Raw genomic sequence first — 288,358 nt, 5'->3', positions numbered from 1 at the left:
GAGATAGTGCCATGGGGGTGGTGAAAAGGCTCAGCAGGGGAGAAAGACTTTCCAGAGGTGCTGATAGAAGGTTGGGGCCCCCTGTGATCTTGTGTTTAATTATTTTAATGTTGAGCTTAAATGGTTTTATTAAGTTACTGTGTTTTAGAATCCCAATAAAGAAAAGACTTCTCATTTTCCGTGTAAAATTAGAGTGGGATAATAGACTACGTGAATGGGGCTTGTGGAACTATAAGGTGCCCAGAGATATGAGTACATGTTATTTTCCTATTTAAAAATTTGTGTCAAACAGGCACCCAGTAAAATACACAAATCTTGAAGCGTACAGCTCAATGACTTTATATGTATGTATACCCCCGTGTGACCAATACCCAGATCAAGATAGAGAATGTTCCTATTGCTCCAGAAGGCTCCCTTGTGCCCCTCCCAGTGCACACCTCACCCCCCACCCCACCCAGGGTAACCTCTTCTGACCTCTAGTATCATAGACACAGGTTGCCTGTTCTTGAACTTCATATGAATGGAATCCTACAGTATGAACTTCTGGGCGTTGCTTCTTTCACTCATTATTATGTTTCAATGTCAGAGGTGAATTATCTGTTTTTAAATAATTGCTCGTTTGTTCTTGTCACAAAAGTAACACTTATCATTGCAGAAATAATACAAAGCATAAATTAACAGAAAAGGAAACAATGGCCATCACCTTTTACTTACTTAGAGATGTACTTCTAGGAGCGTCTCTAGTTTTTGACTATGATAATTAGACATGCCCATTTTGGAAAATGAAAGACCCTTGGTTGCAGTTGACACAAAACGAACTTAAACTGGCCTGAGCAAAATTCAGTTTGTTGGCTCATGTAACTGATAGAACTAAGGACTCAAACAGTGTCTCTCTGTGTATTTCTCCCCATCTTTCCCAGCTGTGGCATTGTTTATGCAAAAAGGCTCTCTCTATCGTCCATAAAATGGCCACTAGCGACCCCAGACTCAAGCCCCTATTTTAGCCACCTTATCTGAGAGTCTCTATTCCAGGGTCCCTATAGCAATCCCAGGGCAAACTCTGATTGGCTTTGCTGGGGCCACATATCCGTCCTTGGACCAATCATTATGGCTAGGCTGATGGAGCAGTCTGATTGGTCGACCTGAGTCGCAGTTGGAGCAGCATTGTAACAGAGAGTTGGGGAGGGAAGGGGTTCCCCAAATGTATCAGAAGAAGGAAGGATGAAAAAGAATGTGGGGAGACTAAAAACTAGGGGACCCCGCGTGTTGTCTGTCTTCTCTGTGGAGCTGGAAATTCTTCAAGGATAGGAGCTGGGACTGCTTCATTTCCTCATTTCTCTCTTACCCAGCTGTCCCATTCTTCTGTTCCCCTTTTGTGCCTTCACCTCATATTTCTCAAGGTCAAAAAAGCTTTGGGGCTTGTAAAATGAAGCAGCATGTGGAGAATACAAACCTTAACAATCTAGTAGAAAGGAACAGACCGTGAACTCCTGCGTATACCAGATCCGCCTCCTAGCGGGGTCCCCGGCAAACAGCCCAGAGCCTGGCACAAAGTCGGTGCCGTCACACGTCGTTTGACTAAATGGATGGAGACAATAACAGCATTTCTCGAGCACTCACTGTGCGCCAATTCACTATAATTTGCTAGACATCTTGCTTTATCCTCACAACTGTCTTCTGCAGTATTATTTTGATTCCCATATAACAGATTTGCTCTTTTATTTATGTCACTATTTATTCACTATTGGGGGTCCAGGGTGTGCAAGACAGGCAAGATACCAGTTCTCCTTCACGGAGCTTAGAATCTAGTGGGTGGGGAAACTAAGGGTCGCAAGAGGTTGAGCGGAGTGCGGCATCGGGACGTGGTTGGGGTTGGGTGGAAGAGACCCTCCAATCCTCCATCTGTGAGAAGTCCAAAATATGATGAAAGAGGTCGCCTGAGTTCTGGGTGTAGGCTAGGAGGGGAAGGCGACGGAGCAGCGTCTTCCCCGGGAGCCTGGACCGGTTTCAGCCAGTCCAGGACCAGCAGGGCTGTTACAGCGTGGCCCTCCCCCTCCTCTGCCCCCTCCCTCTCTTCCCTTCGCGGCCTCTGGCGCAGTGATTGACGCGGTAATTGGCGCGCGTAGGCTTGGGGCTAATTGAGGTCGGGCTGCAGATTGCAGCGGCCTGGCGGAGGCGGGGGGTGAGGGGGCTGCGCTCTTCCCTCCCCATGAAGGGCTTGGTGTGGGGGTGGGCCATTCGCCCACACACCCACACCCCCGCCCCAACACTGCCCGCCCCCCCCCCGTGGGGAGGGCTCTGTCTAGGGGCAAGGGCAGATGTCACGGGGAGGACTCCTGGGCCTTCCCATTGCATGGGGATGGCAGAGGCCAGGTAGGGGGACAGTGGAGGGCAGGGAGCCTCCCCAAAGGCTGAATCTACCTCCTGGTGCTTGAGCTCCTGGGGAGGGAGAGAGGCAGGAGAAACAGCCCCGAATCTATCCTCACCCCTGACAGCTTTTCCAAGTAATTCCTCCTCTTTGAGCCTCATTCTCATTCATTCACTCATTCAACATTCACTTGCTGAGCGGCTTACATGTTTGAGGCACTGGAGGTGAAGTTGAAATCAGACAGACATGGTTCCATCTTCAGGAAGCAACATCCGGTGGGGAGGTAAACACACACATTATATAATATTACAAACAGGGATATTGGGAGAGACGTTATCTGCAGGGAAATAATTTGTGTGCGATGGTCAAGGAAGGCCTCTCCATGGAAGGGACATTCCTGTGAGGCCTGAGGGATGAGAGCACACTGAGAGTGGGGTGTGTGTGTCTGTAGGGGCCAAGGGTAGAATTTCCTCTCCACCGGAGCTGGGCAGAAAAGGCCTGATGAACAGTGGTCCCGTATTAATCCATCCCCTTCTGTCTGATGCTGTCAAAAGGGTCCTTCTGTTACTTGCTCTGATAACCGAGGAGGCGTTGTGGGTCAATTACTAGCTGATGGCTGTCAGTCCCGCTGCACTTCTCTACTCTCTTGTTCCTGCTGGGCTAGAAGCCTGCCAACTACATTTCCCAGATGGTCTCCTCAGCTGGGACCCCTAGGTTCTGTCAATGGGAGGTCCTAGCAGGAGATTGCACAGCAGTGGCGGCAACACACAACGTCAGCTGACCACTAACAAACATGGGCTCCAGCAGTGTCAGGAGTTCCGGTACTGACCACTGGAGTGGCTCCTGCCCGATGGCTGTGGCAGCTCCTGAGGCCACTCAGCAGGGAGTGCTGGCCTGTGGGCCCATCCCTGAGGGTAGCTGCTTCTGGATAACTGAGGATCATCCTCGTTTACATTTGGCTGCTCTGCTCCCTGACCCCCAACACCTTTGTTATTAATTTCATGCATTCAGTTTCTCTCTGCCTGAAATATCTAGAGTAGTTTCTGTTTCTTTGACTGGACAATGACTGATATGCCTATATGCTTCGGTTAATTAGAAAGGTATGAAAAAGACCTCATGTTCACCTGGACATGAGTGCCATCTTTGGCTGAATTACTAGGGGTATAGTGCCTGGATCTAGGAGGGGAATATCTGGATCTCCTCCATGCTGGTTAGAATCAACCTAGGGGATGGAACTGAACTGGACAAGGTTCTGGGGTTCTCAATAGTCCTGAGTGGGCAGTGCGACAGCGCAATAGCTTGTTAGAAGGTAAGATTCTCATTAGAATGACAGCGCCAGCCTCCTCACTGCTCTGCCAGCTTCCAGCCTTGTCCCCTCCAGTTCATTTTCTACCGGATGCACAAGAGGTTCTTTCAGAAACCAATCCAACCAAGCAACCTCCCACCTTCCCACATTAAAATGCCCCAATGGTTCTCCGATGCTCATAATTTTTAACTCGACATTCAAGACCTTTGCTAATCTGGCCCCTACAGTCCTCCCCAGCCTCTGCCTGACTTCTCCTTGCCTAACAGGTTATAATCTAGCTGCCCTGAGTTACCTGCAGGTCTCTGAATGTGCCACGCTCTATTTAATCAACTGATCTTTATGCAGTGCCTACTGTGGGCCTAATGCTGCTCTAGGCCCAGGCAGGAGAGATCGGTAGCAGACAATTCAAAATCTCTTCCTGCACCTCTTCTCCAGGCCTTTGCACATGCTGTACCCTTTGCTCAGAATGCTTTTTCTCCCCAGTTTCCCACCACTTTCCCTCATTTCACCTCATTATCTGCTCCCGTCAGAGCTCAGCTGAGGCAGCATTTCCTTAGGGAATCTTCCTTGACCCTGCCCCACCCCCTCCCCAGACTGTTTAGATATTTTCTTTGTGCACCTACAACCCCCTGAGTTTCCTCTGGCCCCAAACATGGGTCTCTGAGTTGTCACTGCTGATTGACACTGAGAGCTGCTGGAGGGTGGGACCCTATCTGGTGTGGGTCTGCATCCCTCAGCGTAACAGTTTCTGACAGATGAATTTGTTGAATGAATGAATGAATATCTATGGGCTAGAAAACCAGGAAAACTCTTTTTGGGGGGAATGGCCATGAAGGTCTTAAGGGGGGACCTCAGACCGTTCTAGACAAAGACTAGAGGATGCAGGATAGAGCCTTCCTTGGTTCCCATCAGCCTCAGCCTTGGCTTCCAAGGCACTTCATGGTCTGGTCCTGCTGACCTCTGCAGCCCTGTCTGTGCTTTCTCAGCCCAGATCTAGCCCTTTAAGACAAACAGGATTCTGGATTTGGGCTCAGCCAGAGCCTGGCTGTGTGAACTTGGAAAATGACTTCACATCCCTGTGACTCAGTTTCTTCACTTTTGAAAGGGTTTAGACGATCTCTGTCTTCTAGGGATTTTGTGAAAACTCAAAGAGATAATCCATGTAAAGTACAGGGCTTGGGCCACAGTCAGTGGATGCTTTTATTATTATTACTTCTGCCGAGGGCAGTGAGGGGTCCTGGGGAGCCTTCAGCAGCCATGGGAAAATAGGGTTGGATTTACTGCATAGCGCTCTGGAGGTGACTGTGGGAAAGATGACCTGGATGGGGCAAGACAGCAACAAGTGGGTGCAGGCTGGTAATTTACACAGCTGTCAAAATCAGATCTTGAATGCTTTTGGCCAACGGCTATTATAAAAATTTTTAGAGTGCAATATTAAATGCAATCTAATCTTCAGAGTAAATTACAAAACACAAAGCAGAAGCAAATTAGACAGATGATACAATCTCATTGAACCAAACCAAAACTTTTCCCAGTGACAACTCTGGGCTGGGTGTGAAATCACTTCTGCTGGGTCCTCAGAGCCTCAGGGTCAGGTAACTGGAAGTGTCACAAACATACAAGAGATTCAGTCTCTTTTGTGTGAAAACTAGTTTAAGAATTATTATAAAAGAGGTATATGCAAACAGTTAAATATTCAATTATTACCGAAGACATAGAATGAAAAAGTGTTCATCCCAGTCAGGCTGTCAGGCTCCCTCTCGCCGATAATAATTTGTTGTTTATCTTACCTGCAAATTTCCATCCCTTTGCAAGTATGTGTGTATTTATATTTATATTTAATTTATATATATATATACACACACACACACGTACACAGAGGGTGCCAAAAAAATGTATACACATTTTAAGAAAGGCAAAAACTGTATTAAAATTGTAATACTCAATATATACCAAAAACAAAAGATGAATATAAATCATGTGTATACATTTTTTGGCACCCCGGTATATATGTATCATTGCTTTTCCCCAAATACCGATATTTTATACCCTGCTTTTTTTTTCACTTAATGATGTGTCTGGGAGATCTTTTCATATTAGTTATTTTAACAGCTATGTAATAATCCAGTGTGTGAATGGACTGTAATTCACTTAACCAGACCCTACTGATGTTTCTTCAGTGTGTCTGTAGGAGAAATTTCTAGACTTGGGATTGATGATTAAAGGGTACAGACATTCTTTCATGTTAAGTGTTCCCAGATTTACCCTTGTAGGGGACAGGATTGGTGCTCCACCATGATCGCCTTTTCTGGTTTGGTGTGTGTCCCTCAACTTCTGTGCTCTTTCCTTCTAATAGTTCACCCCTGTGACCTTCTTCAGTGTCCTGTCCTTGGGCTCCTGGGGCTGCCTTGCCCATAGAACAAGTGAAATGCCTGGATGTTAAGTCCCACCTTGGGGGACTAGTCAATGACTCACTGTTCCAGGGGTAGGAAACCCCAGTTCCCTTGCCTTGAGGTTGGACAAACTCTGAGGTGTAATTTATACTCCAGAGCTCCCTGTGGGGCCAGGCTGAGGCTGGGGCTCTGCCTGAAATCTCACTGTGGTTGGCAGCCTCTACCGTGGTCCCCAGGTGCTCCCCTCCTGGTATTCCTACCCTGGTGTAGTCTCCACCCTGTGAGTGTAGGCTGTGATGTGATGTCACTTCCAAGATTAGGTTGTAAGGAGACCATGGCTTCTGTTTGGGGGGCTCTTTCTTGCTCTAGGCAAAGCGAGCTGCCACCTTGTGAGTCGCCCTACAGAGTGGTCCAGGTGGCAGGGAGCTGATGTCTGGCCAGCTACCGGTGAGGACCTGGGAACTACGCACACTCACAAGAGTGAGTTTAGCAGCAGTTCCTCCCTCAGTCAATCCCTGCGATGACCACACCTTGACGGCATCCTCTTGAGAGACCCTGAGCCCGACAGACCATCCAGCGAAGCCACTGCTGGATTTCTGACCCACAGAAACCATGAGATAAGAAATGTTTCAGATTCCAAGTTTGGGGGAATTTGTTATACAGCAATAAGTAATCAATGCATGCATCTCAGCTTCCTCCCCTTCCCGGTCCAGCGTCCCCCACTCCCATCCTCCTCTTCCCAGGGAGCTCTCCCTTAATAAATCACGTGCATGGGAATCTTTGTCTGCTTCTGGGGAACCCACCCCACCCACCCTGATGGGGTTTGTACAATATACACTGACAGCATTTGGAGGGGTGAGGGCCTTCACCCGTACCCCGTGCTATCAAACCTTTAGACTCAGATATAGTCTCAAATTGGATATGCCAGGATAACTCTGATTCCAAAGAGAGTTCCACAGCGAGGTCTGCATTTCAGATACAATCACACTAACACTCGCCCCTCCTGCAGCACGCCCTATACATTCCTGCCTCTTTGCCCTTACTTAGGCTGAGCCTTCCCCCTCACTCACCTGCCCTTGTCTCTGTCTTTCCCATAAGGCCCAGGTCCTAGATACCCTCCTCCCCACGGAGTGTCTCCAGACAGCTCTTCCCATAAGTGATGCTTCCCTCCCCCTCAGCTCCCTCATCTCCGTGTCTCTTTCTGATGGCTGTTCTGATGGCTTTTACTCAACTTATTATTATTTCTGCTCAAGTATTATCTCTCTGCCTGCACTAAGAGCCCTTTATGGTCCAAGACTCACCTCCCAGGAGAGTGCTTGGTACAGAGAAGGTGCAGAGACGGTCTTCGTGAATGAATGCCTGGCCCATCTGAACTCCATCCCCTCTGTCTGCCCCAAGTCCTGCTCATTTCCCCTCCTTGGCTCCAGTTCAGATGCACCACTCATTAGGCTGACAGTTAAGGCACTTTCTGTTCCATCCCCACATCCCCCTCCCCACTCATTTCTTGCTGTCACAGCTGCCCCCACCTTCCATTCCCGCCTAGCAGAGCCATTCATGGCAAAAATGATAATAGTTGCTATTTTCTGAGCCATTTCCCAGGCCCTGTGCTAAGCATTTTCCATCTGCATGATTCCTGTGCAGGAGAAATCATTACCAACCCCATTTTACAGGCAAGAAAACCAATGCATGGAGTAGCTAAGTTCACACAGCTGGTGAGTGGCAGGGGCAGATGTTCTTGGAGCCCTGCCTCACCTTTGACCTGCCCCAGGGCCACCTGTAGACAGATCCTGGACATGCCAAGGGCATTCTCTGGCCTGCTGGCGTGTGCTGAGCCCACAGGAGCAGGCAGGATGCACAGGGAGCTAAAACCTCAGGGGCGGCTCTCAATCAACGAGGGCAGGATGCCAGCCTCCTTGCCCCCCAGGGGACAATTCTGCCCCCTGCTCTGCACACTCTCTTGAGGGTCCTAATGAGACAGCTCCAGCTGCCCACAGCAGCTGCCTGCTCATGGACATACCTGTATTGGCTTCCTTCCCTTCCTGGTCTCACGTTCCTGCTCCCTCACTGTGCTGGGATCACCTCCCAGATACACCGCCTGCATCCAGATCCTCATCTCAGGAGCTGCTTTGAGGAAAACCCATGCGAAGCAGCAGCAGAATGGGCTCGGCACGCAATCTGCCTGCCTGGGGCTACACGGCTGGCCGGCCCCCAGCTCCACGTCCTTGCCCATCCCCGCCTTGAAAACCCCACCTGGAATACATTCTCCATCTCTGCTCACCTCACATTCATTGATAAGGACCCAGCTTAGATGGATTTTTGTAAGAACATTTGTCTGACACCCCCTTCCCCAGTTAGAATTGGCCACTGTCCTCAGTAGTTCAACAGACGGACTTTCCCCCCAACCTCTATAATATTCCATCACACTTGTTCGTGGGCTTCTGGCTCCCCTACCACCCTGGGAAGGATCATGTCTTACTCGTCTTGGAAGCCCCCCAAGTTCACCCAGGACTAAGTAACAGAGCAGGCACGGATCTGTGTTTGACTGACTGCAGCTCCACACACAGAAGCCTCTTCTTCCTCGGCCTCTCTCACTCCCTTTCACCCCCAACCATTTCACGGCATTTCCAAGGAATATACCATTGTTTCCATCTTTTTGCCTGCCTGTTTGGACACCCCCATGTCTACCTCATGGTGTCTCAGCCTCTCTCTCTTTGCAGACTTCCATCATACTCCATTGCACTAATTTATTTTCCTGTCTGCCTCCCCAACTGAGCTGTGAGTCCTTTGAGACCCCCCCATGTATCTCGTTTATCACTATATCCACACTGTGCCCCTTGCACAATACCTATTACATAGTGGGTGCTGATAAATGTTTGTTAAATGGATGAATAAGTTAATTACTTAATACACATATCCCCAGATCCCTGAATGGAAGTGTATAGGAGCTGGAATATGTTACTTAAAACTCTTTGGGTTGTGAGAGACATACATCTCAAGCTGGCTTAAGTAAATGAAGGAATTTACTGCTTGATCACTAGAATGTCTAAGTGGACTTCAGGCATGGCTAGATCCAGAAACCAAGTCAGGTCAGCTGCTAATTCTCAGTCGTGCCCCCCTCTCTTTCTCTCTCAGCCTCCCTGTGTCTCTCTCTTCATGTTAACCCTGCTTCTCTTTGAATTTTGACCACATTCTCTACTGTCACAGGCAACTGCATTTGCAAGACAGTCATTTCCCTCTTTGGGCCTCAATTTTCCTCATCTGTATTATGGAGAGACAATTCAACCTGATGATCTCTAAGCCTCCTTTATAGCTTTATAGTCTTAGAAGGGATTCAAGATAATTTTTCCATTTTCTGGTTAGAAACAGCTGAGGGTCAGAGAAGCAAATAATTTGTTCAAACTTACCCAACAAGTTAGGGGTGGGGCTGGCACGGTAGCTCAAGTCTCTGACCTTTGTGGAAAAGAGGACACTGTCATTTTGGACACAGAGAACCTGGGCCAGAGAACAGGGCCTTGATACTGGCTCAGAGTCACCGTCCTCCTCTCTGACGCCCCCCTGGCCTATCTGATGCTGAGACTCTAGGGCCATGAAAGGATTTCGGTCAAGTGCTTATATCTTTTGACACCCCACACCTGGATTTGAAAATCAGCTCCACCACTGGCAGCTCTGAGCCTGGCAAGTCATTTCCCTCTGAATCTCTGCTCTTTTCTTCTGGAAAATGAGGACACCAGGAGGATAGGAGAGTAAAGCTGTCAGCACAGGGCGTGGCGTGAGGCAGCAGGGAGATACCTTGTCCCTGTTTGCCTGGGACCATCCTGGTTTTAAAACTTAAAATCTCGCATCACAGTAACCCTTTGGTCCTGGGAAAACTGAACAGGTGGTCACACTGTCAGGCAGGCACCTTCATCTGGCAGCAGAGAGGGAGGGCTGCCCTCAGGCCTAAACAAGCCAGCTCTCCCGACGAGATGGACATCTCGGTGGAGGCAATGCTGGGATCATTTTTCTGGGTCTCTGCAGTTCAGAGCAATTTGCACAGAAATGAGGCCTGAGGTGCTGCAGCTGCCCCCGCCCCCATTTCCTCCCCTAGCTTCCTGGACATTCAGAGGCTCTTAGAAACTCAGACTCCAGGAACATGTAGCTGGAAGTGACCTTGCCCCTCCCCCAACCTCACTGGGCACTCTCCCACTGTACAGATGGCAAAACCAAAGTCTGGAGAGGGAGAACAATGGCCCGAAGTCTCATGGCAGGCTGGCTCCAGCATGGCTGACGTTGCAGATGGGCTTCCGGTTACTTTTCAGGGCTCATTCGGTGTACACCCTGCGGAAGGTGGGAGCTGGGAGAGACCGGTGAGCGCTGTCCATGTGGCATGGAGAGTGAGCATAGCTGAAAGCTCAGCTCTCCAAACCACAGACTTATGGAGTAACCCCTCTGCGCCTATGTGATCCATCTGTGAAATAAAGGTGATCTACTCGGTGGGTGTGCCCCAGGGCCTGTGGCATAGGAGTAACAGAGAGCACTGGGCAGCTGAGTCCTTATGTGGCCGGCAGAGAGGAAAGAGCCTTCAAAGCCTGTTTAGTGTTTCTGAAATCCTGCCCTCCCGGATCACCCATTAGGTACCACCTATTCCATTAGTTCCTTCATATTTTCCCTTAAAATAACTTGCTTGTCAAGAACTCAAAAGTATTTTAAAGGAATATGTCACATCATTTGCTTATTGTACTAGTTATATAGGTTTGTAATGCTTTTTAAAGTATATTCGAAACTATTCAAATAAAAGAGTTTGATCCCCAAACACGCAAAACCTAGTGCACACCCCAAGCAGCAAGCACGGAGTTTGCACATAATACTTGATTAAACTCTGAGCTCATCTAATCTCTGCCCTGATCATGTCCCATTGTAAACTGAGGTCCAGAGAGGAGCAAGGACAGAGCTGAAATGACATAGAGAGTTGGCGGCAGAACCCTCTCGCTGTTCCCACATCTCTGGGCACAAGCCTGTGCCCGAAGGATCCCGGGCTTTTCCTGCCTCTAGGCATTTGCATAGCCTGTGTCTTCACCTGGAAAGCTTCAGGCCAACTCCTGTTCGTCCCTCGAGACACAGTCACCTTCTCTGGACTATCCCTGGCCTGGCGGGACATCTCGCTCTGCGCTGAGACAGGGAGGCCCTCAAAGGCAGAGGCCGGTCTGATTCAGCTCTGCCAGGAATATGCACCCTGAGGCTAGACACCCAGGAGGCCCTGAGCAGTGCTGGTCAATTAGGGGAGGCTGAGGATAATGTGGCCCAGAGGGACAGGGCCCCAGTCCCGTTTGCGCCCCAAGAAGGAACAGGGCCACCAGGCCGGCAGCTCATCCCAGGTGATGAAATAGTTCAGCCGGGGCCCCTATCTCTCTACCAGTTACATTTCAGTGGCTCAGAAAGAAGTTCAAGGGCTCACCTGGGTCTGTTGCTTAGCAACAGGAGGCTGTAAATGACATTGCTCGTGACACTTAACTAACCCCTCCATGACAGGCAGAGGATAATGAAGGCAAAGGCAGATAGCACAACAGAATTAAAAACCAGACCCAGGAATGAGCAGAGGCAGGCGCTGGGGAAAGGGGAGCCTGCAGCAGGTAGAGGTAGGCTTGGGGATATGTCTGAGACACTGGTGGCTGCTCTGTTCCTAGGAGACTTGTTTAGGAGTTCTGGGCTGCGTGCTACCCTTAAAAGGGGATTTACTAAGCTTGGCCCCTGACAGCAGGTTTGTACTTCCAGAACACTGTACCTGTAATTCCAGCAGTTGCCATTAGGACAGCAGCAACTCCCAGAGTAGCCAACTCACAGTAGAACTCTTTAGAGACCTTATAACCTTATATAGAATCTCGGAGTTGGCAAGGAACCTCGTTAAGGGGCGGGGGTGGTGACATTTGTTAAGCACCACTTTACTTTTGTTAACTCATATGAGCCTTATAATGTCATGGTTTAGGGAGGTATTTCTGTTTTACAGATGAAGAAACTGAAAGCCATTTATTCAATAAATACCAGAGGTGCCAAAAACATGTCTACAAGTGGACACTTTCGTCAACTTTGCTCAAGCAGTAGTTCCCTATAATCAAAAGTGTCTGGACGCTGATGGTAACCACTTTGAGCACCTCCTGTAATTGCAGAAGTGAAACGTGACTTGTATTTATTTATCTTTTGTTATCAGTATATATTGAATATTACAATTTTAATACAGTTTTCCTTTCTTAAAATGCATATACATTTTTTTGGCACCCTCTGTATGTATTGAGCTGCTCCTACGGGCCAGACACTGTTCTAGGCTCTGTGTATGCAGCAGTGAGCAAGACAGACAAAAATCCCTGCCCTTAGGGAGCTGACATTCTAATCAAGGGGATAGATAATACACAAGAGAAATGAGTTAAATATACGCTACATTAGATGACAACAAGGACTAGGGAGGAAAACAACAAAGGAAAGTGGATAGGAGATGTAGAGGGAGCCAATAAATTGAGTCGTCAGAACAGGCCTTACAGAGGGGCACTGGAGCCAAAATTCAAAAGAAGTCGGGAACAAGCCATGTGAATCTTTAGAGGAAGTGCATCCCAGGCAAAGATGCTGGCGTGGGAGTAAGGCTGGCATGTGTCAGGCTTGGTAAGGAGGCCGGTGTGGCTGCAGCAAGGTGAGAAGGGAGGAAAGTAGCCAGGCATGAAGTTAGGTAGTCGGGCCACGTCGTGCAGGGTCCTGGAGGCCACTGTAAGAACTGGGAGCCGTCTAGTACGCTGCTGGGCGGACAGGGTGGAGTTTATCGGCCTCAACGGACCAGGAACGAACATCCAAACAAGCCTACTTTGTGCTTGTCTCAACTCACAGAAGGAGATGAGCTGCCCGGGAGGGATGGCCTGAGGCGGGATGATCGGGGAAGGTTTTATGGAGGAGATGAGGCTGGGGCCGGGCCTTGAATGACAGGTAGGATATGAGGAAGGGAAGGAGGGCGTTCCAGGTGGCATGAACAAGTCATAGAAGTGGGAATAAGCATGTGGCCTGCCTGGGATGACAGAAATGGTCTGTGTGCATGGGTATACATGTGCGTGCATGTGTGTGTGTAGGTGTATACGTCTGAGGATAAGGTTGGATTGACCCAGAAAAGACTCCACAAGGAATGTCTGGCCCTCCTTTGAATCGGCAGACTCAAATCTGAGGCAATGTCAACCTCTTTCTCAGGGCCCCGCCTCCTTTTGCCTCCCTTCCTGCATGTTGGGAAGGAAGGCCCCAGAAATATCTGTGGACCTCCTGGCAGCGAACCCCATCATAGACCCATCCTCAACTCAAGATAAGCAGTTACACTTTTATCTGCTTTTTATGTTGAGCTTCCACCAAACGTTTCTTTTCAAGAAAGTTTCACTCATTGCATAAAGCTAAGAACAACCTAAAGGTCCATCAATGTGGACAATAGACAAATAAAGCGTGGCTCATTCATCCCGGGGACCGATATACAGTGATGAAAATGAATGAAATAGCGCTATGGGGAAGACGCTCACAACCTAATATTGAAGGGAAAGAAGCAGGTTGCAAAAAGATACACAGAGGATACTGCTGCTTTTATAAAGTCTAAAAACATGTAAAACAATACTGTTTGAGCATACACACCAGAGTGAAAAGCATAAAAGCTGCATGAAAATGCTAAACAGCCAATTCAGGGTGGTGGTTACCTCTGGGGAGACAGGGAAGGAAGGAGGGGGTCCAGGAGGTAAACTGGGGGGGGGGAACCTCAAAGGTCTCCATGATGGTCTATTGTTTAAGCCACATGCTGAGCCCATGGGCATTTGATACATAATTGACTATATATTTTGTACAGTCAAGATCATCTCTGATAATCAGTGGTCTAGAAGGAAGTGTAGACTTGGGGGTCTGTTAGGCCTGAGTTTTTTTTTTTTAAAGATTTTTTTTGGGTAAAGGGAACAGGACTTTATTGGGGAACAGTGTGCACTTCCAGGACTTTTCTCCAAGTCAAGTTGTTTTCCTTTCAATCTTAGTTGTGGAGGGTGCCGTTCAGCTTCAAGTTGTTGTCCTTTCAGTCTTAGTAGTTGTGGAGGGTGCAGCTCAGCTCCAGGTCCAGTTGCCGTTGCTAGTTGCAGGGGGCGCAGCCCACCATCCCTTGCGGGAGTCGAACCGGCAACCTTGTGGTTGAGAGGATGCGTGTTAGGCCTGAATTTACATCACAGCTTCCTAGCAGTGTGGCTATAAGCAGGGACATCACCTATTTGAGCCTCTTTAGATCTGTAAAATGGGCATAAAGAGCACTTATCTCATGATCTCGCTCTTCCTCTTCCCTCCCTTCCTTCCTTCTTTCCCTTCTTCCTTCCTTGCTCCCTTCCTTTTCCCCTCCTTTCCTTACTCCCCCTCTCTTTCCCTTGCTTCTTTCTTTTCACCAAATATTTATTGGATGTCTACTGTGTGGAGGGTCCTGTACAAGGTACTAGAGACAGGGTCCCTCATGGTGTTTTCAGTCTTGGGAGAGACAGACATGAATCAAACTAAGAAATTAATACACAGTTGCAAAAAAAATGATATATGAAGAAAATAAACAAGCTTCAGGGACTGAGACTATCCAGAGACTCCATAGGGTGGTCAGAGGAGGAGTCTCAGGAAATCTGAAGGCATCACCTTGGAGGGGATGGGGAGAGAGAGGAGGTAGGATGGGCAAAGGCCACTCACTCTTTGCTCCACTCCTGCCTTATTGTTTCCAGTCTCCTTGTTACACTGTGCCTGTCCGTGCCTCCGGGCCTTTACACCTGCTATGCCATCTGTTTTCAAAGCCTGCCGCTGCTTTGTGAATTTCTATGGAAGGGTGAGTTTTGTTTTTAACTAACATTCATTGAGTTCTTACTGTACGCCAGACGCCATGCTGAGCCTTTTATACGTGTGTTCCAATTTAGTCTTCCCAGAAACACGATGAGGCAGGTATTATTATCATATCAACTTTAATGATGAATAAACAGAGTCTCAGAGAAGTCATTGACTGGTCCCAGGTTACACAGCCAGGAAGGGGTGAAGCTAGCACACCAATCCAGGCAGTTTGACTCCCAGACAACAGGAAAATAGACTATAGTTAGAACCAAAGTCTATCTGTTTCCAGAACCTATATACCTAGTCACTTCTCCATGCCTCGTCTTGTTGCAGAATTCCTGGGCAAGTGTATGAACTATATTCATTCAATCCACAAACATTTAATGAGTACCTGCTAGGTGCCAGGCTCTGTGCTGAGGTCTCCATGGGCAGTAACTTCCGTAATCCTCACGTTGTCATCATTCTTACTGGTCTCATTTTTCAGATGAGGGCAACTGAGGCCCAGAGAGGTGAAGGGAGGTTCATGCAAACAGTAAATGGTGAAGTTGGGACCTACACCCAGGCAGTCAGCTTCCCAGGCCCAAATGTGACCTCTTGGCCACATTAACTTTCAGTTTACCATAGGCTTCAAGGTTCAGTTCAGACACCGTCTTTACGATGCTGAGTGGCTGAATCGTCAGGGATTCATGGCTCTGGCCTACCCACCAGCCCCCTCACACAGAGGTTTCCGAGCTGACAACGCAGGATGCGATGTGATTTGGACAGAACACAGATGCTTGACAACACTGTGAGCCCTGCCCCCTCCAGTTTTCAGCCTGGTGCACTGACCCCCACCCACGTCCCACCTCATCCCCACCCCTTGGGCCTCAGGCTCTGAATCCAGACAAACACAAAAGCCAAATGACTTTCACCCTGTCCCTTCCAACTCAGTGATTTTGGAGAAGAATAAATACCGAACCCACTGGCATGAATAGAAATTAATATAGAACCGTGCTAACTGCATAGGGATGTTTTTTAAAAAGAAAAAAATTCTCCATTTAAAAATCTCAACACAAACGGACTCTTACAAGGTCAAATGAAAGATAAATGCCTCTGGAAAGCAAAGAAGTCATCGTTTGGGCTCAGTTTTCTCACTCTCTCTCATTTCCTCTGCTTCGTTCTCATTCTGACCCCATTTACATTTCTCTTTACCCCCGTCTTCACCTCTCTCCTTACCTGTCGCTTGCTCTTCCTGCCTGTGTGTTTGCACGTGTCAGTCTCTCACTTTCAGTTCACTGGCTGAATGTCAACCTCAAGAGAGCAGTATGACTCTGGCCAAGTAATTTCTCAGCTTTGTGCTTCAGTTTTCCAATCTTCATAATAGGAAATATAATTACTCCTTGCAGAGGTACACTAAGCATAGCAAGGAGTCCTTTATAAAGGAAAATGCTTTCAACCAGTGATGGGCAGTCTTATCCACCCTCTGGTTCAGGCCTGGAGGGTGGGGAAAGATTAAGAGTAGACGCCATCTGGCCGCCAAGTGATGCTAATGAACCAAAGTGGGTGAATGGTCTTCTGACCTTGGCCTCTTTACTGTCAGTCTGATTCAACCTAGGGATAGCCTAAGAACATGATTCTGGTTTAAAAAAAAGGAGAAGCTGAGAGATATGTAAGGACTGGTGGGGAGGAGGCTCTTCAAAGGTGAGATAAGGGCTACATGAAATGGGAAAACATGCACGTGACAAGTTTAAAGTCAGAGAGATTTTGATTGGCAGAAGGAAGAGCTCCTTGATAACTAAGGGGGAACAAAACCTTGGGGAAAAAACCTACTGGAATGGGAGATACTAGGCTCTGATCTTTTTAGGGCAGGGATCACATCTTTCTTGTTCACCATTATCTCCCCCAGGGCACAACAGAAGGCTTGGCTCCATAACTATTGGTTGAATGACCAAGTGAATGAATGAATGTATGTATTCCTGGAGGCCCCCTAAGATAAGACAGGACTCCATTTTCCCCAGAGCAGAGTCTTACATCTATCACATGCTCATCAGCTATTGGCTGAATATTGAATATGTGAATTTTCTGGCTACAGATATTGCTGCTACTGCCCAGGCATCTCTTGAGAACCAAGTGCATGTGGTGTGTGTATGTGGCAGGGGCGGGGGGGGGGGGGAGGTGAGGGTGAGGATCTCCAGGGTGGAGCAGGAAGGGGGATGCTTGAGTGACACTTTTTCAAGTAGGTTAGGCATCTCTGCCTGGTCAATCTGAGGCATTCTGAAACCTGGAGGAAGAGGGTTGGACTGAAAGAATCACAGTGGCCCAAGTATCTTCTTACAAGAGGCACCAAGTCAGCGGACTGAGAGAGAAGAGGACTGGGATGATGGAAAGGCTGAAACTAATAGCTTTTGGGCCAGTAAAGCATTTGACTGGGAGTCAGGAGTCCTGGCTTCTAAACTCAGATGACAGCAACATCAGGAGAACACCCCAAGAGCCTCTTCACCAACAGGATCTGCTCTAATCTTACGTCACAGATTGGGTTCCCTGTGAGGCAGACTCGAAGATGGAGATGAGCCTGCAAGGTGCTTGTTAGGAAGTGCTGTCAGGGTCAACACCTGCAGGTGAGGAAGGAAGGGCCTGGCCAGCAGGAAAGTAGAGCTGTGATACAGGCTCAACAGAGGCCTCAGCCAACCCTGTGGGTGACTTGAAGCGGGGATGATATTTCAAAGTTGTGCAGAGTTGGGGTGGGCCTTTACGATGCCATATCGATCAGTTATTGGATGCAGGCTGCCCCGGGAGAGGTGTTATCTTAAGTGAAGCAGCTTTCTTTAGCTGAGGCAATTCCTGCAGGGGATTGGCAGCTGGTCGCTTTCTGCCAGGAGCTCCCCCATTGGTGAAATAATACATCCTTCGGTTCTGAAAGGGGACCTGGGTGAGCATCGCAGCACCCACCACAGCACATTATCGAAATCCTACAAACTGGATGTTATTATCCAGTTGCAGAGGCGAAAAAACTGAATTTTGGAGAGTATATCAAGTTGTTCCAAGCCATACAACTAGTAACTACTACCTGATTCAAACTCAGGTCTTTTGGCTCTTAAACCCTTCTGTTTTCAACTACATTTCACTCCCTTTGATTCATTCACCCTGCCCCAAATTCTACCTATTCAATCTGAAGACTTTGACAAAAAACCGCCTCTCCATAACGCTCAGCCACTCCCGCTGTAAAACGAGGAAGCTAAACTATATAGGAGATTCTTAACCAGGGGTCCATGAACTCCATGAAATAACAGGTTAATGTTGGTATGTATGAGACAAATTTTGGGTTCGCATATTTTTCTGAGTAGAAGGACCTAAAAGGTTTTGGACTCTCGAAAGACGCTGAGACTTAACGAACCCAATGGTGCGTGGTCCTCGTCAGTACAATCGCTATGATTCTGCACCCTTGAGAGCTGAAAGACCACGGACAGCACCCAAACCATTCAGCACCACGGACAGAGCCATGCCTCGCTATCTGCTTTGGCCAAGTCCCGTCAACTTTCACTCACTCTGACCCAAAGAATGGATGATGGAAGTCCCAGAATCAATGGGATAGGACGTCAGAGCCTGCAATTGACACAGATGGCATTCCGCCTACCCCCACTTTTTTGGTGAAAGAGTCTCAAATGTGGCAATTGTCCTCACAGTGACATTTCCCCGATCTTGGGGGCCTCCTGTTCCTCTCGCCCCAACAGTGACGAAGCGGGTATCGAGCTGGGCAGTGGAGTACCCTGGTGACGGATTAGTGCTGCCAACCACAGACACAAAACCATTTGGTGTGGGGAAATGATAGATGCTAACACTCATTTTAAACACAGGCAACTGAATTCCTGCAGACAGGCGCCACGGCTGGAATTTAGGGCACAGCTGCTAGGTTCAGATAAGGTGCAGAACCAGCCCAGCATACCGCGATGTTACTTAATAATGAAAATGTGGTGATTGATGCTGCTGTCTGAGGATATAACCTCCCCATTTGGAGGTTTTCAGCTCCCAAATCGTCCATTCCACCGTTTTTTTCCCTCCTTTCTTTTTTTGGAAAGGTGATGTGGGGGAGGGGTGGGTAAAGGATTGCAGGGGTGGAGAGGGGAGCCCATGGGGGGAGGAGGCACTTGGCAGCAGGAAGCTCATGAGCCTAAACATTTTCGAAAAAGTCCAAAGAGCTTAGTTTGATAGAATTCAATTCTGGGAAACTCACCTGGGACAGTAAGTTCAACATGAAAGACTGAGTTAGACTACTTACCTTCAGTATTTTTATGTTCAAGGGCTTCACTCACTACCCACCCCCATTTCTATGATGTCACAAAGAGCTAATCAGAGTTTCTGGTACAGAACTTCAACTCCCACCTCTCTCCTGAGCGACAGGAGAGACGGGCCGTTTATCTACTACCCCCTGAACCATGTTCCCTGGAGAAAATCTCAGATTTGGCGTATCCAAAACTCAGCTCATTGTCCTTATAACCCAAACCTGCCCTTTTTTCTTACCTCAGCAAGTAGTACCACCCAACACAGACCCCTGAGCATCCCCCCAGACTCCACCTTCTCCCTCATCTCCCATGTCCAGCCCCCTAAACCTGCTGTTTTTATCTCCCAAATCTCTCTCTTGAATTTATCTACTTTATCCCCCTAGCCTTAAAATACAACCTCACCCTCTTTCCCCTAAATAGCCTCCTGGACTCAAGTCTTCCTCTCCAATCCATCTTCCATCCTGGACATGAGTAGTTTCCCTAAACAGATATAAACCATGTTACTCCTCTGCTTAAAACCCAACAGTGGCATCTAACTTCCTATATCTGCACACCCAAAGTTTCCTTATCTTCACGCCCAAAGCCTTTTAGCGTCTGGCCCCAGCCTATGTCTGCAGAATATCTGTCAATGTATTTCACACTCTTTGCTGGAACCACATGAAATACACGCTTATTTCTGCCTCTTTGCCTTCGCATATGCTGTTCTCTCTGTCTTGCCTGCCCTTCCTCCCCTTAATCTACTTGAAAGGCTCCTATTGATTCTTTAAGATTCAAATGTTTCCTCCTTTGAGAAGTCCTCTTTGCCATGCTCCCCAACTCCTGACAATGTTGGTTTCCCTTTATTTCTGTGCGGTTACAACTATAGTCACCCTGTTTTACAATGATAGGTAGCCGTCCTCACCTCACTTGCTAGAACTGGGTTCAAATCCCCTTTTCACCATTTATCAACTGTATCATCTTGAGCAAGTCATGTACTGTCTCTGACCCTCCATTTCTTCCTCTATAACATGGGAGATAATCATAGGACCTATCTCATCAGGTGGTTGTGAGGATTAAATGATAGCTGTAAAGCATCAGCATGGACTCTGGCACATAGCAGGTGCTTAATAAATATTAATTCCCCAGTAGGGAAAGGTCATTGACCTAGAGCCCATGACAGACTTGGGAAGTGCTGGTCTCAGGTTGGGATCCTAGAAGCAGAGCCTGAGAGGGATTCTGAGCATAGGTTTTATTGAGGAAGTACTCTTAAGAAAAACCACTAAGGAGGGAGGAGAACAGGAGAGGGAAAGGGAAGGGGACAAGCAAGGATGTTATCTCAGGTAAAGTCTATCCTTGGCCTGACACACAGGGGCCTTTGGAGTATAAATGGCAGCACAGGTTTGTCCCTGACTTGGTACAAGGCCAACTTTTTGTATCACATTGTCGGTCATCACTGGCTGTGAGCTTCCCCAGGGTGAGAGAGGGAGGCTGTAACCTCTCAGAAGAGGTAGTCCTGGTCAGCTGAAGGCAATTTTGCAGAGACGGGAGCAGCTGTTGAGGAGGCATTCAATCCTATAGCAGCAGGGGGATGGTGTGCCTGCCTGAAAAAAGGGGGTCAGAATGGGGCACGAACAGAATCCACTAGTGTCATAAAAGCGTGTCACTGCTTTCAGGGTGGCTGTTCTTCATGGAATGAAGGCAGAGACCAGCCTTTATAGCTGTCTCAAGTTTCATTCACTCAAAAGTTCATGTATTCATTGAAAAGATATTTACTGAGCATCAATTGTGTTCCAGGGACTATACGGGGTGCTGAAGATACACTGGAGAGCAAAAAAGTTGGCCTTAGGGACCTCATAGTCCAGTGCAGGTGACAGATGTGCAGCAAATAATCACACCAAAAGACAAAGGTCTCTGAAGAGAAGGAACTCAGTTCTGGGAGGGTGTATTACAGAGGGTTCCTGGGGGGTTAAGGAAGGCTTCTTGAACGAGAGACTCCTGAGTGTAGGTCTGATGGATAAGAGTTTACCAGTGAAAAATGGAGTTGTAATTAGGTGGGGAAGGGGAGATATGTGGCTCTCTTCGGGCTTCTTAAAGTCCTGCTAAAATGTGAGGGAGTGCCACTGACTTAGAGCAGTTGTCAGTCATTTACACTTGAGTATGAATGAGATTTTCATTCCTATCTGAAAATACAGTTTGTTGAAGGGCAATGAAGAGAAAGTCTGGGGGCACTGAATACTTTGAAGAAAAGCTATTTTAAAAAGGTAGAAAAGGGGAGAAAAGGAAAGCAAGAGCTTTGAGACAAACATGCTGATTTTGCATCTTGCAGCAGCATCTCATGCCCTCCCTCCCTCTCTCTCCCAGGTCTTGGAAGCTGGTGAGAAGAAGCTTGGCTTGGAGCCACCCATGTCCAGGGTCTGCCTTTCTTGGAGCCAGAGGTGGCAGCTACCTATATAGTGTGATATAAAACCCTTCTCTCTGCTCAGTGCTCCTGCCAGCATGTCGATGGTCACTGCCTGAAATTCCTACCATTAGCGTCTCAACGCCTGGGCTGGGAGTCCCAGGAGCTCCGTTCTCATTCTGGCTCTCTTCTTCTGACCTTGGGCTTGTCCCTTTCTTTCTTGGGCACAAGGAGGGGGTTAGACTCACCTCCTCTAAGGTCCCCATAGCCCTCACTGTCTCTTTGTTTCTTCCTCACTCATTATTGCTCTACTAAGGTTGCAAATTCAAAGTAGTGATCTGCAGATCCCCCAAGAGGGCTGGGGGATGTCTGAGCACCTGGAACCTGAGCTGAGCCCCTTTCTCTGTCCTCTGGCTGGCAGAGGTCGTGGCCCGGGAGTTGGAGGGTGAGAAGGGCACTGGAAGAGGCCTTTGGTCCCTTGTGGCCCTTTAAGTGCTGTCAAAATGACTCCTGCTCCCCAGATTGCTGCCTGAGGCTGTCAGACACGCATCAAGGTCAGGGGTGTGCATCTGCCCCAGACACAGCAATAACGGCTTCTAATGGACTGTAAACAGGTGAAGTTTGCTGCAAAGATGCTGCTGCTGCTGCTGGAACAATAAAAGCTCTTTCTCCTTAACCCTCTCCTGGATTGTGATCATGCCATAACTGCACTGTCTCCAAACAGTGCTTTCTCTGAAGACTTTCTTGCCTGGCATCTCATCCACCCTTAACTACAGATCAAGAGGAAGGGTGTCATTATGTCCACTTTACAGATGGAGAAACTGAGGCCCAGAGAGGGAAAGAGACTTGCCTGAGGTCTCAGAGTTATGATATGGCACAGTCAGGACTAGAATGTAAGACTTGTCTGGTCTCATAGCCCAAGCTACCTTGAGACCCTACTATATATACTCTGTCTGCAGCCCACTAATGATTTGCACTTTACTAAGAGTTGCAAGAGACGGAAAGAGTCACCTTGGAGCCCAGAGTTCTAGAGGGGAAAGTGAATGCTTTTGAATTAGATTAACTTGAGTTCAAATCCTGACATGCCTTTAAGCAGTGACTCAGGTCCCAAAACCCACCCCTCCTCTGTGGACTCTGAAAGATTCTGTCCCCAAGGTCATCATGTGCCAGGCAGGCAGAGAAAAGCGTCGCACCCCCTCCTTCCAGCCCTGGGCCAGAGGGCAGGAATGAAGAAAGTGAGGATCATAAATAAGGCCAATGGAGGAGGCAGTCACTTGGCTGCCATTTCCGTCATGTTGCTACCCTTAGTGCTACCGTGTCACAGCGGCGGGGTGGGGGTGGAGGGCGGGTGGATGGCTCCTCCCGTGGCCGTTTTTTCTGAGTCTGTTAGACATCAGGCAGAGGTGAAGGGAGTGAGGGCAGCGTGAACAGGGGAGGAGGGTAGGGGACCGCACCCCAGGCCCAGCCTAGCCTTCCACGCTGCCCTACACCCCACAAATGGAGATCTGTCTCCTCTTGGGTTAACTTCTCCCAGTGGACCCCAGGAGAGGGGCGTCTGATCCTACACATCTGTGCTCTCCTCCTCTCCCCACTTCATTTCTCTCAATAGCCGTTTTCATCATCTAACGTACTTGATCCTTTATTTACTGATTTTTTGTTGCCTGTTTCTTCCCAGCAGACCAGCTCCTCTCACCAGATTCCCTGAGGGCAGAGATTTTTGTGTTTTGCTCATTGCTGTATTCCCAACACCTAGAACAGTGCCCAGCACATAGTAGGTGCTCAACAAAGTGCCGAGTATGTTTATGACTCAGTCACTATTATTTCACATTTCATTCGAAACACATGGAGGCTAATAAAGGAAATTCCCAGTTGCAGACACTGGATTAAGTGCTGGTGGAATCTAAATAAACCACACGACCCCAGCCCCCTTAAAGTGGGGGGACGCACAGCACATTGGCATAACAGAAAAGTTACAATTACTGACTCTAAAATCAGAATGCATTGGCTTGCTTGGTGTGTGAATTTGGGAGAATTTCCTATAGCCCTAGGCCTCCGTTTCTTCATCTGTAAAATGGGGCTGGTCAGAGTTGTAAGGAGTCACTGAGGTCATATATTCAAATGTGCTTCAGCATAGCACCGAGTACTGGAAGTGCTCAGTGAATGAGGGTGATCGATCTGCCATTACTACAAGGTATGCTCTAATGGAGGCAGAAACCATGTGCTGAGGATCTGCTGGGAAGGAGTTAGTGATCCTGACGTGAAAGGTCAAGGGCATCAGCTCAGAGGAGGCAGCACGTGAGCAGGGCCTCCAGGAGGCCAGCGTTCCCAGGGAGGAAATGGCAGGAGCAAAGGCAGACGTGTGGGAGGAGATGCATTCTCCTGGTGAGTGTGTGTGTGTGCAGGAGGGGAGATGAAGGGGGGAGGACGTGCGAACAAGGGATTTTTGAATGCTGAGGGGAGGAGTTTGGACCTTGTCCCAGGAGTGTGGGAGCCACTGAAGGGGCTTGAACAAAGTGGGGGGTGCCAATTCTGGGATTGAGAATGTCTGAGGTGGCCTGGATGGGGTTGGGGGGAGAGGAGTCAGAGAGGGCTGCCAAAAGAGGACTGATGTTCCAGGTGGGAGATGCTTAGACAGGGGTCAGGGGGCACCTGGGGGCTGGCAGTGGCACCCAGACCCAGCCTCTCTGCTGAGGGGCATCGGTCACCTGCGTGTCCACCCTGATCCCCAAGAGGATACTAGGGAAGGGAAGAGGCCCTTGTCTCCTGCCCCCTCCTGAAATATCTGTGCCCCTCAGATACCCCAGTCATCTACCCAGCCTGGTGGTGGAAATCCAGCTCGTTCACCCCCCAGTGGTGTGACCTTGGGCAAGTCATTTTGTCCTTCTGGGTGTGCTCCTTTACCTGAAAAATGGGGATGACTGAGAAGAGAATGACCCATGAGTCCCTACTTAGTGTCAGCCCCTGCCACTCCCCGGGCGAAATGCCTCCTCTCCTGAGTGGCTACGAGAATCCCACGGGAAGCCTGCAGAAGGAGCCCAGTCTACCGCGGGGGCTCAGGCGGCATCCTCCCTTCCTTCCCCCTCCCTCCTTCCTTGACCCTCCGAGGAAATCTGCTGCTTTCAACTCTCGGCTCTGGAATATCTGGCCAAGGAGCGTACCATTATCTGGACAGGACTTTACAGTTTACACAGCACCTTCAACCCCATTCTCTCTGGATGTTCCCTATGAGAGGAATTAGGAGCTCCACTGTCTGGATAAGGAAACAAGTCCAGAGAAATTAAGTAACTCTCCTAAGGTCACACAGGATTCCAACCCAGGATTATCTGGTCCAAGGCCAAAGTGTTTCCCCTTCAGCCTTGCCACTTCCCCAAGCATGTGGATTTCCCGAACGCAAGGCCCATCTTCTGTGACTAGATTCTCCAAAGCATCTCCTCCCCAGGGCGTGTGTGAACATGGAGAAGATGCCACCAGGATGCCCCTGGGATTCCTTGGTACCTACTACGGATGTGCCACATTCTTTACGTCCCTTCCCTCTAATCTTTATAACGGACTCTGTGAGCTGGGATGTGTTCTCTCCAATTTACAGATGCAGAAACCAAGCCTCAGAGACACACCAGTTCTGGAGGGGCAGAGCTGAGATTCAAGCTCACAACTGCCTGAATCCGTGTGCCAAGTCCTCCCTCCCTGGTGGGAGGCTGGCGGTCCAGCTGGCAGGGATATCATGGTCATCGGAAAGGAAAGGCAGGGCAGGGACGGGCTGTATGCACAGGCCTTGTCTGGGTCCGGTCTCTGGCTGGGTTAGGGCCTGGTCCAGCCCAGTATGCTTGGGTCATAGCCCAGCTGGCTTTACATCTCTGTCCCTGGAGCCCCCTCCGCACCAAGCTTCCTCACCAGCCTTCCTTTGACTTCTCCAAGCATAGGAAAGCCCTCTGGAGAGCCAACAGAACTCTTGCACTTTGAGGCCCTTCCTAGGAACCAGGAGTGGGGCTTGACGGAAAAGTCCCATCAGGAGCCAGGCCCCATCCAACAGCCACAGATCCAGCCCGTGCTTCTCTCAGTCTTGACCCAAACCTCTCTGCATTGCAAACTTGGCTCCAGTGACTCCTTGTGGAGCCAAGGGGGCAGGGAGGTAGGGTGGAAAGTACTCAGCACCTGATTCAGGCTGACTGGAATTCAAGTTCTGCCCTCATCGTCCCCTTCCTGGGGGCCTTGGAAGAAGCCACTTTACCTGAGTCCTTATTTCCTACTTAGCTATAATATGGGGCTAATCATTGCTAAGGTCATCTTATCCCCATTTTACAGATTGGGATACTGAGGCTCAGAGAAGGGAATTGAAGTGATGGGACCAGGCAGTCTGGTTCCAGAGTCTAAATGCTCCTGACTCCTATCTTAAAATTAAGTGCAGTGGAAACCTCATGACCTGTAGAGTTGAACCAACCTGTGTTTTCATCTCAGCTTCACAATGTATTAGTTCTATTGTCCAGGGCAAGTCACTTTCCCTCTCTGAGCCTCAGTTCTTCACTCATAAATTGTGCATTATTGCAAAATAATAAGGATAAATGGTAATGAGTGTCAAAGTGCCAGGCGCATAGCGGGCGCACAGGATATTAGCTCCAGCTACAGTTTCTCCATCTGTAAAATTAGGAGGTGGCACCGGAAGGTCTCTTACTGGAGGCGAAGTCCAACCCTCAACTCCCATGAGAGCCACTGTGGTGGGTGGGGCTGAGGTGTCCACAAGCCACACTGGGCAGGCTCCCAGCTTCATCTCTGCATGGGCCAGCACTCTACAAAAAGCGGGGTCAGCTTAGGAGTGGTTTGCAGGAGGAGATCGATGAGAGGTGAGACGGAAGCCAGGAGAGGGTTTTGGAGCTATTGACTGTCAGTCACTGGGGCCCCAAGCATAAGGCTGGGCTCCGAGTACAGTCAACTGTAAAAGGCTTGGGTCCCTGAAGGGAAGCTCAGCTGACGCTCGAGCCCAGGGAAAGGAAAAGACACAGTTAACAAGGTTTGGCTTGTTCCCAGGAACCGAGTGTGAAAGCCCTAGCTTGGCAGCAACGATGCGCAGGATCCTGGGATACTAGGAGGTGCCATCTTACGATGCAAAGAGCATTGATACATATGATAAAATCACACAGATACGCACACACTCACACGCATCCAAGGACAACGGGAAATCTGAGTGAGATCAGTGGATTGTGTGTCCATATCCTACTTGTGGTCTTGTTCTACAGTTTTGCAAAACCTTGTCATTGGGAAAAACTGGGCAAAGGGTGCACATTATCTCTGTGTATTATTTCTTACAACTGCAAGTGAACGTACAATTATCTCAAAATAAAAACAAAAGATTGGGAGAGAGAGAGAGAAATAGAGAGAGAGAGAGAGAGAGAATGAATGAATGGGTTCTAGAGTCCTGGGCTCATCCCAGCTCTGCTCCATTCTCACTTTGTGGCCTTGAGGAAGAGCCTTCACCCTTTTGTTTCTCAGTTTCTTTATTCGTAAGATGGAGAAGAAGCAAAAGCCATTCAGACCTGAAAGGCAATGAAAGTATGTCATATCCCAACTAGTGACATGCAGACAGGATAATGTTTAGAAAGAAATTTTTCGCCTTTAATGCATTTGTTAGAAAGCAAGAGTTAAAACAATTAATTAATTAACATTTCAAGTCAAGATGCTAGAAATATGACAAAATAAATCTCAAGAACCTGGAGGGAAGGAGTTTTAAAAAGATAAAAGCAGAAATGGACGAAGGAGAAAATGAGATGGAGATGACAATCCCTACAATTTCATTCCTGCAGAGTCGTGGCAGGAATGAAATAAGAACATTCATTCGTTCACTCAAGAAAGATGAGCTGCACACACTATTTGGGTAGCACATACTGTATCCAGGCACAGGGATAAAGGGGAGCAAACACTCAGCCCTGCCCTCCGGGAGGTTTCAATCTAGTGAGACAGACAAAGGCAGTATGATACTCAGTGCAATCAGGGAGGAAGCAAAGGGCACTGTGGGAAGGGCACTAACCCTTCCTGGGGGAGGGAGTGTCCTCCAGGTGATGCTATCCAAGGTCAACATGAAGGATGAATGGTTCCTGGCAAGGAAAACAGCACATGCCATTGTCTGACGCAAGAAAAGTGGGGCCCCAGTGGAGGAAATGCCGGCGTCCCTGATATTGACAGAGGATTGACAAGAACCCTGTGGGGTAGGGACTATTCTCTCCATTTGTAGTTGGGGGAGTTAAGGCTCAGAGAGGCTGTAACTGGCCCCAGATACTTGAGCAAGAAATCATGAAGTTGGGGTTGAACCCAAAGGCTGAAGCGAAGCTCACACTTTATGGGGGTGCAATTCTGGGGCAGCAAGCAGGAGGGGGAAAGGGAAGTGAGGTAGCGAGGAGGGAAGGCAAATACAAGGTGATATGTTTCTGAGCCGACTACACAGTTTTGAGCCAGTGCAGTGGGCTGCTGGGTCACTTGGGGTGACACATCCACAAGCCACAAGGATCCTCCATTCTTTGGAACAGTCCATTAGTCTGTGGCTTCCTCTTCTCTCTTGAGTGTCAGCACTCCCAATTTGCTCCATGGGGTGCTGTTTCTTCGTAATTATCGGAAACCGGATCCCATGCCCCACATAGGGGTCTCTCTCTGAATGTGAAAGTGGCAGAAGGAGCCCGAGCCTCTCTCAGATTGGATTGGACCCAAGTGTCAGCTGCTGCAGCTTGGCTTGATGGAGCCATGCTGAAGGCTGGTCCTCACCTGCGGAGACTGAGGCAGCTGGGTTAGATGATGAGACAAAGACAGAGGCCCGGCTTGCCACTGAGCACGAGGGAACAGGTGGGACTGAGTCAATCTGGGAAGATGCCTCAATTGGGTCTAGTGCGCCAGGTCTGTCTGAGGTTGGATAGGTGGGCAGGGGCCGAAGCCCAGAGGCGCTATTGACTGACTGGTGACAGAGGACTTTACCTGTAGCGCAATGGAAGCCATGGGAGCACTCTTCACACCTGGCAGGACGGCCGGCACCAACAGCAACTCAGGACAAGCTAGATCCCATTGGCAGAAGTGGGCCTACTGACCTCCAATTGGCAGAGAGCAGGGGCTGCCCTACCATCCCCTCCCAGTTCCCCTGCCCCAAGGTCCAGCCATGATGACTGCAGCACACATCCTTCAGCGTGACATTGGAACATTGCTGGGGGAGTGGAGGGTGACGGAGCGCCATCCCGGGTGGTAATGGCTCCAGCGCCGGGAGGAAAATGCCATAAATAATATGCCATTAGAGGCGCCAAGCTGCTCTGCTGAGTGCCTTGTTTTGCTGGCAACATTATGGGCTTCATAAACAGATGCATCTATTTTCCAGTCCTTGCTCTGGCTGAGATGGGGTGATGGAGGTGGGTGCCGGGAAAGGTGACTGGGGGCGGCAGAGGCAATGGGGGGCAGGAATGGCAGAGTCCAGTCCTTGCCCTGGCTGCTGAGGCCCCGCACAGCCCACCCCCACAAGCCTCAGCCTACACACCTCCCTCAGGATCATGACCTGCAGACTTTGCCCACACTCCCCTCCTCCACCTGGAAGGCTCTCTCCCAGCTCACTCTTTAGAAATCACACTACTTCTTTCAAGGCCCAACACAGGTGCTCCCTTCTCCAAGCAGCCCTCCTTGATTCCTCATTCTATGTGACTTCAAGGTGCCCTTCGCTCTTGACAAGGCAGCCTGGCATACTGGAAGAAGCCCTGGTGATAGATAGATCTGCTTTCAAACCGTGACCCTGCCATTTACATGCCTGGTGACCTTGGGTAAGTCCTCTAACTTCTCTGAGCCCCTGTTTCCTCTTGTGGGAGGTAGAAGCTTGTTGAGAGAGAGATCTTTTAGGCTTGCCTGACGCACAGTAGATTTCCATAACCAATTGCTCTTCTTGTCCCCTTGGCTTGGTACATAGAAATTTGGATTCTCCTCTCCCCAAAAGGACAATGTATTTTCCTTCTGGCCTTTGTGCACAGCAGGTCTTCAGGGCAGCTTCAAGGATATAGCTAGAGGAGATCTAGGCCAAGACCGTGGGCTGGGGGTCTTATCCCAGCCTGAACTTTGATGAGCTATGTGACCTTGGGAAAGTCCCTTTCCCTCCCTGGGCCTGTCTTCCTCCAAGTGTTAAACAAAAGGACATTTATGGGCTCTTTCAGCTTGCACTTCCAGGATCCCAGCACCTCATGCCTCCACCTGTCAGGAGACGGGCTCTGGCTTTGGGGTCAGAGAAAATCAAGCTAGGATCCTGCTCTGCTGTGTGGCCTTGGGCAAAGATTGAACATCTCTGAGTCTCAATTTCTTAGCCTGCAAAATGGAAAGAACAAAGCCCACTTTGCAAGGCTGGTGCGACATTTTAGGGAAATCCTTAATTCAGTGGTATTTGCTGAGCACCTGTTACATGTCAGGCACGGTTCAAGGTGCTTGCGAACGTGACAATGATCCCTTCCCCCTTCAGAGAGCTCACATGTTAATGGAAGAGGGACAAAAATCAACCATCACATCAATAGCTGTATGATCGCCAACTGTGATAAGTGTTATAAAGAAAAGTAAGAAAGAACTTGGGAGCCTAGCCTAGTGCTCCTAGTTAGGGAGGTTTCCCAGAGGAAGCGACACACGAGCTGAGATCTCGTCCTGGTTATCTGTGCTGCATAGCAAACGAACCTGGGGGCGGAAACAACAGCAATGATTTTGTTGCTACTCATGGTTTCTGTGGAGCAGTTCTTGTTCCGGGTCAGATGGGTTTCGGTCAGATGGTGGCTGGGGTTAGAGCTGCAGGGGCGGCTGGGCATCTGTTTCTCTCTCTGCATGTAATCTCAGGGCTTCTCCACGTGGTCTCTGCATCCACTAGCTTGGGCTTCCTCATAGCATGGTGTTGCTATCAGACAGCCATGCTGCTTACGTGGTTGCTCAGGGCTCCAGAGCCAGTGTCCTTGACCTTAATTCAGAGCAGTCCCGGTGTCACTGCCACTGCATTCTATTCATTATAAACAAGTCATAGGCCCACCCAAACCAAGGGGAGGAATGTCAAGGTCATATTTTAAGAAGAATATGTAGGATGAAAGGTACTGTTGCGATTGTCTTTGGAAAATACAATCTGCCATAGATCTAAAGGATGAGGAGGTGTTCAACAGGGGAGGAGGGTTCTAAGCAGAAGCACAACTGGTCCAAAGACCCTGGGGTGGAGGAGAATATCTGGCTTAGTCCTGAGGAAACATCGAGGAATATAGTGGTTAATAAGACAAAAATCCATGACCTTTTGGAGCTTACATTCTAGTGGGAAGACAGACAATAAATGCACAAATACATTAACAACGTCAATTTGGGTTGTAATAAGTGCTGGGAAGGGCATATATTAGGTGCTGTGATGGAGTCAGATTGGGGGCTGGGATATTATTTCAGGCTGGGAAGACTTCTCAGAGGAGGTGACAACTGAGCAGAGATCTGTGGATGACAACGAGCTGGCCAGTTACGCAAAGAACTGGGGGAAGAGCTTGCTCATCAGAGGGAACAGCATGTGTGAAGACCAAGAGGTGGGGAAGAGCTTGGCCGCGTGGTTGGGATGTGGTGAGTAAGTCAGCGAGCAGGTATGACATGATGATGGACAGAGAGGAGGAGGCTAGAAGTTGCAGGGCCCTGAAAGAAGTTTGGATTTATTTCTAAGTGTGATAGGGATCCATTAATGGGTTTTAAGCAGGGGGATGATGTGATCTGATTTTGTTATAAAGATTCCTCTGGCTTCCATGCGTAGACAGGAGCCTAAGGGTCAAGAAAGGGAGCAGGGAACCCAGGCAAGAGATGATGGTGGCCCAAACCAGGTGGTCACAGTGGAGATGATGGTGAGGAATGGACAGGATCATGATAGACTGGGAGATAAAACTGACAGAACCTCGTGACCAGATACGGAACATGAGGCAAAGAAGAAAACAGATGACCCTTGGGTTTCTGGAAAAGCCTAATCTCGTTTTACAGCCCAGAGAGGCTCAGTGACAAGCCCACAGTCACACAGCACATCCATGGTGCCACTAGAAAGGGAAGCAGCTCCTGATGCCCAGAATTCAGTGCCACTCTCTGGGCCAATCCTGGGCCTGAGCTGCTGCTGTCACGGGGTTCTTGGTTCCCTTCTCTGTGTGTCTCCTGCCCCACTTCTCCCATTACCTCCCCTCTCTCCTCCTGGGACGCTGGCAGCTCTGGCTGACGCAGGCCCAGCAGGTGTGCCTTGCCAAGCTGTCGGCATGATGAACAGCCTCCTTTGGCCGAGCAGATAACAGTACACACACAGGTCAGGGGGGGCCCATGTAGCCCATCCATCAGTCTCGGGAGCGGGCGGAGGGCCGGCACACCCTCGTGCCTGTTATCTGCCACAAATGTGTTTTTCCCCCAAGGTGAACAGGAAGACTGACGGCCAGGCACCTGACATCCGCAGGGCTGGTACTCACAGGAGGCAGCCAGGCCCCACCCTCCCTTTCTCTCAACCTCTAAAGGCTCCTTCCAGCCTTTTCCAGGAGGAAGGCCCTGTCTCCTGGGTGTAGAGAAGCTCAGAGCCACACAACTGCAGACTCTTCAAACCTTGAGCACTGAATCTTTGAAACTTTAGATGTACAGGAGCCTCGATTCCTTTAAGCAGGATTGTGCAGTGGTTAAACACGTGGATTCTGGACCCTGCCTAGCCCTGGGTTCAAATCCCAGACCTGCCACTTAATAGCTGTATGATCTGAGGCAAATTACTTAACATCCCTGTGCCTCATTAAGAGGATGATAAGAGTGTCTACATCACGGGTGCCTGTGGGGATTAAAGGAGCTACTCTTTGTAAAGCACTTAGAACGTTGCCTGTCACACCATGCGTTGCTCGTTAGTTAGAGACAAAGGATCTGAAAGACACAGAGTCTTCAATTCTAAGCTGTAGAGACCTAGAACCTTGAAACCTTTGAAATCTTCTTAGGAGCATGGATTTTCAGGATCTTGCTATTTTAGGCTATTACTGTAGTCACACCTACAGTGGGAGTCTTGAGGGGTGGCTTAGCGGGGCTTTAATGCTCCATAGTTTCCATCACCTCTTCCTCCTTTCTTTCACCTGGACAATTGATAGTTTCTGAATCTTATGTAAAACGTCCTGCAAATATAGCTTCCTCCTCCTCTGCCAACCCTTTTGTTGTTCAGACATAAAATTTATTGAGCATCCGCTGCACAGTACCTCACAGTCTCTGTATGTCTGTGTATCTATCCATCCATCCATCAGTCCATCCAGCTCCTCATCCATTTACTCATCCGTTTCCCATCCATCCATCCCTCCATCCATCCCTCCATCAATCCACCCACCCAGCCATCCTTCTATCTATCATCTTCTCATCTATCCATTTATCCGTACTCCCATCACCCATCTATCTATCCATCCATTGTCCATCCTTACTCCCTCTCATCCATCCATTCATCCTCTCTTTTCCTTCCTCCCTCTCTCTCTTCCTTCCTTTCTTCTTTCCTCCCTCCCTCCCTCCCCCCTCCTTCCCTCCCTCCCTCCCTCCCTCCCTCCCTTCCTATTTTCTCATCTCTCTGTCTATTGATCTGTTCACCCAACACTTATTAAATATCTCTGACATACAAGGCACTGGTTTGGCTATAAAGGGTCTGTATTAATTTCAGTTTCCACTTTCTCTGAGCTTCCAGTCCAGCAGGCCAGATAAGACACAAACACAAGCCAGCCAACACAAGACTGGCTGTATTCGGTAGAGACAAAAAGCCACGTAGAGTGACTGAAAGGGCACACTCCTTTCTGTTGGGGCTTCCAGGGTGACTTCATAAGAGAGGTGCTATTTGATCAGGATCTTCAAAGACCCTGTTTTGATGGCATATAGGTACCTTCATGTTTCAAGGGAGTAGAAGGAGGGTAGAGCCATTAATATAACTGGGGGGAGGAGAACTTTGGGGGTGGATTTAAACACCATTTAATCCAACTGGATGCCCAGAGCTAGGAGGCTCCCTTCAAATACTACGTGAAGTATTGGTGCACTCCCTACTTGCACACCTCCAGGACTGAGAAGCTCACTACAAGACAAAGAAGAAGGCCCCTAGGACTCCATTGTGTTCCAAGAGCTTAATAACATTTCACAACCTTTTTTTCCCCCCAAGGAAATATTTTGTAGGACAGTATCTTGAGGAACATACTCTGTGAAATGATGCTCTTTGCTCTGCAAGCTTTAAGGGCAGGCCCTCTCTTTGATTTTCTCTCCAGACTATAACACATAGAGATTGGAGGGCAGCAGGGAGGGAGAATCCAGGCTATTTTTTGCTGCTCTCTCTACTTTTTAAAGCATCCCCAGTAGCTGCATTTCCCCGATGGTTCCTGGTCCTGCAAAGACAGCTTCTCCCTCTGTGGCTCCGGGTCCCTCCAGGCAGCCCCACCTCCTGAGCTCTTGTAATGTCACTTCTTCTCTCCGTTCTGAGGGTCCCTTAGTCTAGAGCATCCTGTTCACAGGATGTGGCACTCACTACTTCACAGACGATACCTTGGAAATGCTAGATTGGTGGATGTAGTCTGTACACATATACATGCACAGAGGCACACAGAGAGACGAGTATCAGCTACTGAGGCTGGATAGTGAAATATTAGGGCTTCTAAGAAATGAGAACAGCTCTTCTGTTGTTTTACTTTAAAATGACCCCATTTTGGTGTTTTGTTTTGTTTTTTAGTTAAAATTTATTGCGGTGACAATTGTTAGTAAAGTTACATAGATTTCAGGTGTATAATTCTGTAATACATTATCTGTATCTCACATTGTGCGTTCACCACCCAGAGTCAGTTCTCTTTCCATCACCATATATTAGACCCCGTTTACCCTCTTCTAGAGCCCCCCTCCCCCCTTACCCTCTGGTAACCCCTAAACTATTGTCTATGTCTATGAGTTTTTGTTCCTTCATTTGTTTGTCTTGTTCTTTTGTTGTTTTTAGTTTATATACCACATATCAGTGAAATCATATGGTTCTCTGCTTTTTCTGTCTGACTTATTTCGCTTAGCATTATAATCTCAGGATCTATCCATGTTCTCACAAATGGTACTATTTCGTCTTTTCTTACCGCCGAATAGCATTTGTGTATATATACCACAACTTCTTTATCCATTCATCTATTGAAGGACATTTTGGTTGTTTCCATGTCTTGGCCACCGTAAATAAAGCTGCAAAGAAGATTGGAACACACATGTGTTTATGGATAGATGTTTTCAGATTTTTTGGGTAGATACCCAGGAGAAGGATTGCTGGGTCATACGGTAATTCCATTCGTAACTTTTTGAGGAACCTCCGCACTGCCTTCCATAACGGCTGCACCAGTCTGCATTCCCACCAACAGTGTATGAGGGTTCCTTTTTCTCCACAGCCTCTCCAACACTTGTTACTATTTGTCTTGTTGATGATAGCCATTCTGACTGGGGTGAGGTGATATCTCCTGGTTTTTATTTGCATTTCTCTGATGATTAGTGATGTTGAGCATTTTTTCATATGTCTATTTGCCGTTTGTATGTCCTCTTTGGAGAAATGTCTCTTCAGGTCGTCTGCCCATTTTTCAATTGGGTTGTTTGTCTTTGTGTTGTTGAGCTGTGTGAGTTCCTTGTATATTTTGGATATTAGGCCCTTATGGGAGGCGTTGTTTGCAAAAATCTTCTCCCATTCAGTTGGTTGCCTCTTTATTTTGTTGATGAAAATGACCCCATTTTGTATAAACCTTGTCCTGGGAGTGTGAGCCATGCAGTTCACTTTGGTGAGTTCTCTCTGCAGCTGTGGGAATGCATTCATTCATTCACCCATTCATTCATTTATTCATTCAGCAAGCACTTGTACAGCTTTCTCCATTTTGCACTGCATGCCTAGCACTGGGGGCACAGAGATTTCCCGAGCTTGTAAAGAGGTCATTTTGATGCAATATTAGGACCAAAACATGCTCTATATGTTGGGAGCCCAAAGAAAGGCTGCCTATGACCATCTGAGAAGGCTTCCAGGAGGAGGTGATACCTAAGCTGAATCTGAAAAGGTGAATAGAAGTTAGCAGGAAAGAAAAAAAAGAAAATAAAGTTAGCAGGAAAGGCATGGGTATTCCAAGAATACCCATGACTCCTTGGGGTGAGAGCCAATCTTAGGCCCAAGAGGAGGACAGATGTGAACAGAGATGCTCTGGCGCCCAGTGGTTACACCTCCACTTTCGTTAGGAGGTTGCGGTCCATGGGAGGAGCATTGAGCTAGGAGTCAGACAATCCTGGATGCAAGAGGGTCCCCTCACTCACTAGAAAGTGACCTTGAGTAACTTGTCCCCCTTCCCTGAACTTGAGCTCCCTTTTGGGCAAATTGGTGATAGCAATGCTTACCTCACTGGGCTGACGTGAAGTGCAATGAAGATGATAGATGAGGAAGCACCTCGTAATCTGTTGAGTGCAGTGTATATGGGAAAGCCCTGTGTACCGGGGGTGCCAAAAAAATGTATACATGTAACTTGTATTCATCTTTTGTTATTGGTATACGAGGCGGGACAATTAAGTTCACGAACTCATCCTAGAAAAAGTGCTACATACTCATTGCTGAATATCACTACGGTCACCATTGAAATACTCCCCTTGGGAAGCTATGCACCAATGCCAGCACCTAGTCCACCCTTCAAAGAAATTTTGGAATTCTTTTTCTGGAAGGGCCATCAGAGCTATCGTCGTATTATCCTTGATGTCCTAAATGTCATCAAAATATCTTCCTTTCAATATTTCCTTTATCTTCGGGTGAAGAAAGAGGTCATTGGGGGCCAGATCAGGTGAGTAGGGAGGGTGTTCCAATACAGTTATTTGTTTACTGGCTAAAAACTCCCTCACAGACAGTGCCGTGTGAGCTGGTGCATTGTCGTGATGCAAAACCCATGAATTGTTGGCAAAAAATTCAGGTCATCTAACTTTTTCACGCAACCTTTTCAGCACTTCCAAATAGTAAACTTGTTTGTCCAGTTGGTACAAATTCATAATAAATAATCCCTCTGATGTCAAAAAAAGGTTAGCAACATGGTTGCAACAAGTTCCCAAACTTCATTGTCAGACTTCCTATATTAAGTATTACAATTTTAATACAGTCTTTTTTCCTTTCTTAAAATGTATATACATTGTAACCCTTTACATACACAAAGTGTTAGCTGCATGTCTTAGCTCAGGGCTCAGCTCACCGCAGGGTCAGAAAGAATTGCAGAGACAAATTATTCCACCACCTTTTGAGCTGTGTTCCTCAGGCCCTTGAAATCGTTTGGGTCTTCCTGAGGTCCCTTATTAATATGCCAACACCCCGAGAGGTGTTAATCCTTATTAGCTAATACCTTAGTTAGTGCTGCCACTTTCATTAGCAGTTAACACCTCTAGTTAGCAGCTAACTCCTTCCCAGGAATCACCTGGCATTCAGCTGGGAGAAGACCCTTCAGGAATGGGGCCAGGAAGGGCTTCTGGTCATCTTGGGGCATGAGGGGGAGAAGACTGTCCAGGTAGGACACCCCTGACAGAGCTGTTTTGCCAAAGGACAAGGGCCTCTCCCTTACACTGAGCCCCCAGGCCGCAGTACCCTGTATCATCTCTGCCGCCTTCCCTAGCCGAGAGACTTTGGGCGAGCTACTTAACCACTGGGAGCCTCAGTTTCCTCCTCTATTAAATGAGCTATGCAACCATACCTGTTGGGGTCACCATGGCTAGTATCAGCTTTTTCTAATGTGCAGTGTGTGTGTGGGTGGTACAGAAACATTTTTCATTTTAATAGTGATGTATTTGTATCTGTCAGCATAAAGAAAGTTATGCGGTGGCAATAAAGGACCCTCCCCCCAAATCTCAGTGGCTTTCAACAATAAGGTTTTATTTAGTTTTTTGCTCACACTGTGTGTCAGTCATGGGTCTGCTTTAATTCTCCTCCATAGCATCATTCTGAGAAGCAAGCGAAACGGGCAGCCCCTGCTTCGGGTGCTGCTGGTTCCACGGCAGTGGGAAAGGAACAGTGGCGGAACCACGGATGCTCTTCGAGTTTCCATTCAGACGCGGTACACAGCAGTTCTGCTTACATTTCATTGGCCAAAGCAAGTCACGTGGCCACACTTGATGGCAATGAGGCAGGAAGGCACCGGGTAAGGAATGCAATGAATACTTTTGAATAGTAATACAATCTAGTATGGTATTTATTTTAAGGTGTATAAAAAATACATAGCTATGCATATATACAGAGGGTGCCAAAAAAGTATACACACATTTTTAAGATAACATCTTAAATTTTAAGATAACGTTTCTTAAAATGTGTATACATTTTTTTGGCACCCTGTGTGTGTGTGTGTGTGTGTGTGTGTGTGTGTGTGTATATATATATATAGAGAGAGAGAGAGAGAGAATGATAAAGCAAATGTGATAAAATGTGTACAACTATGAATCTGGGTATCGGGTATATATATATGTACATATGTATATAAATGTTCTTTGCAACTTTTCTGAAAAGTTTGAAAACATTAAAATAATAAGTCCCGCATATGTGATATATGTCTATATATTTATATATCTATGTGTCTATACCAGATCAAACCATGATGCTGTGGTTTCTTAAGGTGAGACAAGCATAGAGAGAATAAAACCTAATTGAGCTAATTTAAAGAATATTGAGTAATTGTACCCAGATATAACATTTGTGACAGTAGCACTTGCAGGATAGATATTTGGGAAACCCTTGAATGAGGTGTATGAGTGTGTTCTTCTGACTGGCAGCCTTCCTTCTTATCCACTCATTCTACACCTAGTTATTGAGCACCTACTGTGTGCCAAGCTCCTGCAGGGCACAGAGGACATAGCCACATAGCAGTGGCTGACCTGTGGCAACCATACACCCTCCCTGGAGCAGTTCACAGACTCATGGAGGTGTCAAATAGAAAGACACATGGAGAGTGATGCAGGGAGCCCATTGCCAGTTGCAGGTGTTGTCTGCACAGGGAGAGATTGGCTGTCTAGTGGTTCACCATGGGCAGTCAGCTTTGGGGAAACCACCTTGCATCCTGAGGTACTGGGTTTTCTAACGAGGAACACACGTGTCCTTGGGTCTACATGACAGTATGTGCGTGAGTGTTGGGTGGGGAGCAGACCGGCAGTAAAGATTTCAGGATTAGAAAGAGTTAAATGGCCCCAGAGCTTCACATCCTTCCTCTCCTGCCCCCTGACACACACACACACACCACACACACACACACACACACACACACTCCTTTGTCCTTGGCCCTAGTTAACCTCTGGCCCCTTGGGGGCCTCCCTGGGAACCTTCCATCTATTCTTGTGCCAGTCGAGCTTCTCTCACCCTCAGCCTATCTCCTGTTTTCTGCCCGGACCCTGGGGTTTCCGACGCTCTGCACACCTTGTCATTTCCCAACTAAACATCCTCATGTTGTCCTTGCTATTTATTCTTTCACAGTCTGGAAGGCTGGGAGGGGGCCTTTTGATATGGGTGGGAGATAGGGACCAAATTAAAGGTTCACTGTTGACCCACTTTATGGATGAAATAAGAAGGCTCAGAGAGGTACAGAACCTGGTTAAGCTCACACAGTTTGCATGGGTTAGAGCCTGAACACACCCAGCTCTGTTTGATTCCAAACCCCAGTCCCTTACCCAGGAAGACCAAGTCATAGGGATGCACGATGGGGGGAAGGCGGGGGTGGGGGGTGGGAAGGCCCCTCTAGACTCCCCCCACTGCAGGACCAGCTCTGCTCTGTCAACGGCTGAGAAACCCCCAGTCCCTGGAGGGATGAGGCTGCTGGGCCCTCTTGCCGAGTGACTGCAGACCACATTTTTCTTAATCTAAATTGAAAACTGCTCAAGTAGAAAAATCATTTCACTGCTTCATCTCAGAAAGGAAAAGAAGAAGGGAGACGGGAGAAGGGAGGGGTAGTGTGTGGAGGGAGGCACGGGTATAGCCAGAGAGGAAAGGCTGGGAGCTACAGTGGGCTGAGTCCCCACTTGCCCCCTGCCTGGCACTAGCTAGCCCCCAGCCCTGCCCCATCTGGCTGCCCCCAGCCCCAGGTCCCAAGGCAGTGGGTCTGCCAGGCTGCTGATACATTCAGTCAACAAATATTGAAGGCCCTACTGCATGCCGGGTGACCCTGGGCTAGGCTTCTGGGACAATAAAACACTGTCAGGGGCAGCTCCTGTCCTTAGGAAGCTTCTAGTTCCTCCCCCTGCCTTCCTCTGTTCATTTATTTCCTCCTCAAACATTTATTGAACACCTACCATGCGCCTGGCACTGCTCCAGATGCTTGAGATATAAAATTGGTATGGGAAGACAAATGATCAAATAGAGAATAACAAACTGTCTTCAGTTCTGAAGGAATGTGAAGAGTGGGATGAATGGTTATTTTGTGGGGAGGGTGGGAAATGTGATTTAGGCTGGGCAGTCAGGGAGGGTCTCCTGGAGGAAGTGATATTTTAGTAGAGGCATGAAGGGATGTAGCAGTTATTCAACAGAGGCAGAGGAGGGGTCAGTGGTGGGAGTGGGTAGGGTAATACTTCAGGACAGAGGGAAGTACTCCATAGAGTAGACCCTTAAGCCAGGCTGATTGGGTTCAAATCCCAGTTCTGCCACTAAACATTTGTGTGCTCTTGGACAAGTTGACTAACCTCTCTGTTTCTCAGTTTCCTCATTTGTAAACACAGGATTACGTTAACATGTGTAATATGCTTAGAATGGTGTGGGCGCACAATTTTTCACTAAACAAGCAAACAAAAGGCCCTAGCCTGTGCAAAGGCCCTGGGGCAGGGAACTGCAAAATGAGTCATGGGAGAAAGCTTTGTCCTGGGCAAACACAAAGCAAGTGCCCACGGTGGAAATCTACAGCGTGCAGCAGAAAGGGCGTAGGCTGAAATCCTGCATCTGCCACATAACATAGCAAACATGGGCTGGCACTTTATACCCCTCTCTTCAAGTCATCCCCATAACATGGGAGGAAGGCACCATGGTTATCCCCATTTTACAGATGAGCAAACCAAGGCCCAGAGAGGTCAAGTGACTAATCCAAGCCATACATCTAGGTGGAAGCATATGTTTGGCTACCTCCAGAACTAAAGTTCCTGTCCACTGTGCTCTACTGCTTCATTTCTGAGACATGACAGAGTCCGTGTCTAGGCTTGACTATATTTGTGTTGGATCCTGGGCATATCACACAGGAAGCAATTACTAAGATGCAGCCTAAGGAGGGAAGTCATATAATATTTTGCATAAGCCGAGTCTCTTTGGACAGTGAAAGGGGCATTATTAATATTTATACAAGGACAGCATGTGTAAACTAAGGCCCAGGGTTGCCCCAAGCATAGAGGAAGGTAGTTAAGAGCATGGAGTCCGTAGACCTGGCTGGCTTCGTGCCCTTGGGCAAGTCACTTGACTTCTCTGAACCTCAGTTTCCCCACACGAGGGTAATAATACCTACCACCTGGAGTTGTGGAGATTAAATTGGATATTGGATGATAGGTACTTAGCATAGTATCTGGCATGGAGTACGCCTTCCGTGAATGTTAGATATTGTTATTGCATGTGCAGTCAATGAATTCTCTCTATGCTCTTTCAGCCTATTTGTCCGTCTCTCTGTTTCTCAGGTGTTTTCCTCCATTCCCTCTACTCCTTGAAAGACCCAGGTCTAGTCTGATTTGCTGTGCGTCGTTGGGCACATTCCTTCCAGTCTCTGCACCTGCTCTCCCCATCCATTTAGAATGCATCCACATGGCTGCTGGGGTCCCATCTCGCCTTTTGTCCTCCCTCAGCTGCCCTTCCTGCCCCTCTGTCTATCCCCAGACTCATTTTACAGGTCAGTTCCCTTTAATTAGGGAGGCTCTGAGCCTTTTCCCTCACAAAATGGAAACTGCAAGTTCATCAAAATCTCATTAACCTCCATTCCCCCAGTGGCCCTGTGGGGGTCAGGCCTGTCTCAAAAAAGCCACCTCCCGGCAAGCCAGGGTCCAGGTCTGTCTGGGCCAGGAATGGGGTTGGGGTTCTGAATTGCTAGTTCCAGACAATACTCTGGCCATAGCCACCACCCCTGCCAGCCCTCGCCACCTGGGGGTCAGGGGAGAGAGGAGGGTCTTCAGCGATTTAATTTGAAAACTTGCCAGGGGACCAAGGGACATCGAGAGCAGAGGGAAATGGCTGGCTTCAAATGAATTAATACTTAGCTCGTAACTGGCAGTTTTTTTCTGCTTTCATGTCACCTGGCTCTTCTTTCTTGTTCTTCTTTCATTATTTTCTTCTTGGAGAGGTACACGGTCCATTGCTGTCTTCTTTGCCACGGTGCTAATATTTAGTCTGGGGCTTGTCTGAGCCTAGTTCTGGGCAAACCAGTGCCCAGCCACTGGTCTTACTCATGGGAGCAGCCACTCTGGAGGAGCTTGAGTATAGGGTTTATCTGTGGGGACTTTGGGGACCCAGCACTGTCACCTACTTTCTGTGGGTCCTTGGGCAAATTGCTTAGTCTCTCTGAACCTCACTTTCCTCCCCTATTCTGAGAATAAAATGAGATAATGTATTTAGTGCCTGGCAATCACTTTGAAAAACACTGTGGCCGTTTTTTTAGAACATTAAACATGCACTTATCATATATCCCAATAGTCCCACTACTAACATATGTATTTAAGAGAAATGAAAACATATGTCCACGAAAGACCTGCATGCATATGTTTATAACAGCTCTATTCATAATTGTCCCAAACTGGAAACAATCCAAAGGTCCATAAATTGTAGTACATCCATATCCTAGAATACTACCTGGCTACAAGAAAAAAAGAAACTATTGGTATCCACAACAACATGGATGGATTGCAAAAGCATTCTGCTACGTGAAAGAAGCAGACTCAAAAAAACTAAATACTAAATGATTCCATTTAATGACTGTCTGGAAAAGGCTAAGCCATAAGCACAGAACCCTGTGGTTGCCAGGGGCTAGGGCTGGGGAAGGGGATGACCCACCAAGGAGCAGAAGGCAACTTTTGGGGGCGATGGAAATGTTCTATATCTTGAGTGTAGTGATGGTTATACTGGTGTACACATCTGTCAAAACTTATCCAACCACACACTTCAAAGGGGACATTTTATTGTATGGAGATTACAGCTCAACAAACCTTACTTTAAAAAATAATGTTAGCCCATAAAAATGTTAGCTGATTTTAAATTTTATTTTGGTTTTTTTTTTTTATTAAAGTATGATGTACACATCGTATAGTATACTGTAAAGTGCACCAATCTTACGTGTACATCTTGGTGACTTTTACGATTTTTGAACATCCCATCCAGAGCAAGATACGGGACATTGGCAGCCCTTCAGCTCCAAGGCCTCAACACTCAAAGCAAACCCCTATGTTGACTTCCATTACTATTGGGTAGTTTTGTGACATGTTTGGATCTCACATAAATAGGATTATCAAGTATGTAATATTTTGTGTTTGGCTCCTAGCTAGTTATTGAAGTCCTCTTTTAATAACGCAAATCAGATTATGTCATTTCTTTCTTAGTTTTTTATTTTATTTGTTTGTTTGTTTTCAAATTGGGGAAGAGTGTGTTTTTCCAGGACCCATCAGCTCCAAGTCAAGCCGTTGTTTTCAGTCTAATTGTAGATGGCGCAGCTCCCTGGCCCATGTGGGAATCAAACCCTCCACCTTGTGTTATGAGCACTGCGCCCTAACCAACTGAGCCAACCGGCCACACCCAAATTACATCATTTCATGATTAAAAGCCTTCCAATGTTTTTCCAGTAAGCTTCAAGCCAAACCCCAAACCCTTACCCAGTCCACCAGGCTGTGCACAGTCTGCCCTCACCGTGAAACTCCCTCCCCAGCTTTCCTTCACCAGCCATACGACTTCCCTTCAGTTCTGTGAGCACGCGTGGTTCTTTCCAGCCATGGAGTCTTCGCCCTCTGGGATTCCTCCGCCTGGAACGCCCTTCTGCAGGCAGGCCTGGCTTCTTCCTGTCTTTCAAGTCTCTGCCTTCTAGTATCTCTTCTGAGAGGCTGTCCCCATCTCCCCACCCCACCCTCTCTGTTACTGACCGTCTCCTTGCCTGTTGGCCTCTGTATAACCCTCCTGGTGGTTCGTAACTGTTTGTTTGGGGGTTGGTTGTCTTTATCACTGCTTAGGCTGAGACTTCCTGCCAAGCCAAAGACTGGGTCTAATCTGTCTGCCTGTCCTAGGTGCCCAGTCCGGTACTTGGCACACGCGTGTGCTTAATACATGTTGGCTGAGTCAATACGTGAACATCAGTTCCAATTGCAAAGATGGTTTCTTACACGCCTCCTCATGAACTCCTCACAATAACTTGGCGAGGGCAGCAGGTGTCGCCAGCCCCTCTCCAGTGAACTTGGAGAAGTTGATCTGGTTGCCCAGGTCACATAGCAAGTCCTGACAGAACTGGGACCTGTCACCACCTCCTTGCCCCCTTTCCTACGTCTGGCTCTCACCCATCTTGTTGTTGTTGCTTTAATGCATAGTTTACATAGCATAAAAACTGAAGTATACAGTTCAATAAATGTTTACTTATGTTTACACGCACGAAACCCCCACCCAGACTGGGGTGTAGAACAGCATCTTAGAAGCCCCCTCATAATGAACCCTTTCCCGGTCAAAACCACCCACCTCCCAAGGGTAACCATTCTCATTTCTGTCACCACAGTTTGCCTGTTTTTGAACTTCATATAAATGCACTCACTCAGTATGACCTCTTGTGTCTGGTTTCTCTCATTCGACATGGTCTTTGGAGATCCATCCATGTTCTTGCATGTAGCAGTACCTTGTTCTTTTTAATTGCCGTCGTATGAACGTATCCTTTCGTATGATTGTATCTCAGTTTGTTTCAGAATAAAAAAAAAAAATATTTCAGAATAAAAAAAAAATCCGTTCTCTCGACAGCCATTTGACTTGTTTCCAGGTTTTGGTGATTGTGAATAAAGCTTCTATGAACGTTCTGTTGGTAGATGTAAACGCTGCTTTTTGCTGGGTATATAGCTGGGCGTGGAATGGTTGGGTAACCGAGTAGGCATGTGGTTTGCTTTCCTAGGTACTGCCAAATAGATAATTTTCCAAAATTGGAAAAATAGAGTTTTCCAAAATGGTTGAGCCTTGTGTATTTTAGGAACCCAGCAGCTGGAAGGTTCAGTACTGACTCCCTTGCACCCCCGCAGCCTTCCTACAATTGAATAAATCGCAAAGCTACTCCTTAGCTGGGCACTGGGACCCTGAACCATCCTGCTCCATTAGTAATCGCAGCAGGGAGAGGGGGTAGAGCTGAGTGGCAGTGCAGACCTTTCTGCTGGGAAGCTGGCTGGCTGGCTGAGCCCAGCAAAGGTTAGGCCGCCTTGCATTTTCCCCTCCAATGATCTCAGCTCTTAGGGGCAATTAGCTGCCAGTGGAGCAGGCAGCTCAGAATACTAACCAGACCTGGCCTATTCTGGGGAGATTTTTTTGCCCTCAATGGGGCTGAGGCCCCGCCTTGTAGATGAGTAGAGATCCGGGGGAGGGGGCCATCCTTTATTATTGCCCCTGAACATTTTGTTAGTGTTTTGAGTTACCAGATGCTCTTGGGCGGGGAAATGGGAGTGGCATCTGGTGCCGCTCTGCTGTTGATTGCCTCCAGGGACAGAGTACTCATCACCACTCCTGGCTGCTGCTTGCTTCTCCAGGCAGCTCTGCCCATCACACTCATAGTTGTGGTATTTGTAACAGCCTTAAACTGAAAATAAGCTGAAAGTCCAATGAAAGGGGACTGAGTAAATAAATTGTTACATCCAATTAAATGTATCATGAATACTCTGTAGCCATTATGCACAGGAAAAAAAGATATCAACATCACGCACCCCTGATATGATGCCCTGAAAAAGACACAATATCACTCCTGTGTTGTTCCTACCAAAAATGCATACCCTCAATCTAATCCTGAGAAGCTATTAGACAAAGCCAAATTGATGGATAGTCTACAAATTAACGGACCAGTGTTTTTCAGAAGTGTCAAGGTCATGAAAGACAGGGAAAGACTGAGAAATTATCACAGATTGAGGAGTCCAAGGAGATATAACAACTAGACACATGTAGGATCTTGGATTAGATCCTGGAACAGAAAAAGGACATTAGTGGAAAAACAGGCAAAATTCGAATTTGATCTGAAGATTACTTAATAACATTGTACCAACGTTAATTTCCTGCCTTTGATAATTGTTCCTTGATTGTGTAACATATTGACATTAGGGGAAGCTGGGTGGAGAGTGCCTGCACTATTTTTGCAAATTTTCTGTAAACTTAAAATTATTTCAGAATAAAAAAAAAATTTAAAGGTGATAGTTTGGATCAGAGCTTTTTAACCTTTTTTGTTCCATGGACCTTTAGGGTGAGGCCCATGCACCCTTTCTCAGAATCATGGTTTTAAATTCATAAACGACGTTTAAGCTGTTTCAAGAAAACCAATTATAGTGAAATACAGTTTTCAAAATATTTTAAAATTTCTGATATAGTAATATACACGCTTCTCTATTAACATATTCATTAACAAGATCTAGTGGCAGGTGTAAAAACCATTATAATTTCAAAGGAGTAACAAGAATCAACAGTATTTCTAAATACCTGCAAAACTGGTGTTTTGATATGAAAATATTTATGATCACTACTGGTGGCGAAGTCATAGACACTGTCACTAGTACTATGGCTCGTTGCCACATTCAAGTTGAAGGAAATGAGAAATTTCAGTTAGAGGTTAGGGAAAATAAGGATGTAATTTTTTCCCGTTCAAATTCATGGATTCCCCTGAATTCTATTTGCAGTCTGGCCGTATCTATTATATTCCCTAATGTAAATGTATATTTATTGAACTGGAAAGGAGCTCATAATATATTGGTAGTGGGGGGGAAAGAAGGTAATAAAGCAGCATATACAGTAGGATCCCATTTTTGTAAATTAAAAGTGGGTGTGTGCATTATGTATTCATTTAACAAGCATTCCATGATCATCTACCTTGAGCCACACACTGGGAATATCACAATAAAAGACAGTGTTACCTTTCCAGAGCAGGGCAGCTAGAAGCATTCATGATTTGCAACAAAATGTTAAGTAATTGTTTTTTATTTCTTCTGTTTGCTTACCTGTATTTTCTAATTTTTCTAAGTCGTAAACATGTATTTTGTGGGAGATAGATTATTTTTAAAAAACAAAGAAGAAGAAAATTTATGTTCTTCCCAAGCTGAACCCTGTCTGTAGGTAACACACTCACTAGAACCTATAATGGCTAGAACCTCCAGTATAATCTTGAACAGAGATGGTGAGAGCAGGCATCTTTGTTTGTTTCTGACCTTAGGGGGAAAATGCATCCGGTTACATTAAGTATGTTAGGTTTCTTTTGTTGTTGTTTTTTAAATATTTTATTGGGGGGATATTGGGGGACAGTGTGTTTCCCCAGGGCCCATCAGCTCCAAGTCATTGTCCTTCAATCTAGTTGTGGAGGGCGCAGTTCAGCTCCAAGTCCAGTCGCCATGTTCAATCTTTAGTTGCAGTGGGCACAGCCCACCATCCCATGCAGCAACCTTGAACTGGCAACCTTGTTGTTGAAAGCTCACGCTCTAACCAACTGAGCCATCGGCTGCCCCCAGGTATGTCTTTTTTTGTAGATGGCCTTTATCAGATTGAGAAAGTTTTCTATTCCTAGTTTGTTGAGTGTATTTATCACAAGAGTGTTAGATTTTTGTCAAATGCTTTTGCTGCATTTATTAAGATGATCGTGTGGTTTTTGTCCTTTATTCTATCGACATGGTGTATCATATTAATTTATTTTCATGTATTAACCCAACCTTGCACTCATAGGATAAATCCCACTTGGTCAGGATGTATAATCCTTTTTATATGTTGCTAGCTTGGCTTTGCTAGTATTTTATTGAGGATTTTTACATCTTTGTTCATAAGAGATATTGGTCTGTAGTTTTCTTTCCTTGTGATGTTTTTTTAAAAATATTTTTATTAACAAAATACAGCTAACATACAACATTATATCAGTTTCAGGTGTACACCATAGTTGTTCAATTCCTTTTGATATCTTTAACAATCCTTTTTTAGGACTGTTGACAGCAGTTTTACTGTCAGCAATTCCCTCCTGCACCAGCCAAGATGTTGGGAGACCTGAACTGTTCCCAGAGCTGACGCTATCGCTCATTGCCATCTTGAACTTCAGTCTTGAACTTCTGGGCCTCAGTCTCCTCTTCTGTCATTACCAGGTTGTCAACTCTTTTGAGTCAGAGAATCTCATGGTTGGAATGGACTCCCAGTCCAGTGCTCCTTCCCTGGGACCAAATCTGAAAAGATCTTCACTGTCCGCACTGATAAATAAGATAGACCAGTGCCTTTAAAAGGAAGTCTATGTGAACACGTAAATGAATCACCAGGGAATCTTGTTAAAATGCAGACGCTGTTTCCGTAGGTCTAGGGAGGTTCTTGACATTCTGCAGCTCTTGGAAGAGGCCACAGCTACTGATGGGTGGATCCCTCCTTGAGTAATAAGGAGTTAGAAGATTGTTTCCCAAACTTCAGTCACATGGTGCCAACTTCATATTTTTGCTATATTCTTCTTCTATCTATACCATTTAAAAATCTTTTTCTTTTAATTGACTGGCAATTAAATAGCTTCTTTGGGTGAAATTTAGACTCATTCTAGGCTATAATATACATCAAGTCACAGGTTTTATGTGCTAGTTATATTTTTTCTAATACACATTCAACATACCTATTCAAATAAAATAGTGTCCATCTGTGTACTGCCAGAAATTCTCTCATGTACTACTGGTCCCCGCATTCCCAATTCCAGGGCTGTGTTAGGACTTCTAAGGGACCGAGAAGGTGGCTTTTGCCCTTTAAACACCATCACACTTTAACTGGACACTTTTGACTTGCGTCTCATGATTTTGCCCCATTTTTCTCTGCGGCAACTTGGCCAGCGATTCCTGTCTTTCCCTCTATTATCCACTCTGATTAACTCAGCTGCACCTGTCAGCCTTTATTGCTGCAAGCACGTGGAGTGAAGCGCGCTGAATAAGTCGTGAACAAGCCTGAGTTGGAGGAGATTCACTCTTTCCTGTCCAGAGTATAGGGTGCTGAGTTCTTGGGCTCCACCTCTGGGCTTCCTTTCACAGGCTGGGAATTTGTGGTCCAGGGCGAGGCCGCCTCTGGGGACCCGCAGGATGAATCTGCAGGCCTCATCTGGTGGACGCCGTTGGGGCGCTGATCTGCAGGGTCTCTGAAGGACTGGGGGTTTCCTCTGGGAGGCCTGACACCATCGACGGCAGGAAGGGGGCACCAGGCTGTTCAGTGCACGTTATTTTATTCTCCAGGAGTGGTGCTTATGCAGGTGGAACAAGGCTGGCTCAGAGAATGTTGATTCCTCTTCGTTCTGCTTGTTTCTTTTGGGTGCTTGGAGGACAAATCATTTAACCTCATGGAGCCTCTTTGCCTTCACCTGTAAAATGGGGATGGTAATGACTGCCACGTGAGGTGGGAGGTGCAATAGGGAAACATTCCGGTTTTGATGTCCAATAGTCTGGATTGGTCCTTTAATAATACAATGTGTTGATATCTGTTTCCACCTCTGAAGATAACAAGGGGATAACAGTACCTACTTCATAGGGACAGGACTACGTAGGGTTAAGCCAGTGGCTGGCATAGGGGGAGCACTCAGTAGACGATAGCAATTATTACGATCATTGTCGTCATTGTTATTGTTATATAAAATATTTAGCCTATCTGGATGTTTCGATCCCAATGTTAGTTTCCTTTTTCTTCCTCCTTCTTTCCTATCTTCCCAACTTCCTTTCTTTTCCTTTCTTCTCACCCTGTCTCCTTCCTGTATGCATCTGATGGCAGCTGCACGGAGCAGTGGGTGCTAAAATGGGAAAAGAGATCCTAGGGGGCCTTAAATGTCAGGAGAACGAGTTTGATCTTTAGCCTCAGGGCAATAGTGAGCCATTGAAGGTTATGGAGCAGAAACAGGATGTAGTGAAAGTGGGGAGATGAACCTGGCAGCACAGATTGAGAAGGAATGGTGAAGGCAGAAGCTGGAACCACAGAGGAGAGACAACTCGAGGGTCCTGGAGGTCAAGCGATAAGGGTGGACAGGAGAGGCTACATCTCTGCCCAAAGCTTGTCTGGGAGACACAGCCCCAATCCAAACTTCCACCCTGCCCACAGAACCCAGCCAGAGTGCCATACCTTGCTATGTGACCTCAAACGAGTGCTTAACCTCTCTGAACCAGCAGTAAAGGAGGCCTTGGTGACACCTCTGGCTTCTCAGCAAAGACACTGATGGATCCTCCCGGCTTCCATCATCTTCCAGGCTGCTCCCCATTCAGAGATTAATTTGTTTACTCCCTTGCCTGGAGATGAACTGAGAGAACTAATCGTCCATCAGCCATGGCTCCCCCAACCCTGCACCGCCCAGCCCCGAATGTCCATTTTCTGGTAAAATATGTCCTTGCTGCTGCCAAGGCTGCTTGGAAAATGCTAATTTTATCATCGAATTAAAATTTGTTCCCTTACCTTCGTTTTCATAAAATTGAAGCATCCAGAAACATTGCCACAGCATGGAAGAGAAAGATCTGACATAATTTTTAAAATGCCTTCAATCATGCTGCCTTCTGAACAGTCTGTCCTCTCACCCTGACCCCCACCCCTATCTTCCCACCCCCTGAGGCGGCATTTACATTTCTTAATAACCCCTCATTAATATTCATGAGAAGGGGCGGGTAATAATGGCTGAGCACACCGCACTAATTCAATTTCCACCGCCTCGGCCTGTTTACTTAATCACCAAGGGACCCGGGTTACTCAGTACAATTATTTATTCGGAATTAGATCTGGAGGCATCTGGACTGGAAACAGGGAACGAGGAGCAAAATGGAAATTGAAATCTCTTTGTCTTTCCCTCCTAGCCGCCTCCTCCTGTCTGTCTGCCAAGGCTCCAGGCTGCCAGCAGGGTCTGAGGATGAGCCTCAGTGCCAGTAGGGTTGTCCCCGAAGGCACTGGCTTGTGCTGGAGTTGAATGCATTCCACATGCTCTGGGCCTGGCAGGACTCTCATCAATGGTGGCCTAGGAGGTTATCACCAGTCCTATTGATGGACCAGGTCACCATCCCAGCCAAGAGTATGTCTGTGCATGGTTGGCCACAAGTGGGACATCTAGAGGGTGCTGGGGGATTGACCCAAGCTGGACATGCAATGTGACCGAACACTGATCACAGTCCCTCGTAGAAGTGAGAGTTTGTGACATGGGATCTAAATAATGCCTGCTCATCTTTCTACCTCAGCTTAACTGTCACCTCCTCCAGGAAGCCTTTCCTGGCTTCCTAGACTAGGTTCGGTTCTCCAGTACAGTACAAAGCTCCTATTACAACCAGGATGTGGGTGTTCACACAATCATTTCTAATTAGTTTTTCAGGATCTGTTTCTCCCAGTAGAGTTATAGAGCCATGGGTGCAGGTTCCATGGCTGTCCTGGTCATCTGTGTGTCCCCAACATCTAACAAGGTCCAGAAGGGGAGATGTTTGACAAATGTTTGTTCACTCATTAACTTAATGACTGAATTCTCAAGCCTCTGTAGCCTTATCTGCAAAGTGAAGATAAGACAATCCCCCTTGCAAGATTCAGTGACTTCAGCATAAAGAGATTCAAAGGACTTTGGTGTAAAAGGTACAGTGTTAAGCCCAGTACCCAACACATGATAAACGCTCAGTTAACATGAGATGCTATTATTATTGTTATTTCTGATTGTGGTGGAGCACAGAAGGGTTAACTGTGGCTGGCCTGGGAAGACCAAGAAGCCTAGGCGTGGAGGCAGCTCTGCTCAGAGTCTTGAAATGAGTTCCCCAAGGTCACACAGCTAGTAAGGTCACACTTCAATCCTGGCTTTGCCTCTTAAGAGTTGGATGATTGCCAAGTTGCTTGACTTCTAGGAACCTCAGTTTCCTCTATTGTCAAAAGGAGAGGATAATGGTGATCACCTCTTGAATTGCTAGGGAGGGTTCAGTGAGGTCTCCAGTGCAACCTAGCATGGAAACAGAGATATAACTCAATAAAAAGAGCTATTGTTATGACACATGTGGTGGGTGCTAGTCCAAGCAGAGGAAATGGCATGGGTGTATTTATCTAGTAGCTCATTTATTCATTCGTTCATTCATTCAACACATATTCATTAGTCCCTGCGAGGCATCTGGCCCAGTGCCGTGCTCTGAGAAGGAGAAGAAGTGAAGGCAATGCAACTCCTTCTTACCAGGAGCTCCTGGCTGATGGGAAGGATGAAGCAAGAAGACAAGTTACCTGCACATCAGCAAATGCCAACGTTACAAGTGAGTGTTGGAAAGGTAGCTTCCAGCTCTGGGGTTTAGGGAAAGGCAACTGAAGGGGTGGCATTTGGGGCAAGGAGAATTTGGACCAGAGTAGGGAGGAAGAGCATCTTCAGCAGAGGGACCCACAAGAGTAAAGGCCTGGGCGTGGTAGTTTTCTATTACTTGCAAAACATCCTTGACAGATACACCTCTGTCTATGTACCACTACTTAGATGCACCTCTCTATCTTAATACTCAGCAAACTCCTACTCATCCTTCAAAGCCCAGCTCCAATTGACCCCCATTTTCTGATTTCTCCTGGTGAGCCATGACTCGTTCCTTATGTGCTCCTACCCCATCCTAAGACTTCTCACATAGTATCTCCTGCTTACCCATCTGTCTCCAGTCCCATTTTGCCACTCTGCTATATATTGCAGGGGGGCTGGACCCCACAGGCTGCATTTCACAGGCCTCTGCTTTGTCTGGCTTCCAGCTAGGTTTGGTCAATGGTGGGAGATTGGAAGGCAGAAGGAAGGGAGAGGCCAAGGTATTTCTCCCTTTCAACCTCAAGCAGCATCTGCAGCAGTGGCTGTGTCTCTCCTCCATTTCTCCAGCTTACCCATGGCTCCACTGTTCCATGACCCTGCTCCTGGCCTGGCAATGCTACCTCTGCCTTCTGTGCCTCCGTTCTAGGCTGGTGGCAGCCTCCTGTTAGTGCTAGTATTTGGGTTGCTTCCCCGTCTCCAGTTGGCTTCTCAGCTCTCCCATCACCTTCCATTCCCTAGATTAAAGTTCCTTCTTTGTAAATATTCAGTTATTTCCTGATCAGACACTGACCAATACACTGACCTACCAGCCTCAGGGTCCAGAAACAGAGAAGTTACAGAAAAATGAATGAATGAATGAATGAATGAATGTTGATTACATGACTTTTCTAGCCAGGCTCTACTCTTGCTTAACAAGAGAAGAGGCATAAGAGGAAAGGATTTCTCCCTGAGGATTATAAACAGTTGTATCAAAACAACATCAGTAATAATAATAATGATGATGATGATGGTGGTAAAGTGCTTTGTAAACAGAAGGCTTTACAAATATCTCTCAGCCTATAAAGTTCTTTGCAAACTATCAAGTTCTGTACCCACATTGGACTGTCCTGCTTTTTCAGCCCAGCTCAGGGGTCCTGCTAAGGTAGCTGTGGGCTGGGAGTCTGAGAGAAGAAAGGGAAAATAATGGATTGGAGGCAACATCTCAGCCAAAGAACAAAAGGCGGGAAGAGCCCCAGGGACAGCAGATGATTCAATCATCACAGACTCATTTAGAGAAGTCCCTTTCCTCCCTTCCTGACTCCAAAGCTCCTGGACCCCCCAGGTACCCAGCCAAGTCCTTTCATTAAAATTTCTCAGAATCAGGGCTGCGTTGGAAGATAGGCAAGACCTGCCAGCTTTTCTGCTGGACAAAGCTTGTCTGCAGGTGGGGGCATGTCTCTAGAAGTCACGTGGGAACAGCAGGGCAGATGGCAGATAGAACTTGGGATTCAGAGAGGAGAACAAGTGAAAGGGGATTTCAGAGTTGCAAGGGAGTGACCCAACCTGTCTCAGATTCTGTTCTGCAAAAGAAGAGCATGAGACTTCGGTACAAGTAATTTACTTGGGAAGGGATGCCCTGGGTGTTCTCCAGCCTGAGTGCCCAAGCCCCATCTCCCTCCCTCATTCCCCCAGGCAGACTGCCATCCCCGTTATGATAAAGGCCTTTCTCAGGGTTTGGAACCCGTGTGGTGACTGTTACCTGGAGTATCTCAGTTATCCTTCCATGTGGCATTTCATCTTCCCGGGCCTCTCCCCATGGTCTCTCCCTTCAGCAAGATACCCTAGACTTCCTTATAGCATGGCAGCAGGCTCTCAAGAGGGAGCATTTCACGTCAGGTACGAATGGGCAAGTGCTTATGAAGCCCCTCCTTGTATCACAGATGCTGATATTCCATTGGCCAATCACGTTGTCAGCACATGGTCAAGCCCAGCATTCAATGTAGGAGGGGGCTGACAAGGGCACCAGTACTGGGAGGCATGGTTACCGAGGGCCACCAAGGTGACAGTCTACCAGGTGGGGCTTCCTCACCACCTGAAGAGGAGGGTCAAGCAGAGCCACGAGCTGCGCTGCCGGAGTGTGTCAGGCGGGGTCCTTAAAGGAAACAGAGGCACTCAAATTGTAATTTCAGGAAATTACAATAAAGGGGCTACTTACAAAGGGGTCAACAGTGTTTAGAGAATCCAACAAAGGATGGGGCCGTTCTTCTGGACTAGTGATAATGGGGAGCCTCTAGCATCCCTAAGCCTGAAGGGAAAGAGAAGGATATGTCCCTCCCCCCCTAAAAAAAGATATGTCCAAGACCTAACCCTGGGTACCTGCAAAGGTGACCTTATTTGGAAATAGGGTCTTTGTAGGTATAATTAAGTTAAGAATCTCCAGATGCGGTCATCCTGGAGTTAGGGTAGGCTCTAAATCCAATGTCCTTATAAGAGAAAGAGACAGGAGATTTGAGATAGAGACATAGAGGGGAAGGCCAGGTGAAGACAGAGCAGTGGCAGAGGTTAGAATGATTCATGTATGAGCCAAGGGACACGAAGCTTGCCCACAACCATCGGAAGCTAGGAAAGAATCCTGAGACAGAGTCTCTCTCAGAGCCTCCAGAGAGCACTCAGCACGGCCAATCGCTTAATTTTAGATTTCTGTCTACCAGAACAGTGAGAGAATACATTTCTGTTGTTTTGGGGGCACCTATTTGTGGTAATTTGCTACAACATCCCTAGGAAACTAATACAGGATCTTGGCTCATGCCATTCCATTTGCCTGGCATATGATTCTCTTCCCTTCCCCAAACCGCCACTCCAGTCTGCCATTTGAGGCTTATAGGTAGACAACCCTGCAGAGAAGGAAGGGGATCTTTCAAGGAATCACTCAGCAAGGAACCCCCACTCTCATGTCTTTCTTCCTTGTTCCGCAGGTCTCAGCTCAAATGTCACCTCTTCCAGGAAGCCCTCCCTATGTTCCTACCCATCTCTGTGCTCTCATTGTCTCCTGCCTCTGCCACAGTTGTGCAGGCACTGCCCATGACATGGCTTGTTTTCCACTCCTCCACTAGGCACTGCTCCAGGGCAAAGACTGTGCATGATTTTGCTTTGAGGCTGCAGCTGCACCTAAAACAAGTTCAGGCACAGTAGGGATATTCACTAATATTTGCTTAATGGATAAAAGGACGAATGTTCAGTTCCCCTCCAGTTCTGCTCAACTTCTGGACCCGTCCCTTGGGAAAGAAACCTTTTCTGAGAGCACATGTGAAACAGCTCGAGGTCACTAATGACAGGTGGGGGTCAGAAACCCACCCTTGAATCCAGCCATACCTTAAAAGAGCCCTCCTGCCCGAGATGTGAAGACCCTGTCAGAGGCATGACAAACAGCTTGGCTGATGGCTTATAATGTCAGAGATGATGGAAACAGGGAGGCAATGGCTGAAAGAATGGGTTGGGGACGCTTGTCATAACTTTATTTGTGGGAGGTGAGTTCCTGTCGGCCGGGTGATGGATGGCAGTAGGGCAGGCACAATACAGACCCTGCCACTGTCTCTCCCCCTTCTCTCTAAGCCAAATGACTTTGGGGATGACAAATGACTTTCTTGGGAGAACCAGGGGAGGGGAGCTTCCGGGGAAGGGGGCCGTGTGGTCGGCACCTTGGAATGACTTTTGCTTTTCTTGCTGAGAGTTGAGTTTTGCCTTGTCCAGCCTGATAGTTTCTTTTTTCCTCCCTCCCTCCCTCCCTTCCAAGGAGATTATTGATAATAATCCCAGGCACATTGCTTATCGTAATCCTCAAAATCGATGAGGAAGCTGAGGCTTGAAGAGAGGAAGTAACATACCTGGGATTTGAACCTGAGTCCAATTACTATAAAGCCTGACCTCTCTCCATAATGATGTCATAAAGACCACATAAGTACCATAAGTAGCACATGCCAATTTCCTTGGAAGCACAGTGAAGAGAGCAATTGATCTGATGGGGGAAAAGTCAGGAAGACTGCCTGGAAGAGACAATATTTGAGTTGATTCTTGAAGGGTGAATAAAATGTTAACTGGTAGAGAAAAAGGATGTTAGGGATTGGAAAGAGAAAAGAGAGGAGTAGCAGACAGTTTCATTTGTTTACCCAAAACCAGTCACCGTCTTCTTTCTCCTTTCTGATAAAACCTTGAATATTTCGGGGGAAATGATTTTCAACAAATGATCACGGACCTTATCAAGCCATTCACGAAGTTTCCATTTCTCCTGTGAGTAACTGGTTTGGAGACATGAATGGGAACAATTCTGGGCAATGAGATATAAGGAATGTTTGCTCAAGGGCTTCTGGGAAAGGTTTTCTTGTTCTGAGAAAGAGAAAGTTCCTCTTCTTTTTCAGTATGTGGTCATGTCTGTACCTGATGCCTGGAGGTATGGCAGCCGTCTTGTGACCAAGCCATTGAGCTAAGACACTAATAATGACCCAGTGGGAGGATGAAGGCACATCATTGAGCCGCTGAATGGAACTTAATCTTCGAGTTGATGCATTTTTCTTATTGTTAATCAGCTAAGTTGATGGTTTCATTTTGGCAGCCCAGAGCATTCTGACTGACACAAGAAGTAAAGAGGATGCCAAGCCACGCGATTGTTTTCACAGCTCAGGTCTGGGGGAGGAGTTAAAGCTGGGGGTTAAGTCTTGGCAGTCAGATGGGGCTGGGTTCAAGTCCCCGCTTGGCTACTTCCTAATCTTTCTTTGATACCAGGAGCCAATATAATCTCCTTTTTTATTTGACTAGTTCCACATGGACTTCTGTCCCAATGACAGAACCCCAACTGACACCCTTCCAAGCTCCTATGCTTCCCAGGGCCTCGCTTGCCCTCCCCATTCCAGGGTCTCAGCCTTGATCATGGATTTGTGCAACTACCTCCTTCTTTCCTTTTCCAGCCTTGGCCAGGAGTCTGAACCTGTCCCCGAGGCCCTGGCATGGCTTCTGCCCTTCTCACCCCACGTACTGTCCTTGGGTGACCCTGTTCATGTCCATGACTATGGCTCAACAGCCCCAATATTTAAAACCTCCAAACCCTGAGCTCCATTCTGGACCCCATCTGAGCTTCAGGCTTTTGAAACATGGTGGAGACATGTTGAGTAACAATGGGAATCAGAATTCTTCCTGAAAACAACGGTTTGGGTCGGGGAGATACCTTGGTAAGCCTCCGTGGAGGCAGGTGAGGTAATTTAGGCTACAGAGATGAGCAAGTGCGAGATGTCAAGTGCAGTGACTGGAAGGTAATGAGACGGTGATGGGAAGTGGCCAGCCAAAGGCCAAGGAGAGGCATTTGTAATTTGGGCTCGTGAAGGGTTGGAGGAAAGTGAAGAGTTCAGGAGTGGGGGATGAACAAGTGGAGGAAGAGAGAGAACACAGTAAGGTGTGAGACTGGATGCTATATTAAAGAAAGATCGAGAGAGAGAGAGCACCACCTTCTCCCCAGTGGCATGGGGATCCCCCAATGCCTTGAAAATGGGAGATTTCTTATCTGAAGGAGAATAGCATCTAATGGTTAACAGGGCATGTGCAAGGTTCACACAACGTTATCTGAAATTGGGCTATCCCTGGCTGTGTGACCCTGAGCAAGTTACCTAACCTCTCTGAGCCTTGGCTCCATTATCTGTAAGACAGTAACAGAATAGTTGTTAGAATTAAATAAGCACCAAGTACGGTGCTGACATGGCTGGGCCATGAAACAACGAAAAATTGAAGTTCAGAATATCTGAGGACTTACTCAAGGTCATAGTCAACTAGTATGGTGGAGGCAGGCTGCAAACCCAAGAATGCCTGATCTCAGAGGATCTCAGAGTCCCTCCCTGAAGGTAGCGTCATGGAGACAGGACCAAGGCCAGGGCCAAGAGCTCAGGGCCAGGTTTCTTGCTCCCCTGGGCTAACTCAGCCAACTGTAGCTAAGAGTTTGCTTCCCCCCTTCCCCCTCTTCCCTCTTCCTTGCTCTCCTGGACAGTATTTCCCTGGGGCTCCTGTTACCAGCTCGCAGAGCAAAGGCACGCACACATGGTTCAGGGGTGGCGCGAGCTCAGCGGTTCTGGTATTGTTTTTAATTCAATATTTTGTCCCTGTGCACCAGCCTCCTTTATTGGATGAGAACACTGTTATTGGATCCTGCCCTGCAGGAGCAAACACAGGCTTCCCTGGATGATGGCAGCCAGGTTGTTCTAGAGTCTGATGAGTCAAGGCAGGGCGAGAAGACAGCAGAGAGTTCCAGAAAATCTGGTGATTACAAGCTGTTCTGTGTCACGCACAAAAATATTAACATATGTATTCTTGACCTTTCCCCTTGCCCTCGCTACTAGGGAGGACAGAGCCCGGGAGACTGCCTTCACACTGCCCTCCTTTTTCTGCACAGCCACTCTACAGCTTGCTGCTGCTGATTTTACCTCCCCTTTCTCTCAGCCCCAAGTCACTCAGTCCAACCCAGCATCTCCTGCCTCGACAGCTGGTCTACCTCATCCTCCCCTGGCCATCAAAACCATCATCCTTGTGATAGACTATCTTATTTAGGATCTCCTAAAAGCCTGAGATACGGATTCAAATGGACAGAGTTTATTTGGGGAGCGATCCCAAGAAACATCGGCAGGAGAGTGGGGAACTAAGTCAGGGAAGGGAAGGCAGCCAGTCAAGGGGTTATGAAGCAGGTGGCACTGTGGGCCCCTGGGGCTTGATCCCACTGGGGACCACTGGGACCAGTGAACAACACGTAGGTCAGAGTTATCTCACCTGAGGAGTGAGGGAGCTGGGTGTTTATCTACTAAGTCCTCTCAGGCTGAGGGCTGTTCTGGAGAGGGAGGGTGGGAAGGGGTGTTAACTCTCTGGAACCGCTGACCTGCTCCACAGGCAGGCAAAGCATGTTCAGAAAAAGGCCTCAGGTAAAGAAACACAGGTGTTGGCATTTGGAACTGCATAGTACAGACTGAAAATGTAAGCACATATGGGGGAGAGGCACGGATAGCACATCTTTACAGACACATTTCTTGACTTAGAGACCCCTGATGCTCTTTGGGATAAAGACCCAAATCCTTTTCTCCACTTTATAAGGATTTAGTGGGCTGGCCCCTGCCTACCTCCGCTACCTGCCCCCTGCACTGCCTGGGCCCTAGCCATCCTGGCCTTCTCTCTGTTACTCAGATGTGCTTTCTCTCACCCCAGGACCATGGCACCTCTGGGGTCCTTGCCGCTTCTGGAGTGCCAGAGCACAAGCCTGTGCCAGTGGCAGGGGTGAGGCTCCCTTTCAAATGACTTGGGAGCAGCAGGTGCCAATGAAGAAGCCGGAGCATAGGATCCCTTGAGAGGACCAGCCAGGTGTATACATGGTCATATGCACATCCCGAAGGAACTCAGTCGTTTATGAGAGCTGGGCATTACACAGGCGCTGGTGGAAGCCCTGAGTCAAAGAATATGAACTAATGCCACTATGACATCATTTACATGCTCAGGAGGTCAGGCTTGGAAACATTTAGGTCTTTTAAATATGTGCATAGATACGGATAGATTTTTTTCTAAGCAAAAATGTGAGATTTCACTGAGTAGAGGATTTCCTGAAACTTCTGAAGAGGTTGACATAGATCAGTCTTTCTTAAGGTGTGTGTCTCCTAACACTACTTCCTCAGGACACTAACAGGCATTACATGAAAAATGGCTTCTGGCGTCAAAAGGAACTTGGACAACATTGGATGATACAAAGTTAGACAGGTTTCCCCCTCCAAGACTACTTGGAGCTTTTAACATACCGATGTGTGTTGTGATTCTCTATGATCCTCTGCCTTCATTGATATCTGCCAGGAATGGTTCCGGGAGTTTGAGTGTTAGTCAAATGCTTAGTTTATCAATAGGTCACAGTGGTTGTCAATGATGGGACTATCACTCTTCGGTACCTAACCTGCTTCGACTTTGTGTATCTATTGCTGCATAACAAATTACCTGAAGACGTAGGAGGTTAAAATACCAGAGCATTTATTATCTCACTGTCTCTGTGGATTAGGAAGTTAGGGCCAGCTTCGATGAATGATTCTGACTCTCCATGTCTCACGAGATTGCAGTCAAGGTGTCAGCGGGGGTTGCAGTCATCTGAAAGCTTGATGGCGACTGGAGGCTCCACTTCCAAGATGGACCCAGTGAATCTCTCTCCTGGCATTCATGCCCGGGTAGCCTCCTCCCACAATGACTAGGTCTGTCCTGTGTAACCTATAGGATATTGCAGAAATGATGGACAGTGACTTCTGAGACTAGGTCACAAAAAACATCGTGGCGTCTACCCTGATCTCTCTTGGATCATTTGTTCTGGCGGAAGCCAGCCACCATGTTATGAGAACACTCAGGCAAGTAGACAGAGAGATCCGCATGGCAACACTTTGCCGTGTTTGGCCACCAGACAGCATCAACCTGCAGGCATGGGAATGAGCCATCTTGGAAATGACTGACATCTTGACTACAATCTAAGAGAGACTCTGATCCGGAGCCACCCTGCTAAGCTGCTTCCAAATTCCTGATCCACGGAAACGATGTGAGATAATAAATGTTCATTGTTACTTTAAGCCACTACGTCGTGGGGTAACTTGTTACACAGCGATAGATAACTAATACACATCCTTAGTGCTAAGCCACTTCAGCTCACTGGCTAAGGAGCCTGCTTACTTCTCAAGCCAGAAGGAGTTTTCACCAATGACCTTTCACTGACCCCCGATTAGCGATTGCATAAATAGTTCTCTCCAGCCCTTATTATGAAGCTGTCTCTGGAAGGCTTGACTCATGAAATCACTGGTGTGGGGTATTAATGAGGGGAGCCCCTCAGAATTAGAGGTTCATGAAGCTCTTTAAATTCTTATGAGCCATTGTGAACCACTTTTTAATGGCTTTTGCAGCCCTGCACACTTGACCACAGAATCCTTTCCTTGTGCAATGGACACAGTTGGTCCCTACCTGCATTCTTTCTTCCTCCTCCCTTCCCCCTAAGAAGAAGCCTCAGGAAAAGACAATCTCTCTTATTCTTGGTGTTGTCGTTCTTGGAACTGCTGCTGCCATCCTGTTGCTAGGAGAATAATAACATGAGCTGCAATGTATCCATCACCCAGCTTCACCAATTATCACCCACACCCACACCTCCCCCGACCTTGGATTATTTTGAAGCAAATTTCAGTCATCATATTATTTCATACATAAATTTCAGTATGTATTGTTAAAAGATGAGGAGTTTTTTAAAAACACAATCCAATTCTACTATCACACCTCCAAAAACCCCTGAACTAATTCCTTTTCACTGCATATCCATGACTATTGAGTTCTTACTTGGCTCCCAGTGTATCTAAAAACATAAATTTTCCTTGTGTCTAATTGAGACCAGTGCCTGCTGGGAGAGATAATTATTATTTAGCACTCAATAATCATCCTGCCTGGGTCATAAGTGTTAGTACTATTTGAAAGTTTAACTGAGCCCAAATCCCTACTGTGAAATGCATAGTCAGACAGGCTTGGATTGGAGTATTGCCAGTTACAAACTCTATTGACTGTGGGCTAGTAACTAAGCTCTCTACATATCAGTTTTCAGAACTATTTATAAAAATATTAGATTAGGGAGGATCCAGGGACCTAGGTTTTGGGAATGAGTGGCAGAGGGAACAGGGACTCCTCCTGAGCCCCCAAAATTGTATCCTGCTCCCCAGAAAACATATCACTCTTTCTACTGCTCTTCCTGTAACCCTTCCCCACTCATTCAATGCCTAAATTGAGGAGTCAGGATTTCTTCATCACTGACATGTTTCCAATCAGTCCACAATTGCAGGGTAGGAGCTCAATATTGGTGATAAATATACTTTATGAGTGTTTTTATTTTTTTGAGAATATTTTCTTTAAGGCTTTTCCAATAAATAATTTACTAGGGCAATGAAAGATGGAGGAAGCAACTCTGATTACATCTTAGAGCACTGAAAGCCCACAGCTATTTAAAAACTTTCTGGAAGGGATAATTCTTCCGTATTACATTTTTTAAAAATGGTTACAGCACAGCAGTTGGTCTCTTGTGTGGTGCCTTTCTCCCATCTCTCTCGTGGATGCCACTCTGAAATTAGCATCATCAATACATGTTTTTGGACTGCTGGATGCATAGCACATAGCTAGCTTTTTTGTTGTTGTTGTTCCCTTGTTAGTTTTTTGTTGTTGTTTTGGGGTATAATTGACATAACATTATATTAGTTTCAGGTGTACAATGTAATGATTCGATATTTGTATATATTGCAAAATGATCACCATGATAAGTTAACATCTTTTCACCATACATAGTTACAAAATATTTTTTCTTGTGATGAGAACTTTTAAAATCCACTCTCAGCTACTTTCAAATACGCAATACAGTGTTATTAACTATACTCACCATGCTGGACATAACATCCCCATGATTAATTCATTTTATAACTGAAAATTTGTACCTGTTTGACCTCTTTCAACCACTTCGCCCACCCCCACCCCCACTCAGGCAGTCACCGATCTGTTCTCTATATCCATGAACCCGTTTTGTTTGTTTTGTCTTTTATTTTTAGATTCCACGTATAAATGAGATCATAAGGTATTTATTTTTTTCTGTCTGGCTTATTTCACTTAGTATACACATAGCTCTTCTGGATTTCCATTTCCTCATCTTTAAAATTGGAATAGCATGTTGTTAGGATTTGGGGTAGGGATTTGAAAGTATTTGATAATATTAGTGCCAGGAATGAATGAATGAATGAATGAGTGAATCAATCAATCAATCAATCAATTAATCAATCAGTAGATTGAATGGCTCATTTATTAAATCAACAACTACTTAGTGAGGGCCAGTTAAGTGCTAGGTATTGTGTTTGATTCTGAGGTTATTATGGTGAACAAAACAGCAATCTGTGCCCTTCTGGAGCTTAGAATACGGAAGGGAAAACAGATCCCAAATGAGTAAAAAGCAAATAAATATAGAAACACAAATCTCAAGTGCTCTGAAGGTAATGGTCAGGAATTTTGATAGAGAATCTTGAGGGGAGGGGGAACTGTCTTAGATCTCATAGTCAGGGAAGACTCCTCTGATGTGGTGACATTAAACTGAGACCTGAAGGATGCGTGCTCCAAGTCTCACCCCCAGGGAGGTTCCCAAGGAATTTTTAATGGACTCTCTCATCAAGATAAAATTGAAATATCTTACTATGGCATTCAACATCCTCCATAACTGGGATTGCCAGATAAAATATAGGATGCCCAGTTAAATTTCAATTTCGAAAAGGTTTTTAGTGTGATATTAAATATTGCATGGAACATATTTATACTAAATTTTTGATTATTGTTGTTTAAGTGAAATTCAGATTTAACTGGGTACCTTATATTTTTACATGCTAAATCTGGCGACCCCCTCCATAATCTGCCCCAGTCACCCTCTCCTGTCTGTTTCCCACCATTCCCGCCACACACCCTATGCCCTGTCTACAAGAAATGGTCCAACTACCATATCTTTTCTCATGCTGTTTCCTCCGCCTGGGTCACCAGTCTCCCACCATGTTCTGTGGGCAACACTCCTGCTCCTTTAAACCCAGTCCAAATGGCCCCTCCTCTGGAAAACCTTCCATGTCAGGGCACATTATCCCCAGTCCAGGGTGCTCACTGAACCTGGTTCTCACAGGGGTTCGCCTTATAATTCTGTGTTTTAAGGCTTGGTCTCTAAACACACACAGACAAGATTTGAATGCCTGCAAAGGAAAGAGTATAAGCAATGGTCTCCTTTTTCCCACCATCCCCCCCAGTCCTGCTCAACTCCTCATAATACGAACATCAAACATCAATTGAGCACTTTTCTGTTCTAGGCACTGTGCTGAGGGCTTTGCCTGCAGCATCTCAGGTAAATTCCCCCTAATCTTATGAGGCAAATCCTGTTGAATCTCTACTTTACAGGTGAGTCAATCAGGAACATAGAGGTGAAGTCACGGGCCTCTGTTTTCATGCCTGTAAAATGAGGATCATAATGATATCTTCTTCCTCCTTCGGTTTCCTTCCCAGCTAGAATGTCAGTTCCAAGAGGGCAGGAACTTTTTCTTATAAACTTCTGTATCCTCCGAGCCTAGAATTATGTCTGGCATTGAGTAGGCCCTCGGTAAATACTTGTTGAGTGAATGAATGAGTCACCTTACAGATGAGGGCATTGCAATTTAGAGAGAAAGTAACTTGACCTAGGGCACACAGGTAGATGTGGTAGAACTTTGACTAGAGCCAGAATCAGTGGTGTTGGTAAATGTTTAATATCTAACTCTCTGAAAACCCAATATCCCTGATTTGAAGCATTTGTTGATTTCAATGATCTAAACACTCCCATTACAGCTGATTTCAAGCCACCAAGCTGATGTCAATCTGCTTCCAAATTTCCTGAAAATGTAACCATAGCCTCTTGCACATCTGTCTATACAAGTTGGCTCCAGCATACCAAGAACTAGGACATAATTCTAAAAGGGTCAGTTCCAAAGGGCATACCCCCACCACGACTCTATCCTGCCTCTCAAAACAAGGCACAGTCCCTACTTACAGCTAAATAGGATGGGAAAAGACACTGAAATAACTCAGTTCCAAGCAGATTGCATTAGGTGATTCTTAAAACACAAACAAACAATCACAAAACTCCTCTGCTGAAAACCTTTCAATATCTTCCCAATGCTCTTAGCATTAAATCTAGTCTCCTTACTATGACCCATAAGGCTCGTTGTGAAACTTCCCCCTGTGTCAGGCCCTGTGCTAGGCTTCTTATAGCAGGATTTAATGGTGAACACGATATCTGTAATTCCTGCCCTCACAGAGTCTGAGTCCCAACAAATGAGGCTGTTGATAAACAAATAATCAACCACTAAGTACAAAATTACAAAAGCAAATATATGTGCAGTACAGGAGGTGCTAGGAAAGAGAATGATGAGAAGGGGGTGCCTACTTGGACTAAAGGTGAGTTGAGTTACTCTAAGAAAGTGACATGTGAGACGTGAAGGAGGAGAAAGAATTGGATGAGGAAAAGGAGAGGATCTAGCACTTTGAAGAATAAAAATAATTCCTGTATAACTGGAGATAGTAAAGATGGGGTGGGGAAGATGGTTATAAATATTGCTATGGTCTGATTATGTGTGTCCTCCCCAAATTTGTAAGTTGAAATCCTAACTCCCAAGGTGATAGTGTTAGGAAGTGGGGCTTTTGGGAAATGACTAGGTCATAAAGGTGGAGCCTTCATGAATGGGATTAATGCTTTTATAAAAGAGGCTGGAAAAAGCTCCCTCACCTCCTTTGCCACGTGTGGACACAGTGGGAAGGCACCATCTATGAGCCACAAAATAGTCCCTCACCGGACAACAAATCTGCCAGCCCCCTGACCTTGGACTTCCCAGCCTCCAGAACGGTGAGAAATAAATTGTGTTGTTTATAAGCCACCCAGGGTATATTTTTTCCACAGCAGCCTGAAGGGACTGAGACAAATATGAACATGAAGGGCAGGGGGCTAATGGCCAAGGGGGCTGGGGGAGAGGCTTAACACCCTTTGAAGGTAGACCCTTATTTAAATCCCAAGAGTGATTTGCTTCAATGATGGGCGACTTTCTCCCACAGAAAACCTTTTTATAGATCATCCAGTTCCCACCGGGTCTTGCATAGGTGAATAAACAGAAGCCCAAAGAGGGAAATGTGATCACCAACAGTTTTTCAGCCAGGAATAGTTGTGTGGCCTTGGACAAGACCCTTTCTGAGCCACAACTGTCCCACAGAAGAGAGCCACCCATATAATTTACATTTTCTACTAACCACATTTAAAAAGTAAAAAGAAATTTGTGAAATTATATTTTATTTGATCCAGTAGATCCAAAATATTTCAACACGTAATCAATAGAAGTCTTAAAATCCAGTGTATATTTTTTTTACACTTATGACACATTTCAATTCAGACGAGCCCTATTTCAAGCCCTCAGAAGCCAGACACATGACGTTAGTGGGTATAGTACCGGACAGTGCAGTTCTATGCCTCAGTTTGCTTATCTGTGAAATGAGGATAAAATAAGGAAAAAATTGTCTAAGTCACTGGAAAAAAAGTGAGAGCACTTGTGAAACACTCAGTACTCCGCCGTGCACCTGGGGCGCTGGATAAATCTTGATTCCTTGGGTCTCTTCTCTCAGGGCACCGCCCTCCTTCAAGTCTCCGCCCTCTTTCCCCACCCCTTCAGGCTCAGGGCGGAAGCAGTACTGTCGCAAATGCAGCGCGCTTTACGGTAGCGCTGTCTTTAACCGCAGTGTGGCTGGCTCACGTGTCGCGCGCACTTTTACCTCATTGGCTGTGCGGCCCCGCTCACGGCGCTTTTCGGCAGTGTGGCTGGAGCCGCTGCTAAGAGGGCCACCGTTTGGACGTGAGTGTAGGGAACCAGTGGTTGGCTGGGCCTGGAACCATGGATGTGGGCGAACTTCTGAGCTACCAGGTAGGAGGGACGAGAGGGCTGGGGGACCGTACTCTCACTCGGGCAGGGGTGGCAGGTCGCAGTGCCAGAATCCCTTCATCTCACCTCCTCTCACCTCAGTCCAGGGCCCGGGTCCCTTGACTTCTCCTGCCATTGAGATCCGAGCCTCTCATTTCACTTCATTCCCTCTCGAGACCCTCCTGGTCTCTTTCAGTTCATTTCTTCTCAAAACTCGAGCGTCTTCTTCTCAACTCCAGTCTGGGCCCCTTCTCACCCTGCCCTGGGGCCTGGTCCCTTCATCTCTTCTGAAGGCCCCAGACCAGCTTCACACCACCCACCTTCAGCTCTGTTCTCCAGTCAGTGAGTTTGTGGTGGTGATGGTCGGACAGCATTGGTCTTTCTTGCATTTGAGCGCCAGCTTCTCCACTGACAGGCTAACGTGGCTTTCGGACAAGTCATTTCGCCCTGTTTGAGCCTCAGGTTTTGTATATATCAAACGGAGACAGTAATAACCATCTAGTAGGATTGTTTGAGGACTCTGTCAACTAGTGGATGTGAAAGCTGATTTTAAAGTGTAGAAAGCTGTCACCATGTTAACTGCAGATGCTGGGAGATGTTCGGAATTCTAGCCTGGGATGGGTCCCTAGGAATCTTGTCCCCCTTGCTCGGGGTACTTAGGGGGAAACGGTGGCCCAGAGGGCAGAAAGGATTTGTCCAAAGTCACTCAACAAGTAAGAGCTGGGATTAAGAACTAGCTCCCAGCTCAAAAATTTTCCTCCCTCTTTTAATTTCCTAAAGAGGCTTCTTGTGAGTGACACTAGAGCTGTTGTTTCCAATATTAGTAGCCACTAAGCACATATGGCTACTGAACACTTGAAATGGGACTAGTCTGAATTGAGAAGTACTGGAACTGTAAAATCACATTGGATTTGAAGACTCAGTATGAAAAAAGTAAAATTTTTATATTGACTACATGATCATATTAATTATATCAATAACATTGGTTATTGACCACATTGATTAAATGATTATTGTGGATAATGGGTGAAATAAAATATATTTAAAATAAATTTTACCTGTCTCTATTTACTATGTAACTATTAACCGCTTTAATGTGGCTACTAAAATTACTGTGTAGTGGGCCTCTTATTGTATTGGACAGCTCTGCAGTGTAGAGAGTAGGTAATTAAGAGTCATGAGTCTGGAGCCCCATGTTGCTTGGAATCTCTGTTTTGCTATAATAATAACTGGCTGCTATAACCTTGAACTTGAACAAAAGACTTAACTTGTCTATGCCTTGGTTTCCTCATCTGTAAATGGAGGCAATGTTGGTACTTACCACATAGGTCTGTTGTGAAGCTTAGACTAATGCTTATCAAAGAGTAAACATTTAGCAAATGTTAGCAGTTATATTTGTGCCACTACCTCAGCCACTATACAAAGAACTGACCTTGGAGACTAGACAGAACTTGTACCGTTTCCCCGAAAATAAGACATAGCCGGACCATCAGCTCTAATGCGTCTTTTGGAGCAAAAATTAATATAAGACCCGGTATTATATTAATTATATTATATTATACCTGGTATTATATTATAGTCTTATATTAAAAGAAGACTGGGTCTTATATTAATTTTTGCTCCAAAAGATGCATTAGAGCTGATGGTCTGGCTAGATCTTATTTTCTGGGAAACACGGTAAGCAATGGGGAGAGAGATAGCCAAGAGATTTCTCTTTTTAAGGTGGTAATTGAATGTGAAAGAAGAAAGGAAATAAGAGAGTTGTTGAATGAGTGGTTTGTCTGTTTGGGAGTTAATGGTAGCCATTGCCTCGTAGAATATTAAAGCTAGAAGAGGTTCATTTATCTGCTCAACAAATATTTATTGAACCCTCACTATGCAAGGCACTGTGTCCACCAAGTATACAACATTGAACAAAGCAGACAAGGTTCTTGCTTTTGTGGAGCTTATAGTCTGTTGGGAAGTAACAGACTATAAGTGAGGATAATAAGTGAGGAAACAAGAATTCAGATTATGATAAGTGCTTTGAAGAGTACACAGGTAATATTGTAGCCCAGTGTTTAGTGTGGTAGCCATTGGGTACATGTGATTGTCAACACTTGAAATGTGGTTAGTTTGAATTGAGATCTGCTATATGTGTAAAATATACACTGGATTTCCAAGATTTAGTATGAGAAAAATGAATATAAATATATTAATTTTATATTGATTATGTGTTGAAATGATAATACTTAGGATATATTGGCTTAAAGAAAATATTAAAATTAATGTCACCTTCTTGAAAACTTTTAATATGGCTATTAGACAATGTAAAGTTATATATCTGGCTTGTTCGTGGCTTTCCATATATTTTCATTGGACAGTGCTGTGAAAGAAAATAACCTCCGGGAGTAGGAGACAGGACCTGTTTAGGGAATACTGTCTGGGACGGACTCTGAGGAATGGACACTAAAGGACTAAAAGTTGAGAAGGAGCCAATCATGTGGAAAGGGCAGAATGATCAAGGCAGAGGGAATAACACATACATAGGCTGTGAGATAGAGGCTGGTGCAGCCCTGAGAGAGCAGAAGGAGCTTCAGTGTAACTGGGACATGATGAATGAGGAGAATGGCAGGGATGAAGTTGGAGATGCAGGCAGACAATGGACTGTGTGGGCCTTCCTGTGGGCCATGACAAGGAGTTTGATTTTGTTTTGAGAGATGTGACAGATACCCTCATTCAACCCACTTGTTTGCAAATGAACAACGGGCTCCATTTTGGTAAAGGGCCTTCCCTGAGGTTGTGGGCTCAGGCAGTGGCAGAGTTGAAACCAGAATTCTGATCTCCTTATTTCTCGCTCTGCTCATTCCCCACACACACTATTCGTGCATTTTCCTTTCTGAAAGATCAGGGTCCACTCCTCCTGTTCCTAAAAGATAGTACAGTCTGGAATCTAGTCTGGAATCAGTCAAATGCACCCATCGTTCTGTGGAGGTCTTGAGCATCATCTGAATTAATGGATTCAAAAGCTCTTTGAAAACAGTAGCATTTTATAGATACGAAAGATGCATCACTTACCTGCATCATCTCTCTAAATCGTTATAACCAGGAAGGTGCTGTTTTTAATCCCTGTTGCATAGATGAGATACAAAAAAGTACCTATCTCCTTGCTAGAGCTCCTAACCCCTGTGTGTACTGCTTGCCTACTCTGTGCCAGAAGCTGAGCTAACGTGCTTTCAGATAAGTTCTTACATTTAATTCTTAACATGGCCTTTGAGGTAGGGGGTGTTTTTTTTTTCGTTTTTTTTAATAGAAAAGGACACTCAAGCTAGAGAGGTCAAGTTACGTGACCAAGGTCAAAGAGCCACTAAGGAGTGGAAGTGAAACTGGAACCAAATGGGTACCCAAACCTAGTTTTCCATTTTGTTTTCAGATTTTTAAAAACTTTAAATATTGAAGTGTGGTTCACATACAGAAGAATGCATAAATTTCAAGTGCCATTGAGATTATGTTACCAATATGACCAGTGATGTTCGTTTCTCAGGGACATGTGGGAACAAAATTGTCTGATTTGAATGTCCTCAACCCCATAGTTTGATTCAGTAAGTCTCCCAACAGGACCTTAGACTTTGCATTTCTAACAAGATCCCAGGTGATAAGAAGCTGTTGGTCCAGGGACCACACTTTTGATCTCCTGATCTAGAATGATCTACACTTCTTTTAAAATTTTCTCCAACTGAGACATCCTCCCTTCTCATGACGTAAGTTATACTTTTTCCCTGCCATCCAAGATATTGAGAGCAAATCACTTAATCTTTCTGGGCCTCAGTTTCTTCATATGCCTAATGAGGGGATTAAGTAAGTCTCTTTGAGATCCCTTCTAGCTTTAAAGTTCTGTGATACTAATTATTTAGGCCAAAAACTCCAGAGATTTCAAGGATAAAAAAGCTTGAGGTAGTAGAATGAGCTGGGGCTGAAAATCTGAAAGATTTGAGTTTTAATCCTACCTTTATCGTTATTTATCTGAGTAAGTCAGGACCAGTCACTTTCCACATCTCTTTTTTTTATTTATTTTTATCACTTATAAAATGAGAGGATTGGGCCAGATAATTTCGGGTTCTTTCCTTTCCTACAATTCAGAGGCTAAAGTAAGCAAAGAAAATATGTAATGTCAAAAAAATGTTTATTAAAAGTAACCTCTTTTGTTTTGGTTCTCACTAAATTGCATTTTGGGGCCACTTGGTGGGAAGAGTCTAATTTTCTGCTGAGACTGGTTCTTTTCGTAGTAGAGCTTAGGTAGCAAGGGCCTCTGTATATGCCTTATATCCTCGACATGTGCTAACTATTCATTTGAGAAGTCAGAATTACAATGTGGGCAGGAGGTGTTGGAAAAAGTCTTAAAGAGGAAGCCAGTTATGTTCCCAATATGGAAATGTACTTTTTTGATGCCTTCAGGCTTAGACATCTCATCAAGAAGTGTGCCCAGCAGTTTCTGGGCTGAGAAGTTTCTACTGCATAGATATGTATGTGAACTCCAGGGCATTCTCATTAATTCTAATTCCACAGATGTCTGGAAAAAGTTCTTACATCTGAACTTTTGCAATAAAGAATTCACATGTAGTGCAGCTTGACTCAGTGGGAATAATTTGCTTTGTGACATGAGAAGTATTCTCTTTGAGGCAGATTGGGGCCAGGGACCCTTGGTTTTGGCAATATTGCAGACGCCCACTCCTTCTGACACCTATCAGTAATACCATAGCATTTCCTTGGATTGCAGGGGCTTTTAGCAGTCTGTAATCTTGCTCCTTTCCCCTTAATTATTTCTTTTTTGGTAATAAAACAAATTTCATGATAATAAACTGGCAAGAACAATATTAAAAGAAAGTATTGGAGAAAAGGAAATCTTCTACCCTAATCCAACACATATTTTTATTTTCCTATAGTCCTTATGTATTTTGCATGGCTATATCTATTGTGTTTCGTGTTCTATAGTTTCAATTTAACATTGCCAGAAATATTTTCTGTGTTTCTACATAGTCTTCATGTTATTTTTAATGTTTGCATGTTTTTGCTCAAGTGATAGACTGACCACTTTCCCCTACATTGTTCCTCTATAATTGAGTATGTAGGTGGTTTTCAGGTTTTTGTTCTTGGAGATAATATTGCAGTGAATTTCTTTATTTGTGTGGCACTGTTTTTCCTTCTCATCTGTCCTTAGTAATTACCGTGTACCATTTCCTGTGCTAAGTATTTCATGTACTGAAATTACATTAAGACATTATCTGGACCTTAAAGAATTCATAATTGAAGGAGCAAGACAGACATTTCAACAACTGCGTGAATAAAGTATTATGGCAGCACAATGAAAGGAATGATGAGATATGCCTGGAGAGGGGATGGCTTTGGTTTGGTCCTTGAAGAAAAGGGAGATGACATTGGGATCTCAGCCTTGATGAATGAATAAGAATTCTGTGGGTAATGAAGGAGGCCTGGAGCGTCATTCTTGACTAGATTAGTGAGAGCAAAAGCATGGGAGTGAACTGTTCCAAGCATGGAGTAAATGGAGGGGAGTGGCAGGAGATGGTGGGGTCGCTTCAGCTGTGCTTATGTTAAGCAATACATAGTCTTTTGTCTTTTATGCTCGTATGGAATAATCCTTTATCAGTTTGCAGTGCTAAGAGCAGTGTTGTGTCCTGGTTTTACTGTAATCTCGATACTACTGGTTGTCATAATTTCAGTTTCCCATTAATCTAGTAGGTACATAAACGGTTAGTTCAAGTTTGCTTTAATAGTCATTTTTTTCTCCTTGTGTGTGTTTATCATTTGAAATTCTTATTATCTGCCTCTTTCTGTTAAGGTAGTGTTGTAGTTGAGCTTATCTGTTGTGTTATTTGTTGATGGTGTGTGTATAAGAAACTACTGGAAGCCTGAACACTTTGCGCTCAAATATGTTTTTCGTTCTGTGGTGGCCCCATTTGGCCTATAACCCTGAGACTGTTATCCTAATCGTGATATCATTTTATAGCATCATGAAATAGGCTCTTTTTGCATGACAGCTTCAACTAGTGCTTTTCAAAGTTACTTTTTGTTAGTAGCGAGACTATAAATAGCAGAGAAAGAGCTATTCTCACATGCTATTCCCATTTCAGGGCGTTTTCTGTTTCATCCCCTGAATGATTTTTTTCTTAAGTTCATTTCCTCCCTTTGCAACCTTGTTATCATCTCTCCTCTCCCCTGGTGCATTCTTTAGAAACTCATAAAACACGTCTTTATGTGCCTCCTTGCACACTAGACGGTGAACAGAGAAGCAGAGACCAGCACCTAGCACTGTCTCCCCCATGACGGATGATGTCTTATAAATGATTATCTAATGATTGAGTGAATGAGCTAGTACGTGCCGTCAAACACGCTCTGTTTATTTCCCCTTTAGGAAAGCTTTTGTTCTAACGTCTTGTTTGCTTGCTGGCTCGTATGTCTGCTTTCATGTTAAACTTCAAGCAAGTTTGATTCAAATCTTTAACTTCTGGATTGTCCTCTTATACTCTATACTCTTGCTCGATACTCTCGCTATAAAACCTGTATTCTTTTTTACACTTTTTATTTCGAACTGATTTTAAACTTATAGAAGATTTGCAAAAATAGTAAAGAGAGTTTCCACATACTCCCACCTAGCATCCCCGAAAGTTAACCTCTTTTAGAACTAACTACAGTAAAACGATCAAAACCAGGACATTAACATTTATATACTAGTAACTAAACTACAGACTTAATTCAAATGTCACCCGTTTTTCCCCTAATGTCCTTTTTCTGTTCCAGGATCCTATGCAGGATTCCGTATTACATTTAATTGTCGTTTTCTGTGTCTTTTATGATCTTGACATTTTGAAGAGTCCTGGTCAGTTATTTTGTGGACTGTCTAACACCCACATTCGTGAAGGTTGCCAGTACCCTCTTTGCCAAAGATTTTCTGGAGCCTCATCATTCTTGATTCTTCACTAAAATTTGATTTCGTAACTCTGTTCCTCATCATCTTAGAATGCAGGCAACTCTTAGGTCACTAGCCCTGAGTTGAGTTTCGTGTGTCTACTGCACATTCTGGCCAGATGTTCTGGTATCACATAATTCTGTGCATCTCTCCACCTGCCCCGCCACCTACCCCGATTTTCCCTTTTAATCAGGGGTGTCACTGTTCAGCAGACTTGAAGGCAGCCTTGGAGCTACTTCTCAAAGATGAAAGGGCCCCAAGATGAAAGACAAGCTTCTTTTCCTCATGGATCCTACAAGCTCGGGAGCAAGTTCCTCTCTCTCAGGAGTCAAGCAGGTGTTAGGAGCTGAAAATGATGAAGTCCCAGTTCTTGCTCGTGGAGCTTACAGTCGAATGGGGGCATCCACCAGATTTGAAAACGGATACTCCAGTTGAAGTGCCACTGCTGTTTGCAGAGGCCTGAACAGGAGGTGCTGGCACAGAGGCAGGTGCAGCTCTGCCGCTGGCAGGTTGCGAGCGCTTTGCAGAGGGCTTGTTGCTTCTTCAGGAGTCTTCCCTCTATCCCCGTCTTTCTATCTCAACTGCCATCATCTTAGTTTAGATGCGTGGGACCTGGTCAAATAAGTAGCTTTCCAGTTGGTCTTTTTATCTTCATGGATTTCACATTGGAATGTGGGTTGACTTCCTCCATAGGCCAGCAGAACGCTCCTCTCTGATCAGGATTCAGTCCTACCTCTTTCAGCTTCGCTGGAGGTGGGTCTTATTGAGATGCCTAATTTTGGAGGTGAACCCGAGGAAGGCAGCCTCACCTTTGTGCACTCTCTCACTAGGTCGTCATTGTTTAAATCGGGAGGTTGAATTGATAAGGTTACCCCAATAGAGACGTTTTCATCTATAAAAATGACTACATTGAAGATGTGGATGATTCAAATAGCTTGTCAGCACAGTTGGGAAACACCATTGAAAGCACGTGACCTGAGTGGGCCCATTAGGCCTCTTCTAATGTTCAGTGGAGCGTATGAACACGAACTCTGGTCAGACGGCCTGTGTTTGCATCCTGCCTCTGCTACTTGCTACCCCTGTGACCTTGTTTCGGTTAATTAAGCTCTTTAAGCCTCAGGTCTTCATCTTTAAAATGGAGATTATATAATAGTGTGTATCTCTGCCTCACCATCTTTTAAAAAAAAAATCTCTGCTTTACTGTCTTTCTTTTTCATATAGGATTAAATGAGACAGTGTGGGCAGTGCTGAGTAGTGCAGTGCCTGGCACATAGGAAGTACCCAGGAAATGTTAGCTGTTACTTTTTATTATTGATGTCATTGCAAGCAACGCACATGCTCTCGCAAAAGAAAAAAAGAATGTTTTTCTTGCATTCTACAAAGCTGCGTTAGTATTTCCAAGGCCATTGGTCCCTTGGAGATTAAGATTTAGAGTGCTCTAAAAGGAAATGAGAGCAGTTTGTCACCACACATGCGCAGTGCCGGACTGTAGTCAGTAGATGAAAGCACACCCCGCTCCACCAGGTAAGTGGTCGTTGACGTCAAGGGTTATATTGTCAACACAGGAATTCTTTTTCCCAGGTCTCATTAATATCACTAGGATAGCTCAGTTTTCCTCTTTTCTAGTGCCCGGAATCTCATTTACAAATTATTCCTTTTGTTTTCTTTCCCCTAAACTTTGTGAATGAAGTGGTTGGTTTCTGTCTGAGTCTTTTATAGGCGTAGAGAAACTGGAGTTAGGAGACGGGATAGCAGGAATTCTCTTACCTTCTCCCCGGTCAGCCATTTGATTCTCGTATTTCAGCTGAATAGTTCAAAACCATTTTCTTGTCCATGGAATTCCAGAAGTGACTGATCTGAAAGTGTCGGCCTAAACTTTAGGACCCCAGCTCCATTGTGGGTTGGTAAATAGAAACTGGATTATCTTCATCCCAAGTTCAGCGAAAGATCTAGTGAGACAACTGCAGTGCATTTTCATCTCTTAGCTCCTTTTAGGTGATCAGTTGCCTGTAAGCACATTATCCACTTTGGCTCCACAGACTTCCCTTCAGCTGCCCAGCAACGTCCACAGTCGTTGACTGAACTGAGGAAGATTTGAACTCAAGCGCAGATATTATGGTGCTTCTCTCTGAATGTGTCTGACCGTATTCCGAAGGCAGGTGTGATTGTTTATTGAGTAATTTGTTTGGCATTATTCATGCACTCATTCTGTTAGTAACATAACATTGAGGATTGACTATGTTTTTTATTTGACCCCTCTCTTTCCAGTGAAGAGCAACTGAGTTTAAAATTACTTTTAGGATCTTTAAAACTCTTTTGCTGTGATATTCGGATATGTTTTCCTGTGGCTTGCACCATCAAGAACAAAGATGTTTTGTATGCCATATTATGTAACATTTTGTGATAAATTTTTTATGTCATCAGTGCCATTAGATTCTAATTTATCTCTGCTTTGATTGATGCTACTTAGTATGTTTTGAGTATTTTTTGCTAAAATTCAATATAATGGTAAATTTATTACCACATAGCAAAGGTTTAAAATAAAAATAATGTCATTTATGTACAAAGCAGCTCAAAATGTTATTAAATGCATAAAATAGTCAAAATATCGACTTTTTTGTGGATTTTTGACACATTTTGAAAATAAACTTGAAATCAATTAGCACAGTGAAAGAGTTAATAGATGTAAACATTAATCGTACATCAGTCCTCTGGGGTGTGTCATGTCGGGATGCTATTTTCTTTGCAGCTTTGGATAAAAAGAAAAGAATTGCAGCTATAGTTTGTCCTGTTATCTCTAAGTGGCCTCTTTGAATGTTAATGCTTCCATGACCTAGCCGGACAATCAGCTCTAATGCGTCTTTTGGAGCAAAAATTAATATGAGACCTGGTCTTATTTTACTATGAGACCTGGTCTTATTTTACTATAAGACCAGGTCTTATGTAATATAATGTAAGATATAATGTAAGACCGGGTCTCATATTAATTTTTGCTCCAAAAGACGCATTAGAACTGATTGTCCGGCTAGGTCGTATTTTCGGGGAACATGGTAATAACTTCCCATATTAATGATAAGGGAAACTTGAGCATTTCCAGGTTACATAATTATTGACAGAGAAGCTGAAAGATGGAATGGGGGCTCTGGCCAGGAGTAACTGTTGGACAGGGGAGAGTAGAGATGCCAAAGAATCAACAGAATGCTGAAATTCAGCACTCAAGGAGGACAAAAAAAGAGACATCACCGTTGATAAGTTAGGGGTGTAGCTGAGAGAAACCCATAATGAGGTTCTTTTTTTAAAAAGGTGATACAGGTTGTGTAGAATTGTCCTAACTCCTATTTTATCTGGTATCTTTGGAAAATGTGTTGTTCCTCATACATTTTTCCAGATTTTCCAGATGATTGAAGCTTACAAGTGGAGCAAGACTGCTAGAACAAGAAGGACCTAGAAACGATCTATTCCAGCCTCTTTTTACAGGTGGGGAAGGCAGAGCACAAAGAGGGAAAGTGATTTACCTCAGGATCCCAACTACTCGGTGAAAAAAATGGGGTTCAGAGCAGTGCTTTTTCCAGGCTCATGCCTCCTCCTCCTTTACATATTCAAAACTTGTATTGTTCATCATTTTGTATGGAGTTATTTTTAAAACATAGACATTCTTGCTTTTCTCGATAGGTCATACTGTTATCCCAGGATCATTATAATGAACTCGTGTTAATTGTGCTCAGATAATCCCATGACCTTTGGAAGTGTGGGAAGCTTTTGCTCCATTAAAACACTTGGAGAGTTAGAGAGATTTTGAGTTTTTGTGCCTACTTTTTATAGTTTTGGAGTTTTTTTTTGGTTTTGTTTTGTTTTTTGTCTCTTTGGTGTCAGCTGTCACTGCTTAGTGTTATTATTTGTTTGATAGGATTCTATGTGACATTTGAGGCCTTGTCTGCTTTCTTTTCATGGCGTCATGAAGAGTTGAGGTTGTTGGATGAATGAGCCATTAATAGTCTTCGTCATCTTTGGATGAACTGTAAAAGTTTAGGGCTTTTCTGTTAGATACCGAAGCCTGTAAGGTATGAGAAATCATGTTAGTAACTTGTCTTCGTTTTCCATCTAGCATTTCCTCTAGCATCTCTTTGCCTATCGCTACGATGCTGGAGACTGAAGAATGTCTGAGTAATTACTGCTGCCCACTAGTGAGTCTTTCAGGAGAAACTAACTCTCACAAAGAGGGGCTTAACCTGGCCTACTGTGGTGTGCCCTTTATTTTTCACGGCTGCTTATCTTTCTGGAGGGGAGCGATTTACCTGTCTGATTGCTTGACCCGGTATCTTTAAGCTAGTCTTAAATCCAAATTCACATGCCCGCCAGCCCTTGAAACCTAGATTGGAGCAGCCACCTGAGACCCTGTGTGCTTGTTTCCAACCTGTTCATGCCTCTGTCCAGTTCCCGTCCTGTGCGTGGCTCTTGGCGCTCTCTCTCCTTTCCCCTTCTCCTTCCAAAGCATGTGAGCTCATTGTGGGTTCACGTACGTGCACACATACACTTTCTTTTGGACTTAGTACATATATGCTCACTGGTTCCCAACTGCTGCCTCGTCCAAAAGGACTCTGGCTGGCTGGGACTGGGCCTACTTCATATAGTGTGCCTTGTATGGTGTACCCTGCCTTCACTGGAGCTTGAAGACCCAACCTTTGGCCTCAGCCCATGGTAACCACTGTTGCCGGCCTATCGGATCCTCTTGTGAAAGAACAGTTTGGGCAAGACTCTACCCAAGAAGCTTAGTTCTGCAGCTCTGAGAGTCTCCCTTTGCCATTGTTTTCCTAGTCATTCACCAGGGAGTGGAGATGAACCAACCAATGTTACTAGGGCTTTGTGACACATGCTCAGAGGCAGGCTGTGAGCCAATGCAGGTTTTCGACGGTAGGTACATTTCATTTGGATTAGTGACCCAGTAGTGAACCTTTTGTTCTTTATTCAACAAATGTTTATTAAATGCCAACTAAATGCAAGATGTTATACTAGACACGGGGAGTAGCGCGGTGCGCAAAACAGTCTCAGTCCCTGACTTTATGGAACTTAGTAGGTTTGTTCCAAAGTAACTGCGGTTTAAAAGTCTAGAAATAATTGCAAAACCCTCAATTACCCTTGCACCAACCTATGAATTCAGGGAGGCAAGACACAATAAACAAGAAAAATACATGCGAATAAATAAGAACACCCGAACAAGCCAACAAATACTAGATAAACAAAAACAAGATACTCAGGTAGGGAGATGAAGGAAAAAATGAGCTGATGAAATAAAGTGATAAGGGCATCAGAAGGTTCTAGAAGGCCTCTCTGAGGTGGTAACATTTGAGCTGAGGCTCTGAGTGAGAAAGATCTAGCCATATGAAGCACAGTGGGAATAGCAGTGTAGGCCAAGAGAAAACCCAATACAGACGCCTAAGGGGACAATTGAGATAAGGACAGAAAGGTCAGTCAGCTGTGGGGAGGAGGGGAAACCCCTAAATGTTTAGAGTTTATTATTGTGAGTACAATGGGAAGCCATGAGGGGTTTTAAGCTGTGGAGTGACACAATTTGGTTTATGTTTTAAAAGACCACGTCATCTGTGGTCTGGAGAAGAGATTGTAGGGGAGCAATCGGCCAACTTATATAGTTGTTCAAGGTGGAGTAGAATTCCCCTTTGTGCTGCAGAGGGCCGCAGCTGAAGCCCGGCTCGCCCTGGGATAATTGCTTTCCTGCCTAGGTTGTTTTCAGAATCTCCCAGTTCTGAACATTTAATCTGCGTCCTGGCTTAATCAAGAAGCAACACCTTCCTAGTGCCAGGCTTGGCACAGAAACGGTGGGCACCGTGCCTTTTGTTGAGCACCCTGGGCTGGAGAGAATGAAACCAGCAGCCCCCCGGTGGACCAGAGGACAATGCAACTGGCCCTTGGCACCTGGTAACTTGTAGGAAGCTTTGGAATCCATAAACTTTATGTGCTTCTGCAAAACAGTTGCAGATGGTCTGGACTGATGATTAAATATCACTGCTCTTCTGTCCAGATCTACTGCGGCCATCCTCTCCATGCCTGGTTCTGCATTACAGTGGGTGATTAAAGGGGCACAGCCACTTCTGGTTACTTCTAGGACATCTCTTTCAGGGGCTTAGAGAGAAATTTCAGTTTCTGCCAGTTTTTGTGTAAGTGATTGCAGTGAGCAGTGGCTGTGAATAGGTTATTTTTTGTTTTGTTTTGTTTTCAAAAATTTAAAAACAAACTTAAAAAGAACTTTCTCGAATGAAAGGGAATAATTGCCTGCCATTGCTGTTTCTGCTGATTCTCCACTGGGAGTTCTGCCATCAGACTTGTCAGAGTTGGTTGGCAGGGACTTTTTCTCCTGAGTTAGCACATGGAGATCTGAATGGGCAGAGATAACACAAATTAGCAATGGTACAAGCATATCTGCAGAGGAACAGATTTCCTTTTGACCAGAGGTACCATTGGGCACCACCCTAATTCTTGATGCATCTCTTACCGCAGATGACAGGACTTTTCAGCAAAGAAAAAGAATTGCTTAAGCACCACCTGAGCTGGGCAATTTTTTATAAGACTTTAGACTTTCAAAGGCCCTCAGGCTGCTCAGCCTGCCAGTGTAAAGTCACTGAATATTATCTCTCTGGCTTCTCACTAGGGATCGTTGCACCTCACTCAGCATAATGAACTTGGGGAGGAAGAAATTCTGATTTTTTTTTTTTTGCCAAAGATTTCTTCTTCCACCCCCACAGAACTTAAAAGGACACAGAAGGCTCAGGGAGAGAATGAAAAAAAGACATGGTGTTTGCCTTCTGGCTGACATGTGTCAGTGATCACATGGGGATTCCATAACGAAGATTGCAAATCACTTTCCATCTTCTCAGAGACTGTCCCATAATTAGAAGATCAAACATTTTGTTTAAATTAGTCATTTTCTCCCTATCACCTCTGTGTGCTCTAAACCACGATGACCGCAAGATGGAAGCTGGTTAACTGGTCTGATATCGGGCTCCACGTTCTAGTTGTGATTGTCAGCCAGAGGTGAGGAAGTCTTAATTTAATTAAAAAAGCAGTTTTTAGCCGTGGTTCATGTTGCGTGAGGCAGAGGCGCTTTGGACCATGCAAACTTTTGATTGATGAGTGCAGTGAATACGGCTTTTTTCAGGACTGTGACACCGAGCCTAATGGGGTAATGTTGGGAGGTAGGTGTGCAGCTGGGCTTGAAATAATTGCCTGTGCAAAAATGGCAGATTTGCCTTCCATTGACAGATTGTCTTTGTGTTTGTGGGAGAAGGGGGTTACTCATAGGAATGGTATATTCCTGACTTGAAAGGAATGAAAAGCAGCTCGTAGAGGAGCTTACGGAAAGTGCCATATTTTTAAATGAAATAAAAACAACACGTGTTTTCTCCGCCCTGTGCTACCCAGCCAGAAGAACAAAACAAAGGGCTGGGGACTACCAGGTATTCAAGCCCACTGAAAGCCAGGCTTTGTGCTGTTTGATTGGTGTGTGTTATTCCATTTCATCCTAACGGCAACCCTGGCAAGTCGGTGTTCTCAGTCTCATTTTATAGACGAGGAAAGGAAGTTCTCAGAGGTTTAGTACCTTGCCCAAAGGTACCCAGGAAATAGGTGGTAGAATCTGTTCCCTGATAGAGGACTCTGCTGGGTGGAGGTCGCTTAAAAAGAGAAGCATCCTAGAGAGGCGAATCCAGCAGAATGCCAGCATTACCCTACCTTGTACTTGCTCCAGTCTACCACATATGTCATTCTTGTCCAGAGGACACCACATACTGGTTTTCAAACCCAGGGGAGCAGAGCACCGAGCGTTAGTTACCAATCCCAGGGGAGGATGCCAAACCCTTCTGCCCATTGCATCTTGGAATTGGAGTTGCCAAGGAAAACACAACATGGGCAAGCACTGGATGGAACAGTGCTTTATTCACATAGCGAAGAGACAGAGCAAGACCAGCTTTAGTCCGCGCTCATCCCTTGTGGGAAGCGCACCCCCTTGCTCTGTAGCCATGCGGGGCAGTTGGCCTGCGCGCAGCCCTCTTTCTTGCTGCAGAAGGAGCCCGACCTGAAAGCCCGTGGTGTGCTGGCGAGCTGTTGACACGCACGCGTCAGCAGAACAAAGGAACAGGAACACTCCTTGAGTCTGAAACCAGGAGAGAGATTCCCACACCAGGTGATAGGCCTGGCGCCGGCCGAATGGACTCTCTCTCTTGGTAGTGAAGTACTCCGGGCCCAAGGCCCACTCTTGTGCGGCTAAGTGGGGTTTTGAAGTACTGCGTGCATGAGACTGCCTTTCCCAACAATTCTTTATTGAAATGACTTGATTACATGTCTTTCTTCCCAGGGGACTTTGCATTCTAAAGGGCCATGACCAGATCAGTGCCTGCTGTATATAGTAAATGCTCCTTAAATGTCTCTTGACCGAAGAAAGGAAAGAATGAGGGATGAATGGATGAAACAGCCAGTTACTGATCGGGCCCTGAATTTAGGTATCTTTCGATATCTTGTTAGGTCGAGACTTAGCACCTCTGCAGTTACCTTTTTCTTGCCTCTTTCTTGAGGAGGAAGAGATTAAGCTGGGTTTGTGAATGATAGTGGCCCCAGTCATAGGAAACCCTGGGTTGGGTGAAACTTACTTTAAGTAACAGTAGATGACTTTCAATAAGGCTGATTCCAATACTGTTGTACCCCGAGAGTTGACTGGCATTTTTGTTTTTTTTTAAAGACTGTGGGTTGTCTCTGGCTCCAAAGCAAGAGATTGATAGATTCATTTATTTGCCAGAGATTTACTGCAAGTCTCCCGTGGGCTATACTTGCTGTTTCCTCTTTATCCAGAAGTATAGGCAAATATAATAATAATAATAATAATAAAAGATAATAAAAATAAGATTAGTTTTTATTTCGTGTTGGTTGTATCTGGTGTATCCATTTCTATTTGATATTTTTTCTTATTGAATATTAAGTACTTTTCCTGGGTTAGGTACTTCTTCACTAAGGGGGCTTTTTCCCAAGGATGAGACAGATTTGTCCAAGTGACACACCATGGTAGTAACAAACTTAGCTGTCTGATTACCAAAGTCCATTTTTTTCTCACTGGGTCATGTTCTCCTACTAATAGGTCTGGTTTAACATCAGTTTCTTACGTGCTTTATGTTTTGTACAGGCCTGAAACACCCATGGGCTTCTAAAACGGAAAGTAGTAGAGCTGCTAAAAGTTTATTTAAGTTTAAGTGGCTTCGGGGAACAGATCTGTGCTAAGCACAGACCTTACTACATCCTGCTGTTAAGGCAGGATGATTTCCCAGTCACATGGTGGTGGTATGATGCAGTGGAAAGAGCCAGAGCTGAAGGCTTAGATCAACTGGCTGTGTTTGAATGCCATCTCCACTATGTTTTTTCTAACTCTTTGACCGTAGGCAATTCTCTCAGCAGGCCGCCTGAGTACTTGGTTTCCTCACTTGCAGGCACAGGGAATGGAATTAGCAAGATCAAAAAGATAATGAAATGTTAAGTTCCTGGTACATACTAAGCACACAGTTGATGGTAATTATGTAGCTTGGATGATCTCTTGGTGAGGAAGCTGTAGGAATAATGATTCTCTGACCTCAGTGCCTCCTAAGAAGTTTTGTGAGATTTCTACCTGACTGTGTCTACTGAGGTCCTTCCTGGCTCACTTATACAGCTTTATGCAGCTTTGTTGAAATGACGTGACTGGCTGAATCCCCTGGTGTGCGGGCTTTTTCAGCCAGTGTATCTCTGTGGGTTTGGGTATGTTTACCTGGATTCTCAAGTTTCTAAGTAATTTCTATCTGAGACAAGTGAGTAGGATTGATGTCAGGCTGCTTTAACACAGGTGTTATAAACAAGATTAAGAGGTTGTTGAAGAGATACCAGTGGAGCTCTGGGGCCAGCTTGCTGGAGTCATTCTGAATTGACAGCTAATGGGTAGTTTGCCTTGATGGCTGTCTCTGAGTTGGTAACTGACAAGAGAGTCACCCACAGAGGAAACCTCCTTATGAAAATTCATTTTACTTTCCTTTATCAGATAGTAAAGCTATCATAACATGTAACAATGTCTTTGCATCATGTAAAAAACAGTTGCCATTGCACTGTCTTAAGACTTTGTTTTAAAGGCAGCCAATTCTTTTTTTTTTTTTGATACCATAAGCCTGCCAAGCTTCAAAGAAAACTTTAAAAGGGGGGCAGATGGTCTAGACAATTTATGTATGTATTTATGACACCTATTTAATTATCTTTCCTCGGTAGAGTTTTTTCCTGCCCACCAAGATATGTGTTTTGCCTTATCTAGTCTACTAGATTGCTAGGAAATTGAGTATCCTAAAATGTTCTTGAAGTGAGCAGTTATTAGTTTAAAATTGCTCTGAAGTCAATATTAGATCCTCCCTGAGAGAGTTGTGGTGGTGGGGATAGAGCTTATAGTGAGGATTTGTAGGTGGGCAAGAGCCACTTACCCAGGCTGCCAGAGAATTCCTTTTGATCATATTCCATGAGGCGGGGCCAGGTTCTCTGTTTTCCGTGTGGAGGGAAGATTTTTACTCTAAGAATAACTCATTCACAATCCTTGTCTTTATTGGGAATGGAAGTATTTTGCTAACGTTAGTGGTTTGTAAAGCTTCTAGAAATAGTAAAACCTTTGAATTGAGGAAAATAAAGTGCACCTTAGACAACAGCAGATGTGAAACCATCTATTTGCATTGTTTTTGAAGGACTCACTAACAGGCATGTATTGAGGCCATAACATCAATGCTTAAATCAGCACTCAAATGCTGGTAAGTGTCTTATATAATCGTGCCATATTTTCGGATTCTAAAGTATTATCCATGTTGAAAAATATTCTTTTTTAACAAGATACTCAAGGTAAAGTTTAAAGTGAGTTCTGTCGTCCTTGAAATAAATGTGGCAGCTGTTATGTAATAGACTTATGTGGAAAAATTTTAAGCTGTAGAAGAAATAATGGTCATAGTTAATGTCCTCCTAGGCTCCTGAGATCAGAACTGTGTCGGAACCTGAAGGAATTAATGAGCAACTGTGAAGACCTAAATTTTGTAAATAAACAAAATGATCTGTGTCTCACTTACCATCTGGTTCTCACTTATTCAGTCCTAAATCATTCATTCCCCCAACCCCTTCCCATTTTCTCAAAGCATCTTCTCTTTTCTTTCCTGTTGACATACACCCTTTCCCCGCAACTGCTCCTTCTATTTGAGAGGAATGCAGTTTTGAATCTTGGCGATGACCTCAGAGGCAACTTGTAGAAAAAGTAATTAAAGATTTCTTTGCCCCACTTTAGTCTTAATGAAATCGTCCATCGCTAGAGGCAGCATTCCACTATCTGGAGACTGCTCTGTCAGCATAATTACCTGTAACAGGTGTGCCAGGTAACTTGCAGAACCATTGTGTGGGTCTGATGGTTGCTGAATGCATACTCTACCACCCCACAGCCGCTGGGACACACACTTACCTTTGTGGCACCCGACACAAAGTGTGAATTTATTGTAGCTGAGCCTTGGTTTAAAACTACAGATAATTTGAAATAGCTTTGCCATATTGATTTGTTAATGTTTAAAACTTCAAAATGGACTAGTGTTAATAGCAGGTTACCGCGGGCCCCCGGTGCGGATTTCCCAAAGGATCTGGGGGGCGGAGTTCTTACTGGAATCCCCATATAGAGAGATGGCACTAAGCTTTTCCGGTAGTGAACTTCTGAACGGGCAAGGAACAACTACAGAAAAGAGCTTTCCTGGCTAAAGACATGGGCAGAAAAGGAGCAGAAGGAGTTTTAATGTTGGTTGAAAGATGATGGCAGCAGGGAGAGATGATACAAATTATGCCTTTGAGCTGATAGTTTCTGAGGTTGTAACTAAGAAAGGGGTCTGGAGGTTGTGTATACTGTTCCTGTTATATATACATTGTCGTGAGAGTTAGATTTCAGACCCAGTTCTGTGGCTTCAGGCTCAAGTCTGGTCACTTCCTTGAGTCTTAGTTTATTCATCTCTAAATTATGAGGTTGTACTGATATATATATATATATATATATATATATATATATATATATATATATATATAAATCACAATTTCTTATCCATTTATCCATTGACGGGCACTTAGGTTGTTTCAATATCTTGGCTGTAAATAATGCTGCAGTAAACATGGGAGTACATACATCTTTTCAAGTCAGTGGTTTTGTTTTCTTTGGATAAATACCCTTAAGTGGAATTGCGGAGCATATAGTAATTCTATCTTTAATTTTTGAGAAACATCCATACTGTTTTCCTTAGTAGCTGCACCAATTTACATTCCTACCAACAGTGCACAAGGTTCCCTTTTCTCCCCATCCTCTCCAACACTTGTTATTTCTAGTCTTTTTGATAATAGCCAGCTAACAGGGATGAAGTGATAATCTCATTGTGCTTTGGACTTGCACTGCCATGATGATAGGTGATGTACAGTATCTCTTCATGTACCTGTTGGCTCTCTGTATGTCTTCTTTAGGAAAATGTCTAAAAGATCTGCCCATTTTAAAATTGGATTATTTGTTTGCTATTGAGTTGTATGAGTTCTTTATATATTTCGGATATTAGCCCCTTATCAGATATATGTCTTGCAAGTATTTTCTCCCACTCAGTAGGTTGAGTTTTCATTTTGTTGATGGTTTCCTTTGTTGTGTAGAAGCTTTTTAGTTTGATGTAATTTCACTTGTTTATTCTTTTTTTTTGTTGCTTTTTCTTTTGATGTCAGATTGAAAAAATCATTGCCAAGACCTTTGTCAAGGAGCTTACCGCCTCTGTTTTCTTCTAGGAGTTTTATGATTTCAAGTCTTACATTCAGGTCTTTCATCCATTTTGAGTTGATTTTTGTGTGTGATGTAGCATCATAGGGGGCCAGTTTCCTTCTTTTGCATGTGGCTGTCCAATTTTCCCAACACCATTTATTGAGGAGACTACCCTTTCCTCATTGTATATTCTTGGCTCCTTTGTTGTAAATTAATTGACCATATATGAGTGGATTTATTCCTCGGCCCTCTGTTCTGCTGGGCTGATCTGTCTGTCTGTTTTTATGCCAATACCATAATGTTTTTATTACTATAGCTTTGTAATATAGTTTGAAGTCAGGGTGTGTGATGCCTCCAGCTCTGTTCATGTTTCTCAAGATTGCTTGGCTATTCGGGGTCTTTTATGTGCATTTCCCTGATTTCTAGAAATTAGATTGGTTCCCTTTTTACACGCTTATGTGCGGCTCAGTATTTTTTCTTTTGTGATAATTGTGATTATATTCCTTGTCAAAGTTGATTTTAAGTAATTCTCAAAGTCTGTTATGTATGTAGGACTTTGCAGTTAGCAATCATTTAAAGAAATTGAATCCTAGGCTTTTTTTTTTCCCCCCCGAAATCCTGTATCTTTATCTTACATAATCTTACTTCCCTTATCTTACAAAAGAAAACCCTCTGAGGTAGCAGAGAAAGGGCAGAACATTTTTATAAAGGCAGCGCTAAGTGAAAGGTCATGTGACTCTTAAGTGAGTCACTAGAACCCGGATTTTTCAGACGATTGGTCTGCTGTTCTTTGTGTTGCACTATGTTACTTCTTTTAGATCCGTGTGATTCTGTTCTTACTGGTTTGGGACTGATGTTTTAATATTCCCTCCAGCACCTAATAGAGTGGTGTTCAGGTTTTATTAGCTCAGTAAACACTTCCTGAGTGAATAAATGAATGATGATGGTTCTGGTGTAGCTGACAAAACATTCATAAGTCTGCTAAAATGGAGGTAGTTTACCTTCTGAAATTTTACCAGTATGTGCCTTTGTTAGCCTTGATAAATAAAGAAACCGAATCAACATTCAGCTTTCTAATACAGCTACAGAATTAATCAGAGAAGATGTCAAAATAAATCATGGATACTAAAGTATAGTTTGTACTTTTAAAAAGAAATCACCTTTGGAGGTGATGTGAATATATATACAGGCTTTAACAAGGAGTAAGAATATTTTGGTATGAAAAATTGATTAAGTAAGAGTCTCTGTGACTGGTGATTTAAATCATAAATCACATCCTTGTTACATGTCAGCCAATCAGATTACAGATCACAAGTGAGACTGGTGGTGATTTTAATTTTTGACACATTGATCCTGTCCCCTATTGTGGACATTGATAAAACCCACATTTTCCGGTAATTATTATGGTCTCAGTACCTGTAATTTTTTTTTATTGAGGATTAAGTAAATGAGCGTTCTCTTTTATATTTGCAATGACTTTGTGTTGAGAGCTTGAGGAATTTTTGGCACCTGGTTTTTCTTCCAGAAAAAGAGGTAGTAAATTGCCATGATTCATTTATTTATTTATTTTTTTAGCTTTAAGTCTTGCAAAGGCATAGCATCTAATTATATATGGTATCTGGAATTTTCACTAGGCTAGTTCTTAAAAATAAGATGATAATTCCTTACATTGGTATAGCACTTTGTAGTTTACACAGGGCCCTTTGTAAGGTGTTTTAATCATCACAACAACCCTTTGAGGTGGGTAGAATTTTCTGTGTCTGATAACTTTGATTTTTAATTATAAACTTTGGCCGATGGTAGTTGCAGCCTTAGAGAGTGTGAGCTTTTTCAGTTCTGGTGCCTTAAGCAAATTTGCAAGGGATCCCTGATGTTAACTTTGGCAGGTTTCATGCCTGCAAATATTGATTGAGCCAGAAGTTCTAGTTGTAAAATGTCACCAGTGAATGTGCAGCCAGCAACGGCAAGGGAAAACTCATTACTGCAGCTCATCTGTAACTCCTGGGTCAGGCCACTCACTACCATCTGGTAAAAATTAATGTTTGAAAACTCCCTTTTATTCTGACAAAATGTAATCGGGCAAGGTTAACAGCAGATGATTTCTGAGCGTTTCAAATTGGTTAGACCAATCCATCCACAAGCTTGGGTGTGTGACATTCTATATGTCTGATTATCTTAAGAGGTATCAGAAAGCTTTAAAATTATGAAATCCCAAAGTGATGGTAGGAAGAAATTTAATTATGTCTATACTTCCTCTTGTCCCCTGTGTTGCATGCCCCTCCTCCATATTGAAAGCGTTTATTCCAAAAAAGAAAAGGCTCATTAGAGAGGAAGAAATAGGATTACTGTCCTGAAATAATCCGAACATCTTTTTCATGTAAGAGTGAGACTAAACCTCTTTTATATTGCTTTAAGAAGAAAGATTGGGGACCAGGGAAGAAAACTGTAAATTGAAACGTTTCTACTCAATTTAATGAGCTCTCCGAGTGATCCAAAGATGGAGGGGCTCAATTTAGGGAGGAGGTGAAGTTCCTGGTCGCTGGAAGTGTTTGGAAAGCCCTAGCCTATGCCTAGCAGAGGTGTTTTAAAGGAGATTCACAACTCAGATAGGTGACTGGGTCAGATCCAGGGCTCCTGAAGTCTGTCCTGTCCCTCGTGCCTCAGAATGATTGCAAGAGGGTGTGAATCGAGATGTACGAGGACACAGCGTTTTCTGTAGAATGAATGTCAGTCTCAAAAGTCACTATCCCTCCCTTCCTCTCTCTCTCTCTCTCTCTCTCTCTCTCTCTCTCTCTCTCTCTCTCTCTCATAAATGTGGGAATTAAAAACACAAATTCAATGAAAAGTGTTACCAAGTAGATAGTAATGCATTTGTTGTTGTTGTTTTTCTCAATCATTGGGTACGAGAAAGTGTAGCTGGGGTTGAGGTCTGTCAAATATTTTGACATTAAAGGAAAGCATCCTCATTTTAAAACCTTTCCAACCTGGAGTTTCTTTGATTTTGAATAAAGTATTTCAAAGAGTGGTAGGAAACTATCTGTGTTGTTTTGGACCAAACTGTGCTTGCGCTTTAGAAACATTGCCCTTGATGTGCAGGCATACATACGAGACATACATACGTACATACATACATACATACATGTCTACGTAAAAGTGGTTATTGTTCCTAGTTTATAGATTGAGAACACTCAAGCCAATAGAGGGTAAGTTACTTTCCAGGGCTGCTAAGTAGAGGGACTAGATTTGCATTTAGGAAAATCTGACCCTAAAACTCATTCTTCATGCAGGATATCACCATTGCAGACAGGTCAGGAATGACTAGTTAGTATGGTGAGGAAAGCAAAGCGCTGTCTTAGGAAAGTCTCGTATTATTGCCCACCACATACAAGTTGCTTAAACCCCACTGGGCTCAGATTTCCCGTGTCTATAAAACGAGGGATAAACTAGATTATCTTCTTCAGCTCTAATTTCTGAGTCTTCCCATTGTTTGGTGTTTAGGAAATAGCATTTCATGCCCCCCTACTTTGAAGGTCCTTTTCTGAAGAATTCCTGATTTATCGTAAGGTTCTAGAAGATTTCCTTTGACTTTTTCCAGTCCCTTAATAAAATTGAACATACTTTTTCTTCCATTAGCATGAAAGTACATTTTAGAAAATTATCTCCTTTCTTAGCCAGGTAACTTGGAATATTGAGCTACGGTTAGATGTTCCCCACACAACACACATCTACACTGGTATATCCCGGTACAAATGTGCTCCTCACATTGATAACTGCACTGTGTGTTTTCATAATTTATCATCATGATACCATTATTGCTTATTATTGAAGTCCCCTGTCTTTCCCCCCACCCCCAAGGCTAACAGGTCAAGATGGACCGTAAATGCGACAATATAGACTGCATGGTCTGAGGAAGTGGAGTTGGTTTCATAGCGGAGTTTTAATTCAGGGTTTGTTCTGGTGATGTAGCCTCTTCCTATGGTACATTACTTTGAGCCCAATATAACTGCATGTTCCCACAGTCCCTCATTATAGCTACAGCTTCTCACTGCTTTTTAATTAAAAAAAAGGAGAGAGAGGGAGAGAGGGAAAAATGAAACCTAAAGCTTAGGTTGGATATTGTCTAGGTACGCAGGGAGTATCCTGGGCAGATTGCAATTATTTAGTATTTTAACTCTTTTAAAGCTTTCATGGAGATGTCTTGATTTGTATTTCCAGGGGGATGGATATATATATCATCCATCCATCTCTCTCTCCCTCTCTCTTTCTCACACACAAACACACACACACACACACACACACACACACGTGCACGCGCGCGCACACACACACACAATCGGCTCCAAGATTTTTGGAAAGTAAAGGCACCTTATATATGTACAACTTTTTTTATATATGTATAATTTTGAAGCTTATATGAGCTTTGAGCAAAAGAGAATCCTTTATGTATCCTAGAAAGACTACCAGCTGGTAGGAGGGTGGCAAATGCTTAGTGAGCATTTCTACCTGTTGGGAGTAAGGCAGGGAACGTAGAAGATTGTGAAAATTCTTAAAGGCTGAGTTCTGGTCCATCAGAAGTTAAGAGTTAATCATTTTTTTCTCGAGTCCTGTGGGCAGCAGAAGCAGAGAAATGACTTTATTACAAACAGTTCTTTTTGTCATTCCTTCTTCTTGAGGGATTCCAAACCCCTTTCAGGTACCAAAACAAATTAATCTCCAAAGGTGACAGGTGTGACTTAATCCTTTTGGGATTGGCTGCGTAAGACACAAGGAGAGCTTGACCTTTCTGACAGGCAGTGAGTGTGGTATTCCCTTCTGGAATCAGAGCCCTTTGGCTCCTCTGTAGTGAACTCAGTTGGGCAGCTCCGAGGCTCTTCCCCACTTACGTGCTCTTGCTTTCTTTCTTTTGTGTAACTGATCCTCTCTCAGTGGTGAATATTGGTCAATGTAATCTAGCCGTTTATTTCTGGGCCAGGCTGTTGTTAGCCTCGCGGTTTTTAGTGGGGACCTTTTATAAACAGAACTTCAACTTTATATGAGTCCATATTTCATTCAGTGTTACTGGAAAGACAGTTCCATTTTGGTTTTATTAGAGAACAGGGACTCCCCTCCACCCCCAGGTGAAAATCCCCTGGACCTGTGCTGTCCGGTAGCTGTGTATGCTGTTCGGCCCATGAAGTGGGGCTAGGTCTGTGTGAAATTGCACGGTAAGTGTCAAATGGGCCTAACCGAATTCCAACGACTTAGTATTAAAAAAAAGAATGTAAAATATCACATTAGTAATTTTTTATATATGTTGAAATAATATTTTGGACATACTGGATTAAACAAAATATATTACTAAAATTAATCTTACCTGTTTCTTTTTACTTTTTAAAATGTGTCTACTAAAAATTTTAGAATTATACCTATGGTTTGCATTATATTTTGATTGGACAGACTCAGACTCTTAAGCCCCTTGATAGCAAAACAGTGTTTGTTTTATTTACACTTATGTCTGCTGTCCCCAGCTCAGCACCTTATACATAGTTAGCACTTAATAAATATTTGTTAAAGAAATGAATTATTTGATTATTCAGAGGGGTCAAATTTCAGAAATGAGTATGAACTTCTCTGTTTGGAGTGTTAGTATCTGAAAAAGAGACGATTGAGGGTTGAGAACAGAAGTTCTTAAAATTATGCCTTGGGAAAGAAAAATGCTGAAATAAAATGTATCAGGGCCTTTGCATGGCTTACCCATCTGTTAAAGAGGAAGGTGGGAGCTGATACGTTGGTGAAGGGGCCGTGTCAGAGCATCCTAATAGGTCTGCCAGCCTCTGCCTCAGAGTTGTCCTGAGAGGAGCCGAAGCTGAACACCCCATGTGAGGAAGAAGGGAGTTAGAGAAATAGCTGGAGAACCAGAAGGTTGCCCTCTTAGGAATATTGTGGTTAGACTATTCATAAAGATTAACAAAGCTGTTTTTGTCTCGAGAATCCATGCTGGCCCTGTCTATCCTTGTGTCTCTGTTTAGACCTTACCCTAATGGAAGCCTGGGGCTGCTACTGGGCCAGAAGATCCATCAAGCCTTGGAATTCTTTAATAAATTGTGTGTTGAATGAATGGTTTAGTGAAACTTACTTTAACATGGCCAAGGTCTCGTATGACTTATGTTTATGGGTATATGTTCTTGCCTGAAAGTCCCTAAGGTCTGTCTCTGTTAGGGTCCTGGAATCAGGGTAGCTCCGCCGATTTCCCAGAAATCAGGTGCAACTTTCAGAAGGCCCTAGGTTGTCTTTGCAGGAGTTTATTGAAGAGTCTCAGGCATCCTGTCTCCCTGCTTATAAAATAGAACTGTTAACTAATTCTCTTCCCCAGAGATGTGGTGAAGATTAAAATAAGTGCTTTAAGTTCGGCAGAAGGAAAGTGCTATTTGCAGTGGAAATTATTAGAGGTAAAAATGAAAAACTCCGACCTCTGACATGGTTGTTTTAAAGAAGCGGATTGGAAGATGTGTTGAAAAGAGACATTGCTAGTGTTCTTTCCATTTTGCATTTCTTAACTGTGGCAGTATTTAGCTTTCTCGTCTTAATTGTGGTCCACTGCCTTTTCTCTCTGCCCTCAGAGATAAACAATACAGAAATCTCCTTTCCGTGGAGAACTATGGCTGCTGCAGCAGGCTCACGCTAATCAGAATCTCAGCAGGGCTTGCTTTATGAGCCTGAAAGAATGAGCGCTCCCAGGGATGGAAGTTCCTTACCTGCTGGGGAGCTACAGATTTCTAGTTTGGAGGCTGCCCTCCTTCGGATCAAGCTACCTTTCCTTCCCCCTTCTCACACGAACACCACCACCTCCCTTTTCTTGCAGTGTGGGCTTACGGGCATGTTGAGGTCTTTTTCTTTTTTTTTTTAAGTGTAGACCAGTAATGATGATCGTAGATTTTTGTATTTGTGAAAATAGAATATGATCATATGGAATTATAATCTATCCTAGGGAGACTAGGAAGAGAATGAAACGTAGCAGGTAGTACCCCACAAACCAAATTGTCTAATGTGAGTTTTCTAAGCAATGTCATCTGCTTAGACTTATGGAAGCACCTGGTATGTCCCCAGCAGGGGACAGCCATGTAGAGGGGGATGACGTCGCCACACTGGGGTAGCAGAGCTCAGTGACAGTGTGGATTGTAAGTCGCGGTGAGATGTGTAACGTGTATGATAGAAATTCGTCTGTCAGCACCAGATAACTGGGCACGCTGGCAATCAACGGGGCATCGTTTTCTGTTTGGTAGCAACGTACCACATCCCACTCAGCACACTGTTGGTGCGTGCAGTTGTTATAACTGATCAAGAAAAGCTTATTGAAGAGCCCAACCCAAATGTTTTATGTGGGGGAAGACAATCACGTGGGTTACTTCCTAGTAAACATTTTTATATTTGTTTAGCACTGTTGGAGTGTAGAGTTCTTTCACCTTTTAGTACAAAATTTCGGTTGTCAGATGAGTAAGTTCTAGGGATCTAACGTATAGCACCTCGGGCTGTTCGATGTCTAGTGCAGCGCTGTTTCTTCTCAACCCTGAAGCCCATTTCAGTAGTGCCCATTTTATTCCAATTTAATGGGAAACAACTAAGAACTCCTCCGTGGATTGCAGTGTTAAAGGCAAAACGAGGCCCTAACAGTATGGCGGAAAGAGCCCAACAGTAGGAGTCAGGAAGTGCCAGTTCTGTTTTTGGTGTTGCTGCAGGTTTTGTGACCTTGGGTAACACTTGACCTCTGGGCCTAACTCGACTCTTCTGTAAAGTAGGAATTTGGAGTGCAGTCGACTCTTGGAAGTTACATATACAGTATTCTCTGTTAGAACTACTGGCGAATGACTAGAATCTTTCTCACACATGAATTAAAACTATGTAAAACTTGTTTGTGTTGGGGCTTGTCCGCGTATGTATTACAGTCACCTACAAGGTACTTGGCTGTTTTTGTTGTGGTTTTTTTTTCAGTTAACAAATAAATTGAGCCTAATCTAGTGTCCCCATCTCAAAGTGACTTTGTTCCCTATGATTTCTGCATACACAGGAACTTTTGTGAAATAGTGAAATGTGGCATATTGAAAAAATTCTGTTTAAAAAAAAAAAGCCAACGACCGTAAAGGTGAATGTAATCATGTATTTGTAGGTTCATTAAGTGTTTGAAAGACACCACTTAGAGCTTTCCTCCATTTTGTGGGAGAAATTGTATGCCGCGATGCTTGCTGTGCAGTTGGGGAATTCTGGAAAGCTTCTAGAATATTTGCTGTGTTGGCCCTTCTATGTCTTTTTCCACTCTGAAATTCCTGTGTGTCCTTTTTCTCAGCCCAACAGGGGCACAAAACGTCCCCGGGATGATGAAGAGGAAGAGCTGAAAACGCGTCGGAGACAAGCTGGTACTCGGGACCGTGGCCGCTATCGGGAAGAGGAAATGACGGTGGTAGAAGAAGCAGATGATGACAAGAAAAGGCTGCTTCAGATCATTGACCGCGAGGGTGAGGAGGAGGAGGAAGAGGTGAGATGGCAGAGGTGGCCTGGGAGCTGAGATCGCTGACCCTGAGAGGCTCTGGCGCGTGTAACTTTGGGCCAGATGCTTCCTTTCTCTGAGCTTGCCAGCTTTATCTGTAACATGGGGTTAAGAATACGGAGTCATCGTGTTGCCGGGAAGGCTAAGTGCGATGATGGAGTTGGGAAAGCATTTTGCAAAGTGTAAAGAACATTGCAGGTAGAATTTCTAAATTATTCTGCATGATCTTATAATTGAGGCCCAAGCACTGACCTGTGGGGCTATTGGTACTGACTGAGGAGTGTCAGGGAGGCTTTCTAGGCCATGCTGAGGACACAGAGAGTGTTCGCATTCTTTAATATAGTCAGTAGTCTTCTAAAGGAAACAAGTGGGAGATGACCTTTTCAGACATTTGAAATGGCATGAGCAAAGTAGTGGAAGTGGAGAAGTTCAGGGGGGGCAAAGGGATTGGGTATTTAGGTGCTACTGAAAAAATAGTTTAGGAAAAGAGATGCCTACGGGCCTTTCCATTTGCTGGTCCTCCAGATGCCTTAGGGCCTTTGCACTCACTCCTTCCTGCCTCTGGACCTGTTTACTTCTGTGCCCTCTGCTGGAATGCTCTTCTGATGCTTTGCATGGCTGGTTTCTTCTCATTAAGGTATCACTTCAGATACTTCCTCCTCAGAGACATCTTTCCGGTCTCTGAGGTAGGTCAGCAAGTCATTCTCTCATCACTTTATTCTGTATAGTCTCGTCACAGCACTTACCATGATCTGAAATTCCTGTGTGTTTATTTTACTCATTTGTTGTCCCCTCCCCAACCTCCTGTGAAAACAGGGACTGGCTGTCTTTTGTTCATAGCTGAATCTCTGGCACTCAGAGCAATGCCTAGTTCTTGGTAGACCCTTAATAAATATTTATTGAATGAATAAATGAGTGAAGCTGAAAAGAGTAGAGGTAAAATATCAGTGATTAAAAATAGACTGACCTTACTTTTGTGTCTTTTTAAATCCTTAAGTGTTAACTTGTATATTATTTCACTCTGGCATTTTGTTCGATATGAATTATGGAAATAGATTCTTAAGAGCCAGCTGTTTTTTGCTTCCTTCAAAGATACGATGCTAAGTTTGGATTTAAAAATGAAGCCGGAGTGTGAATCTAAGAGGAAAAAAAATTGATTCATATTTCCAAAAGGTCTTTACTGTGTTATGACAGTAACTCTCTCCTCATTAGGATTTAGACCAGCGCTAATTTGGGGGTCTGCTCCTAAAAGATGGTGTCTCTTTGGAAATCTGCGGTGGGAGACAGTCCCGAATTTCCTCTCTGAGGGCAGCAGCCCTGCGGGGCTTAGACAAACAGTATGTGTAGCACATCCTCCCTTCCTCCCCCCTCACTAGCTTCTGCTCAATCTGTTAGCCCTGCAGCAGCAGTTAATTGGCAGGTATAATTCCCGTGGAGGGCAAAGCTGGTACCGCAGGATCAGGCTCGTAGCTGTCACGGGTAAATGGTTTCCAGCCTGGGAGACAGAAATGTAATGTGGGACCAGCCCTTCTCTTAAGGGACAGGGAAAAAGAGATCGCTTTGTAAAAATGACACATGGAAGGCTACAAGTCCAGGAGTTATTTTCTCTCTGCCACCAGTGTCCCATTTGATGAAAAACAAGTGATGTTTGCCCCTGTAAAGTCACGTGAACTTGTAAAATATTATTGTCCTTTTTGTGCTACATCACCAGCATTCATCTTTCTGAAATCTCCCTCTGGTTTCTGACGTTGAGCTATCGGAGATACTGCTGTGGCCGATGACGAAGACTGATCATTCAGTTTTCCCCCAGTGTTGGAGAGAAATTAAAGGCGGGAAGGCCAACCCCTGGAGAGGCTCCGACTTTGGGAATCCCTTGAGAGCTGTATTAACACTAATATGGTTTTTTCCTACAGGGTGGGCAAGATGTTAGCCAAGGAAAAGAAAAGCAGTCGATATTGAGGTTGCTTGGAAGTGATTTAACCCTTTCCTAGAAATTTAGATTATTTCAGTTAAATCCTAGTGGTACATTCTTTCTATTGCTAATAGAAAGCATACCAGCTTACATTAGTATAGTGTCATCTAGTTTATAAAACAGTTTTTATGTACCTCATCTCTTTAGGTCATCTCTATGACCTTAGAAATGCAGGTAATATTTTGGCCCTCCTTCTCTCCTTCCCCTCCCTCCTTCTTTCCTTCCTTCCTTCAGCAGATTTTCACTGGCTGCCGGCTGTGTGCCAGGCACTGATGGGCACTAGAGAGCCAGCATTGAACAAATAGACGTCGGCCACCACCAGGGGTGTTTCCTCTGGTTTGGGGTTGGGGAGGTTATCTGGGCCAGATCCTGTCAGACCTTCCTTATGTAGGTCATGTGAAGGATTTGGGATTTTATTCTAAATGCCAAGTGGATGAATTCAGGAAAGACTTAACGAGGTAGAATCAGTTGGATTAGGTAAGGGTTTGAGGATTATATTCAGCCAAGGAATGTTGCCACGTGGCTGGTAAGTAGTGAGGCTCTGAGTTCTGACCGAGCCAGGGCACTGACTTCCATTTTCACCATATCAGGGAATCTCTCTTTAAGCTGTAGACACTGGGGAGGGGCTGGGGTCTAACAGAGAACTTCAGGACCCAGGAGCCACTGATAAAAATCTAAAATATCTGTCATACCCAAAATGAATTTATAGCTATCTTCCACTTAAAACCCAATACATGAAAATCGAAATTTAATAAAATAATAGCTAACATTGTTGAGTGTGCTTATAAAATTGTGGGATGATTCAGTGCTTTTCAAAAGGATCTATTTCAGGGTCTCTTAATAGCAGTTTCTTTATTGCTTTTAGGTGTGAGTTATGGTCACTGAGTACAAAGCTATGAAGTTAGGAGTGGAGAGAATATTAGGCAGAGTGCATTGCAGCACATTACATTCAACTGGAAAATAAACCGAAGAGAAAACATTTCCGAAATTTTAATATAGATTTTCTTGGGGGAAATGATTCTGTTTGCAAAATTTTATTTTGTTTACCTTTGTAGGTATTCCAGTGCATGAAGAAAACTCTGTTTGGTCTACTGGTTTTTAAATGTTTCCTCTGAGCTTCCTCTAATTCTTGATGCTATATCTGGATTCTAAGAACCTGTCCGTGTCCCTTCTCAGCAGCTAGTAAGGACCAGATACAGTAATGTGTAAGAAATGCAAAGCAGTGACTATCACTAATTAACAGCCATTCTTATGGTCTGTACAAAAATCAGCAGTGAGTTGAATTTGGCCTGTGGACCATAGTTTGCTGACCTCTCGTGTGGGGAAAAGATTCAGGGCCACTGTCACTTCCTGAGCAAGTTCTTTTAAACCTCTGACAAATATATGGTGATGGAAGGAGAACTGACTCTGGGTGGTCAACACACAATGGGATTTATAGATGATGTAATACAGAATTGTATACCTGAAATCTATGTAATTTTACTAATAATTGTTACCCTAATAAATTTAAATTAAAAAACAAAAACAAAAACAACCAAAAAACCTCTGAGCATTATTTTACCTGTACATCAGAGGAGAAGGACAAGATAAATATTAAATAATATTTACCTAATATTGTTGCTTATTCCATGCTATATAATATGCTCAAGAAATATTTGTTGAATGACTGAGTCTGTAAACATCTTAAACTGAACTTCTTGTGCTAGATGTGAGACACAGAGTGATACAAAGTAGCATGTGATGTAGACCCTTATCCCTCATTCTGGTGAGGGAGATAACAGTTGTACTGTACATTTAAGCCAGAAAGATGAGTGGCAGAATGGCATGTAAGAGCCACGGAAAGAAGTAGTAATACGCGTACGTGGATGAGAAATCCCTTTGGACTGAAATTGTTGCATTTGTCCCTTTACACCAGGAGGAACCATTGGATGAAAGCTCAGTGAAGAAAATGATCCTTACATTTGAAAAAAGATCATACAAAAACCAGGAGTTGCGGATCAAGTTTCCAGATAATCCAGAGAAGTAAGGTTCTGTTTTGCCGATACCCTGTCTCTGAGGTGTTTTGTTTGCTTTTTTAGTTTGTTTGTTTTTTTGTTTTGTTTGTTTTGTCTGCTTTGGTTTTGTGATTTGTGTTAGGAGTCCCAGGATGACCCACATGTTTGGGAAACCACTAGAAGGACTCACAGGACTCAGAGTCAGTGGTACTGAGTGTACATGACAGGATCAGCAAGGGGAAAAGACACATCAGGCAGGGTGTGGAGAAATTCATATACAGGCTTCCTGTGTTTTCTCCCTCCCACTGAGTGGGGTCAGGCTGGCATGCTCCCTTCTCCAACAGTGAAATACATCAACACATGTGCAGTTTCTCTGTCCAGGAAAGCCTATGTGAGTCTCTGAGCCCAGAGTATTTATTGAGAACAAGTCATGTAGGCATTCTCTGCAACAACGACTACCAGAATTCCAGATTTCCCAAAAGAAAGCAGACGTTCAGTGCCTCAGGTGGGCAAAACAACCTTATCACGTAGGGAACGTTTTAAAAGCCAAGTTCCCAGGTGCCAGCCTAGGACTAGGCCCTTCTAAAGAACAGACCTGTTATCTTAACTCTTTTCTACATTATTATTCTCGAGGCCCAAAGAAAACTGACCTTGGCTGCTGTTAGTAATAGTTTTCCTGTTGAGAAAATGTAGAAGGCTTTGGTGTTAGAGAAATATGGGTATGACTCCCACGTGACCTTACATAAGTCACTTCTCCTTTTTTAGCCTCAGGTGTCTCATCTGGAGAAAGAAATAATACCTCCTTCACAGAGTGGTGAAGATAAATGAGAATAGTGGCAAGTGTTTAGCTCCGTACCTGGCACATAGTACGTGCTTATGAAATGATAATTAATATGATTGCCCCTACACTGGCTGCTCTGTGCACTGAGAAGTGCTGTAAGGAGGAATCTGGTGTCTCCTAGTCAGTTTTCCATCCTAACTAAAGGGATTTTCATATTTATACAGAATTTAATGTCCTAAGTCTCTCTTTCCCTCTTGGTCTTTCTCCCTCCCAGGGCATCCACTTTTAATGAATCTTAATGTGTCCAAGGCCTGTAGGCACTGAAGAGTTAGAAAGTACAGTGTCTGCACTCATGTTTATGGGTGTAGGGAGACAGACTATAAATGCACGGTAGCAGGAAATGTACTTCAACCGAGATACAAACAGAGTGCTGTGGGAACGTAGAGGAAGGAACAGTGAATACCAAGTTGGGGGCTATCGAGGGCTTCATAGAAGAGGTGGTGTTTGAACTGGGCTTTGTAGAGCGATTTTTATTGTAATAGGCAGAACAGAACATGGAAAGTCATGCCAAGCAGTGTGAATGGCATGAACAAAGGCACAGAGGTATCAGAGGTCATTGAGTCCTCATGGCCTGCAAAGGCCAATGTGGTCCACTGTGTTCTCTCTGTCCTCTACATGAGGAGGTGGAGAGAGGAGAGCCCCGTTCCTGGACCTAGGGCCACAGCCCTCTTTGATGGTAGAAGTAGCTAGATTACAGCTCAGCTTTCCCAGTACCACCATCCTACCACGTTTTGTGTTGACTTCCACCATACAGTAGCATTTGTCATACTGCACTGTGTGTGTGTGTGTGTGTGTGTGTTTGATTACACAAATAACATGAATAGGTAGTCATTGTAAAAAATACCAACAGTGCATAAGTAGAGTAAAAATGGAAAGTTCTCCTGGACTGACCCCTTTCCCGTTCCTCTACCTAGAGACAGCCCCTGTGATACTTCAGTGAGTGCCTTTTTAGATTGCTTTCTGTATATTTACTTACATATACAGAGGGCGCCAAAACAATGTACACACATTTTAAGAAAGGAGAAAAACTGTATTAAGTTGTAATAATATATACGGATAACAAAAGATAAATACAAGTCATGTTTGACTTCTGCAATTACAAGAGGTACTCAAAGTGGTTACCATCAGCGTAATTTTAATACAGTTTTTTCCTTTCTTAAAATGTGTGTACATTTTTTTGGCACTCTCTGTATATGTAAATGCACAAATATTTTTTTCCTACCTACATCATACTGTACATATCCTGCACCTTGATTTGTTTTTTGGTCACATAACAGATCTTTCCATGTTAATATATGCATATTTACTTTATTTTTTGTGACCGGTTATAGTAGTTCATGGTTTGTAGATACCATGACTTATTTATTATTTTTCTATTATGGACATTTGGTTATTTTAAATATTGAACAATACTTTTATGAACAATGCTGCAGTGAAGCTTTGTGTACATGTGTCTTAGTGTAAAATGTATTTCTATAGGATAAGTGTTGAATTCCCAGTTTGAAGGATACGTACATTTAAAATTTGATAGCACCTGCCACATTCCCCACTGTATCCGTTTATTCTCCCACCAACAGGTCTCTTTCCCTATGTTCTTACCCACAATGAACATGATTAGTCTTTAATATCTTTGCCATTTGTTTTATTATTTCTTTTCTCAGCAGTCTTCCTGCATTAGACTCTATCCCTTGAGGAGGTGGACTTGTTTGTCTCTGTTTGTAGGACCTAACACAGCACCTGCCAGACTGCGGGTGCTCAGTAAACATGAGACCTGAGGTCGTTGCTGTCATCTTTATTACATCCTTATTGCTTAGGGCCTAAGGAAGCTATGCCATAGGTTGATAACACTGGAAATTTAAGAAATCTAATTTACTTCTTGGAACACCAGCATTACTTTTGTCCATCTGGTAGGTTTTCTTCTGTCATTTTAGAGCAATGAGTTTCTGCAGGTTATATATGTACCACATCTTAGATACTACAGACGCTCTAGTGTTACAATTCATAAACTAGTTTTAAGAAAATGTTATTTTATTTAAAAAAAAACCAACAGTGTTTTCCATCCAGACAAAATTTATATACTATTTTAGTTTTTAAATCTGAATATTTGAAAATTGAAATTATGCATAAAGTATATATATATATATATATATATATTTTTTCTTTTCTTTCTTTTTTTTTTCTTTCTTTTTTTCCTTTTTTTTTTCGTCCAAAAGTGGTTAGGAAACTACATTGTGTTTTAACCTTGAGTTCTTGAATTCTTACTGGTGCTATGTCTTTTATAATTCTCTAGCCCAGCGAGGTGCAATTAAGATGAAAATTGCTAGAGCATACTTGAATGAAACTTTCCGGTTGAGATCAGAAACATTCAAATTTATTTTCCCATATATGCAATTGTCATTTTGATTGCATACCCAAAAATGCCTCTCTTCATTTGGCTGCATTTCAGATTCAATTGACAATTCTCCTTATGCAACCTCTACTTTGCACTGGGTAATCTTTCTCCCAAACATCACATTGAGTAGAGTATGCTTATTTCCCTAGTAAGTCCATGAGTAGTTCTCATTTTTATTTTTGCAGGGGCAGATGTATTAAGTTTTGTAGTTCTCAAACTTTTTAATCTCAAGACCCCTTTGCACTCTTAAAGTATGAGTACACCCCAAAGTGTTTATCTTAGAAAATCCTAGAATATACAAGCACACATTTCATTAGGCCATCAGGGCAATGATACCATCACATGTTGTGTAGCCTTCTGGAAAACTCCAGGGTCCACTTCTGAGAGAATGAGAGTGCAAAAGATAAATATAGGCATACCTCGGAGATGTGGCAGGGTCGGTTCCAGACCACTGCCATAAAGTGAGTGTCGCAATAAAGCAAGTCACATGAATATTTTGGTTTCCCAGTGCATATAAAAGTTATATTTATGCTATACTGTAGTCTTTTAAGTGGGCGGTAGTACTATGCGTGAAAAAAACAATGTACCAGGGGTGCCAAAAAAAATGTATACAAACGGACACTTTGGTCAGTGTTGCTCAAGCAGTAGTTCGCTGTAATCAGAAGTGTCTGGACGCTGACACTTTGAGCACCTCTTGTAATTGCAGAAGTCAAACGTGACTTGTATTCATCTTTTGTTATCAGTATAGAGTATTACAATTTTAATAGTTTGCCTTTCTTAAAATGTGCACACATTTTTTTGGCACCCTCTGTACATACTTTCGTTAAAAATATTCCTTAATAAATGCTAACCATCATCTGAACCTTTAGTGAACTGTAATATTTTTGCTGGTGGAGGGTCTTGCCCTAGTAACCTCAAAGATCACTAATCACAGATCACCATAATAAATATAATAATAATGAAAAAGTTTGAAATTTTGTGAGAATTACCAAAATGTGACACAGAGACATGAAATGAGCAAATGCTGTTGGAAAAATGGTGCTGGTAGACTTGCTTGATGCAGGGTTTCCACAAACCTTTAATTTGTAAAAAATGCAGTATCTGTGAAGCGCAGTAAAGCAAAGCACAATAAAACAAGGCACGCCTGTAATGTTTTGGAATTATTATGAACATAGTTTTGATCTTGTAGACCCCTAAAAGGCTCTCCCACCACCTCCTACCCCCACCCTGGGGTCCAGGACCCCACTTTGAGCACCGCTGCTTTAGTTGGGTGGAAGCAGCATCGTGTTCTCTATGCATTGATAGCTGGTTTTGTGTTTGTAGGAGGACTCATCGGCTTCTGTTGTTTTATGGGTATTTTTGAACTTTGCTGGTCATTTGCTAGCACTCACGCTTGTGGTTGGAGAAGACCATCCTGCGGGTCTGAGCAAATGTACATGGGCAGGCCAGCGGAATGTTCTCCATCACACCAGACAGAATTGATGACCCCATCACAGCCTGGGTTACTGTTTTAATATGTTGCTCTATCGCGTTCCCGTTGGCCTCGAACTTGTTCCTTTCCCCCAGCTGTGAGTTGTCTGTTGCTGAAGGTATGCTTAATCCCTAGACAGCCCTCAACAAATATTGTAGTATGTGCTTTAAGTGAGTGGGCTTGTACTTTGTCAGCAAAAAGAGAAGAAAATGTTCTTTGTAACAGCATAGCAAACTTGAGGATACCGAGATTTGTCGAGCACATTTATCATCTCTTTGAATCCTCCCTCCCTGTAATTCAGCTAGGAAGAGGAAAGAAGTTGAGGTTTCGAGATAGGTTAGTTAATATTCTCTGTTTCCCTTGACCAGGTTGGGTTTGCACACTCTGTGTTCCAAAGGCAATTCTCTTGGACAACACTGTACATCCTTACAATTCATTGTAATATATTGCTGTTATTTGTGGTCGGCCAGGGGCTCCAGGAGGACAGCACAGGGGATTCTTTTGTTATCTGTTACATCCTCAGTACCTAGTACAGTGACTGGCACCTAGTATGTACCTAATAAATCCTCGTTGGCACCCTGCTCATGGTTACACAGCCAGTAAATAGTGTGGCCAGGGGTGTGACCCAGGTCACCTTATTCCCAAGTTCAGGCATTTCCCCCTCTATCTTGTTACTCGTGTAACACCAGACCCCAGTGGTATTTTGTTTGTTTGTTTGTTTTATTTCCCTGCTCACAGTTCAGTGTCTGCTTGTTTTGTTTTGATAATTTTCTGACTTTCTAAACTTAAGAACATTGGGTTAAAGCTGCATATTTAGAAGAATTTCAAAGTTGGAAGGGACTGAAAGGTGCAGTCATTCTCCCTTCTAATTCTTGATTTTTAAAAATATCACCCTTTATTAATTATCCCCAATGACAAAGACCTAACTTTCCAAAGAAACCTATTTCATCACTTGGCACCTCTTAAGATTTCAACTCTGAAAAAGATTTTCAACAAATTCTCACATAAGAGGATATCTAGATTCCTTATAACCTCGGTTGTTTTCCTGAATTAGTTTCCATCTCCCTCCTAAAGGATGGTTCCCATAACAGATGTCACATACTTTTAGGGTCATCTAATCATCATGATAACTCTATATTGTCTTCTTTTAAGCAGCCCAAAACCACAGCAGCATTTGTGGCAGCCTCTTTCCTCGGCTCCTTCATTTGCAGTCTTTTGCTGAACTGTGGACCAGGGAGAGTGCCCAGTGCTGGGTATCCAGAGGTGAATGAGAGGTAGTCTGTCCTGGCAGAACTATCTCATGGTCTGAGTCGTATTGCAGTTACAGTTGACTAAAACCGTCAAGTTCTTTCTACACATGTGCTCATATTAAACTGTAACTTTCCCGCCCCCTGCATTTGTACTTGACTTTTTGGTTCAATGAAGCTCTCTGTGTAAATCCTAGGTAATTTTCCTCCTGTTAGATTTAGCCCATCAGTATTGCCTGTTAGGAACTTTTTGAATTGATTCTGTCAGGTGCTATGCTCACTTTCTCTGTAAGTTTTGTGTTATATGACATTTGTTAAGTTTACCTTTTATATATCTTCACTCAAGTCATTGATCAACAAATAATAAAATAATATAGTGAATCCAAACAGGACTAAGGATGGAGCCCTGTAGGATACCACCAGAGGCTTCTCTCCACGCTGACATTCATTCATTCATTCATTCATTCATTATCACTCAAATCCCCAAATCTTTTCCTTGTACGCAACATGATTTTGTTTATTACTGTTTGGTGCCCAGTCTCCCTGCCCCTTCTTCCTGGTGAGCTGTAAAAATCTTTTGTCAAGTTACTCTCCAGAAATCAGATTTTTTTTTTTTTAAAGTACCCATTTAAGGCAAGTAAGCCTTAGAGGTTTGCTGAGCCCATTAGGTTCAAAGATTATATAGATCCACTGCCCCATGGAATGTCGGCCCTTACAAGTCATGATTCTTCTGATTGGGCTTCTACACATTAGGTGAAGAGTAACTGGGAATCTAAAAAAAAGTAATCTATTTGTAAGCACAGTGGAAGAAGCCTTAAAAAAAAAAAAGTGTTATGGATGGAGGAGGAATCTTGACAAAAATAATTTTGAAATTTACCTGGAATAATAAGCAGGTGAGAATAGACAAGGAAGCATTGAAAAGGAAGACTAACAAGGGAGTGCTTTGCAATAATGGACATAAAATATACTGTCACAGTGTGGATGTGTGGTCCTGGCTCAGGAATTTGCAGACAAATCAATGAAATGGAGCGGAAAAGCCCAGAAACAGATTAGAGTACACACTAAAATGTGCGTTAGCAATGGCATTTCTTCAAATCTGTGGAAAAAAGAGATTATAGTGTGGAGGCAATTGGCTAAACATTTATAGAGAATAAAGTTAGATCTTTGCCCAAACTTTATCATACACTGAAATAAATTTCAGATTTATTTACTCCTAAACATTTAAATATGTATAAACATCATAGTACACCATAAAATATATCTGACCTTAACATAGATAAAACCTTGCTCAGGATACATGTCAAATAAGAGTTCATAAAGATTTGACTACTTAAACTTTTAAAAACCTTTATGTCTGAAAGTACAATGTACTAATGAAAACGCAAATATTTTTCTCTGGTTTATTTTTTTGCAACATATGGCAGAAATTAATCTTAACCTATAGCGTGCTTATAAATCAATAAATAAGATGAGCTCCCTGATATAAAATGGGCAAAGAAGAAATACAAATAGCTAGTAAACATTAACAAAATTTTAACCATCTTAGTATCATAAATGTAAAATAAAAAATAAGTTAAATTTTCCATCTCAAATCGGAGAGATTTTAAATAGGATAAACTGTTTTTTTGAAGAGGGGGGAGGGAAACAGGCACTTTATACACTATTGGTACTTTTTATGCAGGATGTATCAAAACTGCTTAGTTATGCTTACTCTTTGACATGGTACTTTCCTTCCTGGGAATTTATCCTAACGTGATAATTATGAATATGTGCAACTCAGTGTCATTTGTTATAAGGGAAAAGAATTGGTGAACATCTGAATGTCTGACAAAGGGGGATTGGTAAAATAAATTACAGTCCATCTACACAAGGGAATACCATGCAGCTTTTTAAAATGTATTATTTAGAACAGGAGTTTCAGATACACCCACTCTGTGATTGATTGGCCATCTCTTCTTGGAATACTATGTTGAGAAGGATTCTGAAGCCACGTCCGGGCTCAGCAGGGGCAAATGCTGTGCTCAGCGAGGGATTTTGCTATAGGAAAAGGAGAAAGACTGACAGCAGTGTTGGATCTGGCTTTTCCTATTGTAGAAGAATGTTTAATGGTAAAAGGGGAATTGTTTAGCCTATGTTAACAACAGCAAAAACTGAATATAGAACTATATATACTAGGTAGGCTACTTGGGGCAGGGAGGGTATAAGTTGAGAAAAATGGCTTAACATACCAGAATATTACCAATGGTTATTTCTGGTTAATAAGATTATGGATGATTTCTGTTTACTTTTCAAGGGCTTTTCTTCCCCCCACCCCCCTAGTTTTCTACTAAAAGTAGTAGTTTATAATCAGAAAAAAATATATATATAAATGTTATGATTAAAAATAGTAATGGGAAAAAACAATGGTAAGGGATATTGTCTACAATATGAGCATGTTTTAAAGAATTATGGTCTCCAGATTTTGTTCCTTACAGAGTCCAGATTTCAAGAGAGGTGGTATTTACCCAGCCCCTCAGCATCTGGAAGGTGATGAGTACTTGATGACTTCTGTATGAATCCCTGCTTATGCCCTTTTTCTTTGTGGCCTAATTTAGTCAAGCAGGCATCTGTGGAGATACAGAGACAAAACATGTAATTCCTGTCTTCAATGAAGCTTACATTCTAGCAGGGAAGATAGACGTATTATAATAACAATAGCAGTAGTGGTGGTTGTAACAGTAATAGTAGTAGTAGGCCAATAACAATAATTATAATAATAATAATAGCAGCAGCAGAGGAAGAAGAAGAAGCAAGAGCAAACATCATGCTTTTTATTATACCAGGCATTTTTTAAGTGCTTTATATGTATGTATTTACTCTTTATGTAGCCCTATAAGATGGGTACATTTATTATCCCACTTACAGATGAAGAAACTGAGGCATAGAGAGGGTAAATGAGTCTGTGCCTACGTCAGGGTCAAACCCAGGCAGTCTGGCCCCAGAGTCTAACCACTGATTCCTCTCCATCACTGTCAGTCAAGTATTGTTCAGTTGCTTCACATGGATTAGCTCATTTCCTTCTCAGAACAAAGCTTTCTGTCTTGTTCATCAACGGCTTCGTGGTCATTTCTTGTATGTCACACACTGGGGGAGGGCCTGCAGAGGGGAATGCAGAGCAGTTCTGTGTGTACTTAGTGTCAGGGTATAGGTCTGTTGAAAGGTTCAGGTGGAAATGTGAGTGAAGTGTCACGCTACATATGTTGTGGTGGTTACCGGACGCAGAGACTGCATCTGCTTTACCTTGGGATCTACCTCTTACTCAGCTCACTGGAGGGGGTGGCGGGGAGGGCAGCGGATGTTTTGGATAGCAGCAGAATCTCAGCATCTTCCTTTGGGTAAGGGAAGTAATTGGCCCTTGATCTGAAGTGGTAAATAAGAGAAACCCTCTTTGAATTAGGAGGCCAGCTATGTTCAGGGCAACAGGGAACTGCCACACTGACGGGTAATGTCAGCGAATCCACGGGACTTGTGGGCAAGTCATTTCATGCTGCACAAGGCTCTGGGAACCTCTAAAAGGCAACTTATGCCTGCAAGAGTAAGGGGGGGCCCTGTAATGAGCTCTGCATCCAAGATTGATTTTTGTAATGAGGAAATCGATTTCCCAAGGAAATTGTGTGATGGTATGATGTTTGGATGAGTGTACTTCTTGGTTGGTCTATTGTAGACATTTTGACAGATTGTCTCTGTCTGGACTGTGTTGCCGTTCCTCAGTGCTGTTAGTACCCCTTTCCCTTCAATGATGCTGTCTTGTTTTCTCCTCCTAGGTTTATGGAATCCGAGCTGGACCTAAATGACATCATTCAGGAGATGCACGTGGTAGCCACCATGCCAGACCTATACCACCTTCTGGTAGAGCTGAATGCTGTTCAGTCTCTTCTCGGCTTGCTGGGACATGATAATACAGATATCCTTTCCGAGCTGTCCTCAGTAGGAAGGCTGACAGGGTGGGGGAATACCGTTTCCTCTCCTCTCCTGTCTGTCTCTGCTGTCACGTCTGGTGTTCTATTTCCATTCTAATTATCTCCCATCTTGAAACACACGCTGCTCTTTATTCATTCGAAAATCTGGTGTATATCTATTAATAAATCTTAGGCAATCCTTAATTGTCCTATTTGCTCTTATTAGTACTAGAATTCATTGTGATGTATCTGTTCATACATCAACAGCATTAATTTTTCAGGATCTTGATTTGGAGGCCCAGTAGAGAGGTGAGGCCAGACAGAATTTGAATCTGTTGATCTAGACATCATTCTGCTAGCAGATGGCCCAGTGGAGTTGAGACTAGAGGAAGCAGTGAACCGTGATGGAAAGCACATCGGAATGTCGAGGAAGACAGGGATTTTTCTCTCTTTTGTCCACTGCCGCATTCCCAATTCCTTTAAAAAAAGGTTGGGTGTACAATTAACGTTTAGTATTTGTTGAATCAGCATTAGACCTAAACAGACAATCTAGGTTTGAATCCTCACTTCATTTCTTGTGTGAAAGTTGGTGGCCCTCTAGCCTTTAAGTGTTTTCATCTGCAAAAGTATAGTTAATACCTTCTGCCTTTCAGCGTCATTGAGAGGATGGACGGAGATCAGAGAAGTGCTAAGCAGTTTCTGATACATAGTGGGCTCTTAGTGAAGGTTACTTTTAACTGAATGTGAGTCGTGATTTTGAAATTCATACTGTCTTTGCTATCAGATGTGCAACAGCTTTAGCGCAGAAGGTTTTTTGGATGCGCCTGTGGCCGGGTTATGTTCATTAAAGTAAATTCTCCTGCCGTAGTTGTTCTGTTAGAATCAGAATTTCGAAGGTAAGAGACAAATGTGTGTGTAGTTAGGCTGCTTGAGTGATATTCATGGGGCATCTGCTGCTGCCTCGTGTTGTTTTCATCTTTCTGGTAATCGCTCTCCCGAGAGCACGTCTGACTAGGTTCTTTCCTGCCTGATAATTCTCATAGAAATAAATCAGTGAATAATTTTAATGCCGGCTTCGTGAAGGGTGATCTTAAGCCATTTCTGATACTTCCTGTCATGTCAGGCAGTATTAAGAATCACTGTGACAGTCCCCAGATTGATGAGTGTTCCCCAGGGTTCACTGCAGAATTCTGGATGGTGTAAGAACCCTAGTCAATTAGCTTGTTTCCGGGTGAGCTCAGGGTAGGGTCTTCCGAATTCATTCAGCAGACGTCTTTTGAGTGCCTATTATGTTCCAGGCACTACTTTGCTCGGCCCTGAGGAACCATAGGCTGTACTGGATGCTCAAGCAGCATCCCCAGTAAACACATGCTGCGTATCTACACATGGTTAGCCCTATTCCAGGTACCAACTGCTCCTAAGAGTTCTAGTTGTGACTTCACATTTCAATTCACCTCCATAGAACGGTAGATTTTTAGAATCTGAACAGACCTTCGAGATGACTTAGCCCAGTGCCTTATTTACTTATGTAGTGATAAGTCTGAGGTCCAGAGGTTGGACAGCTGGCTGTTGAGGTTAGGGCTAGCACTCCAGGCCCCCGATTTCCTGCCCTGTGTTCATTCTAGCCGTGTTCATTCTAGCATGCCTCGCGTCTCTTCCCTCTAGGATTTACTCCGTCCCTGAGAGAGTTGCGGTCTGTCGTTCATTACCTTGTGTATTAATACAGAAATCAACTATTTTGTTTCTGGAAACACAGCTCTCATTCATTTTCCCATTCCTGCTAACTCAAAATACTAGTAGCAGTTTTCTGAAGATGCTGACATTCTGCCGATTCCCCAGCCCAGTTCCTGCTGAGGAGAAGACTGACACAAGAAGTGCTACCCGGCATCGGCATGCTTGGGAGACACAGGGCACAGATGTTCCAAGTTGTTAAGTTCTGGTCTTTAAATAGGAAAAAAGCAAGTTCCCCTGTAATAACTTTGACAGACTGCCATCTCCCTCCTGTTTTCTGAGAGCTAAACTGGTTTTTTCCCTGCCTCTTATATGCCAGCCTTCACCCTACTGCCCTAATGATATTTTTTTAAATCTGATTTTTAATTATGCCCTACATCAAATTTAAAGTGCATTTGAAATTCTTTTAATTACCTAATTTTAATTAGATGCAGCAATTGGGGTAAATGTCATCCTCTTCAAAGTACAGTTCTGCTTGAAAGTGGTTTCGGGAAAGGGTAGGCCCTCTTGACTTGTATCAAACGAATCTTCTGTCGGTTGGCACGTTGATCTCTCAGCCCCGCTGCACTTTGCTGCTTGTCTTATCTGTGATCTATCATGGAAATTTTTCCTCACGAAACGGTTGTTCGCAGTTTACTGTTGTACAGCCGTAACTGCCCGCAACACCTTACCATGAATAAACAATTTCATGGCAGTCATGACTGAAATTTTAAATCTTTTTTTAACTCTTCATCTATCAACCAAGCCCATGCATGGCTGGTTATGTTCCCAGCAAGCACAGGTCATCTTGGCTTTGTCCTTCCCTGAGAAAACATAAACGATAGGGATTTTAATTGGATCAGAGGCTGGGTTGTTGTAACCTTAAGAGGCAGAGGATGTGAGAAAACAGCTTGTGCCTCGTCCTTTCAACCGTGAGAAGCAGCTTCAGCGTTGATGCTGGCGCTTTGCATCAGTGCCGCTGGTGAGGGCTCGTCAGCGCCCCTGTGCCTGTCTCCTCCCTGGAGAGGCTGGAGCCCAGCCATCAGTTGGCTGCAGAGTGGAATTCCGGTCTGTGAAGAGCACCTCTGGGGGTGGGGGGGGGATGAGGGGCAGAGCGGGAGTGGCACAGCCCTCACACTGTACTGAAGGGCCTCTGAATGCCTTCGGAGAGAGCGTGAGGTAGGACCCAACAGCTGCTGCCCGTGAGAAATACTGCTTTTTAAAGCAGTGCCTCCTTTAAAGTAAATCATTTCAACATGGTTGGGAGCCCCCCTTTCATGAACCTTTTGGAGTGTTTCTGCAGAAAAATAAAACCAGAGGTACACTTAAAAATATCTTCTTAAGGTATTGCTAAACAGTTTTTGTGGCCTAGTTTAAGCCAAATTTACTCAGTTTGCCTAAAGGAACAAAGAGGAATACAACAAGGGGAGGATAAAACCCCTGATGGTGGCTGATGACCCCTTCTGCTACCCGCCCCCCCCCCCAAAAAAGGCACCAAATCCATAAGTATCCTATTTTTCTGTCATTTGCTTTGTTCTCAATGTGAGTGACAAGTCAGTGGGATCCTTTCTAAAGTGCTTGTGGTAGGTCACAGCATTTACTAGGTTCTTCCTCAGTGTGATAAGCCCTGTTGGGTTCTATTAGGGAGACAAGACATAGTAACGCCAGTCAATAGCAAAAACAGTCAAATTACTATGTGTGGTGATAAGTGCCTTTGGAGTGTTATGCTCAGGAAATGCCACTGGAGTTCTGAGAAGGTGTGGGTCTCCTCTGGCTTGGGGGTGATTAGGTAATTGGGCATTGGAGGTGGGTAAGCTTTGGACAGATGTGGAGATGAGAGTTTATTTTCAAGTTTATTTTCATGGTCTCTACCTTCGCAATGGAAGTTGACATTTCTCACATCCTGGAAGCTAACATGCGCTTGCTGGCTGCTCCTGTAGTCATGACACACTTACAGGATATCAGGTACATTAAAAAAAAAAAAAAAATCACGACTGCTGCTTCCCAGCTAAGTGCGCTATTCTTTAATAAAAAATATCGAGTAATCTAAACCCAATTCATTCAAAGTCTACTTTCTCTCCATCCGTTTGTGATTCAGAAAAATGAGAACTTAAGGCGTCAGTACAGCGGGTTGCAAACTAATATGCGGGAGGGAAGAAATTTGTTCGTTACCAGGCTGGTCACTGGTGCTGATGGGACAACTCTTTTTTTGTCCCATAATTTTAGGGAGTGGTTGTTAGCACTATTCTAAATCACTGCTTGGTTTTCTCAGACTCTAGAAAGCCAAGAGGACTTGCAAAGTTGTCTTGTTAGATTTTGTGAAGAGTTACTGTGGGAATTGGAAAATAAGGAGCAGGCAGAGTTGTTGTTTTTTTCTTTTTTAGATTAGCAGGGATCAACTGAACTCGAACAGTTTGGGTCTGAGAATGCTAAAGTGGAACAAACTTACTGTGACACATCATGTTATCCCAGAGGGTGTGTCTAGTACTCAGGGCTGCTGTGAGTTAGACGCCCACTGTTAATGAGCAGGACGAGGGCTGGGCAAAGTGGGGGCCTCCTAAGAGCTTTCTTCTAGTTGGATTGGGAGGGAGTTGGCTTTTGCTCCAGTGTTTCCCTATAAGTACTGTCTAACGAGACTTGTGTATCTCGAGCTGTCGTTTTGCCAGGAGCTGGTTTCATCTTGGTATTTGCAGAATCAAAGTTACAGTGAAAAGAATTTACTTCTTGTTTCTCATCTATGGTCTAACTTCCCTGATAATCTGTACTAATAAACCACCTGGGGGTTTTTTGAGCCATTTAATTATACTCTGATGAAAGTCAGATTAGGTTAAAAAAAAAAAAGAAAGAACGAAAAAAAGGTGCCAAAATGGCAGTCTAGGAAAAGGACCTCTTAATGTAATTTTCGATCTTGTTTGTGAATTGTAGGTCAATCCCATGTTCCTGGAAGGTTAGGGAGGTTGTAGCCTGCTTTGGACATTTCCCCTGTCCATCATAGTGGCCACCAGCGTTTAGTAGGTACTTCGTAAATGTTCGATGAGTGCATTTTCTCCCTCATAATAGTTTTATCTAGGATTGGGATAAAATTAAGAGTCCGCGTTCATTCTAGGTAGCTCTGTGCCAGCTGTTTCAAAAGGAGAAAAAGATCATTTTGTTTGTGTTTTGAAATTCATCTGCATTAATTGAGCTATGTCTAATCACCATCCTTGTCTAGGAATAAAAGAAAAAAAGATTTTTTTAAAGCCCCCTTTTTGTTCCACTAAATCAGTTATATATTCTGAATCTATACTGGTTCATTTTTCTTAAGTGACTTTTTGAAATGACTTTTTAAAAAAAGGTAGCTGCTTAATCAGTCTTGTTCTTCTTTATCTTTTTTTTTTTTTTTAATAACTTTCCTCGTGGACACACTCATTGGCGGTTTATAAGATTAACGTTCAGTTTCTGTACCAAGACTCTACATGGGATCAGGCTCAAAAACCAATAATCTAGAGCCAAAAAATAGTGGACACCCCTCTTTTTCCAAGAGCCGTTGGTTATGGACCATTTTGTGCCCAGCCAGTCTTTTCGACTTCACTTCTCGTTATACTAGCTCATTGCCCCAGTTGTGGACAGGTACAGAGGGAGGGAGTGGGGTGGCCTTTCTACTCGACATGACAAAATAGGCTATCAAAAACTGTGTTTTAGTAATTCGCAGAGAGACAGGCTCTCTGTTTTCCTATTACACTTGGACGGGAGAGCCTTTTACCTTGTGAAATGAAATTGTAACTACAGTGGCAAAACCTATCATCCATGCCCAGAGTCTGCTTGTGAAGAAATGCTGGGTGGGTGGCAGACCAGGCTGAATTTTCTCATCAAGATGGAGAGTTCATCTGTCTGTCTTTAGTTTCTACTCTTATTCCTCTTTCCGGTCTTCAAACAACCTCCGTCTTCTCGGTTATATGATATTATGCAGGAGTTGATGATGACAATTATGGACTCATTGCGGCCTTGCCGAAATGCTATTTGGTGAAAGTTGGGGATTTATGTAAAATCAGTTAGTGGTAGGATGGATGAGATATTTATAGACCTGGTAGCTGGTAACTGATTTCTTATTTGACTTCTCAACAGAGACAGGAGAGTAGACAAGGAGATATCCACCAGACCATTATAAGAAATGACTTTGCTTGGTAAAAATTAGACGTTTATCCTATTCCTATATAAAACCACCACCATTGTCATTTTTTCCCCCTTTTAAAAAAAAGTTCCTAGGTTTCATGTGACGTACTTGTGAGCATGGTATTAGACTAATCAATGAAAAACATGATACCTGGCCCAAAAGACCATAGCGGCTGAAAAAGGACTTGGTCCGTCTGAATGCCTATGACATAGATGAATTGTAAAATTAGATCTTTCCACCCACTGTGACCCAGAAAGAGGGAACCATGCTGTTTTTTTAGCTAAAATCTAAAATTTAGATGTTAGAGACTTTAGGGAAAAATGAAGGCAACAGTAAGGACTTTGCCCGTTCTGTGGGAAGACCTCACTAACAGTCTGTATATCGTGCTTGTGCATTTTCTCAGTACTTGAACATAACTTGGTCTTTGACATACGTGACCTCACTTATTCCTCAGTGAGATAGGCTGGGCAGAGATCATTACCACCATTTTACAAACAAGGAAACTAAGCTGTAAGGAAATCAAGGGGCAGCAGCAAGATTCCATGGATAGTGATAGTTTGGGGAGAGATGAGTTCACAAAAGATACAAAGCAAAGGTGACAGTGATAGGACGTGACCCCTGTCCTCAAGTCTACTCTGAATCTTCATCTATTGTTCTTTCATATAGAACCCATGTGTCTCTTGAGGCTATTGTTTAATTAATAATCATCCCATACTAGTTATAAGTACTTCATCATGCACAGTGTTATTCAAAGGCTAGTACTTACCGTGTGCCCAATTCATGCCCTTGTGCTATAGACATGGGACTCTGCAGTGGGGGAATGGGGGAATGGAGGACAGGCCGATAGATGAAACGTCGTGCATATTAAGTAAGTGTGTGAGTAGATAATTTTTACATCTCATATGTAAGAACTTTTTCAGAGAATAAATGTGGGAGTTTCTTAGATGATGAGAATGAGGGGGAGTTGCCAGCATTTTGTTCTTTTTCCTGGAACTTGAATAATTTACGTTGGAAATAAATGACAGTTCTTTTCTCTGTGATTACAGTAGGACCAATATCTAGAATTTACCTGAGTCTAATCCTATTTCAACCTGGTATATATTCCCCTGGTGCGTTAATATGAAGTGTAGTGGCAAAAATACTGTTTTTGGAGTCACATGAACCAAACATCTTCCTTACTCTCGCAGTGACCTTGAGGTAAGTTACTTAACCACTCTGAGCTTTAGCTTTCTTATCTGTAAAATGGGGATCACACTTAAAATGCTGTTGTGAGCATTCAGTAGCACGCTGCTCGGCATAATGATGGCTTGTAAAAATGGAGGTTGTTACGGTATGACGGTGACCACTGCAGTCTTTAGAGGAAGAACTAATTCCCACTCATCAGGGTTTCCGGGGGTTAATTTGGTAGCCTGCTTCTTTGAAAAAAAAATTCAGTCAAACAACTTGTATATTTTGGTTTACTAGATATCAAGTGTTAAGTATGATACAAGGTCTTTTGTGTCAATAAGCTTTCTGGTTACTTTGTTAATAAAGGTTATAAGCCTGAAGGAGTTCTATCCAAAGACCCTTAAGCTCTTTACACAACATTAAGTTTTATAGCACTCCCATGTTTTGGCTAAATATCATTTTAAAGAGTGAAAGAATAAGATACAGAAAGCTTAATTCCTTACTCGTGATGGTTAGTTAGCTGGTCAGTTATAGATGAATAAAATGAACCTTCAAATAATTTTTCAGCAAAAGATGTTCATGAAACACCTGGAATATCAGTTGGCAGTTAGTCAGTCCTGCAATTCTTGTTAATAGGTCCTGTATCTGTCCTTTTATTATTTTCTTTGCAGTTCTGGTGAAACTGCCCTGATTCTGACCCGTGTTGTCTCACTTCTAGACTCTCGTGTGCTGTAGCTTCGGAACAGATCTTCCTGCTTCCGGCCTGGCTCCCGCCCACCGCTCGCACCCCCCACCTGCTGTCTCATCCTGCCTCCCATCTGTCTGCCCCCAACACTCAGGAGACTTCAGTGCGTCCTGCACGCAGCGATTAAATTATTCTGTCAGAATATTATCTTCTTTATATGGTTCCAGTTATAATTTTCTCTCTCCTCTCCCCTCCCTTTTCTCTCCTCCCTTCCCAAACCCTCGTTCTTTTCCTCTTCAGATTCCTTTTTACATTCTAGTCTTTCTGCTTTTATTCTTGTTGTTTTGCTTTCTAGACTACCTGCCCTCATCTTTTCAGGTGCCTGTTCTCTGACCAATCTAGCAAATCATTCCGGATTTCCCTGTTCAATTTGATTGCTTCTTTTTCAGGATGTCTGCAGTTCACGTTGTCTGCATTTCTCATTTATATGTTGCTAATTGCCTGTGGTATGTAATTTCTTAAATGTCTTTGATTATCTAATGTCCTTATTTTATGATGAGGAAACTGAGACCCAGAAGGAAGGATAGATTTGCCTTTGTCATTGTTACAGAGCTTTGTTCAGTAAATGCACATTGATGGGCCAAGGTGTGTGTGTGTGTGTGTGTGTGTGTGTGTGTGTGTCCAAGGTGAGGGAAGGGAAACTTAGTTGAGTTTGGCTTCCGGTTTCCAAACACAACTCCTTTTTTCTCGCCTTCATGTTTTCTTTCACTTAATCTCTCTCTTTTTTGCCTAGTGTTTAATTCTCATTGTTTGCATTTCTTTTATGCCCAAAGCTGCGTGGTCTTTGAGGGGAAGGGAGATTGGGGTCTAGCCGAGTGCAGCATAAATCCTTCCCTTTACACTTTCAATCATTTTGTCATGCCCGGGTCTCTGCAGACTCCTTGGTGAACACCAGCCATTTCATCTCAGAATCATTGCTGCCTTTGAAGGGGAACTGTACAAGGTAGTGACAATTATACTGAGTTCTAAGAACTTAAATGATGAGATGCGGCTGAGAATGTTCACCTAGTTCTCACTGGAAAAGCGACCGCCCAAGTGATCATGTTTGAAGTTTTGAAATTGATGAAAATACGGTGAACCTATGGAATGAGTTGCCAGGAAGGCAGCATGAGGAAAGAGGCCGAGTTTGTTAACACCATTTCCCAAACACCCACTGTGAGCAGAACCTTGTGGGAAGGATGTTAATAAAACCAGAGTGTATGAAAGGTAAACAGCGATGAAACGATTGACAAGGAAACGGAAGGGAACCAAATGTTTTAATCAAATTGTCAGTGGCATTTCAGTATGTGTGTGGTACCCTTAACATTTCTCACATGTGTCCATAGCGGTGGTTGATTTGCTTCAGGAATTAACAGACATAGACACGCTCCATGAGAGTGAAGAGGGCGCAGAAGTACTCATTGATGCTCTGGTAAGTTGCACGTCCCTCTGGGGTTGTGCAGGTTTGGGGATGGCGTTGACATCTCTGTGAGTGGCATCGGCTGTGGCACGGCTGGACTGGGTGAGGAGAGTAAGAAGGTAGCAGTGCAACTTGTGGGCACTTTATGCTTTGGAACTCGGCTAGGGAAGGGGGTTGTCGAGGCCTCACATTTTTTGACTATCTGCTGTCGGGAGGCCTCTTCTCATTCTTTTCACTGCGTGTAATCCTCGCCGTATCCTCTCAGATGGGTATTATTCCCATTAAGAGCTATGAAGCTGAGGCTTAGAGAAGCAAAACAACTTCCTGTGGTCACACAGCTGGGATTTGAACCTGTGTTCTCTTTGACTCCATGTTCCTGTCCCTCTCCCTCCAACTGTGTTGCTACTGACCGTTTTACAAAAGATGGTCACAGATGTTTCGTTTCTCCTCTGGCCTTTATAATTCCCAGCGCTAGTGAGGACGAGCATCATTATTACTTATTTTACGGACAGGGAATTGGAGAATGTTAAAAATGAGAGCAAACCTTCCAGCTCGTCCAGACCAGGACTGCAGCCCTGCCAGTGGAAGAAGACAGGGCCTGTTGAGTTCTGCGTTCCTTTTCGTGGAGCCCAGGCAGGGCCTCTGGATCTTCCTCAGCCATTGTTCCAGGCAGCAGCCAATCAAAAGTAGTTTACGTAGATGTGAGGTGAACTGATCTAGTCTCATCGCCTCACTTGACACATGAGGGAACCGGCTGCAAAAGCGAAGGCTTCCACTGGGTCACTCAGCCAGTCCCTGGAACAGCTGAGACTCGGCCTGCGTAGCCTGATCCCCACATGGTCCTGTCCCACCACACCTGTTTCCTTCTGTTTCCTTCTCTCGCCGGTGATCAGAGAGGGCTCCCAGGCTGCGAAAGCATCCCAGCTGGCCAGTGGCAGAAGTGAGTCTAGCCCAGCCTCTGACCCTGATACTTCTATGGAACTCTGTCCACCCACCAAGCCATCGTCCTCCTCAGGGCTCTGTTGCTTTTCATTCCTTTCTGTTGTCTGGTCTTTTCTCTCTGGTAAGAATGTTAATAAGTACTGGTTTTGATGGATTTTGCAGAGTTTGTCATAGGCTGGTGCAGCCACTTCTACTAGAAGCGCCTGGAGTGTTCGATAGGCTACCTCCTGGCCCCATCCAAGACCTACTGAGTCGGAGTTGCTGGGACTGGGGTCCCGAATGATTCTGAGGTGCTGTTACTACACTGCCCACCCCCTCCTCACACATTCTCTCTCAAGGTTCTTGACACCTAGAAATTTCCCTTGTGCCATGCTCGCTCCTGGCATTTGGTGTGAATGAAGGGGTTGTGAACCCACTGGATATGAAGAACTATCTCTTACAGAGAGCGAGGCTGGAGTCCAGCGGGGCCATTTGTGACTGAGTATGATGAAAATTTCTATTGCCATTTGTCTTTTCTTCCTAGCGTGAACTTCCACTTTTGTAGAATTCAGGACCTTTATTTTTCCTTTGAACCACTGTGCAGAAAGAAAAGGATGATGTTGGGGTGTCCTTTTGTTTTGAGGAGCATCTGAAGGAAGGCTGTGGCACTTGCTCCTTCACCGTGTCCCCACAATGTCGTTTGTGCAGTTTTACCTTCCAGAGGTTAATTACAGTGGCCCTGAGTGAGCCTTCCTGCTTATCCCCTGGGCTGATTTTAATTACCATCCTTTGCCTGTGTGAATAGAAGAGATGAGCGAGGAACAGCTAGCCTGGCTGCTGCCTGTAAAACACACTCAGAAACAGCAGTTCGCACAAAAGCCCCCTTTGTGTTTTCGGTGTCGCCGAGCCCACCAACACAAGCTGGATCTTGCAGATTTTATTGTTTGCTTGGAAAGAAACAGTTCATCCTCAATCTGGGGAGCCATTAGGTAGCTGCTATACAGGGTTTTTCTGTTTGTTTTGTTTTTATATTATTTTAAGATTTTGACTCATAGCTTTATGTCGCTGTGGCTGGTGTGATTCACAAACAATTGAACATTCCTAGACTCCCATATATTATTTGCTTGTCTGCAGCCAGTCAGAAGCCATCAGCAAATATCAGAGAGCAGAACCAATGGGTGGCCTTCCATTTATTTTTTTCTACACTTGTGCTGCATTCAGGAAGAAGGTTGATAAGTATTCTCATATTACAAAGGTTGAGTTGTCTTCTTAGTTTTAATTTGGGGCCAATATCAGAGGCCTGGAATTGCATGAGCAGAGGCTAGAGGGCATGTAGCAGAATTTATTGTGCTGTGCAGTTTGCAGTTATTGCCTTGGTCTTTTTCCCAGTTGGAAGTCCTAAGCAATAGAATAGCACATTTGTGGGGAGAGAGTGCTGTCCTGGCATTCTCAGGCATCTTTGGAGTTTAAAATTGGATATGCCTCCTCTGCTATTACTTATGCGAAAGGTGAATGTTTGTGCTTTGTAACACGTTGATTTGGTGGCCTGGAAAACAGACTCTTCTGAAGAGTAGTAAATGCAAAGTATATTGCTTTGGTGGCAGTTCTCTGGCGTACCTCTCTAAAAAAGTCTCCGGGCTCCTTGAGAATCGTGATTAGATTACAGCCATTTTTCTACTTGCTAGTCCCCAGACTTGCCATGTGCTTGGTGGTCCCACACCTTTGCTCACGTCTGCCCTAGCTTGATAAGCCTTGCTCCTCCTGGGCTCCGGGAGCACTCCTATTCATCCTTCAAAGCCTCACTTAAACCTTACCTCTTCTGAGTTTTTTTCAGACTTGTCACCTCAGCAGAATTTGTGTTCCCTTAGCACTTGTACATCCTGGCGCTTGTCACATTTGTTTATAGACATGTGTCTGTAAGTTTGTCTTTCCTGAGTTGTGATCCCTATCAGGGGAATGGCCAAAGTGGAGGCTCTGTCACTTGTCAGCTGTGTGTCCTTGGGAAAGTGACCTAACCTTTCTGTACTCAGTTTCTTCTCCTGTAAAATGGGGATACCGGCAGTAGTTTGCAAAGGGCTGAAGTGCGGAATAAATGAGCTATTTAATAAGTCTTTGGAACAGTGTCTGGAACAGTGTAAATAGCTGATAAATGTTGACCATTATCTCCGTAAAGAGACTAGGCCTGGTATTATCTTCATAAAGGCACAGATGAAGCACTTAGTAATATCAGCGTGTACCACACAGTGAAATGTTTATGCATGTTTATTGAGCTCAAACAAACATTCTGTTTCATTTCAACAAATATTCAAAACACATTTTGAACAAATACTCACAAAAAACATTTGAAGGGTGTGGGCCTGAATAAGACATGGTAGGATAGAGGTTTAGTTGTTTTTACAAAAGGATGAAATAAGTAATGATGATAATACAAGGCAGAATATTAAGAATGGTCATGAGAGATATAAGCGTCTTTGGAAGTGAGGAGGGAGTGACCCCTTCTGGTGGGGAAAAATCAGGAAGGACCACAGAGCTGCAGGTATTGGCTTCTATGGGGAGGCGTTAACATGACGGTGGGTGGAGGGGTCACAACCAGAGGGGGTTAATGTGGCTCAGCCGGGAAGCTGGTCAGGGGGGCTGGGAGTCATCATTTGCTCTAAAGAGTTTAATAAAAGTGACTTTGATGTGGAAAGCCGAGGGACTGCCCTCCGTACCCATTCCTGCCCTCAATTAACCCTACTTAAATGTTAAACTTTGAAGTTCTGTGTTAGTTTGGCTTGGGCTGGTTGGCGATGCATGTGTGCTGCTCAGGTTGGCAGGTTTTCGGTTGCTCTGAGGGTACTTATATAAATTTCTGGATCCTATCACTTCTGTCCCTTTCCATTTTTATTAACATCCTCACCTTCATCTATATTTGCTCCCAAGCAAAATGCATTTGTTCATTCACCAAATCTTGAGTGCTTGGTATGTACTGGATCCCAGGAACTGGGTATATTGCAGTGAGCAAACCTGACAATCTCCTTTGGCGGAGCTCACATTCTAGTGTAAGAAGAAACAGTAAATAAACAAGGAAATAGATAATGATTCTCTTTTACACAGAGAATTAAAATAGAGTGATGGAACGTAGAGTCACTGGGAAATCACATTAGATTAGATAGTGGGGAAAGGCCTGAATTCTGGATGATAAGAAAAAATCAGCCATTCAGAATGACCAAGGGCAAGATGGGATAGGTGCCAAGGCCCGAAGGCAGGAATAAGCTTGACGTATTCGAGGAACAGAAAACAGGCAGTTCTGTTAGAGCCCTGCTGGGGTGAGGGGAGAGAGCGCAGTTAGGGCCAGACCACTCTGGGCTTTGTGGGCCCTAAGTCTGGGAGGAATTGCCCGTGTGAAGGGGAGTGATTGAAGGATTATAAGCAAGGGAGTAGTAACATAGGCCTAACATTTTTAAAAGACTGCTCTTGGCATGCGATGTGGATAATGGTTTGGAGGGACAAGAGCAGAAGCTAAAACATTACTAGATAGGTTGCAGCAGCATAAACTTTACATTGTAACCATATTACCATATGCATCCTCAGAACTTACTGTTTACTCACGATTCAGTGGATGTGGGGGATTTTTTATTATTGTTTTTTAAATATGAAATTTCCACAACTCCTAATAAGTAGAAAAACTATAGTCAAACTCTTGAAAAAACTTACTGGCAGATTGTGCAAGACAGAAAAAGAATCCTTCAAACCCCCTCATCTGTCCCTTTTTGATTTCCTCCTCTTCTCTTGTCTTTATTCTTTCTGGTGAAGTGGAAAAGGATGTCTGATCATGCCCTTGAACTTTGTCTCAATAGGACCTGCTGGAATATTGTTTGGGAGACTTGCTAACAAGCAGAAATAACCAATGACTTATCAGAAAATGTCAGGCTTAAACAGTAATGATTTGCAAGGCTAGGATTGTTCTGGCTGATGCTTTAATTCCTAAGCAGGGTTTGTTTTTAGTTTCAGACTTAGTCACAGATCCAAAAAATAGGCATGAAGGTGGTAGACCCAAGGCGTAGAGGGAGTGGGACAGAATGCTAATTTATGCTTCTTACCAGGCGATATCCAGAGCTATGCATAATATATTTTTCCAAGGGTTTTCTGAGCTAAATGTATTTTGACTGCTTTGACCTTCCTGCAATCAGATAAAATTGCATTTAATCCAGCTAAACATAAAGTTTCACACTTTGCAAGCTTAAAAAGGTTGTCTGTTAGAAGTTAGGTTTGCGCATAAGAAAAAAGACCTTCCTCCGGCCAGATACCCAAGATCCGTAACCACTCAGTTCTGGGATTTGCATATGTTGCTTACTGCCCCTGCCCCCACCACTTTCCAGACAGCAGAGATGGGAAACATAACTAAGAATCAAGGAAAGTGGAACAAATAATGCAGATAAAGCAGCACGAAGCAGTTGGAACTGGTGAAGCAGTTTGCAGACCTGACAATGTGATACCCAGTGGAGTTGCAAAGTCTGCTGCTTCAGGATTCAGGGAGATTATAAGTCAATCAGGGTGATTTAGGGGAAAAACAAACTGTGACATGGTTCATATTTTCCCCCCAGATGTTTTTCTGCTTTCTCTCACATACCCAAATTGTCCAATTAATTAAAGAAAACATTGCAGTGGATTTCTTTGGTGAAGCTTTTGCTAGCTGTGAGATTTGAGAGCAAGGTTGTATATCTCCTTCGTATACAAGGGTTGTAAACAGCTCCTTGTATTTATGGATGCTCTCAATTTTGGTATTAGTATCCCCTCCAATACGCAGCTGGTGGTTTTTCATTGTTCCTCACCAGGTCCTAAAGGAGAGCCTAGAAAAATCTACTTCATTTGTGACTCAGGTATCACAAATTAGTCAGTACTTCAGCTTTCCCCGCACCCAGATGCTTCTCTTAAGTTTCACAAAGAAAAGTAAAGAGGCCTTATTTCAAGATCCATCTCTCTTCCCCATTGTTCCATCCTCAGCCTCAGTTTGCATTGTGCCTGTAGAGTGCCTTATGTACAAGTGCTGTTAGTGTCAGTTGAATGAGATCATTTCCTGCTCTCGCCTGTCTTCTCTCTCTTCTCTCCCCTTGCCAAAGTGATAAGGTATGATGGGGAAAAATAGAGTCCCAGCGTCGGTCATTTCTGCCACACGCTGTGTGACTTTGGCCAGGCTAATTAACCTCTCTGGACGTTTGTTTTCTCACCTGCAAAATTGTGAGGCTTACATGAGAGTAAATGGAGCAATATATTAAAGATCTGATTACAGTACATAAAGTGTTTCATCAGTTTATTTAAATTTAGCAAAATTTACTGAGTGTCTGCTATGTATAGACTTTGAAGAGTTTATCAAGGTGAGTGAAGGTGTGCCTGCCTTCAAAGAGTGTGAGTTTTTCTTAGCCCCTGGGAGATACGACTAGTGAATAACCAGGTATCAGAAGGTGTAAAGTGCTGGATTCTAACTCCCTCCTTGATTTTTGAACCAGACTCAGGGTAAGGCATGCCGCATATTTTCATTGAATCTTTACAACTTATTTCCACTTCCTAGTGAGGGAACTGAGACAGTGAGAGAGCGTATACAGCACAGGTATACAGCAGGTCTTACCTTCCGATACAGGTTCAGTTATTGGCTACTACTTAGAAATGTGTTACCAGAGAGAGAATCACGTCTTGATTATTAGGTGTTTCCTTAGTTACCTTCCTTGGTGTGCCTTAGGGTTACCCAGAGAACAGTCTCCCTACATTATGCCAGAAGGTAGTGTGGAGTAGTATAAGCATTCTTTCACCTAAGAAGGAAGCTTGGTTTTTGCTCAGCAGCTGTGTGGTCGTGGCTAAATCACTAATCTCTTGACTATTCGATGTGGCTACTGAGAGTTTCCTGTAAAGTGTTGTGTGAATCAAATTAAATGAGAGACATAGAGTTGCTTTTTCTTTTATGCACTAAATATAATATAAACATAAGGCATTTTATTATGTTACTACTCTTTTTAAGAAGGAGTTAAAAATTTATCAGAAGTAATCATTTCATAAAAGCTTAGCATGGAAAGTTAGGAATGTTTTGAGTTGAACCCTAAATTTTGAGGCCAGTGTAAAGAGTGGCTGGTAAACTTACCAACTAAACATCTCTCTGTGCCGTGGTCTACAGGCCCGCTTTTGACTTGACTGATCTGTTGACCTGACTTTAAGATGGCATTTATATAAGGTTTTTAAAAAACAGTGCCACAGAAAAGTAGAAAGAACACTGGACTTAATTTCAGAAGGTGTGGGTTCAAGTGTACTAATCCTGTCACTCTCTCACTTTGTACCCTTGAATTTTACTTTGTCTCCTTCAGCTTCAGTGTTAAGGTAGGGATAACGATTCCTGCCTTTCCCTGGCCTCAGACCCACTTCAAGGCCCAACGGAGACAATTGGACACAATTGGACGGGAGAGCACATTGTAAACCGTGGGTGGCTGATGGTTTACTTTGTTTATTCAATAGAGAAGCCAGTACAGCAATGGGAACATTTTAGGGACTGAGTTGTAACACGTATCCGTCTGTCCTTTTGCTTTCCTGTGGCTGCAGGTGGATGGGCAGGTGGTTGCGCTGCTCGTGCAGAATCTGGAGCGCCTGGACGAGTCCGTGAAAGAAGAGGCAGACGGCGTCCACAACACTCTGGGTGAGGGGAAGCATGTCCAGTGCCCCCCAAGTCTCTGTGTTTGTTTGGGGCTTGGTGCTTGTGTCCCTTCCTCCTTCCTGAGTCCACAGAAGTGTTTTTCCCTTCTGCTCCCAAACTGCTTTTTCAGAAACAAAGACCTTGTGTAAATTTCATGTAACTACAGCTTTGGTTGGGCTTGCAAGTCGTAAAAGCAGAAATTCACCTTCCTGGACCAAAACCACTGGCTCCTTTTAGCAGGCTCTGGCCTCCAAAAGTTAGGATGAAATCTGTGTAGCGTGCTTTTTTTTTTTTTGCTTTGGGAACGTTGAATATTCTGCAATTTTTTAATCCCCTTATATTGGTTTTCCTTTCCACTTCCCTTCAGTGGAACTACAAACTTTTGAACAACTGTGTATCTTTAGAGGGCTTTTTATTTGAAAAAGAGGTAACATTTCTTTCTCTTCTTGTGTGTAGTTTGCCATGTCAGCTGCAAGAAGAAATATTGCCGTTAACTTGGCTGCCCTTTCATCATATGTTCATTGAAGTGGATTCCTCTGCAGTATTTCCCCTCCTACACTCCTCTTTGAATCGCCCCAGTCTTTCCCCCTATAAAGTTGCCGAACCAATAGCCTGTTTAAAATTGTGCTTTTGGGTAGTCCTCTTTATCATCAGTCGCTGTCGTATAAAACCATAGGTGACATATCTGTAAGCAGAGCTTGAGAAATGAACGAGGCCCAGCAGAAGCAGAAATTTTGATGAGATTAGATTTTCTCTCAGTACCTCTGTGTCCGCCACAGATTTCTCTTACAGTTTTATATGCTTTTCTGTGAGGAGTATCACCAAGAAGGAGGAAGACGTAGCACCTAGGGAGGGAGAGGAAAGAGAACACAATATAATCTGTAATTTGGGGGCTGGCTGTAGTTTACAGCCAGAATTTGGCATTGCCATCTATTAGCCTAACGCTGAATTTTGCTGACTGGAAAGCTTATCAAAAGTCTTACCTGATGTTGATGAAAAGGGCCGCATGTCATGGAAAAAGCACCTGCCTGGCAATTTGTAGAGATCTGTCTAGTTGCAGCGCGCTCACCTACCCACAGCTCAGGAGGCTCACTGTCTCTCCCTTCTCGAGCACCCAATGTCTGTCAGGCGCTGTGCTGGGCCCTGGTGCGGATTAAAGATAAATTAAGCCTGGTTCTCCTTCTTCAGAGGCCAACTGATGGGAAAGATAACATAGGGTGACACATGGCGTAATGGGAGTCGGTGGAGAGTACTCTGGAAGTGAAGAGGAGGGGCCACTGGGGCGGCATGTGAAGGCAGGTGCATTTTGACAGGACTGTGAGATGGTCCCTCAGGCAGGGGAGTAGCGTTTGCAGAGCCATGAATGGGCCAGGGCCGTGGGGAAGGAGTATTATGGAAATGGACTGGAGCAGTGGGAGGTAGGAGTGGTGGGAGATAGGACCGGAGAAGGTAAATTTGTCCAGATTATGGAAGACCTTGTAAACCATGGTAAGATGTCTGGATTTTATTCTAGTGGGCACCAGGAAGCCATCGAAAGTATAAGCAGAAGAAGCAGAATGGCTTGATTAAAATGAATGAGTTCATTTTCTTAGATTACGTGAGAAAATAATTTAAGGTGTCGTGATGATCTTCATCTCAGGGGTCTCGCGGCTGCTCTGCTCCCAAAGCTTTGTGTTCCACTCCCTGAGGGGGCTGCCGGTCATTCTCGAACTTGCCATTGGCGAGACTGACGTGGGCAAAGGAATGAGGAAGGAGATAGGAGGTGAGGTGATTTCTTCAGCCCTTTCTCCTTCAGAACTCAGATCCGATGTGTTCTGGGCGTTGTGCTCAGAGAACACAGAACTCTGTCTGCTTTATAATTACATATCCTGGGATGTGGAGCAGCGGGGCCCTGAAGGAAATGAAAGCGTTGGCTGTATTAGAATGGGACTATAAGTGATTTCTTTAAAAATATACCACCTTTTTGGTGTCATAGTCATGCAGTAACTTTTCTTTTTTTTTTTTTTTTTTTGGCCTCCTAAATTTTAATTTCACTATTAAGCAGCAATTTTGGCTGTTGGAGGAGATGGCAGGATCAATTATGTTTGATTCTGATACCTGACAGTTACCCCTGCCAGCATGGCCTTTTCTGTCTAAGCACGTTGTTTTGTTCAGTTAAGAAGAGCATGCGTGCTTCCCTTGCAGTCCAGACAAAGGGAACCGAAAATCAGGAAAGGAAGAGACTCAGAATTCATCATCACTTGATTTTTTTCCTAAGGCTTCTGTCTAGACCCCTGCCTCTCCAGTCATAGGTCTCTGGGACTCCAGTACCGTGAGGACCAAGAAGGTCTTAGGTAGATGTCTGTCCTTTTGTGTGTTCTGCTCTAGGGTTGTTCCCTGTTAGCACAGAAAATCTTTCACTTTATTCCTTTTGTGAATTTCATCATTTTCCGTTACGAACTTTCTTGTGTCATCGCTTGAAGAAAAAAACCCGTAGCATCTCCCTGGTTAATCTAAAAATGACAACACAGCATCTGGCTAAGGGCAATACAGGGAGGTGGGAAGAGGAATTAAATGCCTGTCATGGGAAGAGGCTTGTTGCAGATGGAACAGAGTTGCCTTCCCAGATGACTGGTGTCTGTCTCCCTTCAGCTATTGTGGAAAACATGGCTGAGTTCCGGCCCGAGATGTGTACAGAGGCTGCCCAGCAGGGTCTTCTGCAGTGGCTGCTGAAGAGGCTGAAGGTAAGTTTGGCTTCGTGGGAGGCAGCTCAAACCTCTCTTTACTCTGGGCAAGGCTCATGCTGGGCGTTGGCATAGATTGTTATACCCGGGCTATATGATCTAGTTTGGGAATCTTTGGTACCTCTTGCCTCTTTCTTTGTTTTTCCTCTTTTGTTTGTTGTTTTAAAAGAAGGTGTTTTTAAAAATAGCCTTTAATACTTCTTCAAATAATACAAACATGTAAATACAAGCAAATTCATGTGATACAAAAGATATTAAACTGAAAGTAGAAGTTCCCCTCTGCTGATTCCTTCCAGTTCCACCTCCCAGAGGCAGCCACTGTTAATATATTTCATCTGTCCTTCCAGAAATTCTCTGTGTGTATATGGGAGAGTTTCATAAATAGAAATACACAATATTTTTTAAAGCCCCTTAACCCGGCCTGGTCTGACCCCTCCATTTCTTAGTTGTGGAACATTGGTCTCATTACCTTTCAGACATGTCTTTTATCTACCCCCTGCTCTGCGAAGGTCCAGATTATTCTGACCTCTGTATTTGTCTTTGTTCATGCTCCTCCCTCCAGCAGAACGACTCCTGTCTTTCTCGTGTAGTTCTAAAGTATACACACCCTTCATTAACCAGCTCACACCCTTACTCTTCCATGTCGACTCCATCATTTTTAGAACTGAAAGGAAATTTGTAAGTTCTATTGCAGATTTAAAAAAGTGAAAAATCGAGACCTGTAGAGATTTAAGTGCCTTGCCCAAATTCATATAGCGGTTAACGATAGAGCTAGAATCAACACCCAAACCCCCAGACTTCCTTCACACACCCTTTCCATAGCACAACTTTGCCCCCAGCCCATAGTGCCATCTTTCTTTTCTGAGTATCAACCATTTTCCTTTATTCCTACTGGTTCTCTTGTGGGAGTTAGCAGATCTGGCTTCTAATGCAGACCCACAACTGTGTGACACTTACCCTTTGGAACAAGTTTTCTTCACCACCTGGTAGGCTTTCATTCTATGTTGTGTGCCCATTGTCTTTCTCCAATGAGCCTTGCACTCCTTAAGAACGAGGACTGAGTCTCCACCAGATTGTCGTCTCCTCCCAGTCGTTCTCAAGGTGTGATTCCGAACCCAGTGTGTCAGAATTACCTGGCAGCTTGTTAGAAATGCACATTCTTGCATCCACACCACTGGACCCGCTGAATCTGCCCGGTTTATGGCGGAGCCGGCAACCTGTGTTTTACGCCTGAGATTATTTAGGTTTACATTGCTTAATAAAACCTTGCTATTTAACTGATCATCCCCTGTTTATTTCGTAGCCCTTGAATAATTCTTAAATGAGTAGCACACTGGTGAGTCTCCTTTTTGTATGGGTAGCCTAGTACTGTATAGAGATACTCATGGATTTCTTCATCCACCAAATGAAACCTCACTAATTTGTGCTAATGAGGATGCCTCCCGTTGCAGATGATTGCATTAAATGGTTTAGCAGGTAAGCACGTAACAGTAGTGTGAGAGACATGGCCACACGGTTTATTTTTTAACAGGGAATGCAGACTTATTAGGAGATCATGTACCATTGAAAGTAACACCAAAACCAAACGTTTCATTTTTCCTTTTCTAAAGAAACAAAATTCAGATTCCCTTTTGTTTCCCAGTTAAATCAGTGCTTCAAGAAACAGTTGCACTATTCAACACATGAGCTGAAAAAAAACAAATGAACTGAGAATTGCTACGTTATACAACATGCACACCTGGTTGAAGCTAAGCCCTTAGCCTCTCATGACCAGGAGTTTGGACTTCGCAGGGCACAGTCTGCACTGACAATTGTCAGGGCTGCCCGACGTGTTCCAGGTACCAGAGGTGAGCCGCAGAAGTCACCTGCAGCTTCTGGCCATGGGTGGTAGCATAATTGTTCTGTACTTTTTTAAAAAGCGGCAGCTCCCAAAAAGGTGACGTTTAATTTTATTCCAGGCTAGTACGTACTGAGTGCAAACCTATACTTAACTCTGTAATTATTCTGACAGCTGGAAGATTTAGGATCACAGGCTCCTGGATAAAAGAGAGCCCCAGAAGTTTCAAGTACGGTTGGTTAACTTTGCCAAATCTAAGAGACTGTATCTGCTCTATGAGTCCTCCTTCTTCCTAGTTGTGATTAAACGTCCTCGGACTTTGGTAGTTTGGTATTTTGCAAGCTTGGAGGCTGTCATGTCTGGCGGAGATTTAAATAGAAATACAACTTCCTTGATGACTTTTGTCTTTGGCTAGACGTGAAAGATTAGTCTCCTTCCTTCCCCCCTCGCTCAGTTTCTTTATTTTTTCCACCAGATTAAAATATTTGGGTGTCATCGTCATCGTCCTCACCAGCACCACTACATTTTCCCGCTCCAATGCGAATGTCCTGTATTGGCCGTTTATTGTGTGCAAAGTGTTATTCTAGATCCCTTACATAGAGTATTTCTGGTCCTCACAAACAACTCTCGAAGTGGGTGCTGCTCTCCGCAGTTTGCAGATGAGGAAAGAATCCCAGAGAAGGGAAGTAAGCGCCTTGCCCAAAGCCCACGGGAAGTGCATGGGAGAGCCTGCGACAGCTGGGCCTGGGCGTCTCCGAAGCCTCCCCCTCTTGCCAGGCTGCTTCCCAGCTGACACCCCTTTCATGCTCTGAAGCCTTGCAGCGCTCAGTGGTGGGCAGTTAGGGGGCCTCCTCATTTTGACTTTCTGATTAGAGTCTTCCTCCATGCCAGTTTTCCAATCAAAGAACCTATAGTTTGAGAAAAAAGGGTGACGACATTATCATTTTGATTTTTAAAAATTTACTTTGAACAATTTGGAAACTCCTTGAAATGTCACGTGGCACAAGCTGGAGATTTTCTGGGGGAATCAGGAATTCTCAGTAGAAGGGAACGCCGCTGTTGGCTGCCTGTTATGTATATGCTGATTTATTTAATGCATCCACCTCATGAGGAAACTTATTTTCACTTAGCATAAGAGAAATTGAGTTAGAGCAGCAGAGTAATTTGGCCTACTATGTGGTAGGTACTTCGTATTATCTTATTTAAGTCATAGTAACTCCCCAAAGAAGATGTTATTTTATTATTTGCATTTTGCAGATAAGGAAACCTGGGACTAAGAAATGTTTCTTGGGTCATAGATGCCCATTCTCAGTTCAGGGTGCCATTTGTGTCTCAGTAATTTTGCTTTTGTAGCGTCCTTATGCTATAAAGGACATAGCAGTCCCATGTGTTAAGTAGTGAGGTCCAAACAATTTAGTAGCCATTTGAGAAAATAATGCACATGGCTTAAAAGAAAATATATTTCTGTTTCATTCTTCAGTATCACAGTTACCTACTACCGGAAGTGTGTGCCTTCTGAGTTCTGCACAGCTTCTAAAACCTTGCAATCAGATTGAATACCACCACCCTCATTCCTATTCCACATTGATTTTTCACACAGTTCTTTTGTCACAGCAACCATCAAAACCCAGTTTCATAAAGATAGGATGTCATGAAAAGAAATGTACCTGGAGCTAAGTAGTTAATGCAGTGTTCAGCTGATGTCACATGTCACTGTGCTTTCCTCGGAACCTGAAAATGGGGCCCCTATGAATTCAATATGATGCCCCAGGTTCAACCTGTGTGATACCTTGGCACACAGTTTGGGAACTGCAGACTTTGTGCCGCATAGGAGGTACATGCTAATGAGTCAAACCTGGGTGTGTCTGGTCCCAGATTCGTGTCCTTTTTTGTGATGTGACTTTATTACTTGATAAAATTATTTTTAATTCAGTGTAATTTTTTTAATGCGATAACCATGTACAACGTTCCTGTCAAATTCTCCTCTGTTTGCTGTCACATTCAGTTCTTTGTCTTGCATATAGCGTATATATAGTAGGTACCCGATAAATATTTGTTGAAAAAGAGAAAATCTGTCCCCTACCTTGGAGACAGGAGTTTATAAAGTCAAATAAAGGACAAGAGGCATGGGAACCACGGAAAAAGGCTATTGCTCTAGTGGTCTGATGTCTTTTGGCTTCTTTCAGTTAAGTGTATCTTGTTTCCGAAAGAACCCTGACCCTTGGAAGGCTGCGTATAAGTTGGTGTGGCTTAAATAATTTTAAATAGCAATACTCGTAACTTCAATAATTTGAGTAAGTAGTTGTATTAGCAAATCCTCGATGGTGATAGATATGCTTACCCCTGGGGTTTCACTTTTGTTTTGAGTTTTTGTAAAACTGTTTTACTTAAAGTGAAACATGCCACAGATTGCATTTAAACCCTGGCTGTTATAAACTGAATTTCTTGAAACAAGGCCTCAAGCTTGCCCAGGGAGCATACCTTGCAGTCAGCACACGTAAGACCTTGCGTTTACAGATCTTTTAATCTAAGATGGGTCATACCTGGTCAGCCTTCTGAAACCCGGTGGGGGGCACTTAGGTCTGACAAGGAGGACGTGTGCAGAAAACAAAAGATGCTGGGTGTTGCTTCATTAGGGGCCACTCTTCCTTCTTAAGTACAAAATCAATGTCCAAACAGAACTGTGACTGGTGCTAAGGTGATGGAGGTGCCAGCTCCAAGATAAACACTTCCCCTATCCTTTCCAGGTACAGAAATTATTTGTCATTTCAAAAACCTGGAGAGGTAGCAAGGCTGCTGCTGATTAGCCGCTGTCGTCTATGTGCCTGCATTTTAAGGATCGAGGGTGCGTTAAATACAAACACATCGATGAGGTTTGCTCCTCGCTGCATCTTTATCCAAGGGACATAGTTAAGGGTGAGGCGAGAGATCCGAGTCTCACTACTACAGTAACAGTGGGGACGGCCGTGAAAGATAATCTCTGCAGTCGATGTGTCCCCTCTGAAACTCCAAGGAGCCTCGTGAGGATGCAGCAGGGAAAGAGTTGTGGGGAGTAATTTGGGTGTTAAAATATTAACACATTTCTGCATATTTAATGTGGTTTCCTTTTTAAATAGTAGGCAGATTATGGCACGCAAGCAGATAGGTTTATGATTTCAAATTAAATTTTCAGCATTAAAAAAAATCCAAAGGAACTACTTTGTTATAAATACAGTCACCTAATCTAAATACTGAGTTGCTTCGTTTTCAGCTTTTCTGATGGATCAGCTAATTTAGAGCCTCCTTTTATGATTATAACTTGTGAACAAAGCTTCGTGATGGATTTTAGTCTTAAAAATTCAACACTTTCAATCATTCATCTAGTTCACATTTGAGTGTGTACTATGTGCCACGCAGTGGTCTCTGGCCTCCCAATGGGGAATCTGGGAAGGCTTCACAGAGGAGGTGACATTCATACTTGGGACTGTGAGAGCCATTGTGTTCATCTGCCATTTATGGTTTTACTGTGTAGTACTTGAGTCTTATCTCTAGAGCAAGCGCAGAGGCAGACTTTTTTTTTTTTAACCCGTAACCTGCCGTTTCCCTTTCTAACTTCTACTTTTCTCTAGCTCACATCCTAATACTTGTGAAAAATTCGTCCTGGAGAGAGATGCAAGGCCCCTTCCCATTTTTTCTCATTTCTGCTATTTCCCCACAGGCAAAGATGCCTTTCGATGCCAACAAACTGTATTGCAGTGAAGTGCTGGCCATATTGCTCCAGGACAATGATGGTGAGACTCCCTCTCAGTATTGATATTCTGTTAGGATAGGAACCAGGCTTGTTTCAGATCATGACAGCAAGCTCTCTTGCCTTTGGCATCCCCTTGCTCTCCCTCGCGCTCTCTGTGCAGCTTTTGTACTCTGTCAAGCTGTATTGATTTTGTTTGCTGATGTATCAGTGTTAGACGGCTGTAAAATCTGACAGTTAGCTTCATTTTTTTTCTTCCTCTATTTTTTTCCCCTTTTAGAAAACAGGGAATTGCTTGGGGAGCTGGATGGAATCGATGTGCTTCTTCAGCAGTTATCCGTGAGTAATTCTTATGCTTCCTGTCTGCCATGAAGATACATGGCCTGCTTTAAATGGGAGGTGGAGCTGGAAATTGTGTGAAGGAATAAGCCATGTGATGCAAGGCCTTTGGAGCATGTTGGCAGGTTTGAGGTTGCACTGGAGGTTATGTGGTTTGCCTCTCGTCCTCCATCATTTGCTCTTTGTGACCAGATCCCACTGTGTATCTGGTATGAACTGTCTTGGTCTTCTGATATTTGTGAGCCCAAAAGAGGTATGCTTCCTGCTTCAGTGTATGTATTGGGGCCAAGAAGACCAAATTATTGGCAGTTGCCCCACTCCCAACACTATTCACTTCCTTCCTTTCAGTCTGCCCCTAAAATGGAGTTTATTCATTTAGGATCGTGATAAGCTCCAGGAATGCAAGTTCCAATGCAGTGGGGGAGAGGTCACGGAGGAGGACGGGGAAGGGTGTAGTCCTGGGGGCTGTGATGAGAAATCGGAAATCACCATTTGGTCATTGTAAGAACTGTAAATCCAGTTGGAATGTTCTGCTGGCATTCTGAAAATGCTGTTCAGATTCCTTCGAACAAATCTCATCTGTGCTGTTCCAAAAACAGGACTGAAAATAGATCAGTTGGGTAAAATCTCGAGAGTGTTGGGAGTGTCTGAGATGTCGGTTTGCATACAGCTTCCGTCTTGGTGCCAGCAGTCTGAGTGGCTTGGCCTCCACCCCCCAAAATAGAGCTTTGAAATGTGAATCTGTTTTCAGTTCTGGGAAGGTGCTTAGTCCTGTTCCAGCAAGAGTATTGATCATTTTATAGTAGACTGTATGGGTATGCGTATACTGTAAACAGGCTTTCCTCTTAGCCTGCCATATACGCGCGGATCTCTGGCAAGGGCAGAATTTGTGCTTTAAACTGTTCCCATGACTTAGAGCCACAGCTGCTGTGTGAGGCAATTCAGTAGCCCTCATGGTTAGGAAACTCTTCCTTCTGGACTGTGGGATGTTTTAGAAGGGCAAAAATGGATTGTGGTTGGGTTGGGCAAGTGGAGGGATTTGGGGGTAACTGGAAAAGATGTTTCTTGGCTAAGATGGTGATTTCAGGGATGGTCATCTTATTCATTTAGCTGTGCATGTCTTTTATGGCGTTTTCTCTGTCTATATTTGTGTTATAGCTCACAGTAAAAGGGTTTTTGATGTTTTGTTTTTTAATCTCCCTCTTTGGAACTATGAATCAATCACCCTTGGCCCCAGTGGTCAGTGGAGTGTTTTGGTTTTTCGCATGAACTGATAGCCATTTATTTAATACCCGTGCATCAGAAAGGCCAGATTCTATAACATGAAAACTGATGAGAATTTTATTTGGTAAGCTTCTGTTTCAACCGTGGGGTTATCGTGCCAGGCCGGCTTTGGAAATTGTTGGGTGCTGGCTGATGAAAAGACATCCTCTTACAGTTTTGTGCTTTCTGATGTCTTTGCTTGACAGGTGTTTAAAAGACACAATCCCAGCACGGCTGAGGAGCAGGAGATGATGGAGAACTTGTTTGATTCACTCTGTTCCTGCCTCATGCTCAGTTCCAATCGTGAGCGCTTCCTGAAGGGTGAAGGTCTCCAGCTGATGAATCTCATGCTCAGGTATGTTTCCTACCTCCTAGCTCTCCATCCTGTTGGCTCAACTCCTCTCTGTTAGCCTGGATGCAAGAACATGTAGCTGTGGTCGTTTATTCCCTTGTGTTTCCTGTATATATAAAACCGCAGCGTCTTCAGGGGTGTGTGTGGTCTTTTCTAAAGTGAGAGTAGATGGATAAAAGGCATTTTTTTTTTTTTTTTTTTTTGGTCTGTTTTGCTCTATTATTGTGTCAGTTGGTAATAGGACCACTCCATTCAAGGGAAATGTCTTTTTCCTCCTTCTATTAGTGTGTTGGTTTTGGGAAATCTAGTCATTAACTTCTAAACATGTCCTATGTTAATCTCTACACTTAGCCCAGTTTTCTTTATATCCCTCATAGACCTATCTATGCCATATGTTTGTCTATATTTTTGTTATCAGCAGCAGGATATCGCTCATATTTTTCATGCATACAAATTATCATTATGCATTATTTTCGGTAATGAATTGTGCATGTGCTATGTGGCTAGCATAGGAGATAGGAAAACGTGCAAGACAGTTCTAGAGCTTTCCTTTATAGTACTCTCCTTGTATATCTTATTTTTTATGTTCTAATTTCTTAAAGTACTTAAAGTTGATACCATGTTAGTGTATTTCACAGAATCCTAAAGTTGGAAGTAAATGGGAGGCAGCTGTATCAATAATTCCTGAGAAATCTGGCTAGGAAAGTGAATATTGAAATGGGAGGTTGGAGGTGTTACTGGAACGTGGTGCAGGGTCAAGGCACAATTTTTTTAAATGAGAGAGACTAGAACATGCTGATTGATTGGAAGACTAACCATTATTGAATTACTCTTTATGAAACTGAGCCAGAGTCTGTCGTCTTGAAACTTCTATTTACATAAACTGAAAACTCTGGTAAACGACTATTCTTTGACAATTTTTTTACGTATTTGATATATAGCTATTAAATATAATTTAGAATGTAGACATGCAAAACTGGTAAGATACTATGTTGAGTGCTGGGCTTATATAAAAATGAATAAGACAGGATTCCTGCCCCAAGAAAAAAAACAGCTCTGCCCCCTAAACACAACTCAGTTTTGGAAGTATTGAACTCAATTTGGGGTGTATATTCCTAGTCTTTTTTTTTCTGTAATTGTTTCCCTGTTTTTAACAGGTTTTGGGGCCTGCCACATATGTAATTTTTTCTACTGTTTCTTTTTAAATTTAACATGCTGTTTCCCATGCTGTGACATAATCTTCATAAGAGTTTTCAATAAGTGCGTAATGGACTCTAAGGGAATATAGCTTACTTAGTATTCTTCTGTTGTTAATATGGAGGTTATTGCCAATGTTTTACTATTATATCAAATTCTACAGTGACCATCTTTGTGCTTAAAACTGTTTTTGTACTTAAGATTACCAACGTCTGTGTTTCTAAAATTTCTTCTTCTTAAAGGCTTGTGTAGGGCTAGGAACATAGTAGACCTCTTTGTTTGTCTGGTGCATACCAGACCCTGGACTGATTGAAAGTCTTCCTTTGTGGAATTGCTTTAAAATCTTTATTTTAAAGTGCAGAGGGTGGGGGGGCATTGAAATTATTCAAAGGCATTTAGTGTTCAGCTGATTTTTGCTAGCTTTACTCTCTTGAGTCTTGTTTGTTTATCTCCTTTACCCTTCTAATTACCTGTCCTTTTGTTGAAATGACCCACCTTCTCGCAAGCAAATAGCAAGTAAAGAAGTGCATTTGGCTTCCTGGACCATCTAACCTTAAAACTATACTCTGCAGGGACTTTCCCCTAAGCTTCTTAAAGGTCTGAATCGCCAGTGTTTTCGGATGGTCGAGTGCAGATATGAAGTGATGTATTCCTGTATACGAACCATATGGCTTGGTAGTGTGCAGCAGCGAGCAGCTGAATAAATAACCAGAAATATGGATTATTCAAACAGGAACACAGGCGATTCGGGGAGCCTAATTAAAAAGGAGCTCCAAAAGACAGAAACTGTACCTCTCTAGGATCTCCTAACTTTTCTTTTTTGAGTGCTGCAGTTACTGTTAGGTAATTCTTGTGCATTAATTAGCTATATTGGCAGATTCAGCATTTCCTTTTTTTCTCTTTCCCATGCTCTTTGTTCTATGTAAATTTTCTTCTTCAGGCTTCCAAATGGAAAGTTTAATTGGGAAGGATTTTTTTTATTTCCAGCTAGATTTGTCCTTCCTGATCTTTCAGCAAGAGCTGCCAAATCGCTCTGTCTAGAAAGGGCCCATTCAAAACTAGGAGGCTGCAATGCTACAAGTTCTGGAAAATTTCTGTGGTTCCATTGCCCCTAAACATTAATGTTTACTTTGAATCAGGCATTCATCAAACAGTTATGAAATGCCCACCTGGAGAGGTAACAGTGTGGTATAGTGTGGAAGAAGGGACTTTGGAGTTGTAAATGTATGTTTGGAACACAGCTCTTTCACTTACTAGTTCTGGATATTTGGTGAGTTACTGTAGCCTTTCTGACCTCTGACCCTCAGTTTTTTAATCTGAAAAATGGGTGTAACACTGCGAAATTTGCAGAGGTATTGTGGGACATAGGCTGTATATAACTATCTGGGACAATTCTGCAACTATTAAAACATTGAAAAGGTACTATGTTAACTTACTGTGTTAAGTGGTAGGCTTATACAGAGATGAACAAGACAGGGTTCCCACCTTCAACAGTTAGTGAAGGAGACCAACATTAAATAACCGTAATATAATTTAATTTGTTAACCATTAAGAGGAACGGTTAATTTTGCATGTCTGTATCCTGTGAATTTTTAATGTATGATTATTGATAAGGAAAGATAGTCATTTATGTACACACATTATCACACATGCATACATACTATCAGTGTAAGAAACGTCGAAACCTGTAGAGAACTTTAATGAGTTTATTTGAGCCAAACTGATGACAATTGCTGCGAAGTAAAATCTCCATGGATTAATTGCAAATGCTTCAGAGAATGATGGTCTTGCAGCTTATTTTATGCATTAGAATCAAAGGAGGAGATGTAAGGAGGGTTCCATGAAATCCATTGGTGGTAGATTAAGGGGGTGGGAGAAAGTGAAGTGGGTAAATCTCTGGGATTGGATAAAAAGTAAACTGGAGAGACAGATACTTCTTTTACATTGGTGGGTACAGGATAGTTAATAATGAACATATTACAGCACGTAGAGATGGTATCCGAGGAACAAGATAACAATGAGGGTTCTGTGGTCTCTTGATCTGGTGCAGTGGATTGTGCCTTGTGGGGTCAAGAAAAAGGGATCACTCTGACATTCTAGATGCAAAGAGACACTAGACAGGCTCTCTCAAGGTAAAGATTGAGCTTTGTCAAGGAAGCTCCAGGCCAAGGATGTGACTACCGGTCATTTTCGTTAGGAATTTGGATGTTCAGACCATCCTATGTGGTTAATTTCGGTTCTGAGTTTGTAGCGCCTGCCGTGCAGGCCTCCCCTGAGCTTGTCAGGGTTAGTATGTAGCCCCTTTATCGACCACAATATATATTACCAAATTTAATATTTTTATCAACTTTATTGAGGTATAATTTATATTTTAGGTTGGTGCAAAAGTAATTGTGGTTTTCTCAATTATTTTTAACCTTCTAAACCTCAGTTACTTTTGCACCAACCTAATACAATAAAATGCACCCATTTGAAGTATACAGTTTTAATTTTGACAGATGTATATGCCTTAGTTTTCACCATAATGAAGTTATAGAAGAGCATTGTCCAGTAGAAATGTAATGTGAGTGAGAAGTGTAGTTTTATATTTTGTAGTAGCCATGGTAAAAGGTTAAAAGAAACAGCATTAATTTTAATAATGTATTCTTTTTAATGCTCTATATTAAAGAGCATCATTTTAACGTGTAATCAATAAAAAGTACTATTGAGCCTATTATTAAAAGTACTATTATTACATTCTTTTTTTAAAGTAAGTCTTTGAAATCCAGAGTATTCTTTTTAATGCTCTATATTAAAAAGCATCATTTTAATGTGTAATCAATAAAAAGTACTATTGAGCCTATTATTAAAAGTACTATTATTACATTCTTTTTTTAAAGTAAGTCTTTGAAATCCAGAGTGTATTTTACATTTACATTTCAATTCAAATGCTAAATTTTTATTAAAGTACTTGATTTATATTTAGATTTCGTAAAATTTACAGTGGGAAAAGTAGATTTCCACATCTAAGTTTCTGGAACATATTTAAATGTTTCACAGTAGCTGAATCAAGTATCAGTTCTTTTAAATTTAAACTTAAATTTATTGAAATTAAATTTAAACTTCAGCGCCTCAGTTGCATTAGCCACATTTCAGACGCTCAATAGCTAGCTACATGTGGCTGCTGGCTACCATACTGATTAATGCATATATAGTTTGTATCACCCCCCCCCCAAAATTCCCTTGACCCCTTTTGCAGTTAGGTCCCACCAGCCCACCCGTGGCCCCAGGCAACCACTGGGCTTCAGAGCAGAAACCAACAGTGTCCACACTTCAGTTTATCTCCTTTGGGACACTTGAACCTCTCAACTCTCTTCTCCCATCATCCTCCTAGGTATTTTAGGGTTATGGCTTAGCTGTTCACTTCTTATTGTAACCTTTGTACTCAGTGTTCTAAGAAGTCCTTCGTGCAGATTTGTAGTCTCAGCTTTTGTTTCGGAGGTCTGTTTGGAGGTCTAGTACCTCTCTGCCCTTACCTCACAGGCCTATCCCCTTTGGTTTACCCTCCCACTCAGGTGCTACTTTAGTTGTCAGGTGACTTTTTTCATTCCTGCGTTAAGAGTGTCTGGATTTCACAGTGCTTGACAGAATCAATAAGGGGGGAAAAAAGCTATTGTTTTTTTCTCTCTCTGCCAAAGGACAGATGAAGACATTTTGGAAAAGAAGCAAAGATTGTTGAGGTGATATTTAAAAGTGGAACTCATGCCGTGGAAAAAAAAGCATCAGGTACCCATTCTAAAGTATAGAACCCTTCCTCCCCACGCAAAAACAAAACAAAACAAAACAAAAAACACAGGAATTTCTCATTTGGCCATAGTATTTCAATAAAGAGAAAAGATGAGGTGAGAGTGGAAGGTACAGAACCTCTTGGGCAGAGCAGCCCTGAAACCAAGAGAGAATCAGAGTTGCTGATGGAGAAAATACTACTCCTTGTATGTCAGGCAGCTAGGCCTCATTCTTTTGGTGTGAAAGTCAAGAGTTAGGGTACAGAGAGGATGTTTCAGGTGGTCTTTGGCTAGCAGCAGAAGGGGGACGGTAAGGACAGGAGCCAAGTGGTCTTTTTGTAGTCAGGGATAGTTGAGAGAAAAATAAAATTTAAGAAAGTCACAATTTATTGCGCAGTTTAACAGAGTGATTGGATTTAGAGGGTCCAATTCATAGAAATAAAACTAAATTATACTTATAGGGGAATGGCCATTTTAGAATTTAGCAGAAAATGAGAATTGAGCTATAAAAATGCCCTCATTATCCCCTGGATTGAGACTGGTTTGCCATTTCCATGTTCTTGGTTACAGATGTCTCTGGTAAGATGGTTGCTACAAATAGAAGATTCCAATATATCAGGTTTAATTATAGCCTGTACTCCAAATCATTTGCTTCTTGCCACCACAAAGCACTTTTTAACAGTGTGTCCTTGTATCAAATGGTTCAGTGTTCTTTAAGAAACAACAAAAGCAGTGGGAGACTGAAGAATTACATTGTCAGTTTCCTTGAAAATGTTGACACGAAGCTTATTATTTCTGTTGTAAAACCCTGTTCCAGGTAGAAAGAGAAGAGACCACCGTGATCCCAAGGGACGTGTACAAATGCAGTTTGGGGTTGTATGGCAGAAATACAGTGAACCCATCTTGGTTATTAACTGTATAGGCAAAAGAAAGAAAGAAAGAAAGAAAGAGAAGGGTACATATAGACACATCCATTTCAGGAACCACCAATTTTTTTTTTTCCTCTGAGGTTTTTCACTAAAATTTTCTTTAAAGCAAAGTGTCTCTGACAAAGGAAGCAAATGAAATAGCGATGGGTATACCATCTGCAGAGTAAGTCTTTGCAGGACCAATTCTGAGCTGTGAGCTTGTACCAAACCATATAGATAGGTAGGCCAGCCTGGGGGATTTTTGTTAACCTTGACATTTTATTCCCTTCGTTTTTACCTTGTTCTGTATTGGTTTTGTTCATAATGAACATGTGTAGGTCCAAACTCTTACATTTTTATTCTTGTGGTTGTTTACAGGGATTTTGTTATTGTTGTTATTGTTTTTGGTTTTTTTTAAGAGCTAGGGCCTTTTCTTCTGACCTTCAGTCTCCGGGATTCTCCTACAAAAGCGGAATAATAATGCACATCTTTTAGAAGTCAGCTGTGATTCCTGATACAGTTTGTGCTCCAAGCTGCACACACACAGGTCTTCCGTGTTGTTTGTCCAACAAGCATTTCCCTTTCCCTGCTTACTGAATATTACCAGTCTCTCTTAGACAGCTAATAGTAGTTTGCACCTGAAAAAATGCTTCAAAACACAAAATAATCCTTCCAGCAGCCCTCCAGGCTGGTGTTACCTCTGCATAAATGGGAACGTGCTGTGGCTGAGAAGGCACATTAAACTGAAGCAAGATTACCAGGCAGGATATGGTGTAGGACCTATCTCAGCCCTTCCACCAGACTTCAGAGCTATTCATCGTTCCAGTGTAGCTAAATTGCACATAGTTAAAGTATATGATTTGATGAGTTTTGCAATATTTTTTATTATTCCATGTTTATTTCTTAGGGGGCTTATTAGATCTTCCTCTACTTTTTTAGTGGTTGTTTTAAGGTTTACAGTATACCTCTTTAACTTCTCACAGTCTGTTTTCAAGTAGTATTATATCATATCTATGGCATAAAAGCCTTACAACAGTAAACTTCCATTTCTCCCTCCTGGTCCTTGTGCTACGCTTGTCATACATTTTGCTTCTACATATGTTGTAAATCTCATTATATACAGTTGTTCTTTTTGTGTAAGTGGTCAGTTATCTTTTAAAGTGATTTTTTAAAGTCAGAAAAAAGTCTTTTCTATTTACCCAGATTTGCCATTGCCAATGCTCTTCATGCCTTTGTGTAGTATATCCAGATTTCCATCTGGTATCAGTTTCCTTCTTCCCAAATGATTTCCATCAAACATCTCTTGTACTGATGATCTATTGTTGATGACTTCTGTCAGCTTGTGTCTGTCTGCAAAAGTATTTGCCTTCACCTTTGAACAATTTCACCTGGTACCTACAGCATTCTAGATTAATAGGGTCCCCCCTCCCCACTTAAGTATTGTAAATAAGAGTGTTGCTCCACTGTCTTCTGGATTGCTTGGTTTACAATGAGAAGTCTGCTGTTATTCCTGTATACTCATGTGTTCTGTCTGTAATATATCCCTTTTTTCTAGATGTTTTTAGAATTTTCTCTTTATCATTGATTTTGAGTAGTTTTAGGATATGCCTTGGTGTCGTTTTCTTCATGTCTCTTGTGTTTGGGATTTGTTATTGAGCTGTTTGGATCTATGGATTTATAGTTTTTATCAAATGTGAAAAAATTTCAATCATATTTTCGAATACTTTTTCTGCCCCCTTCCTCCCTTTAGGGATTCCAATTACATATATATTAGGCTGTTTGAATTTGTTCAACCACAGCTCGTTGGTGATTTATGCATTTTTTTCAGTCTTTTTTTCTTTGTGTGTTTTATTTTAGATAATTTCTACTGTTATGTATCCAAACTCACTCTTCTGCAGTGTGTGTGATCTGTCATTACTCTCATCCAGTACATTTTTCATCAGATGTCATATTTTTCTTCTCTAGATATTCAATTTGGGTCTTTTTTTATGTCTTCCTTTTTTCTAGATAACATGCTGAAGCTTTTCTCTACCTTCTTGAACATATCAAATGTAGTTATAATAACTGTTTTTAATGTTCTTGTCTTCTAATTCTGTCATCCATGTTATTTTTACTGATGATTTTTCTCCTCTTTATGGTTAATATTTTCCTTCCTCTTTGAATGCCTGTTCATTTTTTACAGAAATTGAGATACTGTGAATTTTACATTGTTGGATGCTGGATTTTTTTATTTATTTTTTGTATCCTTATAAATATTCTTGAGCTTTGTTCTAGGATGTAGTTAAATCACTTTGAAATAGTTTTGTTCCTTTTGAGGCTTACTTTTAAGCTCTGTTAGGTGGGACCAGCCTCACATTGAGTCTGTGACTAATTTGGCCTCATTACTGAAGCAATATGCTTCTGGGTACTCTACGTGATGAACTGTGAATTCACAAGGTTTTTCCACCGTGACTGGTGGGAACACAAACTATTTCCTGGCCCTCAGTGACGGGCTCTCGGGATTGCTTCCTCCTTCTTCTTTCAGGTGGTTCCTTTCTGCACTTTGGTTAATTTCCTCCCATGCATGTTGGAATCAGTACCCAACTGAAGACTCAGAGGGGACCCTCTGTACATCTCTGTGCAACTCTTGCTTCTGGGACTCTGTCCTTTGAACTCCAGCCACATTGGTCTCTCCAGAGTCCTCCCTGCTCTGAGGCCTGGAAGCTCTCCATGCAGCCAGTTGGGCTCCTGGCATGTGCTTCCCTCTGTCCAGGATCCCTGTCTTGTGCTAGCCGATGGCACATGTCTGAAAACCATTGTTTTGTATTTTGTCCTTTTGTGTATTTGTTTTAGGCGTGGGAGGGGATGTAAATCCAATCCCTGTTATTCCATCTTGGCCCAAAGTGGAAGTCCAACAGTATATATATTATATACTTTATAAAATACTTTCTAAACTACATTTTCTTACTATTTATTGTTGGTGAATATAATGCAATTAACTTTTGTGTATTGTTCATTTATTAAGCAACTTTGCTTTGTAATGTATCAGTAAGGCTTTGGTACTATAACAACACCCAAATCTCAAATCAAGGACTTTCAATGACAAATGTTTATTTTTCACTCTTGGTACATCCCTCGCTGGCCATCTAAAGCTCTGCTCCACATCTTTATTTTGGGATTCAGGCTGAAGGAGCAGTGTTTAATAGGATATGACTCTCATGGCAGAGAGAAAAGATTGATGATGTAATAAATCTTAAAACTTCTCTAAAGACACACATATTACTTACACTCACATTTTATTGGCCATAAAAAGTCACACGACCAGGCATGATGTCTGTGGCGGGAGGAGGGATGTGTAAGCCGTGACGTGTTTGAGCTGGCTCATACAGGCTCATTGGTTGTACACATCTCTTTCCAACACTGAGTTTGGTGACACCACATTGGTAACTTGAAATTGGCTATGGCAGGAGTATTTACACCATGTAAATGGACAAGCACAACAAATCAGCACTTTTTTCCTAAAGAGCTAATTGTTAAACTTTTAGTAGCAAACCGCTGGATATACGTATATGCCTGATTTAGAGAGTAGCAGTTAATAGTTCAGAACAAGATTATTTTCTGTCACATTTTATTTGTGTGTGTCTGTGTGTGTGTGTGTGTGTTTAAATTTTACTGGCTATGACTTCTAGTGCAGTACTGAATGGGCGTAACAATAAAGGGCAAACTTGTCTTCCCTAGTGTTAAAAGGAATGCATTTTACCATTCGATGTGTTTGCTTTGAGATTTTTGGAGAGAGTATTGATCAGAGTAAGAAAATTTTTTCACTTTCTGACATCAGAGTCACATACTTGGTCAATCAGTGCTATCAAATACTTCCTCTGCATTTATTGAGATGGTTTTTTAGTGTTAATAGAATGAAAATTCCATTAATGGATTTTCTGGTGTTGAGCTAACTTTGCATTCCTGGGATAGGCCCATCTTTTTTTATGTTTTCTAGGATTCTGTATTTAGAAATTTTATATTTACACTTATGAATAAGATTGGCCTGTAATTTTACTCCCTTGGAAAGGTTTTGGTATCAGAGGTTGTTTTTTGTTTGTTTGTTTTTAGCTTTATTAAATGAGTTGGGTAATATTCCTTAATTTTCTGTTTTCTGTAGGAGTTTAGGTAAAATTGGAATTATTTCCTTCATGAATGTTTGGTAGAACTTGATCATGATGCCATCTTCACCTTGAATTTTCTTTGAGAGAAGATTTTTAAGTACTGATTCAGTTTTCTGAATGGTTTTAGATTTTCTTTTTTATGTTTCTTGAGTCAGTTGGGAAAATTTATATTTTCCTAGGAATTTGTCCATCTCACCTGTTTTGCAAATTTTGGGCATAAAATTAGTTCTTCTGTTCTTAACATCTGCTGAATCCATAGTTTTCCCCCCTTCTATTTATTCCTGTTATTGTTTATTCATTTTTTCCTCTTTATTCTTGATCATTCTTGCTAGAGATTTGTCAATTTTATTGGTCCTTTTAATTAAAGAACCACATTTGGGCTTTGTTGATCCTCTTTATTAAGGGGTTGGCAACTAAAGCCATGAGCCAAATCTGGCTAAGGCCTATTTTTCTATGGCTAGCAAGCGAAGAATGGTTTTTATATCTTAAAAGTGTGTGTATATACATAAACTCACACACACAAAGAAAAACATGCCACAGAGACCATAGGTGGCCCATGAAACCTAAAATATTTTCTGTCTGGCCTTTTACGTAGTTTGCCAACCCGTGCTCTCTAGAGTTCTGGTTTTTTGGTCACTGATTGTTGATCTTACTTTGCTGTCAGCTCAGCCATGCCGTGAGTGGTTTCTCTGCCTATCTAGCCCACCCGAGGGCTAGAAACAAAAATTTTAACCTCCATTTTACACATACTCGTTTTGTTTCCTGGCATAGACAGTCAAGCAGTGGTTGGGACCCGTAGTTTATGAAAAATGGATGAGAACAGAAATTTAAAATTGAAAAATTATGTCTAGCAACATAGAAGACCACCATTATTCTATTTTAGTGGTGGCATGTCCCTTAGCAGCTCCCAAAGCACCAGTGTTCTTTGGCACTATAGTTTGAGAGCAGCTATGAACTTAGTCGTATTGATCTCACTGTCTAAATCCTGGATCCTACAACATGATCTTATATTTTGGGAGCTAAAAGGGAGTGAACTTTATCATTTACATTGCAAAGCAAACAAAAATGCCCTCATATAGCATTATCCAAGTTTCTTGCCAGGATTACCAGGATCAGCTGATGATTCCGTGTCGTTTTAAAAATGCCCCCTGCCCCACTTTTTTTTCATTCCTTGGTTTTCAGGCCAAGGGAGGGAGTGGACTTTACCCTTTCACTTTGTCTTTCAAATAAGTTTTCTCTAAGGCTCCGTCCCTCTTTTGTATATATTTTCTGCACCCTCTCAGGGTAGTTTTATTCATACCTCCTACCACTGATTCAGTTACTACCCATAGATTTAATGATTCTCCCAAATTTGCCCCTATTTGTAATCTTATTCCTGGATTCCAGACCCGTACGTCCAAGTGGGACATCACTGCCTTGTCTCACAGGCACTGAGCTCACCCTGAACTCAGTCTGAAGTCAACCCTTTTTGCTTCTAGCCTACTATTACTTTGCTTTTTTTTTACCAGTCTCTTTGCCTCTAATACATTTTCCCTTTCTTCTGCCTCCCTGCCCCACCCCAATACTGTCCAACCCTCTGTGGCAAATATAATCTTTCTAATGCACAGCGTCAGCAGGCTTCCTGCTTTGCTGCTGCCCCTCTTGCTCGTTCTGTTCCAGGAACACCACGCACCACTTCCCTGAAAGTTCATGATTACTCATGTCTTTGCATACGCTGCGATTTCCTTGGCTTGAAATACCCTCTGCCTTTTTGCCTGTGCGGGAGAGACCTCCAGCAAAGCTCGGTTCAAGCATCAGCTCCTGTGAGCCCCCACCCTCCTGCCCTCCCCCCCCTCCCGACTCAAACATAGTCAGTCCTCCTTCCTGTATTCATGTCCTACTTTGTATACACCTCCACTGTTGCATTTGGCTGTTCTCAGTAGACGCACTACTGCGTGTCTGCCTCCCCTGTGAACGGAGCTTCCCCAGAAGCTCGAGCTGTGCCTGTCGCTACCTCCTCAGCTTAATATCTGGCACCTGTTAGGTACCTTATAAATATTTGATGAAAGAACAAATGAACAACAAAAAAATGACACTCAGAGTGCATGTTCATTGCAAAAGTGCTTTTGTATAATAAAGAAGAATAAGCTAATTAAAACAAGAACAGAAACGTCCGTCTCCTCACTCCTCCTCATCAGATGGTTTCCTTTGGCAGCACAGGGCGCGTCCGCGGAAGCTCAGCCATCTCCCACAGCTGCCCACTGGCGTGGAGGCCGGCGTTCACATTGGTTCTGGCATGATCGACAACCAATGAACCCGGACAAGACTAAGATAAACGACTTGTCCTCCCGTAGAATAAATATTTCAAATAAAGTCAACCCAAGAAAGTCAGGCCAAACAGCTATTGATTGCTAAAAGCCTGAACTTAAGCCCAATGAATATTCCCAAGTTCACCTCCATGCAGCTTGCCTAAATGGTGATCAATATGCAATTACTGCCCCCCTTTAAACATGTCTTACACTGCCTACCTGAAGAAGGGTTTTACTTTTTAAATCTTCGGTTTATTGAATTTGCTTAGGCAGGGGAAAAGCAAGAGGGAGACTTGGCCAAACCAGGGTCCTTTGCCCTTAGTATTTCAAACAATTCCAGGCTCTTTGTGAAATGGTTTAAATGTATGCTGAGTGGTCACTGAAGGTGCCCTGTTATTATACATGGCTGTCATTCATTTCAAGAGGCCTTTTCCTGAGTGACTAAACAATAAGGGTATTGTGGCTCAGTTTCCTAATTTGTGCTCACATGATTATCTGCCCTAGTCATAACCTTTGTAAATTCAAGTTTATAAAGTGGGTTGCTGAAGTCCAGCTGCAGTGAAAACAAGTGGATATTTTTTTTGTCGGGTTTCCTGTTGGAATTTCATCTTGATGCAGAAAACCCTTTCCTGCTGAATTTGGAGTCTTGTTTGCCCTGCCCCTGATGTTTAAGATACCATGTCTCACAAATAAGCCTTTTTCATGCCACTGCCATCATCAGACCCCTTTGTCATTTCTCACTTACTCTGTTGTTACTGTCTTCCCTGCCCCGAAGCTCGGTGTCCCTTCATCACACTGCTGCCTGATTAAGCCTTCTGAAATGTACCTGAAATGTATCCACCTTGTACCCTCCTTTTCTTAACATTTCATGTCTTCTCCACATCGATGGCAGGGAGCCCAGGTGCCCTGGTAGCACGTCTAGGGCGTGCCATGGCCTGTTCCTGCCCACCTCTCCTTCGTCATCTTCCACCACCGGTCATTCAAAACGATTTCTAGTTCCCTCAGGTGGCACGCTCTTACAAGCATCCTGTACCTTTGCACATGCTGTTTACCCATTACTGCCACCAATGTCATCGTTCTCTCGTCTCTGCCTGGCAAATACTCGTTCTTTGGACTCAGTTCAGATGTCGCCTTCCATTTGACACCTTCACTGATTTCTCCCGGATAAAGTTAATTATCTCCAGCTCTCACCTCCTTGAACTTAATTTCCACTGCTTCCGGCTTTTGAAATTATTTTTATTTACCTGTCCTTCAATTGCTTAAAGACAGGGAGCTTATAATTCTGAGCAGCTCGTGTCATGCCTGCTGCATGAAGACCTGTGCTCAGTAATAACCTTTTTTTTTTGCGTTTTAAACTCAGTAGTTGGATTAAATGTCATGTGTAAGTATCTGTGGATTGTTTTGATTGATCCCCACAGCAAGGGGAATAAAGGTAGGGATATTCCAATACATTGTTGATATTTGGGCTTGGCACCAAGTGGGATAACCAGCAATCTCAGTTTGCCCAGGACTGAGGGGTTTCCTGGGATATTGTACTTTCAATGCTAAAAATGAAGCAGTTTCAGGTAAACAAGGATGGTCTAGCAGCGCAGGGCACGGTTGGCAAGCTTTTTACCTACTCTCCTTTCCTCCACTCATTGGGACCCAGTCCTGGCTGGCTAGTCTGAGCCAGGATAGCATGCTTTGGCGTCATTATAGCACTTTAATAATGGAATATTTTAGTAGTCTTTCCTCTACAAAAGACTATCCAAAGGGATATTATTTCTAATTCCTTTACTTTGGCTTTCAGGTAAGAAATTGGATGAAGGGCTTTAGGTTCTGCTGTTACCCCCTTTCTGATCAGGCTTGCCTCCCCTTGCCTGACCAATCACTTTGCTCCATGGATTAATTCTAGCCCTTTTTTTTTCCTTTAGTGTTTTCATCACCATTGGCTTCTTGACACCCTTAACATATGGTTAAATTACCCATGTTTTTAAAAATAATAAAAATCTTAACCCTGGCTTCCGTCTCAAGTTGATGGACTCTTCTCTAGGCTTTACTAATGAGTAGCCCACGCTCACCCCTCTTACTGTCTCACCTCCTTTCACATATTTACATATGTATCTGTCTTTCTCCATACTCCCCGAAGTACATATACTCTGTCTTACTGTAAAGTAACACACAACATAATGGTTTCAGAACAAATATGTTGAATTGTATCTTCTTAACTGACAGTTAGTTCTTTACTTGGCGGCTTCATTGTGTCCTGCAAGCAAGACTAGGTAGGTGGCACGGCCTTTCATCCAGCCCATGTTTCTCTCTCTGATCTAAGCCGGAATACTGGTCCCTGTTCTCTCTCAAACATGCCAGCCTTCCGTCTGGTTTTGGACTTCAGGCCTTTGTACTTGCTGTGCCTTCTGCCTCTAATATTTTGCCCCTAATGTGTACATGGCCAGTTCATCTCAGACCTCAATACAGATGCTACCCCTAAAGAGGTAACCCCAAATAGCCTCTCCAGCCATTCTTTCACGTTGCTTTATTTCCATGACACTTAACCACTATCAAGTATCTTGTGTTTCCATTTGTCTCCTGCAGTTAGAATTCAGCTCCATGACCATGGGAACTTGATCTGTCCTATTCACAAAAGAGGAATCCAGTAAATATTTGTAGATTGAGTAGTACGCCAAGGGAAAAAATTATATGCTGACTTATACTTGTCTTTGGTTATTTCATATTAATTTAGTCTTCCCGAATAGATTGAAATAGTTCTGAAAGCAGAAGCCATGTCTTAATTTTTGTTTTTCTCTTGTGCCTACCACAATACTAAGTGCTCAGTAAATACTGAGTCATGGCTTGGTTGGTAGATTTATCAGCTGTACTAAAATAGGAAATGACTGCCTTGCTCCTCTCTTTCTCAGCGTGTTAAAGGAAACAACATAAGGTTATGTTATGTTGGTGCAAAAGTAATTGCGGTTTTTGCAATTATTTGTAACCTTTTAAACTGCAATTACTTTTGCACCAACCTAATAGAAAATGATAGTCCTTCGAAAAGTAGCTGCAAGAGCAGTAGCAGGTGGCAGGATTATTCTATGATCTTTGGACTCAGGGGGGAAATCATCTTTATTTTCTCTTGAAAATAGTTTATCTTTTCTAATTCTCCAATCTTTGATATTAAGATAATGCTCCATATAGAATTTTGAATATATTACCTTTTGTGCTTATCGTTCTGACCAGAAGATGTTGTTCATTTTACTATATACTCTCATAATTGTTAACAAGTGTGCAACATTCCATGTAGATATATCACAATGTAATAACTGGCTCATTGGTGGGTATTTAAGTTGTTTGTGTTCTGTGTTTTTTTCCCATTATAATGAGTACTGTAGTAAATACACATTATTATTATTATTATTATCATTATTAAAATCTAGAACATCCCCATGAAATGCCTTATATGAAACCTCTTGTTCCCAGAGAAAAGAAGGTCTCCCGGAGCAGCGCCCTGAAAGTACTGGACCATGCCATGATCGGACCTGAGGGCACGGACAATTGCCATAAGTTTGTTGACATTCTTGGCTTACGAACCATCTTCCCCCTCTTTATGAAATCTCCCAGGAAGATCAAGAAAGTGGGGACCACTGAGAAGGAACATGAAGGTAGGATTCCCTGAGGAAGTCAGCCTAAGTTTAGGTGCATTAGGAGAAACGGGGGAAATGAGAGCTACTTTTGCAAAACTCAGACGTGCAGTTGAGGAGTGGACTGTTATGTTACCTTTTTCTTTTTTATCTTTTTCTTTTCTGTGTATGGAAAAGTCCCCCAGAGACCCCAGATCACTGACGGCCTTTGTTCCATTGGTTCTCTGCTTGCTTGCATCCTAGTGGTTCCATTTCCTTCTGGCCTGTTAATAAGTCTGTGGGTAAAGGTTTTGTTTTCTTCACCATAATTTGTAGCAAGTTGTCTCTCTGATGGAAGACCCTTTTGAAAAGAGTAATGAGGTGACAACACATGTCACCTCCGGAGTGGTGCTTTCATGTATTTCTGTATTAAAGGATGATTCAGCTAACATCAGGAATTGCCGAAATAAACTATTTACAGCCCAGATTCCCCTTTTTATGTTTCTCCTCCCTGATGGTGCATACTCCCAGCAAAACGCTGCCATGAATTGCGATGCTGTAACCACAGTAGTTACTGCCAGGCCAATCTCTTCCTGCTATTGTCTAGTGGCCTGCTGTACCCCTCCCCCCAGTAAATCGCCGCAGTGCAATCGGGAAGGCGAGGGATTTATGGGCACTGGCAGTTCTACTGGAGGCTAACAGACACTTGCATCAGGGAATTTACATGGTTGGGTGGTTATTGTATAGTGTGGGGAGGGGGCCGGAAGGGGGAGGAGGAGCTGGTGTGTGTGTGAGAGGGGACGAGAACCTGAGCTGATTGGCTGACTAATTTGGTTGTCTTGTCAAAAGCTAACGTTTGTCCCTTGGTTTGGGTTATTTTTTCTTTCTTTTTTTTTTTTTTTTTGGCGTTGATAGAATTGGTGTAGGTATCTGCAGGATCTTTTGCGTTCCTCAGCCTCCTAGGTAAAAGTTTCACTTCTCAGATGGACTGGGCTTAGTGTCTTCCAACTGGAGTGGCTAAAGGAAGGTGACGTCACTTGTCTTCTGTGATCATCTCCAGTGATGCCTCCTCTGATCACATCAGCTCTCCAGAGACAACAGAAAGTTTGGCAAGGGAGGAACTGGCAGTGCAAAGAACTGAACTAGAGAGCTGATAACAATAGAGAGTTCAATTCAGCTTACGTCCGGTATTGACCAGTCGCCGCCACCTGTACACATGTTAATCCTGCTGCTGATCTTTTTTGTTTCCTCAGTAGAAATTCGGCAAAATGAGGCCATGGGAGAGGGCATAGGTGGTCTTGGAGACCTAGGAGATAACATTTTGGAGACAGTCACCTGCCACTGTCCTAGTACTGCTGTGTTATGGGCTGTCTTCCTGAGGCCTCACAACTAGTCAAGTAGCTAGTGATACCTTCGTTTTTTCAGATAAGGAAATCAGCTGGGAAAGGAAGCACACTCTGGGTCTGCAGCTAACCAGCTGTGTGACTTTAGACCCTTTATGTAACTTCTCTGGACTGCATTTTCCTTTCTGGTCTATAAAATGGGGAGACTAGACCAGTGAACTAGAAGCCCTGATATCTATACCTTAAGATTCTGAGGCACCAGTCCTGTTGTCAAGGCTTTGCCCTGTAACCCAGGAAACTCCTCAAGGGCTGTGCTGTGGCTCACCGGCTGGGTTCTGCTGAGAGACTACGTTCATCTCCATCCCGCTGGAGGAAAGCGAAGGAAAACGGAAACGGCCCTTAGCTGGCTCTTGCTCAGTGTGCGTGGTACTGAGAGGAGGAGAAGTGACAGATTCAGCGAGCAGCTGTTTTCCTTCTGAAAAATGTGCCCGGTGGCATGCTGGAAACAGTACATTTGCTCCAGAGTACTCGCATTAGGGATTTGATAACATTATATTAGTGAGGGCAATGGCTTGGTGAGACAGCTCCTAGAAGGCATGTTGGGGCTATAATGGCTGGTGAGGATGAGCTCCGCATCTTCAGTACACCAGCACCCAGAAAGAAGAGGTGAACCCCAAGGAGACAGTACCGCTCGGGGCCTCCTCGGAGGAAGCCCCAGCTCGGGGCGGCTGCTGCTTGCCACCTGGCGCACGCTCCATGCAGGCAGGCTGAGAACGAAGGAAGAGCAGGGCTGGGTGCATTGTGTAAGATTTCTCTGTCCGGTCCTGTCCTCTGGGTAACTGTCTGTGTGTTGGCCCTTCTCATGCAGGTGGACTAGCTTTGGAGGCTGAGTTAGAGCCCAGGAGCCTCAGGCCATCCGGAGTATTTACAGATATGCCCCGCTCAGTCCTGCCCCCAGGCTTCCACCAGGCCCTTCCCTCCAGCGGCAACAATTTTCTCTGTCTGCTTGGCTCCCTTTACTCCTGGTGTCACTGTCTCGGGGAGGCATATCGTGAGCCCCTCGACCAGTAGAGCGCCTCCCATTAAATGGACTCTTGGTCCTGGGACTTTGTCTTCATAGCCTTGAAGATTATGGACCCAGCAGCCTTGTCACCTCTGGGACCCAGGGTCCAGGCTTGGTATGTGATGGGTGCACAGGAAATGTTTATTGGCTGCAAGATGCACTTCCCTGAAAGATGGCTTGTGAAAAAAACATCAGTTTGGGGCTCTCCTCAGAACCCTGCAAGGTTGACGTCAGTACTTGACTTTAGTTCAGATTGATAGTTATCAGTCATACACCTGGGGTGAGTGTCTTTCACTCCGCTTATTTGGCAGCAAAAGCAAGTGAGGTGCTAGCCATCAATTTCACTCCCCTTCAGAGCCATATCCTTAAGAGCCGGGCTGTGGATAGAACTTCCTTGTAGGTGAGTTCACCCTATGACAAGCTTCTTTCGATGATCCAGCAACTCCTAATGAACACTATGGGCTGGGAATCAGCCTGCCATTCCAGAAGCTCTGGAGGGCTGCCTGCACTCTTCCCGTTCTTTCTCGTCAGCGCTCAGGGGCTTGTCACATATCAGGGTTAGCCTCCTTTAGGTTTATCCTGGTCCCGTGTCAGCCCTTCGCACGTCTCAGGACCTTCCCCAGACTCCTGGTAACGGTGTAGCCCAGTGTGGTACAGATGAAGCACTGCTGTCAACCACGCGGTCTTGGGCAAATTCCTAAATTCTCTGGCCCTCATTTGGCACCTCTGGACAATAGAGAGGCTATGTCTACCACACAGGGTGGTTGTGAGGGTCGGGTGAGATGACGCACGCTTAGCATAGATGCCAGAAGAGAGGAGGCACCTTAAGAAGTGTAAGTCTCACTAACAAACCTATCTCCAGTTCTGCTCAGCCTGGCCTTCGTCACGTGCATCCATCCTAAGAGGTCACCAGGAAGGCCAGGCAAAGAGACTGCTCAGACCTGGGTTGGGGGAGGACTGGGAGCGGGTGGGTTTCCCTTACGCTGAGTAGTGGGTGGCATAAAAGCAGCTGTGTTCCCAAAGCCCACAAGAAGGGACGTTGAGAGAGGAGAACTTTACCATTAAGATGAATCTAGAGATGAGGGAAGAAGCAGAAACTGTCCTTGTAACCTAGAGTTGCTGGTAATTTAGTTCCTCTTTTGTGAGTTGGGGTGGAGAAGGAAAAGAATTATTGTAATTGAAATCCATTCAGGTTTGCATAATAAAACCTTCAGAAATAGATCAGGGGAGGCACTTAGCTTGGGGGATGGTTGGAAAGAAAAACTTTGCCCTTGTGTGCAATAGCATGATTGGCTGCCTCCTTGGTTTTACAAAGAATAGCGCCATATATATATATATATATCTTGTCTCCTTGGTAGTGACTGCTTCCGAATAGGAGGGGAGAAGAAAAGAGCTGGTATCCAGAAATGGCATTTGACCTTTATTTCCTGTCTCTTTTTAAAATTCTTATTAAAATAGGTCCAATTTTTCTTGTATTGCTTCATTAGGTTGGTGAGTTATTGAGTTTGTAGCAGTTCTAGTTAATTGCGCTATTTTCCAGGTTCCCCTGGAGGCTGTTAGAAGCTTTACGGGGGTGAGCTCCCAGGCAGTGTGTAGGTGTGTGGTGTGCGTGCCGGGCGTGTGCACACGTTTTACCTTATCAACAGTGACAGCAGTTGATACCAGGTCAGCGCTTTAAGGAACGCCTTTCTGGCATCTGCAAAGACTTGGAATTCTGGTAGACTCCACGTGTCAGGACGCATGCAGTGGCCGGTGCTTCTTGGATCCCTCACCGTGAGGAAGTGCAGAGGAGAGCTCCCACCACCTGCTAGGGTTAGAGGAGGGAAAGGGCAAACCTCTTCTGCAGTCCGAAAAGAAGGGAGTTGAGCCAACATAGGCAAGAAGGAAACATTTTCAGCCTCCATGGTGGACTATAGCAATGACATGGCATTGTTTGGGGCCAGCTTTTATGGGGGTCTCCTGCTGTGTTTAAAATTTAACAAAGGCCTAGTATGTGACCGGTCTCAGGGAGAAAGGGAACAAAACAGAATGCCTGTCCCAAAACAGAAAGCTGCTCTTTCCTAGTGTTCCATCTCCAGATTCTTTTCCTCTGCCTGTCCATCAGATGTTTTCATGTGGATTGGCAGCGTCTTCCCCGGTTCTTTTTTTTTTTTATCTCCATGTACTCTTCTTAGGTGATCACATCTACTACCCGCAGCTTTAACCTCTATCTCTTTGCCATCGATTCCCAAATCTTCAACCTTGTCTCTTCCCCAAGCTCTAGTCAGCACAGCTAATTAACCAGCAGACAATCCCACTAGATAAGATACCCAGCTCTTTCAAAACCATCCCTTCATTGCCCAAGTCTCTTCTGTTTCCCTACCCTGGTAAATGTCACCACTCTCCACTCCACCACCCGAAGTAAAAATCAATGCACTATGCTGAACTCTGCTATTCCCCACGTATAATTGATCTTAAGTCCTATGAATTTTACCTTACAAAAAGCTCTTGAATCAGTTCTTCTTTTCTTCCTTGCCATGACTGCTCTCGTCTCCTCTCCTGACCTATCACTGTAGCCTTCATAAGCCTCTCTGCTTTAGTTTCCCAATTTTCCTCCCCTCTCAGAGTCTGTCCTGCATGCCACCACCCAAATTAGAGAGGCACTCCCGGCCCTCAACAAGTTTATAGTTTAAGGAAGGAGGGGAAAGCAATTTTGCAAATATTTACTGGAAAACCATATTAGCATGTACGAAGACGTAGCAGACAAGAGTACTTCATTGTTAAACGGAATCAGAGAACAGGAATGCTTAGAGAGGAAGACACTTTTGGTAGAAGGTAGATGTCATACAGGTTCAAATAAAGGGCACTGGAATCTCAGCCTACCAGTTAAGTTGTTATTACCTATATTCAGCATGTGGAAGAGTGTCTTCTCACAACCCATCCTGTCTGAGGCTTACCACAGCCCCTAAAGCTTCTAACTTCTCCTTCTGAAGATGGGGAGATTGTAAGATTCAAGGAGCTCATGACTTCAAGTCATACAGTGCGTAACGAGCTAAACTCAGACTTAGACCCTCAGCTTCTGATGACAAATCTCACACTTGTTTCACGAAGCCATGCCATTGGTATTTGTTCTTCTGGGTCCAGCCAAACTAGCTCGCTCTTCTCTGGATTGTTTGTGAGGTCAAAAGTTCTCAATCAGAAGACCTTAGTTCTAATCTTGGTGCTTTGACCCAGAGCTGGTCATCATGGTGGAGGGGACTCTTATCCTTTCAAATTGCGTAAGTCATTAGAAACAAATGGCAAATGACTTGGTGAAATTGTTGTTAAGTGCTGGTACATGGTAGGTGCTCAGTAAGTATTGGGTGAATGAATAAATGCATTTATTTAACACCTGTGTACCATATACAATCATGATCAAGACACATGCCTATAGTTAGAAATTGTGGCCTCTTACGTTAACCAGTTTATGATTCTCCCTTAAAACTACAGCATCCGTCCCAGGGTAACGTGTAATACATGTCTGTTTATGCATCTATAAGAATAGAATTAATGCCTTCCTCCTTGGAATGTTGTGAGAGTTATTGTGAGATGACTTACACAAGTCTAACATAGGGTAGGGATTGGATAAACGTTCGTTTATTATGAATCACTATTTTAATACTGACCCCAGACATCATACTATACTAAATGGTATATTAGAGGTTGTGGAAACCCAGACTTCTAGGGATTCTGGGAAGGCTTAAGAAAAGAGATGACATTTAAGTGTTCCTTGAAAGATAAACAGTGTTTCATTTTTATACTAATGAGGGGAATGGCAGAGAGGACAGTGAGCGCTAAGGCATGTAGAACAGTTATTATGATCTGGGTGATTAAGAACACAGGTTTTGGATGAAGACAAGACTTGGGTTGGTGTCTTGGTCCTGTCATTTATTAGCTGTGTGACTTTGGGAAGGTTGCTTATCCTCTCTGAGCCTCTATTGCCTCAGTTGTAAAATTGGGATAATATTGGAATCTCTCATAAGGGTGCTATGTGAGGATTAAATGAAATAATACACAAAAAGTGCTTAGCACAATGCCTGCTTCATTAGTTAATATCCATGTCTGCAGTGAGGATGGGTTTCCCATTTGTGTTCCGCTTCTTTCTACTCTGCCAGTCATTTTAGAAGTACTCGCCTGAAGAACTGCTTTCCCTCCCTGAATCTGTCATTCATAGAGGTGGACTGTAAGCGTGCCAGTCCTTTGCAGAATGTAAGATGGAAAGTTTCCCCAGAGAAGACAAACCAGGGAGCCCCAGGTCCCCACTTCTCCATATTACTTGTAAAAAGATAATTCAAAGATTTCTCCCACCCCTTTTTATATTCCCCAAGCTTAAAAATCACAAAGGGTTGGTTGTAGTGGTCAGAGCAATGAGCAAGTGAAGGATGAACAGTATTTAATTTTAAGAATGGCATTAAGTCATGTGTTAACAGGCACTTTACGTTAAACAAGGATGGAAATGTCTCGCTCTTGCTTTTTGTTGCTATTTGAAAACCTTATAACTGAACAGTTTCTGGATCAATTCCCTTTCTCTCCCTCCAGCTGCTTGTCTCATTCCTGACCTCAGATGACAAAATGTGGGCATGCTGAAATAGTAATGTGTTTGGGTTTGGGGTTCCTCTCATCAGGCTTGAGGGGATGATTTTGAGTGTTGCACATCTGGTTTGCTAACTGGTTCCAGTCGTGTTAAGAATTTACCCTCAGGCCTTTCTTTCCCAAGTAGAACACAGCATAGTTGTTTGCCAATGAGGAAGACAGTGAAATGCAGGATCTATTTGCCATCCTGGAAGAAATTGTTATTCTCCTTTGCCGGGAGGAGGGGGAAACAGGCTAATGGCCAGCTCACCTTTATTGGGCATCTACTAATATACTCAGGGCTTTACAAGTGTACCTGCTTTACGAGTTAGGCATTTTTATCTCTGTTTCTACAGATAAATCTCACAGTTTGTTAATTACCAAATACCTTTTAACAAATGAGTGACAAAAGCAGAAATAAGCCAAGGTCCGCTTTTATTAGGTGGGTGCAAAAGTAATTGGAGTTTAAAAGATTAAAAATAATTGCAAAAACCACAGTTCCTTTGCACCCACCTAATAAAACTTCTTCCAGCACCCAGGTGGCTCCAGTGATCTTCTGGTTGGTATCCCGAGGCAGCACAGAGAGTTGGAAGGAGGTTTTTGTTTGTAGGCAGACAGACCTCACTCCTCGAATCCCAGCGCTACCCCCAAACGAGCTGGTGGCCTCGGGCAAGTTATTCTCTCTGGTCCCTGACTTTCTCTTCAGTCAATAAGCCTGATCAAATCTTTCTTAAAGAGTTGTGAGAAGAATGATGATCATGATCGTGAGCGTCCCACATAGTCTCTAGCAGGTGGACATTCCATACATAATAATAAAGTTACTGCCTATCCGCCTCCTTTCAAAAAAGTCATCCCTGCCTCTCCTAGTTTTCCTGTTGACATACAGGATCAGATTCCGTGTCTCTTGTGGGTGTGAAGCCCAGCTATGCACCAGAATTCCATATCAGACAGGCTGGGTCACAACAAAAGCTGACAGAGATGGGCCAGTCACTAGGTCTTGTGATGGCCTGTTCACCTGGGCCTTAGTTATAATCCTGTTTTTGCTAGCTAGCCCTGTTAAAATGGATCACTTCTTGAATAAGTTACAAGACCCTTTTATTTTCATTTGATGCTCTTGCAGAGTTTATTTCTAGGGATAAGAACCCTAAAGGTAGGTCAGTGAGGCTTCGTTCATTTTTTTTTTTTTTTAATTAAGTAAACCACTAACCCTCCTTTGTGCCAGACTCGGTGCTGTAGATGGAAGGTGAACACGCTCACAGCCCAGCTAGGGAGAAATAGAAACCTGCATTTATATTACAAGGTAAGAATGAAAGGTGACTAATAAGCTCACAGCCCAGCTAGGGAGACAGACGTAAAAACCTGCACTTATATTACAAGGTAAAAAGGTAGAAGAAAGAGGGAAACACTGTGGGAACACGGACAAGAGGTTCCTCAGCCAGCCCTGGTGGTGAGAGGACAGGGGGAGGTTAGGAGCAGCTCCCCTTTAGACATGTGGCTCTTGAGACACACCTTAGGCATGACTTAACCAGGTGTAGGAATGTCAGGTGAAAAAAGCGTCATGTGTAAAATAAAAGTTGGGAGGGACAGACTGCAGTGAGCCTTAAACCTCGCTGCCCATCAGAATCATCTAGGATCTTGTTTAAAATCTGAGATCCCAGTTCCACCAGTCTGCGCAGTGTTGGCGGACCGGCACTTTATTACGCTCCTCGGGAATACCTCAGAGGCCCCACAGAGCAGGCGAGAGAATTGACTGAGTTAATACATGTCTGATGCTTAGGACAGTGCCTGGAACACAGTAAGCATTCCTTAGTGTTAGCAGTTATTGCTGCTCTTACCGTTATTTTATTACGTTATTCAAAAAAAAGGACTCCCACATTTTTACAGGTCAGGGGTATAGTACTAATTTTTGTTATTTTGACTACTTCAGCGGATTTAGAACAAATTCAGTTTTGATATTGAGGGCCCGAGTGGAGAGGATGAAGAAGAAACATTTATCACTTCTTTTTTCCTCCTGTGTTTTTCATTTTGCCAGGTGGAGACCTAGTTCTTTAAGTTACAGCATTAGCTGAATTCTTATTTTGGATATAGGATTTTCCACTGGCACATTTTTTATTTTGTCACTATGACTGTTAGTTTTCATTTATAATCTTGATTAAATTTTATAGAAATAGTTTAGTATGTGATGTATCTTCTTTGTAGAAGTAAAACAAATACCAGGAATGTAGAAGCAACAATAGAGAAACAGGTAAACCCTTTTTAGGTTATTTCTCCAGCATTTTTTGGTGGTACCAAAAAGAGGAAATAACTTAGGGGCTAGGCAGTAATTAACTGTGGACCCTGTTTTATGAAAATTCAACACATAACCTTTACTGGGATATGCTTCTTAATGTTCCCATTTGAAGGCTTTTTTTCTGAGCACTCATGATAGGCTTTTACATTCTTGATCTCGTTTCATCTAATCTTTACAATAACCCTATGAGCCATGTATTATTACCCACATTCTACAGGTGAGAACACTGAGGCATAGAGAAGTTGTCATTTTCCGAAGATCACACAGCTAGTACATGGTCTTAACTGGGATTTTAACCCAGGATTTTTCCACGGCTGCTCTCCCTCCTCCCCCTCCTGCCCCCCATAAATCCATGTTGCTCACCTGCAGTGGGCCTAATTTAAACTGTTGGGTGTCTGTTCTTATTCAGTTTCTTTAGGTTATCAGTCGTCCTGGCCCCGGTACTGCATAAATAATCTCCATCTCTCTCTGTCCAAACATTTTGCCCTGCCACACTTTCTTCACTTCTTGGCTTCCACCTTTAGGCTGTATTTGCCCACCGATAACATCCTGTCTCCTGGGGTACTGCTGCAGCCTTCCATTTCTGTTCCTAAACATTCCTATCTGGTGACCTCGCAATTTCCTGCCTTTCGTTAAACCCTTCACTCAGCACTCTGGCCCTGTTTTCTCCCTCTGTCGGTCCCCTCTTGAGAATGAGACCTATGTCTGTAGTTTTCAGCCCTGGCTGATGAGCATCACTTGAAAAGCATTGACAAAATGCACATGCCTGGGCCCCACCTCCAGAAGTTCTGAGGGCTGGGACTCAGCCTCTGTATTTTGAGAAAGCTCCAGAGCCTGTTACGTAGTGATTGTGGAGAACCACTGGCCAAAATGCTCGGAGCATAAGCTTTGTAAGCACCCTTACTACTTTCTCTCTGTGCTTAGAGAAGATCTTGACATGGTAGGTCTTCCTTTGGGGGAGGCTTGTTAAAAATAGCTTTATTGCTTTTTCTGAATATGAGTAAAATTAACTGGTGTAGGAAATTTAAGCATGTATAAAATGATGGGGGGAAAGTAAAAGTCACCCCCAATCTCACCTTCCAGAATTAATTACTGAAAACATCGTGGACACCATCCATTCAAACATCTGAGTTAGGGGTGGAAGTTGTATATGTGTGCATGTAACTTGGTGTGAATGGGATACACTATTCTGTAACCTGCCGCTTTTACTCATTCCGTCTCAGATGTATTTGTCAGGGGTGAGTCTTTTAATGCACTTAGAAAGCGGGACTGTTTTCATACGGCAGGAGAGATTTCAGGTTAAATGATTAAGTCGTGGAGGTGCTAGGCCTGGGACAGGTGAGCTGTGCTTGCAGGGTGATACTGGCGTTTCCAAGTGTTGGGAGCATGCGGGACTTCGGGGTGGTAAGGACGTGAGGTGTGGACTGAAGGCTCGTGTGGCTAAGTTCATTTGGTTATAATACAAGTGAAGATGCGTGTCAATGGTATCTTTTTAAAATACGTGAGTATTTGAATGTTGGCGTCTCACAGTAGATATAATGTAGAAGGGGATAAACTGAAAATAAACTTGTATACATGTCACTGCTCATAAAGAATGCAGTTACACGTGTGAGATGTTTGTTAAGTCCACCTTCCCGGACTCTTGTGAATATTGGATGTGATTTTTTATACGCGGCAGCCTGCAGGTTGCTGGGGAAATGTTCTGTGTATTTAATCAGGTTGCAGTCATACTTGTTTTTTGTTTTTTCAGGGTATGAAAATGTCTTTGGCTTGCTTTTATAGTCAGATTGATTGTGCTTGTGGGTGTCCAGATGCTGATGAGCTGTAATTAGCATAAGAAGGAGGTTGGAAAGATGTCGAACATTCTTTTCTGGTAGCTAAACGACAGGACCCTCCCCCCCCCAACAGAAATTATTCTCAGGTTCAAAAGAAGCAGCTGTTTTCTTTTTTAGATGTTGACCTGTGAAGGCATAGGTGTTGGGCAGGGGCGGTCACCACTGGGGATGGGGTGGCAGGACCTTGCTGCAGGCTGTCATGGGGCTGTTTTTCTGCAGCCCAGCGCTTTTGCTTGTGAGGTAACTTTAAACTCCTCAAGTAGCCTTGTAGAAAGGAGACCGGGCTGGGTTCAGAAGACTTGGATTTGTGTTTCTGCCATAACTTAAACTCAGGCTCTGTGACTGAACAAATCATTTGCTCTCGCTGAACCCATATGGGTTCCCGCCTTTAAGATGGAGACAATAATATTTTGCAGTGTGTGAGAATTGGATAAGATAATGTATGAGGAAAGTGCTTGTATAGTGTAAAATTATGCATGTGTACAATACGGTAGTGGTGTGTATTCCATCTAGTGTTTTTCCCGTCTCTTACACATTCCTTACATTTTTTTCCTTGTAACACTTCTCTTCCTTGTCCCTGGCTCCAAAGTAGAAAGAAAATGACTGTTAATTTGTTCCCTATGTGCTGCAAGGTGACCATAAACTAAGTTAAGCACATCCTTTTGATAATCAATAAAAAATATGCCTACAACTTTCTTAAATGTTGATTCCTAATAAATCATGTCTCCATTAAGGATCCCTGCTGGCTGGCAAACTTGGGAATAACAGTGTTTGCTCGCGTCGTTAACAGGCTCCTTTTCCTGTCCAGGTTACTGGTGGTGATGGTGGTGATAGTGTCACATTTATTGAGTGTTTGCTGTGTTCCAGTGTGTCCATGATGTCGTGATAGATAGATAACATCAGCTGTGGGGGGCGGGTATCATTCGCCTGTTTTATTACTGAGGAAACAGCCCCAAAGAAGTTAAGTTCTCTCTCAAATTGCACACACAGTTGAATGTCTGCGAGAACCTAAAGCCCAAGTTCTGGATACCTTGCTTCAGTCTCTCAAGGAGACATCCGAAAACCAAGAAGTTCAATCAGTCTTGAATCACTGAAGCAACAATCCAAGACTGTTAGTAGTTTCTAGAAATAAGATAGGAAAATTTCTACTGCTGGCTTGGCAGGGCAGGAAAGCTCTATTACCAAGTTTTTTGGTATTTGGTAATATGGGTTGTGAAATTTTTTAATATAACTTCAGTCTAAATGTTTGAAATAATGAACCTTATTAGGATAGTTTTTTCTATGTCTTTGACCCATGAATGCAGATTTGAACTGCATAGGTCCACTTATATGTGGACTTCTTTCAATAAATACTGTAAATGTGTTTTCTCTTCGTTGTGATTTTCTTAATAACATTTTCTTTTCTCTAGGCTTACTTTATTGTAAGAATGCAGTATATAATATGTGTAGCCCGCAAAATATGTGCTAATCAACTATTTGTTACCAGTAAGGCTTCCAGTCAATAGTAGGCTGTTAGTAGTTAAGTTTTGGGGGAGTCAGAAGTTATACGTGGATTTTTGACTGTGGGGGAGGGAGGTCAGTGTCCTGTGTTATTCAAGGGTCAACTGTGTATCTTAAGTTAGATGTATTTTTCTAAGCTCTGGCTTGGCATGGATCTTAATAGTGGGGAAAGCGCAGCCTTTCAGAACAAGCAGACTTGAGTTCAAATCCCAGTTTATACCAGCTGGGTAACCTTAAGCATGTTCATTATCTTTATTGATCCCAGATCCCTCATCTGTAACAGTGCTTCTCAGTGTTTATATTGCAAATGAATCACCTTGGGATCTTTTCAAATGCAGTTTCTGCTTCACTAAGTCTGGGGTGAGGCCTGGAATGGTGTATTTCTAACCCACTCCCAGGTGGGGCGGCTGCGGCTCCTCCCACACGCTGAGAAGCTGGCATCTATAAACAGGATATTAACGTCTGACTCACAGGGTTATTGTGGCGCATAGTAGGTGCTTTACAAATGCTAGCCCTCTTCCCCTCTCTTTCTAACATACCTAGGGGATAGCCTTTATTTAAGAAGTGGGTCTGGAAATACGTATTAACAGCATGTCCTATCTGTCAAAAGTCCCAAGCTACAGACGGCCTTTCACAAATAATGAGCTCAGGATGAAGCTTTAAAATGAGAGCTGCCCACCTCTGAACACAGCCTGATGGCATAGGAGGCCGATGTGAAGGCGTTCATCCAGAGCTAGTCATCACTGAGGACGTTTCTGGGAAACCTTTGTCTGTAAGGTGGCCTAAAGGAAACCCAACTGGCCTCTTCCTGGAGTTCATTCACCCATCAGTTCTTCGGCCAGTATGTGTTGAACACTTAGTGATGCGAGGCAAGGTGTTAGACCCTGGGAGACACACATGAACCACCTCAGGCCCCCGCCCTGACGTGGGGAGACAACATGCAAATAATGATTATAATACAATACGAGGTTTGATCAAACAATACAGTGAGTGTTTAAATTTAAAAAAAATTATTACAATAAAAGACACTGTCATTAATCCCCCTCAAAATACTCCCCCTCGTTTCAAACACACTTATCCCATCATTCTTGCCACTTTCTGAAGCAGTTCTGGAAGTCCTCTTTTGTGAGTGTCTTTAGTTGCCCTATTGTGGCTGCCTCGATGTCCTGAATCATTTTGACTTTGGGGAAGAGCCAGAAGTCACACGGTGCCAGATCCAGTGAATAAGGTGGATGAGGACGTGCTGTCATGTTTTTATCTGACAGAAATTGCTGTACCAGAAGCGATGTGTGACACGGAGTATTGCCATGATGGAGGATGATTTACGGCACACTTTAAAACACACCTTCTCTCAACCACAGCTCACACCCGACTGACTACACCCAACAAGTTGAAACTTGTCACACACTGTTACTAAGTTTCAGCTGGCTGCTTCCAGTATTGAAGATCCGTGCCTTTCTGTTGGATGGCACTCGGCAGTAGCATTCACCGTATTTTGTGATCACAACAGAAAGGGTCCGTGTCATACACATCGTTTCTGGTACAGCAGTTTCTGTCAAATGAAAACAGTATGTTGTGTCCTCATCCATCTTGGTCACCAGATCTGGCACCATGTGACTTCTGGCTCTTCCCCAAAGTCAAAATGACAATGAAAGGTAAACGTTTTGAATCGATTCAGGACATCGAGGCAGCCATGAAAGCGCATTAAAGACACTCGCGAAAAAACAATGGGAAAGTGTTCGAAGCGAGGGGGAGTATTTTGAGGGGGATTAATGGCAATGTGTCTTTTACTGTAATAATTTTTTTTAATTTAAACATTCACCATAGTTTCTGATCACACCTCGTATGTCAAAGGTTATAAAGGAGGTAGTTACATGTTGCAGCTGGAAGCAATGAAGGGAGAAATAGGCTTCTGATCTACTTGGGAGAGCCTTGGAAATCTTCCCTGAGGAGGTTAGAAAGACTAGAAAGATTGAAAGTGAGTAGGAATGTTCCAAGTGGACAAGAAAGGGGACTCTTCCTCTCCTGCCACCCCCACCTCCATTGAGAACCACTGGCATAGAGAAAGGGAAGAACTTTATAGATTTTGAGAGGACTGTTGAATAGACAGTTGGGGAAACTGAATCCCAGAAGAGTATCTTTCTGATTATTACTGTGCTTTTGGGTGTCATTCTGGAGAATCAAATCTGTGTTTTCTGATCCCTGTGCCAGTGTGTGCCCCACTCTACTACACAGGGTGGTGTCAGAGGCTTCCCAAAAGCAGGAAGAATTCCGTGCCCCTGGTGGAGTGGGGGACGGGTAGTGTCCCTGAGGAGGGAAGATCCTATGGCCAGGCTGAGGGGAGTTCCGGAACACTGCCACCAATAGGGACACATGGCTGCTGATTTGCGGCCAGCATGCCTGAATCTGCTGAGCCTGCTCACGATTCCTCTTTACCAAATATTTATGATGAAGCAGGCAGGGGAACTCTTTCTTTGGGAATGCCTTTTGGATTCCATAGTGGTAGACAAGTAGGATTTGTCTCACAGAAATTACTTTGAAGTCAGTTTTTGCCAGAAACCATCTGTTTTGTGTAAAGCAAAGGGACTTTGGCATTTCAGTTTATAGTTTTGTTCAAAATGGGCTCTCTGCTTGTTTCTCACAACCCAGTTTGCTAAGCAGTACCCTGGAAACTTGGGTACTAGTCAACTGAGGTCATCACTAGAAAGGCAGATTTGGGGGGCTGTGGAAAGAAAGCTGGCCTTGGGAGTCAGATCAGTCTCTGACTCTTACTAGCTCTGAGAACTTATGTAAAACGCATAACCTCTCTAGGCCTTATTTTCTCTCATCTGTAAAATGGGGAGAATAATTTACTCCAAAAGTGGTCATGAATATTGAGAAAGAGTACGAGGTCAGACAATGAAGTTCATGAACTCATCCTAGAAAAAGCGCTACATACCTCATTGCTGAATATCACTATGGTCACCTTAGAAGCACTCCCCTTGGGAAGCTATGCACCGACACCAGTGCCTAGTCCATCCCTCAGAGCAATTTTGGAACTCTTTTTCTGGAATGGCCATCAGAGCTGTCATCGTATTACCCTTGATGTCCTGAATGTAATCAAAATGTCTTCCTTTCAATATTTCCTTTATTTTCGGGTAAAGAAAGACATCATTGGGGGCCAGATCAGGTGAGTAGGGAGGGTGTTCCAATACAGTTATTTGTTTACTGGCTCAAAACTCCCTCACAGACAGTGTCCTATGAGCTGGTGCATTGTCGTGATGCAAGAGCCATGAATTGTTGGCAAAAAGTTCAGGTCGTCTAACTTTTTCACGCAGCCTTTTCAGCACTTCAAGCAGTAAACTTGGTTAACTGTTTGTCCAGTTGATACAAATGCACAATGAATAATCCCTCTGATATCAAAAAAGGTTAGCAACATCGTTGCAACAAGTTTGCAAACTTAATTGTCAGACCTCCTATGTGAAGCATCTGGCCAAGTAATCTGGCAGATAACACCATTAAATGCTTTTTCCCTCTTAATAAAGATATGTTGGTAAAGGCACATGGACCTCTCAGGCCCTTAGTTCTTTATTTGTACGACTATAAAATGGTTGCACTGGGTGTATTGGAAAGATTAGCTTGTGAGGGAAGGATGATGGCAAAGTGCTTCATAGATTTGCCATTTGGGGATTATATCCTGTTAGTAAAACAGAGCATGGAATTGTCCTTTGCAAACGCAGTGTGTTTTTCAGGATTAGCCAGGTTTTTTCCTCTCTTCCCGATTACGAGTCTGACCCTGCTAGAATGTGATCCTGAAGCATTTTCCCAGAGATGACTGCATGTTTTCCGAGTAGTTTTTGTGTGTGCCCGATTACAGAATGGCTTTGTTCCTTAGTCTCAAGCTAGAAAGGAAAGAACTCTATTAGTGCATCACTGAAGGTCCTTCTGTTTTCACTCTGCCGTGTTACTTACTGGCTGATGGAAGAAGAGTTAAGTCAGACTTCAAGAAAATGAGCATACGGTCTCCTTGGGTCCGCAGGCAGGTTTTCTGGTTTCTGTGGAAATCAGTTTGAAGCCCTGGAGTTTGGAGGAAGAGTGTGTAGAGCTCAAGAGTTGGAGAGGCTGCCGCAGTTGAAAGGACTTTGTGCTCAATGTGGGAGGCATAGGAGGGGGAGACCGTGGCTGTTTGAGGAGTGCAATGGCAGGACTGGTGAATAAGGGGGAAACAGTGAAGAGGAGGCTTTAGATCATTCCCCGAATACCCCGGGAACAGGCTTTTCTTTTTTTTTCTAAGCTGAATGTCTCATCTAAAACAGGCTTCCAGGGATGCCTGTCAGAGGCGTGTGGAAACACCTCCCTTGCTTTGGGTCTGTGAGGATTGGTTCTTCTGTGCCAAGGCAGGCTGATACTTGGAAAGTGGGAAATCGGAATAGTGCTAAAATCACTGACGCGGGGGAGAATGTGGGAGAATACTGGCATTTGTGGGTAACTTTGGGTGCTTCCAAATCCAGGCAGTACTTACTGTGTCACGCTGTGCTTCTCCAGCTTTTTAGGACTATTTGAGAATACAGTAAAGCTAATCATTGAAAAGACCTCTTTAAAAAAATAAAAATCACAGTACTGACATTCAGGGTGATTGTCTCATTTTAAGATCTAAAGATTTTTTTAGGTTTTTGTTGTTGGGTGTGGGTAGTGAGAGGAATGGTATATAATGTGCTTTTCAAACCCCAAGAAAGAGCTTCTAGGCCACAGAATCGGTTTAAATTCATTTAGATGAAATACTCCTAAAAGTGATATGTGGTAGGAAAGTAAACTAACCAGCCACAGCCGACGTACAGCTGTCTTCATCAAAGGGGCTCAGTAGAGGCGTCTGGTGGTCACAAACCCTGCGTCTGGGTTGTCTCGTGCCAGTTCTTCAGAATACTGCCAGGCGTGGGTGCTGGTAATATGCATATTGGTAGGGATGCAGAGATAAAAAAGACGTGCTGAAACTCCAGGCGTTTCTTTCTGCCATTACAATAGGATGGGGCTTAATAAAAAAAAGCTCTATCAGTCCTTCCAGCCAGGTTCTCCAGAATATAATGGAAAAATGAGACCCTTTGAGACAGTGCGGTAAAAGCAAGGTAATGTGTCTTTTTGCCAGCAGTTACACCTGGTTCCAGGACTTTCCCTACTGGGATGTGTGGCTGGTCCAAAAATGAGTGAGACTGTACACTCAGCTTTCTTGGGGTAAATGCCCGAACTCTCAGGACGCACAATCTCTCTAGAAAAGAATGTTGCTGGATAAGTGAATCAGTTAGGAATTGCCGTCGATGGTGAGTAACAGAGACTGGAAACAATGGTGATTTAAACAAAATAGAACACATAGAGTTTTATTTCCCTCACACTTAAAACACGGCCAGAGGTCAGCAGGACTGGACTGGCAGCTTCACAGTGTCAGCAGCAGCCCAGGCTCCTCCTGTCCTTTTATTCCGCCACCCTTATCATGGAACCAGAGATGTGTGTTTGCCTGTTAATGTACCCCAAGCACCTATAAAAGTGCCTCGCTTCAATTTTCAAGATTGCCTCATGGTCTCAGGTGGCTACTAGAGTTCCAGTTATTATGTCTAGATTCCAAACAGCAAGAAAGCAAAAAGGGGAGGAGGCGGAGCAGAGGGGACATGCCCTCCCGGAAGTCCCAAGTACCAGTTCATCTTAAGTCTCTGAGCCGAAGATAGTCACATGGCCACACCTAGGTATAGGTCATGCCTGTAAGGGAAGCTGCCGTTTGTTGTTTGTGTTTTTGTTTTTTTGTTTTTTTTTTAAAGCTGGGCACATTACCAAATAAATATGGGTTCTTTTAGTGAGAAATAAGAGGAGAGATTGGGTAGGCAACTGGCATTCTCGTCTAGTCAGGATGTTGCCACTCGGCGTAGAACATCTCTCTCGGGCAGAGTTTGGCCAGGCCTTGTCAAAGCTCCTGAAGTCACCGGTGCCCAGCTCATTCGTCATGGCTCTTCCCAGAACCAGCATCATCCCCAGTCCACACTGGAGGGATGGGGTTGGTTTCGCTGACAAAGCACATTGTAGGAGGCAAGAAACTGTAGATGGAGTCCTTTTCCACTGGAGATACTTGTGTACGCACGTGGCAGGTACGTAGAGCTTCCTGGCGCTCTCCTTCAACCCATCTGAGATATGGGCCTGCATGCGAACACCTGACCCGGGGAACTTCGTGCTTCTAGCGCAAGCCCTGGGAGGGAATGTTAGATGCCACGTCAGTCATTCTGTTCTTTTCTCTCTGAGCCCTTGGAGAATATTTGTGTAGCAGAAAAAAAGCGTTCCTTGAGCACGCATATCCCTTTCTTGCTGTGAGGCACATTTCCCCACAAATACAGGGCTGTAAACTAGTTAAGAGAGCGCTTAAACACTTTTTAAAATCCCCAGTGCCGCTGGAACTCTGAAAGGAGGGAGAGAAGTCCCATGGGAACTGAAAATAAGTCAGCCAAAAGCAACACCTATCATATTGCTTTGCATCCAGTAGGTACTTAGACAGTTTGTGGAATCTCATTGCAACTGAAAATTGAGAACACTGAATTAATTTCGGCTATATTTCAGGTTAAATGGGTTTCAGTGCGCCTATTTCAGTGGAAAATACATTCAAAATTTCAAACAACAGACATATTAAAACACTACTTTTTGAAAAAATAACCTTTAGGAAGCTCATCATTTATATTCCAAGTTCACATCTCTCACTTTTTTCCCTAGCCTTCTCCCTCCCAGCATTTTCTTAAGAAAAAAATTTAAATATACAGGAAAGTTGAAAGAACTGGACAGCAAATGCCTGTGTCCCCACCACCCAGATTGTACACTTAACACTTTGCTGTGTTTGCTTCGTCCCTCTCCTACGCATCTATTCGGTTTTTAACGCAGGAAGTAAGTTGCCGACATCAGTGCTCTTCACCCTTAAACACTTCAGCGTGAATAGCATTAACCTAGACTTCAATTTTTTAAAAATAAAGTTGTGTAGAGTGAAATGCTCTGATCTTAAGCGCACCATTTGAAGACTTTGGACAAATACACGCTCTGTCAAGGTACAGAACACGGCCCCCACCCCAGAAAGTTACCCTCACGCTCTTCCTTAGTCAGTCCATTCCCCCACTTCACAAAGGTGTCCACTGTTCCGAGTTTTTCACCAAAGGTTAGGCCAGCCTCATCTAGAATCTGTATCAGTGGACTCGTGCAGTGTATGCTCTTTGAGAGTAAAGCTTTCACTCAGAATTCTGTCTTGGAGATTCATCCATGGTGTATGTATCAGTAGTTTGTTCCTTTTCCGTGCTGAGTAGTATTCCATTGTGTGGATACACTTTTCCTGTTGACAAACTGTCTTAAGTTTTTGGCCATTATGAATACAGCTGCTATAAACATTCTTGTTCATATGTTTGTAGTCATGTGTCACCCTTATCCCTTAAGTAAATACCCAGGAGTGGAATTGCTGGGCCATTTAGTAGTTGTTCACATCGTTTTTTTTCGATTACTAGAATCTTATCATTGAATTGGGAGAGGACCTTATCAGTCGTCCGTGCTGCTTCTGTTTTGTTGTTCACAGGATATCGAGACCCGGAGGGGGTGGTGAAGAGACAGATTCAGTCACGGAGTCACAGATTTTTCTCAAAGTTGAACTCTACTCTGGTGTTCTTTATGTCCTATTTCCATTTTTTCCCCTGAGAAAGGGGCAGGGAAACTGGGCTTCCTTCTAAAAGATCGTTAACTGTTTCAGTTTTTGCTTAGGGAGAATTTACTGTTACATATACCCAACTGCAATATATTGTTGCATGTGTTTCTGTCATATGCTGAATCTGGTCGTGCTTCCCCGGTATGCATTTCTATAAATCTCCCAGGATAATCTTTCTGGAACACAAATCTGATTGTGCTGCTTATTCCCTGGTTATTCTAGTCTATAGGTCCTGCAGGATAAAGTCCAGACTCTTTAGTTAAGTGTGCGAGGTTCTTACTTACTTCCACCCCCATCCCAGGTCTTCCATCACATGGCCCCCCACCCCCAAGCCTTTCCTATGCTGTGCTCCTCCCTATCTCCAAGCCTTTAAAACTTGTGTTTTGTCTAGAATGCCGTTCCCACTTTGTCTCTTCGATAAATCCCTCCTCATTATTCAGAATTGGGCTTATCCAGACCCTCTCGGGAGTCAGTTATTCATACGTGCACACACACACACACACACACACACACACACACACATGCATGCACGCACGCACATACACTTCCCACAGCGAACTTACCATGATGTTTGTTAGGATGTCAAATTTAGCATTGATTGAACTGGCACAGGACTAGATACTGAAAGTATAGATGAGTCAGCTGTGCGCTACCCGGGGCGCTTACCATCTCTGGGGAGATTCGTGTAGCAGAGGGGTTTCAGGACTGCGTCACAGTACACGTGGCGAGCGCTTAGGAGACCTCGCCTCCCCACGGCCTTCCAGGTATTCTGAAAACATCATCAAGTGAAACTGTTTCAAGGTTTTATTTACAGGACTAGTGAGGTTGAATGCTTTTTTTCAAATGCTTATTGGGTGTTTAAGTCTTGAGGAAAATAATCAAGTTTTATTATAATGGAACTAACTAGGTCACCGTTTAGCTGTGAAACCTTGGGAGGCAAATTTCTTTTCCTGGCTGAATCTCTAGTGTCTTATCTGTAACATCGGGAGAATAATAAATCATGTCCATAGGATTGTTGTGAGAATTAAAAGGAGTAATATGTGTAAAGCACACATAGGCTCATAGTAGGTTGACAGTACATGTTGCCTCTTTAAGGTCCTAGTCTTGAATCCAGTGCCTGCTGCATATTCAGGAGTCAGTAAATGTTTGGGAAGAAGAGAGATAGATGTATTTCGTGTATGTGTTAAAAGGCCCTATATATAGATGCTCACACAGATCCATCTGTTTGGGAAGAGTGTTTGATTGGAGTTGCATCAATATTCAACTGGAGTGGCTGAGCGCGCACACGTGACTCTGCTTGGGTCACCACACTCCCTGCTAGGCAGATGTCCATTATAATGAAATGTAAAAAGGGGAAAAAATAATAATAAAGGCAGAGGAGTGTAATGTTATGGCTTGATTTGACAGGGCCTCCTGCTACTTCAGCTGCCAGTGCCAGGCGTGGAACAGATTAATCTGTATTCCAACACACCACCGCTGAAGTCAAGATCGATCTAATTAGGGTATTTGAAACAGCCTGTTTGCATGTAGAATCTTACGGAAAGCAGGATGCCTGTCCATCTGGGGGAGCTCAGGGCAGGGTGGAGGTGGGTAGCCAGGTTCAGCAAGAAAAGAGATGGTTTTAATTTTAGAAATGAGAGAAGAACACTTCTGTGTGATTTTCTTAAAACAAAAGAGCCGATGGCCTCAGATGGTCCTTGGAAACAAAGATAGCTCTGCAGCATAGCCTTGAATTTTAAAATGGCCCTGCAAGATCTTGCCAAGGCATGGATGGGCCCGATGGTTGAAGTGCAGGGACCATTTCCACCCTTAGAACACCAGCTGACCAGTATTGTTCTTAACCATTTGGGCTGCTGGAAGTCCGCTGCAGTCTCTGAAGCTGGGTGGGCAGAGTGGCCCTGAATTCATCCCCCAACCAGCCAGGCTGGGCCAATATTTAAATGCCGGGCCATCAGGATGTTGGTTAGGGGCCAGTTTCCATAGTCCAGCATTTATATTTATCCCTGATCTGCACCCCTCTCCCACCTTTCCAACCTCATTACCTTTCATCCTCCCTTCCCCCCCACCACACTGATCTCTTCCCAGTTCTTTGTTCATACCCTATGCATTCCAACTTAATGCCTTTGCTTCATGTTTGTCCACCTACGTGGAATATCCTCATTCCCATTGCCCCTTCTCCCTTCAAGGCTCTTCTCTTGCCTCTTCTTCAAGGCTCAGCTCAAGCGCCACCTTGCCGACCGGTCTTCCCAGATCCCCTGCCAGGGAGAGTTTTTCCTCCATCAGTAGTGTCTGGCCCTTTCCCATTCACTATCACTTTCTGTCAAGTAATTTTAGACATAATACCCTGTTTCCCTGAAAATAAGACCTAGCCAGATGATAAGCTCTAAAGCGTCTTTTGGAGCAAAAATTAATAGAAGACCCTGTATTTATTATATTATATTATATTATATTATATTATATTATATTATATTATATTATATTATATTATATTATAGTAAAGACCTGGTCTTACATTTAGTAAAATAAGACTGGGTCTTCTATTAATTTTTGCTCCAAAAGATGCATTAGACCTGATTGTCCAGCTAGGTCTTATTTTCGGGGAAACAGGGTAGACCTCAGGCACCTGGAGGGCAGGAACAGTGTCTGATTGTCTCTGTCCCCAAAAACTGTTATTGTATACACTGTAGGATTCCATTTTATGATAAAGGAATGAATCAGTGTCAGAGATCCCCAGGGGCCTTCTCCTGTGGCTCAGCTCAGCTTGACTGTGCGTCCTCTTCCTGTCTGGTCAGTGTAATCTCCCGCTACCTCATGGGACCAAAACTTCAACAGAGATGTAGGCAAGATACCTCTGAAATCTGGAGGCGCGTCACTTGGCACAGAGGTTGAGGAAGTCACATTTAGGGATAGTTCCGCGCCTCCCATCCCACTACCCGCCTGGGGAGACGTGTTAATACAATAGTATTACATTTATCCCAGAGTCCAGGAATATGGTGCAGGTCTGTACCTCAAGAATTAAGTGTGCCCATAGAACCCAAAATCCTGGCTTCTGTCTGCCAACTTTACCACTGAAAACTTGGAGCCAAGAGCTCCCAGCCACTCACTTGCCAGCGTCACGCATCCAGCTTTGCATCCCTCCCAGAAGTCTTTGAGAAAAGTGTTTTCCTTTTCTCTCAATTCTGACTTCCTGATTTCCAATCTGTGTAGCCTCCCCTACCCATTCCTCCTTTTTCCTACCCCATCCCCGACTGAATTAGGGGCCCTTCACACGTGTGCTAGGCATAGTGTGTGTGTGCCAGCTAACTGCGTACTCTGTTGTAGCTGTTTTATTTCTTAGCCTCACTCATAAGCCAAGTTCTGTAAAGTGGACTATCTCCTTTCATCTCTATTGACCTCATATTTGGGACATCGCCTTTATATAGAAGGTACTGAGAAGTTTGAGTGAAGGGATCGTTGGTGTATGTACCACTCCATGCCCTGTAATTAATTGCCCTGTGGTTATAAAACTCATGGAGGACAAGGTGTTTTTTAATTCCTCGCCACATCACATGTGTGCTTGCAGTGCAGCAAGATCGGCAGGTGATTACCGTGGCCAAGTACGTTTATTTTTATTAAAGGGTAAGACCATCTTTGCTGGATGTGCCGTGTCCTTCAGCCTACTAGTAAGTAGCTACTACCCACCCCAGAGCTGTCTGCAGCTCTCCTAGAATCTTACATTGGCTTTATAACCGGCCACACATAAGCATGTCGTTTTAATTGATTATGGGATTCAGGAGTCTGAGTGAAGTTGGCCTTGCTCCATTTTAGGGTTAGAACAAATTTTGAGTTATAGAAAATAGCCCTACCAGCTAAGAAAGTAAAGCGGTTTAAATTCCTGTGTTTCTCAGGAGGGGCAAGTTAGGATGACCCTGGCAGACTGAAACGGGTCCAGTGGTGGACACGTAGCCAGGATGCAATATGGAAGGAGTTGGTGATGGTGACCTATGGCAGGTACATAAGTGAGAGAATCTTGTGTAATGCTCTTTTTCAGTACAGATCTCAACCTCATGTCTGTTGAGTGCCTACTATGCACATAACCTCGTTTGATACAATGGATTTAACCAGATGGGAGCCATAGCCCCCTTTTACAAATAAGAAAACAAAGACTCAGAGATTAAACATGGTTTCATTTAACCAGCTATCGAGTGCCACGGGCAAGATTTGAATCCAAGTCTGTCTAATCCTAACGCCCTGCATAAGGTTAATTAATTCACTTGTTGGAGCCCATCCTGGGAGTTAATCCTCTCAGTGTACCCTCATGTTTTTCTCAGCGAGGGGACACTGACAGGCTTAGTTGTAAACAGGCCTGGCCTGTCTGTGCATAAATCACTGTCCTCACAGAGAGAGGTGATGTTAAGCTATTATAATGAATTTGGACCATACTTTTTAAAGAATGCACATGGGAAATGCTAGTCCATCCCATTCTTTGCAAAAATGGTATACACAGAAGCTGGTTGGAGTGATTGCCACAGTCTGATTGATTATGCCCTTCTGGAAAGACCTCCGATCTGGGTATACTAGACCGTGAGTTCTTAACCAGGGAGCCACACCTAAGAGATGGCAACACTCTGAAACTTCGTGGAAATGTTTACATTTATGTATATACAGAGGGTGCCAAAAAAATGTATACACATTTTAAGAAAGGAAAAAAACTATTAAAATCATGCTGATGGTAACCACTTTGAGCACCTCTTGTAATTGCAGAAGTCAAGTGTGACTTGTATTCATCTTTTGTTATCTGTATATATTGAGTTTTACAATTTTAATACAGTTTTTCCTTTCTTAAAATGTGTATACATATTTTTGGCACCCTCTGTATTTTGAAAGGGATAGAATGCATAAGGGTTCGTGAGAGTCTCAAAAGTGTGTGTTGTGATTTAAATGTATATATGTATACACAGCAGATCGAGATTGCACTGGCCCATAAAGGTGCTTTTGACCCAAAGCAAATAACATCTCTTATCAGGGCTATTATTTCTATACTGAAAACCCCAGAGGAGTTTAACACCAAAGATATCTAATTTTCCTTCCAGCTCTGAAATTATAGAACTTTTAACTCACCCTAGGGAATCACACTTTTAGCATAGAAACAGGGGTCTAACCCAATGCTAATTGCCCTTGGGAGCCCATGAAGAGATTTGAGCTGGGGGAAGAGTGGCCCAGACCATCCCCCTAGGCAGTTCCACTAATTAGTGTCTGAGGCAGCCAGTTGTCTGACTGTTGAGTAGGACACCTAGCAGGCAGGGACGCTCGCTGGCCCGATTTCAATACTGGCGCTAATACTCTACCAAGACCCCTACTTCCCTACCTAGTGACTTGAAAATGGAGATTTTCGTGGCCTTGCCCTCCCTGGAGCCGCGCGCACGTGTGTGTGTGTGAGTGTGTGTGTGTGTTGCTCTCCCTGGGTCCTACCGTAGAGATTGTTCTCTGCAGTGGGAGCCACCGTATCCACCTCATCTGTGGTGACAGCTCCATAGCCATCCTTCACCTCCATTTTCTCCTGTCGAAATGACAGAGCAGCTGAGCGGTGTTGGCCAGCAGATAAACTTGTTATCTCCCCTGCTCTCTGTGCCAGCAGCTCTCCCCATCTTTTGGTGCATGAAAAATTGACACCACCTTGGGCTGAAATTTATTCCTGGGAAAGCTACATTTATTAGTAGCTAATGAAACTGTGTGTGTGTGTGTGTGTGTGTGTGTGTGTGTGTGTGTGTGTGTGTGTGTGTAAAACTTGGGGTGGCTGAAGTGTTTTCCTATGAGGCAGTCACCAGTAACCTACATCCCACCCTGGCACCCAGAGAGACAGATGGAAGGGACATAGGCAGCTTCGGGCCTCCTGAAATTGACAACCTGTCCTTTACTTAAAATCCCAAACAAATGGGTAAATGTCATTTGTTCTTAGTATGCTATCGCAATTGATCAAGGTATTCCTGCTTGCACCAGGCTGGGATGAGCAGGGGAATGCATGCTAATGTCATCTTGTGCCCCCCAAAAAGATGATTCTTCTGTATATATTCCTTTTTGAAAATTACAGCTCCTCATCCCCTCTCTGTGCCGTCAGAACCCCACCTCGTGTCTTGTTGAGGTATATAAGACACATTCTCTTGCAGCTCTTTCTCGTCCATCTTAATCAGCTAGATTAAAAGGGAAAATGATTGAGAAATTCTGTTTCAGTATTTGTGGAACTGCCTAAAACCCCAAGTCTCTGCTTTATTTGGACTCTGGTAGAAATCGCTTCTGGGAAGAGTAATTCAGTAGAAGAGAGAGAGGGTTTGCTGTTCACATCTTATTCCATATGGCCTCTTGCTGCGTTTTCCTCATTAAAACTGCTGATGTTTTTTTTTAATTTACATGGTGCCTATCTTTTGGACACAGGAAGCCCCACGTGAAGCACACTTTCAGACTTCGCGTGGTTTGGTTTCCGGTCTCTTTTATCTTACCTTTTATATGTGGGGAACATGTAACATAGTAGGAAAAGCTTACAGTTTGGAGTCTGACAACTTGGGTTCAAATCTAAGCTCACACCACGTACTCAAGGACATGACCTAACATAAATTAATTAACCTGTCTGAGCCTTGGATTCTACATTTATAAAACAGAGATGAGAATAGTGCCTTTCTCAGAGCTTAGTAGTGAGGATTCAATGAGAAAATTGTGTACATACGCAAATAAACCTACTGTCACAGATACACAGTAAACTGTACCCTACTTATCTTCAAATAGGAATTTGAAGCAGCTTACAGCAAAACAATATGGTGGTACTAAATATTAGATTTGAATAACAGTTGTTCAAAAGACAAATGTCAAACGGGGGGAAATATTTACAACATACATGACCAAATAGAAATCAAAATTGGGAAAGGATAAGGCCAGACAGTTCACACAAAAAAGCAATACAAATGGTTAGTAAACATCAGAAAAGGTGCTTCATCTTATTCATAACAGGAACAAAAACTTGCTAATCAAAAGAAGAAAATACCATTTTTTATCTACCATGTTCTTGTAATTTCTAAGTTGGATAATACACAGTCTGAGAGAGGATATGGGAAAACAGATACTCTCTCATTTTATATACATACACACACACACACACACACACACACACACACACACTGAGAGTGGAAGTATAATTGGTACAGTCTTTTCGGAAGACAGTTTATTGGTGTCTTTCAACCTTTTATATGTAATTACCTTTTGACTCACCAATTCCACTGCTAGAAATTTGCCATAAGAATACACATGCAAAAGTTGCCAGACTGTGGGCACTCGAATGTTCACTGCAACATTATTTCTAATAGCAAAAACACAACAACCAAAAACTGGAAACCACCTAAAATACTCATGATTGGGGCACAAGTTAAATTACAATAAATCGGTTCAGTGGAATTCTACATAGCCATTTAAGGAAAAAAAATGAAGTGTGTGCTGATATGGATAGGTATAATAGAGAATATATGAAAAAAATACATATTTCTTTTCCGTCTCTGAAAATGTACATGATATACTTTGTAGGATTTTTTTCCTTGAGAGAGAGGAATAGGGTCGTAAGAGAAGTATGGGAAAAGAAAAATATTAGTAGATACTCAACAAATATTTGTTGAGTACATTTTATACTTTTTAAAGTTTGGTTTCTCAGTATAGTTTGATTTTTACCATGTGCTTCCATTGTTTTTGTTGTGAAATCCATTGGTGGAGAATAGAGGGAATCAATAAGAAAACAATAAAAGAAATTGCTTTCTGTGGTTGAGCATAAACGTACCTTTGAGCTTCCTAATTCCGAGGCAAAGAGGGAACCCTGATAAGAAGCACGAAAAATTCATCAGGAAAGAGAAACATTTTCCTGATCTTGAGCTCCGAAAGGATTGGTCTAAAGTCCTGTCTTGTCTCTCCCCAGCGTAAAATTCACCGGTAGATAGATCCTCGTCATTTTTCTCCAGGATTCGGCCATTGCCCACCTGACTGGCTTCTCTTCCCCCAAATACATGTGACACTTTATCCAAATTGGCCATTGCATGTATTGTTCCTTCTGCCTGGAATGCTCTCTCCTCTTCTCTACTTAGTTGTCGGCCTTGGCTGTTTTTCTGTTTTTGTTTTTAAGATTTTCAGTTATTTGTTACCTCCAGTGGGAATCCTTCTAGGCCAGATATCCCTCCTCTGTGCCTACCTAAGTGAAGAAACTTGTCACGCTGCACTGTAATTATTGTTTTGTTTTCCCCAATAAATAAGGAGTACCTTAAGGTTAGGGATACTGCGTTGTTTGTTTGGGGGCCTTAACACTGAGCGCTGGCCAGGCACAGAGTTAAGTGGTCAGTGAATGATTGCGTGACTGAGTCATCTGAAGTTAGTGTTCAACCTCTTTCACCAATTAGCAATGCGGACAAGTCACTTCTCTCTGGGTCTCGATATTTCCACCTCTACAGAGACTTGGCCCAAATAATCTATGAGAACTTTATTTATTTTTGTTCTTTCTCTGTGGTTGTCAAATTGCCCTATATACATGGAGGTTGTTACCAGGTGTCATGCTGAGTGATTTCAAAGTTTCAGAACTGAGCTTGTTAGAATTCACTGCATTTATTATAGCCTGTCCCACAGCTGTGCACCAGCTGAAGCGAGCAGAGCCGTATCCCACCTGCTTGGCCCAAGACTGCAGAGCTGATCGTGTCCCCCATTCTTCCTTCCTCCCAGCTTCTCTCCTTGACCTACACAGAGGTCAGAGGACTTTCCCTGACTTGTACCTCCAAAGACGTCCCTTTCTGCTCCTGCTTTCTCACCCTGAGCTGAGCTGTCTTAAGTCTCTGTCCTTACCCCGAGTTCATGAAGTTTTTTACCTTCCTGTGAAAACAGGGCCTGTTCTGTCCACTCTCCACTTTCCTCCCTCACCCCATCCTTACTCCCTGTTCTCTGCTCCCTTCCTTTTGTTCAATATAGAGATTACCCCACCTCAATCCCAGCTTTATACAAAAGTTGAAAGAAAGATATTGCGGGTAAACCTGGGGTCCTGAGAAGGTATAAAATACCTCTGTCCACAACATATTTTTAAGAAAAACTTTATACTGAAAAATTGAATCCACCATCCAGCATTCTCCCTCTCCCCTGCAACCCCCAGTGCCCAGGCGACCACCTCCCCATGAACTCCTGCCTGGCCCCTCTTCTGAGCTTTGTTGGGGACCCCTCCCTCCTGCCTGGATGCCCCTTTTGGGGGGGCAGGTCTGTCCCAGCCTCAATCACCAGGTTCTGTGATTTTCTGCTCAGAATTTGTTGGCTCCAGTCCCTAGGCAGACCACCCTTTGTTCTGTGAGGTTCTTGGGGAGGCTTTGGCTGGACCACCACCTCTCAGCCGTGTCTGAGGCCCCTGCAGGGAGAACAGAGCAGGGAGGGTCTTTCAAGCGCCTCTCCTGGAATTCTGTTACCAGACCTTACACCCAACGCTCTGGAGGGGTAGGGGGGTGGCCTCCTTCCTGTCAATAAAGTGACTGTCCTGGCAAGAAAAAAAACAAAAAAATTAATCCACCGATTAGAGATATTTTATTGAACCTGTTAGCAGCCTAGGAAAAAGCCATCCACTTATTTCCAACTGCAAAAAATCTTCAAGGACCGTTTTGTAACTGACAGTTTGAGAGCATATTAGCAATGCAAAGGTGATATTCCTCTGAAGTTGGGATTGGCACTTATATACAAAAGGGTGAACGCTATTTGAAAGGTATCCAGAATTCAAGAGTGGTTTCTTTGTCCTGTTCCCCCGCCACCAGCACCACACCACCACCACCACCGAAAACTTGTATTGAGAGCTGGCTTTCTTCCCATTCATTTAGCAAATATTTTCAAAACACCTACTATGTACAAGGCATTGTTTTGGGACCATAAATATAGCAGTGAACAAAGCCGACTAAAATCCCTGTCTTCATGAAGCTTATATTCTATTTGAAGGGAGGCGGTGAATAAAATAAATAAGTAAATACAGTGTTTTAGAAGATAATGCATGCTAAAGAGAAAAAGGAAGCAGATAAGACATGGGAATAGACAGCGTTGGGGCATTTTTAAGTAGGGAGGTTAAGGGATGCCTCCTCGAGAAGATAACAGTTGAGTCAAACTAGACCTGAAGACTAAGCGTGCAGATCGTCTGCTGAGGAGCGTTGCAGGCAGAGGGAATGCCAAGTGCAGAGCCCGGGAGCAGGAGCATGCCTGACGCTAGGCACAGCATTTAGTCTCCGAGTTGGGGAGCCACTGGAGAGTTTTCAATGGAGCAATGATGGGATCTGACTTGAGGTTTTAACCGAAAGGATCATTCTGACTGCTCTATGGAGATTAGGCCAAAGAGGGCCAGGGTGGGACTGGAGAGACCGGAAGCAGGCTGTCGAATGTTCCGGGAAGAGATGGTGTGGTGGTGCAGACCAGAGTAGCGGCCGTGGGGGCAGTGCTAAGAAGAGATGGGCTGCTGGATAGAATCGGAAGGTAAAGCTGACAGCGTTTCCTGAGGGTCATGTGACAAAGGAGACACTCAAGGATGTCTTCACTGTTTTTTTTTCACTTGAGAAACTGCAGAACCTGGTTGCCTTTAACTAGAAGGAAAAGACGATGGGGAACAGGTTTGAGGAGGAGGGTGAGGAGCTTGGTTTTGGATGTGTTGATGTAAAGGACCAGCGAGACCACCAAGTAAAGAGAGCAGAGAGAAGGCTGGGTGATGAGTCTGTGTTCAGAGAACAGGCCTGACCTACGAGTTTGGGAGTCATCAGCATGTAAATGGTTTTCAAAGCCGGAGGACTAGATGAGATCCCGGGGAAGTGAATGGAGATAGAAAATAGTCTAAGGACTAAATAACTCCAGCCTTAAGACATGGGGGAAATGAAGAAGTGGGGAATGCTTCTGAAAGAGGTGAGGAAATGAAACAAACACAAAATTACATTTGTGCTACAGTAAGAATGCTTACTTGGTGGCTTTAATTAATAGTGATTTGTGAAAACTCAAGGTAACTTTGGCAGAGGAAGATGCCCTTCAGTCATTTTTCAAATAGAATATCTGTTGTCCACACCATGCGCATTTTATTTCAAAATAAACTTGACTCAGCCATTTCTCCATGAGTAGACTTCTGCCACCTCCTTTTCAAGGTCATTATCCTTGCTTTTAAAAAAATTCTTCATAAAGAAAAGAATCCCTTAACAACGGAAGCCTATAATATACCCTTCAATTACCCTCTTCTTCCCAGCGTAGAAGAAGAGTATCTCATAATAAAAGCCTGTGGGTTGTGTGACCTCAAAAAGCATTGTTACCATTTTGAAGTACTTACTGTCCAGGGGCTTTAAACTTGAAGTGGGGGTTTTAGCTGTACCAGAATGTAAGTGACAGCACTGATGCCCTATCATATTTCATACTTAATTCTGGCACATTTAGTTGGGAAAGTGATAAGGTGATTTGAGAATGTGACAGAACATGTCTTACTTGTTCGTTATATGCTCATCTCATGGCCAGTAGTGATCACACTCTGTCCACAGGTTGTTTCTGTAGATGGGGGGTTAGTTTGAGGTTCTGTTGTGGACAATAAAGATCAATTCCGGGCAGAAAAGAGATTCTAACTTGGTTTTGATTCACCTGCTCGAGTTGTCCTTGAGGATATCATCCCTTTTGAATATGTCTCTTGTGCAGTACGTGAAGATCAGCTTTCCAGTGACACAATTTAGGTCCTCGTCTTATTAATCAGCAGCAGCACGCAGGGAAGGCCTACTTACTTCTCCTTCCCCAGAACCAGACCGGGCTTGAACAGAGGTAATCATTACTGCTCTGATCACAGCATGTTCTCTTTTCTCTCCTTCCCAACCCAGAGCATGTCTGTTCAATCCTGGCTTCCCTCCTGCGGAACCTGAGAGGGCAGCAGCGAACCCGGCTTCTGAACAAATTCACTGAAAATGACAGTGAGAAGGTGGGTGCCTGTGGGGCTGTGAGAATGGGACCAGAGTGGCAGGGAGAGAAGGGCTCTCGACCTGATGCAGCCTGAGGGGGTGCTGGGTGACAGCTCCTGCCCTAAAATATCTTCTCTGGCATCTGGGCCCCATTGCTGTGGCTCCCAAAGGTTTGTCTGCTTATTCTTCCTGTCCTCTGCAGATGCATTCCCCTTGGAGTAGGAGCACCTTGGAGTGGTATCAGCTAGCACTTGAGGGGGATTTCTAGACCCGAGGGAGTAGATTGTAATAGGATTGGGGGGGGTTGGGGGGGAGAGACAGCATAGCGGAGGATTGAGAGCATCGGCTTTGGATTCAGATGTCTGGATTTGAACCAGATTTTGCTGCTTTCGAGATGTGTGCCACTCTGAGCCTTGTTTTCCCCTAGCTTTAAAATGGGAACACTGATGCTCAGAGAGTCAATGAGACGAAGAGCAAATGAAGTCTTACTAGGTGGTGGTGGTGATAAAAATGAAGATGATGATAGGAAATGGTGGAGCCGATCCCAGACGGGCCATGGAACATGGGACTGACCGTGTAAATGAGACTAAATATTTTATATTATTATCTAACATGCCGAACCATAAGATTTTTAACAGTAAGAGAGCTACCATTTATCAAATGACTGCTGTGGATCTGGTAATACAATATTATTCCCATTTACGGAGAAGGAAACTGAAGCTTAGAGACATCACACGGCTTGCCCAAGATCATAGCAGAAGTAAGCAGAGCTGGGATTTGAACCCAGGCTGCCTAAGTCCGGAAAGCCTGTGTATTTTATCACAGTAGACATAAGTAGGTAATTCCAAATGAGTAAAAATTAAGGACCAAAGCCCCTCCCCTTTTAATGTACAGTAATTTCTTTCCTTCCTGTGTCCAACATAAGGCTGAAATTTTTTCCCCACTTTGGAGAGACATTAAGACTGTCTCTTTGAGCCTACCACTAACCATTTTCTCCACTTTCATGAGCAGTGTAGCATGGTGAAAAGGCCACCAGGTTAGAGGGCACAGAACAGCTGAGCAATCACGTCACCCTGGTGACATCATTTAACATCTGTGCCTCAGTTTCCTCATCTTTAAAATCAGGGTTGCAATCTCTCTTTTCTGCCTACCTTGTCAGGATTTTTTTTAAGGTTTAAAGAAATAATGGACGTGAAAATACGTAAGATCTTAGTGTCATCGTTGTTTTCCAGAGAGGTTTTGGGCCCAGTCTTCCTAGACTATCTAATACCATGTAGAAGCAACATCTGCTTTTAACCGCTATCAGCTCTTGGGTAAACACCAGCATTGCCAAGAACGATGGTGATGCCAAACTAGTAAAAAAGATAGGTTAGAAGTCTAGGCTGGCTTCATGGTGTTTTTCAATACTTTGGAAGTCTAAGGGGAAAATGAAACTTTTTCAAACCTACTGAGTGTTCCTCAGGCCGTGTTTGAAGCGTGACTTTCACTAAGTTTAAAACTGATTTTTAAGTTATTGCTGAGCAACAGTCAGGGCCTTTTTTTTTTTTTTTTAAATTGCCGAAGGAGTTTTTCTTACACTCTCTTCTGACTCAAAAGCAACTAAAGAGATTTTACTCAGGCCTTTTTAAAAAAAGATCAGCTCTGGGGCAGAATCTGAACATGAAAGGTTTCAGTTCGAAAAAAGAAATTTCTGTCAAGTTCTAAGTGAATATCAAGTGTGTAACTTCAAGCCCCTTGTCTTTGCAAGAAAGGACTTGAATTTTTATTTATTTATTTGTTTTTAACAACTTGAGTTCATAGGAGTCCTAGAAGGGCTGGGAATGCCTTCGGGGAATAGGCCTCTGTTCACCAACTGCACTCACCGGGAAAGTTTGGTGTTTGCTTTCTTCTGCCCCAGCTCTTTGATCCATTCCTGATGGGTTCTAAGCAAAGCTCATCTCCCGTGTAAGAAGTGGTAGAGGGGGGTCTCCCTTTGTAAGGAGTGACAGTGAGATGAACGGGAACTCCCATCGTTCTCTTGCCTTGATATTCTCTTTCCTTCTCACTCATCCTGTGAAATCTCTCGCTTTCAGGTTGACAGACTGATGGAGTTGCATTTTAAATATCTGGATGCAATGCAGGTGGCCGACAAGAAGATCGAAGGGGAAAAACATGTACGTAGCCCTGCATATCTTTTGCCAGCTATTGACCTGCACTCCGTTTGGGTCCCTTGTGCACCTTATATTTACCCACAGGACAAGCAAGGGCAAAGGTGCTGTCTACCCTCGCGTACCACCTACCATGTTGTAGGAGCAGAGCAGGTGATGGGCTGCCAGTGGTTATAACAGCTCTTCTAACAGGAACGAGTCCTTGAAGGGGAAGGATGTGTAGGATTGTTCCAAGCCTGACCCAGGAGTCTGGGCGACAGTACCAGTACCTGTGACAACAGCTTCTCTTAGAAAGTCTGATCAAAGTACAGTGCTGTGACTTGGTACCACGTTGGCAGAGGGTGATACACATAATTGCTGGCTTCTGTAATTCTAAGGGAAGCATTTGACAGAGGGGTGATCACAGGATATAAGAGCTAAAAGGAAACTGCGAGGTCATTGAATCCACTTCCCCCATTTACAGGCGAAAGGCTGGCGACCTAGAGAAGGGAAGCTCAGATGCATTGCAGCAAAACCCATACACCAGGTTCAAAATGACAGACCCTAATGTTTTGGGTCTGATGGTTGCTGAGGGAAATGAAACCTGCTAAATGTTTTTCCTTGAGGGGCTTTGCTTACTATGGTGTTATCCTACCTCCTGTATTTTTCACCTGCTTCCATTTTGTTCTCTGCTGTCTCTGGCCTCTGTAGCCTTCTCATCTGTCTCCTTAATCAGGGCAGGTTTTCATGTCTGTGTTTTAATGTCCGATTTGTTTTCTCTTTCTGACAAGACATTCCTCAGTCTTTGGTCACATTGCAAAATGATCCTTTTCTTGCAAAGCCTGTAGTAGACTTCATTTTCCTTCTGATCTTTATTTGCTATATCCATTCTCTTTTCAGTCTTCTTGCCTTAAAGATACACTTGAGGCTTTTGAGACTCTCCGCTGGGAGGGCCAGGTTCAGAACCTCCCCCCCCACCCCCCATCTATTTTGCGGCAGTCCAGCTATGCAGCACAGCTGCGTGCATGGAGAAGTCTACTAGCATCTTCCCTCAAGCTATGCCTTAGGCCAGGGCAAGAGACTAGAGCTGGGGAAAACCTGTTGTCTGTGCCCTGTTTCTCTTCACCTCCCCTTTCACAAAATATACCTTCAGTGATGAATGCCAGTAGATAGGTAACTGTGTTTATTATTCTTGTGATTTCCCTGTGCTCCCGAAACCTGGTAAGTCCTCAGATGTCTGTTGATTGATTGAATTGATTGACTGGGATTTTTCTTCTTTTATACGGTGATACTACAAGATAAAAGGCAGAGACTCTAAACTCTGAGGCTGGATTTCAGATACTAGCATGTTCTACACACAGTCCTCTAATTCCACACACCCGACCCTCTTTATTCTGTTCTTTGATTCAACTTTCCTTTTCTACCTTTTCTTTCCTTTACAGTAACTCGTACTCGATGGACACTTAGTGATTATTAAAGTGCTGGAGTAATATATTCTTTCTCTTTGTCTGAATGATAATTAGAAACAAAGTGGAATGTCCCTAGACTTTTGTAGGGAAATAGCCATGAGACCCTTAGACTCCAAGTCTGATGGAATCCCCCGTGTTACCTGCTGGAGGAGATTTTCAGGGATGGTAGAGGGAGCGCCTGGGAACCAGGGCACCTGCAATTTTAGTGCAGGCACCACCTCTGAGTGACTGCCCAGCCACGCCTTGTCACCGTGCCTCCTGTAGCCCCAGTTTCTGAGCTATGACATGGTATCAGCAAAGGCAATCTCTAAGGTCCCCTCTAGCTTAACATTTCTCCTTAGGTTCAGGTGAATGTCCTTAGGTAACTGCCATGTTCTGAAATGGAATGGATTAAAAGCACAATGAGAGGCTGATGGGTGACTGAGCAGCCTTCTACGTGCAGGTGCAGGAGAGCAGCCTGGTGGGAAAGTTGTGCCTGAGGTGGGAAGTCAGGTGAGCCTGGACTGGAATTGCAGCTCTGCCCCTTGCTAGTTCCTGAGGCCTGGGACAAAGGAGTTGACCTCTCTCAGCTTTGGTTTTCTCCTCAGTACAATGGCAGCAACATCTCCCTTTCGGGGTTATTATGAAGACTAAACATAAAGGATGCAAAGTACCTTGCTCAGTAAGTAAAAGCAGCTGCGGTTGCTGGGTTTTCCTAGCTTCCTTTAGAATTCTTGCGTAACTTTTAAGTAAGCCAGGCGGTCCTTTCCTGAGAGGATCCTCTTTGCCAGGTGTCCCAAGAGGAGTCCCTAGCAGACCTGTGTGTTGGTACCATAATACGCTTTGTTTGAGGTAAAGCTGAAATAGGCTTGGTTTTTGTTGGTGGTGATGGTGTGTGTGTGTGTGTGTGTGTGTGTGTGTGTGTGTGTGTGTGTGTGTGTGATGGGGTAAGCTATTGGGTGGCAGGGAGCAGCTTGCATGTAGCCATTAGGAAACTTGGCCTGCTTCCCACAAGATTATCTATTATCAGCATTGAAGAGGCTGTGAAATTGATTAGCACTGACGGAGAGGAATCGCTGCAGCCAGTCTCCCCTGCTTTCACAGAGCTGCATGCATGCCACAGGCACGGGGGCCCTCGCCGTTCCCTGACAAACATCTGTCTCCTTGATGCCAAGGCCGTTTTGCTGGGCACTGGCAGACATTCCAAGGCCATTAGTGCTCAGCAGCCTCCGTGTTGCTCCGAGAGACGGGGCGGGCTGAGGGGTGAGGGATGCATTTGTGAGCAGAGCTCTCTGCCAGCGTTCAGGCTCCGTCCTGGCAGATGAAGCCGCCTCGCGGGTGTAAAGTGACTTGGAACAAAACGACCTCTTTTTCACCTCTCCTTCATGCAGTCTTCTCTCTTAAGTCATAAACAATTTGTCGCCTCACCCCATCCCACCTCCATTAAACCTGGATGTCCTACACCCATTGGGAACTCAGCAAATGTTTGTTGACTTGGATTGAATGCTTATTTCTCAGGCATTTGATGGCATTGACTGTGAGATCACTGCTGAATAAATATCTCACGTACTTTGCCAAGTCGGCAATAAAAAAAAAATTCTTAGAGAGCAGGGTCAGGTATTGACATTTTCAGAGTCTTAGAGCCACATCTTCCCTGTAAACTTCAGATCTGCAGGGGTACAGTGCAAGTGTCCATGGTTTGCAGTAGACCAGAATTCACTGGAGGGCATCCAGTCATTTGGCAGATATTCCTCAGGCACCTGCTCCGCATGAGGCCCTGGGCTAGGCACTGGCAGGGGTGAGAGGTGGAAGTGCCAGGAGAAGAATGGGCCCCAGGGGGCGCTGCTGCTGAGGGCTGGAGGGATCCAGGGAGCAGGGAGAAGCCGTCTGCACCTAGAGTCAGTCTGGCACCCTTAGCAGTTTTGTGGATGAGGCAAGATTCCAGTTGAGCCTTAAAAGGTAGATACACATATAGGGCATTTCCAGTCTAAAGAGGAACAGGAGCGGAGAAGCGGCAGTGGGAAGCTGAGTTGAGTTAAATTCTAGGAGCAGAGGGTATGAGGGGGAGAGCCTGGCTGGGCTTTGGAGCCAGGCTGCTTCCTGGTTCTCCAGCCGCGGACAAAGAGCCTAAGTGCCCCCGGCCTTATTTTCTTCCTTCCTGGTGTTTTGTTTTTAAGGAGTGTGGGGGCAGAGCCCCACAAAGCAGTTTCCAGGCTCCCGGCCTCAACGTGGAAAGGTGCTGGCTCAGGTAGTAAATGGCCATCAACTGTGATTGGATGGCCATCAGCTGTGGCTAGTTGGCCGTCAGCTGTAACCAGTGAGCCATTGGCCACTAATATAACTGCCGTGGCTACTCTAGCAGAAAAAATGGGGACTAGCAAGAAGATGGTGGCTGAACCTGCAAGTGGTGCAGTGAGGGTTGCGAACAGTAACATCCTGCTTCCTGTTTCTCCAACCCAGCCACCAGCGAGAATGTAGTGCTATGACTCCCCTACCTATGGCTCCGTGGGTGTTCCTTTTTGGCCTCACCGTGTCCTGCGTTCTTATGTGGGGAGCAGGAGCTGAGACCCCGCCTGGCACCCTGCGCGACAAGGCGTATGCCCCAACCTCTGTACTTTGAGGAATTACCTATGTAGGGATTGGTGACACAGATAGAACACGCGTGAAAGCTGCTTCCACAGGACCTGGCTTGTCGGTGGTAACCCAGAGAACCTCTCGTTTTTGCTCTAAAAGGACTGTTTGCACCACCACCCCTCCACATACACACACATTTCCTTACTCTCCTAGTACTGCAAGATTTTGCAGGATCTGAGTTCTCCCTGCTTCTCTAACATCCTCTCCTGCCACTGTTGGCTCTCCTCCTGCCTCATAGCCTTGCGTCTCCCTTCTGGCCTGGCTCTTCTCACGCTGGTGCCTCCTTCCACCACCGGGTCTCAGCCTCAATGTTACCTCCTCAGACCGGCTTTCAGTGATCTCCACATGTGAAGGAACGCCTCCCGTCCCCCGTGCTTCTTCCTCACCTGTAATTATTGTATTTGTTTATTCTTTATCCCTGGGACTGTAATCTCTTTGGTTCATCATGTTCTCAGGACTTACGTAGTGATTGGCATGCAGTAAATGAAGGAGCAGTGCTCATAAGATGAAATTAATATCTGTCCGTGGGTATTAAGGAAGATAGACGGTCCTAGGCTGTCTACATTATTCCTTACCTCTCATTTTTCACCTGCATTTTTGTTTTCTCTCTGATGAACCCCGTGATCAGCAACATTTAACTATGTGGCGTCTGTGGCGTAACTGGCGATCTTCAACATGGAAAAATACTCTTATTTAGAAAGTCTACGGGACAGACTGATAATTTCATACCCGTTCGGTTCAGATTACGTTATTGCCATCATCTGTAACCAGCAAAGATGTGCAGGTGTTGGGCAGCTGCCCGCTGACTGCTTCCTTGTCACATTCAGTGTCCCTGTCATTTCCAGGGCCACAACGTATATGGACCTACGCTCAGCATTCCTGGTGAACGAGACTGGACATGAACTTTTAAAGGGCATGTGATTCTTAAGATTCTTCTAGTGAGCAGCCGTTCTTCTTGATCCATAAATATCCCAGATGCTTGACTCAGCAGATTGCACCCAACTCCCCAAACAAGAAGAAGCCCAGAAAATACCAAGGTCCCTGTTGTTGGGAGGATGTCCTTGGTTCCTTCTGGCTTCTGTTGGTTAAATGTACTGAGAAGCCTGGCTTCTGACTGTCAGAAGTAAGACATAATTATATAGGCAGGGATTTTAAAGGAGGAGAGAGCCTGGGAGAAAGGTTTTATCTTTGTTAGTTCCTGGGAAAATTATTCTCCGCAGGTTTATTCAGTGGGGTTCTCACCACATACTTTGCACCGTAATGACTTACAAATTGCATGCTAATTTTGCCACAGTGAAATCATTCCAGGCTTTATCCTGGAATGAGAAAGATGGACTCCTTTTAATGAAACAGTATCCACAGGACTTGATGTCTGAAACAGACTTTGACTATTTCCCTGGCATTTGAAACTCACTTAAAGGCTTGTACAAAAGGGGATAAAGCACAGGAATGAATGTGTGGAGTACTGATCCGAAAGCACTGGGTAAGTGTGTAGACAGTGGAAGTGTGAGATTGCCATTGATTCTTCTGCTCACTGTGCTGGAAGCTTCTGGGGCAAGCTTACAAAAAGGAAATCCTGCTGAGAATTCTTCTCAGCTGTTCTTTAAACCAGTGGTTCCCAAACTTAGTCCATGAATGTGCCAGAACACAGCTTATAGCCAGTAGAAGCCAGAGGTGGTGGGGGAAGGGTGTCATGGTGCTTTTTCCTCTCTCCTGCTTCCTTCTGTCTTAGGGACCCACAGATTCTGCCGCGTGCCTATTACCCTCCCTACTGCCTCCCTGCCCCTGCCCGCCCCCTTCCCAGAGCCAGGCATCCTTTCTACCCTTGGAGAAGTTGGAGGGGCTGAGCCCCCGTCCCGTGCCTCTGCTGCTTACCTTGCAGTGTGGCCCTGAGCACGATGTGCTGCTGTTCTTATCCTCTTGTCTTTCAGTGGGGTCACTGACTCTTGGAGGCCCTGGTTCTTTCCAGGTTAAGCTGACAGGTTGTCAAAGTGCAAATGAGAAGTCTGGGTGGGTTTTTGTTTGTTAGTTTTTTTAGTAAATTTAGAAATGGAAGACACACATGTGGCGGAGGCATTATGGTAACATAGAAGGAACATGAACCTGGGGTCAGACAGCCCAAGGTTAAAACCCAGCTCTGCCACACACGAATTCTGTTCTTTTGGGAAACGCCTCGCCCCAGGTGTGTATGCTGATTTTCTTGGTAGCTTTATTAGAGGGTCGTTTTGAAGATTAATGAAATTGTTTGTCGAAAGCTAGCACATGCTCATTTGTTCAGGCCGGCCTAACACGTAGTCAGTTTCCCCTTTCTGGGCAAAGCTCTGGCCTGAGACCCTTGGATTTGTATTAGAAGTTAGCTGTGCATTCTCAAAGAAACGAAAGAAAAATACCTTGTACTATTTCTCCAGCCTTGGTTTCCCCAGCTGAAAATGACCTCCCGTCTCTAGGATCCTTCTCTAACCGTCTGCCCTATTTTAGAAGCCCTTGGAGGAAGATTTTGTTTTGCCGGTGTTTGTGCCTCCCCCGTCTCTACTTAGCTGTCTCATCCATGATTTAAATGTTCCCCTTGCTTTGGAAGAAGAAAAGAAATTGGCCTTTTCTAAATGATGGGGTAGTGCCTGCCCATGAGTATAGACAGTAACTGTGACCCCTGGTGGGGCTCTGAGTTATGTCCCCTCTTATTAAAGTGAAAGAGATTCCTACTGGCTTCCTAGCAGCTTCTTTCATGACTGTCTCCTTGCATCAGCGAGGGGCAGCTCGCTGCCTGTCAGGGGCAGATTAGAAATGGCATCCACAAGCTCGCTGGGAGGCCTGCGACTTGCCTGCTGAGATAGAGGCCACTGGAAAGGGGGTGATTTTGTAGTGCTCCCGAAGACAGAGTAACGTAGAGGGAGGATGTGGCGGGGGGGGGAGGGACACACACACACACACACACACACACACGACCCTGCAGAAACGGCACCTGACGCCTCACAGACCACCTCCTTGTGCATCTTTGGAGATGAACCTGTTTATGTTAGCAACCCCCAAACAGGCGTGTGCTACTGTGAATTGCAATCTGTTCTACTTAACGCGCCGTTCACTGAATTCCCATCTAAGTTTTTATTCTAGTCCTCTCTTATGGAATGAACAAAACAAAACCTTTCAGCGTATCTTTTTTCTTTTTAACTCTTCCAAACTGCATGTGGAAATTGCTGGTCTAGCTATAGATTCCACCCCCTCTCACCCCCCCCCTTTTTTTAAGTTCTTCAATTTATAAGGAAAAGACAGGCCAAGAAGCTAGATGACTTCGTTTATAGTAGTCCCCAGATACAGCATAAAGAAAAAAAATCCCATCTATTTGCTCATAAGCTAATACTGGAGAAGGCCTGTAAGACAAAAACTTTTTCTTTCTTTGAACTGTGGCATGGAATGGATCACTGGCTTAGAAGCAAACTTGTGTGGGTTTTGAGCCTGTCTCCCAACACTTACTCAACCATGAGCTTTATGAGATTTCACCTCCTTAATAAAGCCTCAGTTTCCCATTTGAAAAGTGGAAATAGTAATAATTCTCACCTCTTGGGGTTTAAGGGAAAATGAGGGATCCATGAAAATGCTTAGCACAGCGCCTAGCACACAGTAGGGACTCAGGAAATTTTGCTACTGTTATTCCATTTTTGCGGCCCATCTCTTGCCAGAGTGAAAGGGCTCATAGAAAAAGATCTTGTACTACAAATCGTATTCCCCGCGAGTCTCTAACCGAAACTCAGTGACAGTCATTTGACATCTGTCTCAGTTTTTCCATCTGTGAAATCTGAAAATGATATTTGCTGTGCATACACAACACGGGACATGTACAGCAAGTGAGGTTAATGCAGATACTCTGTGTTGAAAAGTAGGGGGTGCGGTATGTGGCCATTGAGTTATCATGGCTTCACAAAGACAGTCACCTTCACTCTTCTCAGAGGTGAGAGTGGAACGAGCTAATTTATGGAAGCCTTCTTTAAATCTTAACACTCCTGTCTTATTTCAGATGCAGCTCAACATATATATAGATTTTCACTCTGAAATTTTTGTAAAGTAAGATGTGTATAATACTTAAGAAGGTTGCCGGATTTTTGGAATTTCTCTTTCATCTCTATTAATCATATTCCCATTTTAAGAGCACCTGATTTACCTGCCCAAATCGTGTTAGAATTGCCTGTCTGGTATAACAGCAGATCCAGGGGTTGTCGCTGTCTTACAGGGAAGTTTAATTTATTGATGAGAAGGTGGGCTAATTGTCAGTGCCAGCAATCACGTCCTGTTGAGGTGACAGTTCTTGTCTCCTACTTGAGGCATTTCTCACAGTGGCTCCTCTGAGTTCCGGGAGCAGCGTCAGTCAATAGCTTCAGTCTGTCCACATACCCGTATACAGGCAGGAAGGTGTTAGTTGCATCTGGTTATGAAGGTGCTTCAGGCCTAGATTTGTCCCAGGTTATCAAAGCTAAAAGAAACCCTCAAGAGCACCAGATCAGGGACGACAAAGACGAAGCCCACACCGCTCTCCATCCCACAGTCAGGGCAGACGTTGCTAACTGATTTCAGTGTTTTCCCCTCTACACTCCAGCTCGATTTCGCAACACTTTCCCAGTATAGTACTCTGCAGCCATTGCAGGGGATTAGAGTTGACTTTCAGAATGAACCTTATTTCCCTTCCCTGATCCATTTCAGACTACTTATTTCCAAGCAAAGATACTGAGGCCAAGAAAAGTAAACTGACTTGCCGAAGGACCCTAGTAAGTTAGTGTTAGAGCTGGGAGCTAATCCCTAGGGAGGTCGGGCTGCAGTCTCAGCTCTGCGTGGGTCAGCGGGCATTGCTCTGTTCTTTGTCTAATCAATGTGTCTCATTGGTCGATTGGCATAATTCAGTTCCTCCGTACCACTGGTGAAGCAAGTCCACGTGTAGATTACTAGTGCGTAACCATCAGCGTGTTCTTAATCAGACTCCTTCAGTTCTTGTGGAGTCTGGTATGAGGGAAATAATGGGGTAGAGAGGAGTTTGTGATGGAGTATGTGTTAACGCCTGGAGCTTTTAGATTACTTTAACATGACTTCCTCAAAGGCTGAACCCTACCTAGCTGGAATATCATGAGTGTAGTTGTACTGACAGCCGTTTTGGAGCTTCAGAGACCCTTAGTAGTTCTTTCAGGCATCTAGTTCTACTTCCTCAGCGCAGACAGCCAAAGAACCATGTCAAGGCCTCATGTCAAGATCAGTTTTTTATCTAGTGTCTTAGAAACCCCGAAAAAGAGCCAAAAATTCATTAATCCATTTCCAATAAGTTGACCCTGTCCATACATAGTTGTAAGACAGGGGTGGATAATAAAGGTGACATACTATTCCACTTCTTTGTAAAACATACCAAAACTGGGGAAGAGGCGCCTAGAAGAGCTGTACCCAAACTTCCTATTTTCCATCAGAATGATACATAGTCATCCTGCTCCTTTGATTTCCCTTTAAACACGGAGTGCATATTTGTGTTCGGCTTCCCTGAATGCACTCAGTGGTACATATCGCCTGCCACCGAGTTGTACCAGGTGAGATAAGGTGCTATCCTGACAGGAGCCGCCGTCTCTGTCTGCTGGGTTCTATGATGCTTCTAAAACTGTCAGGGCAGAAACTCCGTCTTAGAAACCAATCTCTGTTTTCATCTTTGTGCATGTTCAACGCAGCGATGGTGGCGCCTTTCTTGGAGATGAGCTATCGTCGTATCTCAGTCATACATTTGAAAATTTCACTTTCAAATCATGTGGTCGCATGTCTAAAAGTAGAATGTCGAATCCAACATTGTCAGAGTCTTGAAGTTATGAAGAAAGAGGAAAAAGTGGAGTTTGGCATTGCTCTCTTGTGTCCATCCTTTCTAGATGACAATATTTAGAGAAACTGGAAGGTACAGTGTGTCCCTTCTTGGTAAAAAGAAGATCAGATTGTGGGGAAAACTGTGAAAAAAGGAAAAAAATCACCAGGGGCATGTCTGACCTAATTGGAGAAACATAATTTCACTGAGCTCCATTTTTAAGCCTTTCTACGTCTCCTATTTAGCATCTTCCTTTGTTCTCTAGAAAACTCTGAAATCTGTACCCACACAAACACGGTAGTATGAAAAGAACGCAGACCTAGGTTTGGATTCCAGTTCTACCGACCATCACCCACTGGCCTTACAGAGGTCGCTCTGCCTGAGTCAGTGTCCTCATCTCAAATGGGGATAACAGTCCCTGCCTCCCAATATTTGTGTGCACTAAAGGAGTCAATATACTACATCCGTACAGCTCTTAGCCCTGAGCCTGACGCATAATAAGCCCTCAGTAAACCCTACCTGCTCCTCCCAGGTGGGTAGATGGCAGTAGCAATGGGTATTGTTCGGACTGCCTCCCACGATGCCTAGTGTTGGTAACCAATCAAAAATAATATGACCTGCTGATAGCTGGGGTCTTACAAGCAGAAAAATACACACTTCAGTCTGCTCTTTCTCTCTTTTAATGATAGTGATTTTCTCCTGTTGTTCTCTCCCACCCTAGCCACACTGACTTTTCTTTGCCTTTATCCATGCTATTATTCCCTCTGCTTGGAATGTTCTTCCCAGCTTTAAAACTCCTTTAGAATCCAGCTCAAATGTTAACATTTCCCTTGAACTTTCCTGCCTTCCCCAGACGGAAGACTTAGTCTGTCCTTCTTGTGGGTTCCCATGGCACTCAGTATAGTTTGAGAAGTCCTTTATAATAGCCATTACTATATTAAAAAAAACACACCATTTTGTTTATATTTGTTAACCTCATTGGACTGCAATCTCCTTGATTATGTGAACTGTTTCATTTATCTTTGCTGCCCCTAGCACGTCATATAATACCCATAGTTAGGTGTTCAGGAAATCTTTTATCAGGTAGGGGAATGAATGTTCCACACCAAGTTCCTATGTTTGTAAACCTCTAAGGGTTTTATCTCTTCTCCCCTCTCCCCTCTCCCCTCTCCCCTCCTCTTCCCCATAGGATCTACTTCTCACATAGTCTGGTGCTGTGGCCTCCCAGCCGTGCGCTCTGCCTGCCTCTCAACACTTTAAGCCCATGTGTTCATCATACAGGTGTCTGCACATTCCTGCTCATGACAGCGTCCTGCCTAGTGTGCAGCCTGCAGCCTGTCATGTCTGGGCAGCCTTCAAGCCTCCCTCCAGCTAGCGCTCTAAGGCACCGTCCCTCACCGTTTCCCGATGTTTCCCCTTCTACCCACCCGTGTGAGGCAGCACACACAGCTCATTAAATAGCACAGAACTTCTCCCTGCATTGTGTTTCATCCTGTTTGACAAATGCTTTCCAAGAGCCTACTATGCAAAAAGTACCATGCAAGGCGCTTCTAGGGTTCAAAGATGAGTAAACCGCACTCTGGTTTCCGAAGAACCGACACAGGAAAGAGGCGCACAGCTGAGCAACTGTTACCAGGCAGGCCCTGGGAGGCGCCGTAAAAGGAGGCACAAATCCCAGGCTTGGGAGTTTTAGGGACTGAAAAAAGTCACATTTCATTGGAAACGTTTTTGAGTTGGAAGGCTTTGAGAATTTTTCAAAGATCTCAGGAAAATGTTTGTAAGGAATATCATTTTAGACTTGATATCATGATAGAGATTGGCGGGGAGGAGGAAGGAAGCCAGGAGAGGGAGGGCAGGCCTGTTCGAGCTGTGTGTCTGCGCCGGGACTAGCGAGCAGGAATTACAAAGAGCGTGAGGCCTTTCGCACACGAACGCCTTCATTCTGCTGTGTCTGCCCATCAGGAGCCTTGGAAAAGTCACTTCTTCCCAGATGCCCTCCCATCTTAATCACCACTAACCAGCACCCAGCACTTGTAATGACTTTTAACTTGCGGGCATACTGTGTCCCTTTACTTTGTGGTCATTTCCTGTGTCCCTGTGACCTCCCCAGACAGACCTCCAGCTGCACAATGACCAAGACCAGGGCATCCCCTTACCTCCGTTTGCATTCTTTTCTCTGCCTTAACACAGTGTTTAGAATGGTACCCTGCCACTGGGCACTAAGCAGGTCTGGGATCCGAATACCCCATATCACGTGTTTCGTTTCCACCTTAGAGATGAATCAGGCAGGATTCCTTTCCCGGGGGAGTCCGTATTCTGGTAACTGGTAATTATGTAATTATGAGCAACTTACTTAACCTCTGTGTGCCTGACATTCTAATTTGTACAAGGGAATTAATAATAATCCCTTCCCTGCTCTCTTTAAATTTAGTAGTAGGGACCATATATATAGAATAACACTTTAAACACCACAGCATTATACAAATGTAAAGTATTAGCAGCAAATGCGTTTTGTGTGAGTGGAAGTCGGGAGTCATTTTCCTTCCCGATCCCCCAGCGGCTGAGCACTCAGGAGTTCGGGGCAGGGGGTTACGATTATGAGGAAATGAGAAGCTAAAGAGGCTCTCCTTATTTCTAAACTCCTCGGACATCAATCCAGCATCACCTCACAAACATCAGTCATGGCTGCCTCGTGAGCATCAACACCATGACCAGATTACCCAGGAATTTGCTACTAAATGAGGCTGGAAATTATCAGTGGTGATGTGCCAGGCAGTGTTGGGCCTGGCACATCTGCCGCCCTCCTTTGCCTCCTAGGCCTTCAGGAGCGAGATGAAAAGTAGTTGTGTGGCTACGGGCTGGGCCCCCCGGGGCAAATAAAAAAGTGCATTATCTGCGTCTAAATAGTCTCTGAAGGGTTCTTGTAGGAGATTGATGACCATAGTGCTAAGTCCTTCGAGTTTGGGAGAGTGGAAGGCAAGGTCCCAAGGGCTTCGATCAGTGACAGGAGCCTGAGTTGTCAGAGGGAACCGTGGCCATAAAACGACCGACAGAATTAAGAAATGGATTGTTGTCACCAAAAGCACATATTAAGCACCTGTCTTCTTCAGGAAGTCTGGGAGTCGTGCAGAACGAGTCCCTCACCCAGTTCTTAGTCCTGAGAGCTGACAACCCAAAACAGAGACGTCCTTTTCCTTTCATTCACTGCGTGGATGTTTACTGAGCTGGGGATATGAAAACAAAACACAGTCCCTGCTTTCACGGAGCTCACAGTTGGCCCTTAGAGGGGGTTAGAGAAACAGAGGGCGTTGATGACGACTCAAATCTGTGTGAATATGATGGGCACGAGAGACCGTGTCCTGAAGTGGCTGCCTGAGGGTGCGCTCAGGAATTTTGGAAAGGAGTCTTTAGCCTTAAATAATCAGGCAAGGCTTTGTGGTAGAGACAGCTTGAAAACAATGTTAACTCGAGAGATACCCCAGAATCCCTAGGCAGGAGGGCAGTGAAGGCCTGAGGTGGGGAGAAGGGCTCTCTTGGCAGAGGCGGTAATAATCCACTAGATGAGAGGCTTGAATGGGGCGGGGGTGATGGAAATGTCTGCAGTGAGTGTGGTGATGGTTGCACAACTCTGAATATACTAAAAGCCATTAAATTATACACTTTAAATCAGTCGGTTGTATGGTATGTGAATTGTATCTCAATAAAGCTGTTTGTTGTTTTTTGGTTTTTTTAAAAAAGAAAGAAAGAATCCACTAGAAAGGAATAGATATGGGGACAAGAAGTCTGATACGTCTGGGTTACTAAGGTTTAGGAAAGAGACGCGTGTCACTTTTTAGGGCTTTGGCCTGGAGGAGTGTTGGACTGTGACATGAACTGAAAAGGTTGGCAGCATTTTGCATCTGACAATGTGAGCTGAAAGGGACACATATGTGTATGTTAGGTGCCTGTGCCCTCAGTTTCGCCAGGGTCCCATGACAGAGCGGTGGAGAAAGGGGACCTCTCTTCCCTATTTTTAGTTTGATTTGGAAGAGAAAGAGAGGTAAGTATATCTCGTAGAAAGATTATTTATGGAGGCCGGAACCAAAGAGTAAATAAATGAGTGGAAGCAGATAATAAATACCTTAGATTTGTGTCCCTGTCAGCTTATTTTTTTAGGTTAAATATGTGGATGAGGTCATTTTGGCCTTGACTCATTGTATAGGAAAAAGAAAAAGGGCTTTAATCATCTCTCCCTGGGCCTCTAGTCCATGAACAATGAGAACAGAGGGAAGATTCTAGAATAATGGGAGCGGTAGGAGACAAATGAAGGCGGAGTGGTGTTCTTTGGTGGTGGTGGTTGTCGTTGCTGTTCTGTTGGGTATTACGGGCAGAATAGAAGCCTGTTCTTTCCTCCTCCGCTCACTGCCCCGCTTCTATTCCCACATGTTCATTCGTTTCTAGGACATGGTCCGGCGTGGAGAAATCATAGACAACGACACCGAGGACGAGTTCTACCTCCGGCGCCTGGACGCAGGCCTGTTTGTGCTGCAGCACATCTGCTACATCATGGCGGAGATCTGCAATGCCAACGTCCCCCAGGTAAGGGGCTTCCCCGGGGTGCGCCTGTCCATCACTGCCTCCTTCCTTGCCACCTGCATAGGTAGAGGCTCAAAAAAAGAAGCGGATCACACTCTCCTTGAATTCCTTCACTCTGCATGGGCCCTCTTGTTCGGGGGAGGGAGTGAGGTGAATCCTCTCAGTACAGTGTATTCTGGTGTCGACCAGGACAAATGACGCTTTTTCTGTCTTTCCCACTCGTCCCTCTTCCGTAATAGATTCGCCAGAGAGTTCACCAGATCCTAAACATGCGAGGAAGCTCCATCAAAATTGTCAGGCACATCATCAAGGGTGAGTGGGACGTGGCTTGCGTCTGGGGCTCCGGGGAATTCGATGATGCTTTCTCTCTGAGTCTCTGCTCATATCCCTGGGACTTGGGGCCCAGCGTTCTCTGCCCTGCCAGCTGAAGTGTGTTGTCCAGTTTGCCGTGTGCCCAGGTCACCTTAGTCAGAATACCGTAGACTAACTTAGGGGTTCTCTGCCTCTGACCTTCCAATTCCAGAATTTGAAAAACACAGAACAGACAAGCACTAGAGCTTGGAAATACTTGTTGAAAACAATTTTTTTTAAAAGACAAAACAAGAAAGAAGCCCAGAAGTCCATTCCAAACTGCATGTAGCAGAAGGAAATTACTTAGAGGGGAAAAAAACAAGGAAGTAACAAGAAATACTTGGAATTATACGAGACATGAGGAAGTGAATTTGAAGCAGTGGGTATAATAGAAAGAAGGTGCCTGTCTTCCGGTCCTCACTCTGCCTCACCCTGGCTGTGTCGGTGTGATCGGGAAGACATTTTGCAGAGGTTCATAAGATGCCACATGACAGCATCCAGACTAGTGCCCGGCACACAGAAGGAGCTCAGTCAGGTGACTTTCCCTCCTGCCCCCCCACCCCCTGGGGAGTCCCTCAAATGCAGTTGCATCTTTGGCTGGACCTGACTCAGCTGGAGTGGCTCCCAAGAGGGCTCTAGTCAGTGAGGGAGCTCTGTCACAGGGCAGGGCGCCTGAACTGAGCTCTGCAATGCAGCCGCACCCTCAGGCTGCTTAGCACGGACTGACACACACGGTGGGTAGATGCCCGCATTGGACTTGGCAGGACTGATAACACCTGAGTTCAGAGAGTCAGGATGGGCTGGGGAACCGCAGGCAAATCATTTTCTCTTTCTGGCACTTGTTCTGCCCATTCCTAAGATGAGGGATTAGGCTAGATGTACTCAAAGGGTTTTCCTGTAAGTGGCTTTTAACTCCCATTATAGGTGGGAGATGAAATGTGAAGACAAAAGGCACATGTAAAAAATCGAAGAGAAGCTAAGAGCCACGGGCTCTGGCATCTGGCTCCCGGAACTGAGTCCTGCCTCTGCTATTTACTGTGTTACCTCAGGCAAGATGCCCAATTGCTCTGTGACCTCATAAAATGGGTGAGAGGATTAAATGAGATGATATATGGAAAATGTCTGACCCTTAATAGGTTCTCGGTAAATGTTAGCTATAATGACTATTATGAAATATTATGGTGATAATTATCGTCATCATTATTATAAGTGAGGCATGGCTAAAATCCCATGGGAAGCCTTGTGAGAGTAGTAGCATTGAGCTGGGTCTTCGAGGCTGGGACAAGTACATTCCAGACTGAAGGAACAGTGTACGTGGAGGCGTGGGGACTGGAAATCCCAGGTTCAGCACAGCCGCCCACGCAGGGGGAATGGGAAGTCCATTGCGCCCATTTTGCAGATGGAGCATTGGAGGCATTGGAGCTTGTGGTTTTCTCTGTCAGAGAACGAGGAAAGGGAGACCTGTTCATGAACCTAGCCCAGCATCTTGCCTTCCATAGTGGCATCCTGGATGCTCCTCTCTCATCTGTGGTGCCACATTGCCATGAATTACTGCTCAGGGTGTCATGACGCCTCCTCCCTGAGGTGTAGCTGTAGTGATTTGCAACTCCAGCCTTTAAATGCCATTTACTTTTTACGCCCACGTGTTCAATTAGGACTTTTTATTACTCTCAGCTCTACTATCTTGCATCGAGCCTTCTTCCGGCACCTCCATCCGTGTAATCAAAACAATGATTTTTCTGAGCAAGAGAAAGCGTTTTTAATGGGTGCTGCCACGTAGTAGGTGGGTGTTGTGATTTCGTCGGAAATCCTACTGCGTGTATCTTAGGTAATTCAAAATTTTCCGTTGCCGTGAGCCAGCCTTTGTCTCCTTCAGATCATGGTTTATTTCCCCAGAGCCTAGTAAGGTGCCGGGCACACGGCAGACGCTGACTAGATGTGTGTTGACTGAGTGTCTGGGCAGCGAGCAGGTGAGCGGCCTGCGCGGAGGCCTGTTCGTTCCCGCCACTCACACTCCTCTCCCCAGCTCTGTCCAGGCCCGGCCTTCAGACCCATCCTTCCAGACCCAGGGCCCGCCCTGCGGTTCTCTCCCTCCCCCTTCCCAGCCAGTGGATTAGTACTTATACCAGTTCTGCCTCCAAACACAAGCTGGAATCCACACACTCTCGGCATCTGTTATTTCCCATCATAGCACCCAGTTTATTTTCTTCCGAGCCCTTACCACAATTTGTAATTGTTTTTATTTATGTCTTTGTTTACTCGTTTCATGTGTCTCTTACATTACAATGTAAGCTCCATGATGTGGGGACATTGTCTGTCTTGTTCACCCTGTCTCGTCACCTAGAGCAATGCCAGGCACATAATGGGACCCCAGTGAATATTTTAAACACTGGTGAGTTAAACCCCACCCTTGTGTGAATTTAAACTGGCAAATGTTGACCGCAACTCTCCTCAGCCCTGCAGTGCTGCATACTGTGCCCCTAAGGTGTCCGCCAGCTCCTGCTTTCATGGAGTCTGTAGTCTTTTGTGGGACGTAGATGTGTAAATGACCAGCCATAATTCAAGCTCACTGAAATACACGCTCCCACTACTACTCAGCTATCACTGCTGGGTGCCGGGCTCCACATTCAGGAGTAGCATTGAGCTGGGTCTTCAAGGGCAAGGACATTCCAGAATGAAGGAGCAATGCGAGTGGAGGCCTGAGAACGGGAAATTCCAGGTTCAGCGCAGCCCTCCCACACAGGTGGGGATGGCAAGAACCCAACCTTGGGGCCTTCACAGTCCAGTGGGAAAAGATACTGAAAACTAATTAGAATCTCCTAAGTGCTGCGTTGAAGTAATGAACAGTGTGCTCCGGGGTGGTAAGGAGACAGGCGTGGAAGCACTGGCCACGCCGTGGAGCCCCAGAGGGAGAGGCTTCTCCCCGGGACAGGGAGCACGTCCCAGAGGGAAAGGATACCAGTGTCCTTCGTAAGGCGTCCGGCCACATCAGCAGAGGACAGGCAAGGATGTGGAGGCTGGAGCATTGGGGGGGCGGGGGGCTGTTGGGAGTGTTGCTGGGCAGACCCTTGAGTTCTGTTGGGTACACGGTGAGTCTGGGGATACAGGTAGTGAGTGCTGCAGACATTCTCATTAGGGCTCAGGAGAGAGGCTAGTCATTAGTGTGGAGGTGATATTTTAAAGCCAGGGAATTAGATGCCATTGCCGAGGTCAAAGAGGCCATCACAGGTCACTGGCCACTAACGAAGACAACAAAACACTCAGCTCTGTCCAGATGGAAGGCTTAGGTCATAATAAAGGGTTCTCAGCCACCCTTCCACTGGCATGCACCGGCCCAGCTCATATGTGCCTCCTCGGGGAAGCCCATCTGCCTGCAGTGTCATGGGGAGGTCTGGCGCGTGGCCGGCCTCTCAGCAACCCCTGAACTTGGTGCAGCGAGCACCCTTGGGGCAGTGAGGGGATTGCGAAGGGGTGAGGCTCCCACAGGGTTGGTGGCCAGGCTGTGCTTAGTGGCCGGGCTTTGTTTAAGCCCACTTCTTAAAAGCCTTCAATCCCTCCCCCTCCTCCACCCTTCATTCCATCAAAAAGCACAAAAAAAAAACACAAAGCCTCATCAAGAAAACCAGCTCATCAGTCTGTCCTCTTAGATTTTAATTTTGTTTTTCAGTTGGGTTGCTTCCTTTTTTTCTTTTTAACATACTAATTATATGCAAGCTTTTCCCTTTGATTTTATGGCCTACATATTTCCCAAGTTTTGCTGGCAGGATGACAGCTGATGTACCCCTTGAGGTCTCAGGAAAACGCTGATGAGGCAAGCCCAGCGGGGGCCTTTTCCCACTCCATGCTATATTTCGGTCCCCTTTCTCATGATTTTCCTCCCTCCTCTGTTGGGGGTGCCAAGAGAACTGGGAATAACTGATGGCTCATTAAAGCCCCTCTTTATGCAGACCGCTTCCTCGGCGCTCCCGAAGTGCAGCGCCCCTGGAACTGGCAGCCGCTCTGGGCCTGAGGACGGTGGTGCCCACACAGGGCACAGTGGCCTCTTAGCTAGAGGAGGGCAGACCAGACCGTGTGCTGCTGCCGTTTATCTGCTGGTGCCTGGTCCATGACTGGCTCAGAGAGGGGACTCAGTTAATGCTTGTTGGGGGTGCTCGCTGGGGTGGTGGGCGCTTCAAGCTTCTTTGTGCCGTTCCGGACATCGGGCCACAGTAGGTAGAGTTCACTCCCGCACACGTCCTCTGTGCCAGGCTTTTAATGTATGTTCTCTGGCTCTCACGACAGCCCTGAAAGCAGGCTTACAGTCTCCATTTTGCAGATAAGGAAACCGAGACTCGCAGAGGCTAAGGGATATTGCCCAAGTCCCTCTTAATGTTGGAAACCGGATCCAAACTCAGAACTACACACACAGTCTTCCATCTGGCAGAAAGGAAAGCTCTAACTGCGTCACTTGGCTGATTTACTCCTGCAGCCGTTTAAGAAACAAAATTCCGGGCATTTACCTTCCCAAAGCACCCACTTGGCATCACCGGGTGCTAGGTGGCACCTAAGACAAATGAGACACTTAGGAGGCCCTGCCCGAAGGGTGTACAGTCCCATCACAGGTGAGATAACTGCTGCCACAAAAAGCAGAATGAAGTCAGTGCTAAGACACGGAGTGGGGATCAAGGAGCCACAGTGAATTCTGTGGGAGATTAAAAGGAGCTCGAAGATCCAGGGAGGCTACACAGAGGAGGTGCTGGCCTTTTTTCTGTCTTTTTTTTTAATTGTGGTAAAATATACGTAAGATTTACCATTTTAACCATTGCAACCATCACCACCATCCAGCTACAGACCTCATTTTCATCGTGCAAAACTGAAACGCTGTAGCCATTTTACACTCACCCCCTCATGCCCTCCTCCCCCAGCCCCTCGTACCCACCTCTGCACTTTCTGTCTCTATGAAGATGTGACGGCCAAGTGAGGAGGTGGCTTCTTGAAGCAGGTGAAGGATCCCCATCAGCAGCTGCAGGAACCGAGTGGTCATCTCCTTGGACATGGAGTAGGCGCTGTGACCTGGGGATACTTTGTAGTATAAATACTTGTGCCAAGAGTTACCATGGAAGCTGCCGGCGAGTCTCTTAAATGTTTTAGTCTCCACTGAAAGTTGTGGGTGCTGGGCTGTTTCGCAGAGGAAAGTTGAGAGGATTACTGACTCCAAACTCTCACTGGTGGTGAAAAGACTGAGCCAGACTTCAAAATGCTTTCAGAAATTGGCTCCTGGCCCTTTGATTTGCTTGTGTTCTTCATGGCTTGAAATCTCCTCTCAGAAGCTTATAAGCATATATTTCCATATTGATCTGGGGCTCTTGGTAACCTGAGCTTTGCCTCTGCGATTTTAAAGCTGCAGAAGCTGATAGGGTTTTATCTTTTGATGACATATGTTGGTGTGCATGTGGCTTGCATCAGGTCATAACTGCTGTGGCCACCAGGGTGTTTGGAGGCAGGAAAGGATCCAAGAGAAACCTGCGTGTTGACCTTAGGCAGCTAAGGTTACCCTCTCGCAGCCACGGTGCCTGCATCTATAAGGTGGGGATACTTGCGTTTTCCAAAGGTTGCTGTGAGACAGGTGAGGTACCACGTAAAGCGCTTACGTGATGGCTGGCACGCAATCAGTGCTTGTAATGTTAGCTACCTTTACTGCGGTGATTAGGATCTGACCTAACCCAGGAATAAGGAGAGCTGAGATGCACAGAGCAGCGTGAGCCCTTCTCTCTGTAACTTTGGGTAAGTCAGCAGATAACATGTTTGAGCCTTGCTTTCCTCCTCTGTGACTACTGCCCCTCTGGAAAGCTGCGATGGAAATGCAGTCGGGGGCCTGGGACAGAGTCCGTGCTCAGTAAATGGAGGTTGCTTCCTCCCCTCCTCGTCTAATCCTTTCACCTGGACTCAGATCCAGGCAGGACCGGCATCAGAGCAGCCTCCTTGGGCCCTGGTTGTCGGGGAGGGGGCGTGCTTCTCCGACCGGCTGAAATAGCCTCAGGATTACAGGCACACGACTCTGCTAGCATCGTGAGCAGTTTCCTTCTCCTTTAAGTGGGTTTCATTTTAATGATACCGCTGATGGACTTCTGGTCTTTAACCCCAGCGAAGTGTTCTCCTCTAGAGACGTGATGTTAGACCCTCCACGTTCATCGGTGTCGTTAAGGAACCTGTTAGACCGCAAGGATTTTCCTTTCCCAGTTTCCATGTTGTGATTATTTCTGTGTCTTCAAGCGTTTTCAGTGGGAAAATACTGGCATTCCTCGTCTCCCCGCTCCCTCTTCCTTGTGCGTTCTTGGAAGGGTGAGCATTCAAGTCAAAGGTCCAGGGGTCTGAACCAGGCTGGAGAGCGCTGGCCCGGCCCCTGCCCTGGAAGACACTCCTTCCCCATCCAGCAGCCCCGGTGCCCCCTCCTTCCCCCTTTTGACATAAACAGAACAGCTTGTATTCCATGTCTGAATAGTAAACCTGCTGTCTAAAGTTTGCTTTAATATTTATGCGTTCAGCACTGCTGCCTGTTTTTGAGCTCCATCAAAGCCTCTATTATTTGAAAATGCTGGGCAAGTAGAGAAGGGAGTTGATGTGTACACCATCTTTCTCACTCTCCAACCTGACGCATCCGCTCCCCTCTGCCCCCTTCTTTCCCCATCCCTCTTTCACTCTCATTCTCCCCCCACCCTGTAATTCTTCCTTTTAGCAACACACACACATGCACAAACACACACGTGCACACACACACACACACACACACACACACACACACACACACACACACCAAAGAGAACTCTTTCCTAAGACCTCTGGTAGGAATCTGTTCAATATTTATAAACTGCTGCAGCAGCTATAATAACCACACGTAGCTGGTACCACCAAGATTTGCTCCAAATCGAATTCCACTCTAGAAACAAAGATGAGTAGGGGTACTGGTGAAGGGTGCGGGGCGAGGGGCACAGTTGGTGCCGGCTGCCAGAGCCAGTGGAGGAATGCTGGGGGCTCATGAGACCTGGTTCTGCCTGGCCCTGTGGCTGGCGCGCTGTGGGACCCTGGCCAGTCCCTGCCCTGACCTGGCATGAGGAGGTGTGGCCCCTGCGATCCACTCCACATCTGTGGCCATGGAGGCCCCTTACCCATAGGACAGCCCCTCTGGAGTCTTACCTTTTACAAGGACTTTATAGCCAGGTGCTTTTTGGGGACTTGGATGCTTTGGAGTGCTCGCAGAGCCGGAGTTTTTCCCCCAAAGGATGGGAAACAGGCAGGGTAGGATGTTGCTTAGGTAAGAGGATGCCACTTTGGGGACCGGCTCCACCCCAGGGGCTTTTTAGGTGCCTTTTCACTGCTCACACATACTCTGGGGTTTGAGTTTCAGCTCCTCTAGCATCCTTGACCAGTCACGTTGCTTCAGCTCTCTAGTGAGTCTCCGTTTCCTCATCTGTAAATAGAGATGACGTTCTTTGCCTTATAGGATTGCCGCGAAGATTAAATGAGACAACATATACAAATGCCTGGCACATAATCAGTGTTTACTGCGTGTTAGTTTCCATTCCACTGCGCATGACACAGCCCCTCTTCACATCGCGCCAGCTCCATTCACAGCCCATTTCCAGAGAACAGGTCATCTGACCTTATTTCCTCCTTCCCCACTGACGGAGGGACAGGGAGGCTTGCCCGTGGGGTGGGTGCTCTGTGTGCAGACCTGGCACGTGTTTCTTCTGAGGCCTTGGCAGCGGGGATTCAGTAAGGACACTGACACAGACTTTGGTTTCCTCTACTGTGTGCATCCCTAGAAAGGGATTAGGTCCCTCCAGGGAAGCGGGCTTTACTTGGAAAATCACTGCCCCAAAGGATCAGAGTATTTGGCCGCCTCTCTCCCTCCAGGGTCTGTGAGTACATTAGGAGAGCAAAGTGTTAGTTCAATCCATTAAGCCTCTTGCTTCCAGATCATGCCTCTGGGGGCATTAAATGTTATCATGGTCATTTCTCTTCCTCCTGGGGCAGCAGCTAGATCACTCACATGTGAGCAAGAGAGACCACTCACCTCCAGCCCCACAGCCTTCCCGGCAGCCCTGTTCCTGTTCTCCCATCACCCAGCCCGCTCCTGAAGGGGCCTTAATAGCAGGCATCACAACCATTTGCTGTGGGAGGTGATGGATGGGCCTAACAGAAGACGATGATTTCCGGGGGGAGACACACAGCTGGCACATGTCTGAATCCCAAACCCCGTTTTCCAGCACATGTCCAAAGTCATAAAGAGGAAGGAGGAAAAATGAAGACATGGCAGGAACAAGACCCTTTCTCTAGCATGGTGGGGGGGCGGGCGCTGGAAGGAGGGCTCCGCACTTTCTGTCTCCTGTCTTTGTCTGAGTGGGATCCGCAGATGTTTTATTATGCAGAAGCCTCTTACCTGCGAGTTCTCTATTGTTCTCTCTCAGGTTGCCCTGGGTAGGGAGCAGGGGGCAGATATGCGAGCAGTCATCCTAACCAACTGCTCTGTTTCTTCACCAGACTGATAGTTGGCTCTCAGCCAGGCTCACTGGGCATTTAGCTGAGAGTAAGGCAGGGCCCCCCCACTAGTGAAGCTCCTGGTCTAGTGGAAAGGGGATGCCCTGGATGGAAGACAGGCCCCTGATGGAGACGCTATTCACAGCGGCCTGCACTCCCCACATGATCTGTGCCCTGCCCCCTCCCCTGGCTCAGAGCTCCGCCACTGGCCACGCAGCCTTCCTTGCTCGCCCTGAGATGGACCAAGCACGCTCCCCCCTGAGCCCCTGCACTGGTGGCCCCTCTGCCACTCGCTACCAGATATCCCCACACGCATTGCCTACAGGTCTTTAATCAAATCTCGCCAACTCCCTGAGGCCTTCTGACAGCCACCCTACCTACCCTGTTTCCCCAAAAATAAGACCTAGCCGGACAGTCAGCACTAATGTGACTTTTGGAGCAAAAATTAATATAAGACTGAGTATTATGTTGTGTTATGTTATAGGTTATGGTTATGGTTATGGTTATGTTATGTTATGTTATGTTATGTTATGTTATGTTATGTTATGTTATGTTATGTTATACCTGGTCTTATATATGTTATACCCAAGATTTGCTCCAAAAGACGCATTAGAGCTGATTGTCCAGCTAGGTCTTATTTTCGGGGAAACACAGTATTTACTTTTGGGTTGTTTCCCCCACTGAAAAGTGGGCTCCACAAGAGCAGAGGTGTCATCCCTTTTGATCGGTACTCCATCCCCATTGCCTCAAATAGTGGCTCTCAAACTAGAGCGCGCCCCAGCAGTCGCGGAGGGCTTGCTCAGACTGCTGGGCCCCGTCCTCAGAGCTGCCTAGCAAGTGGGCTGGGTTGGGCCCAGAAGTTCCTGTGTGAGGCAGACGCTGCAGGTTCAGGCCGCACTCTGAGAACCACTGGTCTAGAGCAGTGGCTGCCCACGGTCGGCATCCACTGCGTGTGTGTAGGGACTAAATGAGTGAGTAAAGGCTGTGGCTGAGATGGGGTGAGCCTGGCCCTTTTCACTGAGGGCCTCGAATGCAAGACCAGAATTTGGCCACAGCTGCCACTGTGAGGGCTGTTGCAGGCATTAGAGGCATGCAGCTCAGTGGGAGCTGGGATTTGGGGGAAAGGTGTGAAGTGACCCAGCCACATGGACCACATGCCTCATGCCTCGGATTCACACCTGCCCCTGCCTTTGTCTCCCTAGAGTATGCAGAGAACATCGGGGATGGCCGGAGCCCGGAGTTCCGGGAGAGCGAGCAAAAGCGCATCCTGGCCTTGCTGGAGAACTTCTAGAGGCCCCTGGCCCTGTGCAGCGTGGACCCTCTCTGTACCTCCCTCCCACAAACAGTTTTTACACGGCTCAGTGTGATTTTCAGACAAATTAAAGCTAGTGTTTTTTATTCCTGGGCTGGCATTCTTTGTAGCAAGGCAGTATCCTCTAACCTTTACCTGCACTTTCACAGCAGCTGCCATGGGACACATCTGAGGAAGGTCAGTGAGTGTCCTCACTCTGCCAGTGGGGAAACTGAGGCTCAGTGTGATCAAGTGACCACTGTGGCTCCTCTGGTGGTACTGTCTGTGTGGTGAGGGTGCAACTGGGAAGGGGCCAGGCACGGACTAGTGAGCTCGCTGGGGCTTTTGCCCTGACAGAGTCTGGACGTGCAACACGAGGCACATGGGGCGTGCAGAGCACCGGGGAGGTGTCCGTGGCACTGTGAGGCCGGACAGAGCGCGGGGCCCTCACAGCAGCGTCCTGAACCCCGACCTTGTCAGCATCGTCTGGGAGGGAGGGGAACTTGAAAAACACATCCATGTTGCCCCCACCCCCACTCCCAGAATGAAGAAATCAGACTCTCAGCGGGTGTCCCAGGCACTGGTGGTGGTTTAAGCTTCCCGGTGGTTCCCTGCGTCAGGAGGAGAGCCACGCTTTAGGGTAGACAGGCCTGGGGTCCACATCCCGGCTACGCCATTTACCAGCTGGGGCAGTTTGAATAAATGGCTTTACCTTCCTGAATCGCTCTTCCCTCGTCTGCAAAGCGGGGGTACTAATACCCACTTGGTGCTTATGGGGAGCACTCACTGAAGCATGCCCTAGAGCGAGGCGCACACAGTAGGTGCGTTATAAATGGTGATTTCTTTGTTCTTACCTTACACATCTGTGGCTTCAGAAGAATTGTGATTTCACCCATGTTATACGGGTTATGACGGGAGTCCGCAGTCCTTTAGCATGGTTTTAATCTGTCACAAAGAATAGAGTCCTCGTGAGTGAGGCGGCGGAAGAAAAACTGATTTAGAAAGCTGCATTTCATTAAAGTGAAATCTTTAGCCCAAGGTCAGCAAAGAGGCTACAGGGGACGCCACACGCCCTGTACGTGCCCATGAGTGACACTGTCAGTCAGCCGCAGCTCTTTTCGTTGAACCCCAAGGGACAGGGCTCCACGCAGCCACCTGAGAGGACTCTGAATCAGTTGGCACCTGCGTCGGGCCCAGCGTGGGGCTGGCTATAGAACCGCGAGGAAGACAGACCTGGCCCACCCAGTGGGAAGAGGAAGGTGCGGCCATCGTCTCCATGAGGTAAGTGTTGCAGCAGAGAGGTGGCCGGAGTGTGTTACACGGCCTATGACAGAATCAGAATTGCCGTACAGTGACATTTCAGATTTAGTTATTGTTTTATTTCACTTTTCTGTAACTGTAGTAGCTCCTATGTACTGAACACCTGCTATGTGCTACTTGCTTTCCATCCATGCTTTGTCACCTGCATAACAGCCCTGCTGGCATCGTTATCCCCAATTTCCTGAAGCTGAGACTGAGATCTCAGAGGCTAAGCAACTTGGGCAAGGGCCTATGGCCAGGAAGCGGCAGAGGGTCTGTCTGACTCCGCGGTCCAAGCTCTCCCCTCCACCGAGCTGCCTCTGTCTAGAAGACAGTCACAGATCACTGACTGACATTATGCTTCAATCTGTTCCACTGTGGATATGTGGCTTAATGAATTCACAACAAATAAAGCATGTCTAGATGTAACCTATAGAATCTCATAGACTTTTTGACCTAAGGTTGGCACTTTAAAGATCATTAGTCCTTCACCTTTATTTTCTTTTTAAATTTTGTTTTTAACCAGGTAATGCTTATACCTAGTGCATAAGTTCAAAATTTAACACAAAGGTATACAGTGAGGAGTCTCCCCTCCCCTCTCCCACCCCCTAGGCCTCCCCACCCCTGGAGGCAACTGCTGTCACCTGATTATCCCACAGAATTCTGTCCAGCAGTTTTCCAGCTGTGTCCTACCGAAGCCCCAAGCGCACCAGAAGCCAACAGAGAAGAGAGAGTGGGTAGGGCTCCAGACCCCTTCCACTATAGTTGCTCCATTTTGCCCTGCTTCATATTTTGGGGTGCCTCCTAAGATTTTGTTTGACCAAAACATCTCTGTGCTAAAAGCAAGCTTGAAATCACACGTTCACTTCACACATGAAGTGGTCCCTTTTTCCATCGGTTTTGTGACGGGAGGGTTTGGGGGGAACGTGAGGTATAATCCCTCAGAAGTCAGAGGGGGTTCCAGTTCCAGGGCTTGGGGGACCAAGCTTTTAGGAACAAGGCAAAGATCCTCATTAACCTGTGGGCTCCTGGGATGGGCTCCTGAGGTGTGAGTGGCTGTCTGTCTCACAAGCAGCCCCGCCCCGCAGGGAGGACGTCTTGGGCTTCCAGTCAAGACCGCTGTTGCCCTGTGGTTCCGAATTTGACTTCTGTATCTGCCACTCTCGGGTTCCCAAACCCTCCCCGTCACGAAAAGCCCCTTCAGGTTTGTCCTTGTGTCCGTAGCTGAGTGGTACCTGGGCATGGCATCCAAGCAGGGCATGGCCACAAATTCACCTTTCAGCAATATTAGCCAGAATTTCCTCACGAGGGAAATGATTTCATTTTCCTCCTCTCTCGCAGCGTGCTGCTCCATTTGTGGTGGTCGGCACGCCTGAATTCATCGGCGGCAAGATGGGCCATGTCTAATTTAGAGAGATTTGCATGCAGGTTGCGTCCTTCTTTCTCTGAGGGGAAATGCATTGTCAGGGAAGCTTGAAGGCATCCTTCAGTCACCCCCACAGTCGCACCAGTGCCCAGGTGGCATCTCCTGCCATTACCAAGAGCGTCAATTTAGTGTCAACAGGGAGATGAGACTCACTTTCCTAAAGGCAAAAACTCCTTGATTAGATTTGCTTACCCACAAGTAGAGGTAAAAGCGGAGCCACATTTTTCAATCTGTCTTGCTCCTTGGTACACATGGAAAGTGGTGGTATCACAGCAGCGGTCCTTCATTGTCTGTGCCGAGGAAATGGCAAGCATTTCTCCAGTTACGTTCTCTTGACCGGTAGCACATGCCCTGGGCATAAGGTACACAGGGGTGTACAGTGCATAAATCTCCCCGCCGGCTGCGTCTCCTGGTCACCCGGCGCCCCTCCCCAGACACAACCCCTAATTAGCTAGAATATCCTTTCGGAGATAGTTTTATGTTTTCAAGTGAATAAAAATATATTTAACACAAATGTCCTGTGTTCTGCACCTTGCTTTTCACTCTACATCGGCTAAACACAGAGCCCCCCACACACACTTCCTTAATAGCTGGGCTCCATTGCAGAGCTGTACCGTAATTTAGTTAATCGCGTTAATGGGCATTTAGGTTGTCTCCAATCTTTGGCTATTACAATGCTGCAGTGAACATCCTTGCATAGAACGTCATTTCACACATGTGTGAGTTTAAATTCCCAAGCAGAATTGCTAAGTCAGAGAGAAGGTGCATTTTTTCACTGTGCTTCGTATTGTCACCTTGCCCACCTTCCATCAGCGGTGTCTGTGAGTGCCACCCCACGCCCTCCCCAGCACAGCCACAGCCAACTCCCTCTCAGCCTCTCTGATCTGGGAGCCCTGTATCCTGTTTGCGGTCTTAATTTGCATTTCTCTTAGGAGTGAAGTCACTTAGCATTTTAGAAGAATGAATTTATCGAGTATGTGCCGTATTAGCTAATACTCCTCGAGCTCTTCCTATGAGCGAAGCACTTGACTCAGATTAGCTCATTTAACCCTCATTGCTGAGGTGTAGGTACTTTTATCATCAACCCCATTTCACAGATGTGGAAACCAGATTGAGAGAATCAGTGGCTTACAAAGTGACAGAGCTGGGAGTGGAACATAAGCAAACTGGTTCCAGAAGCCCCACTCCTGATCTCAGAGTCACACCATCTTCCAACTAACGAGTAGAGAAGGGATTCCGTGAGGATGGAGAGGGCGGCAGGGGTTGAGGGTCCACCCTCCCTACACAGAATGCGCTGGAAGCTTTTAGTGGAGTCGTGCAGGAAGCCACAGAGAAGCGGCCACTTGCCGGCCTCATGACAAGCGCACAGTGGTTCTGCAGGGCCCCTGCTCTCTGCCACTGGGCGGCTGCCACGGAGGCCCTGGGGTTTACTGGCTGGGGGAGCGGGCAGTCATGCAGCTGTGGCCCTGGCTGCTCTGCCGTGGGAAGAGGGAAGGCCAAGAAACATGTGGAAGGTGAGCTTTCCCTCTCCAGCAGTGAGGAGGAGGTGCCGCCTGCAAGCATGCTTGCAGAGTGCATCCTAACCTACCATGTTCCCGGACCCCCCCGCCCCCCGTCTGTCCTCACCCAGCACCTCCCGCTCTGCTCTCATCCCATGTCACGCCTCTGCCTCCTGTGAGTCGTCTCCCAGGAAACGTTGGCTGAGCACCTACTCTGGGCCAGGCCCCATGCTGGGCGCTGGGGGCAGGCACCCCACATTGAAATGCAGTTTGAACTCCCCACAGTAGCCAAACGGCCTCACAAGAAAGCAACAATGGGCTTCGAGAGAGGTCAGCAAAGGCTGTGGGACAAGGGAGGCCCCTTGACCTGGCAGAGGGCTTGGGAGAGACAGGACCCTACACCTCGCTGTATCTTGCGTGACTGTCACGGGCCTCAGGATTGGCCATGAGTCTCACAAAACAAGAGGTAGGAAGTCATTCGAGGCAGAGGGAACTGCACAGGCAGAGAATTAGGGACACGAGTAAGCACGGGGCCTGTGAGGACCTGGGGGTCTTCATATGTGCCTCACTGGGTGTCCCAAGTACCCTGAGCTCGGCAAGGCAGGGTCTGAATGAGCTCCTGGCTGGGGCAGAACTGGAGAGAATGATACACATGTTGAATTCCTGTGCGTGATGGGAGCTTGGGGGTCACGTTTGTCCAGAGTCACAGAGCTTGTCCCAGGACAAGTTGTCTCCACTTCACCCAGGCTCTTTCGGTGCTCGAATGATGGAGAAACAGGTTCCATTGGAAGGAGACAAAGTTGTGATTCTGACCCCTAAATCAAGACCTGGCCTCACGCAGGCGTCCAGGAAGTGCCCAGGCCCCAGAGAGGCTGATAATAGCCACAGTTGAGGAAGGCTCCAGCCTGGCTCCAGCTCCTGGGCCTCAGGGAGCCAGCCCATCCAGGAAACACCCGGGAGCAGGAAAGGGTAGGGAGCCAGTGCCCCCAGCCCCGCCTCTGTAACATGTGACATGTCCCTCACTCTCCCAGAATCCCTGTTTCCTTCCATCAAGGACTGAGTGAGAGGGTCTCTGAGAAGCCAGCCTGGGGGAATCCCACACAGACCAGTACCTGTGACCAGCTCATAGTACCCAGGTAATCATTCCCCCCCACCCCATCATTTATTAAACACCCACCATAAGCTGTGTGGGGAACAAAACAGACGTTGCCGCTGACCTCAAGGCTCTCACATTCTCGTGGGAAAGATTGAAACATGTCAACAAATACATAAGATGATTAATGAGTGTTATGAAGGAGCAAACAACAGGCAAAGTGATGGAGACTAGGTAATGGGGGAACAATGTGAGGGGGGGTGGTCTGAGAAGCCCTCTGATGAGGTTCCTTTCAGCTAAGTAAGGTCTGAATGAGATCAGGGAGCAGGAAAGCCCAAGAGCTGGGGGCAGAGGGTTCGAAGCAGAGGCACAGGTGCAAACGTCCTGGGGCAGAGAGAATACCATCATTCTCCAGAAAAAAAGCCAAAAGAAGCCCCGGTGGGTGGACCCAAGAGTGAGGCAGGGCTTGGTGGTAGATGAAGCCGGAGAGGTGGGCAGGGGCCAGATCTTGCAGGGTCTTGAGTGCTGTGAAGGAGATTTGGGCATGGAAGGGATGTGAGCTGATTTTGAAAAGATCCCTTTGTTCAATGGAGGACAACACTGGAGAGCGGTCTGGAAGCTGGAGACCCTAGAAGAGACTGGTACTGTCGTCCTGGGAGGAGATACTAATGGAGATACTGGTGCTTTTGACCAGGAACACTGATCAGGTTAGAAACAAGGAGATTGGAGATGGGTTGAGGCACAGCCAGCCAGTCCGGGTGCAGAGAGGGGCACTTGCCCGGCTCCCCCAGCCCTGAGGGCTGGGTGCCAGTCATGGGCCCAGCAGGAGTCGGGTGGGGCCTGCAGAGAGAGCTGCTCAGTATATAAATATCTTTAATGAATAAATAGAAGTGCTTTTAGGGCTGGCGGAGTCGTATCATTTCCACCTGCCGTAAAATTTCATTAGAAGCAGGCGCTTCAGGGGGAGAGGAATGGCTGCAATAAATCTGCCCACCCCCCTCAGGCCCTGCTTCCATTCTGAGCCTACTCAGCTCCACTCCCCTCCCCGCAGAGTCCAGACCCAGGCCCTTTTCCCCTGGTCCTCCCAGGACCCAGGGAAGTCTGTCCTTCCTGTCCCACCCCCACAACTTGAACAGGCAAGAGAGCAGCCAGGGCCGGGAGGTGTGGCTTGCCACTGACAATCAGGGGCCTCACTCACCTTAGCTGGAAGTGGGAACAACAATTCCTGCTCCTGCCCTGACCCCTCCCCACCGAATGCAGATTAGATGGGTTTCAAAGCCGTAAACGACACAGCTGTATTCCTGGAACAACAGAGCTGGGGGAAAGCACACCTTGGAGTCATTCAGTTTTACAAATGAGAAAACAGAAGCCACAAAAAAGTGGGTGACTGTGCTAAGATCACACAGGTGCAAGCAGATGCAGCCCTCAGAAACCACCACAGCGTACCAACTAAACGCCTGGCTCTGTTCTAAGCACTTGACATGCACCATTCCATTGAATCCTCCCCATGTTCCTGGGATGCGGATGGAGACTGTTACCATCCCATTGTGCAGATGAGAATACTGAGGCCCAGAGAGAACGAGGATCAGTCACCCCATCAGTTAGTGACAAGAACCAGATGGGAGTTCAGGTCACCAACCTACCACAGCAGCCTTTTTCTGGTCTTTTTAAGTGTGCTAAGGCTGGTATTGTTTTTCTTGAGCCTAGAAATCCTCCAAGTGTGAGTTCTTTGGAGGACTGGGGTGAAAAATTCACTGAGTGCCTACTGTATGTGAGGCAGTCTCTGAACTGAAGGCCACTGTCCCCAGCACCTTGCTGCATCCCTGCAGCATCTTCCAAGGTTGCCATGCTTACCTCCACTTCACGAACAAGCCCAAGGTCACATAGCTGTGTCATATGGCTGCCAGCAATCAAACAACTGGCTGCTCAGGCCCCTCCCTTGGCCCCACTGCCACCCTCCCTCAGCCAGAGTGTGTAAGGCCAGGAAAACAGGCTGGCCAAGTGGACAGGCCCGGCTGGCAACCTGCCTGAGTCCATGGTTATCAGTTAAGCTCATTAAGTGGGCCATGACAGGACATGGCCTGGACCAGCTGCCTCCCCGCCCCTCCTCACACCAGCTCTCTTGGGAACAAGGCCTGAGGACAGGCTCCTGCTTTTAGCAGCTAAAAGCAAGTCTCTCTGTAATTGGGGAAGATTAAAAGATACCAAACAAAGCTTCAGCAGACTGGCCTGTGGACCCATGTGGGCAGTGAGCACAGGGCATGGACGCTGGAGACAGGCTATCTGGGTTCAAATCTGGCCCTGCTATTCCTCAGCTGTGTGACCTTGAGTGAGTCATTTCACCTCCCTGAGCCTCAGTTTTCTCATCTATAAAATCGGGAGATATGCTGTCCAATGCTACTCGTTGTCTAGACCCTCAACAGGCTGATGAACAGAAAATTCTTGACCAACTGTAAAGTCCTGAACAACGGTAATGTCGTCACCACCCATATCCTCATCTCATTGTATTTTCTTGTTCACTTTCTCCACTACTGTGTTTACCCGAAGATAGGACCTAGCCAGACAATCAGCTTTAATGTGTCTTTTGTAGCAAAAATTAATATAAGACCTGGTCTTATTTTACTATAAGACCGGGCTTTTATATATATAATGTAATATAATATGATATAATATAATGTAATGTAATGTAATATAATATAATGTAATACAATATAATATAATATATACCAGGTCTTATATTAATTTTTGCTCCAAAAGATGCATTAGAGCTGATTGTCCAGCTAGGTCTTATTTCCAGGGAAACGGTGCATTGGGAACGGATCTGTCTTTACTTATACCTTCCAGAATGAATGAACAAATCCATGAGCATCAGTCCATCGCTCAGCAAACACCCAAGCCACGGTCCTTTAGGAACAAAGAGTGAACAGTGTGCCTGTATACTACAAGTGCTCTTTAGGGGGTTGGGGAGTTGAACCAAAGTGCCCTGGGTGGGCCTGAGCAACTGTCCAGCCACTGCTTACATCCCTCACCGATACCCCCTCCCCCCTCCCATGCCTTCCTTCTCTCTGCCGGTCCCACTTCCCCGTTCCCCTCCCCCACCCCCATTCTACTCCTTGCTCAAGACCGGCTCAGGGCCAGACACGCCCTCTCTGGGAGGTAGGAGTCCAAGTCCCGCCCTCAGGGGATGCCCAGCCTCGTGGGGGAGATAGAGGCAGATACAACTTCCATCAGCTGGAACATGAAAGAACCCCACACACTCTTCCCGCTGCTCTGAGGGTCCCAGATCCTCTTGCACCCCTGCCCCTGCATTCCCCAGGTACCGTGTGAGCCTTTCCTGAGTCTGATTCTCACCACCTGCCCTATGAGCTGCCTGAGGGCAGGGGCTACCTTTCATTGTTTCTCTATTGCAGCACCCGGCATGGGGCATGCCACCCAGTACGTGCTCCTGCACCATTTCTTCCCCAAATATTTTCTGAGCACTTACTATGTGCCAGGCCCTGTGCTGGACTGTGAGGCTAGAGAAGCAAACATGCTCCTTGCCCTGCTCCTTCCAAGCAGAGGAGACAGAAATAAATGAGCAAGAGAGAAACTAGTGCTAGGAGCTATAAAGAAAATAAGAGAGTGACTGAAAGGAAAGGTGGCTACTCTGGTCGGGATGGTCAGGGAAGGCCTTTCTGAGGAGGTAAGGTTGAAGCTGAGACAGGACTGATGAGTGGGGCAGCTGCCAGGGGATGTTGGGAATAATATTCTAGGCAGAGGAAATAGCAAGTGCAAAGGCCCTGGGGCAGGGATGTGATGTATATATTTGAGGGACACCAGATGTGCCATCCGAATGAGGAGGAGAGTGGGAGGAGATGAGTTTGCAGAGGTGGACAGAGACCAGACCATAAAGGGGCTTGCTAGCCAAGTAAGGAGTTTGGATTTTTCTTCCACATGCAATGGGAAGCCATTGGAGGACAGAATGTGTGACATATAATGACTGAGTCATGGAGGGAGGAAGGGGATGAGTGAAAAAAGGGAGGATGAAAAGAGGAATGACAGAATAAAGGGCAGAGCCTGAGCCTCTGGCCCCTGCATGGAGGCAACGCCACCATGGATGAGGCAGGATCTGGGCCCCTCCCATCCTTCGAGTCCCTTCTGGTTCACTGTGTGTAGTGGCCAGCACCCAGCCTGCGCTTAGAACAGTCAGAGCAGCAGACACAAAAGCAGTCTTGAATCAAGGTGGGAGGCAGAGGTTTGGGGAGCACTAACCTGAGTTATGTCTGGGAGGGTCTCTGATGCTTCCAGGAGGAGGCAGCCGTGGCCCAGGAATGAAAAGGTGAGTGGAACTATACCAGGTAAGAAAACAAGAGGGGTTTCCAGGAGAGGTGGCGAGCGGGCAAGAGCAGGAGGGTAGGAAAGAGCTCTGAACTGGGGGCCTTACAGACCCAAATCCAATTCATTGTCACCACAACACTGTGAAGGGCAAGCTGCTATCCCCATTTTATAGATGAGAAAAACAAGACTTGGAAAAGGGAAGAGGCTGTACAGTCACAAAACTATTCTGGGTAAGAACTGAAATTTGAAATCAAAGCCCAAGAGTGGTCAATAAAATATATCCCAACATTCTTGTGGGTTCTGGGGAGTCCACATGGCAGACAGGAGAGGAAGTGGGGAGGATACTGTCAAGAGACACACAATGCGGGCATTGCAGAGTAGCTCATTCTTCCTGGGGCATGATGGAGGGCATCTTGGAGGAGGTGACATTTGAACTCAACCATGAAGGGTGTTGAGCTTTTCATGGATAGAGCATTGAGGGTGGGGTTTGCAGAGGGAGAAGGCATAAGGGGGGGGGGTATGTTGGGTGAGTAGAGGGAGGGGGTAGGGAGGAGGGAGCAAATGTAATGAAAAGGTTACTGGGGGGCGGGGTAGGCAGGAGTCAGATTAGGAATGCTTGAATGCCAAGGTCAAGAGTTTGTACGCTATTTAGAAAGCCCAGAGGGGCCCTAGAAGGCTTCTGACCCAGAGAAAGGCAGGTTACATGAACGAGTCTGAAGGACTCTCCTGATTTGTACGTGACAGATGGAAGGGGGTGGGTCAAGAGGCTGGAAGACCAGGAAAGGGGCTGGTACTGTTGTCTAAGCAAGGCATGGTGGTGGCTTCAAGCTGTGACCGTGAGGATGGAGAGAAGACATACTAAAGAGCTATGATGGAGTCTGAGTGGGTGGACTTGGTAGGGAAAGGGGGCTGAGTGCAGAGGTTGGATCCCCTAGAGGGTTGTTAGCTTGGTCATTCCCCTGGCGAGAGACTACAGTTTCATTAATCCATTTATCCGTCTCTCTGTCCATCCACCCCCCACACACCACTTCTCCTTTCTTCCGTCCAGCATGTTAGTCCTCTCTGTGGGCCAGTCCCTCTGTGGTTTGGGGGGGAGGCTATGGGAAAACCTGGCCTAGTCCCTCACTCTCTGGAGCACTTCATGGTCTAGTGGGGAGCCCACTGTGACAAGAGGCGATCACAACACAGTGTGCTGAGCACATGTGATAAAGGGGACAAAGTCGGGAGGAGGAAGTGGGGGGAGATGAGAGGAGGAAGGGAACTCAGTGCAGCCCAGCTCCACCTCGGGACTGGGGGTCTGCCATGTCATCATCCCAGACAAAGGACCGTACATTATTAGTGTTATTAATTAGCATTAATCTCATTAAATGGCAATTACAATTAAGAACACAATGATGAAAATGCCACCTTGGATTTAATTGCGTCTTGTCCGTGAGCCCAGCCCACCCTCACTAGTGCTGTGTTCTCAGCAGGTACTTGGCCAACCCTTGTGTTTCAGAGTCACAGCTGGGATCACAAAGTCCGACTCCCCTCGTTTTACAAATGGGCAAACTGAGGCCGAGGAAGGGGACAGGCCCTGCGGTCACCCTCGAGTCTGTGGCGAAGGCAAAGGCAAGCTAAGAAGCCAGATTCCCAGCCACGTCCCAACTCACTGTATCCCAAACAGATTTGTGGGGTTTTTTTTTGTTTGTGTGTTTGTTTGAGGAAAACCAGCTGTCAGAAGCAGCCATCCTGTTACCATTAAACAAGGCAAATTCTATTGGAACAGAGTCGGCGGCACCCCTGGACACCTAATTACACCGTCTGGAACGAGAAACAGGCAGGGAAATAGCAATAAGAACGAACAGTGCAGCAGGCAGCAGAGACGCTCTCCTCGTCTCCCGAAGCTGTCATGTCCCTGAGGCCTCAGGACAGGATGTGGTTCCTGGTCCTTGCATAAGATCCCTGTGCCAGGAAGGGACTCGCCAGCAGCGGTGAGCCTCACACACACCCCCCTCCACCCCTCTGCAACCAGCCAGGGCTCTAAGACAAACCAGCGTCTGGGCGGGAGCAATGCACCCTCTCACAGGCTTCTCTGGAACCTTGTGGAAAACAGGTGTCATTTCAGGTTTCCAGCTGGGCTGGAACCCACCCTGGCCTAGACCCAGAGACAGGGCTGTGCCTGAATGTCACCGCTGGCTTCCGCTTGTCCTTTGGCCAGCCCCCACCGTCCCTGTCTGAGCTGTCGACCCAGGAGGTTTTAACCCATTAGTAGTGTTAGGTTCAGGGGGGTGGTGTTTGCTGTCCCTCAAGCATGAGATTCTGCAATTAGATTTTGGGCAAGATTGTGCACAGGTGAGGGCAGAGCGCCTGTCTGATTCCATTTCCATGTCCCCCACATCGACAGGCACCAGGGCTGACACTAATGAATGTATGAATTCGGGATTCATTCCGCCATATTTACCCATGTGTCCCTTCTGGGCTCTGGGGAGACAGGAACGAACAAAACAAAGATTCTGCTCTCAAGGAACTCATGAGTAGGGAAGACAGACACTAAGCCAGGTAACCCAACTGAAAAAAAGAGAATCCAGTGATATCATTTCAGGTAGAAATAAGTGAGAGGAAGAAAATTAACAAGGGGATGAGATAGAGAGAGCAAATTAGAGTGTGTGTTGGGGATAGGGGGTGGGGGGGTACTCGACTTGAGATAAGATGGTTCTGGAAGGCCTCTCTGGGGAGTTGTTTGAGCTGAGACCTGAACGGTGAGTGGGGACAGCCAAGGGCAGAGCTGGAGGAATGTTCCAGACAGAGGGAACAGTGAATGCAAACTGAATGAACCGATGGGTGGATATACAAGTGAATGAACAGAATGGAGAAATGTGCAGAAAGGGGGTCTGCTGTGAGAAGACAGGCCCAGCGCCAGACCAAAGCAGGTGTCCCTTGCCTGTCCACTGCAAGGGTCCGTGTCCTTGATGGCTCAATAGGCCCCTCTGAGAGTCCCATGTACCCTCCCTCCGCCCCGCTGCCTCCTCCTTTCACCCTTTCCTTCCCCCATGAGTAGCCTCCTCTAAGGTGACTTCACTCATTATTTATGGTTAGTATTAGTGGTGTGTCATTAATAATCGTTACCCCTCCCTTTCCTCCCTGTTTTTCGCTTCCACTGCTGATTTGCACCCTCAACCTAGGGCAAGAGGCCTAAGGAAAGAATCACGGAGCTTTCCGAGTCTCAGCGTCTCCATCTCTGAGTGGAGAATATGAGACCCACCCATGACCAAGGTTCTGCCTCTTCAAGGGCATGGATCTGACTCCGGCCTTCATGCGTGTGACCTGGAACAAGTTACTGGTCTCGCTGAGCCCCCCCTTTCTGCCTCTAACACAGAGATAGTGACAGTACCCGTGAACCTCTCCACCATCATGCTTCCCATGCTTGTCTCATTGACTTCACAAGCAAACCTGCAAGGTAGAGTTATTACCTCAACCACCCCCTTTCCAGATGTGGAACCTGGGCCTAGGAGGTTTGGTCAAAGCCGAACGGCCAGTAAGTGGGGCAGTGGCATTGAAACAGGGACCCTGGCTGAGATTTTAACATGAATTTCCTGAATCTGGTGGTTGTATTATGGTTTTATAAGACTATGTCTTTGTTTTAGAAAATGCATGCTAAAATATTTGGAGGTGGTGGGGTATCACATACTGTGCTTACAACTTTTCTGTAAGCTGGAGATTAGTTCAAAAGTTAAAAAAACTAAAACATCCGAAATACAGAACAAATACCAAACAAATAAGGGCCGTGCTGCTTCCAAGCTGAGCTCCACATCCAGGCCAGGCACGTCCGGGCCACCTGCTATTAGGGACACCGTTTATACTCACTGATTGCTTGCAAGGTGGGTGATGTTATTTTACCCCTTACTTTGCAAATGGGGAAACAGAAGCTCAGGGTTATCCACTCATTTTCTGAAACAGCACAGCCGGAAAGTGGCAGGATGCCTGCCCATGTGGAGCTCCCCACCTGGTAAAGTGGGGAGACCAGAGAAAGAGAACCTGCAAGGGGCTGGGGCGGGAAGGGGACCGGTGACATGTGGCTGGGTGGCCTGGCAGAAAAGGCCTCTGGGGGGCAGGAGTGCTGGGTGCCAGGCTGCTGAAGGCCAGGGCGCTGAGCCAAGTGGCCCCCCTGCACCTGCCCTTTAGAGCCCTCAGCCTTCACTGCGGGGAGGTGAGGGGGGTGGAAGGGGAGCCTGGGGCTCCCACCCAGGTCAAGGCCGATTGGTCCTCCACGGTCCCTGGAGCTGGTCTCCACGTTCGCACCTCGAGCTGCTACATGTTTTCTTGTCTCTGATTGTAAACAGATTTGACTAAAGAGGTAAATTAGAAGTTAATTAGAGAGAACATGATTGATGAGGTAGTTTGCAGTGATTGGGAGGCGTGGAAAGGATGGGGCTCCCGGTGCAGAGGCAAGGGAGGAGGGGAGCGAGAGGAAAAACTCACAGGTCCGTAGATCTGGAGGGGGCACCCAGCATGGAGGAGGGCCCCCTCCAGCCTGCCCTTTCTCCTAGGCTCCAGGGTCAAGGGCAGAGCTTCCTAGGCACGAGGGCCCAGGTGAGCACGCCACAAGCCCCTGGAACTGGAGGTCAGGCCTTTGCTGGACTCTGGGGACAAAGCGGCCAGCCTGGCTGACGTCTGGCCAGAACTTTTCTCCTTGAATGTGCAGGCCCGGCTGGGGAAGATGCTGACACTTATCAAAAACTTACATCGCTCCAGGCCCTGCGTATCTTCTCAAAACCTTGCAAGGTCGACGCTGTACCTCTGTTTTCTAGATGAGGTGCTCTGGGAGATTCAGAGCTGAACCAACTTGCCCAAGGTCATAGACTAATAAGGACAGAGCTAAGCCTGACTTCCAGAACCTGTGCCTTTCTGAATTCCAGGCTGTGTGCCTGGTCATGAGTTCAACTGCCCAGGTGGTGCTGGGTCCTCCCTGCAGCACCCCTGCTTACATACTTCCAGCAATGATGAGCTCACTCCCCCGCCTCCCGAGGCAGCCCATCCACAGCAGGACGGCTCTGAAGGTGGGAACGTGTGTCCTGTAGAGCTTGTCTAACTCCCTCCAGCCCCACCACCAGGGCCAAGCTCTGCCACTTGCCTGCCACCTTCACATCCCAGAACATAGACAAACACCCCACCCCACCCCCCGGGAGCGGGGGGAGAACCTTAGAGGTCTCACCCCGCTCCCTCATTCTCCTGGGGAAACTGAAGCCCAGAGAAGTCCCAAAACACCAGGGTGACACAAGGAGCTGATGTCACTGCAGGGCCCAGACCCCCTTACGACAGAAATACAGCGATCAGGCCCTGCTCTGCCCCATATGTTCTGCTCCTCAGGTTGAATTACAACTCCTCCTTCATTCCTCCATCACTTCCTTCCCTCCTTCATTCAGCGAGATCTTCTGAGTCCTGACCATGTGCTACGCTCAGGGGACATGAGAGTGAGGAAAATCAGATCTGCCTCTTGAGGGGCTCACGGCCCAGTCAGAGGTGGCAGAGCTGCAAAGGAGAGGGGTGAGGGGCTAGGAAAGCCTGTGAGAGGGAGAGCTGGCTCCTCCAGGAAGTGGCACCGCAGCCAGGCCTGGAAAAGGTGAGAGGGAACTGTGGTGGGAGGGAGGAAACATGGTACAGTCTAGAAAATGCCAGAAGGCCAAGTGGCTAGAAGTGAGAGTGAGGGGGAGCTAGACGGAGATGAGGTCACAGAAGGGAGCTGTTTGGATTTTATTCTAAGCAGTTGGAACCATTTAGTTTTAAGTGTGTGTGGGGGGAGGGGCTGGTTGGATTTGCATTTTATGAGTATGGGGGGACAGAGGGGAAAAGGAGGTTCCTGCAGCTGTTGAGAGAAGGGGCTGTGGACCAGGGCAAGCAAGGGAGGACGTGGATGGAAGAGAGAGATGTTCCATGCGCAGGGCTCAGGGCTGAATTAGATCTCGGGGTACAGGATAGGTAGGGAACTCGGGGGGCACTCCCGAGATGGGGAAGCCTGGAGGAAGGCAAGAGTTGAGGGGAAAATCAGGACTTCAGATGAGAGCATGTTGGGTTCGAGGAGCCATTCAAGAGGACATGTCTATAGACAGGTGATGCCTGGTTAGGCTGTTGAGACCCAGAGTCAGACTTGTGGGCCCTCCTGCTGCTGCCGAGCTCACCCAGCTGAAAATGTGTGGTCTGCAGGCTCACCCTACCCTGACGCCCCCTTCCCAGTCAGTGAGTCAGTGTCCCTCTTCAGAAGGGCTGAAGAGACCGGGGCTGGACAGAGCAGAGCAGAGCAGCCCCTCCCTTGTTCTAGGCTGTGTGCGCCTGCCAGGGTTACTCGTGGCCACATGGCCTAGTCAGTGGCCTCGCCCCTTCTGTTGGGTCCAGCCTGGCTCTCAGCTTCTCCCGCTCCTCAGACTTCTCCAGACTTGTGCTGGAGCCCACCTGGACAACAGCCACTGAATCAGACTAGTGACACAGGAAGTTGGGCCCTTACGAGCCTTGGCCGAGGGTAGTCCGGGATGCAGGCCTACTGTTACTGGGCCTGCGCCTGCCACCCACCAGGCACGTTGGCAAGTGAAGGATGTTTAACCCATACAGCAACCCTTTACAGTAAGCTCTTTTTACTCCCATTTTACAGATGAGGAAACAGAGACTCAGAGAGGGAAAGAGCCCAAGGTCACACAGCCTGGAAGAGACAGAGTTGGGATCCAAACCCAGACCACAGCATGCACTCAGGGCTGTCGTCCAGCTGCCTCTTGAGAGATCACCTGGGCCTTCCCAGACTATTTAGGGTGGGGGTTGGGGTGGGAGAAAGCCCACTGTTTGCAGGGCAGTGAGGCCTTCCACATCCCACCCAGCAGAAGGCGACAGGAGCATGGGAGGAAGGAATGGTGATCCTTAGGAGCTACCTGGCTGCTTCCTGCTTTCACACTTCAGGGACCAGGCCTGGATGCAGGATTGAATACGGGAGGCAGGAGAAGCTGAGGCCAAGGCTGACCTGGGCTCATAGGACACACACCTGGCCTCTGGGCAGAGATGGGCTCTGTGGGGACACAAGCCAGCCTCTTCCCTGGTCAGCGCTGGAACTTCCGGTTTTTCTGACTTAGAGGGGCCACTGGAGCACAGGGTGGAGGACGGTGATGGGGGGTGCAGCCCCGGGATCCAGGCCTGTCTCTGCCTGTCTGGGGTGTGTGGCCTCGGAAGTCTGCCCTTCCCTGGGCCTCAGTTTCCCCACCTGTACAATGAGGTAGTGCAATCAGATGCAGTCCAGAGTCCCTGGCAGCTATCGATTAACATAGAGAGAGTGAAGGCAAACCAATTAATAAGCTAACATTTATTAAGCCTGTACTGTGTGCCAGGTACTGACGAAGGGTTTCTTCTGCATGTCTCTCACTTAATTTTCACGAAACACAGTAAGGTAGGGATCATAAATCTCCACTTTAGAGATGAGGAAACTGAGGCTCAGAAAGATTGAGTAGCTTTCCAAGGATCACACAGCTGGGATGGAGTGAGACTGGATTCACGCCCACCTCTGTGTGGCTTCAAATGAGGCCAGTGTATGTTCTGTCGCACACAGCTCACTGTATATGTGTGTGAGCATGTGTGTCCCAGCAGAGCCACACCCTGTGAGGGTGTTTGAGCAGGTGGGATTTGGGGGAAAGGCGTGGACTGGATTATGGGAAGAAAGGTCCAAGGAAAGTGGGTAAAAGTTAGCAAGAATAAGCAAGTGTGTGACTCTGGCCAAAGTTCTTTACCCCCTGCACTCTCAGTTTCTCCATCATACAACAGGGGTACTCATAGCCACCTTCCTAGGGAGGTTTAAATGAGATAGTAGATTTAAAGCCACAGGCACAGTGTATGTTAAATGGGTGCCGAGATTCTACCTTATCTGCTCTTGCAACAGCTCTGGGGCTAGGTGAGAAGAGGTACACATCTCTCAGACAAGGAAACTGAGGCTCAGAGAGGAGAAGAGATGTGTCCAAGGTCACACAGGTTAGGATGTGAACCCAGTGTGTGAGCTCTCATCACTGCACCACACCAGCAAAGAGCAGATATTAGACAGATGATCAATACTAGATGGATGGATGGATGATGGATGATGGATGGATGGATGGATGGATGGATGATGATAGATGGACAGGCAGAAAAACGAAAATGTGCACACAGTCCTAGGAACTCTCTTCTCTCCAAAGCTGCCTTGTTACTAATCCGGTTTCTCATGGAGGGTGGGAGGGCTTCCGCTCCAGGGTCATGGGCTTCTGCTCAGCCTGCTGCGTCCCCACGCCCACTTCTGCTCCCAGAAGGCTGCATTTCCCTGGGGGCTGGGGAGGCTCTGAAAACCCCCGGATGCTGTGCTGCATTCTGGAGACGTTCCCGGATTAAGAAGGGAATTTATCCCCTCCGTGAGCTGCTATGGCATGATTTACAGGCCCTGTCGAGTGCAATGAAAGACTGGAGCAGGTTCCAGCCATTTAAATATAATTACCCAGCACCTCCATTCAGATTCTGTCAATCGATCATTAATGCAAGAGACCCAGGACACCCAGTGATACTTCCACTCCATCAGGGACCCCTGGAAAGACTCCTCTGCCCTGACCCAGGCCCAGCAGCCTGGGTCGAGTTGGTCAAGCCTTGTTCCCACCCCCATCCTTGCCTGAAATTTCACCGTTAGAATGTCATTCCTTTGGGTTTAATGCTCCGGCTCTCGTTTCAAAGGGCATTTGCTTCAGTGAGAACATTAGCCTGGGTCTCTGAAGAGATGTGTTAGGAACTTCGTGTGTTTTGGTAAAGTCACTATCCCTCATTTCCTTCTCGAGTATTGAGCTGGAAGGACTCTGCAGCAATGATCAAGTGTAGCCTCCCATTTTAGAGACGGGAAAAGCTGCCATGCCGAGAGGATGGCTGCCAGAGGTGACCTGGAACTCAGGGGAAGAGGGCCTGAGAAGATCCAGGAATGTCTGATTCTCAGTTCCACGTGACCGGGGCGCCAAACCCCAACATCAGAAGGAGCTGGCCAGGCTCACTCTTTTCCCTCCACCCAGCTGAGACCTGGGCCCCACACAATGCCCTTGGAGCTGAAGGGACTTCTTTCTTGCAGTTTAATACTCGGGCCCTACAGACAGGCCACCCAGCGGCCACCAGCTGTGTCATCTTCAGCACAGCTCAGGAGGAGACTGGGTGAATTCCTGCTACAGGCTTCCTTTGCTCTGCAGCAGGAAATCTCAAAAAGATCTTGTGACTCTGAGGGAAAAAAGAGAGGGAAATCATTCCCGAGGATGGAGCTCATGTGGACAGGCCCAGCTCTAGCTGCCACCTTGTTGGTCCTCCTGCGGCCCGAGCCTCCGCCTGAGGGCTCCAACAGCAGAGGCCTGGGGCAGCGGGCCTTGGGCCCAGTCCCTGTGTGACTTCAGTCCCGTCACTTCACCTCTCTGAGTCTCAGTTGTCTCAGCTGTGAGTTGGAGTGAACACCCTCTACCTCCCAGCCTTGTCGCAGAGATTTCATGAGATAAACCCCAGTGCCTGGCACATAGTAAGTGCTCAGTAAGTGCCCATTCCCTCCACCTGTGTAGGGTCTATGGTGCTAGGAGCCCCTGGTCTCCCCTTGGAAGGGTCTAGCTCTGCACAGTCCACTGGGGTCTCATGAACCACAGGTGGCTGTGGAGCACCGGAAATGTGGCCAGTCCGAACTGAGATGTGCCATCCGTGTGAAATACACACTGGATCCCGACAACCTGGTACATAAAAGGAACGTATCTCGTGAATAACGTTTTACATTGATTCCATGTTGAAATGGCAATATTTTTGGTACTTTGGGTTACATGAAATATATTATTAATTTTACTTGTTTCTTTTTCTTTTTTTATAAAAGCAAATTTACAGGCGGCTTGCCTTTGATTTCTACTGGACAACATTTGTCTGGCTAATTACTCACAGCGTGGAATATTGAGACTGGCATTAACCACGCCGTCAAAGTCATTTCAGGATTTAAAGAACACTCCCACAAGCAGAGCCTTGAAATTGGCAGAGACCTGCTGTCCCGTTGCGTTTAATAAGCACCCAGTTTGCAGGGTGAAGGACCCTAGGAACCCCATCTCTCTGATGCAATTAATTGCCTTTGATGGGAATTATCATTACGGTCCTTGCTGGGACAACACCGGTACACGCGACGGGTACATCTCGCTGGGCTTGGTACAGCACAATTTATGAGCTTGGGTTCAAATTTGAGGGCCAAGGCCCAGAGGGGCTCTTTGGACCTCAGAGAGATGCCCACTTTGGGAGGCCACAGATTTGGGACATCTCTGGAAAAGCTGCTTGACTGCAGAGGTAACAACGGATCCTGTCTGCCTTTTTAGGGCAGTGACATGTGGAGGAAAGACCCCACCTGGAGTCCGGAGACCTGGCCCTCGGCCTGGCTCTGTCATTTCCTCCCTGTGAGATCCTAGGCTTCTCGTCAGCCCTCTCTGGGCTTCGGTTTCTCCATCTATACGATGCGGGCAGGCCTGGTTGATCCTTGATGACCCCTCTTTGTTCAAAAGGGGAGGTCTTTTAATTTCTAGGTTTTAAATGATATCTTCACTCTACATGATCCACCCAGGCTGGAATCCAGCAGAAAACCTCAGAGTGGCCCCATGGATATTTATGGGGTGATTCAGCCTGGCAAGGGCAGGGGCCAGGTTAGATGACCACCCTGTCCCTGGCTTCTAACCCAGGCATCGCCCTTGGCCCAGACAGGGGCTTCCTACACTGTTTCCCCGAAAATAAGACCTAGCCGGACAATCAGCTCTAATGCATCTTTTGGAGTAAAAATTAATATAAGACCTGATTATATTATATTATATCATATTGCATTATACTATACCCAGTCTTATATTATAGTAAAATAAGACCAGGTTTTATATTAATTTTTGCTCCAGAAGACACATTAGAGCTGATTGTCTGGCGAGGTCTTATTTTTGGGGAAGCACGGTAGTTGGCCCATGAGTTCTGAGAGAGGCAGAGTGCAGACGAAGGCTCAGAATCCACACAGATGGGAGGACCTGGGTCTGTGTCAATAGTGGGCCATGTGGGCAGAAGGACCAGAACCTGGAGGCTCAGATGACAGGGACATGTCCTAACTGCAGAGGCCTTTCCCAGCTCCTGCCCAGTCATCAGAGGAGAGGCATGTCCCAGACCAGGGTGGGAACACACGGCTCCGTCCCCTGTGTTGCCCTCCAGATGAGAACTGGGGCAGGTGGCTCCTCATCCCAAGAGGCTGGCCGGCCCCAAGTCAAGGAAGAGAAGAAGAGGAGCCGCTGTCCTCCCCCTCTGCTGGAGTCCTCACTGTGGCCCGCTGCACTGCTGCAGGAGACGCCCTGTGTGCTTGGTGAGTGAGCAGATTCCCAGATATCTCCGCCACACAGGCTGAAAGAGAACCCCCAGGGTGGGGCCTCCCCAGAGCTTCTAAAGTCCACTAACATCGCATAACTCTGTTTCTAGGCCAGTGGTAGTCAACCCCAGCTGAGCACTGAGATCACCTGAGGAATTTTTAAAAAGCCTGATGCTCAGGCCTCACCTCAGACCAATTGTGTCAGAATCCCTGGGGTGTAGCCTGAGCATTAATATTCTTTTAAAGCTTCCCAAGTCATCCAGGTGTGCATTCAAGGGCTGCCCCAGCCTTAAATCAATTCTAACAGCCTTAAGATGGATGTTGGGGGAAAAGGGGAACTTGGGAGGCTCAGAGAGGAGAAGTAACTTGCCCAAGGACACGTAGTGAGGTGATGACAAAGCCAGTCCTGGAACCCAGGCCTCTTTCCTGAGCCTGGGCCAATTTCTCTCCTGAGGCTACATCTCCTTTTACAAGCCAGAGCCCAGGCAGGCAATGCCCACAGTATTTCACTTTAATAATATTAAAACCAGGTGCAGTCAGGGCCACCACAGTGATGGGGCGGGAACAGTGATGGTGATTAGAGGAGCCGTAAGTCTTTCGCTTTATCCAAATCTTGGGCAGTAATTTAGGAAATTTAATTAAAGGGGGAGAAATGGGGACACCTCAAGCCACTTGCCTCCTGCTATAATGAGTGAAATACACCGGGCTGTAAAAGGAAATGCTGTCTGAGATGCACCTCCGATGTTTTATTGCCAAGTTTTATTCACTGATGTAAACGTAATCGCTGGAAACTGGAGCTCTATTAATGCACATATTTTCACACTTCCGGGACCCCGCCTGTTCCCCTCCTCCCCAGGTTTGTTCACCCACCTCCCTGGATCAGTCCTTGTGCTTTCTGGGCATGTCTACGCCAAGTCTGGCTTTCCCCACCTGTTTCATGCCCTCCCATGGCAGATAAGAGTTTAATAGGATTCCATTGCTCCTCTGAGCTCAGTAATGCATTCTGGAAATTAGGCGGTTACGTACCGAATCCATTGTTCCCCCTTATGAATGGGTTCCCTCGAAGCCAGCGACCAAGGGGTCTCTGATAAGCTCCTATGAAGCTGTGCTCCACGTGTTATTGGTGTGTTAAAAGGGGCAACTCTGGACTCACATTGCTCATTGTTAGGGGCTGATACATTTAAGTAGTTTCTCCATGAATCAGGCAGCTTAGGTATTTCCCCCCTCTTGGCATTGATAGATGAGCGAAAGGAAGCCATTTAGACGGCGCTATATAGGGCCCTGGCCCACACGGTGAATGATTTCCAATGCCCAGTTTAATTTATTTTTAAATGAAATTTGTTATTGATTGTGGATTAAAAGGACAAATCTTACGGCTGTTACCACTGAGAGAGCCATGGTGCTCAAGTGACACTTCTCGAGGAGGGGAGGGAGGGTGGCCTTCCTGAGTCAAGGGGAGGGTAGAGACCTTCCAGGAAGCTTGGGTCAGAGGTAGGGGAAAATGCGAGATCCCCTGCTTGGGGGGTGGGGACTTTAAAAAGATCATTTTTCCTGACTGAAACATTTGACACAATGTTCATCTTCTGAGCCTCATTTGGGTAACAGAAATAGCAGTGATATTTGCCTCCTGGCATCCACGTGACCACTAGATGCTTGTTTAATTGCCTCCAGGGATGGGAAGCTTACTACCTCCTGGAGCATTCCCTGAGTGAAATGAGTGACAAAAGTTACCCACCCTGGTGAGTTCAGAGACTGTTTCCTGGAATAGTCTTTGTTTAACTCCCACCTCCACTAAGACCCCAGGTTCCACAGTGCCTGCAGTTGGCACGGGATCAGCGAAGCAGAAATGAGACAGAATTACACAGGGGAAAAATATGTGCTGAGGATTCGTCCTTTCACACCCAGGCTCTGTCCCACCTCACTGTGCAACCTGTGTGGGATCATGCATATGAATGTGATTTATAAACTGTAAAGCGTAATTTAGGTGCTGCAGGAAATACGAATGGGACAGTTACAGTATTGTGGGAGAGACCTGAGCAGGGATACAGAGGACCTAGATCCTTGCCATGGTTGGCTGTGTAACTCTGAGGAAGTCACTCATCCTCTCTGGGTCTTAATTTCCTAAGCTATAGAGAGGGTGGGTTGAACTAGATGTGCTTGGCATTATGCCTAAGAGCATGGGCTCCAGAATCAAACATCAGAGCTCTACAACTGGGCAAGATACTTAACCTCTCTGAGCATGTTTCCTTATCTGTAAATAATAATAGTGATAATAATAATAATAGCCAACATGTAGCATGTATTTACTATGTGCCAGGCACTGTTCTAAATGCTTTCCCTGTAGTAAGTCCTTTAATCCTCACAATAATCTTGTGACAAAGGTATTGTTAGCTCTATTTTACAGATGAGGAAGCTCAGGCACAGAAAGGCTAAGTAACTTGTCTAAGGTCACACAGCTAGCAAGTGGCAGGATTCAAAACCAGAGTCCACAATTATAACCATATAATTCCACCCTATATGGCCTGGTGGTTCGGAAGTTTAAATGGGATAATTAAAGTTCTTAGCACAGGGCTGGGTAGACAGTGATGGGCCAACAGAGTCTCAGGGACTGGGAGAAGGCAGCTGGCATTTCTTCCTGTGAAGGACTCAGACTGGACCCTGGCCAATGGGGACTCCACTAGATAGAGAGGAAAGTACACACGCAAGTGGAGGGGAAGCTCTGGGAAAGGTAAGGACATGCTGAAGCTAGGGCATGTTCACAGAGAGAACATGAGGAAATTGTGGCTGGAGCAGAAGGTACATGCAGGAGGTGAAGCTGGGACGTGGACTGCAAATTAGAGAAGTCAGGATTTTTCTAATAAACAAGGCCATTGAAGGGTTCCGAGCAGAGCCATCACAGTGTGAGCCTTGTCAAGGTGAAAATCCCTGGAGGTCTGTCCTTGAAGGGACCCTAGACGTTCCTGGGTTTAACTCTGTCCCAGACTATGAGGAGAAAGGACTGCTGCAGGTCAGCCATGGGGTTAGGGGCAGAGCAGCAGTGTGCGGCCACCCCACGCCAACTCCTTCCTCTGCAGCCCCCAAGCAGTCTCCTGTTTTCTCTCTTCTAATCTCCTCTCTACCTGTCCTCTTGCCAGTGACCCTTTCCCTCCAATCTGTGGTTTAAGAGGAGAAAGCCCTGGGCTGAGCCCCAGTTCTGCCACCATGCTCTCCTGGAGAGGTCTCAGGCTGGGATTGAAAGAGTCCTGGGTTTTAGTCAGCCCAGCTACGTGATCTCGAAGATTGTTTCTTCCTCTTTATAATGGGGGCAATGGAGCCCATTTCAGTGGGAGCTAGGCTCAAGAGAACGAATGAGAAAACGCTTTTGTAGAGTTCGGGACTTCTGGCTATCCTTGGATAGCCTAACCACCTTTGTGTGAAAAGGAAGTGAGAAGTGAGTCAATCAGGCAAAACAAGAACAACAACAACAACAACAAAAAGCACACCGGCCTCTTCCTCCAGTGAATGTAGGTTTAAGGAGCTGGGGTGACGGTCACCGCCGTGGTACTGTCCGTGGTGCTGAAGCAGCGCGGCGCCGCGGGTCTTGCAAGGGCTGTCAGTTGTGTTGAAACACACAGTATTTGTAAATGCGTGACACTTCAGGGGCCTGACCAATTTTGAATAAACTGGTTGTTGCTGGTGTCTACAGGCCCCATCCGGTGTTCTGCCTGCCATAATACTGGAAAGGGGAATGCGAGGACACAGTAAAGGCAGAAAGGTGGGGGGCTGTCCCTCGGGTTTTAACTCCATTCTCAAACTTGAGGCGCTGTCCACAATGCTGTCCACACGATTCATCTGTGACCTGGAGTGAGGGCGTGGGCCATCTGCGGTGCCGATTACCATTCGGCGGGGGCGGGTGAGGAAATTGGAAGCTCTGTCCACGGTGCTGGACCCTCGCATATAAAAGCCCGCCGAGGCGCCGGAGGTGAGGCGGAAAGGCTGACGCTGTCCTCCTCCGTGGCGCTAAAAACGCCGCGGATAGGACCGTGTTAGAAACGAGGCCTGGAAAAGGACGAGGGATGAAAGAAGGAGGGAACCAGCCCGGGCATCAGGGACCTCGCCCCAGACTCGCTCTGGGACCTCGGAGAAGCTATTTCTCTAATTTAATGTGCTTCTTCATCTCTTAAATGGGGCCATAGGTCCGCCCTTGTGTCTGTACAGAAGGTCTGTCCCAATAGCCTCAGTAAAATGGTCAGGGATCTGGTTGGATTCCTGCTTTGGGGAATGGGAGCAGCTTCGTTACCTGCCCCTCCCCAGTATTCCATCTAAGCCCCTTGGTCCGAGGAAGGGAGCCCTACAGTCCAGAAGGGGGCGATCCAATCCACTGCGCTTGGCGCGGCATGTTCAAGTTAGAAGGAGCCCCAGCAACTTGCCTGCCTCACTCCCACTATACAGACATGAAAACTGAGTCCCAGAGAGGGAAACAACAACAGTAATAACTTTGAGCTCCTACCATGGGGGCGGCATTGTGCTAAGCGCTATACACTCACGATTTCCTAAATCCTCACCACGACCCCTGGAGGTAGCTATTATTCCCATTTCTCAAATGAAGACCATGAGGTTCAGACAGGAGTAGATACACCCAGACACGATCACACAGGAAGTCAAAGGCTGCGGCAGGGATTGCACCAGGTCTCCTATGCCCCAGCCCTGGTTCCTATCCTACCTCACCGGCACCTTCACCCTCACCTGTCCCCTTGCCCCCGTCACCTCCCTGCTAACAAAGTTGAGGAGTCCCTGTCAGCGCGCTGGGTCTGGCGGCAGATGCACTGGTTTCCTTCTTTATCCCGCTAGATAGTATTTCTGTTTCTGAAGCCAGCTGTATTATGCTTTGCCGGGACCGGGTCCCTGGGGTGGCTTCCTCCACCCCATCCCGCCCCCTACCTGCGCTCTCAGGCGGGGGAAGTTGCGGGTACCGCTTTAAAAATCCCAGCCTGGGCAAAACTTTGATGATAAATCAAGCGGCAGATCCTTCCGCCACCGCCTCCTCCGAGAGGGAGGGAGGGAGTGGGAGGGAGGGGGTGCGGCGGCAGCGCCGAGCGGAGTGGCCTTCCGCGGAAGGGAAGAGTCCCGCAGTCGGAGGCGGCCGGCTGGGCGTGAGCTCGCTACCCGCAGCCGGAGCTGGGCCGGAGCCGGGCGAGGGCTGGGGCCGGGTCGGGCCAGGTTCAACGGGCTAGGGGCAGCGGTCGCAGCCGGGCAGGGGACGGCGGGCTCGAGGTCTGCGGTCTCCTGAGCCCTGATGTGAGGCGGCGGCGCCCCCGGCCCGAGCGCGCACCATGGGGGCCCCGCTCGTGGTGGCGCTGGGCGCCCTCCACTACCTGGCACTTTTCCTGCAACTCGGCGGCGCCACGCGGTCTGCCGGCCACGCGCCCTGGGACAACCACGTCTCCGGCCACGGTGAGTTCGGTCGCCACCCCCGCGGACTTCCCCACCAAACCCCACCCCGGGCTGCGCCGCTCCAACTTGGCGGCCCCCGGGCTCGAACCCGCGCTAGACGTGACGGGGGTCCCGGGGCGCCCCCTGCCGGGTCCATGGACCCGCCCTGGCAACCTGGCCACCCCGGCTGAGGAGGGGACACCCCGTGCGCACCCCGGATCTGGCTATCACGGAGAGTCCTCTCCTCTCCCCACACCCACTCTCACCAATACACACACCTCCACGACCACACGGACATTCACAGCCACGGGCACGCTCAGAGCCACACACTGCTTTCTCACACTCACAACTCCTACCCTCACACATGTCCAGACACCCCAGATCCCCCTCCTCACTCATAAGCACTCACACTTATGCCCACTACACACACACATCACACACTACGGCTGGTGGGCTCACACCCTGCCAGCTGGCATCCAGGCTCACACACTCTGCACAACTCTTGCCTGCCCGCCTGCCTGCAGACATACTGGCAAATACACACACACACACACACACACACACACACACACACACACTTGTGAACACACTTTACTCGCCCACTCCTCCCTGCCCATCTGTCTTTCTTCTTTGTGGGTTTAACCCCACAGCTGCCCTGTTCCCTCCCTCTCCACACCTGCCCCTTATGCCACTGAGAAACCTGGGAGACAGAAGACCCTGTCTCTTGAGAACTGGTAGCCTGGGGCTGCAGCCGCCCCTGTGGAGGGCGCGCATCTCAGGAAAGGAGGCTTGGTGGGAGCTCCTTGAAGACACTGGAATAGTTGGAATCGCTGCTTCCAGCTAGAGGCATGGAAAGGGGAGAAGGATGCCAGATGCTTTTGTCTGTCTCTGGGGTGGGCAGGAAGCCCTGGCCATCCCTCCATAGGGTACCAGCACTCATCCTGATCCTTGGCCTTGGAGGACTGAAATGTAGGAAATCTCAACTCCAGCCTTCATGGGAGCCGGGGAGCAAGCGTTCCCAGCACTGGTTGCCAAGTGTCAGAGCTCCTTCTAGCCCCGGAGGAGTCCAAGTTGGCAGCAGAGTTGGATCATCGGAGGTTGGCAGCTGTGGGGGCTTCCCTGCCCCCTGTGCGCCAGGCTCCTGTATGGGGACCAGGGCATAGATGGAAATGCAGACTCTCCATCCGTCTCTTCCCTGCAGGGGCTTCCAATCTGGTTGGGGAGGCTGCAGCACCAATGCTGGGCACTGTATGCCAGGGCTGAGGGGAGCTTTGCACAAAGGGCAGAGAAGTGGGTGATTTATTCTTATGGGAAAGAGTAAGCACTGGGGCAGAGGTGGGGGTATGTATAATCCGAGAAGGTTTTGCTTGGGTGTGACGTATGAGTGGGATTGCTCCAGGGGTTGGGGGGCTTCCAAAGCCCTTCTCAGGGTCTCTGCTTTTTGAGAACCATGACTCCCTGCACTCTTCTGCCTTAACACGTTTCATAGTAACTGCTCTGTGTATCGTTTATGCACCTTCACATCCCTCGTCTAATTTCCATCAACCTGGTTGGAGCCGTGGTAAATAGGGGAAGGGTTATTCTGATCTTCAGTTTACAGATGGAGAGACCAAGGCTCAGAGAGGAGAAGGGACTTGCCCAAGGTCACACCGCTAGTGAGTGGCTGAGCTGGGACTGGCGCTAGGGTCTGTTGAAAAAGACAGCGCTTTTTCCAGGACATTCATCTCCCTGTCAGATTCCCTTCCATTCAAGGGAAACTGGGAATTCCTCCTTCCGCTCCCCTCCTTGCTCCGCTCAGTTCCTTGGCACAGTTGAAACTTGCTTTAGGAGGGTTTTCCAAGGAAGGGCTTTCCTGAGTTTGCAGTCCCAAGAGACACAAGGACTGGAGCTTTGAGATTTATGGTCATCCTTCTGTGGAGCACCAGACCCCAAACATTTGGGTGCCACTCTCATTCCTGCGGCCCCGAGGTGGTCCCCCAGAGGGAAGCAGGGTTTGCCCTTTGTGTGGCAGTCTCTGCCTGCCCAGTGGTGCCAGGTGTGTTTAGGGGCACAGCTCTGTCCCATCAGCTGTAATGTCCCCTCTGAACCTTGGAGACGTCCAGCTTCTAGGCCCAGAGGAAGGGCTTAAATGAAAAGGACACAGTGCTGGCTGCTGGGGAACGTCGCTTCTTTCACTGACCGCCTATGTGGCTCTGGGCAAGGGAGTCACTTCTCTGGGACTCCTTTTGTCCCTCAAGAAATGAGGAGGCTGGGCACCTCTGCAGGGGCCAGACCGCCTTCCTCCAACATCGCAAGGTTCAAAGTCGCCAAGTAGTAGCTGCCGAGGTGTCCCATGGCTGCCCCTCTGCTGGCCAAGAGCCCGCCACCACACGAAGGGTTTGGAGCCACTCACTTAATCACAAAAAGAAACTGTTATTAATGATAGTGAGACGCGGCGAATAAGTGGGTCATGTCTAATAAGCCATTTGTGTTCAGGAGGAGAATACCAATTTGATAAAAGCTGTGTGTGCTGAAAAAGCCCAGAAATTGCTGTTTAGCAGATTGGAGCCTGATCGTTTCATTATTCCTAGGCTCTGCGTGTCCTCAGCTGATTCAGGAATTGTGGCTGGGTTAGGAAGGTGTCTCCATGTCTGGGGTGGGGGTGGGGGCTGGAATCAGGGGCTCCTGGGGAGAGGCCCACCGACTAACTGCTTGCCGGCTGATCACCTCTCCAGCTCCGTTGGAGCCCAGCCCAGCCGCCAGGCTGATGCTTTCCGCCTGCCCGCCCCAGGGCTTGTCACAGGGAGAGCCCGTGGTCAGATGGGTCTGCAAGGACATCTGTCTGGATTCCCATCTCCTTGCTACCTCCTGTCAGCCCACTTCACAGAGGGCTTTTTAAAGGCACAAGGAATGAATGGGGAGTGAATGGTACATGCCTCTTAGGGAAACATCAGGAATTAGGAGGCTGGGATGGTGACGGTCCGTGTCTGCGCCTAGTAGGTACTCAATAAATAGCAGCTATTTTGATTCTCCCTTATCAGAAAAGGTTAACTCATTGCCCCGATCACAGTAGGGGCGAGAAGAAAGGGAACTGACATTTATGAAATGCCTACTGTGTGTTATGTGCTGCCAAACCCTGCCAGTGTTCACTTATTAAAGCTGACATTATTCACGTAAGGCTGGTGTTGGACATGAGAAGATACGGAGAAGTTCAGAGAGGGCCGATGACTTGCCCAAGGTCACTGAATCTGTAGAGAGCTGCAGAGCTGTGCCTGGAGTGAAGGTGTGTCTGGCAGTTCTGGGCCTGCCTCCGGGGTAGCCTTGAGGCAGGCTTAGCAGGTCATGTGATAGGGCTTCTTCCCCTCAACAGTCCCGTTCAAGTGCACTCCCTTCCAGCTCCCCAGAGAACTGGTACAGCAATGGATTCCACCAAGAGGAGCCAGCTGCTCAGAAAGGTGACAGGATCTTGCCATGTGCAAGTTAGAAGAAGTGAGCTGGGCTGGACTCCTTGTCCAGTCCCCTTTCCAGGTCTTGTCCCCGGCAGGTGTCCAGGAGGCAGGATTTTTGTGAGGACCTTTGCAGACCCCTTGCCTTGGAATCACCCAGGGAGTCTATTAAATACAGATCTTGGGGTCTCCCCAGACTCACTGGCCAAAGTGATTGTTGCTGGAACCCTGGAATCTGCATTTTAATAAGTTTCCCAGGTGATTTTCTTGCAGCCTGGAGTTTGGGAGCCACTGCCTTAAATATCCACCCATACCTGATGAGACATGTAGGGATGGAAAAGTATCTGGTGCCAGGGGCTGCTGGTTTTGCCAGAGAGGGAGAGGTCTAGGCTGGGGCAGGCGGTGGACCCTGGAAGTCTTATACTGCAACAAACATCCACCCTCCCACCCCACCCCGACACACACACACACACACACACACACACACACACACCCCTATCTGCCTCTAGGCGAGCACCTTCAATTATTAATGCACCCCAATGCAGACAAAGACCCTGGCTTGGCCCGGTGCTTTGTCCACTGAGTGATTCACTGTCCTGAGTTTCACTCTATTGCCAGGAGGGAGCAGCGGGGCGCTGGGGGAGGAGGCGGGGGGGCGCTGGGCCATTTGGCAAACAGCCTGTGCACTGAAAAATGACTCGGGCTTTCTAGTGTTCCTTACCGAACTGTTGGTATCTCACCATCAATAAGCTGGCTAGTTTGGTGGCTGGGAGATGGAGAAAATTGAGTGCTGTCTTCTGAAGGTTATGATGTTAAAAATGTGTCCGCCGTTGTCTTGGGTGTTGGTGATTATTCTATCAATTACACCCGTAAACACTCTGCCTTGGGCTGAGGGTTTACTGGCCTCCTGTGGGGAATTGGCCCTCACAAGCCGTTTTCCCCAAGTCCTTCATGGCAATTGGTTCTGACACCTTGCCTAACAGCAGCTCCTGCAGCCTCTCCCCAAGCAAGGGGAGGTGCGGGTGGCCAGGAGGACAGGGAATTTGGCTCATCCCCATGGTGACAGCAGGGGTGTTGGGGGAAGTCTCCTCTAACAAACAAGCACGCAGGGTCAGGATCGCTGTGGGAGTGGTCCCTTCCAACCTTCCGCCACTGGGGCAGGAGATGGAACACTTGGAATGAATCACCAAGGCTCAGACGCAGCCAGCAAGGCCCCTCGGCCCATCTTTCTCAACCCTGTTTACAGAGGGGAAGACCAAGGCCATGGGCAAGGGAGCATTTACCCCAAATTGCCTGGAAAGTATTTGGCTTTTGGAACCACCTTACCCAAGTCTGTACAAATAGGGTGAGAAATATATGGAAACAAATGTTTATTGAGTGTCGTGTCAGGGCTTTAAGTGGCATCCACTCATTGGATCCTCAGAAGAACCCTAAGAAGAGGGGACCTTTCCTGGCAGGGAGATTAAGAGGCTTGCCCAAGGTCACGCCCCTAGCAAGTGGAGGAGCCAGGATTGGAACCCAGGAATGTGGCTCCAAGGCCGCTGCTCACAGTGCTGTTGAGTCTCAGAGAGGAGGAGGGAAAGGTGGAAGGAGTATGGTGACCTCACATTCCACACTGGGGAATGACCTTCCAACTGCCCTCAGTGACCTTCCAACTGCCCTCAGAGGCTGAGAAAATCATATCGGCGGGGAGAGGGAGTACGTGGTGTGAACAGTGGCGTAAGTGCCCACATGAGGTGTAGGTGTCAGAAAGGGGGGAAAGGTGGTGGCAGCAGGCAAGCGCACCTCCTAGTGCTCGGCCGTGACCTTGGACGTTAGGGACAGAACCAGCTGTTGATGGGGTTATGGGAAGAGTCAGCCCCGAAGGGAGTTTGGGGCCAGCTGGGCACACAGGGGCGGCATCCAGGCACTCTCACTCCCCCACCCCCAATTGTAATGACCCAGGGCTCCAGGGCAGGGACAGTTCAGACTCCTTTGTGTCCTGTCACCCACTGCAATGCCCAGCACAGCGAGGTGGCAGGGAAGGAACAAATGGATGGCAGGGAGAACAAGGCAGAGGTCTGAGATCCGAATACTTAAATTCGCTCATTCTTAAATTTGTAGTTTTAAACATTTACATAATTTTAAATTCATAAGGAATCCATGTTTTTAGTAGAAAACTCACAAAATTGGAGCCCCTCCTCCTCCCTACTATCCACGACAAGGACATCCTGGGGTGGGTAAAGCTGATTTCACCTTGCAGCAGGCAGACGCAGGCCTGGCCCCATGGGGTGCATATGAGATGCTGCACAAAGAGTAATGGGGTTTCAGGGTGTGACCCCCTCTGCCAGGCCCTGATGGGACTCTTCCATCAGAAAAAGAGGTGGCGGGGGCTCCCATTAGCTCAGTTGGTTAGACCACGGTGCTGTTCACAACAAGGTTGCTGGTTCGATTCCCGCGTGGGCCACTGTGAGCTGTGCCTTCCACAACTAGATTGAAACTACTTGACTTGGAGCTGATGGGTCCTGGAAAAAGACACTTTAAAAAAGAAGAAAAAGAGGTGGCGGTCTCACTGGTGACCCTGGGATCCACCGCCACTCACTGGTTCCTTCCAGTACCTACCTACTGCTGTGGAGAAGCGGGTAGGGATGGGGCGGCTGAGGGACTGTTGCTCCGCCAGAACCCCTGCCGTCGCTGTGTCTCCCCCCTTCCTTGCAGCCAGCAGAGACGTCTCTGGGACTCAGCTCCACCCTCCCCAGCTGAAACCCGTCTTCAAGACCCCCCAGGGCCCTCAGCAAGATTGGGTCCTGCCTGAGAGAGGGTCTTAGGCAGAATCCAGGCCAACCTCTTACATTTTGATAGTTATGCATTCATTTTAAGGTAGATTAGAAAAATATAACCAGTGCATCAAAACCTGTGATTTTACAGATATGATTGCTTAGGATGACACTAGCGGGGATATTAAAAAATAGTGGGTTCGTTTATAGGAAAGCATTAAGAACGTCCTCATATGGGTGGTCCACAGGCACGTCACGTGTGGGAATGACAGGACTGGGATGTGCTGGCCCACAGGCTGCCCCCTCCCACCTCGTACCCCCTGCTCCTTATACTGGGAACCACCGAATGGGCTGCTGCCATGTATTGGAAGCTTAATCATTCATTCATTCATTCATTCATTCATTCATTCATTCAACAAATATTGATTTAGCATCGGCCATGTACAAAGCTCTTTTAGCCACTGGAGACGTATCAATGAAGACAGATAAAGTTCTGGCTCAGACAACTAAACCTATTATATATATATACAGAGGGTGCCAACAAATGTATACACATTTTAAGAAGGCAAAAACTGTTTTAAAATTACTCTGATGGTAACCACTTTGAGCACCTCTTGTAATTGCAGAAGTCAAACGTGACTTGTATTCATCTTCTGTTATCGGTATATATTGAGCATTAACAATTTTGATACAGTTTTTCCCTTTCTTAAAATGTGTATACATTCTTTGGCACCCTCTGGTATATAGATATAGATATAGACGATACAGATATAGAGCTATAGGTATAGATATAGACATATAGGATAGAGATAGAGATAGATATAAATTGTGCTAAGAGTTAAGAAGCAAAGAGAAAGGCACTCACCCCCTGGGGCAGTGAGGGTATCCAGTAGTGAACTGCCCATCACAGAAGGTATGTAAACTGGACGCTGGACCCCACCAGTTATTAGCTGGAGGTGTTATCGAGGGGGTTCCCGCTTTATTTCCCAAAGGGACATAAACTGTTGAGGTGGGCAGAAGCCAAAACACAGTGGGAAGTGAATAAAGATCTGTCACACAGCAGTTGGGTGGTGGTGCTGGGCCCAGGGCCCAGGTGGGTGGAGCTCCCAGCTCAGAGGCTGCCTGGTGTCACACACGGGGTGTGGCAGGGGTTTGGGGACCTTTGCTGGCCCATGTTGAGGGGTGGGGTCAGTGACTCCTCTGTGACTTCACTGCAGCTCTGAGTTCACATGCCAGAGTTGGGGCAGGGGAATGCACCTGGTTTTTATCCACCCGACCCCTGCCCCCACCTTCTGGGGCCCTGGCAGGTCCCTGCCCCTCTCTGGGCCTGTTTCCCCGTCTGAACCGAGTTCACCTAAGCTCTAAGCGCCTAAAATTCTTCCATCGGTATCCTCCCAGCCCTGTCCTTTGTCCTCCACTCAGCAGGTGAGGATGCAGCCCATGGGGCCCTGGAATGCCACCCAGCACATGGTACTTCACTCTCAGTGGCCTTCAGGGGGCTGTGAGCTGAAACACCAGCCATCACTCCTGGAGCGTTTTCTCTGTGCCTGCCGCTTTCCCTCCCTCCTCTCATTTAATCCTCATGCACCCTAAGAGGAGGGTGCTCCCATTTTAGAGCCGAGGACTCTGAGGCTTGGGGGTGTGTGTGATGTGACTTGCCTGATGAGACACAGGTGTTGAATGGCAAAGCCCTGCTTGTGAGGCTGCAGAGCTGGAGTTCTTAACACCCCCATCTGTCCGGCTCCTTGCTGCCAAACCCGGTGGGTGTATGGCCAGGTACTTTGTCTGGAGTGGCACCGTGGCCTCCTCAGATTCTTTCAGGGTCCGTGATGCCAAAAGGCTGAGAAGGCCTGGGTCTGGCTGAACGGTCACGGGTCTGAGAGCTTAGGGTCCTGGATCCAAGCCCAGCACTGTCTGTGGAGAGTGGTGGGACCCTGGGGACGTGAGTGTGACTCTGGGTGTGCCTGCCTAAGGGTTCTACAAGGGGCTGGTGTTTTTGTCTGAGTGAATGTCTGGAGTGTGTTTGGGTGTTTAACCATGTGTGGTTTGAGGAGCTGTGGCAGGGTGGGAAGGAGCCTGCGTAGTCCTTTAGTGTCCTGGCCTGAGGGGTCAGGCTGCTTTCCTCTGCCCAGTAGCCTTTGCTTCAATACCAGCCTCCCCACCCCCCCTCCAAGCTGTTGCCCTTGGGACGAGAGGCATAGAGGCTCTGGGAGCATCTGGAAGGTTAGAGCTGGAGCCGGGAGAGGGGGCCTCGCTCACAGCTATCAATTAGGGGGACTGCCAGTGCCCATCTGTGGCGAATGCCCTGCCTGCCCCTCTCTCTCTGGTTCTTTCTTTCTCCTGGTTTGCCTCTCCCTCTCTCCTCTCTCTCTCTCTCTCTTAGTATCTCTCTCTTTTGCTCTTTTGCTGTCTCTGTCTCTAAATCTCTCTCCATCTTTCTTTGTCCCTTTCTCTGTGTCTGCTGTATCCATCATGCCCCCTCTTCTTACCTCGGTCCTCCGTGTCTCTCTGTACACACACACACACACACACACACAGACACACACACACACGTGCGCACACACCTCTCTTCAGATGATGTGTCTGATTGCACATACATATATTCTGTGTATCACAATGCCTCCCACACAGAGCAGGCCCTCAATAAATGTCAGTTGAATGAGTGAAGTGAATAAAAGAATGAATGGCCAAATGGTGAAATTACAAGGGACACTGGAGCTTGTCTAGACTAGTGGTTCCTAATTATTTTGGAGGTCACAATCCTCTTGAGAATCTGATGAAAACAGGATCCTTTTCTCAGAAAGGGTTTATCGAGGCCCCAAAGCCCACCTGTGGCCCTCAGAGGAAGCAGCCTTCACTTCACCAGGGAGGAAACTGAGGCCCAGAGAGGAGCCAAGGCTGGACCCAGGACACAGGGCAAATGTGCAGCAGGGCCAGGTGTGGACCTGGAGTCCTCCCTGCAGCCGTCCCACGTGACCTGGGGCGGCCTCTGGAACGAGGCTTCATTCACTTTCCCCAGCAAGTCCTTGGTGAATGAGTGTCTTCAAGGGGTGGGTGTTGGGGAGAGGCAATGGAGGGCAGTAAACCAGGGACGAGAGCCCAGGAAACGGCACGGGCAGGTGAGCCGTCCCAAGGAGGTCTCTGCACGTTCCCAGTGAGAGTGGTTGCTGTGTCCGGGTGCAGTCAGGGAAGACTTGCTGGGGGAGGTAGGCTCCTTCTCAGCCTGTCTCAGGGACCTCCAGGGCTGAGAAGGGACTCCAGGGGCCAGTATAGATTCCGGCCTGACTTCCTGGATCTGGCAGGGGCTTCATTTGGAGAGTCGTGTGTACCGGCAAAGCAGACTGCAGCTGCATCTGCTAAGAACAGGCTACGGAGCTTGCTCTTGACCTCCAGGGCAGGGGCAGCCCTGGAAGTTTTCTGAGTAGAGAAGGCACTGAGTGTGGCTGGTGTTTGGGTGGGTGTGGCTGTTCGAATGGAAGGTGGCAAGGGTGAGAGGTGGCTCATAGGATGCTGGAGCTGGCCGCGGTGTCCAGGGGATGCTAGATGTGTGTGTGTGTGTGTGTGTATGTGTGTGCATGTGTGTGTGCACTTGCTTGGGTGTGTGTGGGTATACGTACACTGGCTTCCTTTCTAGTGCTTGACACACCAAGCTCCTTTCTCCATCGGACTTTTTCCCAGGCAGTTTCCTCCCCCGGCAGGTTTTCTCCCAACTTCTCCTGCCTCATGCTTCATGTAGCTCTCAGAGGCCCATGACCTCCTGTCCGAGCCTCGTAGGAATCCGCCCAGCAGGCACCCCAGGCACCCATCAACACGCCCATCTTGCAGAGGAGGAAACCGAGGCCTAGAGAGGTGCAGCAGGCTAGGAGCCCCATACCTAGTTCAGAGAAAGGGAGCAGAGCCCAAACTTTATTTTCCCTCCACCTGGCATGTTAAGGGTGTCTCTTGGGTTTGTGGGGGGGAGGTCTTGATTGAACGCCTCCTTTCTTAGAACCCTCAGGCTTGGCTCCTGCCTGAGGGTGGGGAAGGCGAGAGCAGACGGCAGGGTGTCTGTTTTGCTTTGTGAGGTTTTAAAAAAATTATTTCCGGCCTCGGAGGCAGCAGCAATTATGGCTAGCTCGCTGGGGAGCTGTTTGCTGGCTGTCATCAGCCCCAGGAAAGGGTCCCTAATGGAGGCCCGGTGGCGGCCAGAGTGCTTGGTAGTGGAAGCAGTGCTCCAAACAAAGCAGCACTAATGGTCTTGGGCAGACAGAGGAGAGAGGGAGGGGGAGGGCAGGCTGGCTGTCAGCTGACGGGAAGGCCTCAGGGGCAGGGTCCCTGAAACTCACCAGCTGGTCTCCTTATGCCCCCAGAGACCCCAGCAGTGACCCCTGAACCCCAACTAGATGCTGGGTGACTCTAGGTGCGTCTTGGCTCTGCTGCTTTCTGTTAAATCCCCTCCCAGAGAGCGGGAACAGTAAGTGCAAAGGCCCTGGAGAGAGGCAGAACCCCTTCAGCTAGCGAGTCTCTGGTTCTGGAACAGTCCCTGTGTTTGAAAAGGCCGGGCCAGGCTAGTCTTCTAGGTGAGGAAAAAGAAGGTGGGAGCCTTGGGGAAGGAAGAGCTGGAGCAAGGCCACCCTGTAAGGGGCAGCGGGAATGGCAGCCTGGTCATCACCGTGCTTATGCAGCCCACTATGTGCCAGATATTTACAGGTGTGTGTGATCCCACTGAGTCTTCACAGTACCCATTTGACGGATGAGGAAAACGAGGCTCAGAGATTGGCCCACCACAAGGAAGTGCAATTAGGGTTAAAATCCAGGTCAGTCTGATTCCGGAGCCCACATACTTGCTGCTGCAATCTTGAGTTTCCCAAACACAATTGAGCAGGAGCGGGAGGGGTTGGGGAGTGAAGGGCCTGGATTCCACCCAGGCCAGGTCCTGCGGGGGGAGGGGCGGCATGGTCACGCTGCTCTCTGCCCCTGTCTGCTGGGTAACCAACTCTGCTCTCGAGCATCCCTGGGGGTCTGCCTCAGTTTCTCTCCTTCTCTTGGTCTCTGCACCCGGTTTTTGGGTGCCCTCATCTCTGCCTCTCCCCTTCTGCTCTGCTCTCCATGGCGACGGCCCTCCCTGGCTCCACCCTGGATGCATCCCACATCTCCCAGTTTTCTTTCTCTTTCTCAGTGGATCTGGGGATGCTCCTTTCTGGGGTTCTGGGGTGCCTACTCATTCCTGTGGCTGATGCAACCTCCCTTTGCTTCCTCCATTCACCCCCTCTCTGCCTCTGGCCTGCAGCCAGGGTGGGTAGATGCCTGGGCTTCCGGGTCAGACACACTTGGGCTCAAATCCTGGTCCTTATTCAACCTCCCTGAGCTTCACTAACCATTGGTGCAGTGGACTCACCCCACGGGCTTTGCAGGAGGTACAGGTGAGGATGAAAAGAAATGCCTGTTTATTTTCTCCCGTTCCCACTCTGCCCCTCCACCCCATCCCTGCCCTGTCCCTGGTCCGTGCACATTCCCACACTTGCCTCTCTCTCTCCCAAACACTTTCATTCCGTGTGGCCAAGACATGTGGAAAGAGGAGGCGGGAATTCCACTGGGGAAACCTGCTCAACTCCCACACTCCTGCAAGTGCCAGAATATTTTTACTCTCCTTAAATCTCCCTAGATCTGTAATTCCACTGCTGTCTCCCTCAATATGTGCTGGGTGGCCTTGGGAGTCACCTGCCTCCAGCCTCAGGTGCCAGCACTGCCTTCCTAGCTGTGTCAGGGCTGCCTGGCAGAGAACCTGGGCAAGTCCCCACCCTTTCTGTGCCTCAGTTTCCCCATCTGTAAGAGGAGAGTGATAGTGGCTACTTCCCAGGTTGTTTGGGGGTTCAATGAAATATTTTATTAGAGAAACAAAAGGAATGAAATCTGATCACCTGATACGTGCTTCAGTGTGAATGAACCTCGAAAACATTATGCTAAGTGAAAAGAGCCGTCCGGAAGGACCACGTATTATGTGATTCCATTTATGAAGATCCAGCATAGGCAAATCTTTAGAGACAGAAGGCAGATTGGTGGTTGCCAGGGGCTGGAGACTGACTGCTTAATGGGTACAGAGTTTCCAATTGGGGTGTTGAAAATGTTTTGGAACCAGACAGAGGGGGTGGTTGCACAGCATTGTGAATGCACTAAATGCCACTGTATTGTTCACTTTCAAATGGTTAATTTTATATTATGCGAATTTCACTTCAATTAAAACTAACTAAACGAATAAATAAAAAGGAATCACCTCTATAGCACATACTCTGCCATTTATAGATGTTAACTCGTTTAATCCTTACAACCCTTTCTTTGAGATAGTTGTTATTATTATCCCCATTTTACAGATGAGGAAATGGAGGTATGTTACCAGGCACTTAGTGAATAGTGTGTGCTCCAAAATGTTCGCTGTTTTAATTTTTATAGGGTGGGGCAGTCCCCCTTTCCCCCCAGTCAGCCAGGGCTGGGCAGGAACCCCACCTGGGTGAATGTTGCTTGTGTGTGTCTAAAACTCAGCAGGGAGTGGGTGCCACCAGGTAAGAGCAGGTGTTGAGGCCCCGCACCCTGAAACAGGCTCTTCACTGGCATTAGTTCATTTAATCCTCAAAACAAGCCTGTAAGTCATGACGAGTGGGAACCAAAGCTCAGAGAAGTGAAGCAACTTATACAAAGCCACACAGCAAATCAGGGCAGAGCAGCAACTTGCATCCTCACCCATAAATCCTGGGCTCCACCCTCCCCCCAGTCCCTCTCCTTCCTCCTGGCCCCTTACCCCTTTAGCCCACATATCAACACTCCTGTGCACAGAGCACGGCCTGAAGACCCTGAGGCTGCAGAGACGAACAAGGCCTCAGATTGCCTAGGACAGAAGACCCTTGTCTGGGGGGTTCGCCGCATGCAGGAGAGTAAACAGCTCCCCACCAGGGCCAGCATTTCTGTGATGCCTCCTATTTCATTTAAAATTCATAAATTTCTGTATTCTGCCCCATAATATATTCATGTTTGTTTTAAGACAAAAATAATGTTCTTTCCCCACTTTGGGGAGGGAAACCCATGCCTCAGGAAGGTCCTTCCTCGGTTGTAGCTGCAAAGATCATCAGGGAGCCCTCCATTCCTTTCTTTGTTCATTCATTCTATGAGCACACGTTCGGACCTCCTCGCCCCTGAAATACGTGTTAGTCCTCACCACGTACAAGGCACAGGTAACCTTCCAGGGAATCAGACAGGATGCGGCACCATCAGCAGGCCTGGAAGAATCCGTAGGATTCTGGTAGGTGAGTGGCAGGGAAGGTTTCCAGGTATATGGGCAGCGCACGCAAGAACTTGGGGGTGGCATTGGGCCAGTGGCCAAAGAAGCCAGAGCCAGTGACAGTGAAGATGGCGCCCGTTGGCGTCCACATTCTCGGGACCTGCAACCCAAGCCCCTTCTCACTAAGAAGAAAGTCTCTGCTCGGTGCTGCTCTCAACTGAACACCTAACTCTCACCAGTCTCTGTTGTTAATGAGAGAAAATGGAGATGGAGGCTCGTAGACTTCAACAAGCAACCTTCCCTGGTTAGAATTTACGAACGCTCTTTGGTTTTCATAGTGTTTATTTTTACATTTACCCTCTATTTATAGCAAGTGATGCTGATTTTCCATGTATGGCAGTAATAAAGGCCTCCTTTTTAAGCTGATTTTTTTTTTTTTTAAGTACAAAGGGAAAGATGCTTTGCAAATAAATATCAAGTAAATTATAGTGCCTGTGGTACCGGCATCCTTCAGAAATGATGAAGGTGGTCCCCAAAAGGTTGGACTTGGGAGGCCCTCTCTCTGGTATTTCCTTTCCTCTTCTGAGCTGCCCCTGACTGTGCAAAGACCACTCAGCCTTCCAGTTCAAGCATGCCCCCTCCTCCCAGAAGCTTTCCCTGACTTCAGGGCTACATAGGCCTGCCTTGTCCTCTCCTAGCGCTGGCAGCTTGCAGTGTGTGAGTGGCGCATACCCTGAACAACTGTACTTGGCAATTTAGGCTCAGCCCTGGCCCTTCTCTGTCCACGTAACAGTCACTGGTCTGTGTGTCTCTCCTGTGGATGCTTTGAGGATGAAGGCCTGGCCTGAGCATCTTGGGAAGCTCAGCACAGAGCCTGGCCCAGCGTCCGGGTCCACAGGGGCTGCTCTCTTTCATTCCTTCTGCAGGGAGGCCTTGCGCTCCTACTATGTGCTGAGGCCAGTATGTTCCCACTAAGCGCACGCAATTCCTTAAGCTTTGTACAAAATTCTTCCTCTTCACTTCTTGAGAAGAGAAAAACTTGTCCACTCCAAGATGAAACAACCTTTCATCAACTCACACCTTGATCCCTCTTGCTGCAGTCAGCCTGTCAGAAGCCAGAGGCTGCCCAGGAGGAAACAAAGAGAACCCGTGGTGCCTCCCCTGGGCCCATCCCACGGCACTCACTCTGCACGCATCCCTGGGGAGGAGGGGGTTCTGGTTGTTTCCTGCTGGGCTCCCTCTGTGCAGCCAGGCTTCTCAGTCCCTGGGGGCTTTTCCATCCCACTTCTCCAGGTTCTCCTCTAATGGACATTACACATCCCCTAATTTCAGGAGTGTGTGAGATTCACAGTTGAGCTAGAGCTTCATTAAACACTCCCTCTGTCGCCCTTTCCCCATATTCTGCCTCTCAGCTGGGAGTTAAGGTGGCCACAGGCCTTCCTGACCCTGTGCCACATACCCTTGCAGCCCGAACTCCCAGCTGAGCTGGGCACAGAGCACCTTTCTGGAAATGGTCCCTAGAGAGTCACACTTTTAATGTTGAAAGGGGAGCAGGAGCTTAGAGAGGACTCAGGTTTGGGTTGGAAAACTTTGTAGTCAGCTTTGGGATTGAAATCTGACTTTGTTCCTTCATGCTGTGTGACCTCAGGCACCAATACTCCCTCTCTGAGCCTTGGTACGCCATTCTGTGAAATGGGCTGACAATAAATAGTACCACCTCATTAAGTCTTTGTGAGGATGAAGTGGGGTCCTATGTACAGTGTTTGGCACCTAGGTGGGGTTGCCTTCCTTCAACCCCAGAACAGGGACTGGCCCTGAGGGCCCTCAGGTTCTCTGAGCCTCAGTTTCTCCACCTGTAATAAAGGGACAATGATCTGTGCTCCGCAGGGTTGCTGTGAGAATTATGTGGGATCAGGCACTTCAACTTTCTGGCTCATTGTGGGCCTCCGGCCACAAAGATGATCCCATGGGGTTGATGGGCCTCAAGGTTAGGGGCGGGGGGTGGCTGCTGGGGAAGCAGTCGTGCCCTTTCCTGGCACTGCCAGCATTTATTTATTGCCCTGTTTCATTCTTGGTTCCATTTCATGTGACAACTTTATGGGCCCTCTCAGGGAGCCTCCAGCTTGCCTGTCAGTTTGGCTGGGCATCCCCTCGGCTGGGCCCACGTGGGCCAGGCTGGGCTTAGATGCCAGCATTCATGAGACCAGAAGGAGAGAGGGGGGAGGGGACGGTCCTGCTGGGGCCTGATTCAGGACCTCCCTGGTTGCCTGTGTTCATATGTCTATCCCCATCCCTCTGTGGGTGCGTTCCCCAGAAAGACTCCAGTCTGGTACATAGTAGGTGCCCAATTGTGTGAATGAATGACTAAATGAATGAATGAATGAATGATGTCTGTCTTTTTTGTTCTTTTTCTTACAGTTTTTAACTTCAGTTCTCTCGAGGTTTGTCTGTCCTTCCTTTCTCACTTTATTCATTTTTTTTTCCAGTACATGCCTAATAGCACCCACTATGTGCTTGTTCCATGCTAGGCGATTCTGGGGCCCTGCCCTGGGGGGGCTCCCAGGCTGGGGGAAGATAACAGACACCTCAATATCTGTCATCTAACACACTCTTGTGGGGCAGTGAAAGGAGGACTCAGAGACTATCAGAAGGTAAAGGAAGCATTGGGCTGAGGGTAACCACACTGGTTCTCTCTGCTCTGTCCCTGTGCCTCTCTAGCTCCAGCTCTACCTTGGTTCCCCTGACTGGCTGCCGCTGCCCCCAGTCCCCAAGGGGAGCCCTGCTCTCATTCTGGCAAAGATTGATGAGTGGGTGAGGGTCGAGTTCCTGCAGGCTTCCTGGAGGAAGCAGCCTCAAACCCGAGATTTGAAGATTGAGACAGCAGGGAGGGCTGTGCCGAGGGAAAACAATTTGGGTCTAGACCAGAGGGTCTGGGATGGGGAATCTGAGCTCAGAGACAAACGGAGATGGGGGCTGGGCTGGGACCACCTTTGGTGGACAAGCCCCCCTGGGGCCTGAGTGATTCCCACTGGCTGCTTGGGGTATGTGCTGGTAGGAGCAAATGAGGAAGGAGAGAGGTACAGGACTGATGGATGAGAGGTCGTGGGGCCCAGGCGTGAGTGAACTACAGATGTTGTGTCCACTGCATAATTTAATGAGGCTACAAGGAAGCATCTCTACAAATCTCTCTGGAGAGGATAGAATTTTAAGCTAGAAGGTGAGCGGAGGGAGTGATGTTTGTTGCTCACCTACCATGTGCTCGGCGTGAGGCATATATTGCCTTGTGTAATCCTCCCGAGTCCTCTTATTTTTTCCTTTTGTCAGATAAAGCAACAGGCTCAGAGACGTAGAGGGGCTTGTCCAGCTAGGATTTGAACCCAGGTTTGAAGGCAAAGCTGTGGAGGTTTGTGCTGAATCGGGGCCTGGAAGGTTAGCAAGGAGGTCAGGGCCCTGCTCGTGAAGGGTGAGCAAGATCCAGGTCATCCCCTGCCTTTCCCGGAAGCCAAACCCAGGGACTGGGGCCAGGGCCGCAAGCTGTTTCCTGCAGATGATGCCCTGATAACTGGGTCTGGGGTTAATTAATACATTGCTTCCCCCAATTAAAAGCAGAAAGGAAGAAGATACTGCATTCAGTCAATCCTCTCTCTCTTCCTGCAGAATCCTAATTTGCGATCACCAGTTTTAATTGTCTTCCCCGTGAGCCCAACCCTGCTTGGGCCCTGGGGCTGGAGAACTCAACTGCATCCCTCTCAAAAATCTATAATTATACCTGCCTCCCCCGGGACTGGCTATGAGGAGTTACCTGGCGGGGACAGGAGGAAGTCAAAGAGGAGACATGGACTTTATGTCCCAAACTCAGCAGGGATGCTGGCTTAAAGACTGGGGTCTGGGTGGCTGGAGGGAAGGAGGTGGGGGTCGGGGGTGGGGGAGAGAGGCTGCAGGAGCAAGATCTAGACGTTACAAGCTCCCACTCTAGAGTCCTCGAGAATTGGGTGCCAATGTAACTACCTACTCACTCTGGGGCCTTGGGCAAGTCATTTAACCTGTCTGAGCCTCAGCTTACCTATCTGAAAATGGGTTTCATAATGATCATACCTAATCCATAGCATGATGGTGGGAGCATGAGAAAAGGTATGTAAAGGGCTTGGCTTAGTGCCTGGCACAAAGCAAGTACTCTGTATTTCTTAGAGTTTATTACATCATCGTCATCATCAAAATTAGGATGGGTAACCTACCAGTTTCTGGTGCTGATGCGGTGTCCTCACACACAGAGTTAGGAGAAGGAGCAAGGACTACTTGCCAATGACAGCTCCACACTTTCAGTGGAGGTAGGAGGAACTGAGCTCCCTGTCTCTGGAGGTATACAAGTGGGATGCAGACTTGTTGAGCCTGGTGGCTGAACTTCACCTCATAATTCAGACCAGATTCTGAATGGGGCTGATGGACCCCTGGATCTTAGGGACAACTGCTGGTCAGACGTAGGTTCAAAACCCAGCTCTCTGTGAATCTTGGCTGTCATGTCATCTTTCTGAGCCTCATTTTTCTTGTCTGTCAAATGGGAGTAAGGGGATCAGAGAGTATTGGTGACAGTGTCTGAGTAGTGCTAGGCATGCAGTAGATGCTCAATTAATGATGTAGATTTAACAAAAACAGAAAAGCAAGGCTCTCTGGATATCCCTTCTCCCTGCCTTGGCTCACACCACTCTTTCTCCTTGCCTCTGCCTCCCGTCCTTCAGGGCCTGGCTGACATGCCTCCCCTTCCTCCCCAAGATTCCCCTCCTCCCTCAAGTATAAATGATCCCTCCCTTGCCAATGCCCAGGGCACCGCCCTTAGGACACGCATTACTTTCTCCCTCAGACTGTCTGACTGGTGGGGCTCTTGGACCATGAGTTCTAATCCCCATTGCACAGAGATGCAAATTGAGGCTCAGAGAGGAAGAGAGATTCTCCTAAAGTCACACAGCAAGTGTGTTGACAGAAAGAGGCTCAGTCCTCCATCCCTGGCTCCCAGTCCTGCGTTCCAGGTGCTAGCCCACATACATGGCTTCTCCCTGAGTGGTGGTTTTGGGGGGTCCTTGGGGCGGTGCCAGGGACAGGCCTTCATGTTGCTGCCTGTGAACAGGGAGACAGATTTGCCATCAAATGCCCAGAGCCTCAGTTTCCCCCCCTTGTCCTATAGACATACTGCCCCCTTCACCACTGAGGTTGGAGCCAATGAGGCCCTGAGGGGGTTACCCCCAACCCACCCCACCTAGGCAGCTCCTGGCAGGGTTGGAAGGGAGAGGCCCTGGGACCAGAGCCCACTGTGGGAGGGATTGCTGGTGGCCACACCCACAGCCTCCTTGACTCCCTCTCCATCTCCCCCCCAAAGACCCTCCCTGCTCTGGCTCAGGACTACCTGCCCCACTGGGCAACACCTCCTCAGGAAGCCTCCCCTGATTGCCTGAGGCTGGGTGAACTGTCTCCTCTGTGCCTGCCCAGGCCTTTGCACTCATTATAAAACAGACTGCCCATCCTGCCCCATGGGACTCTATAAGAGTGACTGTTTTGGATTGTTCCTTTTAAAGAAAGCTCTATAACCAAAAAGAGTTGAATTCTCTGGGAAGAGCATGGCCTTAGGAGTGAGACAGGCCTGAGTTCAAATGCAGACTCTGCCATGTGGCCTTGGAAGGGTCACTCCCCAGCGCTGGGCCTTGGCTGCCTCCCCTGAGCAAGGGGGACGTAGGACAGGGAGGGGAGCCGAGGCTGATACTGAGTCCTCACCTGCTGGGTTGCCTACTGTACCCGGCCACTGCACACCAGAAGTGTGGCTCGTCTAAACTGTGATGTGGTATAATTGTGTAAAATACACACGAATTTCCAAGCCTCAGCACAAAAAGAATGTAAAATATCTCATTAATACTTTTTATTATTTGAAATGATCATTTTTGTGATAGCTTGGGTTCATGAAAATACATTGTCAAAATTCATTTCTCCTGTTAAAAAAACTTTTTCTTTTGGGGGTAACTTTTTTTAATGTGGCTACCAGAAACTTGAAACTTCTGTGTCCTCTCATGTGTGGCTGGCGTTCTGTGTCTGTTGGACAGTGCTGTCTACATGACCATTACTGGGATCTGGGGAGAGAGGTGGCTGTGTGGTGGGGTTCCCACAAGGCTGTGTGGTGGGGTTCCCCACAAGGCTGTTTGGGGGTGGAGGGCCTGGCCGAGGACTCGGGGCCTGAGGTCTGACCTAGCTGAGGCCCGGCTGCTGAGCAGCCTAAGCCATACACTGCCCTCTCTGCGCCTTGCTTTCTGCGTCAGCAAAAAGAGCTGGTGGGCCAAGGTCAGAGTTTTCAATCAGTTAGGAGAGGGGGTAGCCTGTGGGCAGAAGGAGACTGAGTGAGGGTGGATGGAGACCCCCATCCCTTCCCAGGTCACCCTGGTAGAGTCCCCACCCAAGGAAGCCGGTCTCTGCCCTTCTTTCCATCAATTTTCTGCCTTGCTGGGTGGGGCACCTTACAGGCTGCAGCCGCCAGGTGGGGTTCGGGTGGGAGTACTGACAGACACAGCATTCCTGGGTGACCTGCTTACTGCCACACATCTTTCCAGGGCGTGATCATCTCTCCTGAGGAGAGGGACAAATTCTAACTACATCTCAGGACAATATGTGTTTGGGGAGATGAGAGACAAAACATATGGCCGGGAGGGGCGGAGGGCCGTATAAAATGGGGGTTTGTTTTCTCCTTTATCTGACAGTGTCGCAGGGAGGGGGGTTTAGGTGGAGCTCCTGCTGGGACAGGGGAAGCGCCTGTCCTGGGATTTGGTGGGGGAGCTGGGCCCTGCAGGGAATGGGAGGCAGGTGGGGCACCCATTGCCCTCTGGGGCCCTGAGAGGACGGAGAATGTCCTACCTGTTGGGCACACATGGAGCACCTACCTACTAGGTATCAAGAACCGCGTAGCATGGGGAGCTCTGGGTCCCTGTTCTCATGGAGTTTCGATGGTAAAATATGCAGTGAACAGATACTTAACCGTGACTAGGGCTGGCGTGAGGTGGGGGTGGGGGCACCTATTCAGGTTCATGTGGTGAGGGACCGCCCTTTGGAGGAGCCGACTTTGAGCTGAGCTCTGAGAGACTTCCTGGGCAAAGAGGGGCCCAGGGAACAGCATTACAGGCATTGGGAACAGCCAGGGCAAGAGTGAGGTGGAAAGAGGCATGTTCACAGGGCAGAGAGGAGACCAGGAGGTAGGCGGGGTCTGACCCCACCCTCCACCCCCCAACCTGGTGGGCTTTCTCCTCAGAGCAGTGGGGAGCCAGGGGAGGGCTCTGCGTAGGGATGGCCAGGTCTGACTTGCTTTTACAAAGACAGCCCTGGCTGCTGTGTACTGGGGTTGGAAATACCCTGGAGGGAACCGCGTGGAAGCAACTGGAGAAGTCTGGAAGAATTGATGAGAAAGGCAGCTTCCTTTCTGGCCTTCTGGCCTCCTTGCTCACACCTTGCTACCCAGCCCTCTTTCTGATTTATTACTCCCCTACGTGATTCTCCTATAGTGCCCACGGGTCTAGGATAGAAGCCTGGCTCGAGTGGGGCATTCAAGGCCCTGGGCCTGCTCCTTCAGCCTGGCATCTTGCCAGCTGCACTGCACATGCCTCTACGTGCCCCAGCTGAAGCCAGGACAATCCCACCTGCAGGTCTGGCTTCTCCCACTCTCTCTGCCTCTCCCCCACCCGCAGCCCTGTGCCTGCTGGCCTTCCGTTTCCTGAGACCCGGCCATTCCTCCCCCATTTCTTTGCACAGCTCTGTTCACAGAGACACCCCATGACATGACAGCACGGACAGGCGAGGACGTGGAGATGGCCTGCTCCTTCCGCGGCAGTGGCTCCCCCTCCTACTCGCTGGAGATCCAGTGGTGGTACGTGCGGAGCCACAGGGACTGGACTGAGAAGCAGGCGTGGGCCTCGAACCAGGTACCACCCCTGGGGAGACTCCCAGTTGGGCTGGGAGAATCCTGGTCCCCTGGGTAGGGCTGTGTCTCTGCCCCTCATCTCTTCTGGGGAGTACGGCTCCAGCTAGTTTGTCCTCTGCAGCACCCAGCTGCCTCTCTCCCTTCTTCCTGAAACAGAGGCTTGTTTTCAGGGCGGGGGGCCCAGCTAGGCTGAGTTTGGGAGGGGCCCAACAACAAGGGCTCTCCAAAGAACATAGAGGCCCATCCTTCCTAGTACAAGTGGGGAAACTGAGGCGAGGGACAGAAGCTGACTCACCTTCTGTGACTTCTCCTACAGACATGGGACAGCCTGTTGCTGAGTTCAGTCATGTGCACGCATGCATGCAGACCCTTCCACATGTGCAGGCACAGTCCTGCCACCCACTCACTGCACACGCATTGGCCTCTACACATGGACACGCTCATACATGCACACGGCTGGAGCAGATGCTGTTGAGGTCCCTGCCCACTCATCGGAGCCACCCCTCCCATCCCCTGCCACCAGCCCCACTGCCAACTGCCAACCCCTGTGACTCTGCCCGAGGGTTTTCTGTGGACAACAGAGCCTGCTGGCCAGAGAAGCACCTTACCGATGATTGACAAGAGTCGGAGGATAAATCCTCCAGCTCCCTTCCCTGAGGTGCCCAGCGGGAGTCGGTTCCGGTTGCCCAAAGTTGCTGACTTGATAACACACCCATTATTGACTTCCTTCCCTTTTTGGTCTCATTCACTCACTCCTCTGCTGATGTTTCCTGGGATTACCTCCCAGATAAACTACTGGCACTTGAATCTTTTGTCTCAAGTCCTGCTTCTAGGAGAACCCAAACTAAGACACTTTATTATCGCACTTGTGTGTACACAGATAATATGCCAGCACGTACGTATGTGTCCACCCATTTATATATGAACACATATATTTACACACCTTCATATGCATATATGGACATGCGCACACATTCTCCCATGTTCAGGAAATAGCCTCTAACATGTCCTGTCTTGCTCCTGAGAGTGTCAACTCTCCAACACACAGGCTTAGAAGACTCCAGTGGTCAGAGAAAGCCCTTAGGCGTAGGTGCCGGTCTTTGCAGTCAGATGCCTCCGGGGTCAGCTTGCAGGGAATGGCGTGTGGGCAGGGCTCCAACAGTATCTGCTGCAAACCCTCGTGTGTGACACACCTGAAAATACAACACATTCACAGGTATACACAAGTGTACAGACACACCAAATACTCACATTTTTGCCTGTTCACACATACCCACTCCATATATCCCCAAGTACTCACATATCTACATGCCAACATAGCACACACACACACAGGCAGTTTTACAGGCAGCTCCTTTATTGTCCTTTGCTCTGACTCACCCCCACCCCCTAAGAGGACATAGAGCTGAGGGACCCCCCAGTTCCAGACCCTGGGCCCTCACAGCGTCACGTGCTGTAACTAGAATCTTAGCTGTTGTCTGTATACCCACCCGGTGATGCTAACACCTTGTGTCTGTTTTTTCTGCCCCTCCCATTCCCAACAGCTAAAAGCATCTCAGCAGGAAGACGCTGCAAAGGACGCCACCAAAATAAGTGTGAGTTTTGATAATGACTTCTCACAAGGGCTCTAATGGAGAAGACAGCTGTAATTTAAAAAAAAAAATTTTTTTTTTTTTGGGTCCAGTTCAGCAGGGAGCTTAGGCAAGAAGGTGGAGGAGAAGAAAACAAGAAGGGAAAAACAATGGCTCTGCTCTGTTTTGTAAAAGCCAGAGATTTTTCAAGTTCATTGAATGACAGGCACAAAAAATGACAGGGGGAGAGAAGACGCATTCTCTCCTGTCGGGAGCCAAGGCTGTGTGCGTCCCCAACGCTTCGTGTCTGTCTCAGCAGCATTTGTTATTTGGGGAACCAACAGGGTCTAATGAGACTGAGCTGGCTTTTTTCAGCCCGTCATGACTGACAGCTGCAGCCTCTCACGGTCACTGGGGTCATCTGGCTCCCAGGGTTGAGGCAGGTAGGGGAACGATAGCCGAAGGGTTTTAGGCCTGGCTGGCAACTTCTTAGGCAGTGACACATTTCATTATCATTGCTACACCTCTACAGAGAAGGGCAGTCGTTCACCCATTTGATAGGTGGGGCACCTGAGGCTTAGAGGGGGCAAAGACTTGGTATCACGATGTGGCTAAGACGCCTCGAGCTCTGTCTCTAGGCTGTCCTGGAGCCCAGTGAGGTAGGGGACCCAAGGAGCTCAGGGAGTGACAGTTTTTGTGAAGGAGGGGCATCCAAAGAGGGGCCTACAAGAGGCAGACAGGATTGAGAAAGGAGGGCGAAAGGGACTGAGGAGAGCGGACTGGCCTGGGGACACATGTGCCCTTTGAACCAGGCTGGGATTGTGCGTGGAGCATGAGGTCAGCCTGGCGGGAAGCTAGGAGTCCACCAGCCTCGCACTCAGAAAATTCAGGTGCCTGCAGAGGGTGTGAATGTGTATATATGAGGCGTGGCCTCCATATCACTTTTCTGCTGCTGCGTCCACAACTTTTCAAGGACTTGGGGAGCTCAGAAGTGCCACAGCAGAAGTCACAGTGTAGAGTGGACACTGGGAGGCATGGGGGTGCCAGGCCAGGCATTGGAGGTGGCAGAGTGGAGGCAGGGAGGCCAGGGAAGAGGCTCCCGCAGACCCCCAGGCAAGACGCGGGCAGATGAGAGAACAGGGCACTCACCATTGGTGCTGTCTGGCCCAGGACCTTTTGGAGTTGGGGTCTGGAAATTGGAGTGGGCCCACCTGCTTTCCATCCCTGCCCTCCACCTCCCCCGTCTCTGCCCAGGGCACATCCATATGTAATGCCCCGTTTCTTGCCCAAACACTCACCAGGTAAGCCCGAGCCAGTAGAGATCTCTGTGTGTGTACACCCTGTTCATCGCAACTCTCTCTCCTATGATTTTGTTTAGGGTTTAAGGAGCATCTCAGGCAAAGAAGAGAATAATCTAATTGATTTAGAGGATTAGAATTCGAGGCTGCTGGGCCCCACGTGAGGGGAATGCAAAGATGCTAATTAGTTAAATAAAATAAATGTGCTCAGTGTGAGTGTGCAATCGCTCCCCCACCCTCAGCCCCTGTGACTCTTGCACCATCTGGGGCTCCCGGGGTCTGGTTAGGGAACTCACAGTCATAGACCCAGCTCCTCCTGCAAACAGCGTCACACGCATGACTGTTCTTAAATATGCAGACACGGCGGAGTTGGCCGACACCTGTAAGCAGATGGTCACTGTGGTTTCCTGCAGTTTAGGAGAAGCTCACACTTTTCTCTGTCACCTTCAAGGCTCTGTGCTCTCTGTTCACCCTCTGGGCTGTCTCATCTTGCTTGCCCTGGCTCCCCTTCCCCACCCACCCCTGGCTGCTTTTCCGCCTTCGCACAGGCCAGTTCTTCTGCCTGGAAAACTGTTCCTCTCTCTTCCGTCAGCGCTGAGCTCAGGAACCTCCCTTGATCCTGTGACTCAGCTGGCACCCATACTCCTCCCTGCTGGCTGCATTGCTGTCGCTAATTATCCATTCCTGTGATGATTTGTTTTATGTCTATCCCCCCGGAAACAGTGGAGCTGGAACTGTGCCTGCCTGATTCACTGTGACATTTCCAGAGCCTAGCACAGCGCCTGGCATGTAGTAGGTGCCCAGTAAAAGAGTATTGAATGACTGTCACATACACATGCCCAGACCAACGGGGTTGTAAACCCAGAATGATTTTGATACACAGAGATGCATCCCGTGCTTGCCCATGAAAATGAAGGAGCAAAAGGGGCTCGTGTGGGATCATGGGACCTGGGGAATCCAGGCCCTTTTCTGCAGGAGCCAACTGAGCCAGGCAGAAATTTCAGCCCACTAGTCCGATGTCATCTAAAAATCTCAATTTTGATGGAATTGATTTTTAAATGTTAGGATCTAATTTGATGTTTGGAAAACACCGTGGGAGCCACACAGTGCAGTCTACCTGCTGGACAGAGTTGGGGTTCTGGGGGAGGAAGAACAGTCAGCTTGGTGGGAGCAGGGCTCCAGGGATGGGCGCTGCGACCTGTGGGGGCTGCCATGGTAACCCTGGGAGGCTTCAGAGAGGCCATGCTGAGCTCTGAGGTTAGCACTGTGAGGACCCACGGGGGCCAGCACTGAGTGAGTGTCCCAGGAGCTGGGTCCTGGCTTCCGCTCTGCCACCTCCCTGTGCTTCCCTGTCCCCACTCACGGTTGTCGAATGCCTACATGGAAACACTGTGTAAACTGTAAAGTCCTGTGGACTCGGCCACGTGAATGACAGTGGTTACTAGAGTGGAAACTTAACACGAATTTGCAAATCACAAGCCTCCTTCCTATTCCCAGCAGGCAGAGGAGCTGGAAAGGACACCCTGCTTCTTTGCGGGAAGGTGGCGGGGAGAAGAGAGGTCAGAATATTGTAGGGAAGATTGTTTATGTGGGAGGAGAGGCACATCTGTGATAAAATAATATAATAATAATCATGATGGTAAAGCAGCTAACATTGATTGAGTGCCTGCCATATGCGAGGAACCATAAGCACTTTACACGAATTATTTCATTTAACTTGGGGCCTGGGGAAGGACCCCTGGCCTTAAAAACATCTCTCTTGGGGGCTTGTATATGCTGAGGAGGCCTCCATCAGGGCCTCAGTCCTGCAGCTCAGGAAAATTCCTCTGCGTAGTGCCCATTTTCAAGTTCCGGAAGTTTTTCTTTTGTTCTCATTGAAGTTCTTTGTTCTCGAATTTAGGTTAATTTCCCTTTAACCGGTTTTGCAAGTAGAGATGGTCCCCAACTTCCTAATTTTTAGACAAGGTGAAGTTCTCCACACACACACCTTCTCGCTTAGGGGCTCACCTGCCTTCGTCACCGTTAGTCCCTCCTCTGGTCTCACAGAAATTGTTTGTGCTATAGATGCATTTTGTAAAACCTGCTTCAGTCTGAAAGAGCCACGGGCAGCCTGAGTCCCCGTGTATATGGGGCTCAGTGCTCTGGTCCACTCATCCTAACCCCGCCCTCCCTTTCCAGCCAAGCTCCTAAAAGCCAGGTACAGCCACAGAGGCTTCTGGAACCACACTCAGCCACCCCCCACCCCATGCTTCTGCTTCCCCAATCAAAGGCAGCTGCATCAGTCAGATTAACCTAGTGTCCCTGCAGGCCAAACCCCTCCTGCCCCGCCTGGCTGCCCCCCACGTGTGGTGCACAGGTGGATACCACATGGGTGTGGGAACGTGGGGTGGGAGGGGTGGGACCACTGGCAGTGCACGAGGTCTGCAGCCTTCCCAAAGAATTACCAGGCCAAGTGGTGGGTCAGGGTTTCCTACGATTTGATTTTTTGCTGTAGACATTTCTATCTTGTGTTGAAATTCCTGCAGTAATTCACAACGTACATAGGGCATTACGTTCTGAAGTCTGCAAGGGAGGTGAGACTCACACGGAGTCAAAATTATCCATCCTGGGAATCCCTTGGAACGTCCGTAGAGCCGCTGGCCTGTGGTCGGGGGCCATGAAGATGCCTCTGCGATGGCTGTGGTCACACACACACCTAGTCCCTGCCCTCAGCGTCCTCCCAGTTAGTGTGGGAGACGGATGTTAACCCAATAATCACACATGATAAAAAGTAACATGACAATTGTGGCCATCAAAATGAGTAGAGCTGCCTGGGAGTCGGAGCCCATAACAGAGGGCGTGACCTAGTCTTCCAGTGGGGGTGGGGGTGGGGTGAAAGGTGAGGAGGGGGCTGGGGGAGTGTCTGGAAGGGCTTCCTGGAGGAAGTGCTATTTGAGGTGAGGGCTAAAGTATAGATGAGTTGACTAGCAGTAGGGGAACTTCTCTAGGTATGTGTGTTAGAGGCAGAGGGGAGGGGAGGATGAGACCCCAAAGTGCCCCCCCTCCTGGCAGCTACTTCGGAGAGCAGTAGAAGGAAGGGCTCCAAGTTAAGGGCACTGGAAAAGATCTGTCTGGCTGTCATGGGAGAACAGATTGGAAGGGGCTGGAGAGGCTTTGGGGAGATCGGGAAGGAGGCTGGGGTGATGACAGGAAGCCAGGACCTTGCTCTGGCCAGTGCAGGGGGATCTGGATTCTAGAAAGAAGGGAAGGAGGCCCAGTGGTGTTCAGAGGGAATATCGGTGGGATTCAGAGATACGTTGTGCGTGTGTGGAAACAGCAATAGGGATGGTGACTTGGGAGTGTCTGGCTGGGGTGCTGCGGCTTCCCGGGGCCCAGATTTGGGGACACTCTGAGCTGAACTCTGAACATGCTTGACAGGCTGGTTGGAGTGGCTGGGTGTTGCTGATGGGGGCATGGGAGTGGCAGAGCTCAGAGCAAGGCTCAGCGTGGGGCAGGGACCGTCTGACCCCCATTCCTCACCCCAGCACCTTCCCAGGACCACCACATCATTCTTAGGCCTCAGTCGTGAGGCCACATATAGGGGAGGTCTGGCAGCAGGGATGCAAATTGGCACCACCCATTCTTCCTGGCACAGCTCAGGAGAAAGAGCCCAGCCTGCCCACCTGATGGCCCAGCAGCCACTGCTGTGCCCCGAAAGGCCTAGACCCCGGGCGAGCCGGGAGGAGACCGAGCTTGGGCCTGGTGTGGACTTGCCTTGTTTCTTTCAGCGTAATTAGGTGCTTAATTGTACCACTAGGGCCTATCAATGCCTGTGCGGAGGTGATTATGATTTACAGCCAGGCTGCCCTGTGGGGCTCTCTTCTCCCGGCCTCTTCAGTCGAATTGGAGGTCTGGGATGCAGAATTTTCGGCCCAATTTGTGAATGGTGAAACCCAACAGGCTGCTTCTCCCACCCCCAAGAAGCTGGAGCAGGAGGATGGGCCCCCTCCCACAGGCTGTTTCTGAGGGGCTGGGCGCCCCTAAAACATGTAGAATTGGGGGTTTTGAGTGGGAGGGGGTGGAGAGACAGACCTGAGGTTTCCTGGTCATGGGAGGCTCCCCAGAGATGTGTTTAAGGCTTGGTTTCTGTCACCAGCTGGGGGCCTTGAGCAAATCAATCCACCTTTCCGAGCCTCAGTTTCCTGACCCATACAATGGGTATCCTAGCAGTACATACATCACGGGGTTATTGTAAGGTTTAAATAAGGTGTATGAAGTGTTAGCACATCATCTCACAATGATGAAGCCCTCCATAAACACTACCACCAGCACTACTGTTACTGTTGTTATTTTTATAAATCGCCTTCTCCAGATGGTGCTTGAAGGCACAGACCACTGGGGCTGGGAGGAAGCAGTGCCTCCCACTGATGTGTGCCTTTGCCCTTTGTCCTACTGGAAACCAGCTCCCCGGGGAGCTGGTTTATGGGTGTGAGGTCTGTGTTCTCCACTCGACCATGAGCCCACGCAAGCATTGCTGCGGCCAGACTGGTTTACAGATGTATCTCCTCAGAATGGGCGCTCGCTAAACGTGTGTGGAATGAATTAATATGTAGCTGAAGAACACTGAGGCCAGGGTGCCGGTGACCTGTCAGGGCCAGAACCCAACCTCCAGCAGTCCATGCCGTGCTTCCCGTCCCCCTCCTCCTCTCTGGGGGGAACAGCTTTACTTTGGAAGGCCATATGTGTTTGCTGGCAGTCAGGGTGGGAGGGAGCTGACTGCTGGGGATGGTGGGGAGCCGGTGGCCTTAGCATCCCGTCTGGGGATGGGTGAGGGTGGTCAGAGGGGTGGGCCATGCTTGATGCTCTCTCCCTAGGAGCCGGCTGCTCCCAGCGCTTCACATTATTACTCCATTAGCGCCTTGTAGGGTTGACAAATGAAGGATAATTAATATCCGTGAGGGAAACAGATGTTGAGGTAATTCGCTCCCCGCTGCGCATTTGCAACAGCATCCCCTAACTCCCCCAGAGCATGGCAGGGCCATAGGACCTCTCTGTGCCCTTGGTCGGAGGTGAGGGAATCAGCAGGGCTGATGGCCTCCAGCTGGGCCCAGTCCTCAGCATGGGGAGGGGCCACCTGGCCCCCATACCAAGAGGGGCTGCTGGAAAGATTTCCCACCGCTTGCTATAGGGACATTCTGCCTAGTCCCACCTCGGGCCTCCTGCTGTACCATGATTTCCTGCTTTGTGGGGGATGGTGACCAGCTGGAAAGGCTCAGAATAAGAGAGGATGGGCCAGGCTCCCTGCTGGTACCCACTCACCCTCTTCCCTTCTGGATCCTGGGAATCCCTCCACCCCATGACCCTGCCAGCTCTGGGTGACCTTCTGTGGGCCTGTCACCATTTGGAGGGTTAGAGTGCATGAAGTCAGCCCTGGGTTGAGTTCCTAGCTTTGCAACTCACTGACTCAGTGCCCATGGGAAGGAAAGTCACTACTGCTTCCGGGGCCTTTGTTTCACCATCTGTAAAGTGGGTAGAATCATGTGTATGTGACCTAAACTTAGAAAGCATGATACCTAGTTACCACTTCAGTTCGTGAGAGAAGGAACTATAGTGAGTCCATTCATTATACAAATCTTTTATTGCTATTATTATATTATTATTTACAGGGAATTAGACCCCATAATGGTCACTAAGATGAATAAAATAGATATTCCTGCCCTCGTGGAGTTTGTAGTTTAGCCAGAAAGAGAAACAAAAAATAAAGTCAACAGACAAATCAATTAAATGGTTCTCAACTTGTGAGGACTGCTCTGAAGGAAATAAACAGGGGGCTGTGGTGGAAGGCTTCTTGGAGGAGGTGATGTTTGAGAATGAATGGGAGTCAAGCAGGTGAAGAGAGATGGGGCACAGCGCCCAGGCAGAAAGACCAACATGTGCAAAGGACCTGCGATCAGAAAGAGCTTGGCATTTGGGAGCGATGAGAAGGGGCCAGGGAGGCCAGAGCAGATTAGCAAGATGATTTGAAGGTACATGTGTGAGTGCCCAGCACGGGATCTGAAGCAAGTTTGCAGGGCAAATGTACCCCCTTGGAGTCTGCCCTATGCATCCTGGCCTCGTCACTTAAAGGTGATCATCAGGGGCATCCCCCTCCAGCAGTTAGTTGTCTCTCTCCTCCACCCCCAGAGGAAAGGGACTCGTAGGGCTCAGGGCTGGGGCCACAGGTCTGGAGCCCACTCAGCTCCAGCCTGGGCCTGGTGAGCCTGTGATGCCAGCGGGTGGTAAGATAACTGGAAAGGAGTTTACCAGCTGGCAGTTTGGGACTGATTGCCACTGTTCTGTCTAGGTGGGGCAGGGGCTGCAGGAAGTGGGCCAGGGAAGTAAGAAGGCTCTAGGTAAGAAGAGGCCAGGGAAGGATGGAAGCTCCCTCCCACCACCACCACCCTCTCCACAAGCCCAACTCTCCCCTCCCTTTTAACACTTTTTATTTTGAATTGTAGACTCACAAAAAGTTACAAAAATAGATCATAGATGGGATCTATTTCTCACTGATGTATCTTACATAACTGTCCAACTGCCTTTTCTCTTTTGATTGAAAAAACTTACAGTAGGTTTATGTTCGTGGCAGATTTACCCCAGGTCCATCAACAAGTGGCTGGATAAACACATTGCAGTGTATTCAGGTGATGGAATAGTACACAGCAATGAAAAAGCACGAACTGAGCCGTGCAACAACATGGAGAAACTAGGTGATATGTTGTGTGAAAGAAGCTGCACATGAAAGAGTTCAAGAGCAGGCCGAACTAAAGCTACAGCGATGGAAGTCAAAGCGGTGGTTAACTCCATGGGGGTGAACACTGACAAGGAAGGGCCACAAGGGGGCGCTCCAGAGGGCTATGAAGGTCCCTGCCTTGCTCTGGTTGGTGGTTGCACAGGCATACACAGCAGTAAAATTTTATTGAGTGTGCACTTTACTGTATATAAGTTAAATTTCAATTTTAAAATAAAAATTTTATTCAAATAAAATCAAATAAATAAAAAGCCAAAGCACAAAGACAACTATCATAGACACTCGCTCCCCCCAACTGGGGTGAATAGTTTTTAAAATCCTAATATATTTGTGATCAACCTTTATTTCTTTTTTAAGAAATAAAATATTCCAGACTAAGCTAAGAACGCACTTTGCAGTCTATCCCTGGTCCACGGCCCTCCCACAGGTACCACCCCCAAGACCACCTCCACTAGGAGCCACTGTGTTTCCTCCCGTCTGTTTTAAACTTTGACACCACAAGTCTCCAAAACCAATATAGAGTGTTTTTATGTGTTTATTTACAAAAATGGCATCACACTGTAGGGATTTTGTAATGAGTTCTCACTTCCTGCACGTCACTGAGCTGTAACATGCCTGGCTCTTAACTCGTTCTTTTTAACTGCTGTGCAGTATTCCATTGAATAACCTCACTTCCGCCTATTTATCCTTTCTGTTGATGGACGTTTAAGTAGCTTCTGCTTTGTTGCTATTTAACTTCGTGTGATCTCGTGGGAGTGTCTATGGGGCCCGACCCTAGGAGGGGCTTCCTAGATGACACTGTCTTCCGGCTGCGTCCCACGGCCAGGTCACAGTCTCTCTGTCGCCCCCAGGTGGTCAAGGTGGTGGGCAGTAACATCTCCCACAAGCTGCGCCTGTCCCGGGTGAAGCCCACAGATGAAGGCACCTATGAGTGCCGTGTCATCGACTTCAGCGACGGCAAGGCTCGGCACCACAAGGTCAAGGCCTACCTGCGGGTGCAGCCGGGGGAGAACTCAGTCCTGCACCTGCCTGAAGCCCCGCCCGCTGCACCCGCCCCACCGCCACCCAAGCCTGGCAAGGAGCTGCGGAAGCGCTCCGTGGATGAGGAGGCCTGCAGCCTCTAGACTGACGCCCACCCTGCCACCTGCCTGCCCCGCGCCCCTACGGCCGTAGAGTGCATGAGGAGATGCTGGACCGCTGGGGACAGGACGGCCTGGGTCCAGCCGCCTCCCCATCCCCGAGACCGCCTGTGGCCACTACCTCGGCCCTCCTCTTACCACCCCTTTGCTCAGCATGTAAGCCCCACCCATCCCTTCCTTTCCAGCCCCCTGCGGTGACCTGGCTCAGAGGAGGTGGCCCCAGGCACCAACGGAACAACCGCCCCTGAACATTGGGGGGGACACCATGCTGGGGCCAGACTGCCACCCCCTTTTGTCACCAGCTTCAGTGGAGTCCAGTGTTTTCGCTTTGCTTGCTTGTCTCCCAGCCCTATCCCTAGCCAGGGCCTCCCAGCCTTACGCTCCCTCCTTCCCACCATCCCCTCCTTGGACCTGGGGATGTGGACAGTGACCCCTCCCCAAATTTGGACTTGAGTCTTCTGAGCAGAGCTAGGCCTCCCCCCTGGTGAAGAGAGGGGCAAAAGCCCTCAAGGGAGCCTTGCTCTGGGGCTGTGGCCCGGTAGCAGGGTCACTCACAGGGGCCCTGGGAGGAGAGGGAGACACCCCACTGCCTCCTGGAGGGTCATTCATGGTCAGCCTCCTTATACCTAAGAAACAGCTCCCTGTCGCAGCCTCCAGGGAGGCCTTGGGACCAGGAATCTCTGCCCCTTCACATAGCAAGTTAGAAGGAGGACCTTTCCCCTCTGAGCCCATGGCCCCATGCAGAGTTTTGCACCAGCAGGACCCCTTTGAGGGTCTTTGAGGCTTTTCCAGGAGCCCCCCTCTGCCAGCCCCCAACATCCCAGCCACCTCTTGGGGTCCATGCCAAGCCTACCCAAGGACCTGGGGCTGTTGGGAGCCAAGGGACCCCAGTACCAATCCCTTCACAATTACTGATCAGGGGACACCTGCCCCTGGTGATTTGTAAATATTTCTATTGGGCCAAACACCCCTCAGAACTGGCTCAAACCTCTGGCCACCCCTCAGCAATGGAGTAGGGGATGTGGGAGAGGCCGAGGGCTTTGCCCAGGGGTGTGTGGGTAACCTTGTACACATGATCCAATCCGTGACTACCAGACAACCTGAATAAAGCGGTTTAAAAAAAAAACCTCGGGCAGTGTCATTCTGGGGCATGCGTGTGTGGAAACAGTGTGGTGGGGGAAGGGAGGGGGTGAGGGCTTGAGCAGCCCACACCCACGCCTCACTCAGCATCTTCCTACTCCTGCTTTCTGCCCTCCAAGCACAGAACAAGAGCCGGTGTGGGCACAGGGAGAGAGCAGAGGAAAACAAGCCTTTGTCCAGCCCCAGGCACTTGAACTATTCTTAGATTCTGAGGTAATCACATGTACAGAAGAATGCCTAAAACATGTTTACTGATTTGTGAATAAATTGCACAGCAAATAAGAGTGAGCTGCTACCCACCAAACCAACCGTACCCCAGCACAGAACCCCCAAGTCCAGCCAGGTGTCTTTCTGACTATAGCCCCTTTCCTCCCTCTTAGAGGTAACCAACACCCTGACTTTTAAGGTCATCATATTCTTAATGTTCTTTCTATAGCTTTACTACCTATAGGTATGGCATCTTAAGCAATATAGTTGAGTTTTATCTATCTTTTTAGACTTTATAGATATGGAATCTCTATTCTTTTATGCACCACTGTATATATTTGTGAGATTCATCCATGTTGTTGCATGCGTCTGTAATTTGTCCATTTTTATTGTTGCATAATATTCCATTGCTTGGGTATCCGACTTACCAATTTCTTTATCCATTCTAATGTTGACAAGAATTTGTGTTCTTATCTGAGTACTAGTGTCACCCACACTGCCTTGAGCATTCTAGGCCATGTCTCCCGGCGCACAGGAGCCCAAGATTTTCGGGAGTGGATTTGCCAGGTCGGAGTAAGGCACTGCACTTTTTAGGGACCTTATTGTCTCCCGTGAGGTATCACCATCCCCTTATTACAGTTGAAGAAGCAGGCTCAGAAAGGCTAAGTAGCTCGCCCAAGGTCACACAGTTGAACGTTGTTCTGCCAGGCCTGGACCCCTTCCCCAACCTCTCACATCATGCCCTGGGGTCTGGACTCCCCTTGGCTCATGCCAGTGGAGGGTCCATCCACCATGGTCCTGCCGAGAATCTGCTTGAGGGTGTGTCGTTTCGGGGCTCTCGGGTCAAGCCCTCATAGCCAGCGTGGCCAGCTGGTCCCTCCTCTGTGTGCCTGTAAAAACCACAGACACTACCCACACTTAGCCTGGGGCAACTGCCTGTCTCTGAGCTCCTCGGCCAGCCAGACTGAGCAAGGCTCCCCGAAGGGCGGGGACTGGGAACTTGAAATGATGACTGATGAGCACGAAGTGTGTCCGAGGCTCTGTACTGATCTGAAAGGAGGCACTTGTCCTCTGTATTCAGATGAGGAAACTGAGGTTCAGAGAAGGGTAGATTGAAGGATGAATGAATAGATGGATGAGGACACGAATAAACCAGGCTATGATGCAGGTGGGGTTCTGGACATGTCTCAGAATCCAGGCATCCCAGGGCTGGATGGCCTGTGACCTTTGGTGCTCTCAAGCCAGCAGCCAGCCTTCAGTCAACAAATATGGTCCCCACTGTCTCCAAGACAATGTTCAATCATAGAGCTCCTAGAGAACATCTTTGCCTTGCTTTTACTTTTAATGTGAATGCTTCCTATGTTTCCACTGCCAGCTTTCGAATATACTTCTGGAGTCTCCTGTGAATGTTTTAGGATGCTGAAGCCTTATTGACGAAGCACCCAAACACTTCATTGTGAATGCCCATCTCAAGTGGGCACCATCCAAGCCAGGTTCCAGGAATACGCCCACTCCACTCCTTAAAAATAAAACATTCCTAGAATGCTGCGCATTGCTGTACTCTGGTCATCTTCAGGTACAGCTCTGGAAGCCAACAGGTATGGCATTTAGAGCATGGACTTGGGATCTGAGAGACATGGGTTCAAATGGCAGCTCTGCCACTTATGAGGTACAAGGCGTTAGGTCCACCTCCCCTCCCTGAACCTCAATGTTTCCTCACAGAGTTTAAGGGGACACTATGAGCTCAGCATCTGGCACACTGAGGCTGTTTTCATCCACCAGCCCGGGGGAGGGCGGAGCCCGGACTCTGCATTGCTAAGTTTTTCTGCACAAGAAAGTGTGTGAGCTGTTGGGATATCACGTGTGCACAGAAATTTGTCTGAAAAGATACCCACCAAGTTGAGAGCTGTGGTCTGGTCATTCTATCCTAAGAAGTGGGATAGAAGGAATACCCCAATAGGCTGAATATAAAGGGCAAGTATTATATCTATCACTTGATACACATGTAAATATTTAAAGAAAACCAACAAAAGTAAATAAAATGGGGGAAATGAAAGAATGTCAAGGTTGGTGGGAATCCTGCTACAAGCACTGGGTGGTGTCTGAGTCCCCTTGACAAGGTCTCTTCCTCCTGAAGGAAGCCCTCGCCGACGTACATGGAGCAGGTCCTGGAGCCATAGCCACCCCACTCCTCTCCCACCCTCTTCCCACTCCCACTTCTCTTTTCGCTTGATTTAGTTTAAGTATCCACACTCCTTTGAAAAGGCCACTTGTCTCAGAAAAAAACTTGTGCCCTCTCCCAGCCCCAGTGTGTGAATCTTGATTAAAATAAGCTAGGGGCTCTTACCGGGGAGTCCACGGATCACCCTGACCAAGGGTTGATGGATGAAATGCATGGGATTCGAAAACTGGCATGGGGAAACAAACAAACAAACAAACAAAAACTACTTCTTTGTTTTCACTAACCCCCAACTGAAATTTAGCCTTTCCTTCTATTATGAATGTAAGCAACAAACCACAGTAGCATTAGCGGTAACTGGTGATTTGTCACCAATAGAAAGCACAAATATTTTCCCATCACAAAACAGTTATTACCGGTATCCCAGAACATTGTTTATACTCATCACTACTTCAAAATTATAGTTATTAGATCTGCTGCTAGATTTTGTTATTTAATGCACTAATAACAAAGCAAGTTTATTCCTATATCACTCTTTAAAAAATATATTTTGAAAGCCGTATTTCAAGATAATTGGTTTGTTTTGTAATCTTCTCATTTTATTTTATGTAGTTAAAAACAGTATTCTGAGAAGGGGGTCATAGGTTTTGCCAGACTGCCAAAGGGGTCCATGGCACAGAAGAGGTGGATGAATCCTGGTCTCAGCCAATACTAGCGATTCCATTATCCTAACTGGGGACTAGTTTAGGAAGCGTTGCGTGACCTGTGGTGTCACATTCACAGTGAGATGCCAGGGGACATCTGCTGGAAGGAGGGTGGAATCCCTCCTGGAAAAGGTTTTTTTAAAAGGAGACAAGGAAAATAAACTTTCTTCCTCTGCTGCTTACGTAGTGTCTGAGCATGAGACCCGGGAATGTCTTCCACCATTGTGCCACCATAAGGAGAGCAGCTGATCCAATCGAGATGCAGAAATGACAGATGGGAAAAGCCTGGGGCTTTGAGGAGGTGGTTGACCTGATGAATTAGCCCAATAGAACCTTTCTATCGATCCTGTTATCAATCAATAGACCCCTTATGATTTAGGCCAGCTGGCTCAGTTGTCTTTTACACAGTGATCCACTACGCTAGTTTTGTTTCCCTATGTTTTCCATGCTTGGTCCTATCATTGGGGTGACATGGAGAAACAAGCCAGCTCCTTCTTCCATCTGATTGGTCAGATCTTCTTTCCCTGAGGCTGGCCGTCTTCAGATCCTTCAATTGGACTCAAAGAGGCATGGTTTTGAGACCTTTGTCTCCCCTTGACATGTATATTTCTCAAGGTCAGTGGTTCTCAGACTTTAGCAATCACCAGACTCATGCTAATGTTTGTTAACATTAACTTGTTAAAACCCACATTCCTGGGCCCCACCCCCACAGTTTTGATTTAGTGGGGCTGGTATGAGTCCCAATAATTTGCATTTTTAATAGATTCCCGGATGCTGCTGATGCCGCTGGTCTTGGGGACCACGGTTTGAGAACCACTGGTCTAGGTCCCTATGAAAACATGGCTCCCCAAACTGAAACCACTCCTCAAGAAGGGGTCTGATTAGTGCTAAGCAGAGTAGAACCATCACTCCTTTCAATAGCAACAGCATGTTGCTATTGTTGTGACCGAAATTGCAAACTGCTTTTTCATACTGTTTAACTCTGTTTCCAAAACTCTGAAACCTGTACCATACATGTAGCTCCTAAACTCTCTCTTTATTCTATAGACAGAACGGGAAGCATCGCTTGTTGAGTTGCTTACTATATGCCGAGTGCTTTAATGAGTTACCTCATTTAATTCTCATAACAGCCCTTGAAATTGGCAGCTATCTATTTCTGGGGAGATTGTTGCCAGAGAAATAAAGAAAAAAGAGAAAAAAAACTTTTCAAGGTCACCCAGCTGGTAAATAAATGAGGGACCCAGGATTTGAGCCTGAGTTATAGAACTCTATAATTAAGAACTCTCTTCCTGCTTAACAGCGTCTATTAATCAGCTGCCCTTTGGGGGCCCAAGACAAATTTACCTAATTGTTCCTCATCCAACTCATTTCTCGCTTTTGTCTACAAGGTCATCAAATGTGATTTTTGTCAAATGCCCAGGTTTCTTGGGCCGCCATTATGTCCTTCACCCACAATTCAGCTCTTTCATTGCCCTGACTCCTGGCCCCAAAGAGAAGAGGGTCAGGCTTGTCGAGTTGCATTTGCACCCTCATGAGTTTGGTATCTGAAAGTGTTAACTGTGGATACATTTTAATAAAGGCCATTTTCTGGGCTACAGCGACATAAGTGTTCTTCTTCTTTTTTTTTTTTTTTTTAATAAATGTTCTAATTTAATATACAAATGTACCCCAAGTGATTTAGGGTGTGCTGGGCTTTTATTGTTCTAGTTGCAGTTATGTTGATTTAGCCCATAGCATTGTGTTTAATAATTTAGTAGGCAACTTTATTTTTTAATCTTCCTTTGTCCGCATGCCTCATCCTTTTCCACATGAAGGCACTTAGGCCTGCATGAAGATTCAATTTAATGAATGATAAATCCTTGAATAAGTGTAGCTGCAAAAGGACTCCATCCAAATGCTAGGGAAGGCTTTAAGGTCATGATTTTTCACCTTCTTGATGGGATTCTTGGTTTTATCATAATGAAATATATTGACTTTATCCCTAGCAAGGCTTTTTGCATGATGTTCTGTTTTGCCTGATATTAATATTGTTAGACCAATTTCCTTTGGTTAGTATTCAGCTGGGATATGTTTTACTGTCTACAACATTTCTGGGCTATTGTCTTAGGTATATTGCTTGTACACCGCTATAACTGGATTTTGATTTTAAAAAGGTCTCATCTGATAGTCTCTGTCTTAAATAGGTAAGTTTAATCCATTTACATTTATTGTGATTATTGATTTATTTGGACTTATTTTCTACCATCTCATTTTGTGTGTGTGTGTGAATGTGTGTGTTGTATTTTCTACTACCATGAGATTTCTTTTGGGGGTGGGGGAAGCACGTGTGGTTACTTTAACTTTTTTCTTGTTTCTTGATTTTTGATGGATAGTATTTTTTGCACCCCATCTCTTTTCCTCCCCACTGATTGGAAGGCTGTAAATCACATTTCTTTTACTGATTTCATTTTAATTTTTTAGCATTAAATTACTAAACTATGTGTTTTCCTAACAGTATAAAGTTGTTCAATATCTCTGTTTTCCTCTTGAAAGACAACTCCTTTAACACAAGGTAACGACCAACCGAACTGCCCCTGTCCCATCTTCCTTGTTATTGTCTAAAATTTTAGTTCCACTATTTATCACAAAAATTCATATTTACATGGTCAGAAATTAATTAGATTTACCAATATATTTTACCAATTTCTGTACTTAATATTTTCCTTCTTTCAATTTCCCTTTTGCTGAAGTACATGCTTTAGTAACCCTTTCAGTGAGGTTACAGGTAGTAAACTCATAATCTATGGAAATCTGAAAATGTAATTTGCTCTCCTTTTTCAATGTCCATCTAGCTGTGTATTGAGGTAAGTTGATCATATTTTTCCCTTTGCATATTCAGGATATTACTTCTCTGTCTCTGTCATCCATTGCTATTAATGAGAAATCTGCTGTTGGTTCAACTGGCATTCCTTTGTAGGCAATTTGTCTTTATTTTTTTGTAACTCTTAAGATTTTTCTCTTTATCCTTGACATTCTGTTCTATCATCACAATGTTTCTCATTGACATTTTTTTTACCCACCCTATTTAGCATGATATGCATTTTCATTTTCTTTTTGTTTCTGAAATATTCTCAGCAATCATCTGGATATTGTATGGTGGATATCATATCCTTTATTCTATCCTGGAATTTCTGTTACACTCTTGTATATGTTGCAATCATTCAGTCTGCTCATCATGTCTTAACTGCTCTTTTACATTTTCCATTTCTTTATCTCTCTGTGCTGTTTTCTAGGTGAATTACTCAGGAATATGTTTCAATTCACTAATTGTCTCTTCCACTGTGTCTGATTTAGAGTTTATCCTACTTGAACTCACTTCAAGAATGCTACTTTTCACTTTTAGGATTTCTAATAGTTTCTTTTTCACATCAACCGTTAATTGTATCTGTTTTTATTTCATGACGTTTTCTTTTTACAAGTCATTCCCTTCTTTACCTTTAGTAGGGTCTTAAACTTATTTTAAAGTCATTTCCAGATTGTTCTATTATTTGCACTTATCACGAGTGAATTCATCTGTTAAAGAGCTGGGTTTATTGGCTGTCTCTCTTAGTGTCAGTTTCCTTCACGTGCTTTAGAATTTTGGTTTGTAGGATTATGTTGAAGATTAATTTTTCTGTCCACTTTCTTTCTCTGCTCTTGTCTGAACCCAGACCCTCAGGACTCTAGACCCAAACCAGGCTTTCTATTGGCAGCTCAGGATTTCCAGCTTTTGGTGATATCAGAGATGTCACAGATGCAGTTAGTGAGTCAAGGTGGTTTAATTCAGGTCCCAATTGCCAGATCTACATGTGCTCTCCTGTTACCTAAGATACGGTTTCAATCAGTGAGTCTGACAGTGGACTTCCAGTTCTCAAAGAATCCTTTTGGTCTCCATTTACTCTCCAGGATTTGAATTCCTGTTCACTTCTGCCTGTTTCCAGACCCAGAGCCTAGCAGGTTTGAGGCTTCAGCCTCCATTTACTTTGTTTTTTTTCTGTTCCCTTTCTGTTTCAAAGAGAAGCTTATTATATTTGTGTGGTTATGTAATTTTATTTTTAAAAATATATAATTTATCTATTATTGTAGTGTATGAACAGAGGTTTATTTTCCTACTAATTTATGAACAGTGTGGTTAATTTGTCTTATGTCAGTTTTACTGAGGTATGATTTATATACAATAACAGCACTAATTTTAAGTGTATAATTCATTGAGTTTTGATAAATATAAATTAATCACTATTACAATCAAGAAAAGAATACCGTCATCGCCCTCCAAACTTCCCTTGGGCCCCTTTGTTATCAATCCCCTTCCTGAAACCCCAGGCACACGTAACCACTGACCTGCTTTCTACAGATTAGTTTTGCCTTTCCTAGAATTTCATATAAAGTGAATCAGACAGTATATATTCTTTTGTGTTTGGCCTCTCACACCAAACATGATGATTCTGAAACTTACCCATGTCATGTATGCCAATACTTCATTCCATTTTACTGTTCAGTAGTATTTTGTTGTATGAATACATCACAATTTGTTTATCTCTATTGATGAATATTTGAGTTGTTCCTAATTTGATGTTATTATATAAAATTCTGCCATGAACATTCATATATAAGTCTTTGTGTGGACATATTTGCATTTCTTTTGGATAAATATCTGAGAGTAAGATTGCTGGACAGTATAATGAGTGTATGTTTAACTATAAGAAACTTCCAAACTGTTTTTCAAAGTCACTGCGCCATTTTGCATTCCCATCTGCAATGCATAAGAGTTCTAGCTGAGGAGCAGGTGTTTTAAAAACATGGACCCGGTGCCATCTTGACTGGAGGCGACACTTTAGAATGTACACTGAGCTATAGAAATGCCAGGGATGGTGATGAAGGCTCAGCCTCTAAGCGTCCTGTTAAGGCTTGCATCCCCAGTGCCTAACACAGGTCTTGGCTCCTGGCACACACTCAATAAATGAATCAATGAATAAAGATTTGTCTCTGACAGACATTAGCAGCTTACGAGGATTGGGTCAAAGTGTTGGCCTATTGCATCTTATTTAAACCAAAGGAAGTTTTTTGGAGCCCTGTTTTCTCCTTCCCTAAATTTCACAAGATCCTTGTTTGGAACTAGTTGGCATTTCTATCCCATTACTATGAGATCTACCACCCCTTCAGCCAGGCTTCTCTTTACAGCCCCAAATAGTGGCTCTACCTCCCAGTACTGGGTCTGCATTTCAGCCAGCAGGAAGGAGAGAAAGAGAGAGGAGGGCACACACCCTCTTTTTGAGGATACAGGCTTGAAGTTGAAGATCATTTCTACTTACCTATCATGGACCAGAATGTAGTCACATGGCCTCATGGGCCTAAGGGTGACAGGAAAATGTGGCGTTTATTCTGACCAGCTGTGTGCCTAGGTAAATAACAGGGTTCATTTATTTAGAAGGAGAGGAGGATAGATACTGGATTAATTCTAGCAGGGCCTACCCTGGGCCTGACTTTGTCTTAAACTCTAAGCACTAAGTACTATAGTAGTTGGAACACGTTTATTCCTCAACTCCACGAAGAACCTTTCAATCCACGAACCAAAAGAAAGCCATTGTCTGACTCAGCACCACCCAGATCAGCCATCTCACCCAGCCCCTCCCTCAAGGTTGTCAGCTCCAGCGACAGGGGTGGGGAGCACAGCTGAAGCACATTCACAGAAGAGAAAGATAGAGATGGGATCTGTAGACTGGACCCCACTGCTGACGTCCCTGGGACCCGAATGGCTGCCTTCTGGGTGATCTACCTGAGGAAGGTCTGGTGGGCCTGATGGCTGAGTGCAAAGAGCTGGGTCCACTCAGCTGCCCTCCCCATAGTCCATCGGGCTTGGTCTTAAAGAAATTTAGCAGCCTCCAGAGGATAGGGCATGTACCAGAGCGGTGTGTCAGCCACTCGCCATGTGTATCTATTTCACTTTAAGTTAATAAAACAAAATATTCAGTTCCCCAGTTATACTAGCTACATTTCAAGTGCTCACCTGTGGCTGGTGGCTGCCATACTGGATAGCACAGATATAGAACATTGCCATCATTGAAGAAAGTTCTACTGGAGAGCACTGCTCCACTGAACAGTCATCTCAGGTTGTATGGACAGAGGCAGAGTACCAAGAAAAAAAGGTAGGCAATGTGGCCTGTCTGCACTTTGCCAGGCAAAGCCCAGCTGAACCACCAGGGTCCACAGGCCCTACGCTTTGCAAGGGAAACAAATGAGAGAGAAGAAGGGGTTCAGGCAAGGGTAACCAGGGTTGGAGGGGGCTGGAAACGTAACTGTGTCTTATTTAAAGGATTTGTGGACAAAAAAGGGGCCACATACTAAACCTGACAAGCTCAGGCAAGGCCTGCATGGCAGGCACTACAAAACTCAGAGACTGAAATTAACCACATAAGACGGTCTGAACCTAAAAATTTCCTAAAAATTCCTAACGGGTCATGGCCGGTAGTCACATCCTTGGCCTGGAGCTTCTTTGACAAAGCTCAATCTTTACCTTAAGTGAACATATCTAGTGTCTTTTTGCTTCTAAGATAACATACCCTTGGAATGTCAGAGTGATCCCTTTTTCCAGACCCCTCAGGGCACAACATACAGCACCAGAGCCTGAGACTACAGAACCCTCGTTGTTATCTTGTTCCCCAAACACCACCTCTACGTGCTGTTATATGTTCATTATTAACTATCTTGTACCCACCAATGTAAAAGAAGTATTTGTCTCTCTATTTTACTTTATCCAATCCCAGAGATTTCCTTGCTTTGCTTTCTCCCACCCCCTTAATCTACCACCTTCACGTAACCCTCCTCCTTTGATTGTAGTGTATAAAATAAGTCACAAAACCGCCATTCTCCAGAGCATTTGCTTAACCCGTTGAGATTTTGCTTCCCAGCAATTGTCAATTTGACTCCAACAAACTCATTAACGTTCTCTACAGGTTTGGACATTTCTTATGTCGACAGGATGTTTGCTATGGATTCCTCCAGAAGCAGATGCTGGAACAAAGATTTAAGGGTAAGTAGTTTACCAGAAAGGTGATCCCAGGAAGCCCCAGTAGGGAAGTCGGAAAGTGAAATAGGGAAAGGTTGTGTGGTCAGGCAAGTGAGCACTGTGACAGAGCAGGCTCCATCCTACCAGGGGACTCTGGGAGCCAGTGTAAAACACTGCAGCTCAAAATCATCCTGCCTGAGGGCTGGGGGAGCTGGGGTTTCTACACATCAACTTCCACCAGTCATTGGCTGAGGGCTGCTCTAAGGGTGTTAATTTGCCAGGACTTCTGGCCTGGCAAGCTGGAGACAGGAGGCCCTCCTTACCTACAGAAAGTCCTCAGGCAAAGAGATGCAAATATGAGGCAGCTGGAAGTTGGCTGGAGTGCACTGAAGTGGTTAAGACCTGAGGGATATGGGCTGCTCACTCAGCCCTGTCTGCTACAAAAGTCAGACCAACATCTTTAACCCCCAGCCTCCTCTCTCTCTCTCTCTCTCTCTCCTTACACACCTCTCACAGTGGCTTCTTCTTTTTCCTTAGACTCACCCTGCTCCCTCCTACCACAGGACCTTTGCACATACTATCCTGTGTGTCTAAAACGTTCTTCTACTTTCCCATCCCCCTTTATCTAGTTAAGTCCTATTTATTCTTCAGATCTTGGCTCAAATGTCCCTTCCTCTAGGTAACTTTCTCTGAGGGACATCCACCCAAGAGCGAGATCAAGTCCTGTTGCATGCTGTCCTAGCTCTCCGTCCTATAAGTGTGTCATTACATGTTTGCGAGGTCAGTTGATGAACACTGTCTTCCCCATGAGACTGCGAAGCAGGGGACCTTGCTTGTTCACAGTGATGCATAGTAGGTCCTCAATAAAATGCATGTTAGGTGAATGAATGAATGAATTCCAGTCAGATTAAGACTCCCGGTAGCCAGAGAGGGAATTTACCAGCTAAAGACCCGAGAAGAGGAGGAGGCTAATTAGCAATTCATTAGGATCCATTTTCACGTCTGTAGTCAATGCTAATCACTTGTTTGTTTAAAACAGGAAGTTCTGCACTCATTAAATCCATTAGTAAATGAAAATGTTTCTAGGGGAAGTCTGGCCTCCCACACTGGAGTGTAAATTCAAGGGCTTCACCCCCTCCTTTGTACAGACTTGCCAGAAGTTGGCAAAGCCGGTGCTCGCACGCTGAAAACACCCTGAGCTAGGACCTACTCCTCACAGCAGGACTTTAGGAACCTGCCTCTTCAACTCTCAGAGCTCAGTTTCTGTCCCTGTGAAATGGGCACAATATTCAGTTGCATGGCTAGTTGTGAAGATTAGAGGGAGCTGTGCAGCCAGGAGTGTCCGCTCACACCTTGGTATTACCCTCCCGATCGCCTAGGGTGGGTCTGATTTGAGAATGAGGCTCCCCAGCAGCCCCACTGGTCATCGGGCCACTGTCTTGAACTCTGTCGCTTTTATTAGCAAACAGGCTCCTCTCTCCTTCTAAGCAGCCCGTGTTCAGAGGGTGCTCGCAGGCTACGTGGTGCTCACCCAAGCCTCGTGTGAACTCCTTTTATCCAAACAGCAAGACCAACCAGGTAGCCATTAATTATCTGCATTTGCAGATGGGGAAACTGAGGCTTGGAAGAAGAGACACTTGCCCAGGGCCTTTTCTCCTCCCCACGCTGAGCGGCCTCCTTGAGGCAGAAATGGCTGCTCTCCCCAGTCTGGGCTCCATTAGGGGGAACTGCCGTTCCTGGATCTAACTCATCCTCGTGTTCCCAGGGACCTGGTGCTCTGCAGAAACAACAGCCACCTTTGCCCGACTCCATACTCGCCTGTGTGCCCCCTGCTTTCCACGCATTAAATCATTGAGTCCTCACAAAAATTCTACAAGGCTGAGCTACTATTATTATCCCCATCTTACGGATGAGGACACTGATTGTCAAGGTCACGTGGCTGGTAAGTGTGGTAGAGGGCAAAGGCAGTCTGCCTTCAGAGCCCATGCACTTCCCCTCTGGGAGCACTGCTCTGCTCCCACAACAGACCCCCAGAATGGAGGAGGGGACGGCTTGGAAGTGGCCTGGGAAGGGTGCACTCTGCCCTCCAGCCCACCAGAGCCCTGCAGAAAAGCCCCAGAGAACAACTTCCCCGAGGCAGTGCTACCAACCCATTCCTCAGTCTCCCAAGGTGGAGCCCCGGCCCACCTGTGGGGTATTGAACAGACCAGCCTCTGTCCTTTTCTTCGGCCTCCTTGTCTACTGTTCCCACCTCCCACTGACGTGAGCAACACCTCCAACGGTTGTGTGAGCCTCTGCATTTGCTGTTCCCTCTGACCCCAGAGGCCCTTGCCTTTGAGTCTGATGAGCAGACACTGCAGAGCTAGCTTGGATGGACTCTCCTCCGGGAAGCCTCCCAGTTTCCTTGCAGTTTAACCTCTGTGCTGCTATGAATACCTCTACTGTATCATTATCATCATGGTGAGGACCACTTCCTACAGAGCACTGCCCGGGGGCCAGGCCCGGAGTCGGGCACTTCATCGGTCTAATTCTCACCATGCCATCTCAGGGAGAAATTATTTTTATTCCCATTTCACCAAGTCTCAGAGCAAGGAAGATACTTGCCCAAGGCACCTGGGTCGGGATTCAAACCCAGGCTGTCTGCCTCTAGAGGCTACGCTCTTAACTACCGCTCCCAACCTCTTCCTTCTTGTGATGACTTGTCTTGCTTAACTCTCCTCTGAGCCTAGCTCCTAAGAGGCAGTATTTCTGTCCTTTTGTCTCTGGGTATGGCACGTAGAAAGCCTGGGAAAAGGCTTATTGACTTGAAATTTCCAACCTGCAGATTTTGGATCCTGTTGCCCAGACCCTGATGCAACTGGTCATGCGACTCATCATGGGATGTTAGCAGCCTTAGGTTCAAATCCTAGCTTTGCCCTTTACCTGATATGTGTGGGCCCGTCACTGGAGAGCAGTCATCCCAATGAGAAGAGGAAAGCGCAAGTCACAGCCCTGTCTAAGGCGCTGAAGATGCAGGAATGAATGTCGCCCCTCCATGGGGGTGGGGAGGCTGTAAGCCCCAGAGAGAGCTGAGTGGGGGGGGGGGGGGGGCGGGAAGGGGCAGAGGGAATCATGCAATGCCTCTGAGAATGGAGTGGGAGCCCTGAATTCTGCCTGGTCAGGAAAGCCTCTGAGGCTCAAGCTGCTTCTCTTGGCGCTCTGAGGGGCTCAGATGAGCTAGGGCATGAGTGGGAGATGGCCTTCCTGCATGCACACGGGGCCCATGGGGTGTCTGCCTGCACAGTGCACAACCCATGCCCTGAAGGGCATCCTCCCTGCTTATTTGGACTAAGCAATAAGCAATGCCTCCCCTCCCCCAGCCCTGATTCCCCTTGAGAAACGCAAAGCACAGGGGAGGGGACCGGACAACGATGTTAGTTTCCTAACCCCAAAAGGTGCGTTTACCATAGAATTTTAGACTCACGAATGCCTTATATTTTAATAATAAAATTTTTTGTGAGTAAATAAGTTACGCAGTGTGTATGGCTAAAAAATGTGAAGAGTCTAAAGGGTATAACGTGAACCGACTGCTCATCACTGCTCCTGTCAACCCTTCCTGGAGGCTACCACTTGGTTGTCCTTTAAGAGAAATTCCACACGTCCCACCCCCATAAAGAGGAGTATTGTTCGGCTTGCCTTTTTCTTTAATAGTATCTCTTGGAGATGTACACAGAGAAGTAGCTCTCTCTTTTGAAAGGCAAGGCACAGGATGTGTTAGGAAGGCCCTTAATTAGCCAGGCCTCTCTGGATGGACCTTTAGGTTGTTGCCATTCTTTTATTAATGCAAACAATGCCTCAGCGAACACTTTGTTCGTCATCTTCGCACACGGACAAGGAAATTTCTCAAAGCAGGATCGCTGAGTCAAAGGGTATGTGCATTTTAAAGTCTGATAGCCACTGCTCTTTTGTTCACGTTGTTATGTGGATGTGCCGTGGTTCACTGAACCAGTACGTCCACCCCTCCTCCCTCCCCACCCAAGCTCTTCGCCAGCTTTCTTTTTAATTCCACATTTACCTCCAGGAAAGAGTTAACAGTAACATCTCGCGACTTTTTTTATTTCTTTATTTTTTTTGAGGACCTTATACTATTTTCCATAATGGCTGCACCATTTTTACATTTCCACGGTGCTTAAGTGTTCCAATTTCCCCACATTCTTGCCAACACTTATTTTCTGTTGTTTTGCTAGTGACCATTCTAATGAGTGTGAGGTATTATTTCATTGTGGTTTTGCATTTCTCTTATGATTAGTGATGTTGAGTATCTTTTCAGATGCTGTTGTATATCTTCTTTGGGAAATTGTCTATTTAAGTCCTTGGTCCACTTTCTTTTTTTTGTTTTAAGATTTTGTTGGGGAAGGGGAACAGGACTTTTTTGGGGAACAGTGTGCATTTCTAGGACTTTTTACTGGGGAACAGTAGTGTGTTTTTCCCAGGACTCATCAGCTCCACCCAAGTCAAGTTGTTGTCCTTTCAATCTTAGTTATGGAGGGCGCAGCTCAGCTCCAGGTCCAGTCGCTGTTGTTAGTTGCAGGGGGCACAGCCCACCATCCCTTGCGGGAGTCGAACCGGCAACCTTGGTTGAGAGCCTGCACCCCAACCAACTGAGCCACCGGGGAGCTCAGCGGCAGCTCATTGACTTCATTCTAGTTGAGGAGGGCGCAGCTCGCTGGCCCATGTGGGAATCGAACTGGCAGCCCTGTTGCCCAGAGCTTGCGCTCTAACCAACCGAGCCACCCGTCCGCCCCCATCTCATGACTTTTGATGTACTATTCTTCAGTATAGTTCACCAGGATTTCTGTGTTGTGATGGGGGTTGTGGTGAGGGGGGTTTCAGTCTCTTCCGGACAGATGTTTAAGTCCTGTGACGAGGGCATTTCCTATCTGTTGCTTCCAGTCTCTTGAGATATGAGTGTAAAGCCTGAGGCATGATGCCTGGCACATACTGGGCATCGAGTATTCGTGAGTTTCTGTACATAAGAACAACACTGCATTGAATTACCTATGTGTGTACATTTTTGTGCACATGTGTGAGTATTAAATTCTTAGAGGCATAATTGCTGGTTGAAAGGTGTGCGCGTTTAAATTTGGTAGTCTGCCAAACTGCCAAAGAGCTTGTACCCATCTACGCACCCGCTTCCCGACATACCTGTCAACACTTTGTTATCCAATCATAGATGTTTCCGGGGGTGGAACATGCTGGGAGACTGACTGGCTCAAACCTTTTACCTAGCAGACGGGGAAACTGAGGCCTGGAGGGGGGGGTAGCACCCAAGGTCAGTTGTGAACTATGGCACAGTTCGATTCCCATTTCCGGCCTCTCTGTTCTCTCCTAGAGAACTTGGCAGTGTCCTGGGTGGAATGTGTGAGAGCACCGGGTGGGGTGCATGAGGTGAGCAAGGACATGAAGATGGGATTAAAGGGGAAGTGGGGTGCACCGGGGTCTGTCTATTCCGCACCTCTGCCTTGCAGAATGAAACATGTTTATTTCATGAAGAAACTTCTAACTCTTCTCCACTACTTCTCCCCGCCTCCCCCACCCCTTCAACATCCTTTCCCTTGGAAACGGCCTCGGAGATTCTGAAAGGTGCTTTCCTTACTTCTGAGCCCGCCTGTGTGGGAGGAAGCTGAGGACGTGAGGGTACTGATTGAGAGAGCAGGTTGAGACCCAGGAGCTGTTGTGCAAAAAGAATGGCAAATTATATGAGGGAAACCAGAAGCGGGTGGTGAAGGCAGCCATTCATTGGTGCTTTTTAACCCTTTCCTGCTGCAAAAGCAGGCAGCCCCAGATGCTGGCAGATGGCTGCAGTGAGAGACATTTTCCTAAATGGTTTGTGCTGACGGCTTTGAAGGGAGGCTGGCCCTGCTCCCTTCTTGCCCTTTGCAGACAGGCTTTGTGCTCTGGGTAAAACTGTCGGAAAAGGTAGAACGGCGCCTAATCTAGGAGATGATTCCTGTGGGAAATCAGGCTGCTTTTCAAGCGTAATTTGAAAAGCTGCTGCCTCCAAACTACAGTGGTGGCGGGGTGTGGGGGGTGCAGAGAGAAGAATGCCATTTATAATGCAATCAAAGCTTCGGCAGTCAGCCATCACTCAGAATTATTTTCTGGAATTTGGACTCTCTATTCCTTACTCTGGAGAAAAGGCAGCACAGGCACTTTGCTTCCAATCAAGCCCGACACAGAGGCTGGGGTAAGTCACACGAAGGGAGAGGTATGTACCCTGCACTGTTCATCACAGCTGGAGCTTTGGAAAATCATTTCTAGGGCTCCTCAAGTCTCCAGAACGAGCCAGAGGAAGCCTCATCAGAGGTTCCATTCATCTCACTTCTTACTTTTAAACTTGAAAGCACATATTTATGTGCCTCAAGTTGCCCATGAACCACGGCACGTCAAACAGTTTGGGGTTGATGGAAGAGGTACATTTTCTCGTCCTGGGACTTTCAGAAACACAATTTCATCGCCAGCCTCTCTCCCTTCCAATTTCTCCTGTATGCGGCTACGAGATGAATATTCCTAAAACGCTGCTTTCAATTCATTACTCACCTCTTCGAGAACCTTCCAAGGCCTCGAACCTTCCAACTTCTTGATCTCTTAAGGCTGGGATCCCCACATTGGCAGTCCCTCCATAAATGTGGCCTCTAATCTCTAACATACACTCCCAGACTGCCAGGCCAGCACACTTGTCTTGGGACACAAATGTGGGGTGGTGGATGGATGCCTGTCAATTTTGCCTCTCCCCACCCTGCATCTCTTTTTTCCTGGTAACCAAATGCAGTGCTGCCTTTTAGGGGAAGCCACTCCACCCCAGCTCTCCCTGCAGATGGCTTGGGTGAGCTGACCTGCCTGCCTGCCTCCAGGCCTGCCCGTGAGAATGCTCTAGATCAGGGGTCAGCAAACTAAGGTCCCCCAACACTAAGGCAACACTAATGCAGCTCCCCCCCACACCTATTTTGTAAGGCCCTTGAGCTAAGAATGATTTTTACATTTTTAAAAGGTTGTAAAAAAATATCAAAGAAGAATATGCCAGAGAGACCCTAGGACCTGCAAAACCCAATATATTCACCATCTGGCCCTTTACAGAGAAAGTTGGCCAACACCTGCTCGGATGCACAATGCTTGGCTTGGGGCGGGGCAAAGGGCCGGCTGAGCTGAGGGGAGCAAACCCTCGGGCATGTGCTGGCGCTGTCTGAAGGTGGGGAACACTCTCCTAGGTTTGTTAACTGAGAGAATAGAAGGCTGGAACTACGGGTGGCCATCTCTGACACTTCACAGAGGGAGGCTGCTAGAAAAGGAAGCCAGCAGCAGGGAAAGCAGAATCAAAAGACGGAGACGCGTGTGGGGTCTGGAGCGAGCTGGGCCTTTTGGTTATATGGCAAAGACAGTTCTTTCCGCTCCAGCCAGTTTGAGTTGGGCCTCTTGTTGCAACTGAGGAAGTTAGGACGAGTACAGATGTTGGCAGGTATGCCCAGGTGCCTCTGGGCATGTTATTTTCCCTGTCTGGAATGCCCTTTATCTTCCCTGCCTGCCAAAGTTTGCTTGTTCTACTGCGATCGTACCTCCTCCTCTGCTGTGGTCCCTTTTCATTCCTGGGTAGTTCTGAGATTTAACCATCTACTTTCTCAGCTATAACTGTCTGGAGGAGTACGTACTGCATCCCTAACAAAGCCATGAGCAGTGGGGTCGGAGGGGGGAAGGAATACGGGTTGTCGGAGCCCCAGGCACTCTGCTAAACACTCTATAATCATGACCGTGTATATTCCTTCGGCTGCAAGCAGAGGCGCCACTGCCACATGAGAGATACGAAAAATGAAGTAAAGTGAGCTGCCCAAGGTCACACAGTTACATAGAGGCAGAGATAGAAATCAACTCCAGCTCTGGTTCCCCATGTTCTTTCCACAACATGGTGCCTCCTGAGGGCCACATCCAACCCTTCACAGGAACCCCGGATCCAGCGCCCCATGTTCCCGAATCCGCCAGGAGCCTTCCACTGCCTGCGGATCAGAACTCCAACATCTCAACCTGAAATTCGAAATCTCAAGCCCACCTATGAT

The 288,358-nt window shown here is 46.1% G+C and overlaps 2 protein-coding genes across 4 annotated transcripts; both read left to right on the top strand.

The window, feature by feature from the left end:
• Window positions 1-66,299: 66,299 nt before the first annotated feature.
• On the top strand, window positions 66,300-210,573 carry CTNNBL1 (catenin beta like 1). 3 transcript variants are annotated; one of them, XM_074318346.1, is made up of 17 exons: window positions 66,330-66,428; window positions 75,429-75,548; window positions 94,524-94,712; window positions 98,612-98,718; window positions 108,445-108,584; window positions 117,668-117,765; window positions 125,242-125,335; window positions 127,964-128,055; window positions 133,590-133,662; window positions 133,900-133,958; window positions 135,428-135,576; window positions 151,326-151,507; window positions 183,629-183,726; window positions 185,779-185,859; window positions 200,173-200,310; window positions 200,547-200,619; window positions 210,378-210,573. In XM_074318346.1, the coding sequence occupies exons 2-17, from the start codon at window positions 75,522-75,524 to the stop codon at window positions 210,464-210,466; spliced, it is 1,689 nt and encodes a 562-aa protein (XP_074174447.1). In that variant the 5' UTR covers window positions 66,330-66,428; window positions 75,429-75,521; the 3' UTR covers window positions 210,467-210,573. The 3 variants fall into 3 exon arrangements, with proteins under 3 accessions (XP_019605793.2, XP_074174448.1, XP_074174447.1); XM_019750234.2 differs by lacking the exon at window positions 75,429-75,548 and having other exon boundaries at window positions 66,300-66,428; XM_074318347.1 differs by lacking the exons at window positions 75,429-75,548; window positions 210,378-210,573 and adding an exon at window positions 204,974-205,592 and having other exon boundaries at window positions 66,300-66,428; window positions 108,445-108,586; window positions 117,670-117,765.
• A 25,958-nt stretch (window positions 210,574-236,531) lies between these two features.
• VSTM2L (V-set and transmembrane domain containing 2 like) lies at window positions 236,532-270,143 on the top strand. The gene is made up of 4 exons (XM_019750249.2): window positions 236,532-236,886; window positions 258,075-258,244; window positions 259,788-259,838; window positions 268,730-270,143. The coding sequence occupies exons 1-4, from the start codon at window positions 236,766-236,768 to the stop codon at window positions 269,000-269,002; spliced, it is 615 nt and encodes a 204-aa protein (XP_019605808.1). The 5' UTR covers window positions 236,532-236,765; the 3' UTR covers window positions 269,003-270,143.
• The last annotated feature ends 18,215 nt before the right edge of the window (window positions 270,144-288,358 follow it).

Source organism: Rhinolophus sinicus, linkage group LG13, assembly GCF_036562045.2.
Source record: "Rhinolophus sinicus isolate RSC01 linkage group LG13, ASM3656204v1, whole genome shotgun sequence".
Classification (NCBI taxonomy): Eukaryota; Metazoa; Chordata; class Mammalia; order Chiroptera; family Rhinolophidae; genus Rhinolophus; species Rhinolophus sinicus.
This window is presented reverse-complemented; position numbering and strand designations above follow the sequence as displayed.

Coding starts and splice junctions, on each gene's coding strand:
- CTNNBL1 (XM_019750234.2), top strand. CDS start 66,399: ATGGATGTGGGCGAACTTCTGAGCTACCAG. Junction 94,713..98,611: donor GTGAGGAGGAGGAGGAAGAG/GTGAGATGGCAG, acceptor CCTTTACACCAG/GAGGAACCATTGGATGAAAG. Junction 151,508..183,628: donor CACTGAGAAGGAACATGAAG/GTAGGATTCCCT, acceptor TTCCCAACCCAG/AGCATGTCTGTTCAATCCTG.
- VSTM2L (XM_019750249.2), top strand. CDS start 236,766: ATGGGGGCCCCGCTCGTGGTGGCGCTGGGCGCCCTCCACTACCTGGCA. Junction 236,887..258,074: donor CAACCACGTCTCCGGCCACG/GTGAGTTCGGTC, acceptor TTCTTTGCACAG/CTCTGTTCACAGAGACACCC. Junction 259,839..268,729: donor AGGACGCCACCAAAATAAGT/GTGAGTTTTGAT, acceptor TGTCGCCCCCAG/GTGGTCAAGGTGGTGGGCAG.